The sequence below is a fragment of the Lissotriton vulgaris genome, unplaced genomic scaffold, assembly GCF_964263255.1.
Source record: "Lissotriton vulgaris unplaced genomic scaffold, aLisVul1.2 SCAFFOLD_345, whole genome shotgun sequence".
Classification (NCBI taxonomy): domain Eukaryota; kingdom Metazoa; phylum Chordata; class Amphibia; order Caudata; family Salamandridae; genus Lissotriton; species Lissotriton vulgaris.
This window is the reverse complement of record NW_028253149.1, coordinates 315,383-603,740: the sequence shown is the minus strand read 5'-3', so window position 1 is coordinate 603,740 and position 288,358 is coordinate 315,383. Positions and strand designations below refer to the sequence as shown.

The 288,358-nt window shown below is 46.0% G+C and overlaps 1 protein-coding gene across 1 annotated transcript; it reads left to right on the top strand.

The window, feature by feature from the left end:
• The first annotated feature begins 131,247 nt into the window (after positions 1–131,247).
• On the top strand, positions 131,248–278,831 carry RBM7 (RNA binding motif protein 7). The gene is made up of 5 exons (XM_086951280.1): positions 131,248–131,470; positions 149,098–149,260; positions 183,091–183,187; positions 261,803–261,905; positions 277,113–278,831. The coding sequence occupies exons 1-5, from the start codon at positions 131,381–131,383 to the stop codon at positions 277,518–277,520; spliced, it is 861 nt and encodes a 286-aa protein (XP_086807406.1). The 5' UTR covers positions 131,248–131,380; the 3' UTR covers positions 277,521–278,831.
• Positions 278,832–288,358: the final 9,527 nt, after the last annotated feature.

The window sequence follows — 288,358 nt, the reverse complement described above, 5'->3', positions numbered from 1 at the left end:
AAAACGCGTTTTCCCCATGTTAATTTCCATAGGGCGGTCGATTTCACTTTTAGCCCGAACGGCTGAATGGATTTCCACCAAACTTGGCAAAATTGTAGGGACTGGTAGCCCGATGTGCCTTTGCTATGTCTCAAGATATGTGCTCCAGTGGATTTTGAGTAATTAAGGTTCAAAAAAATATATATATCTATAGCAGCGCACCGGTACGCGCACGGGTGCGCGTACCGTGCGCGCCACGCGACTTGCGCGAGGAAAGCTGATTGGCTCTCGGGTGTCTGTAAACATTCTAAACAGTCCGGAGCGGCCGCCATCTTGTGTCTCGGTAAAATCGAGACACAAGAGGTGGCCAAAACAAAGAGGGAAATGAACATAAGGGGGCAGAGTAGACCCCCCCTGACCCCCTAGGTTTGATGTGGGGGCCATAAAAGGGCGCCGCAAGGCAAAAAAAAAAATTTTTTTTTTTTTGATTTTCGCGGGGGGAGCGCCCGGTACGCGCACGGGTGCGCGTACCGGGGAGCGTACCATGGGAAAAAAGAATGACAGTTTTAAAAGTAGCTGTTTAGAAAAAAAAATGTTTAGTTGTTTTTTTTATACATACACATACATATATATAAATGCATATGCACATATATATATGCATATATGTCTATATGTGTGCGTGTAGAGAGAGGTAGAGAGGTAGAGGTGTAGAGGTAGAGAGGTAGAGAGGTAGCGGTAGAGAGGTAGAGATTAGTAGAGAGAGAAGAAGAGAGAGGTAGAGAGGTAGAGAGTAGAGAGTGAGTAATAGAGAGTAGAGAGTGAGTAGTAGAGAGTAGTAGAGAGCAGTAGAGAGAGTAGCAGAGTGAGTAGTAGAGAGTAGTAGAGTGAATAGTAGAGTGAGTAGTAGAGAGTAGTAGAGAGTGAGTAGTAGAGAGTAGTAGAGAGTAAGTAGTAGAGTGAGTAGTAGAGAGCAGTAGAGAGTGAGTAGTAGAGAGTAGGAGAGAGTAAGTAGTAGAGAGTAGTGGAGAATATTCCAAAGTTTGGCACAGCACCACTTTCACAATGAGTCCAATCAAATCATATCACTTAGAGTACTTATTGAAGCGCTGAATCTTGGTGTATATTCAAATGCTTTTATTTTCCTTAAGTTTATGTACCACAGCCAGCCGAAACGTTTCGTTCTGTACAACAGAACTTCTTCAGGGCGTTCTTATTTCCTTCAAGTTATGTCGGTATCCCGTTGTCATATAACTAGATATTTCTTCCAAATGTTAGACGAGACATAAGTATATTCTTATTAAAAGTGACTAGGTATCAATTTTACCCACACAATTCGGGCAGACTTGAGTAATTTATAGCATCCTCAAAGTCAGTCTTTCAAAAATTCCAAAGTATAGGACATGATAATCCAAATCCAAATGTTTCTCAAGAAAAGTCATTTACAATCGTTCGGAATATCGGTGTTTGGGCAGATATGATCCAGGGACCCCCAGTATGCAAGGGGAATTAGTCCCCCCTCTACAAACATGCACGGGGGCTGCGTTGCAGAGAGGTGTAAAAAGGGTTGTGGCTTCATTACACCTCTCTGCAATGCAGTCCCCTGGCGCATACTGGAGATTCCTGGTGGGCTTTCAGGTCTTATATAGTTAGGAATTAGCATTAAAAAAACCTTTGAAATTCACTGAAAAAACCAAAGGTTTCACACCAGTTATAGTTAGGAATTAGCATTTAAAAAACCTTTGAAATTCACTGAAAAAACCATAGGTTTCACACCAGTTATAGTTAGGAATTAGCATTTAAAAAACCTATTAAATTCACTGACAAAACCAGTTATAGTTAGCTGGAAATTTTACTGACATAAAACCATTGAAATTCCCACGTTATAGTTAGTTGGACTCACTATAACTTGCGCGCCTGCAATGCACTGCTGATGACGTCACATATTACATCACTCATGACATGGTCAGTGACATCACTCATGACATCACTGATGACACCATCCAGTGAATGTGTGTCTTTCTGAAAAATAAATTTGTTTTATATATGTATTTGTAAAGGTCGATGGAAGAATAAATGTTTAAATAAGTGTGTAAATGGATGTTTTTTTTTAAAAAAATTGGTTGGTTAACTGGCTTATTAAGTGTATCTTAGTGAATACATATATTAGCGAGTATTGTTTAAATATTTAAATGTTTGTATCAGTGTTTCTCTTTGTGTATAAGTGGCTGCAGGGGTTGGTGACTGACTCACTGTTTGTATGTGTTTTGAAGACAGAATATGTGCAGGACTGTATGGGTGGACGAGTGTGTATATGTGTGTGTTAGTGAGTGAATGACTGTCTCACTAATGTCTTCATTACTAACGACATATGTTTTAATCTAGTATATGTGAGTATTGATGTATATAAGTGAGTATAGTATATATAGTGAGAGATTGTAGGAGTTCCTGTTTAAATAAGTATGTGTTTCTATAAGTGATTGTTTAAGAGAGTAAGTATGTGTAAGTTTCCTAAGTAAGGTGGTAGTGTGTGTATAAATGTATATGCAAATAAATGGATGTTCAATAGTTTATGTGCATGTGTGAGTATGTGTGTGAGTAACTTTTGGATGACTGCTGATGTGTAACAGGATGTATAGGTGTATCACTACATATGATGAGTGAGTATATATATGAGTGACTATATAGAACTGTTGGTGAATGAGTGGATGAGTATATAGATGGTGGAATTACTGAATTGGTTGTTGTTACTGGTTTGGGTATCTCCATTTTTTTGAAAATGTTTGTTTCTATTTTTGAATATTTGTTTCAAGCGTTACATTACACTGAAATTAGGTCTGTCACTCTGTCACAAGGATGGTGTCATCAGTGATGTCATGAGTGATGTCACTGACCATGTCATGAGTGATGTAATATGTGACGTCATCAGCAGTGCATTGCAGGCGCGCAAGTTATAGTGAGTCCAACTAACTATAACGTGGGAATTTCAATGGTTTTATGTCAGTAAAATTTCCAGCTAACTATAACTGGTTTTGTCAGTGAATTTAATAGGTTTTTTAAATGCTAATTCCTAACTATAACTGGTGTGAAACCTATGGTTTTTTCAGTGAATATATATATATATATATATATATATATATATATATATTCACTGAAAAAACCATAGGTTATAGACCATATATAGTTAGGAATTAGCATTTACAAAACCTTGAAAATTCACTGAAAAAACCATGGGTTAAAGACCATATATAGTTAGGGATTAGCATTTACAAAACCTTATTTTACTCGCACAAAACCATTGAAATTCGCATATATTGTTAGTTGCACTAACTATATATCGCGCACCCGCAATCCACTGCTGATGATGTCACATATTACATCATTCATGACATGGTCAGTGACATCACTGATGACATCACTGATGACATCTCAAATGACATCACTGATGACATCACTGATGACAACACCCAGTGACTGTATGTTTCTGTAAAGTTAAAATATGTCTTACATATTGAAGAATGAGTGGATGTATAAGTGTCTGGATGAAGGATTTAGTAGGTGCATGACTGACTGTATGAGTGAGTGATTAAATGTGCCTCACTGAGTGCATGGGTTAGTGACTAAACTGTCTTAATTTGTGCATCATTATGTCTGTTGTTCTGTAAACTGCTGCATGTGTTGATCAGTAGCTATATGAGTAACTATATGGGTTATTGATTGGTTGCCCAAGTATTTGTATGGGAGACTGAGTGTGTGTGTGGGTGGCTGGGAGGGGTATGACTCTGTGAATAGATGTGTAAGCAGTTGATTCACTAGATGTATGGGTTCAAAAGTACATGTGGAAACAGCTGTATGGGCGGTTGACTGTGTGCATGAGTGTATTGGTGAGTGAATGGATATCTCAGTGCTACATGTCAAAGTAAGTGCATATGTAAAACGCAGTACATGTGAGAGTTGACATATATAAATAACTGTGCATAAGAGCCAGTGAATGTGTGAGTGGCTGTATGGATCATTGTGAACTTGTATCAGGGATTGTATAAGAGAGTAAATATGTGTTAGTATATGTTTGAATAAGTAAGGTGTGTATAACTGTATAGTTGAGGAAATGGAGGTGTGATTGATTCTTTGCATGACTGACTAGGTGTGTGAGTAACTCCATGGATGAGTGACAGTCTGTGAGTGTCTGTTTACACTGATTGTATCTAAGGTTATATTAGAGTCTGAAGAGGTTCTTCATATTATCACATGAATGATGTCATCAGTGATGTGATAAGTAATGTCAAATGAGATGTCATCAGTGATGTCATTTGAGATGTCATCAGTGATGTCATCAGTGATGTCATTTGAGATGTCATCAGTGATGTCATCAGTGATGTCACTGACCATGTCATGGATGATGTAATATGTGACATCATCAGCAGTGGATTGCGGGTGCGCGATATATAGTTAGTGCAACTAACTATATATGCGAATTTCAATGGTTTTGTGCGAGTAAAATAAGGTTTTGTTAATGCTAATCCCTAACTATATATGGTCTATAACCCATGTTTTTTTCAGTGAATTTTCAAGGTTTTGTAAATGCTAATTCCTAACTATATATGGTCTATAACCTATGGTTTTTTCAGTGAATTTCAATGGTTTTTTAATAGCAAATATCAAAAGCTGTAAAATGTGAAGTACGTGGTAGGTAAAAACATTTTCGTGTTTATGCACGCTGATGTGCTTTGAACGCTGCCCACCCCTCCTCTTTTCTTTTAGGAGTATTCTCTCTTTGCAGATGGTGAAGGGTAGGTAACGCAGGCCTTTGCCCCCCTTGTAATCCGTCGTGCCTGCTTCCCTCTCCATTTGATTGATTGTTATCCTAGCATTTATTGTTTTGGAATTGGTTCTCTTTGGTTCATTCTCTATTTACAAACAAGCACAGAGTCGCAATACTCTGTTTAGTCTTTGCAGATAGTGAAAAATCGTTAAAAAAACAAAAGGAATCAAGCAAAATCAGAAGGCCACTAATGGGATCTCTTTTTGACCTCGCTAAAATAGAAACATTAGGAACAACCCCTCATGAGAAATACGAAACTAGTGAGAGGAACTGAGCTCAACGCCATGATGGCTGCAAGACAGCTCGGCTCCGCCGCCCACCCCGCCCAAAAACAACGACAAACCCTATGCAAATATTATAAATATATACAACACACCAGCAAAGTAACAGGGTAAAACGTGTTATTAAATAACTATTTACATGGCAGCCTGCTGCAACATCCATCACTGTTCCTGTCGAGGTAGCATAGCTGGCGGCCTAGGGGTGGAGGACCGTTTTGCAAATTGCCCGGGGACGACACCATGTGCCTAGGCTCGTCCTCAGTACATCCAGAGGTGATGTCCGACAAGTTGTGTGGGGGGATGCCTTGCTGATGCCGCCACCCCCACCACCACCTTCTTATTGCCTGATCCGGCTAGCTCAATCGATCAAGCATGAGACTCATGCACTCTGATCTCCTTGGCCTCAGTCAAGCATCAATATTAAGATTTTCATAGGTGAGCGTAGGTTCATGGTTTTCCATCCACAGACTAAAAGCCTGGAGTGGCAGTGAAAGAACAATAACTAGGTACGAAGGAAGGCAGAGGTTGTGGGAAGGACTCTGGATTTGGTATGTTGCTTGGTCCCTGAGATGCTTCGATGTCACTGCCTTGCACACATGGCATAAGTCCTGGATGTTGAGTACCATAGTTGAGGGTTCGGAGCAGCACTTGTAATACTGTCTGAAGCTTATTTGCACCTGCTGCAGCTTCACTATTCTCAAAGTAAGTGGGGGCTGTTTGTGGACCTGACTGCATTGGAAAACAATGTGATGCGGTGCCTCCCTGAACCGCTTGACGGAGGCCCCCGAGATAATTGCGCCTGCTCCACACCTTGTCGCACAATCCGTTTGACCTGAAGACACGTCCTGCAGTGCCCTGGTCCGACCATCACATATACCTGCGCCAGGAGACGGCGTGGGGTGCAGTAGAAGGGAGAGGCGGCGCGAACGAGACTCCCCCACCTCCCCAGGTGGAGGTTTCTCAGCTACACCCCAGCGCTTCACTCGACCAGCTGACTTGCGCCCGCTCTTCCGACACAGTGCCTCGCTCGGCCAGCTAAATTGCGCCTGCTCTTGCTATTACAACGTCTCACCCGCCATCCAATGGAATTGCACCCAATCTTGCGGTACAGTGACAGGCGGCTGCTACGGAGCTCACGAAATGGCGGTCGGCTCCACAGACTTGGGCCTAGCCTGCAAAGATGGCTCTGGGCAACCGTGGAACTCGAACGCTTGACTGCTAGGGCATGGGCCCCATTCCCAAAAGAGTCCCCTCAGCCTTGAAGATTCTACAACAGTCACCGAGACCCCCGACTCCCGTAGACTTCCGGTGGGGAGCGACTGCCATGATTGCTCGCGGAATGGCCACGACGTAGCCACGAGATGGTGGTGCTCTCATGCTGATGCCAGCTTCAGTCTGAAACATCCAGAAACACTGTAGACTACCAATTCGATCAGTTCCGGTGGAGCCCCAACGTGACCCGGTAGAGAAGAACTTGCCCTCCCCTCTTTGACTGATGGTTCTTGTTGCCTGTCCCTTCTCTTGTCATTTAACAGAACTTTTTGGACTGCTGCAAGGGGTTGTGTTCCGACCGCTGGTTGGTGGAGACATTTTGACTATATTCTGGACCTGCGTTGTCGCGTAATGCGTCATATGACGCGCCGCATTAGCGCACCCAGAAGTGCTCCGGTGCGCGAGGCGCAGCTTCCCGGAAACGATCCAGAGCGCGGCGCGCAGCGCGTAACGTAAGCATAACAGATCATGTGACTTGTTAAAAAACTTTTTTATTGGTTCATTTTACTTTTGTTATTCTAATGATGAAAGGCTTGGTCATATGACCTAAAAATAACACTTTTCATTGCTTTCGAACATTTTTTTTGCCCAAATGATGAAAGCCACACCTTTTTTTTCTCACTCTGACTTGTAAAGCAGAGGACCCAGATGCATTTACAGTTTATCACTAACAATGTTCCAGGCTAATGTATTTTCCCGGGAAATTTACAACTGTCCTGCAAGTAAAATATTCCTATTTCGAGAAAAAGGGCGTTTCCTCGTCCCATGAGGGAGCCGTTGAGCAAAAGAGGCTCGGCCTGCTGTCTTAGTCGCTGATAGGCATGAATATCGGATTCTTATCGATCACTTTATGTTGCAGGAGTGGAAAACACAACAGCCCTTGACCATTTATCTTTACTGCGTTCCTGCGTATTATACCTTTTAACCGTCATGTAATCGGGCTGCTTTATTTCACTTGCCTTTTACTCATTCGAAAACAGTGGCTATTATTCAAAACTATACCAAAAAAGGTACTACTACCATGTTTTGTTTTAAAAACCTTTATTGTGAAAATGTCAGTATACAAATACGGGCCTAGAACCACGTGGGCCGGCCACGGAGCAAACTGGAATCGTATATGATGAGGGGACATTTACACTGTAGAAGAACGTAACGGGCGGGCCATTAGGTTGCAAGAACTAAGGTGTCTAACAGTTGCGGAATCGGTGGACGTACATTTTATAATTAATGTACGACAGGGCCAGTTACAATAAAATTATCTAGATATACATTTGCGGGCAAGTACCATGGGTGACGTTAATTCGAACTTTCAATAGTACAGAAATCAATAACACATCAGAACTTAATATCAATAGGGATGTCCAAATGTTCAATCAGTACTCGTCCCCGCCCGCCATGTGCTTCAAAGCTGCATACGTATCTCGTGATATCAAGGTTGGGCAACCAGTACACAACAAGGAGTTGCGAGTCCCATTTATACCGGCGCCATTTTGTGCGAGGCCGGGCAGGTCCAGGATATAGTCAAAATGTCTCCACCAACCAGCGGTCGGACCAGAACACCTTTCGGCAGTCCAAAACGGTTCCGTTAAATGACAACAGAATAAATAGGAAACAAGAACAATCAGTCAAAAGAGGGGACGCTTTCGTGAATGGGGCCCATGCCCTAGCAGGCAAGCGTCCGAGTTCCAAGGTGTCCCAGGGCCATTTTAGTGGACCAGGCCCAAATCCAAAGAGCTGGCCACCATTTTGAGAGTCATGTTGCAGCCGGCTATCGCTGCACCACAAGAGTAACCGCAATTCAGCTAGATGGCGGGTGAGTCACTGTACCGCAAGAGCGGGCGGAACTCAGCTGGATGGGGGGTGAGGCACTGTGCCGCAAGAGCGGGCGCAATGCAGCTGGACGGCGAGTGAAACGCTAAGAGGCGCCCCACTGCAGATGAGGTGCCTCCACCTGGGGAGGCGAGAGAGGCCCGTTTGCGCCGCCTCCCCCCCCCGGGCACCCCACGCCGTCTTTCGGCGCAGCATTGTAGGATGGCCACACCAGTGAAACTTGCTGGACACCACCTCGGTGCCATCCGGATCTCGGCGCGTTTGACTCACTGTACCGCAAGAGTAACCGCAATTCAGCTGGATGGCGGGTGAGTCACTGTGCCGCAAGAGCGGGCGCAACTCTGCTGAACGGCGAGTGAAACGGTAAGGGGCGCCCCACTGCAGATGAGGTGCCTCCACCTGGGGAGGGGGGAGAGGGCCGTTTGCGCCGCCTCCCCCCACGGCACCCCACGCCGTCTTTCGGCGCAGCATTGTAGGATAGCCACACCAGTGCGGCAACTTGCTGGACACCACCTCGGTGCCATCTGGATCTCGACGCGTTGTGCTGCCTTCGGCCTATTCGCACATCGGTCCGCTACTGACGCCGCCTCACAGGCCAACTGATTTTGTAGGCTTTTTATAGCCCAAAGCCGCATAACAGGTCATGTGACTTGTTTATAAAACTTTTCATTGGTTCATTTTGCTTTTAGTTTCCTAATGATGAAATGCTCGATCATATGACCTAAAAATAACACTTTTCATTGGATTGAAACATTTTTTTTCCCAAATGATGAAAGCCCAACCTTTTTTTTCTCACTCGGCAATCCAAAAAGGTTCCGTTACATGACAACAGAGGGGACAGGCAACAAGAACCATCAGTCAAAAAAGGGGAGGGCAAGTTCTTCCCTACTGGGTCACGTTGGGGCTCCACCGGAAGTCATCAAATTGATAGTCTACAGTGTTTCTGGATGTTTCAGACTGAAGCTGGCGTCAGCATGAGAGCACCACCATCTCGTAGCTCCGTCGTGGCCATTCCGCAAGCAATCATGGCAGCCGCTCCCCACCGGAAGCCTGCAGGAGTCGGGGGCCCCGATGACTTTTGTAGAATCTTCAAGGCTGAGGGGATGCTTTTGAGAATGGGGCCCAAGCCCTAGCAGGCAAGCGTCCGAGTTCCAAGGTGTCCCAGGGCCATTTTAGTGGACCAGGCCCAAATCCGAAGAGCCGGCCGCCATTTTAAGAGTCCTGTGGCAGCCGCCTATCGCTGCACCGCAAGAGTGGGCGCAATTCAACTAGATGGTGGGCGAGACGCTGTAGCCGCAAGAGCGGGTGCAACTCAACTGGATGGTGGACGAGACGCTGTAGCCGCAAGAGCGGACGGTAAACAGCTGAATGGCGGATGAGGCACAGTGCAGCAAAAGCGGGCGGAAAACCGCTGAATGGCAACTGAAACGGTAAAGGGGCGCCCCACTACAGCAGACGAGCCTCCACCTGGGGAGGCCCGTTCACGCCGCCAACCACCCCCCCCCCCCCCCCCGGGGCGCCCCACGCCGTTTTTCGGCGAAGCATTGTAGGATGCCAAGACCAGTGCGGCAAGTAAAGGACATCACCTGGGTGCCGTCCACATCTCAGCGCGTTGTGCTGCCTTCGGACTATTCGCACAACAGACCGCTACTGACGAGGCACAGTGCAGGAAAAGCGGGCGGAAAACCGCTGAATGGCAAGTGAAACGCTAAAGGGGCGCCCCACTACAGCAGACGAGCCTCCACCTGGGGAGGCCCGTTCACGCCACCTCCCCCCCCCCCCCGGGGCGCCCCACGTCGTTTTTTGGACCAGCATTGTAGGATGCCAAAACCAGTGCGGCAAGTAAAGGACATCACCTGGGTGCCGTCCAGATCTCAGCGCGTTGTGCTGCCTTCGGACTATTCGCACAACAGACCGCTACTGACCATTGTTGCTTCTGTTTAAAACATTTTTTTAACGTGTTTACTGTTTTTGGTGCGTTGTATATATTTATAATCCTACTACTTTGTTGGAGTGCTATATATTTTTAATGTGACACATAATTGTGAAGACTTTGATGTACAAAAAGGCATCCCTGGAATCTTCCGCTTCAGGCTCGGTCCCACACACCCTCACAGTGAGAATCCCCTCCCCAATCACAATACAGGATCGTTATCAGATAGTAGGAACGCGTGTAGTGTGGCGGATTTCATCGGGTGGGGGCCTTGATCTACTGTAACTCCTTTGAAGAGGGGTGATTCTTTACAGTTGAGGCCATAAACTACATCCGCAGGGCTAGGTGATAGCCTGGGACCGGCCTGGACAATCAGACACAAAGGAAGAGGAATGTCAGAGGGTGCGGTAGTGAATAGGGTGAAAGGGAGGTGTCGGGCGGGCACAGGGTGTGATTCTCAGGGAAGAGCAGCGCAGATGGGGGGAGGTTTATGGCCCATGCATAAGACAGAGAGCGGGGGAGACCAGTGCGTGGGGGAGATGCTTGCGAGGGTGGGGAGCCATGCTGAGGATCGGCGGCGTGCAGAGAGTGGGTCTGGTCAAGGCATCTAAAATGGCTGCCGTGCACGACAAAAGTGTGCCATTGGAAAAAAAGCAAGATGGCGCAGATAATGTTTATCAATACGAATTAATTTATAACAATTATTTTTAACAATATATTTACTCGCAGTGTCAAAATGGCGGTCAACACTTCCTGATTTCCTTCGTATCGAACGTTAACAGATGTCACGCAGCAAAAAAACCAAAAAAAACGCTCACGCGCAGCCGCTGGAAGACAAGTATCAACATATATGAGCATCCTCAGCCACCCTCAGAAAACGCGTTTTGGGACCCCCCTTTTTTCTCGGCCCCCCCTTGACGAAACCCCCCCAAATTTTCAGGGGCTGCTCAGAAACAAAATGTGCCATTTTTCTGAAAGTTTCAGCCGATTCTGTCCACGAACGCCAAAGTTATTAGACATAAAATTTTCAAAAGTCCCATAGAGAAAAATTCCTAACTATATATACCTACTGGCGCCCACTGGGGCAACACAACCTATCGATAATCCCATTATATGTACCGGTGTGATTTTGTAACATGGTACTGTAAAATGGGGCTGGCCATTATCGGCGCGCATTGAAATGAACTGCATTTCTAACAGATGAGTTCGTAAAATATTTGAACATTGGTTAAATACCCAGGACAGTCTAATTTTATCAGCTGGGCTTCCGCATGTATCCATTATTCTCTGTAAAGTTGATACAATTTGTTCACTTGAAACATTGCTTCTAATTTTGCCGACATAGCCGTGATTTGTTTATTTTCTCTATGTCTATGATCACGTGTGATAATCCTAAAACAGCATGTTGCTTTAAATGAATGTTGGTACTGGTAAACTCCACCCGTGAGAAAGAGGTCAGCGGATCTCGAAACGCGTTGGGTGTTTCCTTTGCTGAATAAACTTGACAGCACCGCATCAGATTTGGGCTCCGACTCTGGTTCTTTCGTGGATGAATATTGTAACCAGGAGTGTGCTTAATAATAGGGGTTGGCGTACCCCGTCGAGATCCCGCCGTTGAAGATGGCTTAAGCACGCCATCCGTGTGTGTTTATATATATATATATATATATATATATATTACCTACTGGCAGTCGCCAGTAGGTAGTTATAGTTAGGATTTTTTTCAATGCAAAATCTCAAAATTCTATTTGGAATAACTTTGGCGCCGGTTGACGAATCTGCCTGAAAACTTCCTCAAATGTGCCTAGCGGAGCTCCGGTCCTTCCTTGAAAGTTTCGGGGGGATTCGTCAAGCGGGTGCCGAGATAAAAGGGGGTCCCAAAATGTGTTTTCCCCATGTTAATTTTCATAGGGCGGTCAAACTCACTTTTAGCCCGAACAGCTGAATGGATTACCACCAAACTTGGCAAAATTGTAGGGACTGGTAGCCCGATGTGCCTTTGCTATGTCTCAAGATATGTGCTCCAGTGGATTTTGAGTAATTTAGGTTCAAAACAAAATATATATCTATGGCAGCGCCCCGGTACGCGCACCGGGGAGCGCTCCGGGCGCGCCACGCGAGGTGCGCACAGAAAGCTGATTGGCTCTCGGGTGTCTGTAAACATTCGACCAGTCCGGAGCGGCCGCCATCTTGTGTCTCGGTAGGATTGAGACACAAGAGGTGGAAAAAAAGGGGGAAATGACCATAAGGGGGCAGGGATAGACCTCCCCTGACCCCCTAGGTATGATGTGGGGGCCATAAAAGGGCCCAGTGGGACAAAAAAAATAATTTTTTTTTGATTTACGTGGGTGGAGCGCCCGGTACGCGCACCGGGGAGCGGACCAGGGAGCGGACCATGGGGAAAAAAGAATAACAGAGTTTTTAAAAAATGTAGCCTTTTTTTATATATTGGAGGTAGTTCAAAAAAGAACTGTTTTTTTCTTCTTGTTGTTGTTTTATTTTTTTATTGTTTTTTGAACATTTTTAACTTTTTTGGGGTTTTCTGAACAGTTTTATTTTTTTTGGTATTTTTCATGGGGAGAAACGAAAAAACAGGGATTTGAAAATGGCTCAACTGGAGCAAAAAAAAAAGAAAAGAAAAAGTTAGGGTTTATTGGGGCATTTGTGGTTGTCCCCAGCAAGTACGATGAGCTTTAAGCTCTGTTCTCTGTAGTAGATGGTCTTCCCACAATATTTACAGGTTATACGGAAATCCGCAAACCGTGGCTGAATGCAAGGCATCGTCTCTCTTGCCTCTTGTCCAGACGGAGTGCGTTGCTTTCTTTTCGAGGTGGTGCTTGTAGTTTGGGGAGGGTTTCTGGGCAGTTCCCTCATCTCTGCAGCAGAATAGTTTATTGGATGCCTGCGCTGCATGTGGGGAATCATTGTGTTGTTTCCGAATGAATATTTTTTATTCGGGTTCCCCATAGAAAGTTCCATGCCACAGATTAGGCAAGTCACCTTGGCTGCATTTACTTTTTTCTTGTCCTCTGGTATCGAAAAAAACTCCCATATAATGTGTGATCTTGGCTGGTGTGGGGTATTGTGTTCTTCAAGCCATCTACTCCTCCCCTCCTCCTCCTCCTCCTCCTCTTCCTCCTCTTGTTGACCACCAATGTAATCTTGAGGTGGTCCTCTTGGTGGTGGTGGTGCAGATGCACCAGCTGCTGCTGCTACTGAAGCCATTTATAGATCAAAAAGGTACAGAGAGGTACAATCAGGTCTTCCTCAGTCAAAGGACAAAGTCAGAATAAGGAAAAAAGGTGGGGTCTTTCATCATTTGGAAAAAAAACAAGGCCTGAACCAATGAGTGTTATTTTCAGGTCACAAGACCAGGGATTTCATCATTATAAAACTAAAACTGTTCTGCACCAATTAAAAGTGTTATTTTCAGGTCCCATGAACGACGCGCTTAGGCGCCGCGCCCCCGGGCGCGCCGCGTAAGCGCATTGAATGTTTACGTTGCGCGAGCGTATTCGCTCGAGTTCTTCCGGGTGCACTTACGCCGTGCGTATCACGCGGACGCGGCTAGGCGATACGTCACGATCATGTTTTCGTTCGCGACATTGGCGCTAACGGGACGCTTCCCGGTTTGCGCACCGGGGCGCTTCAAACGACTACGCTTTCCGGGGCACTCACCGGGGCGTGCCCCGGGAGCGCTCCAGGGTAAAAAAATAATAATTTTTTAAATTGTTTAAAATACAAATAAAATATAGGATTCAATCATTTTCAAAAATATTACATTTCATAGCTATAGACATTTGCTATTAACTAAATTTTGAAATTCAAAGAAAAAAACATAGGTTTGGGGCCTTATATATAGTTAGGAATTAGCATTTAAAAAACCTATGAAATTCACTGAAAAAACCATAAGTTTCACACCAGTTATAGTTAGGAATTAGCATTTAAAAAGCCTATTAAATTCACAGAAAAAAACATAGGTTTCACACCAGTTATAGTTAGCTGGAAATTTTACTGACATAAAACGATTGAAATTCCCACGTTATAGTTAGTTGGACTCACTATAACTTGCGCGTGTAATGCACTGCTGATGACGTCACATATTACATCACTCATGACATGGTCAGTGACATCACTGATGACATCACTGATGACATCTCAAATGACATCACTGATGACAACATCTTTGTGACAGAGTGACAGACCTCCTTTCAGTGTAATGTAACCCTTAAAACACATATTCAAAAATAGAAATTAACATTTTCAAAAAAATTGAGATATCCATACCAGTTACAACAACCAATTCAGTAATACCACCATCTATATATACATCCACTCATTCACCAACAGTTCTATATAGTCACTCATACATATACTCACTCATCATATGTAGTGATACGCCTATACATCTTGTTACACACCGACAGTCATCCAAAAGTTACTCACACACATATTCACACATGCAAATAAACTATTGAACATTCATTTATTTGCATATACAACTATACACACACTATCACCTTACCTCTAAGAAAACTTACACATACTTACTCTCTTAAACAATCACTTATAGAAAAACATACTTATTTAAACAGGAACTCTTACAATCTCACATATACTCACTTATAAACATCAATACTCACATATACTAGATTAAAACATATGTCGTTACTGATAAAGACACTAGTGAGACAGTCATTCACTCACTAACACACACATATACACACTCATCCACCCATACAGTCCTGCACATATGCTGTCTTCAAAACACATACAAACAGTGAGTCAGTCATTGATGCATCTATGTGCTAAGTAATACCCCCACTAAACCATACAGAGACTCATACTGATACTAAAAAACATCTAATAACCCATATACACACACATGTAGCTACTCACCAACCCATGCAGCCAATTATACACAAAGTGAAACACTGATACATATATTTAAATATTTAAACATTACTCGCTAATATATGTATTCACTAAGATACACTTAATAAGCCAGTTAACCAATCAATATTTTTTTTAAAAAAACATTCATTAAAACACTTATTTAAACATTTATTCTTCCATCGACCTTTACATATACCTATATAAAACATATTTATTTTTCAGAAAGACACACATTCACTGGATGGTGTCATCAGTGATGTCATGAGGGAATTCACTGACCATGTCATGAGTGATGTAATATGTGACGTCATCAGCAGTGCATTACACGCGCAAGTTATGGTGAGTCCAACTAACTATAACGTGGGAATTTCAATGGTTTTATGTCAGTAAAGAACAAGTTACTTACCTTCGGTAACGCTTTTTCTGGTAGATACAATATCTGCCTGTGGATTCCTCACCTTGTGAATATCCCCTTGCGTCAGCAACATTCGGAAATTCTTTTTGTAGCTTCGCGCCGACGTGGATGCAGATGTCACGAGACACGGCTCCGCTCGCGACTCCGCTGACGTCACCGACGCCTATAACAGGCCCACGCCGGCGTGATGACATCAGTTCCGCCCATTTTTCCGTGCCTTCGAGGCACACGGACGGACCGATGACAGTAGATATATACACAATATACACAGTATAGAAATCAAGGTAACACCCACAGTGTGAAGTAAATGCAATAAACATTTGACAATAAAATAATACATTAAAGATACTCTGGCAAAGAAGAGTGGACAACGGGGAGGCGGGTGGGTCAGTGTGGAATCCACAGGCAGATATTGTATCTACCAGAAAAAGCGTTACCGAAGGTAAGTAACTTGTTCTTCTGATAGATACATCTGCTGTGTGGATTCCTCACCTTGTGAATAGAGTCCCACAGCAGTCCCCACTCCCGGAGGAGGGTGTCCACTCTTCTAGACCAGGAAATCCTGAAGGACAGAGCGCGCAAAATGACCGTCCCTCCTCACTTCGGAATCCAAGCAGTAATGCTTCGCGAAAGTGTGGAGGGAAGACCAAGTTGCCGCCCTACAAATATCCTCTACAGGCACACCTCTAGCCAATGCAGAGGTCGAAGGCTTAGCTCTAGTAGAATGAGCCCTTATGCCCTCTGGTGGTTCCTTACCGGCCAAAGAGTAGCAGATCTTAATGCAGAGGACGATCCATCTCGACAAAGTCCTCTTATGGACCGCTTTTCCTTTCTTGCAGCCAGCAAAGCCAATAAAGAGCTGGTCATCAATGCGACAGTCTTTAGTTCTGTCGAAATAAAAAGACACCGCCCTCTTGGGGTCCCGACGGTGTAATCTCTCCTCCTCCTTGGAAGGGTGTGGGGGAGGATAAAAGGTAGGGAGGGTAACAGATTGACCAAGGTGGAAAGGAGTTACCACCTTTGGCAGAAAAGCAGCCCTGGTCCTAAGAACCATTCGATCAGCATGAATGGACAGGAATGGGGGCTTGGAACTAAGAGCTTGAAGCTCACTTACCCTCCTTGCCGAGGTTATTGCAACGAGGAAAACTGTTTTGAAAGTCAGGAGCCTCATAGGACATTTGTGAAGAGGCTCAAAAGGAGCACCCATTAAAAATGTCAGAACTAGATTCAAATCCCACTGAGGCACAATAAAAGGGATAGGAGGGAACTTATTAGTGAGGCCCTTCAAAAACCTCAAAACTATAGGAGATTTAAACAGAGAAGGCTGGTCAGGCAAACAGATAAACGCCGACAGCGCTGACAGATAACCCTTCACCATGGCAACAGCAAGCCCCTGATGTGCCAGAGAAAGGGCAAAATGGAGAACATCAGATAAATGGGCCCTCAAAGGGTCTATAGACTTCTCCCTGCACCAAACAACAAACTTAGACCACCTATAAGAATAGATGGACTTAGTGGAGTCACGCCTGGCTGATAAAATGACATCCACCACATCGTGAGGGAGAGAGAAAGAAATCAGGTTGCCCCGTTCAATCTCCAGGCATGAAGGTGTAAGGTCTGGAGGTGGGGGTGTAGAACCTGCCCCTCCATCTGAGAGAGGAGATCTGCCCTGAGAGGGAGACGGAGCGGCGGGTGAGAGGAGAGGTGGAGAAGGTCTGAGTACCACACCCTTCTTGGCCAATCCGGGGCAATCAATATGACTCGGGCCCGGTCTTGGCGAATTTTCCTCAGAACCCGAGGAATCAAGGGTATGGGAGGAAACGCGTAAAGGAGTTGCGAGCTCCAACTCAACTGAAACGCATCCCCCAAGGCTCCCTGCATCGGAAACTGGAGGCTGCAGAATGGACAGGCAGTGAGCATTCTCGTGAGTGGCGAACAGGTCCACCCGAGGAGTCCCCCACATCCGAAAGATGTCGTGAACTACCTCTGGATGGAGCCTCCACTCGTGATCGGCAGAGAACTGCCGACTGAGACTGTCTGCACGAACGTTCTGAACTCCGGCCAGATGATGTGCCATCAGACAAATCTGATGGTCCTGAACCCAGGACCAGAGACGCAGAGCCTCTCTGCAGAGACACTGCGACCCTACTCCTCCCTGTTTGTTGATGTACCACATCGCGGTCGTGTTGTCCGTCAGGACTTGAACTGACCGCCCGCGAAGGGAAGGGAGGAAGGCCTTTTGCGCCAGACGTATTGCCCGCAATTCCAGAAGGTGGATGTGAAGCAACCTTTCCTCTGGAGACCAAAGACCTTTGACCACCAGGTCCCCCAGATGAGCACCCCACCCAAGGGTGGACACATCCGTTATCACTGTGGCCACCGATGGAGGATTCTGAAAAGGCTTCCCTTGAGACAGATTGCCTTCCACACTCCACCAAGACAGATCCGCTGCAGTTTCTCCGGAGATCTTCACTGACTCCCTGAGATCCCCTTTGTGCTGATACCACTGCCTGCGGAGGCACCACTGGAGCGCCCTCATATGCCAGCGTGCATGGTTGACCAACAGGATGCATGAAGCTATCAGACCGAGCAGGCGAAGGACCTTCAGGACTGGAACAACCTCTCCATTGTAAAACAAAGGAATCAACTCCTGTATGTCGCGAATCCTTTGAGGGGGAGGGAATGCACGACAAACAGTAGTGTCCAGTACCGCACCTATGAACAGGTTGCGCTGGGAGGGCACCAGGTGAGACTTGGGCACATTTATCGAAAAACCCAACCTGTGCAACAACTGAGTTGTCTCTTGCAGATGATGGAGCACCTTCTCCGACGACTCCGCCTTGATCAGCCAGTCGTCTAGATACGGAAACACATGTATCCCCGTTCTCCTGAGATGAGCTGCCACCACCGCCATCTCCTTGGTGAAGACTCGAGGCGCAGTAGTAAGTCCAAACGGAAGGACCACAAACTGGTAGTGTTGTGACCCAACCGTAAAACGGAGATACTTTCTGTGCGACTTCAGGATGGGAATATGAAAATACGCATCCTGCAAGTCGATCAACACCATCCAATCTTCTTCCAGCAGCGCTTGAAGAACCTGCGCAAGAGTGAGCATCTTGAACTTTTCCTGTTTCAGGTAAAGGTTCAAGATCCTGAGATCCAAGATTGGCCGAAGCCTGCCATCTTTCTTGGGGATCAGGAAATACCGGAAGTAGCACCCCTGACCCCTTTCCTGCTCTGGAACCACCTCTATCGCAGGGTTCCAGAGCAGGAAAGGGGTCTAAGAGCCAGGACTTCTTCCTGCAGGTGAAGCAGGTGGTCCTCCGAACAATAACCCTGGCAAGGAGGGTAATTGGGAGGGAATTCCTGGAAATGAAGTGCACACCCATTCTCTACAAGATTGAGAACCCAAAGATCCGATGTTATTAATTCCCAATCTTGTAGAAAATGAGTAAGCCGACCCCCCACTGGGCCCACATGATCCGGAATGGCGGATCTAGGGCTGCTTTGCTGCATTGGCCGGGGGTTGGGAAGGAGAGGAGGAGGAGGAGGAGGATTGACGACCTCTAGGGCGGGATCTTTGCCTGCCCCTGTATGACTTGTACAGCGTATTCTGTTGCTGCTGAGGCTGCTGCTGGGATGGTCTGTAAGAGCGAAAGGAAGATCTTCCGAACCCCCTGAAGCGTCTACCAGTAGTACCTCTGGACTGAAGACCCAAAGATTTAGCAGTGGCCCTACTGTCCTTAAAACGTTCCAAGGCAGCATCAGCCTTCTTGCCAAACAATCCTGAGCCATCAAAAGGCAAGTCCAACAAAGCAGACTGGACGTCCGCAGAGAACTCCGATGACTTAAGCCAGGCATCCCTCCTGGTGGCCACGGAGGAGCCCATGACCCTTGCCACCGAATCAGCAGTGTCCAGACCACTCTGAATCACCTGTCTTGCAGCTGCTTGAGTGTCTGATATCACTTCCTGAAAATCCTTCCTGTCATCCTCAGGAATTTTCGGAATTAGCTGCTTGACAGAATCCATCAAGGCATGGATATACCTCCCCATCAGGCACGTTGTGTTGGTTGACTTTAACGCCATACTGGCTGAAGAGAAGACCTTCCTGGCACTCTGATCTTGCTTTCTGGATTCTTTATCCCCAGGAACCTGTGGGAAAGCACCAGCAGATTTATTTGAGCAAGCAGCCTGCACCACCAAACTCTCAGGCAAGGGATGAATTGATAGAAACGCAGGGTCCTCAGGTGCCACCCTGTATCTCCTCGCAACTGTTCTTGAAACTGCAGGAGCAGATAAAGGCTTCTTCCAAACCTCATAGATGGGCTCAGATAAGGCCTCGTTGAAGGGTAACACAGGTTCAATTACTGACGAGGGAGAATGAAGAACCTCAGTTAAAATATTAGGCTTATAGTCAGCAGTAGGCAGAGTAATATTCAATAGACTCGCTGCTTTTTTATAACGGTGTGAAAAGGCACCACATCCTTTGATGGTACATTTGACACTGAAGCCAACTCCCACTCAGGCGACAGTTCAAGCCCACTGGCCTCACACAAATCTTCAAAAGGATCCTCAGAATCCTGTAACTCCCCTTCTTCAGTATCCGAATATTGATACCTTTCCTCTTCCAGAAGTCTCTGGGCCTTTCTCCGAGACCTTTCCTTCACAGCAGAAGCCAACGGGTTCGGAATCGACTCCGACGGGGTCGGAGCCGGCGTCGAACCCGAAATCGGACGAGGCTTCTCAACACGAGGTCGGGCAGAATCCTGCCTCGGAGTCATAGGCATCGGCGTCGATGTGACTGGCATCGACGGAGTCGGCGTCGAGCGCTTCGGCGTTGACGACACCGGTGGTGTCGGAAAATGCCAATGTGGTGGTATAGCCGGCATAAAAGGCATGAAGGGCGCAGGGGCGTAAGCCTGGGGAACACCCAAGTTGAATGCCATAGGACCCGTGGGACTAACAGGTGCACCAGACGGGAACATTGCCCTAGAGTAGACACCAAACATGGCGTTCAGGAACTGAGATGGATCCTGACCTGGAGCTGGAAACTCAGGATATGGATCTCTGGGTCGTTCCTGAGGAAGCGGAGTCGAAACGACGTCGACCTCTTCACCGAGTCCAGGAACCGGGGTCGACGAACCCGCAGGCACCGGAACCTCGACTTCACCAGCCCCCTGCTCCTCACCTTCATCCTCCTGACCAGAAGGATTGGATGGAACTGGAGAATGGACCTGGTTCTGAGATTCGGGTGAACCTGGATGTGAAGCCTCACCAACAGAGTTATGTTCCGACTCCGAAACCTCCACTTCCTTACTCAGAAGCTTGACCTGGGACTTCGGTCTTGAACTAGAGTCTTTTCCGGAGTGATGACGTGACTCATGGCTCCTCTTCTTGTGCTTCTTCCTCGAAGACTTCGAAGCGTGAGCCGAAGACGACTCCGAGCGTGACCTCAATCGAGACCTCGACCTCGATCTCGATCTCGACCGACGAGTCCGAGACTTCGAAGACTTCTTATCCTTCTTATTTTTAATCTTAGCCACAAGGAGCTTCGCCTCTCATTCTCTTAGCACCTTCGAAGTCATCTTCTTGCAGCAAGGACAGTCCTCGACGTCATGGTCGGAACTTAAACACCAAACACAGCAATCATGAGGATCGGTGATAGACATAGTCTTGCCACATTCGCCGCAAGCCTTAAAGCCAGTCTTCTTCGACGACATCTCGAAGAATATAAAGATAAACAGAATAACAGGATAATAGTAACAAAGTTACTGTAAAGCTACAGTACGATCCCTGAAAACCGTTAACGTCGACGACGCAGAAAAAAGGGAACTGATGTCATCACGCCGGCGTGGGCCTGTTATAGGCGTCGGTGACGTCAGAGGAGTTGCGAGCGGAGCCGTGTCTCTGTGACGTCCGCATCCACGTCGGCGCGAAGCTACAAAAAGAATTTCCGAATGTTGCTGATGCAAGGGGATATTCACAAGGTGAGGAATCCACACGGCAGATGTATCTATCAGAAATTTCCAGCTAACTATAACTGGTGTGAAACCTATGGTTTTTTCTGTGAATTTAATAGGTTTTTTAAATGCTAATTCCTAACTATAACTGGTGTGAAACCATATATATATATATATATATATATATATATATATATATATATATATATATATATATATATATCACTGAAAAAAACATAGGTTTCACACATGTTATAGTTAGCTGGACATTTCACTCATACAAAACCAATGAAATTCCCCCATTATAGTTAGTTCAGTTAACTATAACTCGCGCGCCCGCAATGCACTGCTGATGACATCACATATTACATCACTCATGACATGGTAAGTGACATCACTGATGACATCACTGATGACATCCCAAATGACATCACTGATGACATCATCCATTGAATGTGTGCCTTTCTGAGAAATAAATAAAATAAATATTTTTCATATATGTATGTTTAAAGGTCGATGGAAGAATAAATGGGTAAATAAGTGTCCAAATGGATGTTTCTTTTGTAAAATTAATTGTATAACTGACTTATAAAGTGTATCTTAGTGAATACATGTATTAGCGAGTAATGTTTAAATATTTAAATATCTGTATCAGTGTCTCACTTTGTGTATAAGTGGCTGCATGGGTTGGTAAGTAGCTACATGAGTGTGTATATGAGTTATTAGATTTTTTTTGAGTATCAGTATGAGTGTCTGTATGGTTCGGAGGGGGATATTACTTAGCGCATAGACGCATGAATGAGTGACTTACTGTTTGTATGTGATTTGAAGACAGCATGTGTGCAGGACTGTATGTGTGGGTGAGTGTGTGTATGGGTGTGTTAGTGGGTGAATGACTGTCTCAAAAATGTCTTTATGAGTAAGTACATATGTTTTAAACTAATATATGTGAATATTGATGTATGTAAGAGAGTATATATGAGAGTGAGAGATTGCAAGAGTTCCTGTATAAATAAGTATGTGTTTCTATAAGTGATTGTTTAAGAGAGTAAGTAAGTACGTTTCTGTAGAAGTAAGTGTAGTGGTATGTGTATAGCTGTATATGCAAGTAAATGGAAGTTTTTATAGTTTATTTGCATGTGTGAGTATGTGTGTGAGTAACTCTATGTATGAGTATAGGTGTGTAACAGGATGTATAGGTGTATGAGTACATATAATGAGTGAGTACATGTATGAGTGACTAGACAGAACTGTTGGTGAATGATTGGATGCGTATGTAGATTTTGGAATTACTGAATAGGTTGTTCTAACTGGTATTGGTATCTCCATTGTTTTGAAAATGTTCGTTTCTATTTTTCAATGTGTGTATCAAAGGTTATATTAGGGTGAGAGGAGGTGTGCCACTCTTTCACAAGGATGATGTCATCAGTTATGTCATCAGTAATGTCATTTGAGATGTCATCAGTGATGTCCTGAGTGATGTCACTGACCATGTCATGAGTGATGTAATATGTGACGTCATCAGCAGTGCATTGCGGGTGCGCGAGTTATAGTTAGCTCAACTAACTATAACGGGGGAATTGCAATGGTTTTGTATGAAATGTCCAGCTAACTATAACATGTGTGAAACTTATGGGTTTTTTCAGTGAATTTCTAAGGTTTTATAAATGATAAATATTAAATGTATTAATTATTATATTTCTTTCTTTTTATACTAATTTCTTAAATTTTTATTATAAATATGTATATTTCTTTTATTTTTTAAATTATATTTCATATTCTTAATGTTAAATTATAACAAAACTAAATTGAAAAATATTTTTCATTACTAATTATTTTGTATTCAAACATATTAAAATTGAATTCTATATAATTCCTTTTCCATTATTTTTTTTGTAACCGTACGGTACGCGTACTGTGATCACACCATACTTTGTACAGCTAATCTTACTCAGCGCGTACACGCACATACGCTACATATACACTTTGACGTTACGCTTCGAATGAAGACTTCCGCGTAACGTCATGTACGGCGCCCCGTACGGGAAATGTGCAAAAGTTTTTAATTGTTTAAAAACATATATTTATGTATTTAATGTACATACTAACAGAAGACATTATCTAGGATAATTATGAAAACTGTTTTTTCTAAGTTTGAATAATCGTATATTACTTTTAAAAGCAATTACACAAATCGCGGTAAAACGTCATGCGTACTCGCATCGTAAGAGCACTGTAAGCACACACCGTAAGAGTACGCAAAGCCATGTGACTTAAAAAGAAGAGATTTGATTGGTTCATAACACTTCCTATTCCAACTGTTGAAGGACCCCTCCTATTTTAATCATTCTACTTTGACTTTCTAAGAAGAAGCATTTCTTCTAAGACTCTTGTCAAATAGAAGGAAGATCACCATAATAACAGCAATGACTGTCTCAAAGGTGTCTTTATGAGTAAGTACATATGTTTTAAACTAATATATGTGAATATTGATGTATGTAAGAGAGTATATATGAGAGTGAGAGATTGCAAGAGTTCCTGTATAAATAAGTATGTGTTTCTATAAGTGATTGTTTAAAAGAGTAAGTAAGTACGTTTCTGTAGAAGTAAGTGTAGTGGTATGTGTATAGCTGTATATGCAAGTATATGGATGTTTGATAGTTTATTTGCATGTGTGAGTATGTGTGTGAGTAACTCTATGTATGAGTGTAGGTGTGTAACAGGATGTATAGGTGTATGAGTACATTTAATGAGTGAGTACATGTATGAGTGACTAGATAGAACTGTTGGTGAATGATTGGATGTGTATGTAGATTTTGAAATTACTGAATAGGTTGTTCCAAATGGTATTTGTATCTCCATTGTTTTGAAAATGTTAGTTTCTATTTTTCAATGTGTGTATCAAAGGTTATATTAGGGTGAGAGGAGGTGTGCCACTCTTTCACAAGGATGATGTCATCAGTGATGTCATCAGTAATGTCATTTGAGATGTCATCAGTGATGTCCTGAGTGATGTCACTGACCATGTCATGAGTGATGTAATATGTGACGTCATCAGCAGTGTATTGCGGGCGCGCGAGTTATAGTTAGCTGAACTAACTATAACGGGGGAATTGCAATGGTTTTGTATGAGTGAAATGTCCAGCTAACTATAACATGTGTGAAACTTATGGTTTTTTTCAGTGAATTTCTAAGGCTTTTTAAATGCTAATTCCTAACTATAACGTGTATGAAACCTATGTTTTTTTCAGTGAAATTCAAAGGTTTTGTAAATGATAATTATTAAATGTACTAATTATTATATTTCTTTCTTTTTATACTAATTTCTTACATTTTTATTATAAATATGTATATTTCTTTTATTTTTAAATTATATTTCACATTTTTAATGTAAAATTATAACAAAACTAAATTGAAAAATATTTTCAATTATTAATTATTTTGTATTCAAATATATTAAAATTGAATTCTATATAATTCCTTTTCCATTATTTTTTTGTAACCGTATGGTACGCGTACGGTGATCACACCATACTTTGCACAGCTAATCTTACTCAGCGCGTACACGCACATACGCTACATATACACTTTGAGGTTACACATCGAATGAAGACTTCTGCGTGACGTCATGTACGGCGCCCCGTACGGGAAATGTGCAAAAGTTTTTAATTGTTTAAAAACATATATTTATGTATTTAATGTACATACTAACAGAAGACATTATCTAGGATAATTATAAAAACTGTTTTTTCTAAGTTTGAATAATCGTTTATTACTTTTAAAAGCAATTACACAAATCGCGGTAAAACATCATGCGTACTCACATCGTAAGAGCACTGTAAGCACACCGTAAGTGTACGCAAAGCCATGTGACTTAAAAAGAAGAGATTTGATTGGTTCATAACACTTCCTATTACAACTGTTGAAAGACCCCTCCTATTTTAATCATTCTACTTTGACTTTCTAAGAAGAAGCATTTCTTCTGAGAATCTTGTCAAATAGAAGGAAGATCACCATAATAACAGCAATGGACCCATCTTCCAGCCATTCTTCAGAGGGAGATTTCATTCCTGAAGAACCTCCAAAGAAGAAGAAAGAAACTCTTATTTGGAAGTTTGTTTACTTTCCCTGAAGGGCAAAAGAAGGTTAATGCTCCAAAAGTAACCTGTAAAATTTGCCAAACCACTGTTTCAAGAGGTGATCCATCGAAAAAATACTCCTTTGGCACAGCGAATATGGTGCACACGTGAAGAACTTGCACCCCAACAACTTTGCTCGAGCTACAACACGGTGATTGCAAGACAATCCACCTGCTGCTGCACCAAGCACATCAACAGCTGCAGCAGCATTTTCTGCAATCAGTCCACACCCACATATTGATCCTGATTTTGGTGAACTTAAAATTCTATGCATTTATTGCGATGAACTTTTGTGTTACGTGGAACAGTCTATCGACCTGATAAAATGCAGGAAGCAGGAGCATCACTGTCCTCGACATTAGTTCCATTTTTTTGATTTAAAAAAAAAAACTTGTTGAAAAACACAAAAAAAATAGAAAGCTAAAAACACAAAAAAACTGTTCTTTTTAGAACTACCTTCACTGGTCAAAGAAAGAACTATATTTCTATGTTAGTGTATAAAAGTTTCTTAGAATGAATGTGTACTTCATAAATGAATACATTACTAGTGTATGGTGAATGTGAAAGTGCAGAACTATAAGGAAGTGCTACAGCATAAATCTATAAGCTGTTTACCTATAGTATACTGTAGTACCTCCGAAGCACTTGAATGTAACATATGCACATAAATATGTTACAAGTCTATGCTTCAATTTGCACTGCTGGTGAAACTGCGTGGATGAATTTGTATGTGTTAGGGGTGGATTTACAACCCGCTTGTGCCTCTTTTACACAGCCATTGCATCACTTTTGTGATGCATCTGGAAGGTGCATCACATTATAAAGCCCTGCACCACAAGGAGGTGATGTCACAGTACACAACAACTGCATATCTCTGGGAATGTACCACTTATTGTACATCTGCTGATTAGTGTTTTAATGTAGTAAATTGATTCTTTTAGAACAGTGTATAGATAAACACATAGTGCTGTATGGTCACTACAATACTGAAACAGAAGTGTGATAGTGTTTACTGGAAGTGTAAGAATACAGATTGGGGAATTGAAGGTATAAAAGACAAGTTTGCCAGTGCATAGAACACTGCATGCTTAGTCTAAAGGTGTTTGAAGCAGTCCATGCCCTAAGGCACACTTTCCACCATGAGTACTTGAGTACTGGCTGAATGATTACAATTCTGCAAGAAGAGTGTGTGCCAGAATGTATAGCAGCTTTAAATTTACAACAGTGTATAGATAAGCATATACTGCTGTATGGTTCACTACAATACTGAAACAGTAGTGTAAGAGTGTTTGGTGAACGTGTAACGATACACACTGGGTAATTAAAGATATAAAAGGCAAGTTTGCTGCTGTATACAACAGTGAATGCATAGTCTATAATGATTTGAAGCATTCCAGGCCCTAAGGCCTACTTTGGTGCATGACTACTTGGAAAACAACTGAATGCTTACACTTCTACAAAGAGATTGTCCAGCTGAATATATAGCACCTTCAGTTTTAGAACAATATACATAAGAACATACTGATGTATAACTCACTACAATACTAAAAAAGTATGTTTATTCAGCTCTTCTATGACACTGTTACTAATTTTGAAACAGTCTTCCAAATTGTTTTTGTTGATTTTACATACTGAATTTTTTATGTTGTAGGTCCTTGTACAAACACATAAACACTTCATTTTTTCATTTTTCTAATACTGAAAACAAAACTAGCTTTATCAACTAATTTGCCCTTTTACAAATATTATACAAATGCGATTCTCAACTACTTTATAAGATTATATAAATATAATATAGCCTTAAAGCCCGCCGTAGAAGGCTATACTGGCTATTAAAGGCTCTCTCCAGCATTAAAGACCCGAGCGGAAGGCTTTGAGCCGAGCCCACGCTGTTTGCATGCGTTGCGTCTGCGTGTTTCACTGGATTTTGTGTGCATGTGCACCATATCTGGCCCTCCGTCTCGGTGTGTACTCCAACAGTTCGCAATCACTGTGAGCATACGTCTATTTTTTAGAAAATACACTGTGCGCCGTCCATCAATCTGACATCCTGTTTAACCAATCACACCTCTGAAACCCTCGTACATATTGGCTAACCAATGACTGTCATCCTAAGTTATAAGTAAGCTCCCATTCTTGTACAAGAAAACTTTTAAGTAGCCTTGCATTCTTCTAGACAAGGTTGCCAGATTGCGCTATTTCCCGCACAATTGGGCGACTTTTTTCCCAGTTGTGCGGGAAAAACCCATGCATAGCGGTGGACTGGTTTTTGGGCTACATTGTAGTGTTTCTGCGCAATTTACTAACCTGGGCTGACGCCCACAAGAGGATACCGTGGCGGGATGACATCACACCCTCTCAGTGTCAAATCAGACCACAGTGTGCGCTACGAGAATGGGTACAAGTGATCACTCATTGGAGGTCCGATTCTGGGCCTGCCACTGCGCACATGATAACTCCCCCCCTGTCTCTCTCTGTTGTTAATTGTTGGTGCACACACTCACACTTGCACAGGCGCTCTGCAAGGCCATCCACACTCCCCAGATGTCACCACCTAGCTTTCTTGCTATTACTAAGCCTGGAAGCCAATAAATTAGCCAATAGGAGGTCCCCCAGGGCCGTAATTCTTGTAGCGCGCGAAAATGCTACCAATGACGACCCTGGGCATTATTTGGTCAGCCCCCGCGGTTCCCGTATAATGCAGGCACTGACGTGAGCACACTCTCTTTTGCCTGCCTGTGCTGCGATGACAGACAGACTCTCATTGTTGTCGTCTGTTTGCTGGAGCAGAGGAGGACTCGTGATAATCGTTGTGGTGTCACTACTGCTACCCCCCAACCATGCCACCATAGGCGCGGTGGTGGCGGCGTCTGCGCACAGCCCAGCCCCAGGCCCAGCCAGAGCACCAGCCTTTGAAGACAAGACAAGAGACGACAGAAGCAAAGGTAGGAGAAGCCGTCACACCATCAGCCTCCGCTCCAAACCCAGTCCACGCCAGACCCAGAGGCCCAGTCCCTACACTCAGGCAGTCCCATCCTGATCCCAGGCCCAGCAGCCATGCATCTTTTGTGTGTGCATGAATTTCTGTGTCGTATTTCTATATTACGCCACCTGCTATGGCCTTTATTCTGATAAATTGTAAGTGCATGATGGTATTATTTTCTGCATCACGTGGCCCTCCCAGCCCTCAAAGATTTTAAATTGTGCGTACATAATGGAAATGTTTCGTCCTGCGTCACGGGGTCCTCCAGGCCTCTTTTCTTTTTTTATAAATTGTGCATGCATGAATTTCTGTGTAGTACGCCACATGCTTAGCCCTCTATTTTTATTAATTCTGCATTCATTATAGTATTTTTTTCTGCTTCAGGAGCCCTTCTAGGCCTCTTTTCTTATTGCGTTCATGATCATAATATTTCCTTCTGTGTTACGGAGCCCTCCCAGGCCTCATTTCTTATAAATTGTGCATGCATTAATTTCTCTGTCATATTTTTGAAGTGTGTCACGTGAAAGGAAGAATCAATTTTATTAATGGATGCCACAAAAACGTTCATCAATTTCTGTACTAAGTACTGTCTTCAAATGTACACTGCGATCAACAAAGTTTACAACTTGGTACCAGTGCCTCATTAGCACTAAAGACAACATTAAATTCAGTCTCGATTTTTTTAAGGCACAGACAATCTGCGTCCTCAGATTCTGTTAACTGTGACAAAAAAAGCATTCGTATGGAAGCAGAATTCAATAGAGAAAAGACATTGGTCAGAATGCGGTCCCTCCTTTACCACTCAATATCGCAGGGTACATACAATTTCAGCGCAAAAGATACTACTAACTCAGCGCACCATAAATCATCGCAAAGAAGAGTGCACAGTTTTATGTCAGCGATGAGGTATACTGTCACTTTAAAATGGAATTCATACAGAATTCAATCAAAAAAAGGCATTACCACAAATACTGTGCCTCCCCCGACCACGTAAGCTCAGCGCCAAAAGTATTACTAACTCAGTCCACCAGAAAATATCGCCACATGACCGTATTGACTGAGATGACTTATTTAGAAGAAAATATATCCTAGTTTTTGGAGATATACCTCAACTTACTTCTGTGAATAGAAAACCAATATTTATTAGAAAACTTGATTTTAAAGACTTTGCTACCTGTATGTCCTGCTTGAACCACGCATCATCGCAGACTCCACAGAACTTTGTTGCTTCAGGTGCCACTAACTCGCTGCACCACTTATCATTGCTGGCTGCACACACACTAAATTACCAATACTATACAGCTCTACTTAATGCCACGTGGCCGTGGGCCCTTGCTGACCACTGCCTCCTGCCTACACTGCAGTCATCAGAGCTCACAATTAATTACACTGTTGATTTATTATTTCCAGACTACAATACCAAACTAAGTATGACATTTATCAAACCCTATACAATATCCCTTTAGTATGCTTCATTCAAGACATCTTTTATTTCATTTATACATTTAGTTGAATAATACAATTCAGGCTTCAAATGGTTCGATGTGGTTGCCAATTCTTATTCTAATTACAGGCCCTCAGTAGAGTCCAGTAATCTTGTTTTTGCTAACTACGTCCCGACACTTGGTCCCTTCCTTAGATATGGTAGCCATTTGTCAGGCTCCCACTGTAGACTTCAACTCACACTCTGTGAAATGGACTAGAAAACCAAACATCCAAAAGGCCTTAGTTGGATGTAGTTACCAATTCTTATTCTAATTCTAATTACAGGCCCTCCATAGAGTCCAGTATTGTTGTTTTTTATAACTACTTCTTCAACAAGGCAGTGGATAATTTGCCCATCTCCTGCCTTCGTTCAATGTGGTTGACAATTCTTATTCTTAAGTTAATTGCTCAAATCTAACTGAAGAAGCATCTCTTCTGAGAATCTTGTCAAATAGAAGGAAGATTACCATAATAACAGCAATGGACTCATCTTCCAGCCATTCTTCTGAGGGAGATTTCATTCCTGAAGAACCTCCAAAGAAGAAAGAAGCTCTAATTTGGAAGTTTTTTACTTTCTCTGAAGGGCAAAAAAAGGATAATGCTTCAAAAGTAACCTGTAAAATTTGCCCAAAAACTCTCATTAATGAGAGTTATCTTCAGAATAATGATTTGTTGCATGCAGTTGACACTAGTGGTGGTGCTTATGAGGTTAGAAACATCCTAACACAACACGATATGGCAGGACTATGGAAACCATGTGAATGTACAGCACTACATACCAAGAAGAAATGCTTACTGTGTAAGTGACATTTTCCATCCATAAGATGGAAGATCTGTCAGTAGTAAAGAACGATGTTCTCAGTAAAGTCAAATGAGTTATTGTGCTATATTGAAACTATTTTCACAACTTCTTTACTGTTGTTTGTTGATTACAATTCTACAAGAAGAGTGTCTCAAACCATTATTATTATATAACTAGCTTACCCGTCGCGCGTTGCTGCGATCTCAGAAGAAAGGAAATTTAAGGAAAGTTGTTATGATAACATTCAATTTACATTGTGTCATTTTTATTGAAACTTATTCATTTTAATATGGAAAACATTTTAAAGTGTTGTTTTAATTCTGTTTATTTATTTGAGTGCTTGTGGATACACAGTATTTTTTGTTTTTCCGTCTGGTGCGTACACAAATAAATCAGAAGGCTTTCCTACGCGTGAGCTGGCCACATACAGTTGTCCATGTGAGAAGCACGGATTCTCCAAATCTAGTCCACACACTTGCAGCGATTGTCCTTGTGCTTTGTTGATGGTCATTGCAAAAGCGAGTCGCACCGTGAACTGTAAACGTTCAGTATTGGAAAGATTATGAGTGCCCAGCGGGGCCGATATCTAACAAATTGTTTTTTTTGTTTTTTTGCCAGAAACCTTCGCGGGAGTGTACTCAACAACTTTTAACAATTATTATTTATTTATTTATTTTGCCAGAAACCTTCGCGGGAGTGTACTCAAAAACTTCCAAAGTTTCACGGCGATCGGATGAATGGTGTAGTAATGCATAAAGGACAAACAGACATACTTTCGTTTATATATATATATATATATATAGATTTTCAAAATTCTATCATGGTTCCTTTTTTGAAAAATATTTTAATATATTGGAACTGATATTTGTAAATCTCAGGACATCTAGTAACAGCCTGCAGTACCGGAGGCTTGTGCAGGTCACTCTTGGGACACTTAGCCGCAGCCTCTGTTACTGCAAGCTTGTGCAGCTCCATGTTGAGAAACCTAGTAACAACCTGTGGTAATGCATGCTTGTGCTGCTCACTCTTGGAACTCCTAATAACATCCTGCTGTATTGCTGTCTTGTGCTACTCACTCTTAAGGCACCTAGAATGAGCGAAACCACGAGGCATGCCTTTAAAGTGCTAACACGTGCGAACCGCATTTGTGAATGCCTGTGTTTGCATGTGTTAGCACCTTAAAGTAAGACCTATTGGCTTTGCCACTGATTGTTATTCCTGGCACTGTCTTAATGGAACATGAGGCCATGAGAAGTGACAGCAGTGCCAGGGTACCAAAGTTAAGCTCAGATAGAATCTACCACCCTGCCATCGCTAATTGACGTCTGTGCAATGACATACTCTTTTACCATCACTTTCCTGTGGTCCCATAGCTGCAGTTGTGTCATTTACTAATAATAAATCATCATCATAAAATCTTTATTTCGGTACAAGGATACCATAAAAGCACACATTTAAAAGTCATGGGACATCATAGCGTACATTTAAAACAGAATAAAAATTTTGTTATAAAAACACACAATTGATTATTATAGTCATAGTTAAGTCCCAATGCATTATTCTTTAAAAAATAAGAGCACATTATGCAGAATGCTAGGGGACTGTGGGGGTGGGAAAAGTCACTGTGACAAAATACAATGCTAGTCCAAAGGAGAGAGCTTAGCCCTGAGTACTTGCAGATCTCCTTATACGCCACATGGCTGCTAAAAAATGCGAAACTGAAAAAAACAATAGGTCCTGCGGTGTCATATTGCATTACTCTGAGTGCTTGTGCGCATTGCTGAAAACCAAGATTTTTACAAAGCGGGACAAGCCAGTATTCCCTTGGTTTGGCATAAGCAAGGCAGAAGAAAAAGACATGTAGCTCTGTTTCACTGTCACATTGGCATGAGGGGCAGTTTTTCGGTGCAGACATACACCATTTACATGTGAAGGCCCGTATAGGTAGTACACCATGCCGTCATTGCACGTAAAGTTTCCTTGCCATGACGGGATAGATAACATCCATAAGGCCTTCATAGTGGTACGTATATTTTACCATAAGAAAGGATACGGTTCTGGAGCCGTGCTTAGGATTGCGCAAAACCATATCCAAGCTCTCAGCACGATATCCTTTCGAGAGCATGGCAGCCGAGATCTGAATACAGCCCCTCTCTGGATCAGTCCATAGGCTTGAGAGTTCCAGTCTAAAGAATTCCTTCTTGATGAAGGCAAGCCATGGAATTTCGCGTGCCACCGCTATTAATAGTGAGTACATCTTTGAGCTCTTGCCTATAGTTAACCAGCTCTGGTGTAATCCAGAGGTGCACCAGTACCTTAATGGTCTAAGAGCTAGCTCCTCCTTGATTGAGGTAATCCCCAGAACAAGTCTCAATGGGAGGAGCGGGGTACTGGGCGGAAGAGCTACTAAATTCCTTAGGAACCTATTCTCAACCCTGGAAATTTTAGTGTTAATACAGTGACCCCAAAGCTCACCGCCACACATACTTGCACCCCTGGCCTGTGATTTGTAGACCTCCAGTGGCGGACCCAAAGGTTTTATCGTTGAGGCATTGGATAGCCTCAAGATCTCACCTGCTAATTGGGCCAGTTTTAGCTGGGATTTGGTTGCCTGGGGACCCCACATCAAGCTCTCATTGATTGTGACCCCCAGATAAACAAAAGTGCTAACCCTTTCCAGTGTTATTTTACCCAGGGTGGGATTGGGTCTTGTAGTTCTGGGTGGGTTGAAAATCATAAATTTTGTTTTCAGAGAATTATTCTCCAAACCCTGTTTGTTACAGAATTCTACAAATCCATCCAGTATTCTCTGGATGCCCATCTGGGATTTGGAAAGCAATAGGGCATCATCGGCGAACATTATCGATGGTACCCTATTCCCGGCTATCTTTGGCGCGTCATTATTTCACACCCCATTCAGATGCGTGATTACCCCGTTGACATAGAGGCAAAACAGGGTCAGTGCGAGCACACAGCCCTGTCTCACCCCCAGCCAACGGGGAATCTGGATGTAATGTCGTAATCTGACAATGACTGGGTTAGCGTTAAGCTTTGCTACACATTATTCCCTTATCTTGACCATAGTTGTTAAACGCCATTTTGTATGTTACGGCGGCCATTTTAGAGAATGCGTTGCCTCGTGGTCAGCATGCCCTTTGGTCCTTTCTCTGTGCCACTGACCACCTGAGTTTGCCCAGCAACAGGCTATTTTTAGTAACGGTCAAGCCCGCACATGCGCAGTTCCGACTGACCAGTCATCGCTTGAGAATGTTTCGCCAAACTGACCAGTGGTGTTGTAACCCCTCCCATTAGTTGGCTGTGTTCCAAAAATGACCATATATGTACCTAAAACTCTGTAACCATGTACCGCCCATCTTTTTAATGTCTGTAAAACTGTATAAAAGAAGGACTTACACCGATGTTCGGTGTGATACTTCTTGCATTGCCGAAGGGTGCTGTAGGAATGTACCACCACCCCATGGGGTCTTAATAAACTTGTCTTTTGCATTTTCTAGTTTCCGTGCCAACAGTTCTTATGGTGTAGAGGGTATTCTGCGGAGTATGTAGGCCTGGAGAACCCAATACCACAAATTGGCGACCACGAAGGGACTCATCGGCGACTCGGATGCCCGAAGGAGAGGTCGTGATGAAGGATTGGAAACTCGCCATGGACGCGTACGCTGCCACTGAGTGACCTGAGTCTTGGCACCCACGGTGTTTTCTTCCCTTCCTTCTGATCTGACCTTCCAGGTGGCGCCGGTCCCCGACTGAGATCCTGCTCGACTGCGTTGCTGTACAGTGCCGGTTTGGCTGATTTGATCAAAGACCTTGGCAGTTGGAATCTGGATATTTGAGATTTGGGTAAGAATTGTGATTGGTAAGGTAGTCTGCGGACGCTTACTGTGGTTCTATGAATATGAATATGTTTTGAATTAGCTAACATTTGAGCCTATGAATTCATGTATATGTGTAGTGCACTTCACATAGGCAGGCATGTAGAGATGTTTCTCTAACTTTGTTTGAATTTTGAGCGGCACATTTGTGTGAAGTATAGAAAGTGCCATTTTTACGGTATCACGTTTCCGTGGTACTTTTTGAACATGCCTGTTTTAAGCACACTCCGAGGGATCTGCTGTCTTGGGAATGGTACCACATACAGATTAAACGAATCTCAGCCGGCTCCCCCAGAGGGGACTCCTAACCGTGAAATGTATATCAAATTCGGCCTTCCCCCTATATTGTATAGTAAATTATGGAACAAATACACCAAGTCTGATCCCGAGTTGCAATGGCCACTACATGGGTCGTTTGATTTACGAAAGGTTCAGTTTGTGGAGCAATGTTTGTTTCAACGCAGGTCTAGACAGGATATGTTTGATTGTGTGCGAATGTGGGAGAAAGCAGTGCGTGAGCGTATGAAGGGTGAGATTGCCTTGGCGGAAAAAGAGCAGCGCAAGGCTGCTCAAGGTAAGGCTTTACAGCTGGAGGAGAAGGAGTTACAAGAGAAGAAAGAGAGGGAGGCACGGGAACGTAATTTGCAAACGACCGGTCAATTTCCTATTCGACGTCCGCTTTATCCTGTCCTTACTAATGAAGTTGATGATTTTTCGTTATTAGATCGGTCTCTGCCTCCGTATGTTCAGCCTATGGCTCCGGACGAGGACTTCGGTGATGAAGATCGAGATAGTGCGGGTACAAGGTTAACTGCTGGTAGAGCGGCTGATTTGCGCAGTTTCGCTAGGAAACTGAATTTGAATAAAATCACTATGTCAGAGATTAATGCTGAAAGGAATAAGTGGTCAGAATGAGAACAGTTGTGTTTTTTAAGTACTTTTGCAGATGAAGTTGTTGAACGATTTCGTGAGAATTCAGAGGAGTTAGAATCTAAGGATATATCAGTCCATCATGAGAATATGCGTAAAGGTCTATTTGATATTTCAGATGCGGATGCCTTTTTCCTACGATTGGTCCAGCTACGGGATGAGGCGTCCAGATTGCGGGAAGCACGAAAAGCATCAGAGAAGTCAGTGCCGGGGTCGACGGAGACAGCCACTGAGTGTTCTATCTTTGGAGCAGATAAGATTTCTAAAGTGCATGTTATGCCTATGCGTGAAGCTGCACCTTTGTATGTTCCCCCTAAAGGGCAAGGTACCAGTGATGATAAATTGTCCGGGGATGCAAAAGGGTATTTTATATATAATTGGGTGTATACGCCTTGGAATGGAGCGGATGTTATGGCATTGAAAAACGCTTTACCCGATCCCCGTAAAAATCCGGCAGCTTTTTATGAAGGAGTGGAGGGGGCTATTTCTTCCTGTGTTATGACACTAGTTGATATAGATCTTTTCTTTGGACTAATACTCCCCCCTGACATGTGGAGAGCGATTCGTAAATTTGATGATCAAACGATGTTAGGAGCAAATTGGAAAGATATAAGCCAAGCTGATTTAGATCGGGAGCCTGCATGTAAACCCTGTCAGCTGATTTTAGATCTCCTGACAGCTATTTTGAATAAATTGAAAATGCTTGTTCCCCCTAAAAAGATTGATTGGACTATGCTAGCCTCGTGCAAACAGAAACAAGACGAGTCGGTATCTGACTTCTTCACACGTTTCGAAGAAGCGTTTCATGATTACAGTGGACAATTGTTAACAGACGATACGGGTAGGCATCTGTTTGTCGATAAGTATGTGGCTAATCTCCTACCGGAGATTGCAAAACGGTTGAAAACTAGTGAAAGTTCTTGGACCACGGCGACCCCTGCATCTTTGTTAACTATGGCTCAGTATTATGAGCGGCAGGAATTAGAGGCTAAAGAAAGTGTCGATAAGAAAGCGAAGGAGTTGAAGACGAAGGTGATGTTGGCACAGGTTCGTGATGCGCAACCTAGAGGGAATGATAGGGGCAGGCGAGGAGGGGGAAATGCGTCGTATGGTCGTACCGATATTGCTGAGGACCAATGCGCATATTGTAAAGAGTTTGGGCATTGGGCTGAAGATTGTCCGGTGCTTCGTGAGCAACGTAATCAGCGTGGTCGAGGAGGTGGAAGGACACGGAACAGTTATTCAGGAGCGAGAGGTGGCGGAAGTGATCGTGGTAGGTTTGAGGCGAGGGGTCGTGGTCAGGATGAACGAAATACTTTTGATCGGCGAAATCAGTATCAGATATCGGAGGGTGAGAACGTAGAGAGTCAGGATTATGTGCATGCATATGATTGCATAGGATGGGGTGTGGAATCGGTTGAAGTGCCAGTAGATCAAAGAGGTCCATGTGTATCAGCGGGCGTTTTGGGTTCTACTGATCAGTTTTTAGTTGACACAGGAGCTACTCGTAGTGCTCTGTCTAAAAACTTGGTTCCAAGGGCTCCCCTGTCTGGCGAAACGATTACATGTATAGGGTTCCATGGCACACCCTCTCCAAGCCCATTATCACAACCTCTTGCATTTTGCATTGATAAATTTTTTGGTCTGTGCCCATTTTTGTTGTCGCCTCATACCCCAGACAATATTATGGGCATAGATTTGCTCAAATATTTTCGAGCAACGATACGCTGCGCTCCTGAAGGAGTGCAGGTTATTTTGAATGACAATTATCCAGATGCAGGCAGACTTTGTACCATGCAAGAAATTGAAGCGTTAGCCTCTCTCCCACACACGTTATGGGCGACATCAGATACGGATGTGGGACAGATGCTCATTCCGCCTATTCGAATTACTGTCAAGGAGGGAGTATCTTTGCCACGTGTACCGCAGTATAAGATATCCAGAGAAGGAGAGATCGCCCTGACGCACATCGTTCAGGATTTGATTATTGCAGGAGTAGTGGAGGAAGTTCCCTACAATGTCTGTAACAGCCCTATTCTTCCGATCCTTAAGAAAGATACTGACGACAAAGTCTATTGATTTATTATTGATTTGAGAGAAATAAACAAAATTGTAGTACCCCAGTACCCGGTGGTGTCTGACATCACCACCTTACTTACTTTGGTCCCCCCCACTGCCACTACCTTCTCTGTTATTGATCTTAAAAATGCGTTCTTTTCCATTCCCATCCATCCCGACAGCAGATATCTATTTGGCTTCACGTTAAATAATAAATCGTATAGATTTTGTCGTGTTCCTCAAGGTTACACAGAGAGCCCTAGTATTTATAGCCAGGCTTTAAAAAGACAGCTTGATTCATTTGAATTGCGATCCGGAGTAGCTCTTATTCAAATCGTTGATGACCTCCTATTGGCTGCAGACACCTATGCACAATGTGAGGAGAGTACTCTTGCCTTGCTTTCCTTTTTGGCTCAGAATAATCACAAAGTCTCTAGGAAAAAGTTACAATATTGTAGACCAAAGGTGACCTACCTCGGTCATCTTTTGTCTAAGGAGGGACGTGCATTAACATCTGATCGAATTCAAGCGATTTTAGATACACCAGTCCCCCGCACTCAGAGATGTATGTGCTTTCATAGGATTAACGTCCTTTTGTAGACAGTGGATAATGGGGTTTTCGCACATTATAAAACCTTTGTTAGCGTTACTGTCCAAAACTACACCAATGCCCCTTGAATGGACAGATGAATGTCAAAATGCTTTTGAACAATTGAGACAGGCCCTTTGCTCTGCACCCGTGTTAGGTACACCAGATTACACAAAGATTTTCACGTTGTATGTGCACGAGAAAGATGGGTGCGCATTATCAGTGTTAGTGCAGACACACGGGGATAAGCAAAGGCCCTGTGCGTACTTTTCGGCCATTCTTGATCCTGTAGCACGTGGGTTACCTGGGTGTTTCCGAGCAGTTGCAGCAACAGCAGTAGCTATACGACAGAGTGAGGGAATAGTTTTGTCACACAAACTGTTGGTATTAGTTCCCCACGCGGTAGACGCTCTGTTAAACCAAACGAAAACCCAGTATCTTACGAGTGCACGTTTAACAGGATATGAGCTTACACTCTTGGCGCCACATATCACACTAAAAAGATGCGCTACCCTGAACCCTGCCACTTTATTGGCGTATCCGGTTGCGGAGGGCCAAGAGGAAGAACACCATGACTGTGTTTTCCTGACTGAAGAACAAACAAAGGGTTGTGTCGACTTACAGGATACCCCACTTCCAGATGTGGATGGGGAACTGTGGGTTGATGGATCGTGTTTAAGGCTGCCAGATGGCACAACTTCTGCAGCATATGCGATCACGACACTTAAGACAGTGGTAGAAACAGCACGAATACCACAGAAATCGGCCCAAGCAGCGGAGCTGATAGCTTTGACAAGAGCCTGCGAATTGAGTGCTGGCTTATGTGTGAATATCTACACAGACAGCCGGTACGCCTTTGGAGTAGCGCATGACTTTGGCCTACTCTGGAGAGAACGTGGGTTTTTTACTTCGCATGGAGTACACATTATGCACAGAGAGCTAGTGCGTGATCTCCTAAATGCGTTACTTTGTCCAAAGAAAGTGGCGATAATCAAATGCAGCGCACATAAAAAGGTCACTGACAAAGTGGGACAAGGCAATGCTTTTGCAGACAGTATAGCAAGACAAACAGCTATGTCACGAAATGACTCCCCAATGTATGTAGTGAAGTCGCAGGCTGAGCGATGGCATGATGCTAGAGCGGAGATATTAGACATTCAGAAATCAGCGACTGAAGCAGAACTTGTAACATGGGCAGCAGAGGGGGTGCTGGATGATGAGGGTTGTTGGAGGAGCAAAGATATGGAACGATGGAAATTGCCTGCAGCTTACTTGCAAGCGATGGTTCAAATGACACATGGATTGGCACATGTTGGAGCTCTCGCAATTACTCGACTGCTAACACGAGTTTGGGAGCATCCTGAGATTGCCAATACGGCCAAGAGAGTAGTGCAGACCTGTTTGATATGTTTACAGCACAATCCTGCAAAAGGGACGCATACTCCGAAAGGAGGGTTCGTTCCATCTACTGCACCGTTTGAGGTACTGCAAATGGATTACATCCAGCTTGAGCGTTGCAATAACCTTAAGTATGTCTTAGTGGTGGTGTGTGCTTTCAGCAAATGGGTTGAGGCCTTCCCCACGAAGGATAATACAGCTTTGACAGCAGCTAAGGTTTTGCTCAAGGAGTACTTTCCTCGATACGGCGTTTGCAAATTTTTGTGGAGCGACAATGGTCCCCATTTTGTTGGGAAAATTGTGGAGTACGTGTTGAAGGGATTGGGAATTCAGCAGAAGTTTCTTGCTGTGTTCCATCCTCAGTCAGCAGGTCTCGTTGAACGGTACAATGCTACTTTGAAACTAAAGTTAGCAAAGATTGTAGCATCTACGACTTTGAAGTGGCCGGATGCCTTGCCTTTAGCATTACTCTCTATTAGATCAGTGCCCCATTCCCGAACTGGCCTCACACCTTATGAAGTGGTGTTTGGAAGGCCGATGAATATATGGGGAGTTCCTAAACCTCGCTTGTTACATGATGTGCCTTGTATAATGATGAACGATTATTTGGCACGATTAACAAATGATTTACTCTCTATTCACCAACAGGTTCGAGAAGCGCTCCCTGACAATTCCATTGGAGAGGCTCACAATCTTCGTCCTGGCGACCATGTGATGATTCGCTCGTTTGAAAGGACGAACAGCTTGGAACCGAGGTGGCGTGGCCCCGAGCAGGTATTGCTCGCAACTCGAACGGCTGTGCGAGTTACCAACAGGAAGCGGTGGGTGCACTCTACTCACTGCCGTCGTGTCTCTCCGGATCTGGTGAGCCCGACTGCGCTGTCTGACTACAGAGACATCTTGGACGAGGAGAAGAGCCCAGCTGTAACGTCTGCCGAATCGGAGGGAGCCTTCCTGGACCACACTGTTTCTGGACGAGAAAGATACAATCTGCGACCACGATAAGAAGAATTTTTTTTTGGGTGCGAGACTGGTTGAGTTACTGCTCCAGGTTTGTGAAACGGAAGCCGGGAATCTCAATGGGGGGGGATCAGTTCTGCCAAGTGTAGCGACACCCGTCTTGACCCCGGAGAAGAAAACAACGGCTACCTCGGAGCTCAGCACTCACATTTTTATATTTTTTTAGTTGTACATTTGAGACATTGTGAACTTTTGAACTATGGCCTCATCTGCAGCACGAGACAAAAGAATTCTTGGTGCTGTATTATTTGTGTTGACAATTGTGGTAATAGCTGTGATAGCCTGGGTAGTAGAACTTGTGGTACCTGTGCGAGAACATTTGCTGCCGACTACCCCGGCTCCATCTGAACATTTTCATTTCACCCTACCATACCATGAAGAGCGGCACCGACAGACTTATTTGAACAATAGCTTCATTCAAATTCTGCATCATACTCATAATATGACGAACACTTCTAACTGCTGGGTATGTGGGATGTTACCTGGACATCAAAAGAAAGGGGGCACACCGCTTATCCCACTCCCGTTTTCTCATAATGGGTCTTGCAATGCCTGGTACACCCTCCTGTTCACTTTGCGCTGGCCAACAAAAGGGGGACTGCTTTTTCGTTTAAACAAAATTTGTTTCAATGATCGGGACGGCTATCCGCAAGCTGAAGGTACTAAGTTTGAATGGGAAGAGTACCGCCCGGACAATGTGTCTGCACCACGAGTCTACAGTAATCATCGAAGTGTTAATATGTCCAATTCTCATGTTATTAACGTTATTGATACAAAAGCCGATCTCTGTGTACGTAATAAAGGTACAATCCCAGTTGGCAGAAGTGAATGTAACACCACTCTTACCTTTGATACCCCGAATGGCATTTCATTTGTGGCCTCCCGAAATACGTACTTTATATGTGGAAATAAAGGTTATCATTGTCTCCCTTTAGGATGGTTAGGAACATGTTACATATCTTTTGTATTGCCCCCTGTATTTATTGCTCCGCCCATGTATCATAATGATTACGTATTGTACCACAACTTTATATTGAATAGAGTCAAGAGAGCAGTAGTTCTTGATGATATCGACCAAACAGATACCGCACTGCAACAATATGTTGACTTCAATTTGGGTTTGTTTTCTTTTGTGGAAGCTACTCTGAATAGCCGAAAAATACGACGATTAACTCATGTTGTTGAAGCTGTTGCCAATGATACTGCTTTTGCATTAGGGAATTTAACTGAGGAGCTTCAGATCTCTAGGATTGTAACTCTCCAGAACCGGATGGATCTAGATGTAGTTCTAGCCGACCGAGGGGGGGCATGCCGCATTATCGGAAGTAGTTGTTGTGTTTACGTGCCAGATAATTCACCATCTGTGTATGATGCCACATCCAAATTACATAAAATTTCTGCTGAGATTCATCCTGACAATGGTACATGGACCTTTTCGGGGTGGTTTTGGTCAATGCTTAGTACATGGGGCTGGAAGTTACTGACGATCCTATGTATAATAATTGGGATATTATTCTTCTTATGCTTATGTATTCAATGTGGCCCTGCATTATGTTCTATGTGTCTATCAGCCTGTATTCCATCCAGACGAGCTTTTGCCAAAAATGAACAAATAATTCATAAGGACGTGGCCCAGATTATGTCCATCAATATAGAGGATGAGTATCCTGATTATGTCCATTGTGAGGTAGCTTCAGCTAAACGCTAAAAGGGTCGTCTGTCGTAATCTGACAATGACTGGGTTAGCGTGAAGCTTTGCTACACATTATTCCCTTATCTTGACCATAGTTGTTAAACGCCATTTTGTATGTTACGGCGGCCATTTTAGAGAATGCGTCGCCTCGTGGTCAGCATGCCCTTTGGTCCTTTCTCTGTGCCACTGACCACCTGAGTTTGCCCAGCAACAGGCTATTTTTAGTAACGGTCAAGCCCGCGCATGCGCAGTTCCGACTGACCAGTCATCGCTTGAGAATGTTTCGCCTAACTGACCAGTGGTGTTGTAACCCCTCCCATTAGTTGGCTGTGTTCCAAAAATGACCATATATGTACCTAAAACTCTGTAACCATGTACCGCCCATCTTTTTAATGTCTGTAAAACTGTATAAAAGAAGGACTTACACCGATGTTCGGTGTGATACTTCTTGCATTGCCGAAGGGTGCTGTAGGAATGTACCACCACCCCATGGGGTCTTAATAAACTTGTCTTTTGCATTTTCTAGTTTCCATGCCAACAGTTCTTATGGTGTAGAGGGTATTCTGCGGAGTATGTAGGCCTGGAGAACCCAATACCACAGTAAGAGTACCACTCTTCCCGCATCTGACTTGGGCGAAATTTGCCTTATGTAATCTTATCAGGATTGAAAGGAGGTGATCAGGGATGCCCAGATCTAAAAGGACTTTCCTCATTTTGCCTCTTGGTACAAGATCAAAGGCAGACCGCAGGTCTACGAACACCATATAGAGGCTGCCACCCTCTATATGCACCGTTTTCCAATGTAATAATACTAGACGGAAGATTTGGTCTATGGTGGAGGTGTTCTTTCTGAACCCTGCCTGATAGGGGCTAAGTATTTCAAATTCCTCCATCCAATCCTGCAGTTGGTCTAAAATAAGTCTCGTGTAGATCTTCTGTGGGACGTCAATGAGACTTATGGGTCTGTAGTTGGATGGGAGCAGAGATGAGCCCCTTTTTAAAATAGGTACTATCTCTGCTACCAGCCAAGTACTAGGGACCCCCATTCCTCTCAAGATTGTATTAAATAGTAAACATAGATATGGGGCCCAAACTTTTGGTTGGTGTTTAAAAAGGTTGCCCGGAAGTTTATCCAGGCCAGTAGCTTTGTTTGATGCAAGTCTGTCAATGGCAGTGCATACTTCGGCCACAGTGACCATATACTCCTCAAAGCACAGAGTTTTCAGACCGTAGGACAGTGGATCTACAGACACATCTTCAGGAATAGCCTCGCAGGAATACAAAGTCCGGAAGTGATCTTCCCATACTTCGGGTGCAAGGTTTGATTCTACTGCTTGTTTTGGTCGTCCTGTGCCGAAATTAATAATAGACCAGAATGTTTTAAAGTCTTTGCAGTTAAGGGCAGTCGTTAGACTGGACCACTTCTCCTGGTCCCATTCATCCTTTGCACATTTAATTGTATTCTTATAGTGAGCCCTCTTAACTTTTATTGGGGCTCTATTATTATCCTTTATGGCTGCCACTAACTCCGACTTTGCTTTTCTGCATGCCTTGTTATACCAAGAGGAGCAGGAGGTACTATTTCTTTCCCTAGACACCCTGGGATTCAATATTTCAGCCAAGCTGCATACTAGGGTCCCATGCAAGGCCTCTATCCGATCAAGAGAGTCAGGGGATGGTGGTAATTCATTCAGAACTGCAGCTTCTACCAGCAGCGGAACTGCCAGATTATATAGTTTCGCAATCTGTTCTGGTTTTTCCTTTAGTCGCGACCATCTAATTCTACGCCTATTATTTGTCAGGGTCAAGTTATTAATGCCTTCGCCCCTCGAAGGATCCCTAGAACCGGCGATCTTTGGCAAGGTCGTTTCTAGAATTAAGGCATTGTGGTCTCTGTCCTCTCTTGGCATAACAGCAAAATCAATAACATTCGGCCATAGCCTGGTTTCCCCCATAATATAGTCAAGATGTGATGTACGACCAGGTGTATTGTAGGTATATTTGGCAGGAATGTCTGACGGAGTGCGACCACTACATGCCCTAGCATATGGGGCCTGGGTCATGGGTATTGACCAGTGATCATCCTCAGCTGCGAGGGCGCCTTCATTTAAACCCTCTAGGGGCTCAAAATGGCAATTTAAGTTGCCCCCTACCACTATGTTGCAATCATTCGGAATGGTGGAAATTAAGGTGGAGAGATCATCTATGGTACTAGACTCACTGCCTACTTTGTCTGAATCCTTGAAAGATAAACAAGGCCAAAAAACCAAGAGGAGGGCAGGCCATAGACAAAAGGCAAAAAACTGTGCGGGCGGAGGGAGGTCATTGAAGTGTGTGGGAGAAGGGAGTAAAGATGCTGATCAAAGTGGGGAGCCAGAGATGGTTAACCAAAGTGTGGTGCCTGAGACGATTGAGATGTCACCACCCCCAATTACATTGGATATATCCTCGGTTCCTGTGGTCACTTTAAATAGTGCTTTTTTGGAGAAAGTGGGGTCAATAATTGCTGAAAGCCTAATGCCCTTAATGAATAGAATGGCTGCGATCGAAGCAAACCTACTCTCACTCACTAATGTATTAGGTAGAATCGCTGGCGCACTTGTAAACACCAATATCCCTAACACTGAGCCAGCGCCTCTAACTTCCTGTATAGCTAATGATTCAAGTAAAGCGAGGACAGTGCTAGAGTATCAAACTGTACAGGGGGACGGGATCACACCATCGCCGATACCAGGGACAGGTGGGAGCAGGTTGGGAACACAGGCCCCAGTGGGTGGAAATTCACAACAGGCTAAACCAGTGATTGCAGCCAAGGGACCGGCTAGGCACCCCCATAGCAAGGATAGAGTAATGCCAAACTCGAATGCTGCCCCACAACCACTTAGCCAGAATAAATCTCTGACTGTACGAATTGACCTACCCCCTGAATGCAGTCCCCTCGTAGTGGTTCTTGCTGGGGTGCCACCACTGATAAATGGGCGAGAGGAAACACACACCACTCTTAAGAATAAAGTCATTGACTGGCTAAATAAAAATAGACCATTACCACAAGATGCAACCAGCGAAATCCTGAAGGTCAGAAGAGTTGCATGGGTAGGCCACAGAACAAATGATTTAGGGGGAGACTGTGTCCTAATTAGTTTTAGGGACACAAGGACTGTGTCCCATGTATGCCAGTGGCCCTATCCCACATCAGCGTCCACCATTCAGTCCCTCCCGCTCTCGTACTTTTACCCACCTGTTTTACCGCACAGTACCAGCGGCAGGGATGTAGGCTTGAACTGTGTAGCTTCTACAACAAGAACAGGGAAAAGACAGGGTAGACGCGGAGAATGCTTGGTAGGTGAGGACATCTATCTATACAATAGATTTAGTCCTTTAGACATGGTGGACTGCCTAACTTCTGGTGAAATGGATATTAATCCCAGGGGCACACAAGGGGCGAATAGTGAATCTCATGGGCAGGAAATGGGAAGATGCATGCAGGAAGAAAAATTGATAGGGAATGACACATGTGCTGTGGCAGCACCACTAAGGCCAGCAGATGCACCCAAATTCCAAATAGCCAGGTGGTCTGCAACTGATAGCAGCGGGGGGCATGCCGATGATTGATAATGGCGTGAGGACTGCTTCTAAAGATGTGGGGAATGAGATACAATTCGAGAAAGGAGTCCCCGCCGCAAACTTAGATTTAATAAAAATTGTGTCATGGAATCTTGCTGGACTATCCAATAAAATCATATGTCCTGAATGGGGATCATTCATGGATAAAAACGACGTGTGCCTCCTCCAAGAGACCTGGGCATGCGCGGATGAATTCAGAGTGGGCTCTGCCTCCTTCCACGCCCCAGCTATATGGAACGGCAGGGGGCGTCCCTCTGGAGGCATTACTATCTGGGTCGGAACACACCTGGGCTGTAGGGCTAGCATTCTTACCACCTACTCCAGTGACATACAGTGCGTGGTCCTTGTCTGGCCAAATCATTTCAAGCTAGCTTTGATCAATGTCTACTCACGCCCAGTCAAAGTAGGCAGCGAGTCTAGTACCATAGATGATCTCTCCACCTTCATTTCCACCATTCCGAAAGATTGCAACATAGTGGTAGGGGGGGACTTAAATTGCCATTTTGAGCCCCTAGAGGGTTTAAATAGATAATAATAAATCACCTTCTGCTTCCCCCTATGTAAATGCATCTGCTCTTGGGCTGAGAATGACACTGATGTAAGAAGTATCTACAGTTTCAACTCAATAAATTACTTTCTCTCATGAAGATCTTTTAGTTATGAGAAGACACAGCTCGAGCCTCTCTGTCCTTACTTAGAGCAGTCCTGCTGGCCACGTCGAGGACAGGTAATTCATAGCTGAAGAGCTTTCAAAAGCTCATATTACATCTCCTAAGAATCAATAGCACCATCAAAAAGATGCGGATAATTTGCATGTATTAATGTCACATTAGAATATGCATCAGCTTTCAATATGAGATAACTCAGTGAAGCAGCACAAGTGAAAATAAAATTATGCTTGTAAAAGTAATTCATGAGAATGCTTCATAACGGCTGCATTAGGAGAATTGGGATGTTTCTGTGTCATACCAAGCGCAATGTTTCTTCCGCAGTACACTGTATGCTAAGTGCCATCTTAGCAACAAAAGACAGTTTGAATATTGTCTCAAATTTTCTTTTGTTGCTCTCCGTGCTTTCTCTTTCATAATCCAAGTTGGAGAATGTGCCTTGGGAGCCAGTAGATTGTGACCTTGGCGGAAGTCCCTTAGTCAGGCATCAATTAGTGATGACAGAATACAGAGGCAGGGTTAGCCACTCCCTGCCTTTCCCACGGGAAGAGAGGGTGTCCCATGGGAGTACGAGCAACAAAGGCATTGGACATTGCACTCCTGTGGCAAAGTCCGGTAATTAACAGCTAAACCTCATAAAATACAGTTTTGCGAATATGCGCGGTTCATGTTCTTTTGTGAAAACTGTCACTAGACAAACTGCTGTTCTTGCTCCAGCTGTCCAATAGTCACCAGATGTATCTTGACATTTTCATTGTTGCATGAAAACTCCTGGACACTCATAGAATTCAGCCCCACTACCAGCTGGTTTTACTATGTTATTTTTCTGGGCCTTTGCAGAACCTTAAAACTAAATTCTCTGGGAGAGTTGCCGACCACACTGGCCTATCCCAGTCCATTTGAACACCATTCATAACTTACCAATGGTGTCTTTATCGGGCCAGAAGGAGCAAGGGGGAGTCCAGGCTGTACTCTGTATTGCTGAATACTGCTGAGTGAGAGGCTGCTTTAGCAAGCCTGCGCCGACCGAGCCTCTTGGCTCCTCCATGGCAATCATCAAATGCAGATGCAAATTACCTCAATAACTTCCGCCTCATCCCCAATCTCCCTTTTCTTTCAAAGATCACAGAAAAATGTGTTGCAAAACAACTCTCCCAACACATTATGGACAAAAAACCCAAATCTCACCTCTCCCCCCTCAAATCCATCCTCCATTCAGCAGCTCGCTTCATTTCAGGGTCCAAACGAAGTGACCACATCACTCCTATCCTGTCTTCTCTCCGATGGCTTCCCATCGACGCTAGAGCTATCTACAAAACAGCGTGCATCACCCACAAAGCTTTGCACTCTTCCTCCCCTCGCTATCTGGCGAATAAACTCAAACTGTCTGGAGGCTCAAGACATTCTCGGAATGGGGAAAAGTGCCTTCTTCAACCCCCCTCCTTCAAAAGAGAAAAATTGTTGGCACAATCGTTCTCAGGTAATGCGGTGAGAACCTGGAACTCGCTTCCTCCTTCGCTCCGTGACATCACCTCCATCCAGATCTTCAAAGCGGACCTCAAATCTCCTTTATTCCAAAGACACTTTCAGAACTAATTCCCTCCTTCTCAGACCCCGCCAGGAAGTTCTTTAGTCATTGTAAATTTGTCACATATGTTTATATTTTTGCTTGTACATCCTGTGCTTGCTGCGTTTGAAATTGTGTCCCTGTTGCCTGCGTTGTTTTGATTCTATGGCCTGCTATTGTGTGCCAGGAAGTTCTTTAGTCATTGTAAAATTTGTCATATTTATTCTTACTTTTGCTTGTACAGTCTGTTCATGCTGTGCTTGAGATTGTGTGCCTTTTGCCTGCGTTGCTTCGACTCTATGGCATGCTATTTTTGTTTGTTCTATTCCTGCAACAGTTCTCTCATGTAGAGTACATTATTCGGATGAAGTCTTTGAATTCAGTTATGTGTATACACGAGGGTGAGTTTAAATCAAAGGGGCCGCTGCGAACATTGTGTGATTAAACTGCATACTCTGTAAAGGTTACTGTGGGTGAAGAGATGCTTTTTGCACGGTGATGAATTTATTTGTATTTTTTCGATGAATTGAATTTATTACTTTTATACACTGGTTGATGTGGCCCTCTATCTATTTTTTTCAGTACCCCTGAAGAAGAACTAAAAGTTCGAAATGCATTGGGTGATAATACTGGTTTGTTCGTAATAATGTTGGAAGCACATGTCTGTGTAAAAGCTTCGGCAACATCAGACATTTGAAAATGCCAAATAAAACATTTTAAGTACCACCTGGCTGTCTCCGGAGTGATCCAATTTTGAAGTACACTTGAAATATGAGAACGTTGAAAAAATCGTGGAATACTATTGATTATACTGTTGAACTTTAGCTGGAATAACTTCACGCACGAGGAATGGTTCCTCTTTCAAAAAGCTGTGCAGCAGACGGGGACGCAAAACGCGAACCCCTTCCTTTTCTATCTGATTTTAAAGAGAAGGCATAAGGTTTTAAATGTTACACGATTCGGGACCTTAAGCCAATGAAGGTCACGCAGAGCCTGAGCTGCGGAAGATCTCCGGGGTACATTACATAATAAACGAGCTGGAGTTTTGCACCACCTGAAGCTTATTTATAGTGGCCTTATCGGCCCCAAGATAAAGCACATTCCCATAGTCGATGCGGGAGATCAGAAGAGCCTGGACGACAGTTCTCTGAGTAGAGCGGGGCAGCATCCATAGGATCTTCTGCAACCATCTTAAGGTGGAAAAACAGATTGCAGTGACCCTTGTTACCTGCTGTCTCATAGAGAGCCTGTCGTCAATGAGGAAGCCGAGGTTGCGGGCTACGGGGACTGGATTCGGCAAAGGACCCATATCACAGGGCCAATCCCGAGGGCCCCACAGATCTTTATTCTTGCCCAGAATAACAACCTCGGTCTTGTCACCGTTGAGCTTGAGCAGATGGTCATGCATCCAAGCAGCAACACGTGACAGGCCAGATTTCAAGGCAGAGACCTCATGGCCCTCACTGCTGGAGAGAGAGAACACAATCTGCGTGTCGTCGGCATACGAATAGATTGTCAAACCGGCGTCCTCCACAATGGTAGCAAGGGGTCTGACATAGATGTTAAACAGCAGAGGGCTGAGAATCGACCCCTGGGGGACGCCATATGTCGAGGAATAGACAGCAGATTCAGCTTCTGTTGAAAACACCTGAAAGGTGCGCTCACTTAGAAAGGAGGTAATCCAGGCCAGCGCAGATCCAGCAACACCAAGGGAGCGGAGAGAGTCAAGAAGAAAGGAATGAGACACGGTATTGAACGCTGCACTCAAATCCAAAAGGATGAGTGCAAAGGTCTCCCCGCGATCGATACCGTGCCTAAGCCTCTCCGTCACCCCGAGGAGTGTGGATTCAGTGGAGTAATGTGCGCGAAACCCAGATTGGGACGGATGTAGATATCCCACGTTCTCGACAAACGAATTAAGCTGAGTGTTCACATGTCGTTCCAAGATTTTAGAACATGCAGGCAGCAGGGATATGGGCCTGAAATTGGCTAAGTTAGTGATGTCCGCGCCGGTCTTCTTCAGCAAGGGAACGACCATGGCATGCTTCCACTCTTGTGCCACCATAGACTCTGTAAGAGATGTATTCAGAAGTCTCATTAGGACTCTCCGTGGTTCGAGGTCCAACAGTTTTAGGATTTTCATAGGAACAGGGTCCCGAGGGGAGCCTGACCTGATACTGTTCAAGCACGATGAGAAAGTGATGTCATCAAAAAATAGCCAGTCGTAGATGTGCATTGAGGGAGAAGGAAGAGGACTGCTAAAAGTATACACCGGTAGGGAATCAGCAGATGGCAGAGGAGAAATCAAGGATTCATGAATACGCTCCACCTTAGAGATGAAAAAATCTGCGATGGCATCACACTGTGATTTATCCAAAGCCGGAGGAGAAGGTACCGTGTCTGCTCCCGTTAGCTTCTTTACCACTGCAAAAAGAGTCCGCGGACAGTTCTGTGCTTGAGTAATCGTGGATGCCGGAAGCGTGGCCTTGGCCAATTTACAGTTAGCATGATAGCTCTTTAATGCTTCTTTATAAGCCACCTTACTAGGGGTTGAATAGGAAAGCCTCCATTTTCTTTCCAGAGCCTTGCACTTGGCTCATTGTAATTTTAAATCTTCAGAGAACCAAGGTGCAGGAGGATGAAGGGATCTGTGGTTATTAAGTGTAGGAGGAAGGAATGCAGTTACAGCATCCGTTAACCACTGGGAAACTACAGCATTAGATTCTGATCCAGAGCTTTCCAGCATCGGTGTAGATTCAGTAAGATGTTGATTGAATGCCACCATATTAAGCTTGTCCCACCGATAGAAAGGCTTACTCTTACCGGCACAGAGCTTAGAATTGGGTGAAGAGAGAGGTAACATGAAGTGTACCACGCCACCCACATAAGTAGCCCTAAAATGGTGTCTCAGGCCTGCCAGCGCAGTGCCTGTGTGCAGTCAGTGGACTGCCATGTCCGTCTGGCCAGTGTCCCCACTGGCTGGGCCTAACCCTTCCCTGTCCGTGCACATCAGTCACCCATATGGAAGGCTCATGGTACCCCCCTGGGCAGGGTGCAGTGTATGGGTAAGGTAGAGCATGTAATCGTGCAGGTAACATGCTCTGGTAGTGAGCAGCAGCCATTTTGTGTGCTCACTGCTGCAAGGTTATCTTGCTCCATAGACTAACATGGGGGAGGCTGGTCCCAATGGATACCAGCCTATCTTCCAATAGGAACAAGATGGGACATAAGTGATTGATATCCCTGAACTCAGAATTTAATAACACATCTTTTAGGAAAGGTTGTTATTCTGTGTTTGAGAACAGTACTTTTATAAAGTGGCTGTTCTCTTGTCGAACCTTTCTGTGTGCCTGGGCCTGCTTGTGGATTGACTGTCTGGTTTGAGGGTGACAGGGGCTGGGGAGCCCCCAGGAGGTTGTCTGAGTCAGCCCGTGGTTGAAAGACTGCATCTGCAACTAGAGTGGTGGGAGGAGATAGCACCTGAGAGTGAATAGGGCTGTGCCTGCCTGCCACAATGCTGGCTCCACCTCCTGCTGGGCGACTGCCACCTCTGCCCCTCACACTGAAAGGAAGAAGGAAGCCAGGAAGCCCAAGAGCTCCAGCAACACACAGAACTGGTTTAGACCGGGCTCAGGGCCCACTTGCACAAAGACTTCAAAGACTTTTAGGGGTATAAGAGAAGGACCCCTGACAACAGAAAATTAGATTCTACATTCAAGAGGAACCTCTGCTGGAAGAAGGACCGCTGGAGAACTGAAGGAAGATTGCCTTGCTGTGTGCTCTAAGGGCTGACCTGTTCTGCTGTTCAACTGAAGCTGAGGAGAAGAGGGACTTTGCTGTGTGCTGTGACCCTGCCTGCTTGACCTAAACAGACTTTGCTGTGTGCTGTGTCTTCAAACTAACTCTCCAAGGGCCTGAGAAGAGCTGGCCTCCTGTTTGGCAACTCATGGACAGAAAGGTTGCCAAGGACTGCAAAACTCTGCTATGTGCTGCAGAGATCGTGGGCTGCTTTAATAGAGCTTCTATCATCTGCCCCGTGTAGCACGCTGGGTGCTCTCTGTTCTGTGTGAGAGTGCCGCGCTGAGAATCGCCTGCAAACCAGCTGCCGTGCCGTGGGATCGATGGGCTCGTCGGCACATGTGCGGTAGTGGCCGTGAGCCCGTAGGCATCCCCAGGGCGAAACAATCCTCTGCCAGGATTTACACAATCTAGCTCACCCTGCTGACCCTGGGCGCGTTAAATCATCTGCCCGCAATTCACCGCCACGGCCCGGGGGCCTGAAATTGACCAGAAGCTGTTTTCCCCGTTCCGCAAAGCCGTGGAGAAAGAAACGAAGGGGCCGCGACCTGATTTGTCGTTCGTCGACAGGAGCCGCGCTCTGATTGGCCTTTGCCGTAGGTCTGTCCCGAGAGCCACGCTCCAATTTGCTGCATTGCCCGCAGAAGCTGTGACGTCAGGAAGGCTTGTCCCGGGAGCCGCGCTATTATTGGCTGACTCCCGGGTGTCTGTGGAGGCTCGTCCGTGGAGCCGTGACCGGATTGGTCCATGTCATCGGGACCTTCGAGGAAGCCGCCGAGAGCCATGTTTCTATCACCGGAGCCACGGAAGAAGTGACCCGACCTCGCCGAAGGAGCAACGCGAGTGCTGACTGCCCCTGGCCTGTTGTCCCCGCTCGGAGCGCTGAGCTAGCTCCCCGCCGCTCCCTGAAGTGCTGAGAGCGGGCGGAGAGCTGCCGGGACCGGCCGGGGCTTGGTGCGAGTCTTCACCGCTCGTCACAGTGGTGCCTAACAAGTAATCGGTGAGGCGCCCTCGCAGTGCTGGGGCTTGAAGAGCGAAGGATGATTTTGGAGCAGAGAATACGCTGGCATTGCTATTGCTAATAATTTGGAGAGCTGACTTGAGCATATAGATCAGTGATATTATTTTTAATACTGATTTAAAGTGACACTGAGACTGATTCGTTTTAAATAGTAAGAACTTCCTAACATAAGTGCAACCATCAAGATTAAGTGCAACTTTTACTAAAGAAGCAACCATTGTGTACTGTTGATTTTTACTGCTGCAACTAGATAAAGTTATATTTTTATATATACACTTACCTGTGTGGTCTCAGTTTGTGGTGGATTGGGGGTCATTGTTTGTGTTAAGTGCATTTATTATACACATTGCCTTGGGGATAAGCCTGTCTGCTCGAGCCAAGCTACCTAGGGGGTGAGCAGGGGTTATCTACAGTGTGTATTCCTTCACCCTGACTAGAAGCAAGGGTCCCTACTTGGTCTAAGGTACTTACCTCTGCCAATTAGAGACCCCCAGATCTAACATTGGTGGCAGCGGTGGGATTTTGAACTAATATTTGCACTTGACCTACAGTGATTTCTTGTACATCACTAGCCTAGTTTAGCAGCAACAGATTGCACAAGATTTTTCTTTTTGGTGAAACCTATTTTTGAAAGTCTAGGAAGCATCATGTCTCAGAAAGGAGCAAGCGAAGGAGTAGAGTTGGAATTTGTAATTCAGGAGTTGCTCATATATAAAAAGGAGCAGTTGAAGCAATTCTGCAAACAGCTTGGATGCCCAGTGAAGGGCAGCACAAACAAGGAAGAGCTACAGAAAGCTCTAAGGGCCTGGTGGGAGGCCAAACATGTTGATTCAGAGGATGTTACTGGAGAGAGGGCTGCACAGGTGATGGGTTTTGAATCCCAGGATTTACCAGTGAATAGGTCAGCTTCTAGGGTTGGCAGCAACCATTCCAGTAGGGTTCTTTCTCCAGAGGAGCTGTAGGATAATCAGAGGGCTAGGGCCCATGAGATTGAGCTTTTGAAACTCAAGGCCCAAACAGAAGAGAGGAGACTGCACCTTAAAAGCGAAAAGAAGGCGGAGGAGAGGAGGAATGCTCTCGCTTTTGAAGAGAGGAAACTCTAGTTGGCTCATGAGTTGAGCATGAGGGAGCTGGACATTAAAGCCAAACAGGTGGAGTCCAGTCCTAATGGTGGCAGCGCACAACCAGTACAGGCGGGTAAAGTATACATACCAAAAGATCTGGTATAGAATTATCAGAGGGGTGAGGATATCTATGCATGGTTTAGATCCTATGAGCTTGCCTTGAAGATGAATGAAGTGCCTGAAAAGAGTTGGGGGGCAGGTTTGTGGAAGCATTTTGAGGCCTCTGGGAAGGAGGTCTTGGCACCCTTAGAAGCAGCAGGGACCTTAACCTACCCCACTATGAAGGAGGCTTTATGCCTCAGGTATGGGCTCACTCCAGAACAGTACTGCCAGAAGTTTAGGAACTTCAAGAAGCTTGATTCTAGTACTTGGGTGGAGTGTGTGAGTATGTACACGCGTGCACTGGAAGGTTGGACAAAGGGCAGCAAAGTAACTGATTATGTGGGGTTGTGTCACTTGATTAGTTGGGAGCACTTGAGTAGTCTATGTGTTCCAGAGCTGCACTAGCATCTGTTAGACAGCAAGTTAACTGATCCCAGTGAGCTTGCTAAGGAGGCGGACCGCTGGACTTGCACCAGGGCCTACAAGGGGGTGGTAAGTACCCCAGCCAAGGGTGGACAGGGTCCCCAGCAGAAGAGTGAGGGAGACAAGGGTAATCAAAAGGAGTCTTCTAAAGGGCCCCAAATAGTTCCCAGGAGAAGGAGTCTTAACCCCCCAAGCCTAAGAAGTCCTGGCCCCATAAGGGCAAACAGGACAACAGATCTCCGCCTACTTGCTATGCATGTAGGGAGGTGGGGCACATTGCCCCTAAATGTCCAAACAAACCTCCAGCACCCACTGGTGCTCCAACCCCAGGGTTAGCCAGTGTAGCTTTGGGAGGGGATTTGATTTCCAGTGGGGAGGAGGGGTTAGCAGCGATAACCCTTGTCTCTTTAGGAGACCAACAGATGACCCAGGAAACCTTGCTGCCCCTTAACACTAAAAAATATGGGCAGAAGGTGACCATCAATGGAAAAGAGATAGAGGCTCTGAGAGACACAGGGGCCAGTGTGACATCTGTAAGGTGTCAGTGGGTGTCTGAAGAGCAGATCATTCCCAATGTACTCCGTCCTGTGGTGGCAGCTGACAGTTCAGTGTGCCTCTGCAAGTTGGCACGTGTTCCCTTTGCATGGGGAGGAGTCTCTGGTATATTGGAAGTTGTTGTCAGTGATGCCTTGCCTGTAGACTGTCTATTAGGTAACGACCTGGAGAGCTCTCCATGGAAGGATATAGAGCACAGAACTCATTTGGAAATGTTGGGCTTGCCTGCGTGGATCTGTGTGACCACACGTGCTATGGCAGCCAGTAGGGGTGAATCAGCAGAACTGGAGCCTGGAACAATTGCCCAGGGACCTGCCAAGAGAAGAAGGGGAAGAGGGTGCAGGAAACCGGCCCCCACTGTTCCCACGGTCCAGGAGGAAGCAGAACCTGAGGGGGATGCCCTGGAACCTACAGGGGAGCAGGTTGCCGAACTGGGGGAATTGCCTGAGCTGACCCATTGGCAGCAAGAGGGTGGTCCCTCCAGGGAGGAATTCTGCCAGGCTCAGAAGGAGTGCCCTTCTATCATTAGTGTGCGGCAACAGGCTGCAGACCAGGCAGCAGGCCTGGGGTCCAAGGAACCTTTGATTTACTGGGAGTATGACTTAATTTATAGTGAGCCTAAGTTCGCTGAGCCCGGTGCAGCCCGTGTGCTGGTGGTACCCGAGCGCTTCAGGAACTTCCTACTGGGTCTGGCTCATGACGTGCCTCTCGCCGGACATCTGGGGCAAGACAAGACCTATCACAGGTTTGTCACCCACTTTTACTGGCCCCAGATGAAGAAGCACATCGCTGCCTTTTGTAAGTCTTGCCAAACTTGTCAGGCCAGTGGCAAGAGCGGAGGGAAGTGCGTGGCACCCTTCCAACCCTTTCCTGTGGTGAGCACCCCTTTTGAGCGGGTGGGCATCGACATTGTGGGGCCCCTGGACCCCAAGACAGCCTTAGGCAACAGGTTTATCCTGGTCTTGGTGGAACATGCCACCCGGTACCCGGAAGCAGTCCCTCTCAGGACAGTCACAGCCCCGTGGTGGGCCGTGCCTTAATGGGGATCTTTTCCCATGTGGGGTTCCCCAGAGAGGTGGTCTCCGACCGGGGTACAAACTTCATCTCTAGGTACATGAAGTCTCTGTGGGAGGAGTGTGGGGTGACATATAAGTTCACCACTCCTTACCACCCTCAAGGAAATGGGTTGGTTGAAAGATTCAACCGCACCCTAAAAGGCATGATTATGGGCCTAGAAGAGCCCATGAGGCGGAAGTGGGACGTCTTGTTACCATGCCTGTTGTTTGCCTACAGGGAGGTGCCTCAGAAATCCTTAGGGTTCAGTCCCTTTGAGTTGCTGTATGGCCACCCTGTCAGAGGACCTCTCACTCTGGTGAAGGAGGGGTGGGAGAAAGCCCGTGGGAAAACCCCCCAGGATGTGTTCAGCTATGTGCTGGCCATCCCAACCAGACCAAGCGCTTCAGGAAGCTCGCTCAAGAGAACCTGGAGGCTAGCCAGGAGGAAATGAAGAGATGGTACGACCAGAACACCTCTCTTGTTGAGTTCCACCCTGGTCAAAAAGTGTGGGTGATGGCGCCGGTGGAGCCTTGTGCGCTCCGTGACAAGTGGACCGGGCCATATGAGGTGGTAGAGCGCAAGAGCGAGGTTACCTACTTGGTTAACATGAAGACTCCCAGGCAGCCCCTGAGAGTGTTGCATGTGAACCGCCTCAAACCCCACTTTGAGAGGTCTGAAGTGACTATGCTCATGGCTACAGATGCTGGAGAGGAGGAGGATAGTGATCCTCTCTCTGACCTCCTGGCAACCAAGGAGCAAGATGGGTCAGTGGATGGTGTGGTCCTCTCGCCCACCCTGACCCCAGAGCAGCAGAGGGACTGTCGCCAGGTCTTGGGTCAGTTCGCCTCCCTGTTCTCCCTGACCCCAGGTGTCACCAACTAGTGCGTCCACGATGTGGACACTGGAGATAGTCTGCCTGTGAAACAAAAATTTTACAGGGTGGCTGACAAGGTCAGAGCTAGCATCAAGGAAGAAGTTTCCAAGATGTTGGCGCTAGGGGTAATTGAGCCCTCCAGCAGCCCCTGGGCTAGCCCAGTGGTCTTAGTGCCTAAGAAAGCTGCTACGCCTGGTGGCCCTCCAGAACTCAGTTTCTGCATGGACTACCGTGGGCTCAATGCGGTCACCAAAACTGACGCACACCCCATCCCCAGAGCTGATGAGCTTGTGAATCGGTTGGGAGCTGCCCAGTACCTGAGCACCTTTGATTTGACATCAGGGTACTGGCAGATTGCCTTAACTGAGGGGGCCAAGGAGAGGTCAGCATTTTCAACGCCAGAGGGGCACTTCCAGTTCTGCGTCATGCCCTTTGGGTTGAAAAGTGCCCCTGCCACATTCCAGAGACTGGTCAACCAGGTAATAGCAGGGCTGGAGCAATTCAGCGCAGCATACCTGGATGACATTGCTGTGTTCAGCTCCACTTGGGAGGAACACCTGCAACACCTCTGTGAAGTGTTGAAGGCTCTGCAGAAGGCAGGCCTCACTATCAAGGCCAGTAAGTGCCAGATAGGGCAGGGATCAGTGGTGTACTTGGGACACCAGGTGGGGAGCGGCCAGGTGGCGCCCCTACAGGCAAAGATTGATACCATTCTGGCTTGAGAACCCCCCAAGACCCAGACTGAGGTGAGAGCCTATCTAGGTCTCACCGGGTATTACAGATGGTTTGTCAAAGGATATGGCACCATTGTGACCCCTTTGACAGAACTGACATCTAGAAATCAGCCCAGGAAGGTGAATTGGACCGAGGCCTGTCAAACTGCTTTTGATGCCCTCAAAACTGCCATGTGCACAGCACCGGTGCTTAAGGCACCTGACTTTTCCAGTGAGTTCATTGTGCAAACTGACGCTTCAGAGCAAGGCGTGGGAGCAGTACTCTCACAAATCAACGATGAGGGTGGAGACCAACCAGTAGCTTTCATTAGTAGGAGGCTACTCCCCAGGGAACAGAGATGGAGTGCAATTGAAAGGGAAGCTTTTGCTGTGATCTGGGCTCTGAAGAAGCTGAGGCCCTACCTGTTTGGGACTCACTTTCGTGTTCAGACCGACCACAGGCCCCTCAGATGGTTAATGCAGATGAGGGGTGAGAATCCAAAACTGTTGAGGTGGTCCATTTCCCTACAGGGGATGACTTTACGGTGGAGCACCGTCCTGGTACAGAACACGCCAATGCTGATGGTCTGTCCAGATTCTTCCGCCTTAGTGAAGAGGACTCCCAAGAGGTTGAGTAGTTCTCCCCACTTTCAGCTGGAGGGGACACGTGTTAGACCTGACACCTTTGGCGTGGTTTTCCCCCATCTTTTTGCCTCTGCCTCTTGTATTTTTGATGCTGTGCTGGATTTCATTTTTGCTGGTTTAGATGCTTTGGACACTCTGCCACTGCTGATCAGTGCCAGAGTGTAAGTGCTCCCTATGTACATTGTCATATTGATTGGGTATACCTGATTGGCATATTCGTATCACCATGAAGTCCCTAGTAAAGTGCACTGTGTGTGCCAGGGCTGGTGATGACAGATGCTACTAGTGGACCTGCAGTGCTGATTGCGCTACCCACATAAGTAGCCCTAAAATGGTGTCTCAGGCCTGCCAGCGCAGTGCCTGTGTGCATTCAGTGGACTGCCATGTCCGCCTGGCCAGTGTCCCCACTGGCTAGGCCTAACCCTTCCCTGTCCGTGCACATCAGTCACCCCTATGGAAGGCTCAAGGTACCCCCCTGGGCAGGGTGCAGTGTATGGGTAAGGTAGAGCATGTACTAGTACAGGTAACATGCTCTGGTAGTGAGCAGCAGCCATTTTGTGTGCTCACTGCTGCAAGGTTATCTTGCTCCATAGACTAACATGGGGGAGGCTGGTCCCAATGTTTACCAGCCTATCTTCCCATAGGAAGAAGATGGGACATAAGTGATTGATATCCCTGAACTCAGAATTTAATAACACATCTTTTAGGAAAGGTTGTTTTTAAATTCTGTGTTTGAGAACAGTACTTTTAGAAAGTGGCTGTTCTCTTGTCTAACCTTTCTGTGTGCCTGGGCCTGCTTGTGGATTGACTGTCTGGTTTGAGGGTGACAGGGGCTGGGGAGCCCCCAGGAGGTTGTCTGAGTCAGCCCGTGGTTGAAAGACTGCATCTGCAACTAGAGTGGTGGGAGGAGATGGCACCTGAGAGTGAATAGGGCTGTGCCTGCCTGCCACAATGCTGGCTCCACCTCCTGCTGGGCGACTGCCACCTCTGCCCCTCACACTGAAAGGAAGAAGGAAGCCAGGAAGCCCAAGAGCTCCAGCAACACCCAGAACTGGTTTAGACCGGGCTCAGGGCCCACTTGCACAAAGACTTCAAAGACTTTTAGGGGTATAAGAGAAGGACCCCTGACAACAGAAAATTAGATTCTACAATCAAGAGGAACCTCTGCTGGAAGAAGGACCGCTGGAGAACTGAAGGAAGATTGCCTTGCTGTGTGCTCTAAGGGCTGACCTGTTCTGCCGTTCAACTGAAGCTGAGGAGAAGAGGGACTTTGCTGTGTGCTGTGACCCTGCCTGCTTGACATAAACAGACTTTGCTGTGTGCTGTGTCTTCAAACTGAATCTCCAAGGGCCTGAGAAGAGCTGGCCTCCTATTTGGCAACTCAGGGACAGAAAGGTTGCCAAGGACTGCAAAACTCTGCTGTGTGCTGCAGAGATCGTGGGCTGTTTTAATAGTGCTTCTATCATCTGCCCTGTGTAGCGCGCTGGCTGCTCTCTGTTTTGCTTGAGAGAGCTGCGCTGAGAATCGCCTGCAAACCAGCTGCCGTGCTGTGGGATCGACGTGCTCGTCGGCACGTGTGCGGTAGTGGCCGTGTGTCCATAGGCGTCCCCAGGGCGAAACAATCCTCTGCCAGGATTTACGTTATCTAGCTCGCCCTGCTGACCCTGGGCGCGTTAAATCATCTGCCCGCAATTCACCGCCAAGGCCCGGGGGCCTGAAATTGACCAGAAGCTGTTTTCCCCGTTCCGCAAAGCTGCGGAGAAAGAAACGAAGGGGCCGCGACCTGATTGGTCGTTCGTCGACAGGAGCCGCGCTCCGATTGGCCTTTGCCGTAGGCCTGTCCCCGAGAGCCGTGCTCCCATTTGCTGCATTGCCCGCAGAAGCTGTGACGTCAGGAAGGCTTGTCCCGGGAGCCGCACTATCATTGGCTGACTCCCGGGTGTCTGTGCAGGCTCGTCCGTGGAGCCGCGACCGGATTGGTCCATGTCATCGGGACCTTCGAGGAAGCCGCAGAGAGCCGTGTTTTCATCACCGGAGCCACGGAAGAAGTGACCCGACCTCGCCGAGGGAGCAACGCGAGTGCTGACTGCCCCTGGCCTGTTGTCCCCGCTCGCAGCGCTGAGCTAGCTCCCCCACGCTCCCTGAAGTGCTGAGAGCGGGCGGAGAGCTGCCAGGACCGGCCGGGGCTTGGTGCGAGTCTTCACCGCTCGTCACGTGGTGCCTAACAAGTAATCGGTGAGGCGCCCTTGCAGGGCTAGGGCTTGAAGAGCGAAGGGCTGATTTTGGAGCAGAGAATACGCTGGCATTGCTTTTGCTAATAATTTGGAGATCTGACTTGAGCATATAGATCAGTGATATTATTTTTAATACTGATTTAAAGTGACACTGAGACTGATTTGTTTTAAATAGTAAGAACTTCCTAACATAAGTGCAACCATCAAGATTAAGTGCAACCTTTTACTAAAAAAGCAACCATTGTGTACTGTTGATTTTTACTGCTGCAACTAGATAAAGTTATATTTTTATATATATACTTACCGGTTTGGTCTCAGTTTGTGGTAGATTGGGGGTCATTGTTTGTGTTAAGTGCATTTATTATACACATTGCCTTGGGGATAAGACTGTCTGCTCGACCCAAGCTACCTAGGGAGTGAGCAGGGGTTATCTACAGTGTGTATTCCTTCACCCTGACTAGAAGCAAGGGTCCCTACTTGGTCTAAGGTACTTACCTCTGCCAATGAGAGACCCCCAGATCTAACAGATATCAGCAGCAGGGATGGTGTTAACACTTGGCTCATGGTAATTACAAAAGCAAAGTGGGATCCATTTTGGATGCCCACGGTTTAGCTTAGCACTAGATGGGTTAAGGAGGAATTACCAGATGTAAGGGGAGTGGACCTAAGTAGATGAAGCCATCCTGTGGGCTGGTTTAGTTAGTTCTGCTCCCTATGCTGGAAAATCAGCCATGATGAATTTTGGAGAAATTGTGCTCTCTTTGGGAAAATAATGCCACAATTTCTCCTTCTCGACCCAGAGAACTTGGAATAAGTTTCTGAAAGGGACAACGCCTCTCAGATGATGCTGCTTCAAACTTGGGAGAAGAAAGGTCCCTGCCGAGGAGTTTGATTTGAACAAACCATGCCCTGGACTGAAGATTGTGCCTGTTGCACAATCTGGAGCTACAGCCCTGTGGACTACCTTGCTTCAAAAGGATTAAAGAGTGGACTCCCTGCAAGCTGAAGGTTAACAGAGCACTCCTGGACCACCAAGAATCCCCAGCCTGGAGAACTACCAGTGAATTTGAAAGGGTTTTGTCCAAGTGGGTTGTGGTAACTGAAATCCATTTCAAGGACCTTGGAGATTCCAGACCCTTGGAGTAAGTTTTGGACACTTTGAAACCCTTTGGAAAACTTCAGGAAGAAGTTCCAGAGGTTTGGAGAAGTTTGGAGCAACTTTGGTAAAAAGCTCCATAAGTGGACCGACTCACTCTGTCCAGCCAAGCCGACAACCATCAACCATGAGTTGGCCTGCCGTTCAGGTTCCTCCCGCTGAAAAGCTCCAGGGGTCCGACTACAGAGTTTGATCGGGAGTAGGCGGAAACCCAAGATGGCGAACCCTCACCGAATGCGGCCTAGTGAAAAGCATTGAGGGATCCTGCAAGAAAAAGCTCTGCAAACATTTCTAATTCCGAACTTAGAAAAGGTGACCGGGGACAACCATGAGAGCCAAGCCACCCACCATCAACTGTGTGCCAGCCTGCATCCCTAGCTCGTTCCGCTGGAAAGCTCCGGAGGTTGGACTTCCATAAGTTTGACCGGGAGTTTGTTGCAAGGCAAGCCGGCAAACCCTCACCGAATCAGGGCTGACTGAGAGCTTCGACGGACCCCGTGAAGAAAAGCTCCCAAAAAGTTTCTAAGTCAGAAGGTAAAAACTTTGACCGAGACCTACCGCAAGGAGTAGCCCCGCAGGTCTTCATTGTGGTCAGCCTGAAACTTTGACTTTGAGCGGGTCCAGCGTGACCAGATGTACCAAAAGGGGATTTAAGTTTCTATGTGCTATATCGTGCTAAATTTTTTTTTAAAGTCATATTCCCGGTTCCCTACATTGGTTTTTTTTCATTTTAAAGAGAAAAATATTTTGTATTTTTATAACTTGGTTTTGGATTTTTATTGTGTGCTGTGTCTTAATTATTTACTGAATTGGTGTTTTTAAATGCTTTACATACCTGCTCACAGCCAAGCTACCAAGGGTTGAGCATGAGAATAATTTACGAAGACCGGTACGGAGCTATATATTGAGGTAGTGTCCTTATTGCCGGGGACAGATATACATTTGCCCCTACTATTAACCCACTTTCCAACATCCAGACCAAGCACTCTTAAACAATACTGTCTACAAGTATGGATGGCATGTGACTCTACACCCTGTAGTTTTATTTAACATTTCCTATACACAGATTTACCCATGATTGACTGCCTCTGTGTAGTGTGAATGATGTAAAGTGCTGACACCCTGCACTGGTATGAGTGGCACTATATAACTAATTAAATGCATCTGAGAGAGTGGTTATGGAGACTTGAGCAGCACTATTAAAGGGTGGTAGTGAGGGAATCTGTGGCGGAGCTGGGTTGTTGAATACCAAGGTTGTCTATCTGATTTCATCTCCTGCCTCCTTTATCCACCAACATACTCTCCCTCCAAAATATCTCACTCTTCAAGGTTCTTTCTCATCTTTGCTTTCTCCTTTTTCTCTGTTTTCCATATTTCCCTTCCTCCTTCTGCCAACAACTCTTGATGCCTTTCTCTTGTTCGGTTTTACAGTCTGATGGTTTCAATAATGTACCGGTCTCTAACAAAGAATACAGTTATGCCTCACCTGCAGACACCAACTTAAATTAAGCATCATTAGCTTGCAGCCCACAAAGAAAATACCAGAGTCACTATGCTGGCCCTTTCTGCATTGTATATCCTTCCTGAAGAGCAGATACACCTTTTTCTCTCCTTTCTACAAGACACAAGGATCCCAGCCATTTCCCTTCTCTATGGAAGGGAGAAGTGTGCGTGGCGATCGGTCTTACCGACTGCCAGGGAACCGCCCGCCATTGTAATATGACGGGCAGTAATGTAGTGATCGATGGCGGTGGGACTGTCAACGACACAGTGATGTGGCAGTCCCACCGCCATTATAATCACTCCATAAGTTTTTGTTTATGCAAATCCAACATTACTAACCCCTGGTAAATTGCACTACTAGTGCTGAAAAAGTCCAATGGAGGTACCAATGGACGAGGTGGACTGGCCTCAAGTGTCTTGTGACCTCAGTGACAGAGTCTCTGTCGCTCTAGTGTGTGCTTCTTCATATGCCTGCTCGCAAGACTGGAGGTGAACTGCATGGATTGTGGCGGACAGGCCTTCAAGGTTAATTCACACTGGCCACCGTTAGGGTCCACCTGCTGGTGTTAAGTCACCAGGGCTTCTAAGGTCTATCGGTCCTTCTAACGTGTAGCATCGGAATGAGCTCTGTCAGGAGTGTGGTCTGGTGGACTGGTTATGAAGGCTGAAAATTGTGCTCCAGTTCCGAATTTGGCAGCTCTGGAACAGTGCCACATTCTCTCCCCTACTGAATACCATACTGCCCCACTGGGAGAAACTGGCATTGCCTTCAGCTACAACCCAATTGTGCTGAGACTCAATTCAAATTATGCATTGGACAAGAGTAAAATGCTCCCTGAAAAAAAGTAACAACACCTTGTAAAAAGCAAACACTGAATGCAAGGATGAGCAAAGCATGTGAAATGTAAGCAGGAACAACATGGTTACCTTAACGGGTCTAAACTCATTATTCAGAAATCAGTACATGATTTTGCCTAAAAAATTCAGGACATGACTCCAGGACCAGAAATGGACCCGTTTCAATGTCCATTGCTTATATCCTTACAAAATGTAAGCAGTTTGGTTTAAAAAAGACCAAATCCCTCAACACAGAGCTGCGGTACACATTTTATAGGCTAAAATAATTAAAACAGTTGAAAACGCTCATATTAAATGTTTTTCACTCCACCCCTCAACCAGGTATTGCAGTCCCTTTATGACTGGTGCACTTCCCCACCCTGGGAAAACAATGTTGTTCAAAGAAAGAAGATAAAAAGAAAGTAGCGCTTCACTGGAAAACTCTGTAAAGCAGCGCTAAGGTGCATGGGTGTAAATAACAATCTGGCCTGTCTGCTGACCACTCTGTATTGCTTTATTTGGTTGTTTAATTCTTTTTCTTACTTTGATACTTTTTTCTCTCCGTCCCGAGGTTGTGCTTTGGAAAAGAACCCTGTCAGAAAATGAGGACATTTCCAGCCAAAGTGTTCTGATCGTTTTTGGATCCATTTCATGGGGAAACAAATAAAGAGAAGGAGAGGCAAGAGAAAAGAGAGTATATAACCGCTGTCTTTTGAAATCAGCACTTAAGGATAAGCGAGACAGAGACAGAAAGCGATGGAGGAATAAAGAGAGAGAGAGAGGGGGGAGGAGGGAAGCTACCAGAGGCAGAGCAGGAGAAGCGAACACTGTCCTTGCCTTCTCTGAGCATGACGGAAAAGAGACAAGTTTTTTTTCCTTTTCTTCCTTTCCCAGACTGGCCAAGCCTTTCTGCAGAATAACAAAGGGCAGAGGGCGGGTGGCCTCTTTGACTGCAGGAAGGTGAGGTCACAGGTCAAGTACAGGGCCATTAGGTAGCGCTTTCGGGCGCTATTGGCACTGCGAATAACAGAAGGGAGAGGGGAAAATATTTAGTCCCCTCGTCCCCCCCACCCTTGTCCCCTGTGTCCCCCCCCACTCCAAAATCTGGGGGGGATATGTCCCCCGCGTCCCCCACACTTCCTACGCCCAGGCAGACGGGCACTAATCAAGTGGAATTAAACTGCACTTGGTCTGTGCTCCTCAGATAGGAATGTAAGTGACATTTAGGGTGCGCTAACTGGAGTTAAGCAGGTCTGGTGGCTTGAGCCGGGTCTGGTGGCTTAGTGGACTAATGCGTCCATTGCACGGGCCTGTTTTCGACCTCAGGGTCACAGGTTCCAGTCCCGGCGGGTCCACTCAGCCTTTCATCCATCTGAGGTCAATAAAATGAGTACCATTGAGTTGGGTAACAATAAACATCTGTTATTCAGCGCCAAGACACCTACGGGTAATCGTGCGCTTTACAAATACATCTGTTATGTTATGGTAAGCAGCGGCGGGATCAAAGTCCTTTATTGAAAACAATACTTTTTGACACTTGTAAATATGTCAAATGTGCCTATAACTGACTGCTCCATAGTTCATGGGTCCTTCTACACTACTCTTTATTGTTGCTTTTCTCCTGCATCTATTTTATTTATTTTTTTACTAAGGTTTATATAGCGCATACTTGACCCAAAGGCATTGGGTATTAGAGCGCTTTACATTAACACCAGTTGCGCTACGTGAGGACACATTCATTTTTTTTAGGCACAGCGAGATTACATGATATTTCCAGATTCACAGGATGTTGCACGTCCTTCCTGAGACTCGAACCCGGTTCCCCGGATTTGAGTTTGACCGCCCTAGCCATTGGGCAAACTCCTCTCCTATATAGCTCTTATATAGCTGTAACCTTCCTGGCACGCCCTCATGACCTGCCATATCAGGTCAAGTGTGTGTTGAATCTCAAGAGCAATGGATCACTGCCGTTGGCCCATCTCTCCTTCATCGCCTCGGTACTAACAGCCGAGTTCCTAAGCCTTGCTAATCCTGGCTTGATTTGACAGAAGAAGAACTCCAAAATACATCCAGATGCAGACAAACTGTTCTTTGTGGACGCGAACCTGGTGTGGAAACTCAGCTACTGCTGGAACATCATGGCATAGAGATTCTGTTTTTAACAGAAACCTGGACTAGTCCAGACTGCAACGTCGATTCAGGTATGGCTTGTCCTCCTGGTTTTAAATTCTGTCACAAGCCGAGACAGAGTGGGAGAGGGGGGGGCATTGGGGTTAGTTACAAGGACTCCTGGGATCTGGTCACCATTGATTTCGATGACTGTGAAGGAATGGAACTGTTAGGGTTTGCCATTAAAGATGCACATGCGCATGTATTAACAGGGATTATATGCCACAGGCCTCCTGGAGTCTTCATAGGCCAGCTACAACAGCCATTTCTAGAGACCATTACGAATATGGTTGCTGTTCATTGGAAAGTGGTTATATTAGGGGATTTTAACCTCTGGATGAATGGCCCCCTTAACTCAGGTTATCTTAATATTCTTCAGTCTTGTGAGGGTCTTGGCCTTCTTCAGCAGGTAACTGAAGCAACCCATAAGAGAGGCCACATACTTGACTTGATCTTTTCAGGAGAGCACCTACTTACTATCACGGAACTCCTTCCTTTGGGTTGGTCGGACCATTTTTTAATTAAGTTTACAGTGGACGTGGCCAAAAAGAACCATGGTTTGAGTAGGGTTAGTAAGAACTATGTTGGCCGTGACTGGAAGGGCCTCCTACGCAAGCGAGGCTCAGATCCTTTGTTTGCGGTTGACAATTGTTTTTTAGCCACCAATCCAGTAGGTAAGAACTATTTTGATTTCTGTGAAAAGATCCTGGCAGATCTGGATGTGGTGGCTCCGCTGAAAAAGCATAGAACCAGAGGCAGGCCTTCGGAGCCTTGGTTCAATGACCTTTTAAAAGCAATGAAAGCGGACTGCAAGCAGGCAGAGAAAAAATGGAGAAGGGACTATACTGAATTGGACAAACAAATATGGAAGTCCAAGATCATATGTTATAAAAAGGAGATATCTAGGGTTAAGGCAGAATATTTCTCTAACATGATTCTTAATGCCCCTAATGCTTCCAAGTGCATTTTTAATATTTTAAAGAACCTTACAACCCCGGATTGCACTAAACAGCAGATAGCTCCATCCCAGGACCTATGTAATAATCTAGCCAACTTCTTTCATTTTAAGATTAAAGCTATTATTAATGAGCTAGGAAAGGATAAGGAGCACTTGAGGTCTGATACCCCGGACTGTGTGGATCATGATAACTCGGATAAAGTAACAAAGGACATTTGTAATGACCTCTGTGATATCAATGCCGACAATGCTTTAACCGGGTTTGGGCCTCTGACCATGGAGGAATTTTGTAAAGTAGCAAAGGGCATCTCTTCCGGCTCACCGTTAGATCCTGCTCCTGTTAAAATCTGGAAGATCTGTGAGACGGAATTGTTCCCCACGCTTAGACAAATCTGTAATCAATCGCTTGATAGCGGCGTAGTGCCGTTGCAGTGGAAACAGGCTTTGGTAACTCCCCTGCTTAAAAAGACCTCCTTGGATCCTACATGTCCAAAAAACTATAGGCCTATTTCTCTTCTTCCCTTCCCGGCTAAGATCACGGAGAAGGTTGTTAGTAGGACTCTTTCTGATTATCTAAAACGGCATGGACGGTTTGACGAGGTTCAGTTCGGCTTTCGACCTGCCCATGGCACGGAGTCGGCACTGGTGACTGTGATGGATGAACTTCGTTCGCGGGCAGACAGAAATCAGGCAGCAGTTCTTATCCTGCTTGACCTGTCTGCCGCGTTCGACACGGTTAACCATGGAACTCTTCTGAACAGGCTAGAGGAGGTGGGGGTGAAGAGACATGCTTTTCAATGGCTTCACTCTTTTCTTATGGATCGGACGCAGGCAGTGTCCCTCCCTCCTTACCGGTCCGAACAGATTAATATCACTCATGGGGTACCCCAGGGCTCGGCCATCAGCCCGATACTCTTCAATATTTATATGAAACCTTTGATTGCGGTCGTTAAAGAGCATAGGATTAGCTTCACAAACTATGCTGACGACACGCAACTCATCCTCTCATTGGAGGGGGAGCAATCCATCTCTATTGAAGAGTTTCACTGCTGTTTGCGCAACATGGCCCAGTGGCTGAAAGTTAATTCTTTGCAATTTAATGCCGGTAAGACAGAGATTCTTTTCTACCCTGTTGAAAGAATTCCATCAGTGCTGCCTAGTAACTTCTGGCCCAGTGGAATGTCAATGGAAGTGAGACTAGTGGAGAGGGTTCGCAATCTGGGTATTGTGTTTAACAACAAGCTGAACATGGAAGCCCAAGTTACTAAAACTGTGGGAATTTGCTTGGCAACCATTAGGTCGTTATGCAAAATTCTTCCTCTTTTACCATCTCAAGTTCGGGCCCTTGTTGTTCAGAGTACAGTCTTGAGTAGACTGGACTACTGTAACGCCCTCTTGCTTGAATCTCCTAAGTCCCTGCTGGACAGATTACTGAGAATCCAGTCCGCCGCAGCTAAACTTGCTCTGGGATGGCCGAGACGTTCCTCGTCCTCCAGGGCTCTTGCAGAACTTCATTGGCTGCCGGTGGGACAGAGAATTAAGTTTAAATCTCTGTGTCTTGTATTCAAAGCTTTGCATGGGACGGGCCCTATTGCGCTCCAGAGAAAATTTGAGTGGTACGCCCCAGTTAGAAACCTTCGCTCTGCCTCAGCTAGATTGGTCAAGGTAGCTAGATTCAGGAAAGCTAGAACTGGGGGCAGAACCTTCGCGGTTGCGGCGGCCAAACTGTGGAATGGATTGCCCCCGGAAGTAAGACATATTAGTGAGCTCTTACCCTTTAGGAAAAGGCTAAAAACGTTGTTATTTCCTAATGTTTAGTTGACATATTGTCCGCCACTGGTTGCCAATACCTTTCGGTTGCTTGCTTTCCTACCGTGTACTTTGAGTTTTCTCAGCTCCAGGATACCCTAAGGTGATAGAGCGCTTTACAAATGAAATAAGTAAATAAATAAATAAAATAAATACCTGGAATACCTGAGGCATTAGCTTTAGATAAAGCATTAGCTTTAGGAATTTAAGGTCAGGTGACAGTTTGACCGTGACACTCACACAGAGAAGGAGGGGGGGGGGTAAAAATGGGACGTTTGAAAGCAAAATCAAAAGGAAAATTCTACTCAATGGACCCGGCACGTCCAAGGGCCCTTCTCCCACGAATCAGAAACCCCTTTTCTGAATCGTTTTTGGCCACTATAGGTGTGGCAGGGTATACTCAGACATGAGTCCCTTTCTCACTGCACCATCAGGATTCAAGCAAGCCGGGCCGATGACGGCTGAAATGCCAGAAACCGGTCCCCGGTAGCTTGTCTCCTTTCTGGTGAAGAATTGGCTTGGTAGTTTAGTCTGCCCTGTTCCCATGATGCACTGGGCCAGGGACAGACTGATTTGCATATAGCCAGGTTCTGAGCTGGGATGGTGCTTTGAGATAAATAACGGTGATGGATCAAGCCCTGATCTTTGGACTGGGTAAGAGTGGTCTGCTTAATTCAGACACTCTGTTCATCACCACCCCCTTTTCTTCTCCCACGAAGGCTTGCTCCATAGGCAGGCCTTCAAGTGCTCTACAAGAAAGCGCCAACAGACTAATTAATGTAGAAATGTGTTCTACACAAAAAGCATGTTACATTACAAGACAGAGGGGCAGTTTTATGTAAAGCCAGCTGGTTTCCAAGGCAGCAGGTACACCTTACATTTTTTTTTTAAAAACACTAATCTGGTTTCTGTGAATCATGATGTGGAATTTGAAACGGCAAACTGCTTACCTCCAAGCGCTTAAATTAGTTATGTCGTACATGTGCAAAACCTTGTCTGAATCAGACCCAATCTCTACAGCCATCAGCCTGGGTTAACATCAAGTACTCGTGCAGCTGGGCAACCTCAAATTCAGGTCTTGAATAAAGACATTTCTGCAAGTCAGCAAAGCAGACTGTAAATTAACCAAGCACCTCTGATAGGTGGATGTCTACATTACCTCCTGTTGTGTACCGGGGGATAGGTGTCGGTGGAGACTGCTGGGAGTGCAGAGGAGGAGAAGTAGGTCCCCAGACAGCAAGGGATGTAGAATCCTCTATACAGGGACCGCCAATTTAAATTGAGTGGGCTAGGATCTTTTCATTTCTAAAACTGGAAGGATTTGTTTTTCGGTTTGGCATTATTGAAGAAATGAAAAGGCAATGATGGCTATGCAATACAACCCCACACATAGATAGTAGCACAGAAATATCAAGGCAAAGTATTTAGTGGAAAGCAGCGAAATGTCTCTTTTCATGGTGCTTTCTTGGTAATGGACCAGGCCACCAGGGGTGTCATAGCCAGAACACACAAATCCTGGTTGGCAAAATTCACAAAAACAACCAAAGCACACATATGCAGTCCATGTATGAAGTATAGCTCAGATATAATAATCTTCTCATTTCTAAGTTGTAGTATGTGGTTAAAGATGCTTTATTCTCTGCACAGACATATGGTGATTCAGTGGAAGTACATTCTTCCCTAGAGCTAGGCAGCCGACACAGGTTTCACCTGAAAACTTCCTCAAGGCTGCAAAATTATATTAATAAATACTTTTGTATATGTGTACAGATGGCAAGAGACACAAATATAGGATTTGTGTGGTGTAGGGTCCAGAAGGTAATCTCACCATAGTGTGTAAATAGGTCAAGTGGCTAGAGTTCAAGAGAAAATGACATGTAGAAAAGAATGGGGTTTGTGAATGATCAGTAAAGAAATCCCACTATAAAGGTAGGTTTAAAAATAATTTCGTGCCAGACTGGCATGCAGTGAAGCCTTGAGTGTGTGCATGCGAAATCGAGCATTCCCAAGTGCTTCTAATTTAAAAGTGTATGCAGAAGATAATAACTAGTACACGAGTACTGTGAAGTGGTGACCCGAATACCTTGCGTATATGCGCTGTTCTCAACCTTCGTTTGACAAGTACCTGTATAGTTAATAAGTTCGTAGGCCGAAAAGAAGCATCAATTGCCGCAAAGCCTGGAAGAATATCACTATTAAAAAACAGAGGAAGGAAGCATATTAGTTATGACCTCCACCTCAACAGTATAAAAGTAATACATCCATGATAAGATAGGGCAAAGGCAGGGAAGTGGGAGCGAACCTTGTTGACAATGCCTTAGAATAAATTTTTGTGTCAGTGTTCATTAGCGTAATCGGCCTATATGATCCCGGCTCAGTGGCAGGCGTGGCACGGACCAACATCCGGGAAAGAGCATAAACACATATTCTGCTAACATTGAGTGAAAGGTGCTCCAGTCCTCAAAATCAACAAGAAATCATGGTCTAGACTCTAGAGTATGGGAGTAGAGACACGTAGTGCCTGGTTGAATCCCTGGGAAGTTATGGCGGTGCTCAACAATTCAAAAAGAAAACATAGTAAAACGGTACACGTGTTGGTAAAGCTAAAGCCTAATAATAAAATCTTGTGTATAAATACAAGGCACCTGCATGTTCCAATATACATTGTACAAATTTAATTTAAAAATACCTCAATAGTTGAATCCAAAATGTAAAGTCAAAAGAAATAACATCGGGGGGGGGGGTGTGGCATGCGGAAGCACGGCACTCTATAAAACAAAAACAAGGAAAACAGAGATTAGAGCCTGAGTGGGTTATAGCCTCTACAAAGATAGCGTTCATGTAAGAGTGCCAAAAGCAGTCTCCAATAAGTACTGTCACGGTTCGCTCGGCTTGCAGCCTGACGCAGCCTACCTAAAAAGATTATTAATATCTGAGCTATACTTCAAACAGGAACTGCATGTGTGCGCTTTGGTTGTTTTTGTGGCATTAGTGAGGGTCTTTTCATTTTAGTAAATATATACTTCTAGAGGCTTTCACCCAACACTCTTTTATCTATTGTGCCAATGCTGTGTAGCTTTAGCCGAAAAAGAAGTGCAGTGGGGGTAGTTTGGGGTGGAGAGTCCTGGGAGTGCAGAGGAGAAGTCAGTCCCTAGACAGCAAGGGATGTAGGATTCAGGAACCCGCCAATTTAAATTGAGTGGTCTATGATCCTTTCATTGTCAAAACTGGAAGGATTTGTTTTTGGGACTGGCATTAGTGAAGACCATTTCGTTTTAGTACAATTATACTTCTTTATAGAGGTGGAGAAGCTGGGATTCTCATCTAAATTTTACCTACCATTTTCTTGAAACCCAGAGCAGGTCGGCTGGACCTTTTTACCTGTCATGGAGCGTAAGGAAGAAACCTATTCATAAAACAATAACTAAATAACAATCCCAAAGAACTAAACTCAAAGAACCACCAACTACCGAATAAAGTTTAAAGATTTATTACAAAGCCAAGAACAATTGGATATACAGACATCTCAATAAAAGGTTCAGAAGATAGACTGGCAGTAATGCAAACATAATCCTACGGAAAAGTCTCAGACAACTCAGGATTAATATTAAGACTAATTCCAGAACCATCAGGCTAGCAAGGATAGCTATCGCCTGAGCTTTGGAATGCATTTATAGAAAGGAAAATGAGATTAGTCTGTCCCTACCTTAACACTAAAGTGACATCCCTAGTTAGCATCTCGCAACCTAAAAAAAGCTGTCAGCAGTGGTGACTTCCAAAGAAGTACACTCACTTTCGCGAGCTCGTTCTAAGATGCTCCTTACTACCTCTTATTCTGTCTCAAGTTCTCCATCTACTTGCATCCCACTTGTCCCTAAGGCCCTCTCTCTCTCTCTCTCTCTCCTGACCTACTCTCAGGCTTCCTAAGTCTAACTCTTCCTCTCCACCCCCGGGTACTGTCCCTAATACAAAATCCCAAATACAGTCGACACGCCTTCAGGGACGCCCCTCTGGCAGGTGCTGGTCTTCGGATTTTTCCAGCATGGCACCTCTCCACCAACGTCTGTTGAAACGTCCTTGGGTTCTAGACACCTTCTCCGCTAAATGCTGCACTCCCGAATTCCTTGGCGGCTCCCCGCACTTGTGCCTACCATCCTAACTCCCTACACAATGGGCCTTCTACCTAACGAGCTATTTGACCTTGCACCTGCAAAAAAAGAAGAGCATGAGAACAGCTCCAACTACACTCAAAGTTGCAACTCAACATTCGCGGAAGGCAGCCTTTCCCAGAAGAAATCGTTTTCTCCAACTAATGCTAGTAAGAAAATCAGCTAGGCTTCTACGACTTCACCAGGTACTAGGCCTCTGCACGTTTAAATGCACTAACAATATAACGTGAGCATTTCAATTTCATCATTTAAAGCATCATTCTAATACGAAAATACATTTGCCTAGCCAGTATTAAGTCAATCATTTAAAGGCACATCTCTAATTCAAAAAGCACATTTCTATTAATGCGAACTTCACATGTGATTACATTTCTATGTTGATTAACATGATCATGATTTCTTTAAGGCACTACATTGTTAGCAACTAATGAACACCATTCTATCTAGCACTCTAATTCTTATCCTAATGTTACATTTTAACACCGTTAATGAATCCCCTGTACATGCGGGTGCTGCCTACTCATGCATATGATGCACCCCTACAACTTTTCCTGTCATGGTGCTCTCTCAGTTCCCCCCTTTGATTACCCGTGTCATCACCCACACTACACCATCCCTGAGGGTAAGAACCAAGTTAAACAGAGCTTGCTGCCACTTTCCCCCTTTTGATCAACTCCATGTTTCTCAAACTCCGATATTGACTGTCCTGCAGTCTCTCCATTCGTCTCTCCTGTTCTCTCATTGCTCTTTCCATTCTACTTGACCTGTACCACTTGTACGCTCTTACCAAACCCCACAAGCCAATCACACAAGCCACAGCTATAATGAGGGGTTTTAGTACAAAACCCAGGAAACCCTTTCCCAGATTTGCAAACCAACTTCCGACTTTCCCAAATCCCTTACCAACTTTCTCCCACGCATTCTCTTCTGTCAGGTCTTCAATCTCGTAATGAATTGCGGTAATGTTGCTTATATATTTCTCCAGATCCTTGCTGTTAACTGGTATATAAGTACAACATTCCTGGACTTTCAAAAGCTTACAGACTCCTCCTTCCTTGGCTAGAAGGACGTCTAAAGCAAGACGGTTTTGTAAAACCATTGTTCTTATCGATAACATTTCACCCTCAACCAATACCAATGACTTTGCTGTACTCATGGACAACTCATCCACAACCGTCGCCAACCTCCTCATCTTTACATCATTCAGAATCACTCCCAAGGTGGGTATTATTGCTCCGAAAACATCACCAACAATTGCTCCTGCACTTTAACCTCGTTTCACTCTTGCATGTTCTCCTCTTTCTAGAAGAGCAAAGTCCTCTGTATGGTATATCTTTGGGAAAATAATTGCCAAATAGCAAGTCCCATACCACTTCTCAGGCAACCTTACATAAGCATTCCTCCCACAGACAAAATACACAGTTGGAATCACTTGCACCACACTCTGCAAGAAATCCTTAGCATAATACTCCAAAGTGAAAGTATGTTCACACGTAGTATGACCCACATTCTCATAAATCGTCTGTGGTCTATGAATGCACAATTTCCCTTTTTGCACTTCATCCAGAGCTATCGGACCATAACTCCCCTTTGCTTTGTGGAATTTCTCCTCATCCGTCCAATCAACCTTGCCCTGTCCTGAATCTCTCAACTGCTTTTGTTTTCTGTACCTGTCTTCTACCTGTTCTATGAACTTCTTCTCTGTCTCTGATAGTAAGCAAGTCAAATTATGTCGGAGAGCATATGATGTGTCTAACTCCTGTGTTGGAATGAAATATGTTCCAAGCCTGTCTTCTGATTAGTAATAATCAAACTTATTCAAATGCTTATAAGCAGGAACTTCAGGAAGCACAGCATCATAATTCGAAAAGAAATACTCAAAATGATTTCGCCCATAAAATATGCTAAGCAGCAAACTACATGAAATGCCATAAGTCAATGGAAGGTGATGGTATCTAATACCCTCATCTATTTTGACCTCTTTCTGGCTAGGAGTGGTAGGTTTTGGGGTTCCCTCAACCTCCACTGCCTGCTCATGTGGTGCTAAATATGAAACTAGGACTATTACTATGATGAAGAGTACTACCCCTCCTACAAGTGTGCCTACAATGCACCTAGCTCTACGGGTCGGGTTTCCAACCTCCATGATCTCAGATCCACTTGCAGTTCACTGTTCAGCAATAACACAAAAGTCTTTTTACTTCTTCAATTGCTTGAAGCACTCGAACCGCGCCTCAGAAGCAGAAAGCCCCTTGAAAGTTTCAGTTCCTTTTTATTTTTCAGCAAATGACAGACAACTCTAACCCTTCTCCATCCTCTGTGGAAGGCCCCTAACTTTCTTCTTCTTCCACTCGGACCTAAGTAGCTTTCAACAACTATTTACAAAGGAGTCTTTCAGTAGACCATGATCAAATTTATTCCGACTGCATCCAACACATATTCCAAAAGCTCCATACGAAGAATAATAGATTCATGAGATGGTATTTCAGGGCCAAATGTAGGAAAGATCAGTCCATTCATAATTAAATCACGTATCTTACTCACAAACGGAGGATTTGGAACGGTGATGGTCAGTACGCCTTCAATCTCCAGTCCTGGCACCATCAACAGCACGTCCAATTTAATATTGGGGCTGGTACTGGTCACTACCACTGCCCTCACCCTCCCTGATCTCAGTACACCTGGCATCAGTCACAGGGTAGGTCCACTCTGGAGTGGCGTATCTTCGGCAAGGTACTCTCACTCTCCTTGATCTCCTCGGACCTCTCTGTTCTTGTTCTTGTCCTCCTTCATCCGACCCAGACTCTTCGGATACAGGAGCGAGATCCCTTTCGGAAACCAATCTCAAATTCTGTCGCCTTTGTCTTTCTAGCCACTGCGTCTCAACACCACTCGCTCCTCGGCTTCCCTCTTGCTCACCCTGCTCACCGCTTCTCTCGGCTTGCTCTGAATCCGAACCACTTTCACAGCGACTTCCCCTTTCGGAGATTGACTCAGTGTCACTGTTTTCGTAACTCTCCTCAGCTTGATCTGATGAGCAACCAGCTTCTTCAGACACCCTCACAGCTTGGCTTGTCCCCTCTTGCGGCCCCGCCGTTTCAGCTGTATTTTCACCTACGAGAGGAGCTGTTTCTTCCAAGGGTGCTGGAACTCGACGGGTGTGGGAAGCGTGCACCCAATTCGGCAATCCTCCACACTTCACAGCAGTGTTTGTCACACGGATGATCTGGTAGGGTCTCTTCCAACGAACATCCAAACAAATCTTTCTCACATGCTTCCGCACCAGTACCCAGTCTCCCGGACTCAGGTCGTGGCAAAGATCACTGGAAGCCGGGACCACAGCAGCCTGAACCTGATGAGACACAGAACGGATGACATCAGCAAGTCCCTTGCAATAGTCAAGGATCAGATCATCTGTGATACTCAGCAAGGCTGTCGAGGGTACCGACGGTAACCTCATAGCCCTTCCCATCAGTACTTCATGGGGTGAAAGACCTGTTGTCCTGTCTGGGGTACTGCACATACTCATTAACACCAATTGCAAGGCATCTGGCCATTTCAGGGATGTAGATGAGCACACCTTTGCCATACGGGCCTTCAAAGTTCCATTTATCTGTTCCACTATGCCAGAAGCCTCTGAGCGATAGCTACAATGAAGTCTCTGATCAATGTTCAGTGCATTGCAAAGCATTTTCATGATCTCACTATGAAAATGAGTTCCTCGGTCTAATTCCAAAGAGGTCGGAACCCTGAACCTAGGCACAAGTTCTCTCAACAGTAACTTAGCTACAGTGAGTGTATCGCACCTACGTGTTGGGTATGCTCCGATCCACCTGGAAAACACACACACAACCACCAGAACGTATCTAAAGCGGTTACACCTCGGCATCTCAATGAAATCCAATTGCATTCTATTGAAAGGCCCCCTGGAGCTCCCAATGTGACTCATAGTAACTGCAGTTCTTTTCCCAACATTCATCTGTTGACACGTAACACATCTGTGACACACCGCTTCTACAGTTGCTCGGAATTTCGGGTTGTACCACGTCTGCCTGAACACTCACACCATTGCATCCCTTCCCAGATGCACTGCACCATGAATCTGTCATGCCATTGGGTTCAACAATTCATTCGGCAACACAGCTCTCCCATCAGCAGAGACCCAAATATCCACATCTCCCTTGACACATCCAGAATTCACCCACACATTCTTTTCATGGTCTGACACCTGCTCTTGCATGTTTTTAAGCTCATCCCAGGTACCAGCCACTTCAAGCATCATGCCTAGCTCGGTTCTTTCCTGTGTTCCTTCTACCACCTGTTCAGTGAAAGAGTAGCCTTGTTCAGCACAGAAACGTGCAACCTCATCCGCATAGCGGTTTCCCAGCGACACAAAATCTGTTCCTTTACTGTGAGCAGTACATTTAATGACAGCAATTTCCGTAGGACCTTGCAGTGCTTCCAACAACAGTCTGACAAATTCTCCATTTCTGATGGGGGAATCGGATGATGTCATGTAACCTCTCTGTGACCACAGCTGCCCAAATTCATGAACCACTCCAAACCCATATTGGCTGTCGGTATAAATCGTGATCCAAATCTTGTCAGCTGCCAAACAGGCACGCGTCAGAGCAATTATCTCAGCCACCTGAGCGGAGTGTGCTTCCAGGCATGCAGCTTCAACTACCCCCGTGAGGGTACACACAGCAAAGGCTGCTCTCAGTTGACCAGCACTGTCTCTTATGCATGAACCATCGACAAAGAAAATTTCATCAGGGTCAGTTAATGGTTCATCAACAATATCGGGTCTTGGTTTGGTGCACAATTCAGTCACATCTAAGCAATCATGGTCCTCACAATCTTCATCTAGTATATTCGGCAAAGGCATCAGAGTAGCAGGATTCAAAACAGAGCACCTCCTGAGGGTCACATTCTCCGCAGCAAGTATAACCTGCTCATAGCGTGTGAGCCTGCTGTTCGTCAGATGCTGTGTCTTGGTCCTGGTCATCAACAATTCCACTGAATGGGGAACATACACTGTCAGTGGATGGCCCATCACAATGCTTTCACACCTCTCAATGCTGACACCTGTTGCGGCAACGGATTTGAGACATCCGGGCAACGCTGCAGCTACTGGATCTAAAGTAGCTGAAAAGTAGGCAACTGGTCTACGGACACCTCTGTGGTCCTGTACTAAGACTGCCAATGCACATCCTTCTCATTCACAGCAGAACAGTGAAAATGACTTGTTGTAGTCGAGCAAGAGTCCCTCTAGTCAAAAAAAAGCAGCAAGGAGGCAGCTGCTTTTACTACCTGGCTGCGACCTTCTGGAACTCCCTCCCTCTAACCATCCGACATTGCCATGACCTTCTAACATTCAGAAAGTCTTTGAAAACATGGCTATTCCAACAAGCTTACGCCTAGAGTGTGTGTTTTGTGCTCCTTGCAGATAGCGCCATGAAACCTACGGGTGTACGTGCGCTGTAGAAGTATATATTAACATAACATAACATAACATAACATTCCCAGTGCCGGAGCACGACACAAGTCCTCTCTCAGCTCAAGGAAAGCCTACATACAGTCGTTGTCCCATGGTACCGGATCACTCACATCCTTGTGCGTCAGTCTCTGCAACGGCTTCGCTTTCAGGGAGAAGTTGACAATCCACTGGCGACAGTAGCCAACCATCCCCAAGAACATCCGAATCCCCCTCTGGGTTGAAGGCACCGTCATGCTCATGATTGCCTCAATTCGGTCAGGTGACACTTTCCTCTTGCCCTTCTCTATTCTGTGACCCAGATACTGTACTTCAGACAGACAGTACTGCAACTTGTTAGGGGATCCCTTGTGTCCATTTTCTGCCAAATGATTCAACAAGGCAATGGTATCAATTCTGCAAGCATCCTCTGTTTCTGACACGACAAGGAGATCGTCTATGTACTGGATGAGAACAGAGTTCTGCTGCAATACTAGGCTCTCGAGATTCTTTTTCAATATCCGATTAAAGATCGATGGACTCTCGGTGTACCCCTGAGGGATACGACACCACGTTAAGACACGGTTCTCCAGCTTAAATGGAAAAAGAAATTGGCTTTCCTCATGCAATGGAATTGAGAAGAAAGCCTGACAAAGGTCAATTACAGTAAACCACTCAGCTTGACACGGAATCTGAAACAGTATCACTGATGGATTCGGTACCACTGAACAACAGGGAACAACTATGTCGTTCACTCTCCGCAGGTCCTGTACAATCCTGAACTTCCCGCTAGGCTTCTGCAAACCCATAATCGGGGAATTACATGGACTGCCCATGACTTCCTTCAGAATTCCCTGCTTTAGCATCGATTCAATCACAGGCTTTATCCCTGCAATCGTTTCCGGGGTCAAATTGTACTGAGGTGTTCTTGGAAACTCAACATTCTGTTTTACCTGAATCTTAACTGGCTCAACTCCTTTAATTAATCCAATTTCTTCTCCTGTAAAATCCCACACCTCCCGTGAGACCGGAGAAGTTCCTCCACCGTTAAAACAGGATACATTTCTATGCACACATGCGTGTTTGCGACCTTAAAGGCAGCATCATCATCATTCGTCAGCAATTCCACTCCCTTAGGTTTGCAATATATGGTACAGTTAAGCTTGCACAGGAGGTCCCTCCCTAGCAAACACACAGGACTCGAATCGCACACCACTAATTGGTGTTTATCCCTAAGGTTCCTATCTTTACAGGAATTGGCTCAGTCAAAGGATTTGTCATTCTCCTGTTAGCAACACCTACAACTTGGATTGTCTGTCCCGAGAGGGGTAGGTTAGGGACTACTGCTGACCTTACAGTAGACCAGGTAGCACCAGTGTCAACCAAAAAGGTGGTGGGGTAACCATCAAAGTCAGCTTCTACAAATGGTCCCCTCTGGTCTACCTCTAGTACTGCCCCAAGAGTACAGTCCTCCTCCCCTCTCAGGCACCGTCATGTTAACGGGTCAAAATAACAATCATCCCCTCCTGTTAAACAAGGCATCTGCTTGTAAACCTTAGTCCCTGACAAGACCTTCGGTGGCTGGGGAACCTGAACCTGAGGGGCTGAAGTCCCCCATTTGTCCGTGTTGGTCTTTGCTACCACTACTGCCTTCCCCTGAGGAGCCTGCACCTCCTCTTCCTCTTCCTGCTGTTCCATATTCTCTGGATTAAAGGGACACTCGCATCTCCAGTGTCCAATCTGATGACACTGGTGGCACTGTGTAGTCTTCTTTAGTGTCACTAAGTCCACCCTTGGCCTTGAATCGTCATCATTTCCCTTCTTCTGACCACCCTGTTTCCTCCCCAAGGTTCCACCTCCCGACAGGGCCTGACCTCCCTTGTCCGTTGACTGCATCTGAACCAACATCAGCTTATCCTTAAGCTTTTTAGTCTTTGAATCTATCTAATCACTGCAGTACCTAGCATACCTCAAGATCTCATCCAGTGGCTTGTTCTGCCAACAAATTAAATGTTGCTGGATCATAAGACAGATGTCGGGTCTCAGTCCCAAAACGAACTTTGACACAAACTGTCTCATGTCCCTCGGGTCCATCACATCCAACCCACTGTACTGCTTAAAGATCTGCAATAAACGCTAATAGTACTCATGAACTGTCGCTTTTGGTTCCTGTCTTGTTCGGTCAATCTTAATCCAGTCTATATCCTGCCGTGGCACCTTAGCTTTCAACCAAGTAATCACCTGCTCGTACTTCTTCATTACGGTAGGTGAAGGTCCATTTGTAGCAGCATCTCATTCTGGCTCCACTGTGGGCCATTCAACACTGACTTTACATGCTATCCACAAATCCCCTGGAACCCCAATATCAAACAAGGTGCTCAAATCAATCCATAGTACTTTCGAAATCTTGACAAACCTCTCTACATGTGTGTACCACTCGACCGGACTCTCTCGCAACTTTGGGAATGAATTTGTAAAAGCAGCCAAATCTCCCCTGCTCCAGGGCACATGCACATAACCCCCATGAGCCCCCTCCCGCAAGGGGTACGCTTCCATATTCATTAATCCTCCTACCGCAGGGGGTGTCTCAGCGGTACTCCGCCTAACGCCCTTTTTCTTTGACCACCTTTCTTCCCATTTGTCAAGCTTATTCCATGTTCGTATCCCCAGTATCAGTTCTCTAATATGGGTCTTTAATCCAATCACTCTCTTCTCTTCTAAGTCCAGATCAGTATATTGCAACCTGTGATTTCCCTGCAACATTTTTGTCCTCAACAGATCCACATCATATTTGTTCGCCAATTCTGTTAATTTCTCATGGGTCGACCTAGCTTTTCGAGTCACATCCTTTGCTACGAACAACAGTTAATCTGGTTCGTAAAGTTCAATCCTCTCGAGTGGCAAATTTCCTCCCACTATCTCGTCCACCTCTGATTTCAGCTGCATTACTTCAATCCACCTTGCCTTTATTGCAGCCCTCAGTGTACCTTGACTAGATGTTCCACTCGATCCCCCACAATCACTGCCCTGCCCCCCACGTCTACTCTCTTCAGGTGTGTTGTGAGGAACCCTCCCATTTTCCAAGCTCCCATGGTCCCAATCCCCCCTTGACCAGTTGTTCTGAACTTCCACGACAGTCTCCCAAGATCTCAAATCAGGCCTTAATTCCCCAAGAGACTTTGGCCGTGGTCCTCTCAGATCCATCGGTCCTCTCGACGAGTCCGCCGATGCTGCCAACGGGGTACTCCACTCTACAGGCCTTGGCAACTGACTCCATCCGTCCACCACATTATTCCTTTCCTGACTGACACTCGCTTCTGTGTCTACCTGTGGCGGACCCCCACTCCATGTCTGTTCTGGATTGTATACTGATACTATGGGACCAATGGTAACGGGTATTGTAAGAGCCTCCGGCAACCTCTGAGAATTGACACCCTCTACATTCTGTGCCTCTCTTGCCGAGAACCTTCCCACTACTTCCATCCTAGGAGGAGGTTGAGGTGCCCTTTCTATCTCTGCTGGGGCTGGCAGACCGTTACTGGAACAAGCCTGTCCACTACAGGGGCTGACCTATCCATTACAGGAGCTGGCCTGTCCACTACAGGGGTTGACCCGTTCTCTACCTCGGGATTATATGGAGTTGGCCTCTCTGACAACAGCCTTTCTATCAGACTATCGTCTGTCTCACTATCATCATCCTCCGTACTCCTCCTCTGCTCGTCCCCTGTATTAACTAACAGCAGATACAATCTGTCCCCTTTGATAGTCTGCACTCTCCATCTCTTTTCCAGTGCATCCCATCTCGCATCTTGGACCGCCCTGACTGATCTTTTTACTCTTTCCTGCCGCCTGTCATTGTTTCTCTCATGAGCCGCCCTAATCCACGCATTCAATGCTTCAAACACCAGTTCTCAAGCCACAATATGGTATGCAACCCAACATTCGTAGCCATGTAGTGAGCTGGTTTTCAAAAGACAGCGGTCCTTAGAAAGGAAGGGAATTGAAACAATAAATATAGACTCGATAGACCTATATTGTTAAGAATGCCCAGCCGGACAGTTTAATTTCTTAATGAAAATAGTGTGAAACAAGGGAATGAAGCACACAGTGCGATGGAAGTGGGACACCAACCGATGTCCAACCAACACACTTGGGGAACAGACAGACAGGAGGGAATATTCAGGAAACAACAGGTTATCAAACAATGAAAATTATAAAAATGATAATCCACATTGTACACATATGCATGTTCAAATAATGTTTTAACTCTGCACTTGGTGTACTAATTGTCGACGACGTTTCGAACCACACATATTATCGGTTCATCCTCAGGACAAGAAATAATTGCCTAAAGGGTTAATAATTCAGCTTGAGACCCTGAACATACATAAATTTGTTGTACAATAAAACAGAACGGACATATTACAGATTGAAATTGACGAAGGGGGAGACAAAAAGGTTGGAACATGTCAGTAAGTTGTTCACTTGTCAACAAGGCATAATTATTACCACACTCACTACATGCCAGAGTGTTCAAGGTGAAGCGGTGCGGTACATGCCATTGACGCACAGTGAATTTTCAGAGCGATCGAGTTGCATATATTATGACTAACGGCAATACCCGTGTTGACTGTGATAAAAAGGGACAGGTGTCCTTACGCCGGGTGTCCGCAAATTAAGTGGATTGCATCGGTTCAGAATATGAACGTCTCATTAGTGACACATTTGTGACATGGTGAATAATTGACAAAGGGTCATAATAGTGAACACACCATGCAAACTAGTGAAGGAGGTGAAACAGCTGTAGGTAACCAGCTTACCAATCCGGTTATGCTGAGGGTCGCTTTAAAGAAAGTCTAATGCTCCTCGTGACTTTCTAAAGGTAAAAAAGGGGGAATAAAGTTGGCTCAGGTTCAGGGAAGGGCGTGACCATGCTGTCGCCCATGGCGTGTTAAACTTACCTAGGGATATATTTTGCCCAATTACTGTGGGGTCAAGGGGGAACGATGCCCTGGTCCAAGAATCTGCAGGGGAAAAGGATAATCGGATGCCATTTAGTTGGGCGCTCAAGGCTGCCGACCTAGTATTGAACCAGAAGCCAGCTTCCCTAGCAAAAATTTGTTTGTCCGGCCGAGTGTTGTCAGCCTGCTGTACACGATCTAATAACGTGCTAGTAACATGGAGCGCCACCGTTGCAGAGCGCTTACCTGGGAACCGGAGGGTGCAGGTCCGCAATGGGGGTCCTTGCAAAGCGTGAGGATATCTTCACAGCCGGGAAGACGTTCAGAGACCCGGTAATGTTGTTCTCGAGTGCGGTCACATGAGGCAGTTGGCCAATCATAGCGCGACTCGGCGGGGCGGCCATTTTGGGTAGGGCAGCAACTTAGGTGAATGAACAAAAAGAAAGGACTTGTTACAGGTCCTTCAGTTGCCGGAGTTACAAGCCTCAACAATGGGAAGCTAAAAAGTAACAAGGGACATGTTACTGATTAAACTGACGGCTCTTTGGGAGTGACTTTACAAGGAAGGGGTTCGAGGGAGCAGTGAGGGGTGACTGAAGAATTAGTGAAAATAATTGAAAGGTGAATAAAATTGAAAATTCGCAAAGTGAATTTAAATGTATAACCATTGCAATCACACCATGCAGTGCTTTATCTTGAATCACAGATCCAATGGCAAATTCGCATCCAAGTCACAATCCTGTCTTAGAGAGGTCAGAAGTTATGTCCAAACACAACATACATCGAATAGCAGAGACCATGTATATACACTAGGTTAAGGAAGTCCAATCTTCCATGCGGTTCAGCCCAGTGTGTAGGCTTCGGGTCTTCAGAATCCAACGGAGTTCTTGCTTGTTGAGTAGCTGCTGTAAGTTACCTCCACGGTTAGGGAGTTTGATCACATCAATGACAGTCCATTTAAAATCCATTTCAGAATGTGACAGTTCTGTAAAATGATCAACCAGAGGTGCATTCATTGTTTTGCAACGTATTCTGCTCCTGTGTTGACACAGTCTTGTACGCACCTTCTGTGTTGTTTGTCCTATATAAATCATGGGACATGGGCACACAATAGCATAAATGACATTAGTGCTGTTACAATTCGAGAAATCTCTACGAGTGTACTTAATGTCGTTGTGCTATCACACATGGAACAGTTTCCACATTTAACATGCCCTGTTAGCCGTGGGAGGCCCCAAAGATTGTCAATGGTTGTTGCTTGTGGAGGAGAGGGTAATTCTGCACGCACCAAATGGTCTTTTAGGTTTTTAGATTTTTTAAAAGCAAACATCGGTTTGTCCAATTGAAGCAGAAGGTAAAGAGTTTACGCACAACGACATTAAGTACACTCGTAGAGATTTCTCGAATTGTAACAGCACTAATGTCATTTATGCTATTGTGTGCCCATGTCCCATGATTTATATAGGACAAACAACACAGAAGGTGCGTACAAGACTGTGTCAACACAGGAGCAGAATACGTTGCAAAACAATGAATGCACCTCTGGTTGATCATTTTACAGAACTGTCACATTCTGAAATGGATTTTAAATGGACTGTCATTGATGTGATCAAACTCCCTAACCGTGGAGGTAACTTACAGCAGCTACTCAACAAGCAAGAACTCCGTTGGATTCTGAAGACCCGAAGCCTACACACTGGGCTGAACCGCATGGAAGATTGGACTTCCTTAACCTAGTGTATATACATGGTCTCTGCTATTCGATGTATGTTGTGTTTGGACATAACTTCTGACCTCTCTAAGACAGGATTGTGACTTGGATGCGAATTTGCCATTGGATCTGTGATTCAAGATAAAGCACTGCATGGTGTGATTGCAATGGTTATACATTTAAATTCACTTTGCGAATTTTCAATTTTATTCACCTTTCAATTATTTTCACTAATTCTTCAGTCACCCCTCACTGCTCCCTCGAACCCCTTCCTTGTAAAGTCACTCCCAAAGAGCCGTCAGTTTAATCAGTAACATGTCCCTTGTTACTTTTTAGCTTCCCATTGTTGAGGCTTGTAACGCCGGCAACTGAAGGACCTGTAACAAGTCCTTTCTTTTTGTTCATTCACCTAAGTTGCTGCCCTACCCAAAATGGCCGCCCCTGCCGAGTCGCGCTATGATTGGCCAACTGCCTCATGTGACCGCACTCGAGAACAACATTACCGGGTCTCTGAACGTCTTCCCGGCTGTGAAGATATCCTCACGCTTTGCAAGGACCCCCATTGAGTACCTGCACCCTCCGGTTCCCAGGTAAGCGGTCTGCAACGGTGGCGCTCCATGTTACTAGCACGTTATTAGATCGTGTACAGCAGGCTGACAACACTCGGCCGGACAAACAAATTTTTGCTAGGGAAGCTGGCTTCTGGTTCAATACTAGGTCGGCAGCCTTGAGCGCCCAACTAAATGCCATCCGATTATCCTTTTCCCCTGCAGATTCTTGGACCAGGGCATCGTTCCCCCTTGACCCCACAGTAATTGGGCAAAATATATCCCTAGGTAAGTTTAACACGCCATGGGCGACAGCATGGTCACGCCCTTCCCTGAACCTGAGCCAACTTTATTCCCCCTTTTTTACCTTTAGAAAGTCACGAGGAGCATTAGACTTTCTTTAAAGCGACCCTCAGCATAACCGGATTGGTAAGCTGGTTACCTACAGCTGTTTCACCTCCTTCACTAGTTTGCATGGTGTGTTCACTATTATGACCCTTTGTCAATTATTCACCATGTCACAAATGTGTCACTAATGAGACGTTCATATTCTGAACCGATGCAATCCACTTAATTTGCGGACACCCGGCGTAAGGACACCTGTCCCTTTTTATCACAGTCAACACGGGTATTGCCGTTAGTCATAATATATGCAACTCGATCGCTCTGAAAATTCACTGTGCGTCAATGGCATGTACCGCACCGCTTCACCTTGAACACTCTGGCATGTAGTGAGTGTGGTAATAATTATGCCTTGTTGACAAGTGAACAACTTACTGACATGTTCCAACCTTTTTGTCTCCCCCTTCGTCAATTTCAATCTGTAATATGTCCGTTCTGTTTTATTGTACAACAAATTTATGTATGTTCAGGGTCTCAAGCTGAATTATTAACCCTTTAGGCAATTATTTCTTGTCCTGAGGATGAACCGATAATATGTGTGGTTCGAAACGTCGTCGACAATTAGTACACTAAGTGCAGAGTTAAAACATTATTTGAACATGCATATGTGTACAATGTGGATTATCATTTTTATAATTTTCATTGTTTGATAACCTGTTGTTGCCTGAATATTCCCTCCTGTCTGTCTGTTCCCCAAGTGTGTTGGTTGGACATCGGTTGGTGTCCCACTTCCATCGCACTGTGTGCTTCATTCCCTTGTTTCACACTATTTTCATTAAGAAATTAAACTGTCCGGCTGGGCATTCTTAACAATATAGGTCTATCGAATCTATATTTATTGTTTCAATTCCCTTCCTTTCTAAGGACCGCTGTCTTTTGAAAATAAGTCTCTACCCATGGTCCTTAGCTTACTGCGCCCTGGGTTCCCTTGTCCTATTTAAAAGATTATGTAGTGAGCTGGAGTATCCTCGGGCGGGGCCTCCTCCCCACCTCGAGGTTCTAACTTCTTTTCACCTTTGAAGATCTCTCGCAAGCATTAAAACATTTCATGGTGAGGACGCTACGTTTCTCTGTTTACAGCGCTCTTTCACTTATTGATGACAATCCACCAATCCCAGCGCGTCTTCACACCAACCCCCCTATCCCAGCGTGGCTCCTTCTGACGTCACTCGCCTTTGCTTCGCAGCAGTCCCCCTCCTTCACAATTTGTCTCTCGTTCACTCACTCGTCCCAATCATACACTTGAAATGACCACTTCCGACCAAGCAATCACGTCCCTGTCATGGCGCTCTCTCAGTTGCTTTCACCCAGCACTCTTTATCGTTTGCGCCATTGGTGTGCAACATTGGCAAAAAAAAAGAAAAAGTGCAGCAATGTTGCTGCTGGAAGTAGCATCATTTGCTGGTGCCGTGCTTGTAGTTTTTGCTAATGGTACAGCTGGCTCTATGAGATTTAAACTGATAAAGGTACCAAAAATTGTCTTAAAAATGAGCCAATGAGATTAAACAATTGATGAAAGAGCACAATTTGGAAATGTGGGCAACGTTTTAGGTCGAGCCTGGGCAGTGCATGCGCTGCTCTGCGAGGCATGGTGTATCCAGGTAGGGGTGTGAGGCTCCGCCCACTCTGCCCATATTTTTCATTGGCTTGCGTCATTATCCATTGTAAACCGTGGCTATTCCTTGGTCAATAGGCTTAGTAGTCCCTCCTTAGAACCGCCTTGTATCATTTTGTAACCTCCCATAGCGACGCCCCATTACGCTCCAAACATAAAAATATGCATTTGGAACATAAACGGTCTGACTGGTAAACTAGACGACCCAAACACACTAAACCACTTAAAATCATTCGACCTGATTCTGCTCCAAGAAACCTGGGAGGAGAAAGAGTTCTCTCTTCAAGGATACTCAACCCAAATCCATCCAGCCATAAGAAACTCGTCCTATGGTCACAGCTCAGGAGGTCTGGCATCGCTAGCTTCGATACTCACCATAGGAAAAATAGAAGCAATAAAGGCAAAAATGACACCTCCAAGCGCCATACAGCCAATAGCAATAACGATCAAAATAAACCAGGTTGCCCAACAACTGCATATAATAAATACATATTTACATCCCAAGCATAGATCAAAATGGGCGAGAGAATTGGTCAATGAGGTGGCAAGATTGATGGAAGAAAGGGAAATAGAGAACTTACTCCTGGCAGGTGATTTTAACCTTCAACTCTTCGGAGATAAATCAGAAGAAGAAATGGTACAAGACCTTAACATCGCTTGGGGAATTCCTAATCAAGCCGCACCTACTCCCAATAAGCAAACAAGATGCTCAAGTCAGCTATTAAGAGGTCTAGAGCAGGTAAATCTAAGGGTATTAAATGGTCGATTTGAAGAGGACACACCTCCAGCATTCACGTACTCTTCTTCATCTACCTCTTCGCATCTCGACTTTACTCTCGTAACACTCCCTCTGTTTGACGCTATTTGCTCATTCAAGATCGGTGTAAATGGTGAAAGCGACCATCAACCACAGGAAGTGGAACTACACGGAACCAGAGGGATTGATCTGGAAGAAAGAAAAACTGCTGGCACTGAGCACACCACCAATCTCAGACGGATAAGGTGCAAGACTAATGAAGTAGAAGAGCTTACAATCAATGCAAGAGTAATCCTGAATCAGATCTCATGTGCATCAAGGAATCCATTAGAGGCCTGGGAAGACTTTGTACCAGCACTCGGAACAAAATTCGCCACAGAGCAAAAATCCTATACCACGACCTCATCAACTTACACAACAGTGAAAGTAACTACACAGGAGATAAAGAAACTAAAACGGGAAATAACTATGATCCTTAGGAAACTCCGTAAACAACCAAACAACGACCCCTTGCATGAGGAGCTGCGATCCCTAAAGACTCGGCTGAACAAGTCAATCTGGGAAAGGAAAAGGAAAATCAATGAGGACCTATGGGCGAAAATCGTATACGACTCTAAACAGAACAACAGTGCCAGGTTCTGGAAAACAATACAAAGCCTCCAAAGTCCAAGCCACAAAGGAATAAATTCCCATGTATCCAAACCCGAATGGGCCCACTATTTATAAACACACTTCAATGACAAAACAACTGAGGTGGGCTTATCTAGAGGAAAAAATCCAACTATGAAGATCATAAAGAGCAATAGGAAAACGACATCCAATCATCGAATAAATGCAAACGAAAATAAAGACACAATTCCGGTGAAGACATCATGCAACTCTGCAACACTGGAGATAGACGGAACATCAAGCTTTAGACCACCTTTAGGCAGCGAGGATAAAAAACACACAATAACAGCAGCTAGGATTAAGAAACAAATATCCAAAGGGAAACCGGAAGGAGCTCCTGGGCCCAATGGAGTCCCACCAATAATGTATAAGCACGAAGCCAACTTCTGGAGCGAGACACTGGTGCCACTCTTCCAGGAAGTTAGGGAAACAGCGATGTGCCCTTCAACCTGGAGCGGATCAATACTTAGTCCGATCCACAAACAGGGTGATAGGAGCACCCCAAGTATTTATTGCCTCATCGCCCTAATTGACACAGAGGCAAAGTACTACGCGGGCCTCCTCCTGGAGGAACTAACATTGTGGGCAACCCTAAAACACATCATTCCCATTAACCAAACTGGATTCTGCAGAGGACAGGGCACAATCACAAATATCATGGCGTTAACCCTACTGACAGACGCTGCCAAGACAACCAATAGCTCACTATTTCTATGTTTTATAGATTACAGTGCAGCGTTTGATCATGTTGACCGAAACAAACTCTGGTTGAAACTAGACAAGTGGGGGATACCGGGGCCATTACTGCAGCAGCTGAAACTACTCCATACTAACACCTGGGTCAAGATCAAACTTGGTAGCGGGACGCACCTTTCCAGGCAAATCAACACCACTAAAGGTCTAAAACAAGGATGCGTCCTTGCTCCCATGTTGTTCAATCTTTTCCTCGCAGACTTGCCTGGAGAGTTGGACAAAACCAATTCATACGCGCCAAGGCTGGGAGATATCTTGCTATCAAACCTTCTTTATGCCGATGACCTTGTTTTGGTAAGCCGTTCCCCAATTGGACTGCAACATCTCTTGGAGACTACCAATCAATTTTCAATAAAAAACGCTTTGAAGATTAACTTAAACAAGACTAAAGTCATGTCAGTGAACTACAACAAATTAAAGAAATTGGCATGGTCCTTGGATGGTCAAAGGCTGGACCAAGTCACCAACTATAAATACCTTGGCGTACTTTTAGACAGTAGAGGCTTGTTCAAACCCCAGCTAGAGGCTATAGCACGGAAGGGAACTACCTTTCATTTCACAATGAAGCCGCTACAAAAAGTTCTCCCTGAACGATCATTTGGCCCCCTCCTACAGGTGATTAATGCACGCCTCCAGCCTATGCTCACATACGGTAGCGAACCCATGCAAGGGAAGGACGCTAATGCCCTAGACAAAACAATCAGCAGAGCATACAGGGCAATCTTCCGTCTGCCAAACTATGTCTCTCCTGCCCAAATCCGTCTCGAATTTGGCATCCAAAAACAAACGGTAGAGAGAAGAGGCGCCTACATAAAATGCTGGCGCAAAGTCAAAGGCTCGGAACGGGGAACCCTAAACGCTCACCTATGGACAGAACTGTCAATACGATCAAACTCACCCGCTAAGAAATACCTTTTAAACTCTTTGGAATATCTGGACCTAACCAGCCTTTGGGAGTCATCAGCTGATAACAACAGTTTCAAAAAGGTGGTAACAAAAGTTACTAAATTAATATCATCTATCGAAGATAAAGAAACCCTGGCCAAGAGGGCACACGGGTGGGTCGTGCTGAAAGATTATAATGCCCTGAAACCGCATAAATAACTGAAAATGGGCCTCACGCGGAAGACAAAAGATACATTTCTAAACCTGCGCTTTGGAATTCTACCAATTCTACCTCACTTGGCACCATGGAAAAGGAGGCCAGACGAACATCTTTGCCGTCTTTGCAAATTAGGGAACGAGGATTTAATCCACATAATCTGTATTTGCCCTAACCTGATAGACATAAGGCGCGCTTTATTTCGACCACTTTGGAATCAAAAAGGTGTAAAAAGCTGCAGGCAAGCCGTGATGATATGCTTCAACCCAGAAGAGGTCCAATTAAATTGCAGACTGACGAAGTTTTTTGACATTGTATCTACAAGACTTGCCCAACTACACGGCACAGTGATCAACAGCATCTAATAACTCTCCAATCAAGAAATAGTCTGCCAAGGTCCTGCCAAGCCAAAGCAAGCTGAGAACATTGACTCACACTTTTAATTTTCACAAGTGGGTTAGAGACACTGTAATTGAGAACGATAACTCAATATGGTTTCATATACCTTTTTTTCCTTTAATAATACACGCGTTTTTAAGCTTATAACGATTTTAATGATGTACGTCTTATATTGTGAGTTTTAATTAACTGTACAATAAAGTAAACCCTTGAGGCCATTACGTGTTGTTACTAGGTAGGCTTTAATTACACCCTCCGAGTACTATTTTCTCTTTTTTTTTTATTAGCCAACAAAGACAACAAATCTTCAAATTACATTACTGAATATACAGAGACCAACATATTCACTGGGAGAGAGAAGTAAATAAAGAAACATAAAAAATATATAAAGATGAGCTATTGTATATACTCTATTAGCGCACCCCAAATCTTGGTGCCCAGACGACGTTTTTGAGGGTGCTTGACAGCATATAGACTATATTCCAAATTACATAAAGAATACAATTTGCCCCTCCACATTTCAAAAGATGGTGGCTCTTTGTCCCTCCATAATGTTGTGATACATAGTCTTGCAATCGCCACAGATATAAATACAAAATGTCTAAATTTATACATCCCCTGTAGATCTATCTCCTCCTCTACTACTCGAAGCAGCAACTCAGTTGGAGTGATCACTACCCGTACTCCCGTCACTTCGGTCAAAAAAATCTCGATCTTATTTATAAATTGTCTCAGATCTGGTCTTTCATAAAACATGTGAAGGTTATCTGCTTAATCACTTTCACATCGAGTATATTTGCCATCGTTTGTACCCACCCCACCGGGCAATTTTAGCTGGAGTAAAGTAGAGATCATATATAGTTTTGTAAAGTTGTGACTTAAGGTAGAAGAGAGGTAAAGTTTTTCTGCTAATACCGATGACTGCTGTAGTAAGTTTCCTGGGTGATTTAACTTAGTGTTCCATTTAAAGTTCTGTTTTTCTAGATCATCCCCTTGTAATTCTAAAAGATTCTGATATAGCATACCAATCCTCCCTTGTTGCCTAATTGTTTCTAGCAGCTTCGGTTTTACAGTCAGTTTTTGTACATCTCCCCTCTTTTGTAAATAATCACGGATTTGCAGATATTTAAAAAAATCCATTTTAGAGAGATCATAATCGGTTGCCAATGTAGCATAGGGCTTAACGCCATTTTGATCCACTAAACCCCCTAAAGTCAGTAGTCCTGTCTGCCTCCATCTCGCCAGAATGCTATCAGAAGAAATACTAGAAGGCAAGGCCGAAGATGAAGTAGGTGTGTAGTAGTTAACTTTATCGAGCTTTAACAATTTCTGCACCTGTTTCCATGCTTTATACACGGCTTGCAGCACATTAAAATGAGTTTTTTTTATATTAGCTGGGTTCTAAGTTTAAAAATAAATTCCTATCCGTTCTAGAGCCCATTAGCATCTGAAACATGTTTGGAGCTGTTTCCATGTTTTCCTCGGTTTCCCCTACCAGCAGGATACCCATATGTTGCAACATACACACCAGATAGTAAAATAAAAAATTCGTACTGCCCAGCCCCCCCCCCAGGATCTTGGTAAAATCATATATCTCATTGCTCGCCGAGGCTTGCCTTGTGCCTACAGAAACCTTGAACATATAGATTGTAGTTTGTGCAATTGTTTCCATGTAAGTTCCAAAGGAACACATCTAAAATAATACATTACTTTGGCAATATATCCATTTTTAAAACATTGCACCTCCCAACTATCGACAGATGTAAATTTTCAATTCTATCCAAATCCTACTTGATTCTCTGCATTAACGGCTCCCAGTTTGATAATACCATTTTATCCAGACAGGCATTGATTCGAAGCCCCAAATATTTAGCCTCTTCTGTGAACCTGGAATCATTACTACACACTTGTCCGGCATAGATTACCTGCATTTTGTTCGTTTTTAACTTAAAACCTGAACCTGCCCCAAAGTGAGTAGCTAACTGTTCGATCTCTTTAACAGTATTAATTGGGTCAGGCGAGATTAAGGATTAATATATAGGGCAAATAATAAAGGGGAGCAAGGACACCCTTGTCGGGTGCTTCTCAATATTTTGACAAAATTAGACTCTAGTCCTGTCACAATTATTTTTGCCTTAGGTGAGGGGTACATGGTTTGCAAAGCTTGTAAAAAGCCGTCTCCAAAGCCTTGCCTCTGCATCGTAGTCCATAGAACTCCCAGGAGACATGGTCAAAAACTTTTTTCTGCATCGAGTAAAACTACACCGCACGGAGCGTTTAAAACCGTGGCCATATCCAGTGTGGTAACTACCCGACTAACGTTATTGACCGTGCCTCTTCCTGGTATGAACCCGTGCTGCCCAGCAGAAACTATAGAAGTTATAACACAAGACAACCGAGTTGCTAATATTTTTGCATATATCTTCCCATCGCAATTTAATAATGAGATGGATCGATACGATCCCGGTATAAAGGAGGTTCATCTTTTTTTAACCCCTTCGAAGCTCATGACGGAATGGTTCTGTCATGAGGCACAGTGGAGCTGTGCTGATGACGGAACCGTTCCGTCATGAAACAATAATGATAATAATTTTTCAGCACAGGAGGGGAATATGTGTAGCAGCGATGAGGTTATGTAAATACCTATACTTGCTTCATCCCATGATGCTGGAGCAAAACCTCTCTGAGCCTCCCGAAACACCGTCAACATATCAACTTGTAATTCCCCAAGAATTTTTTTTATAAAACTCCAAAGGAATTTTATCGGGTCCAGCCGCTTTCCCGGAGGCTAACTTTTTATTTTTTATTTTTTTATTTATTGAAATTTTTTATAGCGCTGGCTGGACCCAAGGTTATCAGAGCGCTTCACAGCAAATACAAACATGCAGTAAAGGAAAATGAGGACACAAAACAAGAACAAGGAGCACAGACAGGACATAAAGTCAGTACAACAACATCTTGAGCGCAATACGGGATGGAGATCAGGAGCGAATCATCCGGCTCTGGGTTCAAAGAGAAGGCGGCCATTCGCAGTCATGCGTGTAGTTTTCACTATGAACCAGAGCGCTCCAGGAAGAGGGCTTTGAGTAGCGTCTTGAATTGCGGGAAGGAGGCGGTCATTCTGATGTGGGGGGGGGGGTGGAGTTCCAGATCCTAGGGGCATTGCCCGCAAAGGATTTATTCGTGGTTTTGAGCTTCTGTGATTTCAGAGGAAGGAGTAGGAATGTGTTGCAGCTTCTGAGGTTCCTGGATTGTCAGGCCCTTTTGAGTTTGGAGGCCAGGTATTCTGGTTTGCCTGTATGCAGGGCTTTATGAGTGAGGCAAGCCGTGCGGACGCTGGCTCGTTGGTCTATCGGGAGCCACTTCAAATCCTTGAGTGCCGGGGAGATGTGCTCATATTTTTTTGTTCCTGTGACCATTCTTGCTGCTGAGTTGAGGGTGGAGGTGAGGGATCCCAGGTGCGATTTGGCTGTTCCAGTCAGCACTGCAATGCCATAGTCAATTCTGGAGAGCACCAATGCCTGACGGGCCTGTTTCAGGTCTTTAGGGGGGGAGGAAGGGTTTGATTTTGTAGAGAAGTTTCAGGTTCAGGAATGCATTTTTGGCTGTTTTTGAGATGTGTTTCTTCATGTCCAGTTTGGGGTCGAGCGTGATCCCTAGGGATTTTGCGGAGTCCGTAGGCGCTAGAGAGACATTGAGGGCATTTACGGCTTTGAGCCAATCCACTATTTGGGGGTTTTCATCTCTATTTGAAATGAGGAGTACTACCGTTTTCTCTTCATTAAGTTTGAGGTGGTTGGCTGAGAGCCAGTGTTGGACCTCCATGAGTGTATCGTTTAGTCTGTGAATGTCTGCGATCGATGTGGTTTCCAAATAGAGTTGAGTATCGTCCGTGTAGAGATGGAAGGGGATGCTGGAGTTCCTTAGAAGTGAGGTGAGGGGTTCCATGTAAATGTTGAAGAGTTGTGGGGAGAGTACTGACCCTTGAGGATCTCCTTTGCAGATGGGGAGGGGGTCTGATTCGAAGCTGTTGATCTTTAATCTTTGAGTGCGGTTGGTGAGAAAAGAGGAGAACCATTTTAAGACCGTCTTTTCAATGCCCACTCTCTCTTGGAGGACCTTGAGTAGTAGGGTATGATCCACTGTGTCGAACGCAGCCGATAGGTCAAGGAGGATGAGGAGGCTACATTGGTTGGAGTCGAGTGACTTGTGCAGATCATCAAGGACATGTAGGATTGCGGTTTCAGTGCTGTAGCCCTTTCTGAATCCTGACTGGTGTGTGTCAAGTAGATTAGTGTTCTCTAGATGTTGGGTTAATTGTGAGAGCACACATCTTTCCAGAATTTTGGATAGGAGCGGAAGGTTCGAGACTGGTCTGAAGTTGTTCATGTCTAGGTGGTCAAGGCCAGGTTTTTTTAGCAGTGGCGTGACTTGTCCTAGTTTAAGGCAGTCCGGTATGGAGCCCTCGCTCACGGAGCTGTTGATGATTCTGCCCCATATTGGAGCTAGAGAGAGCTTCAGCTCCTTGGTGAGTCTCGAGGGCAGTTGATCGAGGGAGTGCGAAGAGGGTTTAGCAGAGGCGATAAGATTGCTTATCATTTCATCCTAGACTGGCCGGAAGAATGACCAGCGGATGGACGAGGTTACTGTGGGGTTGTGGTTGGTTGCTGGCCTCTGGGTTTCTGAGCAGGAGGATGGCTTCGAGCTGAATGAACGATCAATTTTAGCGATTTTTTTCATTGAAAAAGCTTGCAAAGTTGTCACAATGGGTTTTGGACGCCGCCGTGTTCGTTGCCGCTGGAATGGAGGTTTAGTTCTTAATGATGTTGAAGAGTTCTTTGGGGCGATTTTTGGCATTGTCTAACGCGGAACAGAAGAAGGATGACTTTTTACTCTTGATATGAATGTAGTCGTATTTGCGTGCTGCCTTGAGTTGATCCCGATGGAGGGGGTGGGGTTGTTCCTCCAGGTTCTTTCCAGGGATCTGAGGTGTCTTCTTTCCTCATTAATGTCTGTAGATAACCATGACCTTGAGGGAGTGCTTCTGGGTTTTTTTAGTTTCAGAGGTGCCAGTTGATCCAGGGTGAGCTCCAGTTTGGAATAATAGAACGAGGTGAGTTCCGAGGTTGAGAGGGACTCCGTTGGGTTCGGGAGGAGTGAGCTGAGTCCGTCTTTTAGCTTGTCTCGGGGGACTCTGGATGTGTTCCTGACCCACTTAGGGGAAGCTTGGGTGGGCGGGAGGGATAGGGCCCGCTGGTTGATATGAAAGAGAATGATGTGGTGGTCTGACCAGTCCACCGGGATGATGTGATCAATCGAGACTGCATTTTTGTTCGCAATGATTGCATCCAGGATAGCTACTTTGTAGTGCGTTTCCTCTGAACAGTGTTGGGTCATCTCGTTGTCTTGCAGAAGGCTGTTAAGTGATTGAATGAGCGGGTTATTGGTTTCGTTCCATCTTAGGTTGAGGTCGCCCAGAATTAAGCTGTGGTCGCTGTTGAGTTCGGATTGGGTGATCAGATACGACAGCTGAGCACCAAATTTGTTGTAGTTGCCTGGGGGATGGTAAAGAAGATGGCATTAACGTGAACTATGAGTGAGAGATTTGATGTTGACCGACAGGCATTCAAAGGAATTGTACAGGCAGGAGGGAATTTCAGAGATCTTAGTACCTTACTATACACATCCATGAAAAGAATTGAAGATGTGCCTTCATGCATATTATCTTCTGTATATAAATGCTCATAAAACGTTCGGAAAACTTCAAGTATTTCTGCTGACGTTTCCACTATGTATCCGTTTGAATTCTTGTTTCTTTCTGTCTTCTTTTTTTGGCCAAGCACTTTCCTGTCTTCTCCCCATATCGTAGCACTCTTTCCTCTATATTTTATATTTGCTTGCATTGTCTTTGGCCCATTTCTCATTTATCTTAGCCTTGCACTTCGCTATCTCATTTTGTGCTTGCGAGGTATCTATTTTTTCTCTCTTAGATTGTTTATTAAGGTGCTCTCTGCTTGCATAAGACTATCATATAGTCCCTGCATCAGCTGCCTCTGTTGTTTCTGGGCGTATAATCCAAAATTAAGAATTTCCCGTCTAAGTGCAGCTTTTAGAGTGTCCCACACAATGCGACTATTAGCTGATTCCTGAGTTATATCCAGAAATTCTTTTAGCCATTGTCGTTGTGGATAACACATTGGTCATTTAGCAGTAATTTACGATCAAATGAGAAGCTCCCCCTTATTCGAGTAATCCCTGACATTTTAATTTTTAATACAAGTGGATTATGATTCGAGGTTATTCTAGAAAAAAAACGGTGTATGCGCATCAGCTAGCAGCGTTTTAGAAACAAGAAAATAATCCAGTCTTACTAGCTTCTGATGGGGGTAAGAAAAATAAGTGTACCCAGGATCTATCTGTTTCAATCTGACCCATGCATCTTCTAATCCATGTTCAGATAGTAGCTGTTGTAGAGCCTTGTAGACCCTAGGCTTCCCACCTACATACTTATCCCCAGATGCCTCCATAACTTCATCTTCCAACTGAATATTCAAATCCCCACAGAATATCAGAGGAGATACCCATGATCAGTGTTCCCAGTAACATGCGCGCCTGCGCGTGCGCCCATGTCTGATCCCCCGAGCGCGCAGTGCTGAATGTGGAGCGCGCATCCACAGCACATCGTAGAAGAGCATTCGCGCAGCCGCTTTCAGAACAGGAGCGGCGCGAACATTTTTAATTTCCGGCTTCTGGTGGCTCCTGTACTTGCTGCGGTTTTTCCTTCTCAATGGAGCACAGCTGGGGGCTGTTTGAGGACCATTGTGAAAATATTCCTGTTAATTGCAGCACCGTCGTGCGCTGAAATTAACATAAATATTTTCACAATGGTCCTCAATCACTTTAAGAGAAGAAATGCAGCAAGTCAAAAAGCACGACGTGTAAAGCACACGTGGTGCTTTTAGGCTTGCTGCACATGTTTTGTTAATAGAGCGCGGCAGATTGTGTGACTTTTTAAAAGTTTTCATTTTAAATGCAGCCCTGTGCATCATTATGTCGGGCTCTGCAATTAATATTAAAACTTTCCAAAAGGCACGTAATCTGCCGCCCTCTATTAACAAAAGGCATGCAGCAAGCCTAAAAACATAACGTGTGCTTTTACAATCACTAATATATGTTAGTGATTCTAAAGGCACACGTCCTGCTTTTGGACTTGCTGCATGCTTTTTGTTAATAGAGCGTGGCTGCGGGAAGATTGTGTTATGAACATAACCAGACTACAAACCTAGGAGGGGAGACATGAAGAATTTGTCCAAATCGGGCAGCAGTATCTGAAACCAAATAAGTGAAGTCCTGATTTGATTTTGCATTAGACTGTATATAGGTTTTCTGATTTGAGATCGGGGTGTGGGGAGGAAAGTAATGAGTAATAAACAGGACTACTCTTGTAACATTTTAGATTAATTAGCTATTGCATTGTATCTTATTTCCACTCTACAAAAACGCATTAATCAATGATAGATTGCATAAATGAAAGACACAATGAGAATGTGACAGTGTTGTATATTTTTAGTAATTAATTGTATTTATTGATACTAAGAGTGCCATTTATACATAAGCTGACAGCACAGGCCACATTTACCTGCACCATAGTAGACATGTATTTTCCTATATGGAGGTACAACCTAGATTTTACTCAACCTGCTTCAGCCTTGCTACTCTCTGCCATGTTCACCACCATGTTTATAGCAGCAGGGCCTCCTATGCTGATGTTACAGTGACGGGACAAACTAAAAACGCTGCCCCGTCCCACCCAAGTTACGCTGTTGCTGATGCCTGTACTATATACTACACCTGAAGGAATCTTGTACTGTGTATGTGGCTGTGGTTTGCACAGTTGCTGCTCCAAAGACCAAGTATGCACTCTAAGTGAGACCACATCATTCCATTCCCTTCAAAGATGAGACCGTATGACACCTATCTGCAGATGGGAGCATAGGGAACAGCGGACAGGACCATACATCAGCAATTGTGCACCACGGGCAGAACCATAAAGTCCTGGACATGGCAAAGAGTACAACACAAAAACAAGCACACACTTTAGATAGGATCAATAGTGCATGAAATCCCATGACAAGGAATGCATGCCTCGATCTGCATGGTTGGCCTGACCCTATCATAGTTAGCAAACATGGGGTCCCATGTTTGGAACCCTGTGACATCATGCATGCACTGTGGACTGCAGTTAGTCTGCACGGTGGAAGTACTTCAGCACATCAGCCTTGCATGAGCCTGTCTCTGCAAACTAGAGATGGGCACCTCAACAAGCAAACTAGCGTGTTCCTTTAGTAGTTTTCCATCACACTGGGTACATTACTGTCACTAGCTTACGTCAACTATAAACATGGTCTCATATCTAGAGGTTGCCATAGCGCAAAATGGCAATGCAAGCCCTGTGCCAACAACTGATAACTTCTCCGAGTTATGAGATAATGAAGGTTGCAGATCTGCCTAGAAAGGGATGCAATGGAGGGAGTGCACATGACCGTTCCTTGTTAGGCAGGGTCTTGTACACACAGGGATCTCAAAGGCCTCCCAGGCGCAGGCTGCATTGATGATACCGACAGGCTGTTCAGCTAGGAGCAGAGCATCAGGGTCATGGAGATTCTCAGCAGTAATCTTGGCTAGGACAGGAAGGTTCCCATGTGGTGGCAACTTACACCAGCCCCCTCTGGAGGTTAGAGAGGCCTCATATGTAGCGAATGCCACTTATAATTGGTCACTTACAGGCTTGAAAGTTGCATCAATGGTTAAGCGAGACTTGCAATTGTAGCCCATGGCTCGCTAAAGCCCAGAACACCCAGATGGCTCAAGTAGAGGGACCCCCACCCGGGCTTGCCCTGATGACCTTGAATAATTCTTAAACAGATTATTACAAATAGCATTCTCCTTTCATTTTTTATCAATATGGGTAATGTGTGAGATTGTATTATAGACATTGTTTGACAAATGTGGTTTTGTTTCATGCAGCATCCATAAAAAATGTTTATTTTAGATTTAAACAGGATCTCGGATATGAGAAATGGGAGGATGTCACAGTCATTATTTGCAGTAGTATAAGTGGGTTTCTACTGTGTTACAATATTGGAAAAATACATCACTATTCCTGAATATTAACTATAAACACATTTGGAATTTGAACCAGTGTGTCTGTGCACTGTTTGTGATCTGGCCAAAAGGACACAAGAAACTGGATCATAAATTCAAAGCTGTTCCGAGCAGAGGCCCCCAAAAAACATTTGGCCGAGGGCGCTTAACCCTTTCGATGCTGATGACGAGCTCAGCTCGTCATCACCCAAAGGTGTCGTGTGCTGATGACGAGCTGAGCTCGTCATGGTGCCACTAAAATGGCATTTTCCAGCACAGGGGGGGAAAACGCCCAGCAGCCATGTGGTTAAAGTCCTTAAGATGTTCCTGAGCCGCTGCTGTGTAGTTAGTTAGTAAAGAAGAGGTTCACTGGCACTGTGGAATGAGGCTGGTTGCCCCGTTTTCCTAATATATATATATTAGTGTAGCTTTGTCGAGGTTGATGATTGCTCTGCACTGCACTTTTTCATTTTGAACATGACACAACCATTGTACAGCAGTCACCAACACGAAGGCCACCCTCCTGGCTGGACTGGTCTTAGCAGGCATCAGGCGTTTGCCTGGAAGGCTGGGGGTCAGTTTTGTAGCAGTGGGTGCCAGTTGTGTTACTGGGGGCAGTTTGGCAGTGATGCTGCAATATGGGCCCTCAGTAACAAAAGCACCAGTGCTGGGGACCGGGTTTAAGCAGTAGTGCTTGACACTTGGCACCCTCTACACCCCACCTCTGGTGGGTGGGAGCCAGTGCAGCAAAATTGCCAGCGCTACTTTTTTGGGTTCCCAGTCCGGCCCAGCCAGCCCCATCAAACAGGCCTCCTCAGTTTCAGTACCTAGGTCATTTATCTGCACAATCAAGCAGGAGCTCCAGTGCCAAAACCCCTGTCGCTGCACCCACACACACGGTCGGGTTCTTGGCGCACATTGCTGTGGCTGGGGCGCACAGAGACCTCCCACTGCCGCACACAGAGGAAAAAAATTAAAGGGAACATTGCCCATGATGCTAATTCCGTATTTAAATATTCAAGTATTTGTGCTTCGTCGTGGTTTGATCCATATACTGAACATACAGTGAATTTATTGCTAGCTATTACACATTCCAGAATTGCCCAGGGACCGTATTTATCGGCTAGACATTTCCCAGGCTTTATATTATTATTTCTAGACTTGATAGGGGAGACGCTGCAGAAGCCTAAACGCCCGGAGCCTTACCTTGGCTGACAGCGCCTGTGACAGGAGAGCGCACGGAGACCAGGAGACCTACACACAGCCGAATTCCCGCCACCAGTCGCGCCGCCGCCTTGGGACTACGTTTCCCATCAGGCTCAGCGGCGGCGCGTTCCCCGACGCTGCAGAAGCGACGGGAGGGGCTCTAGAAAGGCAACAGCCCTCGGTGGAGCGGGGGGAGACGCTGCAGAAGCCTAAACGCCCGGAGCCTTACCTTGGCTGACAGCGCCTGTGACAGGAGAGCGCGCGGAGACCGGGAGGCCTGCACACAGCCGAGTTCCCGCCACCAGTCGCGCCGCCGCCTTGGGACTGCGTTTCCCATCAGGCTCGGCGGCGGCGCGTTCCCCGGCGCTGCAGAGGCGACGGGAGGGGCTCTGGAAAGGCAACAGCCCTCGGTGGAGCGGGGGAGACGCTGCAGAAGCCTAAACGCCCGGAGCCTTACCTTGGCTGACAGCGCCTGTGGTAGGAGAGCGCACGGAGACCAGGAGACCTACACACAGCCGAATTCCCGTTCCCCGACGCTGCAGAGGCGACGGGAGGGGCTCTAGAAAGGCAACAGCCCTCAGCGTCGCGGGACGCGAGCGGGACGCCCGGGGCTAAGCCCGGGCAAAGGGCGGGCCCTCTGTGGCCCTCAGAGGCACGAAAAGGCCAGGCTAGGCCACTTCCTTAACATCTCGGCGGATCACTAAGGTACTGTTTCTACCCTATTACTGTGTTAACTAAGCTATAGGTCTGCGATTGGACCGTACTCAACCAGATACTGATCCATTGTCAGCCACAATTGCTCCTCCCTATTGGCACTTCTTTAGATCAAATCGGGGGCCAAGCTTTCTGTAGGCTGTTCAATCAACAGCTTTGACTATGGTGAAAAAACGGGTACCTGCGCCGGACGAGCCTGTGAATACCTTAGACTCTTATTTGGTACAAGTGGTTAATGACATTAATAACAAGCGAAGGCAATCCTTAGGCTTAAGTCAATCACCCATTATGCCTTCGGTAAGTCCTTCCACAAGCACACTTAGTACTGAGACAATTGACCCACCGCTGGTAAACCTCACAATACATCCCACAGAACAGAACCTACACCACAATGGAGCCGAGGTCAATACCGATGTTGACTCTGATCCTCGATTTGACGGATCAGATCCGATAAACTTATCAGTAAATACCAACAACGACTCTAACCATCAGATTTCCATCACGGAAGTAGCATCACAGTCCCCGCGGCCCATTACACGGGCGGTCAGAGCCTGCCGTAAATCCGTAGCCAAACGGGGGGGGAAATACCTAGGCAAAAAAAAGGCCACCGCCCCATCTTCCAGACGGCCAGAGAATTTGGAGGATCCTGACACGGAGAGCGAGTTTAGTAGTAATAATAATGACGACCTCTTTAATAGGATCCAAGAAATGATAGACATTAAAATCAAGACCATAATCAAACCCATGTTAGGGAAGCTTGATAAATTAACATCGGAGGTCAAAAAGCTGGGCGCGGCCCATAGCAAGCTGGCCGAAGAGGTCGAAAACCTGTTCTCCCTTGTCACAAATCTAATTCCTACTAACGCAGAGGACACCCCTAGCACAAGTAACTCGCATCTCACTCAGCAGGGGCAACTCACTCAGCAGGGGCCTTCGCTCCCGCCGCCGCCATTACCACCAACTTTATTGCCTGTCCCTGGGCAGGATGCTGAAGCAGTAGATCACAGTGCTAACATAACTGCCGCCCCCGGGGGAACACAGCAGGAGGACCTTTCAGCCCAATTTATTCTGGAAGCCTCACCGGTAGTTCTGGTGTTGGCAAATGTCCCTGTCCTAGCACCAGGCAAAGTAGAGTCCAATCAGGATCTGAAAGATAAAGCGCTGTATTGGCTCACTAACAACATGCTTATGACAGATCAAGGATACGATAAGCTGGCAGGGGACATCGTCATGTCTAGGAGGGTACCTTGGATAGGAAGCAAGCCCAAAAAGTTCCAAGGGGATTGCGTTATTTTAAACTTCGCAAACGCGGAGGTCCTTCCAGATATTCTGAACAATGTCTTTCCTCCTCAGCGCCGTAGAGGCTCCATTGTCCCTCTCACCCTTAAGTTCTTTTTTGATGAGTCTAAGTTTCGCACTTTACCAAACTCCAGCGGCTACAACAGTCACACCAATAAGAGTAACTGGAGAGCTGCCACCAGACCTCGACATCCAAATGACTGGCTTCAGCCCATAGCTCATCAGGACCCAGGAAGATTTTATCGTCCGTTCGATCTGAGCATCAGGCCTGTCTTGGCACAAGAGCCAAGAGTTAATGCCTGGGGAGGGGGCCTGCCGCGTGAGGATCGCAACGCCCGGGGCGTCAGGTCAGTACAATGGCCGAGAAACGACCAGTTTCCGCATTATCCAAACACACCTCAATTTATGTGGAACCCAGCAATATATGGCCACGGGCAAGTAGCTACTCCGCTTGAGTGGGGCTTTAGCACAGGCAATAGGTTTGCCCCTCTTTCTGACTTAAATTCCTGTGATTGACTTGAACAAGGAATCTCGCACGCCAGGGAGGAGCCGAATGACCCACCATTAGCAAGTGGCGCTTTGGTAACACAACAATCAGTCAATTCAGCACCAGCTTGTGCTAACAACTTAAAGCAACCACCCTCCGATTCTTGTAAGATCATTAGCTGGAACGTAGCAGGCACAAATTCAAAACGCCAGGATAAAGCATGGTTGAGATTTGTTTCAGAATATCACATCATTGCCCTGCAAGAAACTTGGGACACATCTAACAGTTTCTGGCTGGACGGGTTCACCAGCTTTACTAAACCTGCAAGATCCAGCAGAGCGGGCAGAGCCAAAGGCGGCTTGGTGTTACTGTTTTCATTAGCCCTAAAAGGCACTTATAGGTCGATCAGCGTTGACTCTGACAACATCCTTATAGTCGAGAGGGTGATTAATAAAGATAGCAGGACATTGTTTGTCAATTTCTATAATTCTGGGAATAGCGATTATAGTGGTCGCAATATCACTAACCTGGAAAACATTTTAAACACAGTATCACAGGATATCATTCTTACTTTTGAGTTCATTTTATTAGGTGATTTTAATATTCACCCATGTGGTTTAGCCTGTAAGGGCAGAGAACTCGACGCGGCTGATGATGCAGCCACACGGGGACCTCACTTTGAACATTCTGTAGAGGGGCAGGAATTAGAAGAGCTATTGGCCTACTACGACTTGCATGAACCTGACTGCGGGCTGAGAAGTCCAACCTTTACTGGGGCCCAACACGGCACAGTGATTGATTATATCTTTGTCTCTTTAGGCATCTTAAATCGGACAATGGCCTATCGCACAGTCCCCACGCACTACAGTGATCACAATCCGGTCCTACTTGAAGCAGCCTGGGGAGCTCACTTGGGTTTACCACCAGCAACGCCTAAACCTGCCCATCCCCTGAGGATCTCTGATCAAGACAGACGTGTAAAGTGGGCTAAAGTTATCCCTGAAAACTTTTATGGAAAATGCTACCCAAAAATTAAAGCCCAGGTGGAGTTATGTAGAGATCCGGGCACCCAAAGCACTAAAATTATAGCCGCCTATGAGGCAATCTGTGACCAGGTCTCGAAGGATCTACTCGCCAAACCTATCCGGGGAGCCCAGGGCCACAAGCGATGGTTTGACCCTACATGCTCTAAAGCCCACAGAGAACTATTGGCGGCACTTAAATCAGTGCCCAGGGACAAAGAGGACATCGCGAGATTAAGAAAAGCCTATAAAGCAGCCATAAAGATCCGTAAAGACAACATCAAACGTGAAACATGGGACAATCTCCTTTCAGCGGCTGTACTGAAGGACAGTAGGAGATTTTGGGATATCATCAAACAGCCCTTATTTCTTGACGACAGCAACGATCCCATGGACTGCGTGATTACGGACGAGTCTTGGTTGTCTTTCTTTGAAAAAGTATATGGGGGCGTTGTTGAAGGTTCAAAGATAGGTAAACTGCATAACATAGATGCCCACCACATCAACTTTAACGCTCAAGAAGTGGAAAAAGCCTTGTTGGAAACCTCTAGACATAAGGCGCCTGGGCCAGACGGAGTACCCGCTGACTTTTTCATGTTTTCACCCAAACTTTGGGCTGAGGTTCTGTCAAACGTATTCAATGCAGTTACTGGAAACCCTGCTCCTGCTTCATGGGCCAAATCTATCATCGTCCCTATTTTTAAAAACAAAGGTCGGCGGGACGACCCCGCATTTTATAGACCAATATCCCTTCTGGACTCAACTGTAAAAATCTTGGGCAGAGTCCTCTTATCCAGACTGAAGGAGAACGTCGAAGGTTGCGGTGGGCTGTCCGAACTGCAATACGGTTTCAGAGAGAGGAAAGGCACCATCGAACAATGCAGTAATTTACATCTACTCATCTCTAAGTATACGGTTGCCAAGGAGGGTTCCGTGTTTCTTGCTTTTATGGACCTTTCGTCGGCATTTGATCTCGTAAATAGGTCAAAATTGTGGGCGATCCTGTTAGAGATGGGCATTGACAAAGCTCTGGTCACATTCATGGCAGCGTTGCACCAGGTACGAGTGTCAAATAATGGCAGATGTACCCCTCTGTTTAAATCACTAAAGGGGGTACGGCAAGGGTGCATTTTAGCCCCTACGCTTTTCACCTTGTACATCAACGGCCTAGGGGAACACCTGCGCAGTCAGGCCGCGGACGTCTCGCGAGCAGGAGATGTGCTTATCCCGGCCCTCCTGTACGCGGACGACGCGGTGCTGATAGCCCGCACAGGTGTTAGACTGCAGCTCCTATTGGATGCCTTCGGCTCTTTTATGGAAAATTTGGACCTAAGGTGAACGTATCAAAATCACATACGATGGTTACGGGGCGCGAGTGCATCAAAAAAAGTCATAAGTCATTCTTTTGTAGTGGGGTTCCTGTCTCGAATGTATCCACATTCCCCTATTTGGGCATTTTGTTTGACCAGAAGGGAACCTGGGGGCCACAGATAACAGCAAAAAGGTTGGCAGTAACCAGGTCCTCCTCAGCGATCCTAGGCTTTGCGGGCAAGTTGGGGGCAAGGCCCATGGAAGCACTTCTTAAGATCTACAAATGTAAGCCTGTGGCCATTGCACTCTATGGATCTTCAGTATGGGGTTATGTAAATCTTGATCCTATCCAGAGAGCAGAAAATAAATTTATTAGATCTCTCCTCTCTCTACCTCAGTCAGCCCCAACTTATTCGATTCATCAGGAGGTGGGCTTGCCCTATCTGACGGATTTACTAAGCTTAGCTCCTCTGATTCTTTGGCTGAAAATATGGCTGAACGAAGACCTACCACTGAACCACATAATATTAAAAGACGTTCTTTCCCTAGACAAACATAGGAGCATTCCATGGTTGGCCTATTTAAACAAATCATTTATTGATTTAGGCCGACCAGAACTCTTTCTAAGTCCAGAAAAAATCAAGGCCTCAGACATAGCCTATACAAAAAAAGCGTTCTTGGGAAAAAAGGCAGCGCGCCGTGAGGATACTGAATTATTGAAGCCCTCAGCTAGGTCACATAACCTTTTGGTCAGCGCTCCCTCCCTTGCCCCTTATCTCAGCTTTGTTACATACCCCTATCACAGGTTTTTATTGACAAAATTCAGGTTTAACCTGATACACTTTTACTTAGGCTCTTTTAAGCGATGGCAGAAGCCAGAGCTAGCCCCACCCTGCAGGTGTGATGACTTTTCGGTACAGGACACAATGCATTGTGTTATGTTCTGTAGCTTATATCACGAGCAGAGGAAAAAATATCTGCTCCCCATTCTGAAAGAAGCAGGTTTCACACAGGTACGCCCGGCACTGCTCTACTTACAGCTTGCGTCAAATCCACGCACTACCTTTTGTATCGCTAATTTTTTAGTGGCCGCAGCCAGGGCGAAAGCTGTTGGTCAAATCTTGCCTTCTTAATATTAATATTGTATATAGCATTTTTAAAATGTACGTAGATTGTTTCTTTAAACATGTAATGTCATATATGTATTTTATGCTATGTTTTATTGTTTAAGTTTCTTTGTATGACTTGGAATAAGTCGAATAAAGATATCCTGACTGACTGACATATACTGAACATACAGTGAATTTATTGCTAGCTATTACACATTCCAGAATTGCCCAGGGACCGTATTTATCGGCTAGACATTTCCCAGGCTTTATATTATTATTTCTAGACTTGATAGCCACCCCTCTAGTAGAAGTCCCTTGCATTGTGTTGACCAGAGTTTCGTACCCAAGTTCCATAAGCACCTTGGATTTTCTCAAAGCGTTTTGAGGACTCGCTCTCTCCTAACGCTTTTTTCAAAATTTGTAGCACGGCCGCCAAACGCATTTGCAGTGCAATAGGTCTCGCATTGTAGACAGCTTAAGCTATTGGCATTGTAAATGACAATGCCTTTTATTTATCTGTTTTAAAAACACATTAATAAGAGGTATTGTCATTTGCAATGCCAATTGCTTAAACTCTCGTAAATGCGAGGCCCAGTCCTGCCAAGTATCACGCGTCAGGCGTGACGCTAACGCATTTCAGTGCGATGTTCCCGCATCACCGCACTGAAATGCATGTCACGCATTTTTGCCTTGACCTGACAGCGCTGAAATTGGCTGCCTTAACCTCTGCCAGGTCAAGTCAAGTCAAATAACTTTATTCGGTTATTTAAAGTAACAACCATAAAAGCATATCACACTAAACATATATTGACTCATACTTACATAGAGAAATTAAAAACAACATAGAGCAGAAAAATTACAAAAAAATTACAGGCAGAATGTACTCTCAAAATGTTAAAAGAAAATGTTCTGGGAATATAAAAAAGTTGGTGTTTATCTGAAAATATGTCTATTACCAGCACTATTACCCTTCCATACTTTTCCTAAATTTGAGTGCTAATTTTAAAAAACTGCATACAAATAAAGTACAATCACAATTTAACATCTGAATGTAATAAAGTGCTGGTCTAAATTGTGAGAAGTTCAGTTTTTTAAGACAGGGTTTTAAATATAGCCTCCGTGGTATACTGTAAAAGGGACAGAAAAATAAAAAGTGTGCCAGGTCTTGCAGAGACTTTTCGTCGCAGCCGCAAGCCGGCAACACTTGACCACGGTAGGATCCCTTAGGCACAGCCAGAAGTAAGTGGAATAAATCTAGCCGGAACCTCGTCAGCAGGAAACGATCGTAACTTGATATCAGCCATGACAAATACGGTTCCATGAGCAAAGTTGTTTTTAATAGCACGTGTTTTCGTACACTTCCTTTCTTTATTTCACCTACCTCCATGACTAAATACCCGGAAGTGATTAAAGCCTTCTTCACAAAAATAACATCCAATTTCGTAATGGATTCTGGAGTTAAAAAGAGTTCGGGGCGCCCTAATTCGTTGAAGCAATTGCGTAAATACTTTATCCATGGAACCTTAAGCCTGTTTTCCCATGTTAACGCTTCCCTCAATATGAGCTGAGTAAGAGGTACATCATTATTTAACCAGCAGTTTAGCCAACATAATTGAGGGTCGACTGCCATTTTATCACATAAAAATGGCATACCCAGCTCTTCGAGTACGGAAATATTTGCTGTTCCCCTAGGGACCCTCAGTATCTGTTTAAGAAAATTATTTTCTACTATCTCCAGGGCTCCTAGTGAGGCATATCCCCATAATTCACTGCCATAACATGCAATAGCAACACTCTTAGCCTGGTAAAGTTGGAGCAATGCAACCACTGGGCTATTGCCCATTTTTCTTGCAAAATCGAGTATTGCTGCATTTGCCCGAGTTACCTCTCCCTTTTTTTTCTGTACCGCGGGTCCCCAGTTCAGTTGATGGTCGAACAGGACTCCGAGATAGGAGAATGTTTTTGTTACTGGGATTGTTACCCCATTAACATTTAGGCAGTTTGGCTTTTTGTTACCTTGGCCAACCTTCATTACGAAAGATTTGGAGTTATTTATACTCAGATCTCGAGATTTCATAAAAATAAAAAAGGAGTTTAGCAATGTTTGAAGACCAATAGCAGTCCTGGACAAAAGGACTGCGTCATCCGCATAAAGCAGAACCGGCAGTCCCTTCGGTCCAACGTAAGGGTAATCTGCTCCTGTACTTAAAAGATACTCTTCCAAATCATTTATGTATAAATTAAAAAGGAACGGGGCTAAAATGCACCCTTGCCGGACGCCCCGGTACACTCCAAAGTCTCTTGTCACTTTTAAGTCTTGTGTGTACCGGACGTTTGCTCTCGTATCAGAATGCATATCTGCTAACAAATTAATTACGTTCTGCTCTACGCCCATTTTCACCATAGTGTCCCAGAGCTTTCTGCGGCTTACACAGTCGAAAGCCGACGATAGATTCATGAACGCCATGTGAATTGTACCTTGACGAGCCATGGTGTACTTCCCTATAATTAGGTACAAATTCAAACACTGGGTAATCGTAGAGTGACCGGGCCTGAAACCATATTGAATTGGAGATATTACTTTATTTTCATCTGCCCATGCAACTAGTCTGTTTAAAATTACTCCCCCCACTACTTTGACAACAGAGTTAATTAATGATATTGGTCTGTAGCATAGGGGGCTATTGCGGTCTCCTTTCTTGAACACGGGTACGATGGTGGATACCCCCCACGACTTTGGGCAACCAGAAACCACGGCCGCATTGAATACGGCAGTGAGGACTGGCACCCATAGCGATATGCAGGATTTAAAAAGGTCCGGTGGGAGGCCATCCGGTCCTGGGGCCTTATTACTTGTTAGCCCTTCAATTCCCTTTTCAACCTCATTTATTGAGAAGAGCAAGGAATTCTCCTTAGGTTTAACCGGAATATGTTCTGCCTGGAACTCATTGCTTTTAAAAATAGAGCTAAAATGGTTAACCTACTCTTCCTCTGGGATATTTGTGCCGTCGGTGGAATTACTTGAATGATCAAACAGGGGTTTATTTATAGTTTCCCAAAACTTGGCACTATTTCTCAAAGTTTCGGGGTCTAAAAGGAACTCCCAAACACTTTTCTTTACCTCTCTCTTTCGGGTAGCAAGGGACTTTTTATACCTAGCACGCATAACCTTAATATGGACCGGGTCTCTGGGTTTAGTTTTCAGTGCCATCTTAAGATCACGGCTGGCCTTAGAACAAGAGTTATCAAACCAGTTTGGATTACTACTAACATTCCCTTTAGCTGGCACCATTAACATCGACCCTACTGTTAAAGCAACACCCTCAAAGGCTGCCAAAATTTGTTGCGATGATGATACAGGTGATTACATAATGAGAGTTCGGAGCTGCACAGGTTATTAATAGAGGTATACAGATTTTCACAATTCACCATTGTCCATTTTAGGCGACGCTTTCCATTTATACACTTTATGGACCCTCGATCCACACGTGGCTTTCACTGTTCAAAGATTCCCCCACCCATTTTGATACATATAGGGTTGTGATCACTATAAATGCTCATTTGGATGTAGAAGCCCAGAACAGTGTTGGCAAGGTCAGCAGACAATAGAATGTGATCTATGTATGATCCATTTGTATGGCCTTTAAACGTAGGAACGGGAAAAAGAGTTTGGTCCGCCACCGTAGTCATGGCTGTAATTAGGTTATTTTCATTCATTAGCGTGTTTAATTGTATTCCACGCCGCGAGTGATCAAAGTGGAAGCCTTCCAGGCTGTTACATCCCAGTTGGTCGATAACAGTCTCTCCAGGGTTTCCACACGGGTGTGTATTAAAATCACCTGCGATCAGCATTTGGCGCGGCAAATTCCACGCATTGTCTCTCAGAAAATCGCACAAAGGCTGTATGTTACAGTCACCAGTCTGATTTACTGCATTATAGAAGTTGATCAGAGTAAAAGTGATTTTACCCCTCTTTAGCTCTAGAACCTGAATGTTTCTATTTCCAGAATAGTACTCAGCTTTAAAACATGTAAGAGCCAAATTAACATAGATGCCAGTCCCCCCTTTGCTCTACCGCTATTTGATGGTTCTGCTGGAATAAAAAAGCTTTGGTACCCCTCAATATGAAAAAACATTTCAACCAGCCATGTTTCCTGAAGGCATATCACCGCATATTGTTTGACTAGAGACAACCAAACAATGTCACTAGATTTATCAAGAAGCCCTGCGATGTTCCATGATATTAAAGTTTCGTTGCAGGGTGATAATGAACACAAAGTTTTAGTATCTTTGTCTGTGTTTGCCTTTTCAATTGGGCTAACATACGATAGTCCTGTGCATCTATCTACCTGTTCTTCCAAGGAATTATATATTATGTCTACTTGAGTAGAAACAGGGTTGTACGTGTTTAATAAATTAATAGGTCGATTTATCTGGGATGATGAAACTGCCACCTTGGAAATAGGTCCATGCAGCAATGTTATATTATCCTCATTTCCTAGTCCTACATCTTGTTGTGTACAATTGCTATAGTCAGGGAAAAAAAGTGTATCAGGTAGTCATTCAACCCCTTCCAGCCCTCTCTGTCCATAAAGGGCGTCGAACCTATTTGAAATAGGGACGTTGTACTGGTTATTTAAATGGGTTGAGTATTGATACTCGTGTTGGTGTAACTGATGCTGGCCTTCCCACCTCTCTAAACCACACCCCCAATTGTTAACAGGAGCACCTGTACCCCATCCGTTTGTTGTTACATTCCGTACTGGCCTTATGAAGTTATGGATTGTCTTGGGATAAGTCATACTTCGCTGTTTCTCGCCAAAACATTCTAAGGTAAGTGGGACAATAGTGCCTCTCCTACGTTGGGGGGGGGGGGTATGTTAGACAAGATATTAGGTAGTACAGCCGAATTGGAGAAGTTTAAAACTATACAGTCACCGTTAAACATTTTTGGGTTATGCCCTATCCAAGGTACCCTTCTGGCCGACCTGACCTCTCCTGCTAGCTGTTGTTTCCCCCAGGGGGCCATCTGCATATTACCAGACAGCCAGTGCAGGGCCTTACTTGTCAGTGATGTAGGGGATTCTATTTGGCCAGTAGCCAGAGGGGGAACGTTTGCCAGTACAAACACTAAGGGTGAGGCTTCTTCTATAAATTGTAATGAATCTTTTTCTGTGCATAATGTGGTCGTTACAGATGGTTTTGAAGGCAGATCTTCTCTTGTCCCTGAGTGGTTATGAGCTATTGCTGGTATATGTCCAGGGGGGTTGGTCAGTGCCACATTTGCACCTCCCTCTGTCCCACTCACAGTAAGCTCTTTGTTTGTGTTGGCTAAATTTGTGACTAAGGTTAATATGTTTGTCACCTCATCCGCTATCTTTTTCTGGGCCCCACCCAATTTCTTTACTTCAGCTGTGAGTTTATCTAATTTAGCCACCAACGGTTTAATGGTGGCCTTGAGCTTACAATCAATCATGTCCGCTATCCTATTAAGTAACTCATCGTCCACAAATTGTTTGTCACTATCATCCCCATGCCCCCTACTTTTGTCCCTAGTTTTCACTGGTATTGCAGCCCTTTTCTCCCTGGACGAGACCCTCCACGATTTGTCTGGGCTTTTCTACATTTTCTGACCGCCCGAGTAACAGGCACAGGAATAGGGGGATCCTCTTCTAATATGTCCACCTGTGTGTCCACCTGTATAGGGGAATCCTGTACTGTAACATCAACCTGTGACTCAGTGTCATTTTCGTGATCTGATTCTTGGTCAGCCTCTAGAAGTGCACTATGATTAAAGGTCTCACTATCACGTATCTCAGTGTCTGGGACTTCGTTTCCTACATCCTGAGATGGTATTTGGGGATTTTGGTGGTGGGCTCAGGGGGTGAAGAATAGGGGATTGACTTAGTCCTAGTGACTGTCTTCTTTCACTATTAATTTTAGATACAACGTGTACCATATAGTTATCCATAGTGTTTGCCGCAGCGGCAGGAATCTTTTTTGGCATCCTAAATAGTGTTAGTTATAGCACAGTTTCTATACCATACAATAGAATTAAATGCTATAAGAAAATGGGGATAAATAATGAACCTCAATATGATTATAACCAAGCACAGAGTGTCTTACTTTAGCAGGGTAACTTGTCGGCACGGTCAGTATGTCGTGCCCAGTCCAGTCACGGCCTGTCTTGGACTGTCTAAGACTGTCCGCTTTTTGTCCGGGCTTCGTCCGGCGTCCCGCTCGTGTCCCGCTAAGCGTAGGGGGCGTGACTACATAGGAGGAGTAGGGGGCGGGAAGAGACACCAGGTGCGCTGCATTGGTTGTGCGCGGAACCCTGGGTCTCGCAGTCCCGGCCCCTGTGCAGGAAGCGGCAGTTAATCTCCAAATGGCACAAGCTGGCTCCCAGAGGGTCAAAGAACACGAGCAAAAGTCACCAATCCTACGTTGCAGCTACAAGCGGCCCCCGCTAAGCGGGGGCCGCGAGCTGTGTTATAGCCGGTAAAGGAGGGAGGAGCAGGGGGCGGGAAGAGACACCAGGTGCGCTGCGTTGGTTGTGCGCGGAACCCTGGGTCTCGCAGTCCCGGCCCCTGTGCAGGAAGCGGCAGTTAATCTCCAAATGGCACAAGCTGGCTCCCAGAGGGTCAAAGAACACAAGCAAAAGTCACCAATCCTACGTTGCAGCTACAAGCCTCTGCCAGGTGCTACCACGCGCGCTGGCGCCGCTGACACCTGGGTGGGTGCCGTGCGACCAGCCCGGGCCGCAGCACTTCACTTGCCAGCAGGCTCCGTATCTAACTGTTACCCAAAGATCCGACTTGTACTACTCTCGGTGCTACAATGTAAAATTTTTGCTCTGCCCAGCTGCCTGGAGACCCGGGCGGGGCCTGCCCCCGCCTGGTGCAGCAGTTAAGTTATGTGTGGCAAGTTCGCCCTGGTGCCATGTGGGGACGCGACGTCACGTCCTGCTAAAAGGGTGCGCACCAGAAGTTAATTGGAGGCCAGTGGCTTATTAATGGTTAGCTGGTGGCGCCGGCCGCCCGGAATCATGGAGCAGAATACTTTGGAGGAATAATACTTATTTCCGAGCCGGGAGCGACTGAGAGTGCTGCTGCCAGTGACTGACGTCATGTCACATCACAGAGTAACACACCGATTGCATTGGGCGGTTAACCCATGACTGGACCAAGCTGCCGCCGTAGTGTGGTGGTGTGGCCTCAGCAGGCAGCCTGGCTGCCCTGCACTGCGGCCATGAATCAATGCCGCGACAGACCTCACTAGGAAGTGCAAGGTACGGGGCAGGAATGACGCAGGGAGAGGAGAGCACAGCCATAGAGGGCACAGCTGACCCCTGGAGTACGTCCTGCGAGATCAAGACTGGGGTCAAGGTCGGGGTGTCCTTGTCTGTGGGCCACTGACTTATAATGTAACTCAAACTTTTCTCCAGTGGCAGGCCGCATGCACCGAGGACAGCACCTCTGCCAGCCCGAGATATCCACTGCACCACGAACACCCATGCCTTGAAGTCTATAAAATAAAAAATAAATAGCCCTAGACCTGCCGCTCCTGTAAAGAGCTCCCCTACCTTTAGAATGTGGGTCCAACTTCAGCTTTTCATGAACAAGCATTGTTCTGCATGAATGGATGCCAGCGGGAAACTGATATTTTTAACCACGTCAGATAAATGTTGCATATTAAATGCATAGCATCTGTAACTTTCTTTCGGTTTCATCTTGTCCTTCTTTAATTACGGCAGCGATTGAGTGCGTCTTGCCTTCTAGGAAAAACTAGGCCGGTGTAAGTGAACGATGTTTATTTGGCATGATGAGGCTCTGCAAGAGTGACCGTTCGCCCAGCACCGTGTGAACCCTCCGCCCCAAACACCCCTTCACATGAACCATCTGAACGGCTGTACCGAGTCTAGTAACCGGGCCAAAAATAGGTAGGCAGCGAGAAACTTCCCATAAAAACCCTATTCTGTAAAAGTGACTTTTTGTTGCTGTAAAAAAAAAATGTGTCAGGGCTCTCGTCGGGAGACAACAGCAGCTTGCACCACACATTGCCCCTGCTATGCTGCCAATGATAGTGGCAACGCAACTACTGACCATCACACTATGTGTGTGACAATTCTGGAGCTGAATTCTATGGCAGGATAGGAGGCTCAGATTATGCTTTCTCGATTTCTTTACTACAAACAGCAGCCAATAAGAATACAGTAAAGAAACGAAAAACTACAACTCCCATGAGCAGTTAGGTAACCATAGAGAACATATCCCTATATAAAGAACCATAGAGGGCAAGACTCCCTCTTTCTTTGCTGCTTCGCAGCCAGTTAAGTCCCTTTCTACATTTAATGTACTTTTTGCATGTTTGCTGTGTGTTTTAACTGCATTGTATTATTGCGCCGCTAATTGCCGTCTTCCGACGCTTTCCCTGTTTCTATTGGCGCTTCTGTGTTATTTGCTTAACTTGCTTATACCTCCGGTTTGCGGACCTTTTGTTTGCTGTGTTTCCCTGTGGTGAGCGCGTGGTCGCCTCTCCTCTCTACTCGGGTGCTTTGTGCCCACGTTGGTTTGCCGATGGAGTGGGACGGGGACTCGGGAGCTCGCGCACTGCTGTCGCGCGTCGCTCCACATCCGGGGTACAGGCTCAGCTGACACGCATGCGCGTTTGTTTTGTTTACGCTCCGTGTTTCATCGCGTTTACCACAGCCTCGGCCCACTGCCTGCCGGAGAGTCCTCAGTGACGCCCTTTTCTGCAATTTCACTGATTTGGGCTGTATAATCTTTAGAGGCGTTGCCTAGAGTGGCTGTCTGTGGCAAGCCTGTCCCTCCACATTTTACAACACATGTTGTTTGGGCTGAGTATTTCTCTGCCTGTCTGGCTTGCTTGGGGTGGTCACTCCCCCGGACTGGGTCATTTTGGTTTTGCATTTGACATTTGACCTTTGTTTTGTTCTACTGTGGGCATTCTTATTTCCTCATTATTTTTTCCTCATTTGTGCTTTGCTTACTTTAATCATGGCTGGCTATGAGGATTCTGAGAATACTGTTATGATGAGGAGCCTGAAGACTCTTTTGAATACGATTTGGTTGACGCCCTTGACCAGGGGGTGCAACATTCGGTCAATACTGCGCTGGTCCGCGCTATTGGACCATTGAAGCGTCATTTGACCGATTACGCTCAGCAGCAGGGTTGGGTGCCTTCTACCTCAGGTAAAAAATCCTCTAAGTCACCTAAAAACCCGCATAAGTCTGACTTTGTTAAGTTGGCCAAGTCTTTGTCTGCCCCCACTGTTTCCAAACGGTCTCATCTGCCTCCTCCGGACACTGATGATACCTCCTTCTCTTCTTCCGATCCCTCTGGTCCCCCCCCTGCTAAAAGGTCCAGAAAGGAACATTTTGTGGACGCTTATTCTCATCCGCCTGTCTTCACCTTCGAACCCACTGATATCATTCACCCAAATTCGAAGTCTTGGCTCCCTGCACCTGAGGTTGCGGAATATATACAGGCACACAACCGTGAGCCTTTTGATCAGGAGGTGCGATCTCGTCTCCGTTCTGAGTGTCCCCGCCCGGAGTTGGCGGATAAGCTAGCGGACACCCCGGAGGTGGATCCCACTATCTTAACCTACCTGAAGAAATTCACCAAGGATCCCAAGAAAGCCATTGACCGGTCTTGGCGCCTATGCCAGGATAAATTGCTGGATCTTCTTGGCCCCCTTACCAAAATTTTGGATTTAGGTTACCAGGCTCAGGGGTCAGCGTCTGGCATCGATCCCGATGAACTTATTGGCTGGGCCCAACGGGCTATTTGTCAATTGGGGAACGCGAACTGTGCTCTGTCCACCGAGCGTCGGCGTTCCATCTTGTTGAAGATGGACCCCAGATTGGCTGAGCTCGCAACGTCTGAGTCGGGGCCCCTTGCTCAGGGTCTCCTTTTTGGTCAAGCTTTTCTAAAAGAGTTGACGAAATTTGTGGCCACCTTCAGCGGCCTGGAAAAGGCGTAATCCTCAATACGCAGGGCATTCCGCCCGGTTTTTGGCAGGGCCGGACGTTCGTTCGGCCGTGGTTCTGGACAGCAGCGTGGCCAGCAGTCCCAGCAAGGAGGTGGACATCAACAGTCTTCCTATTCCGGAAACAAATCTACTTTCTACCCCTCCCGAAAAGGTCGAGGTCAAGCCAACAAAGGAGGCTATGGTGGTAACCAGGGAGGACGCCAGGATTTCTCCTCTACAGGTGAGCTTGATTCCCTACGACAGTGTGGTTCTGGGGGGCAGGGTGCAATATTTTCTTCACAATTGGCGCACAATCTCCAGCGATCCATAGATATTGCAGACGGTACAGGGCTATCACATCGAGTTTTATCATCGTCCCCTTCAACATCGCGTCCCTTCTCCCCTTGTTTTTTCCCAACTAGATCAGGACGTGATCTCCACAGAAGTCGAATCTCTTCTACTCAAAGGGGCGATTGTGTGAACTTCCCTGCATCCTCAGGGGTTCGTCAGCAATGTCTTCCTAGTGCAGAAGAAAGGGGGAGGTTCTCGCCTAGTGCTCAACCTCAAAGAATTCAACAACGGAGTGGTCTATCGCCACTTCAAGATGGAGGGCATCCATCTTCTCAGGGATCTCCTTCGACAAGGCGATTGGATGGTTCGCCTGGATTTGAAGGACGCTTACTTGTCCGTCCCCATCTTTCCCCCTCATCGCCGTTTCCTCCAATTCCAGTGGATGGGAACGTGGTTCGAGTACACGGTTCTCCCGTTCGGTCTTTCTTCCGCTCCGTGGTGCTTCACGAAGCTTCTGAGACCAGTCATCGAGTCTATGAGGGCACGCGGGGTGCGTCTCATCGTGTATCTCGACGACATCTTGTTGATGGCTCAGTGTCCTGTCCAATTGCGAACCCACTTGACGATCGAGCTTTTGCAGTCTCTAGGATTTCTAGTGAATCCTCAAAAATCTCTGTTACATCCCTCTCAGTCCATCGAGTTCCTGGGTTTCCTGGTCGACTCGGTCTCTTGTCACCTGCTCTTGCCTTCCCAGAAAATCAGGTCTATCGAGAGGGAATTGACCTTACTGTTGTCCAAACAGAGTGTGTCCTTACGGTCGGTCGCTCGGATTGCCGGGCTGTTGGCTTCGTCCATTCAGGCGATCTTTCCGGGTCCCTTGCACTATCGGGCCCTGCAACGACTCAAGATCAGGCATTTGCAGAAAGGTCTTCGATATTCCGATCTTGCTCCTCTATCACCAGACGCGAAGTCGGAGATGGTGTGGTGGCTCGACCACATGGAGGCTTGGAACGGGAATGCCCTGTTCGGCTCGACTCCGGATGTGGTGCTGGAATCGGATGTGAGTCTTTGGGGTTGGGGAGCCCGGTGCGGGTCAGCGACAACGGGCGGCCGGTGGTCACAAGATGAACTGAGTCTTCACATCAACTGTCTGGAGCTCCTGGCGGGATCGTTTGCGATCCGAAGCCTTGCTCCTCAGGCCACCAGCTGTTGCATTCTGCTCTGCATGGACAACATCTCTGCGGTGAGGTATGTAAACAAACTAGGAGGAACGAGGTTGAAGCTCTTGGCCGAGATTGCGAAGGACTTCTGGCACTTCTGCCTTCAGAGGAAGATCACTCTTATTGCAGAGTATCTCCCGGGTCGCCAGAATCAGGTGGCCGATTGGAACTCTCGCCATCTGCTGGATTTCAGCGATTGGCGGCTTCATCCCTGTGTGTTTCGGCACCTGTCTCGCCTCTGGGGTCGGCCTTGGATCGATCTTTTCGCCTCTCGCCTCAATGCCCAGTTGCCCAAGTTTTACAGCTGGCGTCCGGATCCGGAGGCTCTGGCCACGGATGCCTTTCTCCAGACTTGGCCCCCTCATCTTTGCTATGCGTTTCCCCCATTCGCGATGATTCCGCAAGTCTTGGCCCGAACAAAGCACTTCCAGTCGGAGGTCATTCTGATAGCTCCTCTATGGAGGGCTCAGGCATGGTTTCCGGATCTTCTGGAGATGAGTTGCTCGACGCCGTTTCTGCTTCCACAGAAGTGGAACTTATTGTTAGATCCTCTGCTCCACCCGCATCCTCTGGTTCTGTCAGGTCAGCTCCGGCTGGTTTCGTGGTGCCTTTCGGGGAACGCTGGAAAGTCCCTGGCTTATCTGGAGACGCTACACGATTTATCGGTGAGGCTTGGGCCCCCAACACGCATAAGCGTTATGCATCAGCTTGGCGTCGATGGTCTGGTTGGTGTTCTGAATGGAACTTGGATCCCGCTTCAGCGGATGTTACTTTAGTGGTTAATTTTCTTGCCTCCATTGCTTCCTCTGGTTCTGCTTATAGGACAGTCAATTCCTTTCGCTCCGCTGTTTCTGCAGGCCACGATTTTGTTGACCGGAAGCCTATTGGGGAGCACCCCTTGATTTCTAAATTGCTTCGGGGCATTCGGCTGGTTAAACTGCCTTGTCCAAAGTATGTGGCTCTTTGGGATGTCTCCTTTGTCTTACGTTTTCTGGAGGCTTGGCCTCCCAACTCTTCCTTGTCTCGTAAGCAACTTTCAGCGAAATTGACGATGCTCCTTTGTTTGGTGTCTTGTAAACGCATTTCAGATGTACGAGCATTGGACCTCGCAGGGTGTTCGTTTTCTCCGAACGGGGTCACTTTTACAGTTTCCCGGCGCACCAAAAGTAATATGTCTTCTGTGTCATATCCAGCTTTTCCTCAGAATCCACAGTTATGTGTGGTCCAATGCATAAAGGATTCTGAGGTAAGTACTGCTCCTTTTCGACAAGATTTGTCTGGACAGTTGCTGATTGCTTTGCAGAAGCCTTTTAGGCCTGAGGCGCCGGCTACCCTGGCACGAGTTTGAAGGACATTATGAAGGCCGCTGATTGGTCTTCTGATACTGTGTTTAAAACGTATTATTTCAAACCCATTGTGGATATTGCTTCTGTTGTGGTGGACCAGCTTTGAACAAGCATAATCTGAGCCTCCTGTCCTGCCATAGAATTAAAAATTTGCAAACATTAGTGACAAGAATTTTCAATTCTATTAAGGACACGGAGGCGAGGATTATCCCACCCAAATGTAGTTTACTGCATGTATCATGTATTTTATCATTGCTATGGCATTGTGACATGTTTTCTACCATTTTTCCCTACCCTTTGTATGTTACCTTATGGTACTGGGATGGTATATTACGGCTCTGATTTTCTTTTAGGTTCTGACCAGAAGTGAGCTCCTCCAGTTTTCTCCTGACCTGGTTCCGGTCTTTCGGATGCTGGACCTGTGGTGTTCTGCCTGCTCCAGTCTCCTGCTCCTTGATTTGTCTTGGAATGTCGCCTAATGGTCACTCTCCTGTTGCCTTCGGATGTTTCCTCCAGGTTTCACGTGAATTGACTTTTTCATTGACTTGTTTATTTTCCTGGACAAAGAAAGAGGAAGTCTTGCCCTCTATGGTTCTTTATATAGGGATATGTTCTCTATGGTTACCTAAGTGCTCATGGGAGTTGTAGTTTTTCGTTTCTTTACTGTATTCCTATTGGCTGCTGTTTGTAGTAAAGAAATCGAGAAAGCATAATCCTCGCCTCCGTGTCCTTAATAGAATTGAAAATTCTTGTCACGAATGTTTGCAAATTTTTAATTCTTTGTGTGTCCAAGAGTTTTCATGCACCAATGAAAATGACAAAATAACTCTTGTGAGTAATGGAGTTCTGACTGGAGCAAGATTACTGTTTTGTTTAGTGACAGTTTTAACGAAAGAACACGAACCACGCATATTCCCAAAACTGTATTTAATGTGAAGTCAGTTACTGCTTTTTACTAAGTTTTACTAAGTTAGTGACCATTCATTTCTGGTGCTTTAAAGCAGTTTTGGGATCTCACTACAGTTTTTCATTGCTCAAATGGTTGTGATTGTTGATATTTATGTTTCCCTTCTCTTGATTTCTTGATTTTGCTTGCGAGAAAATGTCACTCGTAGTCATTGAATGTCACTCATAATTGTGTTGTTCGCCTGTGCCTTTTTGAATTCGGCCATCTTTTGACAGACACCCAACTGTTCGTAAAATTCGTGGTCCCTCTGACTTCAAAATTTGCAAACATACGTGACAAGAATTTTTCAATTCTATTAAGGACAAGGAGGCGAGGATTATGCTTTCTCATTTCTTTAATGAAATGCTCAGCAGCCAATAAAAAACAGCCAAAACTACATTTCCCATGAACACTAGGGAATGACCATAGAGACTACGGTATAAAGGGTCCCAACATTAGTCCTTCTTCCTCTTTCTTTGAGGAAACAGTTCAAGTTCAAAATACAATCCAATGTAGAGCAACAATAACAACTCCAAAATTGCCGCAGAAATCCAAAAGATCCGGAAGCAGGCAGTAGAAGAATTCTGGGTCCGTGAGCCAGGAGAAAGATGAAACTCAGCAGGAAGTCGGTCAACTCTACTTCGGGTCTGAACCTGAAAGAGACACAGAGCCGTAACCTCCAAAAAATGCAAGAGAGTCAAATGCAATCCAGGGGGGGGGGGGAGAACAAGGAATAAGAGAGATTTGCAATAGCATCAAACCTATTACAGTACAAAACAATGCAAATCAAATACAATGGGTGGGATAATCTTCGCCTCCTTGTCCTTAATAGAATTGAAAATTCTTGTCACGTATGTTTGCAAATTTTTTATTCTATGTCAGGACAGGAGGCTCCGATTATGCTTGTTCAAAGCTGATCTACCACCACAGAAGCAATACTATCAATTGGTTTGTAATGAAACGTTTTGAAAACTGAATCATAAGACCAATCTGCGGCCTTCATAATGTCAAAAAGGGTGACACCCATGGAAAAAGCTTTAGAAGCCATTGCTCCACGAGCAGAATGTGCACCAAATACAGACACATCAATGCCCGCCTCGGACATAAGCCAACGCACCCAGCGTGCCAGAGTAGCTGGAGTGACAGGGCAAAATGGCTTCTGTAAGGCAATTAACAATTGACCCTGCATGTCTGAACGTAAAGAAGCAGTACTCACCTCATAGTCTTTAAGGCATTGCACAACACAAAGGTTGGGGTGAGTGGGAAAAGACGGATAAGTAATGAAAGTGGTATTAGATTTAGTCCGTCTAGAAATACGAAAAGTAACACCCTCCGGTGTGAAACTGCGGCCCACAAGATCTAATGCGCAGACATCCGACACACGTTTACAAGACACAAGGCACAACAACATGGTCAGCTTAGCAGACAATTGTTTACGGGACAACAACAGATTGGAAGGCCAGGCCTCCAAGAACCGCAGGACAATGGAAACATCCCATAAAGAGACGTACTTAGGAGCGGGAGGCTTTGTGAGACTAATACCTTTAAGTAATTTGGAAACGAATGGGTGCTCACCAGCAGGCTTGCCATCAATCTGGATGTGGCCAGCTGAAATAGCGGACCGAAAATTATTGACTGTCCGATAAGCCAGACCGGAAGAGGCCAAGGACGCCAAAAAATGAAGGATCAAACAGATATCCGCTGAAACGGGATCAACTTCCCGTTGAGCACACCAATCACACCACCGCTTCCAAGCACCTTTGTATCGTTTGTGAGTATTGGGAGACCATGCCTCACTAATGAATTTGGAAGCGTCGCTAGAAATGCCTGGGATCGTCCAGCGATCCCCGAGATCCGTCACGTCAGCAGCTGGAGAGAGCCTGACAGAATGAGGGGATGTGGATCTTCGAAAGGATCCAGCAAAAGATTCCACTTCTGGGGAAGAAGGAGAGGAGGCTCGCAACACATTTCCAGGAGAACCGGGAACCACGCCTGAGCCCTCCAGAGCGGAGCAATCAGAATCAGATCCGCTCAAAATTGCGTGGTGTAAGCCAGAACTCTGGGGAGCACCATGAAAGGGGGGGAACGCATAGCACAGGGTCGATGGCCAATCCTGAAGAAAGGCATCCGTGGCTAGAGCTAGCGGATGAGGTCTCCAACTGTAAAACAGCGGAAGTTGCGTGTTGAGGCGAGAGGCAAACAGGTCTATGTGACACTGGCCCCAACGCCGAAGAATGGAACAGAACACTCGAGGGTGAAGCCTCCAGTCGCTGAAATCCCGAAGATGCCTGGAGTGCCAATCCGAAATTTGATTGTTGCGACCTGGAAGATACTCTGCAATAACAGTGATCTTCTGCTGAAGGCAAAAATGCCAAAAATCCTTGGCTATCTCCGCCAACACCTTGGACCGAGTCCCGCCCAGCTTGTTGACATAGCGGACTGCGGACACGTTGTCCATCCGGAGAAGAATGCAGCAACTGGTTTGATGGGGAGAGAAACATTTGATCGCAAAAGAACCCGCTAGGAGTTCTAGACAGTTGATATGGAGAGACAACTCCTGAGGGGACCAACGACCCCCCGTCGAGACAAGACCGCAACGGGCTCCACAACCCCATCGACTGGCATCGGATTCTATCACAAGTTCCGGCGACGCACCGAATAGGGCTCGACCATTCCAGGCCTCCATGTGGTCTAGCCACCATTGCATCTCCCATTTCACTTCCTCCGTCAGAGGAATCCGGTCCGAGTACCTGAGGCCTTTCCGCAGATGTTGGATCTTTAGACGTTGCATTGCCCTGTAATGCAGAGGGCCCGGAAAGATCGCTTGAATGGAAGACGCCAACAGACCTACTACACGTGCCAACGATCTCAATGACACAGTCGGTCTGGAAATAACAGATGTTAATTCCCTCTTGATGTAACGAATCTTTTGGCCGGGCAAGAGGAGCTGGCAAACAACCGAATCTATCCGGAAACCCAGAAAATCTATCGATTGAGACTGAGTCAAAACCGATTTCGGAATGTTGATCAGAAATCCGAGAGATTGCAAAAGACCGATAGACCACTTCAGATGTTGCAGAAGTTTGCGCGGACAATCCGCCATAAGGAGAATATCGTCCAAATAAATAATCAACCTGACACCCCGAGCTCGCAGATGTTCCACAACCGGTCTCAGTAGTTTTGTGAAGCACCATGGTGCTGACAACACCCGCTCCATCCACAGAGCTCTAGAACCTGCTCGACACCACAGCCCCAGACGTCGCCGTCCTCACGGAAACCTGGATGAACGCCTCCTCAGCGCCCGACATCGCCATCGCCATCCCGGACAGCTACAAGATCATCCGGAGGGACCGCGTCAACCAGACAGGAGGAGGCATCGCCATCATCCACAAAAGCACCAACCGCATCACGACCAACTCTGACGACACCCTCGCACCCGCCGAACACCTGCACTTCCAGATCCACATCAACCCCAAGACCACCCTCAGAGGCACCCTCATCTACAGACCCCCGGGCCCACGCACACAATTCAGCGAAGACATCGCCGACTTCATCAGCCCGCACGCCCTCCTCTCCGCTGACTACATCCTCCTCGGGGACCTCAACTTCCACCTGGAGAACAACAACGACCGCAACACCACCAACCTGCTGGACAAACTCGCCAACCTCAGTCTCAAGCAGCTGGTGACCACCCCCACCCACTACGCCGGACACACACTCGACCCCGTGTTCTCATCCAGCAAGGACATCACCTTCAGCCACGCCACCGGACTCCACTGGACGGACCACAGCTACGTCCACTTCAGCTTCAGAAGGACCACGATCCATCACCACCAGCAACAGGTTGCACGCAGAAGCTGGAACAAGATCACAGCCGACCAGCTTGCGACCTCCCTGAGCGTGAACCCTCCCACTAGCACAACGAACCCAAGCCAGGCGGCCACCAACCTTGCAAAGTGGATCAGCGACTGCGCAGACGACCTCGCCCCTCTGATGATCCCGCCTAGCAGACCCGGCAGCAAGAAAGCCCCATGGTTCACCGACGAACTCAAGAGCTCCAAGAAGAACTGCAGAGACCTCGAGAAAGCCTGGCGCAGACACCCAACACCGAACAACATGGCTGCCCTCAAGCTCGGCACCCGAAAACACCACCAACTGATTCACGCCACCAAGAGGTCTGCATTCAAGGAACGACTGGACAATAACGCACACAACAGCAAGGAACTCTTCAACATCGTCAAAGAGCTCTCCAACCCCAACGCCGGAAACAACGACATCACCCCTTCACAAGACCTCTGCAACTCCCTGGCCTCCTACTTCCACAACAAGATCGCGGACATACACAACAGCTTCAGCACCCAACCGACGCACGCCACGACTGAACCACCGCCCCCCGCCAACACCATCCGCGCCTGGACCCCGATCAACACCGAAGACACCATCCGCACGATGAACTCGATCCACTCCGGATCTCCGACTGACCCCTACCCTCACCACGTCTTCAACAAGGCAGACGCTGTCATCGCACCCCACCTGCGGGACATCATCAACACCTCCTTCGACACCGCTACCTTCCCGGAGAGCTGGAAGCACGCCGAACTCAGTGCCCTACTAAAGAAGCCATCAGCCGACCCCACCGACCTCAAGAACTACCGCCCCATCTCGCTGCTCCCGTTTCCTGCAAAAGTCATCGAAAAGACCGTCAACAAGCAGCTGGCCGCCTTCCTCGAGACGAACGGATCCCTCGACCTCTCTCAGTATGGTTTCCGGGCCAACCATAGCACCGAGACCGCCCTGATCGCAGCCACCGATGACATCCGAGCCCTGCTCGACAACGGAGAAACAGCGGCCCTCATCCTCCTAGACCTCTCCGCGGCCTTCGACACTGTCTGCCACCACACCCTAGTGCAGCGCCTCAGCAACTTTGGAATCCAGGAGAAGGCACTGGAATGGATCATGTCGTCCCTCGCCGGAAGGACACAGAGAGTCCGCCTCCCCCCGTTCAGATCAGAAGCCACCAAAGTCATCTGCGGCGTTCCTCAAGGCTCCTCGCTGCGTTCCTCAAGGCTCCTCGCTCAGCCCAACCCTCTTCAACGTCTACATGAGCCCCCTCGCAGCCATCGCACGCCAACACAACCTCAACATCATCTCCTACGCCGACGACACCCAGCTGATCCTCTCCCTCACCAACGACCCCGCAACCGCCAGAGCCAACCTACACGAAGGGATGACAGAAGTAGCCAAGTGGATGATGAACAGCCGCCTGAAACTGAACTCTGAGAAGACGGAAGTCCTCATCCTGGGATCCTTACCCTCCACCTGGGACGACTCCTGGTGGCCCCTCGCCCTGGGCAGCGCACCCAAACCAACAGACCACGCACGCAACCTGGGCTTCATCCTGGACTCCTCCCTCTCGATGACCAGACAAGTCAACGCCGTCTCCTCATCGTGCTTCAACATCATGCGCATGCTACGTAAGATCTTCCGGTGGATCCCCACCGAGACCAGGAAGACGGTCACCCAGGCCCTCGTCACCAGCCGACTGGACTACGGCAACTCCCTCTACGCCGGAACCACCACCAAACTCCAGAAGAGACTCCAGCGGATCCAGAACGCCTCAGCATGACTCATCCTGGACATCCCCCGTCGCAGCCACATCTCCGGACACCTGAGAGATCTGCACTGGCTCCCGGTCAACAAGAGAATCACCTTCCGTCTCCTGACCCACGCACACAAAGCCCTGCACAACCAAGGACCAGCATACCTCAACGGCTGACTCAACTTCTACGCTCCCACACGCCAGCTTCGATCGACCGGCCACGCCCTCGCCGCCGTCCCCCGGATCCGAAGAGCCACCACAGGAGGAAGGTCCTTCTCCTACCTGGCCGCCAAGACTTGGAACTCCCTCCCGACCCACCTCCGCCTGACCCAGGACCACCTTGCCTTCAGGAAACAACTCAAGACCTGGCTGTTCGAGCAGTAGCGGACTCCCCCTCCCCTAGCGCCTTGAGACCCTCCGGGTGAGTAGTGCGCTATATAAATGCCTTGATTGATTGATTGATTGATTGCTGACGAAAGACCGAACGGGAGAACCTGATACTCGTACCAAACTCCCTGCCACTGAAACTGGAGAAACCAACGATGAGGCCTGAAGATCGGTAGCGACAGATACGCGTCCTTGAGATCCAGTCGGACCATCCAGTCCCCTTCGCGCAGGAGATCCCGCAAGAGATGGATGCCCTCCATCTTGAAGTGCTGGTAGACCACCCCTCCGTTGAAGTCTTTCAGGTTGAGAACCAGGCGAGACCCGCCTCCTTTCTTCTCGACCAGAAAGACTGAACTGGCAAACCTCGTTGGATGACGGACGGTTGGAAGAATCGCCCCCTTTTGGAGAAGAACGCGTATTTCCTCCGAGAGGCAAGCTTGATCTTTTTGGGAAAAACTTAAACAAGGGGAGGACGGGTCTGATGCATAGGGTGATAGAACTCTATCTTGAACCCCTGTACGGTTTCTAGCACCCATGCATCATTGGAGATCATGCGCCAGTTGTCGAGGAAAAACTGTATTCTGCCCCCCAAAATCACATCGCATGAATGAATCAGGCTCACCTGCAGAGTTGGGGTCCTGGTAATGACCTTGCTGTCCTCTGGAACGGCCTTTACCATATTGTCCTTTTCCCTTGCGGGAGGGGTAGAAGTTTGCTCTAGTGGAGTAGCCGGAGTCGTGTCCACCACCACGCTGAGAGGAAGCACCTCGCTCGGACTGTTGGTTTGACCCACGGCCGAACGAGCGTCCACGATGTCGTCCGGCCTTGGCAAAAACCGGACGCATAGCCCGGCGTAAAGAAGCCTGCGCCTTGTCAATGCCACTGAAGGTGGATACAAATTTTGTAAGTTCCTTTAAGAAAGGTTGTCCGAATAAAAGACCTTGTGCCTCAGGACCAGACTCAGAGCTGGAAAGCTCCGCAAGTTTCGGATCCAACTTTCACAAAATGGAGCGGCGCCGCTCAGATGAAACAGCAGAATTTGCATTTCCCAATTGGCAGATAGCTCTCTGCGCCCATTCTATCAGCTCATCAGGATCCACAAGAGCCGAGGCCTCCTTTGCCTGAAAGCCAAGATCAAGAATTTTTGTCAAAGGACCAAGCAAATCCAGTAATTTGTCTTGACAAGACCTCCAAGACCGGTCAAGCCCCTTTTTTGGATCTTTCGCATATTTCTTTAAATATGTGACCATCATGGGGTCTACTTCTGGGGTCTCCGCCAAATGATCCACGAGATCAGGCCTCGGGCATTCAGAGCGGAGTCTGGCTCTAACTGAAGCATCAAATGGTTGGCGAATATGTGCTTGTACATAAGCTGCAACAGCAGGCGAGGGCAACCATGAGGAAGAATTTGGGTGGACTATATCCGCCGGCTCAAAATTCAACACTGACGGGCGCTCAGGGGCGTCAACAAAATGCTTCTTGCGAGCACGCTTTCTGGGCGGGGGAGAATCTTGTTCAGAAACGGAAGTATGACCATCATCTGAAACGTCGGTGTCCTGAGGCGCAGAATACTTCGAAGCCCCAGCCGCCAAAGTTTTTGCCAATTTTTGGAAGTCAGATTTGTGGGGATTGACAGGTGATTTTGAGGATTTCTTGGTCGAAGGCAACCAACCCTGTTGCTGCACATATTGATTGAGATGACGCTTAAGTGGGTTAATGGCACAAACTAGTGCCCTATTGACAGAATGTTGGACACCCTTGTCCAATTCCTCAACCAAATTATGCTCCAAGGAGCCTTCATCCTCATCCCCATAATAAGTCATCATCTTCTTCGTAGTATTCAGCCATGATACACAAGTGTATACAATTAATGCCCACAAGATGACTAAATAAATAAATATGGAGTATCAAGGACACAATGCAAGGGGGAGTGTGAGAACCCCACAGCAAGCCAAAAGAACAGGCAGAAACCAGTCTTTAACGAATTAAAGTGTGGAGGGAGATAAGCCTGCCACGCCAAAACACACTCTAGGCAGAGCCTATGCAAGAAAATCACTACCGAAGCCTTTTCCCAGACTCCAGCGTCGCACGGGGTTAAATTTCACCAGGCTGTGGGCATGGGCGTGGAAACACGACCTTTTCAACTCAACCGGCGCTGAAGAGAACCAGAAGCCGGAAATGAAGCAGCGCGCATGCGCGAGACTGCTGCCTGTGAAACGCCGCCGGCTCGAGAGCGCTTGCGCTCCCCGCGTGAGCCAGGAACCCCTACTCCCGCTCCACAATCGTCCCTGGACAACACACCGGCGCCCGGGCACAAACGGAGGTGTTCACACGCTCCCGAAGAAAAGAACACGCCGACAGAACGGGCAGAAAGCGCAACACAACACGGAACACTTCAAAGAAGCAGTAAACACAGTGCGCAGCAATAATGCCAATGGTTAAGCACAAGTAAGCGCAATAAACGTCAATAACATAGCAATTAATTTGAAATGACAAGATAAACAGATAGAGTACCTTAACTGGCTGCGGAGCAGCAAAGAAAGAGGAAGAAGGACTAATGTTGGGACCCTTTATACCGTAGTCTCTATGGTCATTCCCTAGTGTGCATGGGAAATGTAGTTTTGGTTGTTTTTTATTGGCTGCTGAGCATTTCATTAAAGAAATGAGAAAGCATAATCGGAGCCTTCTGTCCTGACATAGAATTACATTTTGCCTCGGCAGCAGTCTTCTCTCAGTGACTTTACTATTTGTACATTTGCAATTTTTCTTTCTGTTTGTATCTTTTATGTAACACATGTAATCCTAAGTCCTTATGTTTTGCAACTGGTTCTTATATAAAGCGCTCTGACACCTTCGGGTAAAGTTCGCGCTTTAAAATCGCATTAAATAAAGAAATAAATAAATAAAGTACGTCTGTTCTTAAAGCACAAATCACGACCTTACTTTCCCTAACGAGCATGCGCTGTTCGTGTTTGACGTATCCCCGCGTTTGTCTGCAGCTCAGACCTAATAGGCCGCCTGCCACAGGCACTAGCGAAAGACTTCCATGGAAGTAGTGAAGTAGGTGGCCATCTTAAAATAGTGATTTTTTAATGATTTTTGAATGAACATAAACAGCGCCGGACGCAACCATTAACGCAATTTACAAAATCTTCACATTTCAAACTTCTGATTGTACATTTCCACTTTTTATTTTTATTTCTTATACTATATTTACTGATTTTACTTTTCTATAGCTAGTTCGGACACCTATCAAAACAAATATCAAGCAGCTACTTTGCCTTTTTAAATATGATTAACTCCCTATTTCCTAGTGCTCGGAGAAATCGTAACCCCAACGTATACTAATTTCCTTTCAATACGTTGTCCAGTTCTATCTCAGTTTATGTATACAGCTCAGTTGACCCACGACGTCACAAAGCGGCGACAGCGAGCGTCATGGCTGTCTGAATCTGCCATTTTTTTCGTATCATTTGTAAATTGCGTGCGAATCACTTACGCGCATTTCACTTTCGCCCCAACCCTGTAACCATGGGCGCCTCGGAGGCAGACCTAACTTTGTTCGTGGGGAATCTGGACCCGCGGGTGACGGAAGAGCTCATGTTCGAGCTCTTCCTCCAGGTGAAAGGGGAGATAAGCTGTTCATTGTGGCAGGGTTCCAGTGTGTGTCTGTAAATCGGCCAACGCTAATGTGTAGAAGGTTGGGGGAATTGTCTTCTTTGGGTGCGATAGGCTAAACATGTTGTGTGTGTTGGGGGGTGGGGAGGGGGTGCGGGCGTTGTTTTGAGTGACTAGAGAAGGCCCTACAAATAAGGAGATGACACAACGTCCTTTTCAGAACATTACTTTATTCATCTAACCCCCACTACCCGGTTGGGTGCGGGGGAGGGAAGAGGAGGCACCCCTTATTCTCTATTGCATTTACATTTGTAAAGCGCTTGCAACCTCTGACGATGCTTTGAATGCTAACATACCCTTAACTACGGCCTTGTAGCCAACGTTGTAGGTGATGATGCTGAGCATAAGCAATGCGAATTGAGTCTCGGTAATGGTGTGCACGAGTCTATCAATTGGCCTGTGGATCTCAAATACTCGGCTTAACGATCTCAAATACTCGGCGAATCATGCCCCTGAAACAGGGGCCTGTTATCTCTACGCAGCTCCAGGACTAGACCATGTATGGCCAGAATATTCTCTAACTTTGGTAGTACATTATCAGCAGCTGTGCTATTTACGACTTCATAGCAATATATTTGGAGAAGTAGTCAGTGACCATGAGTATGTTTCCCCCATCCGGGGGTTCCTGAAGTCTGCGCTCAGTTGAATTCTTGTTGGATATTGTATAGCAACATCAGGATCTGCTGACCATCCGGTGTTCTGAGGGAGAGATTCTGTTCCAGTTGGCTCCAATTTCCTGAATGGATAACTGTAAGAGCGAGCTGGAGGCAGCCCTCTTGTGCTGTAGGCTCCACTCTATTTCCCAGGGACACCCAAATGGTTCGTGTCCTTCCAGTGATCAAATGGACATACTTTTCAGTGTCTCTGGCCTTCTGTTAGTCGTCTGGTGTCATATCCCGGTGACGAAAGAACCGTCTGCAGTATTTTGAACTTCCACCCTGTATACCAGATCAAATATATTCATGTCAACTATTTAGGAGTCCAGAAAAATACATTGAAAAAGTAATCAGGCGGAAACGCTAGTGATAAGAAAAAGATTTACACTTTCGGGACTGTTTATCTATACTGCTTATAGCAGATGGGCTTAAATAATGATTAGGTGTTATCCTGTCCCTCTATTAACGCCTTAAAGTGTCACTTTAACTCATAAAAGCGGAGTTTTCAGCTTGACCTGCAAGATTGTTTAAAAGTAGGCTACAGCTGGGTTGCATGTTTGTACAGTGTGGTTAGATGCAATTTTATTTAAAGGCCAATTTATGTCCTCCTGGGCGCAGATTATTAAAACCAAATGTAATGTCATTTTTAATGTACTCCGATTCAATTTGGTAATTACGTGTGTTAAGAAGGATGGGCTCTCATGCCAACATTTTGGAGCTGTGAAACAGGATTTGACTTCAGCACTTTTTTTGCCCTGCCCTTTTAGGTTGAGCATTTGAGACCTCTTGTATATACTTATATGTGTAGGTACTTTGTGGGCTCTGGAGATTACCCCTAGGACTTGTCTGCTTCCGCTTAGGGACTTTTTTTCCCCTGTTCAACATCCTCTATTTAACTGTCATGATAGAAAATGACCAGCAGAGGGCAGAAAAATATCAATCACTTTAGCATTCTCGACATTCCAGTCCATAGAAATTGTCTTTCATGAGCACCTGTAGACAATAATATTTTTTTTTAAATCTTGTATTTTCATTGATATGACCACTGAAGGCCCTGATTTTATATTAAAAACAGAACTTTGGACTATACCATTTCCTACTGAAAGCCAATATTTCTATCCATATAACCTGACTAACAATGTCATATCTATTGGCTTTGTCAATGCTTGTTTCTTTTCATGTTTCCTATAATTATGTTGAAACTCATTACACTGATTTTCAATTAGGAATATTTTTTGGGAATTGCTAGCATGCATCAACACATTTTATTAAATGATGCTTCAAAGAAATGGTATCTAAAAATTTCACAGTAGTTTAGCAAAATGTTTTTTTCCGAGTTGCATTTTTTTTTTTGTTGTGGAACATTTTATTTTGAAAGCAAAGAATCATCAATCTTGCTTTCAGGCTTTTGCATATATTTGCATCTAACCAGCGAGCCTCCTGGAAGCATTATATATAGACTCATATTGTTAAACTTCGCAAACATGTGTATACACTTTTTTTTATTATATTGGAACACTTTCGGTAGTGCATTCTGAACTTAAAACATTTCCTTAGAGCACGCACCCTAATAATAAAGGCTTTGTATTAATGAACCATAAATATAAGTACGACTAGCATTAACATATGGACACATTACCTTAACTGTAGACAATACCTTTTCCCTAATCCATAATGGGGCTTTGTAATCTGGCAGCCAAAGGGTTTGTGCTGCAGCGGGTTGGGCCTACTAGTTCCATGGACAAAATAAACATAAAAACTTGTTAACTTTGATCCCAATCAATATGTCCTAGTAGTCAAGCTATAGGAATATCCACACCCCTGATGGCTAAAAGTAAAGTTATAAAAAAGCACTGGTCGCGTCATGCTTTTTTTCTAACTTTACTTTTAGCCATGTTGCACAGCCACCCTGCTGTACTACAGGATTAAAAGACACTAGCTAAGTCAAAAGCTTGTGCCTAGGCGAGACCTATTGGTTTTTGCCAATGCTTGTTGTTGTGACAGAACTGCTTCCAGCCTAGTATGGCTAGTGTCCACAGAAATTGCTATTACCTTGGCTGGAGCAAAATAGGCTAGGGTGGTGTCTGCAGTTAGTGCTCCCTTCGTTTGACAGAAAGCTTTTTCCTGACTCTCACCCCAGATCCGTGGGCTTGCAGACTAAAGCTCGTCCTTCAAACGGGCGTAGTGAGGTTTATGACGAATCACCAACAGTAGTTCACCCTCTTGAGGAAACTGCACACCTCAGTGACAGATGATGGGGCACACTGTTTTGATATATCATCTTTGTGGGTTCAGGGATTACCCTCTCTGCAGATAATTGATACCCAAAGAAAATGATAGAACTTCTGAGAAACTGAAATGTTTTTCCTTTTATAACCTCTTTTTCACCATCCTCAATCACTGATAGTGCTCTTCTAGATTTGTGACATGGATCAGGATGTCATTGCTCACATTGAGTACTCTCGGCAATCAAGGTAGCTTTTCTCGCACAACATTTTGGAAGACTTCGGCGGCCCTGGAGATATCAAAGTTGAGCCGCTTGTATCAACGTAACCCTACATGCTTCTAGAAGCTGGTGATGTACCATGACTCGAGCTAGGATTTGATGGTAGCCAGATTTTAATTTGTTCTTTGAGAATCAACAGGCTCTTTGGAGTTCACCCATGAGATCATCCACTGCGGAGGTAAGGTGCCATTCTCTTTTGATCGCAACATTTGGTAGCCACATGTCCATAGGGATGCTCACATTCACTGGTCATTTCCTTTTTTCCATCACCATAATAGGTGGCACCCAGGTGGTGGGCTCTTCTACTTCAACAGTGTCTGCTTCTTTCAGCATTTTTAACTCTCCTTCCTTCTTAGGAGGAACAGCACTCGCCGGTGGCACATGGCTGTTGGCTGGACTGTGAGAACAATGTGAAGTTGCACCTGCTTGCCTTTTCAGGCATCCAATTCCTTTAAAAAACCTATGAAAAGCCTTCTAGCAGTCTGTCTGTTTCGACATGGTGAACTTTAATTGCAGATTGAACTTGGTGCAACTCTTGGGGCGTTTGGTAGCTCAGCGACATTCCTTGTTCGTTCTGAGTCACATATATTTTTCTTTTTACAGCCTGACCCTGGTGCTCTTAGGTTGTTAACGCTCCAGCAAGTGGCAATGTTTGGCGCGCCTGTACGGACACACTCGTATGTGGGTGGTTTTCAACTGTGGTGGGTGTCTTAACTCCTCAAAACGTTTCTGGGCCATTGCGTTCACTGTTGCCCCTGTATCAATGACTAATCTATAACCAAACCTTTTCTGGTATGGCTCCTAGGATCTGGAATGCTTTGCCCAGTGAAAAAAGAATGAACCCTTCCTTTGCCTCATTCAAAAAATAAGTGAAAGCGATCCTCATGGCTAAATTCATGTGAACTCTATAACTGTTTAATGTATTGTATTCGTATGCTGTTTGTACGCTCCATTATCGACCTTTGGTCAGCTTAGTCTGTAAGATTATTAGCTTTGTATTACTTTTTTCACCTAGATCGTGTGATGTTATTTCGCTCTTTCCACATATGACTTGTAAAGCGCTCTGTTACTCTCAAGAGTCTTGTTCACGCTATATAAAACCTTCAAAATAAATAAATAAATAAAATAAAACTGTGACCAGGTTGTACCTCATTAGGATGCAGCACTAGGAGGGCTTACCTCGGTGATGAGCTGTGAGACTGCAGTGTATGTATCAGGTGGAGGCTTTCTTCCCCTTATCATCATCCATGTTTTAGGCTTCCTGGTCTTTCTAGGTCTGTAGATGCCCGTTCCCTTATGGTTGCCTTGTTATTCACTGGCATGGGTTGGTATGACCTATACTCCTTCACAAAATGTTTTTCTTTTTTTTTTTTTTTAGTTTTATTTAGCGCGAACTAGACCCGAGACATCTTGTATCGGAGCACTTTACATGAGCACCAGTTTCGTTACAGATGGACACATTCATTTTTGTTAGGCACAGGGAAATTACGTGATTTGCCCAGAATCACAGGATGTGGAGCATCGTTGCAGAGACTCAAACCCGGTTCCACAGCTTCGAGGTCGACTGCTCTAGCCATAAGGCTACATCCTCTCTGATTTGCTTTCCTACAGGCCACCCACTTCTTTCTCATAGCCCGGCAATCTCTTTAATGTAGCTCATGCTTCTACACCGCCCACAAGGTAGTTGGGACTTGTTGCTGATGTCCCCCTGCTTTCTCTCTGATTCCCTTCGCTACATAGTTTATGGGCTCAGTTTTAATGTTTTTTGAGGACTGCTTACATGTTTAATGCTTGGGAGTGTGACAGTTCTTTAAAGTGGTTTTAGTTGAAGATGCCTTCTAAGGATTTGCCCATCTCCTGCAGAATTTGATCTAACAACTTGGCTAATGCACTGCCCTGTATTATTTGTGAGCTCATTTCTTCTGACTCATGTCTGGAGTTGCACATACAAATGGATCAATGGCTGGGATGTTGGTCTTTGAAAGTGTGGTGCTTAAAGTCCTTGCCAATGTCTCAAGGCTTTAATGGTGTTTTGGGGTTCCTGGTTGTTGAAACTACTCTTGTGGTGCTTCCCCACTTTACTTTGCTACGTGTTTAAGTAGATAGCGGAGGTCTGTTGCTTAAGTAGATAAGTTTTATTAAGTACATTTCAGGCAGGTACAAGAGCTCAGCTGACAACCCAGCCATGTCTTCTTTCACTCGTCGTCCGCTTCAACTGGCCTCCCGTTCCATGTTCTATGGAACGCGAAGGCAACAAAGTGCACGAGGAAACTATACATAACACATCCCCATCCTGAAAGAAACAAAAAAACAAAGCAAAACATGGCATAAAACATAGCACATCCCCAACCTGAAAGTAAAAAATGTATTTTTTTTTTAACGGCAGCAGAACACAGTAAAGAGAGATGAAATACAATTGTAAAAATGAAAAATTGCAATGGAAAACTATCTGAAATGTAATCACTTAACCAAACAGGAGGTCTTTTCTCACGCCTGGAATGCCTAGAATCCAAAGAGGTTTCGTTCTGAAAAGAACCTTCTACAGATGTTTCCGAGCCAGGAGAGACAGGATCAGAGGAAACATTAACATTATTAACCTTAAACAAGATAGGATAAGTGTCATTGGAGCTATTACCAGAGTTTTCATAAGATAATAAATCATACAAATTGGATGTCTTTCCTGAAAATTCAACATCTGCTGAACATTGAGCAACTCTTTTAAGGTTCCAAACCTTTCCATCAGTAAGACGGACAGCTTTGTTCATAATTTCAGTAACGTGCCTAGGCTCAAAGAAACAACGGTCAACCTTAGATACCGTACCAGTTTTTTTTTTTACTCTAACCTATTGACCAATTGCAATGTCAGGGCTTTTGACGCCTTGCTTGGAATCATACCATTCTTTCCTTATAAACTGAAGAGCGTCAGCTCTTTCTCTTACAGAGTCTTCAGACCAATGTACGATATTGGATTTGAATAGCCAACCAAGGGTGAATTTGGTTCTGGGATTTCTACCACGCATAAGAACAAAAGGTGGATATCCAGTGGCCTCACAATTTGAAACCCTGTAAGCCCAAACCATTTTCAAAACTTGAGTTTCCCAATCACCATTTTTGGCAAACATCTGAATAGTGTTCCTAATAACCCTATTAAAGCTCTCAACCATACCATTGCTGTTTGGGTTGTACAACAATGTGGTCCTGTGTCTAATACCTAGTTTGTTGAAATATTCCTTGGCTTTGGTAGACATGAACTGCACACCGTTGTCATTTAACAGAAGAGAAGGAATACCTTCCATTATGAATGATTGATCAAGAAAATGAAGAACCGTATCAGTGTCAGCTTTGTCGACCATTTTAACAAAAGGCCGTCTTGAGAACATGTCCATTAATACCAAGATATATTTCTGTTCTTCACCGATGGGACCCATAATATCAATTTCAGTATGATCCCATGGTGAGTTAGGTTTGGACATTACACCTAAACAAGGTTTAAAAGTGACCAAGGACTTATCAGCAACTTTGCAGAGTTTACAATCCCGAACAAAAGCTTATATATTTCTATCCATCCCAAGCCACCAAAATGATTTTTTTTACAGTTTGCTTGGAACGAACAATGCTAAAATGGCTCTCATGACACAAAGCCATAATTTAAGTGTGCAAACCTTTAGGGGGAGTAACTCTCTCACCCCCAATATGTTTTCATCCTGAACACTAAGCTCAAACCTGACTTCCCAAAAAGGTTTTTAATAGTGATCTCTGCTCAATTTCTTTGGCCAAGAACTCTTAAGATGTAATTTAACTTGAGATAATACATAATTCTTTGAATATTCGTCAATCCATTTCTCTTTTAAAATGCCAGAATCTCACAAGTCATGTACATAAGCAACTTGAAAAGAGTTCCAAATATCATCCCTCACACTTATCAAGATGTTTGGGCATCCTGGAGAGAAAATCAGCAAACATTTTTTTTTTTCCAGGAAGATATTTCATTTTATAGCAATAGTTCTGGAGTCTGATTGCTAATCCGGCTACTCTTGCATAGGTATTTAAAGGGCCCTCAGTGGTTAAAACTTTAAGTAATGGTCTGTGATCGGTGCGCAATGTGAATTCTTTACCCCACACAAATGCACGGAAACGATCAACAGCCCAGACACAAGCTAAGGTTTCTTTTTCAATAACTGAGTACTTCTCTTCCGTGGGTGACAAGGATCTAGAAGCATAGGCTTCTACCCACAATAGGTTTGTTCATTTGATTATATGTCTTAAGTCCTTGGGGGCCATGTTCAACACCATTACAATCAACCTGGGCAAGAACAGCTCCTAATCCCTTGATACTCTCATCAATTGTAATTGTGGTAAGAGCATCAGGGTCAAAACTTTTCAAGGAAGCAACTTTAGTTATGCAATCCTTAATATCATTGAAGTCGTGCTCACATTCAGGAGACCAGTCAAATTTATTTTTGTTTTCTAAGATGCTCATGACGGAACGGTTCCGCCGCGCTGAAGGTGTTAATAGTTGCCTAATGTTGTACGTTCTAGATGCAAAATTTGGGATATACTTTGAACAAAACTCAGCAAGATCTATAAAAGATCTTACGTCGTCTTTGCAATTGGGAGCAGGAGCTCACTTTATAGCGTCAATGAGATTGGACTTTGGTCTGATACCATCATTATCAATAACTTGTCCCAAATATGTGACATGATTACTAGCAAACGTACATCTGGAAAATTCAATTGTCAAACCTTTGGATTCCAAAATAGATAAAACAGTATCTAAAATATTGTCATACTCCAATTTGCTTTTGCCAAAAACAAGAATGTCATCCTGAAAGAATTTAGTGTTTTTAATGTTAGAAAACAAATGATGCATTAGACGTTGAAAAACGGCAGCGGCAGACGCTAAGCCCAAAGGCATCCTTCTAAACTGGTAACAACCCTGAGGAGTAATAAAAGTGGTATATTTCCTACTGCTTTTTTAGAGGGGAATCTGGTGATATGCAGCAGATAAGTCGATGGTGGTAAACCACTTAGCGCCTTCTAATAATGCTAGCATTTCATTAATTTTAGGTAATGGAAATTGATCAACAACGTTTCCATTTAAATGGCGCAAAAAGACAACCTCAATTTTCCATTACTATGACGAAGGGAGAAACCCTTGATGCCGCTTCCACAGGTTCGATAATATCAGCTGAAACTAATCTCTCTAGTTCTGCAGCAACATCACTCCTCAAAGCAATCGCTTCTTACTTTGATTTTTTGGTGTGGCATTATCCTTAAGAATTATCTTATGCTCAAAATCATTTAATTTCCCAATATTCTTTTGAAACACGGAAGGAAACTTTACAAAAAAAGTTTTTCACCTTCTTTGGTGCCTTCATCCATAACAAGGACTTGTTCCACAGAGTTCGGGTCAAGAATTAAGTGCATATTTCTTTGGTCTTTCCATTCTAAAACTGATGGACCCTTTCTAGAAATGTATAATTTGTCATAGGAATGGCGATTATTGAATTCAAATTTGAACCAGCGAAAACCAACGATGTCTATTTTCTCGCCCCCGTAACCTTCAGGTTCTATATCGGAAGAAAATAGTTTGTGGCCCACCTTACCAACAAAGTGCTTGTTCCATACATCTTCATTGCAATAGAATGAGAGCCAGAATCAGCGAATATTTTGACAAGGACAGCCCCAATGTGAATTCAACATTCTGGTTTGTTATCAATAAGTAAACAACCATCTCTGATATTCAAAAGTAATTTATTTTTTAGAGCCGACAGAACAGTCTGCGACTTGCTCATCATTGCTACTAGTATCAGAATCAGACTCAACGTCATCCTGAACACATTTGACTGATTTTCATTCTCCTTCTGCACGCCTATGTAATGACCATAAATTCCACACACACCACATTTAGACTTCCTTGCAGGACAAGACTTGGCAAGAGCCAAATGCTCGTGACTGCTGCATTTAGGTGGTTCACAGTTAGTTCTAACCCTATTCCATCCTTCAGATTTAGGCTGGTTACTAAAGGATTTTTTGGAGTTGGAATTTATTTTGGCTACCGTTTCCTTAGAGATGTTTTTGTTCTTTAAAGCTTTAGCGCATCTACTTGCAGTCTGTCTTGCGGACAACGGCAAGAATATCATCCAGACAAGCGTCTCCATTCATCCACAAACGTTCATGAATAGCAGGATTATTGGCATGGATGACTACCTGCTCAGGCGCCAAATCATCCAACAGCCTATCATATGCAAAATCCGTAGCCAACTTTTTTTTAGCTCACTAACATAGTCATGCAATAAAATGTGTTTCTTGTGCTGAGCTGACATCTTGCCGTCCGAGTCCTCAGTCTCTATATAATTCAAAAAATATTCTTTCCATTCTTTCCATTTGAGAACTGCTTCAGAGCTGCCAGGCCAAATAGCTTGTGGAGGACTTAACGAAAAGGTTTGCTGACTCATGTTAAAAGACAGGAGCAAACAGATGGAGTTTAACACCTTGGCTGCTAGGTGTTTTCCCCCTCCTGTGCTGAAAATTACCATTTTGCTGGTGTCATGACGAGCTCAGCTAGTCATCAGCACAGCTCAACTGTGCATCATGACGAGCTGAGCTCGTCATGAGCATCGAAAGAGTTAAGGATATTTCCGTAGACACCAACAAAAGTGGAATTGTTCAGTGTGCAAAAATGAAATTGAACAGTTAGAGATACAAGATAGGACACTGTCCACTCTTCACCACTTCAGTTATAGGATGACGAAATGAACATGAATATGTAGGGAAGCAAAAAAAATAATATCACCTGATCAAATGTGTTAAAGTTGCTTCGCGTAAGAAAAACAGGGAAAAAAAACCTTTGAATGTTACTGCATGCCTCTCGGACGCTGCGCTGCCTTTGTTTATTTCTAGAGAGATGGAGTTGAGCGTCGCGCTTAACTCGCGCACACACACAGCAAGCTTCGAGGAGCACTCGTTCTCTTTCATTAGAAATATCGGCCTTCCCAAATTAAAATGACTGCTGCTCATCATGTGACGCACCACGTTTCATTCGAGAAACGTATGACACGTAACCACAATACTCTTGGAGTTCGCGTAGCATTGACAACAGCGTGAGCCGGTCTCCAGCAGTCTGCAGGAGCGCGTTGCTAGGCAGTAGCCACCGTTTGAACTCCGAGAGTTCTATTTTAAACGGTAAGGCCTAGAGTAGCTCAAATATTCTTAGAGTAGCTCAAATTGAAGTATAATGTTTAAAAATTGGTACTGATCACCGGTGGAGTCTTGTAGGGAAGCTCCGCTGAGTGAATTCGAAAGCTGAACTCCTTCAGAGTAAAATTTTAGGTGGTCCACGTCGACTCTGCCTGTGTTTTTGTATTTTTTTTTTTTTTTTTAAATGTCCGCATCCTTGGTTCTTTAGAAATCCCACTCGTCGCCAATTGTTAATCGGTTCCATGCTGGTGACTGAACCTCTCCCTCACGAGCCTCGGATGCGCTGTGCTGGTGACTGAACGCTTCCGTCCCGGCACGCCTGCGTGGCAGTGATTTCGCTGCTGCGCGGCGCGTTCTATTGAGCGGGCGGGCCGTGAAGGAACCGTTCCTTCACAAGCACATTGCGCCCGAGGCTCGTGACTGAGCGGTTCCGTCACGAGCATGGGAGCGCTGAGTGCCCCATCCCCCCTTGCGCTGCGGCAGAATTACCGCGCAGCGAAGGAGTTAAGTAGATGGTGGAGGTCTGTTGCTTAAGTAGATTAGCTTTATTAAGTAAATTGCAGGCAGATACAAGAGCTCAGCTGACAACCCAGCCGTGTATTCTTTCACTCGTCGTCCGCTTCAACTGGCCTTGCGTTCCATGTTCTGTGAAACGCGAAGGCAGCAAAGTGCACGAGGAGGCAGTACATAACATACGTCACCTCTGCTTCCTCTTAAGAGTTTCTCTCACTGTTCTGGGCACTTTCTAGCCATCAAAATCACTCTCTTCTCATCCAGGTGATCACTCCCAAACGTCAGCATTATTTCCTTTCCTCTGATGCCCCCTGGTGGCCGTTTTGTGGTACTGCATTTTTTGGTGCTAAGGATGCTCCTGCTGTCGGCCTGTGTACTGACCTATCTTGTTGACAGCGTTCGAGTGGCTGACCCACAGTAGCGCGTTGCTCCTTTCCTGACTTTGCCTGCAGTGCTCAGCGGAGTTTGCCACTTCTGGGTTCTTGTTCTGCAGGTCTCCTTCTTGCAGCCTTGGACACCGGGCTTCACTGTCGCTTCGATTCTCTGCATGCAGCATCTGGTGGAAAACAGCAGCGTTGCTACTCATTGGCGAATCAGCCTTTGCATCCCCGTTCCTTATGACCAGTTGTTTTTTTCTGGTGGCTGGACAAGGTCACAGATGTACAAATAATTAGGAGACCCAGTGTGCGCTTCAGAACCGAGGGGAAGTGCATGCACCAACACACCGCCTCGTCCAAACCTACTGTAGCCTATGGCCTTGTAGCGCCAATAGGGGTGGATGTGTTTGTGTTTTGCCAGTGGCTGTAGAGGTAGGCTGGATGAGTGTGTGTACGGGCGTAGGCTGGCGGCATTTGTGTTCTAACTAGGGAGAGGCTTGGGTTGTGTGTGCATTGTGGGGTGACGAAGGGAATGTGTGTGTGCAACTGGGGGAGTGGTCAAGTGTATGTGTGTGGTGCCTTGGGAGAGTATCTGGCGGATTTGGTGGTTGGGGATTCTCCTTGCACCGTGACCGGTGATCACAATACCGGCTACCACTCCCTCTCTGGGAATGAGGAGCACTTATGATGTTTAAGAGCCCTATGGTGAATTAAAGGGTGGTGAGGGTCAGAACGTGCAATATGTGAAAAAGTAATTAAAACAAATTTGAGAGCAGGTGTACAACTAGATACATGCTTGCCGGAGTCGAGATTAAGAACAAGGAATTATTTATTTTGATCTATCTCTGGCTTGCTCAACAGGCCTGGGAGAGAGATTCATGAGTGTGTGGCTTTACCCACTCACTAATGGTGCATCTGTTGTCCTACCGTACATTGTGAGAACAAGACCTGTAAGTGTCCAATTTTCATGAGCCGTGTTTTAAAAGGAAACCGTGTTTTTGTTACCTGCAATATATTAGTTCACGGACACTAGGAAAAATATAAAATTCTTTGAAACGCATGCCAGACATTCACATAGTGAACTAGATCTTGAAAGCGGCTGAATGCATTTTTACCAAACCAAGGCCACCATTTCATAAACGTTTGTGAACATTCTGTCAGTGGATTTCTGAGTCACACACAGAAGAATCTCATAGGAATCCCCATTTTATCAGCAACAAAACGTTTGAAGTGTTTGACTAACCAGCATAAAAGTTGGCAAGTGCTACAGAACTTTTGTTTCTCCAAGTTTGGTGCAGATTGTTCTGAGGCAAAGCTATGAATGGTGTTAAAATGTGATTGACAGGGAATCTTGGTGGCAACCTTAATTACAGATGTGCCCTGCAATGTGTATTTTTATGTATACTTGGGTGTTTCGGTGGAAAAGAGGCATTTCAAGGGTTTAAGCAAGACAGGAAATTGTTTGTTGGTGGTTGCGGATTGGAGGGGGGATGGGATGAGGACGGTTATTTAGGGATGAGGATGGAGTTACAATGCATCAGGGTTTTTCCTATCTCTGGACCAACCAAACGCTGCTCCAACTTAAGAAACAATTGAAGATGCACTTTTTTAAAGAACAAAACATTATAATGTAGTAACTGTACGCCTCCGCTTCGGGAATCCAGTTATCTCTTCTGTCTCTCTTTCCCCTTCAGTTTGCCATTGACTCATGATGCCAACATTTTACAAAAACAAAGTGGGAGAGTTTGAAAGAAAATCTGGGCAATGTGATTTCCCCATTCACTTCCATTGAACCAGAGCAATTTCAGCCAGGAGAATGCAAAAAAGAAGCTATTTTTTTTACTTAAAAAATAGGCAGTCTCCTGGCTGAATTAGGTCTGTTGGCATGTATGCTGACCCTTTGGTGCCCCGCTGCCTTTTGGCGAGGTTTGCAGTATATAAGTACTACATAACGAACATACACACTTTCTTAGCTCAGGGTCGATTCTTTAAAAGTTCCTCCTCATTTATTGCATTCTATATATATTTTATTTGTTCATAAAATCGGAGTGACTCTAAAAGCGACAGACGTCCTTTTTTGCACAGCTATGCATAGTAGTTCATGCACGTCAACTTTTTCGTTTTAAAATGTTGGCAATGTGCACACATCACAACTCTGCAGTGATCAACTACATTTCCCATGTTCTGGTCAGAACCTGCAGTTTAATGGCACCTTGTGCCACCCCCCACCCACCCACCCACCCACCCACACACACCTGTGCTGAATTTTAGTTTGTGGGATTTGAAGGCAGACATATTATAGGGAAAAGAAACAGTTGATGGACGAAATGCTCGACAATGCAAACATTCACCCCCGTTACAAGGATCTGGGCTAAATCCATCACTTTTTTTGCTCACCATTCCAGTTTGGACCCAGCCATATGCAAATCAGTCTTGACCCTGTGCCTTGTGCGAACAGTCCATCCCGAACTGCCAAGCCAGGTCTTCCCTGGACCGGTAATAAGCATCCTCGGACCTGTTTCAGGGCATCACCTTTCATCAGCCAGGCTAGCTTGAATCCAGTGGGGTAGTGAGCACGAGATCCATATCCCACATAGGGTGACATATCGAAAAGAAACAGTTGATGTTTCTCATTTGTCACCCCAAATGGGACTGGTATGCCCAGACATGGGTCCCGTGCTCTCCATGCCACTGGAGTCAAGCTATCCTGGCTGAAGAGGGGTGAAACCCTGAAACCGGTCCTAGGATGCTTGTTTCCAATCCAGGGAGGACCTCGTCGGGCTGGACTGTTTCCATTGGTCACAGGGTCAAGACTGATTTACATATGGCTGGGTTTAACTGGAATGGCATTGTGAGCAAAAAAATTATGGATTTAGGCCCAGTTCTCTGTATTGGGGTGAATGTATGACATTGTTCTGCATTCTGTCCATCAATTGTTGTTTTTGCATATTATAGGCAGCACATTCTTTTTGAATGACCTGCCCTTCTACCGCCCGTTTCCAATGAAGGTAAATACGATATCTCAATCAGTTGAGAACTTCAATGATCTTTCTCAAACTATGCCTCCACCAAACAGCGAAATCCTTTCAAAAGTAGTTTGGCCCACCATATCGAGCCAGTCCTTGGCATTCAAGGCACAAGAAAGGTAATCTTGCCTCCTCTACCTGGTTCTAGAGACAATCGCTTTTGTCTCCATTGATCATGTCAAATTGCACTATGTGGCCAACTCTAAAAATTAGGCCACCCACGAAGAGTCCTTGGTAGTTCCCTGAGCCCTCTCGCTACCATACAGGAAATCTCTCTGCAGCTGGTGAGCACCACCAAAGCTGTTAATGCCCATCGGTAGGTTGCAGTGTCTGCACTACAACCAATTCCTGCAAAAATGGTACACAGATGAAGTAACTTTGTATAACCCCCAAATGGATGCTAGAGAGCCTGCGTGAAGAAGGCCACACGGTAGTACAGCTCCACCAGCTGTGAGTTAACCACTTGGATGCTATGCTTCTTCTGGTGCTTCAATGTAATTTCCATTGAAATCAATGGAAACTCCATGACGAGTTACCCTTGTCATTAGCGCTGAAGGGGTTAAGTATCTGTCCAGTATCCTGCAATCCGGCTTCCCATAGCAGAAAAGCCAAGAAACTGGATGGTGATGTTCAGCAGCGTGCTCTGAGTGAAATTTGTAATCGGCAGCGCAGGGACTCCCAAACCTCAGACGCAGTGGGCCGAGGTACTCGGCCACGACTTAGAAGATGGCAGCTGCTGGTTTCGCTCTGCGGGACCCAGCATGTGAGCGATGATGGAGATCTGCACTCTAGAGACAGCCTGTGGCCGGTCAAATCTAAAGGCTCCTGCTCTCAGCTCTGAGGGTTCGTAGGATAAGGAGCAGATGACCCCAGCTGGGAGACGGCTCAAAGGGAAAGAGGCTGAGTTGTGGCCTGATGTAGAAGGCACGAACACCCACAGGTGACCGGGAGTAGCCCCTCGCTGAACTGGGCTGGGCAGGATCTGGTCTACAGTGCCGAAGTTGAGGGGGCCGGGCAGTGTCCACGAAGAGGATGAGACAGTGCAGAGGGGCCTGCGGCGAAGAGCAAAATCTGTGAAATAATGCAGGGGCTCCGGCAGCCAGATCGTGAACCAGAGATGGCCATAATGGCCTAGAAGAAATATGTGAGCAGCACCGTCTAGTGCGAAGCCACCATGGTGGGAGTAGGACCTGTTGCTGACCTCTGGCAGCTCAGAGAAGCAAATGAGCCAGCACGGTTTAAGTACGCTGCAGATGGAAGTGTGAGATTGCCTGTGTTACGCCTCGGCTGGAGCTGCCACTGTTAAGGTGCAAGGATCCCCCAGGAGAGGGAAGCATGGCGACATAACTAGAGATTGGTCCTCAGTCTCGATCCCTGACGAGGCCCAAGCAATGCCGCCCAAATTAACAGGCTGTGACCGGGGTCTGAGCAGGTAGCAAACAGAAAACACAGTGGAGCTGAGACTTCCCTGACTAGGGACGGTGGCCCATAGCCAGAACACTTGCTCCAGGGTACAGGCCTTTGGGGGATTGATTCATTCTTCCCCTCCAACCCCACCCCCCTCCCCATTATCCAGGTTGCTGTGTGCCCAGTGCGACACCTCTTATCTCTCCTAGATAACTGGAGCCTGCTTGGGCACTACAAGCACTAACCACCCTAAACTGCATGAAAACGGACAAGGTCAATGGCCCAAATGGGGGAAAAACAGATAAATCAGTTGGAGTCCAGAAAAAGCCAGAGGAGCTCACCTGAGACAGTGGTGGAATCAGACATGGAAAACTCAAACCAGAGAGCTAGGTCTATTGAAAGCACCCTGTTGGCAATGCAGTAAAGTCTGCTGTCTATAAACTGTAAAATTGACCGTCTGAACTTGTGAATGGACGACCTCGCTGCCCAGCTAGACCAACATGTGACAAGACTGACAGAAGCAGAACAGCAGCGCTCTAACACTGAAGAGACAGTGCAATCTATAAACAGTAAATGCCTCAAAATGGAAAAGGTAATTGAGATACATGAGGCAAAAAACGAAGATTTGGAGGCACGCTCCCAACGCGAAAACTTGTGTATCACAGGGATTCTGGAATCAACAAACACAGGGAAATTGGAGGTGTATGTTGAGCGCATGTTGGCCGACGTCTTCTGCACCGACACCCTGTCGCAACTTCTGGTGGTAAAACGGGCTCATATATTCCTGACGCTGCCGCTCCCACCCCGGGAGGCTCTTCCAAGGCCCATAATAAGCAAGCTCTTAAATTAGAAAGACCTCAACATGGTGTTGCGACTGGTAAGTGAAAAATTGACTTCAATTAGCAAGGGAATGTCGAGTCCTTTTGCCCAGACTTTCCAGTGACTGTACTGACTGCACGGAAAGATTACTTACCGTTAAAGAAAAAGCTACAAGAAATGGAGATTGCATACGCTATGCTATATCCAGCAAGACTAAGGCTTGATCATCAAGGCAAAATGAAGGTTTTCCAAACACCCCAAGCAGCGATGGACAAAATTAATAAACCTAGTCCATAGTGTAAAAGGTGTGGAATGACTGACCTGGATTTCCTGCACTTAGCATTTAATTGTGGCTTGGTCCTTGAGTTATGGCTACAGGTGGTGTGAGACCTGCATTCCACGATGTCCGAGTCAGTGGACTGCACTTTTCAGAAGTGCTCCTGGGTCTGGATAACAAGATGAAGCCTCAAGGGCACAGACTTGTAGCGGTGGTACTTTTATTAGCCAAAATGGGGTGGCCATGCACTGGGGACAACGCTCATCACCCAAACATAAACTATGGCTGTTGGATATGTTATATTGTAGAGACCCCCTGGACAAATATGCAGGGCATCTGCCAGATTCCTCGCACCCCAGAGACATGAGACCCTCTTTTTTTTTTTTTAATTTTTTTATTTATTTATACGTATTGCAATCACTACCATTGTTACAGGGTTAGCCTAGATGAGTAGTAGACGCTTATACATTGCTGTTTACATAACTTAACAGCTCACTTATTGGAATACCCTGATGTTCTCACCAGTGACCTGTAAATTGTTGACTAGTGATGTAATGTACTGTGAGTGTGGAATAGGATAATTATATAACATGAATATATAGTGTGTAACACATATGAAAATGCTGATTGCAAGGTCATTCTTTTCTTTTTGTGAAAAAGTTGAAATCAAATTTAAAAATACCAAAAACTTTGCATAAACCATTTAATACATATGGTTTTCTGACCGCTTCCTACATATTTTTTTCATAGTCTTCTTTTTTTTAATGTGCTTTTCTTCTCTTTTTACAGGCTGGTCCAGTAATACGAGTTAGAATTCCTAAGGATAAAGACGGCAAAACAAAGAATTTTGCATTTGTGAACTTTAAACATGAAGAGTCTGTCCCTTATGCTATGAACCTGCTCCTTGGTACCAAACTTTTTGGAAGAACGCTCAAAGTTCAATTTAGATCAGGTATTAATTGCTAAACATAAGCATGCTGTTATCGGAGTAACCCTGGCATAAATGGAGTGCACTTTCATCTGATGCTCTTTTTGTTCATGGTTTTTCTTGCAGACTTCCCATATTTTGTTGTATTTTGTATATTTTTAGGTTCTCTTTTAATTGTTTTACCATTTTCTTGTTTTTGTGGTTTTGCTGCATTTGCCACATATTCCATCTTTTGCATAATCGGAAAATTATTAACAAAATAAATAGTTTGTAGCTCAAATAGAACAAACTTTACCAAAGAAGCATTGACAAATGTTGCAGCTGTAGTGAAAGGCCCTACGCAAAGGTTGGCTGGTTATCTTTCAAAAGTTTATTGCTGTATTTGGGTGGTGAAGTAGTACTAATGAGGTGAAAGGCCATGTTAACATGGGTAAAGATGAAAGAATAATGAAGGAATGGTATCACTAAATATGTCTTATTATGCTGCAAAAGTTAGCTCTTTTTTTGGCTGCATAATTTAGTCGTGGTGGGGGGCGAGAGTGCTGTATCACGGTGGGGAGTGGCTGGACTTGGGTAGGGAATGGCAAATTGAGGCTTTGGAAGTCCTAGTTGGAGGCTATTTAACGTGAGAGAACGCAGAGAGCAGACCCAGTAGTTGCATAAAGGCTTTAGGACATCTGAGAAGTTTCTCTGGTTTCTGGCTAGATGATTTGGCAGGGCACCATAGACAAATATTCAGAAATTCAACCTTGAAGCACCCTGTCTATAATACATGTCTTTATATCGTGCTGTTTTGTTATCAGAAGGCAATGTAGGCCTTTTAAGATCGAGATTTGGTATAGAGACCTGAGAATAGGCAGAGCAAGATGGTCTTGCGCTGTTTGACAGTATTTTTTTTCTTAAGGCAATTGTAAGTTAAATGCATTACATGCATAACAAGAAACGCTGTATTGCAATTTTGTGTGTAAGTTGACATTAAGGAAAGACACACTGTAATGGCAGGAAATTATTTTGGTGGTTGTAGCCTTGGGGGAGAAGGGGGGCGAGGCCGGATTAAGGGGGCAAAGGAGAGGTCATGGACCCAGTTTCCCACCTTTATAGGTTTCGCTAGAGCCAGTGCATGCGCTGATCTGGCGAGCCATTTAATAAGCAGGTTTTTAAAGTGTTGCCAAAGGCAGCCACCAGCTTACTCTTGCGCAAACAAGCGCATGCGCCTCGCTCCGCCTCTACAATTTTCTGTTGCTTGTTTAACTTGCAGCACGAGGCGTGCGCGCTTGTCTTTTACGGTTTTACTTTTGCCGGCGCGCATGCGCATCACTTGCTTATTTTTTTCTTTTTTCTTTTTTTTCTTTCAGCGCACACACACACACAACACCAAGGCTTTTTTTCTCCCAGGCTCCGGGTTGGAAAGGACAGCTCATCCGGGGCTGAATGTTACCGCTCTGAGGAGGCATTGCCACAGGTCCGTGTTCTCTGATAGCTGAGGTCAGACCTCACAAGTTCACACTCCATTCAGCAGTATCTCTAGCCACCTCGGGGGCATATGGACTCGCCCAGCCTTCTTCTGGCCAATAACGTACGGTCTGCTTTTTTGTTTTTTTTAGTTCTCGATCTGCCAATGCGCTTGCGTATTGCAGCTGTCGAGACATATAGAGGTGCAACAGGAAAGCTTACCAAGAGGGCTTTGGCAGGCGGATTACGCACAGTGCATGTGTTCCGTGCTCGCGCTTGCCATTTGCTCCCCGAGCCTCAGCATCACACTTCATAGCAATCCCTTCCGCTCAGAGAGCTTTGGCAGGCGGATTACGCACAGTGCATGTGTTCCGTGCGCGCGCTTGCCATTTGCTCCCCGAGCCTCGGCATCACACTTCAAAGCAATCCCTTCCGCTCCCCCGCCAGGTGTCCTTATCTCCTCAGACACTCACTTACCATCTATGCGTGTCTCCCCAGCTCCTCAGTGCCACATGTCCTCAGCGCCTCACACTGCCTTTCAATATGTCCTGTGCGCCTCACGCTATCCGGCTCCTCGTGTCCATGCGGCCCCTCGGTGCCTATCCGTGTGCCGCCGGTTCCTCAGTGTGTGTCCACGCGACCCATGGCTTCCATTATTGTACTCCCCTCCCTGTGCACTGTGTTGTTCTTGGTCGTGTGCTTCTCTCAACACCTTTCCATGTTGCTTTTGTGTATACGGCCTGATCTTTCTTGCCAGTGTGCGCGCTTCTCCTCGCCTGCTCCACGCTGCTCTCATGTTGCCTCTTCTACACCCCCCCCCCCCCCACACACACACACACACGTCATCTTGAAGAAGTGCACATGTGAGGTGCTGGCGGCCACGTTATAGTTTTTATTTTATTTTAAATTCTTTATCTATGAGCCTGTATAAACCACTGGCAATGGGTTACCTCGAAAGACCTAATGGCTTCGCCATTGTTTTTTTTCTCCATTATCCTTAGGTGGTTGCGTGATATACAGTACCGTGTGATCTGGTTTGCCTAGCCAACGGCTGCTCATGGCTTGTTTTTGAGGTTTTGCATACTTGAATATTGACAACAGATAAAGTTCTCTAAACTCATTTCCATGCCTGCTGTGCACTGCTGGCTGCTCAGCCAGAGTTGTATTTGTGTTCAGTCCATATCCTGTGCGTACAGGATATGGACTGAACATGGCAATAGGACGCCTATTGCCATGTTAGCGTCCTATTGAAGTAAGGGTTCAGCGTGAAAACATAATGACAAAAAATCTATTTTCCAGAGTGTCCATCAAAGTAGCAGCTTTCAAGTAAATACATAGTCATCAAGAAAATGGATATGTGTACTTAATTTGTTAAAACAGTCAAACTCAACTCTGTTAATAGTAAGATTAGGTGGACTTTGATCTTTTTGTAGAAAGGTAGTTAATTAAGAAACTGATTTTGTTGAACCGTTTTAAAGGTTCCGTTTTTGAAAAGATAATTTTTGCATTATGTTTTCATGTTCTACTCAGTGGGTTCCACACTCCTGTCCTAATATCAAGCGTCTGTTAACCACAAATGATGAGGTCTCCTCGGCTGTATTCATGAACACTCATCCAGCGTTTGTATGTCTTGCCTACCAGGCAGTGCTAGGTGTCTGGGGATGAAGACCTCTCTCTTACACACGCTCTCTCTTACACACGCTCTCTCTTACACACGCTCTCTCTTACACACGCTCTCTCTTACACACGCTCTCTCTTACACACGCTCTCTCTTACACACGCTCTCTCTTACACACGCTCTCTCTTACACACGCTCTCTCTTACACACGCTCTCTCTTACACACGCTCTCTCTTACACACGCTCTCCCTTACACACGCTCTCCCTTACACACGCTCTCCCTTACACACGCTCTCCCTTACACACGCTCTCCCTTACACACGCTCTCCCTTACACACGCTCTCCCTTACACACGCTCTCCCTTACACACGCTCTCCCTTACACACGCTCTCCCTTACACACGCTCTCCCTTACACACGCTCTCTTACACACGCTCTCTCTTACCCAGAACAGCCTTCTACCGCCACCACCCTATCCACTACTCTAGTGCCCACACTCTACCCTCCAACTCCACCCTCAAAATCCACCATCCAAGTACTACTCCGCCCTCCAACTCCACACCATTGTTGTTTTGTAATATCGATACATGTAAGTCCTATAAATACAACCCATATTGCATTACAAATGCTATAGGTGTCACATTTGCAAAAGTTATAACTATTTGCGTTGTAAATGACAAAGCAATTAATTTCACAACAAAACATTAAAATAAAATTGGTAATTTACAATAGCAATAGCTCAAACGTTCCGAATGAGAAACATATATTACTTTGCATTTTAACTCCCTGTTAACTTCTGCTGATCTGATGCTCACTTTCACCACAATTCTATTCTCTTCTCCTGTGCTGATCTGCTGCTCTCAAAAACCCGCCTCCTTCTTTAACTCTATTCTTTTCTCTTGTGCTAATCTGCTGTTCTCTTCCAACCGCCTCCTTCTTTAACTCCCTGTTCTCTTCTCTTGTGCTGATCTGCTACTCTTCTACCCGCCTCCTTCTTTAATTCCCTGTTCTCTTCTCCTCTACTGATCTGCTGTTTTTCGACACCGCCTCCTTCTGTAACTCCCTGCTCTCTTCTCCTGTGCTGATTTGCTATTCTATTCCCCCTCGCTCTCTCGCCCCTCGCTCTCTCGCCCCTCGCTCTCTCGCCCCTCGCTCTCTCGCCCCTCGCTCTCTCGCCCCTTCGCACAACACTGCATAACTCGTCGCCACCATTCAACAACTGGTTCAAATATGTTCTCTCAATGTTTCAAGCTTTATTACAAATGTCACAAAAAGATGTTATTTCCCTTCTGTTCTTGGATTTTCATCACAATAAAATACACTGAATATACTCTTCACACAAGTTATTTACAAATGTTTAAGCTATTGCCATTATAAATTACAATAACAAGTATTAATTATTTTAAAAAATTTAAAAGCCATTGTTATTTGTAATATCAATACTTGTAAGTCACGTAAATACAACACATATTGCATTACAAATGCTACAGGTGTCACATTTGCGAAAGTTAAAGCTATTGGCATTGTAAATGACAAAGCTATTAATTTCGCTATTTTCAAAACCAACACATAAATACAAAATGTGTCATTTACAATACCAATAGCTCAAACTTTCCAAATGCGAGACCTATTGCATTGAAAATGCTCGTCTTTCCTATACTCTTAGTAGGACAGGATTCCCTCGCTCAAACACTCGCGGGCAGTAGTCCTTCCATGGTGACTAGAGGTTTGCTTGAATTTCGTTTTAAGGCCTGTCTGACTTGACTTATGGCTTTAGGTGTTTACTTGCGCGGTGTCGCTCGAGACATTCTCTGATTCCGGTTATCCCTTGTGCCCCCCTTCCCTACTGGACGCACCTCCTCGTATATAGGTGCTCGACTTGTGCTTGGTGTTCAGTTTGGTTCCGAGTGCGGCGCTGGTGTGATCACCCTTTACCCTAGGCAGCCCTACATACACCGCACGTCACTTTGAAGCTCGGTTCTTACTTTCCCCGGGAGTCGCCGGTGTACCTTCTGGGCTGGTTTTAGGTGGTCTGGTTGGATTTTGGCATGTTCGGTCTGATTTTGCAAAATTTCAAGCCAGTGTTGCAGTAGTCCAAGCATTCCAGCAGCAGGCCCCTTCCTTACCACTGACTTGTCTGCTTGACACTGTATCTTTTAATTCTTCCGACACAGAACCTGCACAAGGACAACTTGCATGCAGATTTCTAGCTTCCCTGAAATGCGGCAGTGAATGGAAAAATTCCACTTTGTCTATTGAGCACGAGTGGTAGAAATACATGACAATTTAGCAAATATAGTTTAGTAGAGAAAAATTAAGTTGAAAAGTCTTAGAAAAGCATGAATATGAGCACTTCTGTTACGCCCTAAAATACGTTCGATGCATAAACCAGTACCAGGTTAACATGCATCCAGACCTGTGTACCGTATATAATTATCAAACATCTAAACAAGCATTGGCATAGCCATTAGGTCTCGCCAATGGGACCTGCTGCATAAGCAAATACTTATAAGGTCCCAAAGTCGAGACCTATTGGCTATGCCAATGCTTGTTGAAGTTGATTTCACCTTGTTTACCCCAGCCTAACTTAAATTATTTGTTAAGAAGCAAATGAGCAAGAAGGTAATGGTAGATTTCAAGGCCCATACTTGAGTAACATTGGGTTGAAGGTCTTCTGTGTTTAGGCAATATGGTAGCTATGAGACATGGCTGTTGGGGTTAATATAGGTATTGAATAGTGTGATCTGTGCACGGGGACCAGGTATTTTTATCTTGGACCATCAAGGTTTGGGGAGCTCTGAGCAACATAGTACATGTTTGAGTGAGGGCTAGATTGTCCACTCAGCTGTTCTTAAGCTGTAAAAGGAACCAAATCGCAGAGGGATATAACTTAATTCTTGATGTCTTACATTTATGAATATCCCCTGATAGATGGATCCCATACTCAAATGTTTTAAGTCTGTTTTGGGGCCTCGACCAAATTATTCATGTGGTTTACAATTTTAACAGAACTATTGGGAACTTGTATATGGTGTATTAAAAACACAATAGATATGTAAACATTAGTTCCAAGATTATTTTTTTTTTTGTTACCGATTCATTAAATTGACCAAACTACTTTTTTAACACTATCCATTAATGCCCACAGCAGCCTTTGAAGTAATACGGTGTCCCGTAGTACGGTGCCTTTATTCAGGTGCACCTGAATAAAGGCTTCATTACTGGGATGAACAAGAGCATGATGTGATGGTCTAAGTCGACTCTTGGCTTTTTGGATTCTCTTTATCGTAATGTCTACGTTTGATAATATACATACTAGTAGGAAGTGGATAGACAGTAGAGGTCATTTGTGTTCCTGTGAACAGAGATATCCCTCAGATCTTGGATCCCTCTTAAGTTTTAACAAGTATTCTCAAAACCAATAGATCTCATATATGTGACTTACTGGCTTTGTCAATGGTTTTTAGCCCCGCTGACCTTATACTTATGCTATGTTTTCAGACCACGATTTTAGAAGGGGTTTATTTTCAAGGGAATTACTTATTCTGTAAAACCGACCTGTTTATGGCTCATAAGTGCACTTTTCATGCATAGTCAGTTTTAAAACCTGTTCCTTTATTAATTACTGACATGTTTTTTATTCAAGGTATACTGGGTGACGTATAGTTGGTTTTTAAAAATGCCAAAAGATAAAAACATCAACGTTGCAAAGGTAAACATTTAAAAATCCTAAGCCTACATTAACTCCTTGTGACATTGCAACTACACCTGCAATAGGGCATTTAGCCAAAAAAAAGACACCATGCTTCAAACAAGACTATTAACATAGACAACTGCTGAGACTACAAAACCAGTGAAGGTAAAAATAATGATCTGACAGAACAGTCAAGTGGCCTGGCTAAGAGGAGGCTAGCAGAGCATGTCCTACCCAAGACTGTGCAGTGTAAATGCATTTGTCTATGGAAGTAAAGAATGAACGTGCATGCTGCATTTTGAAAGTGAATGTGGTGAACATAAGGAAAAGAAAGCAATTCTGAAAAAGCAAGACCGCATGAGTGCTGTGATGGTCATATATTTGCGTATATTTGCGCTTGTATCTATTTGGATGTTTCCTGAAAATGCACAAGTCTAAGTATGCAGAAACTTGCAAGTTGGTTTTGTCTGGAAATGCTCAAATGTGAATGTGCCTGTATATGTATGCCCGCTTGTGCACTGGAGTATTTTTAAGCCATTCCTTTGAGGGCATTGATAGACAGCGCAATGCTTGGCAGAGATGGGCTCAGCAGATGAGGGCACTCCCCTAGATATACCATAACAGCCCCTTTTTCAGGTCGAGTCTGGGCAGCGCTCTGTGAGGCATGCTATATTGGAGTATGGACATGAAGCTCTGCCCACTTTTTGCTCATATTTTTCATTGGCTTGTGTCATTGTCCGCCTTGTCTTCATTTGTAACCTCTAATGAGGACTGGCCCTTTTACTTCTGTTGTTACACAGTATGTCTTATTTAGTCTATAAGTACTATTTTCTTTGAGTTTCTCCTGCTGCAAGCATGACCTGCTTTCCTGCAACATTCAGTGCGACATGCACTCTTTCACTTTCCAAGCAGCCCCGGACAATGGCGGCGCTCCTTTGACATGAAAAAGGTCTCGCGTTTACAAGAGTTACAGCTATTGCCATTGTAAATGACAATGGCTTTTATTTATATGTTAATTATCAAAACGTATAAATAAAAGGCATTGTCATTTACAATGCTAGTAGCTTAAACTCTCGCAAATGCGAGACCTATTGCATTGCAAATGCTTATTTAGGTCTCCCGTGGGCAGCGATTGCTCGGTCTATGCGAGACATGCTATATTCAGGATATGGGCTTTAAAAGCTCCACCCATATTCAAGGACTCCCCCTTTTACATGTGTTGTTACTCAGAGCTTGTGAACACTATTTCTTTCTATTAGTAGGAGCACTACAGATCAGTGCTTGTGATTTACAGAGCTCTGTTGTAAACAGGGATGTCAAGCTTGCTCTTATCTAGCCACATTTGCTGTGCTTTTAAAGACTAAGGTCTGTTTTGGTTGCCGCTTCCTCCACATCTCTCCTGCTTTTGAAATGCTTGGCCTGGCGTCAGGGTCCCTGCCGTCCGATGGCTGCTGCCGCCTCCCTCTCGGAGCTCAACAAACATTTACAATGCAATAGGTCTCACATTTGCAAGAGTTTGAGGTATTGGCAGAGATTTCACCGGTTTTAGAGCGATTTAGGGTTTTCATTAGCTGAGATGGGGCGGAGGTGTGGGGGCATTGGAGGTGGGTGGGCAGAGGGGGGCTTCCTACTTCAGTGAATAGTGTGGCTAGTTAAAGATGACATTATTTGGGTTGATGGGGGGGTTAATTTATTTAGGGAGGATGATGGTAGAGTTTTCACAGGGATGCTGCCCTCTACCACTTTCAGTACGAACAGAGCATGTTTGATATGAAAAGAAATTACTGTTGTTGGAATCTGCATTTTTTAAATAAACTAGTTAGTTTATTTTAACTGGTAAATGTATTTTAATGTTTACATTGTCGGCTTCTTTTTAGAACATTTATTTTAGAATGGATGATTCATTTAGTTGGGGCCCAAGAAGCTGAAAATATTTTCATTAATTACTTTTTACATTTTTTATTTTCTTTTTTTATTGTCAAAAAGGGCACACCAAGACGCACTTTGTCAAAACGTGGCAAAGCAGGAAGCATTAATAATAACAATAATACATACATATATTCCAAATCATTCCAAGTCCTAACAGAAACCGGTTTAAAATATGTGACCTTGCTGCCAATGGGCCCTGTTCCAATAAGTAACTACAGTTAGTCTGATACTCCTAAGCGTCTTCGAGACAGCCCTATATGGAGTCACATTTTTTTCAGGGAGCGAATTCCTCTTGCTATAGCCAGGACCTTCTCCCTTTCAAAAGTTTCTCACAATTGCCCACCATTCAGCTACTTAGGGAGGTTTAGATGAAATCCAGGCCCTGGCTATAGCAAGTCCAGCTGCCATCAGCATTATTGAACTAATTAATCTATGACCATGACTATCCTCTTTGTAGCCCAGCATGATTTCAGCTATCGTTTGAGGATATTCAACCCCTAATCTAAGCTTCATGGCATGGGTTATCTTCTGCCAGAATATTTCCAAGTCAGAACAAGTAGCAAACATTGTGCACAATGTTAGCAGAACCCCCCCCCCCCCCCCCCCCCCCCTCATCTCGAGCTCATCTAGCAAAATCCTATTTGGGGTATGATATAATGCACAAATCGCGCAGAACTGCTGCAGTCTTAGAGTCTTAGAGTGTATTGAATGGTATATAGCCCCAAACGCAGTCTTGATTGCTTCAGAGGTGACATTTATCCCCAGAGTCTCACTCCATCTTGCTGCTAGCTTTTCGCAGCCGTTCACTATAAACCGGCATAAGCATTGGTACATCATGCTAATTGCCGATTATCCGATTCTGCCGATGCAGGCATTCCCATACCGCAGAGCTCTATACAGTTAGTAGTGCATGGTGTCTCATAAAATCCCTGAGCTGGAGGTATTTAAAGAACAACTGACAAGGAAAGCAAATGTAAGTTGCAGGCTTTCAAGTGACAGAAAGCCATTATGGTCATACAACTGGCCCAGATGATCAATGCCATACCTTGCCCACCGCCTACTAGCCGTGTTCTAAATAGCGGATTACCCCATAAGGGGTGATTATCATGTAAAAGAGAGAGAGAACACCTGCCAACAATTCCCTGCCATATGTGTATGCTATCCATGATGGCCTTAAAACGGACACGTTTAAAATAGTTAGGGTCACTGACTCTATATAAAAAATTCAGCTGTCAGGCCCCAAGACCAGCCGACTGCCAGAAATCTTATTTTTCCAGATTCAAAAGCTACGGAGGCGCCCCACAAACACTGCCCACTAGTGCATTTTAGAATCGTGGAGGTCTAGCCCACCCTAGTTATATATTGCAGTTTCCTTAGCCCTATTGCCTGTCGTGATTTTTGGTGGACCCCTAAATAAAACTGCTCAAAACGCTTTCTAATTTACTGTAGAAAGTGTTGGGGACACGCAATGGGATTGACCGGAATAGATATAAAAATGTGTGTAGTATCTTCATTTTTTTTTATAATATTGCACCTCCGAAATATACTAATTGAAAGCTTATGCCAGATTTTCAGTTGCTTGGTTCCAGCAGAGTATCGTAATTTAATGCAGGTATGCGTTCAGTCTTTGGAGAGCTGCATACCCCTAAGTAGGTAGCAGACAAGAAGACACCTGAGAGAGGTCGTTGAGGCTGGCAATTAAGAAGCACTTGCGTCTTCTTGACGTTCACGCTGTAACAAGAAAAGAGGACAAATTTGGTTGCTTCAGTTTCAATAGCCTTTATTTCAGATGCTGGATCAATAGTAAAGACTGCTATGTCAAAAGCATAAGCGTTGACTTTCAACTGGCGCTGCCCTATAGTCAAAGGGGATATCTATGCATTAGTCTGCAACACCCTAATGAATGGCTCAATGTATAGCGCAAAAAGAAGAGGAAAAAGAGGGCAACTTTGTCTGGTGCCGCACCGAATTGGAAGTGGAGAGGTTTGCTAGCTGGCATAACACAACTTAGACTGAGGTCTGCTATACAAAGCTTGTATCCATTTGCAGTATCTTCCTCTTAGTCCAAATGATGAAAGTGTTGCCCATAAATAATCCCAAGCCACCCAGTCGAAAGCCTTTTCGGCATCTTATCAAGACCCTGCCCAAACTCAGCACTGACTTCCCAGCTAGGTCAAAGGCCCCCACCACTGTGTTGACTTGAGCTGTGGTATCTCTGCCCTGTATAAAAACAATGCTGCTGGTCAGAAACTAAGCCGGGCATCATGGGAGCCAACCTGGTGGCCATGATTTTAGCGAAGATCTTGACATCTATGTTTATGAAGGATAGCTGCCGGTAAGAGCTGCACTCTTCAGATGGTTTGTCCCTTTTCTAGAAAAAGACTACGTTTGTAATATTCCAAGACTCAGGAACCAGGCCCCTTGATCCTATAAGTTGAATAACCTCTCCCGGTAGAGGAACCAAAACACTCTTGCAGGCTTCGTAGAACTCTGCTGGGATTGAGTCTTCCCTGGTCGCTTTCCCCGATGGTAACCAAAGTTTTGTTTCACCGATTTCCTCATAAGTGATTTCTTGTTTCAACAAGACCGAGTTCTCACTCCAGAATGGCAGCTTAATCCCCATTAAATATTCCTTAAGTCCTGCCTCGTCTAGCATCACCTTTTGTGTATAAAGTTTCTGGTAGAAGATGTAGAATTGCTCGACTATTGCTTGCTGATGCTTGTGTAGTATACCGTTCTCACCTTTCATTACCTTTATCAGTGTTTTAGCTCGATTGTCTGCTAGCTGATGGGGAAAGCACCTTTCCAATTCGGTCCCTGTAATCTTATTGTAACTGTGCTTGCTGTAGCTCACAGCGACTTTCTCCCTAAAAAACCTGCTTATAGCCAGCCGTTCGTCTATTAGGGAGGTGTACAGTAGTTCCTGATCTTAGGGCGCCTCACCAGATTGCATCTGCATGGCGAAGTTCACTGGCTAGTAGTTTTTGAAGAGCAGCTCTATCCTCAATCTCCCGCTCTCTATTTTGCTGCCAGATTTACTGCTGGCTGACCCCTGAACCCTCATTCCCCCCCCCCCTATACGCCTTCATTGCATCCCACACCATACAAGGGGAAACCGACCCTACATTATCCTCAAGGTAATCTGCTACATGCCGGCTGAATGAGAGCGTGGCGGAGGCAAAAGGAGAGGGAGCGGGGCACAGCAGCGAGATAAACAGTAAACTAAATAAGGCGGACTTACCACTGGCTACATGAGCAAATGCTCGCTTCAACGACGAAAGTTTTTTGGCGTCTCTGGTTTTCATCCCGACTAGCCTGCTGGCTTGCCGGCTCCCACCTCTCTGGGATCCACTGGACTGGTCTGGCAGTAGCCCCGGCGATTTCCCCAGTCAAGGAGATGGCCCCATTGAAAACTGCACCGAAAGGAGGTCACGGAGCTAAAGCCTAGGAAAATCCAGGAGGAATCTGGCTGACCTTGGGGGCAAATGATTCAGCAACAGGAGTGCTGAGGGGGGCTGCAGTGAAAGGAGGCACCTCGAGGGTTGGTAAGCCAGTTATGATACTGTTACAAAAGGGAAAAGCTGCAGATTTGTTATTTTTCTAGCGATTTTACAAAGCTGACCGAGGGGGCTAAAATCATTGACACACTATTGGGTGCAATACCGGCAATCCATACAGGCACGGCGGGGAGCCAAGAGGGGTCTCCATTCGGAATCAGACTCACAAAGGGTTCTGAACAAGCAGGGGGTGCTGGCCACATATGGAAGGATGTTAAAACTGGAGATACAATGTCTTTAACTGTAGAGGGAGGTAACCATGTTACGGAAAAGTTCGGTTGCAACTGCAACGACTCTTAGCCTTAGGTGAGAGACTTGACAGAGGAACTGGCTCCAGCATTAGGGCTTGCCATGATAATAGATCTGCCTCCGACTCTGGAAGCTTGAGAGAGGCAGCGCTAATGGCCCATGATGGACTGGAAGGAGGCAATGCGGGGTCAACCTTACCTTGTAACAGCCCTGATCCTCTAGCTCAAACAACTGCTCAGGAACCACCTCAAGCCAAAGAAGAAGGAAACACAAGGGGCTAACGGCATACAAGGTACATGAGTGCGATAACTGTTCAACATCCACTATGGGGGCAATATCCGAAAGGCCACCCCCTCTGGGCATGGTAAAACAAAAAGCGGGCATATGCATGGGGTCAAGTCCATCCCCTGGGAGTAATCTAAGTTGAGCAAACCAGGTAATAAACTAATAGATTTGTCTAAAAGTAACCAATCTATTAGCTCTAGCACTCGCACAAAGGTCACTCCAGATGGTAGCCTCCTCCGTAAATGGGTCCAATCGAAGGGGTAAGTGAAATCTCTGATCTCCCAGTTATCAAGCTCAGACATGAGATCTGGGCTGGATCTTAAGGCCCTAGCCGGCTCTTGAAGGGACTCACTCGGCTTATTCTCCGGCTAGATACATCGGTTCGGCCTGCGTACCGAGGGCAACACCCCCAAATCACTTGAGTCTCCATCGAATCCTAACTTTTCCAGTGAAGGGAGGATACTGCTGGGAATCAACTGTCAAAGGGCTCCTTAAGCACTAAAGAGCCATCACTCTCTTATCCTGCAGGCATTGCAGGAGAAAAGGAAGGAGGCACAAGATCACTAAGCGCAGGCTAGGGCAGACAACCTCCGTATCCAGCAGTCCTTAATCGATGTGACCAGCACAGTGGAGGTACTAACGGGCGACATTGCAGAGCTGCAAACATGGGTCGCGGAAACTGAAGAGACTACCACTTCAACCACTAGAATTGTACAAACCCATGACGATCAGATACTAGCCATGCATGCTAAAATAGACGATTTGTTGTAACGGCGCAATAACTTAAGGCTGTTTGAAGTCCCTGAAGGCAACGAGGGCTTTGTCCCCGGGCCTATGTGGTCCAGCTATTCCAAAGGGCCTTCACTGAACTGTCAGACTGGGATTGTCAAATCCAGGGAGCGCATAGACTGCCTATAATTTTGCATAAGCCGGACTCTTGCTATTCCAGACTTGCCTGTTTTTTGGGGGGTAACTTCTTAAGGCATGCAATATCTTTTAAAGCTCGTCCCGGTACCTCAGTAGCGGTTGATTTCCTCTCTATTTGTGATAGATCAGACCTATGCAGAGCCACCATGGACGGACACTGGAAGTTGAGACAACTTATCGATCCACTAAAGGTGGAAGGTGCTCAGGTGTTTTTGCAAAAGCCAGCCCAATTGAAGGTTATAAAAGGAGAACCCTCGCAGTTCTTCACAGACAAGGAGGCTAAGCCAGCTTTAAGTTCATGGCAATCGCAGAGGGCTCCCAAAAAGACGTTTGAAACCTGAAACAATAAGCAGCTTAGCCCAGAAATGAGGCTAATTGACAATTTGATGTTTGTTTTCTCTTTTTTTCTTACTTTGATCTTGATTTAGGAATGGCTCTACCTCGCTTCCCTACGGGGCAACTTGGTGGCAGGTGAAGGGTGGACGGAGGGCTGCTCTGGGTGTGCTGCCGGCTGATAGCTGCGAATTCAAACGGCAGCCTATAAGGAGGAGAATTCCTTCTTTACTATACTGGGGGGACATGGGGGAGGGGGTAGGGAGGTAAGAAGTTAAGGGGGATGCAGTGGGGTTACTGATGAAAAGGTCAAAAAGGGCACACATAAGTGGGGAAGGAGGGTGTCTGGGAGAAGGACTAGGGAACATAAAGATGGCTTGAGGATAGATAATAGGTCCACTCTTAAAATACACGACAGCGGTACAGCTCATCAAGTCCTATGGCACTGATCAGATGTATGGCCTGGAATGTGTCCGGCCTTAACAGTGGCGTTAAGCGCCAATTAGTTTGTATAGATCCTATATTCTATTTGCAGAGTCGCATTTAGCCTATAAAGATTGAGGCTTGAACAAGCACCTTAGATACGAAATAATCAGTTGCACATCCCAGAGCGCTTCTATAAAGGGTACTGCTATATTGGTAAGCAAGGCATTTGACCACAGAGTTCTTAAAACCTCTGCTGACCAACACGGGAGATGGACACTGGCACAGTTGGAAATTAAGGGTATGAAGTACGTGTTCTGCACAATATGTGGCCCCAATGCAGATGAGCCTGCTATCTTTGACTTAATTAGCTTGAAGTTACTAGACTGACAATGGGCGTAACTAATTATGGGTGATTTTAACTGTGTAGTGAAATATTCCATCAACTCCACAAACCGTGCTGCCACCCCTAGAATGGGGAAGGTGAGAGCTTCAATCCTTGAACTGGGGCGGCTGCATTACTTAAAGGACGCTTGGCTCTCACTCTACCCAGTTGCTCTGGGGTATACTTACTACTCTGCTCCACATAGACTGTTTTCTAGAATAGATATGGCTTGGGTTTCTGACAATATATTGTCAACAGCTAACATGGAAGTATGTCCAAGGATCGCATCTGATCACAACCTCATTCTACTAACTTTTCATGTTTAGGCTGGGCTAAAAACACTTCAGCCTTTTTTCATTCCCGCGCTATTTACTCACTGATGGTGACTATTTAGCCTTTATTTATTTCATTAGAGCATACATAATAAAAATACATGAAAAAAATGTTTTTCACAAGTTAATTTCGAGAAACTTATGTCTGACTTTCAACTGTTAACTGCCCTGTGAACTATGACCCTGAAACCGCTTTAAAACCGACAAGACTCATTTATTTCTTCTTACTGGCCTTCCATCTGTAATGAGCACTGCAATGCAAGGGGTTTCCCATTTGCGAGAGTTTGAGCTGTTGGCATTATAAATGACCATGCCTTTTATTTATGTCTTATGAAAACCTGCAAGCGGTGCGTAAACACGCACTTTGTACTTAAAGTCCTTGTTTACGAAAAGTAAGGCTGGCAGTAACTGCGCCTCTTTTACTGCCAGGCTTGCTTCTAATAAGCAAGGAGTATAAGTACAAAGTGTGTGTTTACGCACCTCCTTGCAGGTTTTCAAAACACATAAATAAAATGCATTGTCATTTCCAATTCCAGTAGCTCAAGATCTGGCAAATGGGAGACCTATTGAATTGCAAATGCTTGTTTATTTATGCATTCTCGGTCAGCTGCCCGGACTAGGAAGGAACGTTGCCAGAGCACCACAAACCCCTTCTGTGCATGGTCTCTCACCTGGCCAGGCATCCTTACTAGGGTGAGTAACAGGCACTGTTGACAATGGCTGCAGCCGACTGGCCTTACCCGGGTATCCTGTAGCAGCATATGTCCCGTGTCACCCCTGCCCTCCGTGTGTTCAGGTCAGGTGCCACCAGACAGTTTACTAAGTTAAAACAACTTTCTTTTGCCTAGGGCATTAGTAAAGCATTGTATAAATTATAAAATACACACTGTGCGGGAACAGCTGGAAATAAAAACACCTTGCCAGAATATACATACTTCAAATTATGCAGACTTTCCTAAGCTTCATGTTTTAATTATTTAGAAAGCGGGACAGTGTGTATAATCTGCTATTACTATTTCATCCATCTTTCACTACTCGATACAGAACAAACTTGTCGCAGCTCTACTTCTGTGTAATGAACTTAAGTGAACAAGGGGAAGGGAGTTTAAAGCACAGCTCATTCCTTGTAGTGCTTTGATGTATGTCGAATTTAAAGAAGGTAAAACCAAAATCCTCCTTAAGATGTCAGGAGCAAGACTGACAAAGATGAAAGCAGCTGTTGCTGAACAGTTTAAAGAATAATGAAAAGAGAATTAATGAGTTACGATGAAGCCAACCAATGCAAAGAAATTGGTGGACTTGAATCCCTTTTTAAGATTCAGTTAAACAATTACGCAAGCGACAGCGTATGCGCGGTCTCTGGCAAGACCTATAAATGGCCTGACCGTTTTTAAACTTAAACTATTTGGTGGTATACCTACTGATTATTCCGGATATCTTTTGGGCTTGATCCTTACAACCTCTGAGATTTTATGTTCTAAGGACCCCTTTCCTTTCATCTTGGAAAATCATTTTGGGGTGTCTTTCAAACTCTCACCAACTTACTTGGAAAGATCTTAAACCAGCTTTTTGATACATTGGGAGAGTCATTGGAGCATCCCATTGTCCCCTTGCTACCATGGCTCTTTGAACCTCTAGAAAATCTAATTATGAGCCAGTTGCCCTACTTGATTATTTCAACACAAACGTCAACTCTACACTTCATTTTTCTTCGTCTCTCTGCAAACATATCATAAAAACATGACTTGGGTCCAACCATAATAGCTGTTGTTTGGATAACTAAGTAAGCTCAGTCTGCAGATCCTCCAAAGTGAGCATCGGTGCTTAAGAAAGCACTCCCCCGATGTATACGCATGGCAGATTGTGAGAGAAAGATCAAATTACCCAACTCTGCTTTCCTTTCCAATACAATCGGTGCTGCTGATTATTTAAACTGCACAGGCTACCAGATCTCTACCTAGCCACTCAACTGAGATAACGGTCAATTATTTTGTTAAAAAAAACCTGCAGTTCAACTATTAGATGTCTCTGAAGACTATTCATGAAACTGCAAGTAAAGGTAGATATTCCAGTTATAGCTATTTTTCCATATATATATATATATATATATATTCACTGAAAAAACCATTGGTTATAGACCATATATAGTTAGGGATTAGCCTTTTCAAAACCTTATTTTACTCACACAAAACCATTGAAATTTCATATATAGTTAGTTGCACTAACTATATATCGCGCACCCGCAATCCACTGCTGATGATGTCACATATTACATCATTCATGACATGGTTAGTGACATCACTGATGACATCACTGATGACATCTCAAATGACATCACTGATGACAACATCCAGTGACTGTATGTTTCTGTAAAGTTAAAATATGTCTTACATATTATAGAATGAGTGGATGTATAAGTGTCTGGATGAAGGATTTAGTAGGTGCATGACTGACTGTATGAGTGAGTGATTAAATGTGTCTCACTGAGTGCATGGGTTAGTGACTAAACTGTCTTAATTTGTGCATCATTATATCTGTTGTTCTACAAACTGCTGCATATGTTGATCAGTAGCTATATGAGTAACTGTATGGGTTATTCATTGGTTGTCCAAGTATTTGTATGGGAAACTGAGTGTGTGTGTATGGGTGGCTGGGAGGTGTGTGACTCTGTACATAGATGTGTGAGTAGTTGATTCACTATATGTATGGGTTCAAAAGTGCATGTGGAAACAGCTGTATGGGCGGTTGACTGGGCATGAGTGTATTAGTGAGTGAATGGATATCTCAGTGCTACATGTCAAAGTAAGTACATATGTAAAACACAGTACATGTGAGAGTTGACATATATAAATAACTGTGCATAAGAGCCAGTGAATGTGTGAGTGGCTGTATGGATCATTGTGAACATGTATCAGGGATTGTATAAGAGAGTAAATATGTGTTAGTATATGTTTGAATAAGTAAGGTGTGTATAACTGTATAGTTGAGAAAATGGAGGTGTGATTGATTTTTTGCATAACTGACTAGGCGTGTGAGTAACTCCATGGATGAGTGACAGTCTGTGACTGTCTGTTTACACTGATTGTATCTAAGGTTATATTAGAGTCTGAAGAGGTTCATGGTATTATCACATGAATGATATCATCAGTGATGTGATCAGTCATGTCAAATGAGATGTTATCAGTGATGTCATTTGAGATGTCATCAGTAATGTCATTTGAGATGTCATCAGTGATGTCATTTGAGATGTCATCAGTGATGTCATCAGTGATGTCACTAACCATGTCATGAATGATGTAATATGTGACATCATCAGCAGTGGATTGCGGGTGCGCGATATATAGTTAGTGCAACTAACTATATATGAAATTTCAATGGTTTTGTGTGAGTAAAATAAGGTTTTGAAAAGGCTAATCCCTAACTATATATGGTCTATAACCAATGGTTTTTTCAGTGAATTTTCAAGGTTTTGTAAATGCAAATTCCTAACTATATATGGCCTAAAACCTATGGTTTTTTCTGTGAATTTCAATGGTTTTTTAATAGCAAATATCAAAAGCTGTCAAATGTCAAGTACGTGATAGGTAAAAACTTTTTTGTGTTTATGCACGCTGATGTGCTTTGAACGCTGCCCCCCCCTCCCCTCTTTTCTCTTAGTAGTACTCTCTCTTTGCAGATAGTGAAGAGTAGTTAACACAGGCCTTTACCCCCGTTGTAATCCGTCGTGCCTGCTTGTCTCTCCATTTGATTGATTGTTATCCAAGCATTTACTGTTTTACAATTGATTCTCTTTGGTTCATTCTCTATTTACAAACAAGACCAAAGTCGCAATACTCTGTTTAGTCTTTGCAGATAGTGAAAAATCGTGTAAAAAAATAAAATTAATCGAGCAAAATCAGTAGGCCACTAATTGGATCTCTTTTTGACCTCGCTAAAATAGAAATATTAGGAACAACCCTTCATGAGAAATACGAAAATAGTGAGATGAACTGAGCTCCACACCATGAGGGCTGCAAGACAGCTCGGCTCCGTCACCCACCCCGCCCAAAATAACGACAAACCCTATGCAAATATTAAAAATATATACAACACACCAGCAAAGAAACAGGGTAAAACATTTTATTAAATAACTATTTACATAACTATTTTATACTTTTTATTGCCCGATCCGGCTAGCTCAATCGATCGAGCATGAAACTCATGCACTCTGATAGCAAGCGTTGCTACTGATGCTATGCAGACAAACTGGTTTTCAGTTTGTACATTTTTCTAGATTTTTCCATCCAAGGTTGGTTGAGTTTGTAGAACGATGGCTTCAGATTTTCAACATACGGTGTGGTGGCGCGGACTGGGAGGGGGCGGTTCGCTCCTGCCCCCTCCCCAAGTAAGATTTTCATACGTGAAAGTACGTTAATGGTTTTGGTCCCTGAGTTGCTTCGATGTCACTGCCATTCTCAAATGGCATAAGTTCTGGATGTTGGGTGCCATAGTTCAGAGTTCTGAGCAGCGCTTGTAACACTGTCTGAAGCTTATTTCCACCTACTGCAGCTTCACTATTCTCAAAGTAAGTGAGGGTCGTTTGTGGACCTGACTGCATTTGAAAACAATGTGATATGGTACCTCCCTAAACCGCTTGACGGAGGCCCCCGAGGGGCGGTGTGATGGCACAGACTCTGAGAAGACGCTTTGCTCCGACCCCCTCCCCAAGTCTTATAGCACCGGTTTAGCCTGAGATCGCCCCCGACATAGGCGGCCGGCTCCCGGGGTCCGGCGGAACTTTTTGCCTTTTGATGACTCTTCTATTCTGGACCTTGTCCCACAATCCGTTTGACCTGAAGACACGCTGTAGTGGGGCGCCCCTTTACCGTTTTAGTTGCCATTCCGCCCGCTTTTGCTACACTGTGCCTCTTCCGCCATTCAGCTGTTTACCGCCCGCTCTTGCGACTACAGCGTCTCGCTCACCATGTAGTTGAGTTGCTCCCGCTCTTGCGATGAAACGATAAGCGACTGCCACAGGACTCTCAAAATGGCGGCCGGCTCTTCAGATTTGGGCGTGGTCCACTAAAATGGCCCTGGAACACCTTGGAACTCGGACGCTTCCCTGATAGGGCTTGGGTCCCATTCTCGAAAGCGTCCACTCAGCCGTGAAGATTCTACAAAAGTCTTGGGGGCCCCCGACTCCCGCAGGCTTCTGGTGGGGAGCGGCTGCCATGTTTGCTCGTGGAATGGCCACGACGGACCTACGAGATGGTAGTGCTCTCATGCTGACGCCAGCTTTAGTCTGAAACATCCAGAAACACTGTAGACTACCAATTCGATCAGTTCCGGTAGCGCCCCAACATGACCCGGTAGAGAAGAACTTGCCCTCCCCTCTTTGACTGATGGTTCTTGTTGCCTGTCCCCTCTGTTGTCATTTAACAGAACTTTTTGGACTGCTGAAAGGGGTTGTGTTCCGAACGCTGGTTGGTGGAGACATTTTGACTATATTCTTGACCTACGTTGTCGCGTAATGCGTTATGACACGCCGCGTTAGCGCACCCGGAAGTGATCCGGGGCGCGGCGCGCAGCGCGTAACGTAAGCATAACAGGTCATGTGACTTGTTAATAAAACTTTTTATTGGTTCATTTTACTTTTGTTATTTTAATAATGAAAAGCTTGGTCATATGACCTAAAAAATACGCTTTTTATTGTTTTCGAACATTATTTTTTTTTAAACATATATGTTATAATATTCCAGGCTAATGTACTTTCCCGGAAAATTTACAACTGTCCTGCAAGTAAAATATATTCCTTTTTCGAGAAAAAGGGCGTTTCTTCGTTCCATGACGGGCCGTTGAGTAAAAGAGACTCGGCTTGCTGTCTTAGTCGCCGATACGCCTGATTATCAGATTCTTATCGATCACTTTATGTTGCAGGAGTGGAAAACACAACTGCCCTTAACCATTTATCTTTACTGCGTTCCTACGTATTATACCTTTTATCCGTCATGTAATTGGACTGCTTTATTTCACTTGCCTTTTACTGATTCGAAAACAGTGACTAAAAGTAAAAACTTTACCAATGTAAATACTACTACCATGTTTTGTTTTAAAAACCTTTATTGTGAAAATGTCAGTATACAAATACGGGCCTATAACCACGTGGGCCGGCCACGGAGCAAACTGAAATCGTATATGATGAGGAGACATTTACATTATAGAGGAACTTAACGAGCGGGCCATTAGGTTGCAAGAACTAAGGTGTCTAACAGTTGCGGAATCGGTGGACGTACATTTTGTAATTAAATTACGACAGGGCCACTTACAAAAAAATCATCTAGATATACATTTGCGGGCAAGTACCATGGGTGACGTTAATTCGAACTTTCAATACTACAGTAATCAATAACCCATCAGAACTTAATATCAATAGGGATGTCAAAATATTCAATCAATTCTCGTCCCCGCCCGCCATGAGCATCAAAACTGCATTCATATCTCGTGATATCAAGGTTGTTCAACCAGTACACAACAAGGAGTTACGAGTCCCATTTATACCGGCGCCATTTTGGGCGAGGCCGGGCAGGTGCAAGATATAGTCAAAATGTCTCCACCAACCATCGGCCAGACCAGAACCCATTTCGGCCCTTTATGCTACAAGATGGTGTCTTCCATTCAGAAAATATTGTTGGCAGCATTTTGAAAGGAAAGATAAACAGCCGTTCTCCTAGTGAGTCTCACATGGTTACATTTAGGAAGAATGTTGAAGAGTAGTATGTGGAAAATCTGAAGCCATTTTTCTACAAACTCTCAATCAGCCTTGGATGGAAAAAAAATCCTGAAGAATGTACAAACTGAAAACCAATTTTTGTCTGTATAGCATCAACAGCAACGCTTGAGTCAGCTTTGTGTGAAGCCGCCATTTTGATTCAATCAATAACGCCCCCCTGCACACATTCAGGGACCTGGTCGTGTCTTCAGGTGAAACGGATTGTGGGACAAGAAGCAAAAAGGAAAAGGAAAAAAGTTCCGCCGGACCTCGGGAGCTGGCCGCCTATGTCATGTGCGATCTTTGGCCACACCAGGGCAATAGTGAAGCTGCAGCAGGTGCAAATAAGCTTCAGACAGTCTTACAAGCACTGCTCAGAACTCTCAACTATGGCACTCAACATCCAGGACTTGCCATTCGGATCTTGGCGCCTTGTGCTGGTTCCGACCTATTCACACATCGGTCCACTACGGACATCACCTCATAAGCCAACGGGGCACCCCACGCCGACTTTCGGCGCAGCATTGTAGGATGGCCACACCAGTGCGGCAACTTGCTGGACACCACCTCGGTGCCATCCGGATCTCGGCGCGTTCGAGTCACTGTACCGCAAAAGTGACCGGAACTCAGCTGGACACGCCGTCTTTCGGCGCAGCATTGTAGGATGGCCACACCAGTGCGGCAATTTGCTGGACACCACCTCGGTGCCATCCGGATCTCGGCGCGTTCGAGTCACTGTACCGCAAGAGTGACCGCAACTCAGCTGGACACGCCGTCTTTCGGCGCAGCATTGTAGGATAGCCACACCAGTGCAGCAACTTGCTGGACACTAACTCGGTGCCATCCGGATCTCGGCGCGTTGTGCTGCCTTCTGCCTATTCGCACATCGGTCCGCTACTGACGCCGCCTCACGTGCCAACGGATTTTCTACGCTTTTTGTAGCCCTATGCCGCATAACAGGTCATGTGACTTTTTATAAAACTTTTCATTGGTTCATTTTACTTTTGGTTTCCTAAAGATGGAAGGCTTGGTCATATGACATAAAAATAACACTTTTCATTGGTTTAGAATTTTTTTTTTTTCCCAAACGATGAAAGCCCCACCTTGTTTCTGGATGATTCAGACTGAAGCTGGCGTCAGCATGAGAGCACCACCATCTCGTGGCTCCGTCGTGGTCATTCCGCGAGCAATCATGGCAGCCGCTCCCCACCGGAAGCCTGCAGGAGTCGAGGGCCCCCAAGACTTTTGTAGAATCTTCACGGCTGAGGGGACGCTTTCGAGAATGGAGCCCAAGCCCTAGCAGGCAAGCGTCCGAGTTCCAAGGTGTCCCAGGGCCATTTTAGTGGACCAGGCCCAAAACCGAAGAACCGGCCGCCATTTTAAGAGTCCTGTGGCAGCCGCCTATCGCTGCACTGCAAGAGTGGGCGGAAGTCAACTATATGGTGAGCGAGACGCTGTAGCCGCAAGAGCGGGCGCAACTCAGCTGGATGGCCGCCACCTGGGGAGGCCCGTTCACGCCGCCTCCCCCACGCCCCCCCCCGGGCCGCCCCACGCCAATTTTCGGAGCAGCATTGTAGGATACCAAAACCAGTGCGGCAGTTTACTGGACATCACCTGGGTGCCATCCACATCTCAGCGCGTTCTGCTGCCTTGGGACTATTTGCACAACAGACCGCTACTGACGAGGCCTCCCCCCGCACCACCCGGGACGCCCCACGCTGTTTTTCTGAGCTGCATTGTAGGAAACCAAAAACCAGTGCGGCACCCAGGTGACATCACCTGGGTGCCGTCCAGAACTCAGCACGTTGTGCTGCCTTGGGACTATTCGCACAAAAGACAGCTTCTGACCATTGTTGCTTTTTTTTGTCAAAAAATGTTTAAATGTATTTACAGTTTTTGTTGCGTTCGTTATATTTAAAAGTTAATAAAGTTTTATAATCCTACTTTGTTGGAGTGCTATATATTTTTAAAAAATCGGGTGAATGGGGCCTTGAATCGGGTTATTGTCATGTGTGGGCTTTGCAAGTGTACTGCTACAGGATCGGACATTTCAAACTCAAATGCACGTTCTTTTTCTTACCTTTCCGAAGCATGGAGCGCAATAGCAGGCAGAGAAAGGGTGATGCAAGTGTTGAACACTGCCTGGCCTGGCAAGTTGCTGGCAGTGCCCCCGCCCCCCCGCCCGCTCCTGAAAGAGGGCACACACACACACCGCCGCCCCGAGTACTACACAGATCTTTAAAAGACCATGCGCTTGTTCATGAGGCTTAAATGGTTTATCACCCCTTCTAGAGCCCCTGCATCGACCCTCTGACGTTTCCTGGAAGAATTAGCACGTAACACAATACCAAGCCCTGTCAGCTGAAACCCCCGAGGAATCGTGGGGCATATTATCAAGGGGGTTTATCTCCGCTTTTTTGGCTTTAAAAGCCAAGAAAGCGGAGATAAAAATATCTCCCTATTACCAAGCTGTCGCTAACACCAGTTAGTGACAGCTAAAAGGAGATAGCGACCATCTTGGGCCCCGCTTTGCATGTCAGTGATATTTATCACTAATGACATGCAAAGTGGGCGTGCCAAGATGTTAGCGACTGGAAACAGTCCCTAACATCGCTATCTCCTATTACCAACTTTTGGAGATATTCGCGCTAAGCGCGAATATCTCCAAAAGCTAACACCTGCCCTGAGCAGTTCTTAGCCATGTTATCCAATGGGAGGTGGATAACATGGCTAAGAGCATTTGCTCGATAATGCATGAATATCGCTGACTTTTCAGCGATATTCATGCATTGCGGCCGTTTTTTATCGCATTTGCGATAAACCTTGCTAATAGCAAGGTTTATCTGCGATAAAAATCGCCGATGTGCGGCGATAATTTTTGTCTCTAAACAAGTTAGAGACAAAAATTATCGCTAGTTGTTGGTAATATGCCCCCGGGTTTTTGCTTGCAGAAATCGGGAGGCGGGAGACTAGCACTGAAATCAGTAGTCTCACGCCTGAATCGGGAGGGTTGGCATGTCTGGATTCTCTACAGCTGGGGCCATAAACTACATCCGCAGGGCTAGGTGATAGCCTGGGACCGGCCTGGCATCTAAAATGGCTGCCGTGCACGACAAAATTGTGGCATTGGAAAAAAGGCAAGATGGCGCAGACAATGTTTATCAGTAAGGATTCATTTATAACAAAAAATGTTATTCCACTGACAAATTGGCGGTCAACACTTCTTGATTTCCATCGAATCGAACGTTAACAGACGTCACACAGCAAAAAAAAAAAAAAAGCTCACGCACAGCCGCTGGAAGACATGTATCAACATATATGAGCCTCCTCAGCCACCCTCAGAAAACATAAGGGTTCAGGATACGTCCCCTTATACCCCTGATACCTAGTAATTTAATTAAAACGAAACACAAAATGGCGAATTCCCGTTTCGCTACCAGTTTGCGGCCCGGGAAGCGCTTCTACCGTGAAAAATCAATTTTTTTTCCCCACGGGACCCTTTAATAACCCCAACATCATTCCTAGGGGGTCAAGAGGGGAATACCTTGCCCCCTTTCATTAAATCCCCCCTTCGTTTTTCACCTCTTCTTCTCTCTCGATCCTACCGAGAGACAAGATGGCGCACGCACAGCCGCTGGAAGACATATATCAACATATATGAGCCTCCTCAGCCACCCTCAGAAAACATAAGGGATTAGGATACGTCTCCCGCACCCCCTTATACCTAGTAATTTAATTAAAACGAAGCACAAAATGGCGAATTCCCGTTTCGCTACCAGTTTGCGGCCCAGTTTGCGGCCCGGGAAGCGCTTCTACCGTGAAAAATAATTTTTTTTTTTATTTTCCCCATGGGACCCTTTAATAACCCCAACAACATTCCTAGGGGGTCAAGAGGGGTATACCTTGCCCCCTTTCATTAAATTCCCCCTTCGTTTTTCACCTTCTTCTCTCTCGATCCTACCGAGAGATAAGATGGCGGACGCTCCGGACTGTTTAGAATGTTGACAGACACCGGAGAGCCAATCAGCTTCGCATCGCAAAGTTCCGTTTCGCGAAAAGTAAGCGGACCGGAGCGCAGCCCGGAGCGCTGTTACAGATATATATCTTGTTTTGAACGTTAATTTCTCAAAATCCACTGGAGCACATGTATTGAGACCTAGCAAAGGCACATCGGGCTAACAGTCCCTACAATTTTGCCAAGTTTCGTGCAAATCCATTCAGCCGTTCGAGCTAAAAGTGAGGCCAACCGCCCTATGGAAATTAACATGGGGAAAACGCGTTTTGGGACCCCCCCTTTTTTTCTCGGCCCCCCCTTGAGGAAACCCCCCCCAAATTTTCAGGGGCTGCTCAGAAACAAAATGTGCCATTTTCCTGAAAATTTCAGCCGATTCCGTCCACAAACGCCAAAGTTATTAGACATAGAATTTTCAAAAATCCCATAGGGAAAAAATCCTAACTATATATACCTACTGGCGACACGCCAGTAGGTTATATATATATATATATATATATATATATATATATATATATATATATATATATATATATATATATAACAACGCCGAAATCCCCCAATCCTCGGGTTTTTCAAAAATGAGAGCACTCCAAGTCAATATAGCGCAGGCTCGCCAGTCTTTAATTCACAAAACCTTATTCAGCAAAAATCAGTCTACAAACGCGTTTCGGCGTTGCCGCCTTCGTCAGTGTAAACTGACATTAGTTTTGACCATTATTTTAAACAAAACCGTGATTGTCATATGTCACGTGTTTTCAACGAAATTAAACATCAACATAAAGAAAGGCACATATAGTAATTGTTTCTTCACTTTTACGGCGGCCATCTTATAACGGCTAATGTGCTAATTGTAATTAATCAATTCAAAATGCAATAGGAGCACTCATGTATATCAGAATGTTGGTTTAGTTTAAATCTCAACATAATCACATCTGAAATTACGTTTTCATCAATTCGCAGCATCCTATGCTTTTTATTTGTATTTTAATGGCACCTGTGCCGCGGGTACCTTTGAAACGGGGTGTTCACCACGATTTCTCAATGAACATCACAAAAGGTTCACAGTGCCATGGCCCATTAAGAGACAAACCATAATTATTGTAATACAGTACTATCTAGCCCTGAATGGGCATAACAATATACTTTTAAACATTCAAACAAATACTGTTTGGAATTGTCACTGTGATTCACCAATGAACAAAATAAATTCAATTTTTGAAAAATATATGTGGTGATAGGACAAACATCACTGTCTAGAAGAAGGCAGTTTAAATGTCTATTTTTCCAGGTTAGCAAGAAAACAGAATAAGAGACTTGAAGGGATTATTTAGATGTGAGTCCACATCTCTTACTCATTATTCATCCCTCCCTGGGTCTTTGTCTGTAACTGGATAATAAATCTTGATTCTAGAGTTGTTAGTTTTTTCACCCAGTTGCCCCCTCTTTCTGTTCTGACTAATTGGTCCAAGATAAAATAAGTCAAGAGATTGCTATTGCTGTCGTGTACCTGCTCGAAATGACGAGCTACTGGGTAGCTTGGATCCTTTGAGGTGATGGCCCTCATATGTTCAAGGACCCGGAGTTTAGTTGGCTTTACTGTGCTCCCTATATATCTCTTCCCACAGGGACATATCAGACAATAGACCGTATAGTCAGAGTTGCAGTTTACCAATTTCGTTATTTTACCTTTCTTTTTCCTGCCTGGAATTTGGTATTCCTTGACCTTTTGAGAGTTTTTACAGGCCTTGCACTTCATACAAGGAAAGAAGCCTGAAACAGTTCCTTTTCTCTTTCTTTTCTTTTCATAGTGACTGTTCACTAGGTGATCTTTAAAAGAATTCCCCTTTCTATAAGTGATTAGAGGATAATCAGATATTGACTTCCCGATTACAGAATCTGATTTCAAAATCTTCCAGTTTTTCCGCATTATGTTGAAGACTTCTGGGGATTTTTCTGAAAAATCGGTAATAAGTCTGATCTTAGTGTCTGGGGACCTGGGCTTGTCAGTTAACAGGTGTTTCCTCTCCACTGAATTGCTTCTCACTTCTGCTTGATCCAAAATTCCTCTCCCATTACCTCTCTGTGAGAATCTTCTTTTGGACTGTTCCTTGGCTCTCTCAAACTCCTGTGTGGTTGAGCAGTTGCGTTTCATTCGCAAAAACTCTCCCAAAGGGATGTTATTAATGACACTACGGGGATGGTAGCTGCGTGAGTGCAATATAGTATTGCCCGCCGTAGGTTTTCTATAGACGGCGGTTTGTATTCTATCATTTTCCACATAGACCCGGAGGTCCAAGTAGAATACCTCACTCTTGCTGACATTGCTCCTGAAACTGAGATTCAGATTATTTTTGTTCAGTTCAGAGATATATTTCTCAGCCTCATTCTGTGGTCCCCGCCACACCAAGAACAAGTCATCGATGTAGCGGGTCCACAGGACAATGTTGTCCATCCACCTGTCATTTTCCCCCGCCCAGGCCACGTGCTTCTCCCACCAGCCCACGAATAGGTTCGCGTAGCTGGGGGCGAAGCACGTGCCCATCGCGGTCCCCTGCAGTTGTAAATACAGTTTGCCTGCAAACAAAAAGATGTTATTTCTTAAACAGAAGTCTGTGAGCTCCAACAACATAGCGTTGTGGCTTCGATACTTAATAGGTCTGTATTCTAGGAAGCTTTTCATTGCCATGAGACCGTCTACGTGTCTAATAGACGTATATAGGCTGGCAATGTCCAAAGTTATTAGGATCATGTCCTCTTCCCATTTCACATCCTGTATAATTCTCAAAAAGTCCTTCGTATCCTTGAGATACGAACTGAGATCTTTCACAAATGGGGCAATGAAGCGTCGATATAGCTCGAAGTTTTCTCCAATAAGCTGTCTTTAGCAGACACGATTGGTCTACCAGGAGGCCATATTTTGCTCTTATGCACCTTTGGTAGGTGATAGAACGTTGCAATTTGAGGGAAATCGCACTTCAGGTTCTTCCAATCTTTAAAGTCCAATATTCCTTTATCCTTCCATTTCTCAATCAAAACATTGAAGGCTTTGATACTCTCTGTGTATTTTGTCCTCTTTATCTCCACATAATGTTCTCTCTTATTCAACTGGGAAAGGGCTTCATCCTCATACTGGCTGCGTTTCAAGATGACAATATTTCCCCCTTTGTCACTGGGTTTTATGATGATATTCTCATCTTCTTTGAGATTTTGGATAACAGCCCATTCCTCCTTACTCAGATTTTTCCTGTTGTGGTTGAAACTTTCCGTCTGTAGATATTTCAATTCTTCAATGACTATTTCCTGAAAGGTGTCGATTCCATCATGCGGTGTCCTCGGATTGGTTTTTGATTTAATGGTCATTCCACTTTTGCAACCCTGCTGTATGATTCCACAGTCCTCCAAAGTCTGTGTGGGTTGAATATCCCAATCTTGCGAGTGGCTCGTTCCAATCATAGTCTGTGCCACCGCAATAGCTTGTAAGTCTTTGCTCGTTATCATTGCTAATGTGTCAGTCTCTTCAATTCTGGTTCCATCGTCTACTTTGGGGTTAAGAGTGTGTATCTTCTGCAATTTTAATTTTCTGATAAATCTAAATAGATCTATCCGTGTCCGCGTGTAATCAAATGCCGGAGTCGGGCAAAAGGTTAGTCCAAGTTTTAACAGTTCTTCTTCCTTCGAGGTTAGTTCTCTATCCGATAGATTTATTATGGTATTTTCTTTCGGATTCATCACATTCATTTCCAGTTCTTCCCTCGGGTGCTCCTTGTCACTACTGGGGTGGATCTTCCTAGGGCGCCCCGCCTGCCCCTCCTCGTTTTCCTTTTGGTGTTTTTGGTGGGTGTGTGGTTGCTGCGGGTCGCTGTCTGAGTCCTCTGATTACCTCGTATTCCTCGAAAAAAGGATCGGACTCTGGAGTGGCTGCTCTTGCTGTTAAGTGGTCGTCACCCCCTTCTGCACCTCTAGATTCTCCTGTATTCTTCGCCTTAGCTGACTCGTCCTCAGAAATTTCAGACTCCTCAGTGCTGGCAGGAGTTCTATTTTTTAATTTCTCTTGTTGTAGTGTTTTCCTTGGGGCGTCGTACTTCCGTGCAAATGTCAATATTCTCCCATTTGCATAATCTTTTTCATCACGGATGAACTTGGATTGTTTCCTCAATTTGATTGTATTTTCATAATCAATCAACCTTTTTTTCATCTGATCTCGTAGTTCCTCGCACTTCTTTGTGTCTTTATCACCGCTAATCTTATCTTCAATGTCCTTGATTTCCTCCTGTAATTTAGTGTTGTCATTCCATGCATGCTTTACCAGCAGTTTGAGCATCCCTTGCATGACATCATTCATAAATTCTGACCACTCTCTTAATATGTCGTTGTTGGGTTTTTCATATGAAGGGACTAACAAAATCCTTAATCCCCTTGGGACTCGCCCAACTTCCAAATATTTTTGTAGACTGGTGGACTCCCACCACTTGCGAATTTCTCGCTCGTATGTTTTTTCAAGTGTGGAAAATAGCTTTGTGAGCGTGTCGGGTGCTGCCGCTGTCTGCAATGGAATGTCTTTTTTTCGTGCCCCCGTTTGGGGTATAAACAGAGAGTCTGCCGCTTTCTCCCTTTCACTATCTGTGAACATTTCCTGTGCTGGAAGGTTGAATTATTCTGTGTGCGGCTCTTGCCTTTCGCTCAGGCTGTGCATGGTCTGCCGGATTATTATACAGTAATATCAGCGCCGTCCACTCACCCGTTCCAGATTCTCCCAACCGCCGAGTTTCCTCACGATCGTTCGTCCTTCTTCGGGTTGTCACGAAATGCCGCTTGTTTTTCAAAGTTGTGCTGCTCGCACACTTCTCCGGCGGGGCCAGTCGGTAATCCAATTTTATGGCACGCAGGTTCCACCAACCGCCGCTCCACTCGTCCACGGGTGCCTCTCTCGCACGGTGGTATGCGTTACGTATTAAACAACGCCGAAATCCCCCAATCCTCGGGTTTTTCAAAAATGAGAGCACTCCAAGTCAATATAGCGCCGGCTCGCCAGTCTTTAATTCACAAAATCTTATTCAGCAAAAATCAGTCTACAAACGCGTTTCGGCGTTGCCGCCTTCGTCAGTGTAAACTGACATTAGTTTTGACCATTATTTTAAACAAAACCGTGATTGTCATATGTCACGTGTTTTCAACGAAATTAAACATCAACATAAAGAAAGGCACATATAGTAATTGTTTCTTCACTTTTACGGCGGCCATCTTATAACGGCTAATGTGCTAATTGTAATTAATCAATTCAAAATGCAATAGGAGCACTCATGTATATCAGAATGTTGGTTTAGTTTAAATCTCAACATAATCACATCTGAAATTACGTTTTCATCAATTCGCAGCATCCTATGCTTTTTATTTGTATTTTAATGGCACCTGTGCCGCGGGTACCTTTGAAACGGGGTGTTCACCGCGATTTCTCAATGAACATCACAAAAGGTTCACAGTGCCATGGCCCATTAAGAGACAAACCATAATTATTGTAATACAGTACTAAAAATATATATATATATATATATATATATATATATATATATATATATATATATATATATATATATATATATATATATATATATATATACATACACACACACACACACATAGATATACACCAATTGATGAAACCAGTTGGTCAGCAGTTAGTGCCAGCTGTCCGTCAGGCTTCCAAGAAGACATCTGTTTGGCTACATGGATAAAGATCAGACATACACATTAAATTTCCATATGTGCTTTCTGCTCCGTAGCTCTGAGTGGTGGACTAGTTCCTCTGGTTTGGAATCAGCAAATTGGCAAATGTACCTTTGTTTAAAAGAAAAATGTTCAAGTAAAACCTGTCTCATTTCCCTATTGTCATGTCTGGGTTGGGGGGGGGTTGTTTGCTAAACTAGCTTTTAGCTAGATCCGGGAACACTGAGAAAGCATGCATACTTTATCCATTTCAGGAAGGCAATGGTTGGCACCTGTGTGAGATGATCTGCTGATACTGGTAGTCTGTGGTGGCACTGGTCCTATTTGGGTTTTTGTGGCATGCAACACTACCAGTCACATCATTCGTCTCTGCTGGCTCGAGACAACGGGTCTCTTGGCACTGTCTTGAACTAGGTGAGTGACAGAATCTGAATAATCATGTTAGTTACAACCATACAGCTCCGCACTAAAGAAGCTCAGCTGTGGTGTCTAAAGGAGCCGTACTGTTGCGACTTTTGTTTAATGTCTATACGCCATCCTTAGCAAATTTGCTCCATCTAGCTGAGGTGCAGTTCTGTATGTACGCAGATGACACCCAGCTGGTTTGCTGGCAGGCCTGTACCACTGCTCCCTCAAAAAACATTTCTGAATCATCAGCTATGGCTTCTGTCTTTCATTGGTTTGATGATTGGGGGCCAGGGGGCTGTGACTGTCTTGTGCTGAATGCAGCAAATATAGAGCTCCTGATCACAATAGCCACTGTCTCTATCTGGACCTATGACCCTCTATAAAGAGACCTCCTTTCAACCTTCGATCACTCAGTCCACATTTTTGTCTGAATTTAAGCTTGCCTGTCCCTCAAGAATTCTATCTTTCATCCAGACTGATCTTCGTGTTCTAGTAGCCAATGGCTTTTTACAATCTGTTTTGGATTACGCTAATTTTGTTTATTTGAGATTTCTGGCAATACTTCACTGATACAACTAATGAAAAACGTAGCTGTAGAGCCTTTTCACTACACTGTGACTCAGAGACCATGTTACTCCTAGTCAATCTCTCTACTGTTTTAGAATTCCATTGCTCTGTGAAATCAAGCAGTCTACACAAGACTTCTTGACGGCGAAATTCAGTTTGCACAGTCCAACGTGTATTTTATGTTTTGCCATCCTCACCCTACTGGATCTTCTGGAATCAACAATGGCAACTTTCGGGGAATGGGCTTTTTCTGTAGCGCGCAATGTAGCTGGTGCATAAGAGTGTTCAATAAATTAATTTAATGTAACTGATGTATTTGATAGTGTGACAGCTCCTTAACGTCATCAGTGTGTTTCACTTACTCGTTTTGTGTGGTTAATAACTTTTGCCCTTTTTTGTTGCCTTCCCTGCTCGATTCATGCTTATTTCTATATTGAGGTAGTTTTGTAACTTGCAGACATGTCTTTGACTGCTTTTGAGCACACTTCATTGTGAAATTGTTAACTACTTAATTTTGCTGAATTTTCTCTGTGTTAAACCTCCTCTTCTGAGGGAATCCCATCGACCCTTAACTAAAGGCTTTGATTGCATCGCCATCGCTCTGCACCATAGACCCATCACCTATTGAATTAATTTACTACCACAGGTTACACCACCTCGCTAATCCCGAATGCCACTACACTCTGGTCATGCAGGTACCTAGAATTAATGTCGCATAGAGGGTTCCACATTTCCTCTCATAATACCACTAAAAATATTCAGGTTTGCCATAACATGAACAGAACTGTTTATGGGTTTCACACCTCTCCCGACGTTTCCCACTGAGGTCTTACTACAACCACACACCATTGCAGGTAAACCCACAGATCCACCTATAATTGCTCTTGACATTGAGTGGTACGTTGCCATAGTAGTGGCTTTGACCTCCTTTACAAATGCTAAATAGCGTCACATTTGGTTTGCTGCTATATTATTCTGCTACTATTGATAGTGTAACATTTTAAACCCTATTTCTGTATCACACACATTGTGTCGGACTCTGTTAACAGAAATAGTTAAGGTGTTATACTGTGCAATGGGTATTTGGGGGTTTGTTCTGTGAAAAGAACCATATAATTATAAGTCTTGGTTAACTCACTAATACTTTCAGATGTTTGGTTGTGGTGTTGATGGTGAACCGTGCGATTTTTTTTTTTTTGTGCCCTCCAGGAAGCAAGCATGAGGGGAACAATGCAGGTCATTCACCATATGCGAGTGGCAATGGGAGCCCCACGAACACGCCACCACAGACTCCAAACATAAACAGGTGAGATGTATCATGTAGTTGGGAACAGCTATGATGAGCTGCGATAACTTTACCTGCTTTACTAATAAAATCCTTTGCCTGTAATATTCTTAACTTCATAACTTTGTTGGGATCATTTCAGCCCACAGATCTTGATTCATAGTTGGGCCTTTGGGTAAACGAAAGCTCAAAGCAGTGTTTGTATTTTCAGCCGACTCTACCAAACAAACGCTGACTGCCTGCTAAATCATGATGCATTGGCTCTGATAAAGCAATTCATCGTGGTAATGAGGGCTTTTGATGTTGACAGACTTCAGCGCACGTACCCACATTACATAAGGTAGTACTGATAGTTCCAACCGTAAGTTAGGGTTTAGAATGTACAGTTCCACTAATATATTTAATGAGTGAAGCACTGTACGGTTTTAGCTCCTTTCCATCATTAGTCTATGCGCTGCCTGCATTGTGCCAGCACACACTAGTTGTATTACCATGCGGGATGGGATGTGAGGTACGGGTTCCCAACACATCTGTGTTTAAGGAAGGCCCTGGAATCTTCAACGTAACATCGCCTCTGGCACATCTGTGAGTGCAAAATTTAGGTATGTAAGAAATTGGTCTCCTTTAATTTAAATTGGACAATTTTGTTAATGTGCCCTAGTTTGCGTTAGATGTAAATGTTTGGTTTATTTTAATGAGATCCACTGCTCACCTAAGTATTTCAACACTTTGGACTTGACCTGGAAATATCGCAAAGGACGACCTAATGAGCAGCCATTTTATCAATGTCAATGAATGTTTTGCCGATGTGCAAATTCTGCTTTCTTGCCGTTCCTCTTCACATCCCTGCGTATACAACTACTGCAAGGAGACAACAATTTCCTTTAGCGTCCGTGCTGCTTTCTTTAACTCTGCAGCGGGGCGTTGATTTAATCTACAGTGTCTTTTTAGGGCTCACGAAGCGAGAGAGCCCTTTTGTAGGCGGTTTCAAAATGTACCTAGAAATTGCACATGCTCGTGCATGTGCTTTTTCTTGTGTTACGGGATTGGCTTGTGCGTGCATGTATTTCACAAACTGAGCACGCAATAGGACAAAGGCGGGCGCATTGCTCCGGCCATGGCCTATTGGTGTCGGTTACGAGCACCAGCCGTCATGTGGTTTCAGTTATCGTGCCCAGACACGGGCGCAATAATTGAAGCACATGTCTCCCTGAGGCGCGCACCAGCGCACCACTCCTGGGCTTCTTCTTTTTTGGATCCATTTCACTGTGAAGCAAGTAAATGAAAGAACCGCTGACGTCTTGTTAAACGGCCTGGGTTCCAGGCAAAAGCTTGAAATGAACAGTTAACTCAGTTTCCATCTATAAGAAGTGAATAGTTTTCCCAAAGCACCATTTCGCCACCAGCTTATTTTATATAGCGCTTACTAGTCGTCCAAAACGCTTTTCGCCGATTAGACTGTTATTCCGGAACACAAAGGGGTTAGAGGTGGAGTAGTATAGGGAACTACTCTACAGCTCGTTGTCATATGACTTTGACAAAATATACACATTTAAAAATGTGAACAGGGTATATTGTCAGGCTTAAAAGCTAAGTATACCTAGCAGTGGCTGAAACGGTCGACTAATGCACCCTCTGCTGTCACTGCCATTTTGTAGCCCTACTTCTATGTATATAGCCTTTCCGGTTTTTGGTTTCTTACATCTGCTCACCCTAGGCATGCTTGGAGGCCTGGGACAACGCACATGCGAGGGAGAGACCCTAGAGGACGAGGCTAGTCCAGCTGAGGGATGAACCGGGCAGCAGTGCAGTGCAGCCGCATTAATTGCCTCATTTTAGTGCCCACAAAAAGTTCATCAAGGTGCAGGCAGCAGGCCCTGCTCCTGCGAGAGGCACAGGAACGCACCGGATAGGTCGGCCTCGTGGCAGCCACTGTCTCAAGACCCCTACCTCTCCCTCCCGACAAGTGACCTGGAACTAACGCATGCTTCTGCCGCCTGCGCACCCGGAGCTACTTTTAGGCCCTTCTAATGTTTTCTTGGTTGTGTTCCTTTGACCCCTGCTTTTATGCTGACCATTTCTAAGTATCTCCACTTTTGCCAATGAAAATAAAATATCTGTATTTTTTTTAATGATTAGCGGGGTATCCTTTCCAAGCACCAGGGCCTGCTGTTTTCGGAGTCTTGGCTCGGGACTCTTCAGGAATCTTGAGGGAGAAAAGAGCCCCCCCCCCCCCCCCCCCCACCCCACTACCCCCCCCACCTCCCAACGATTACTAGAATGGCATTCAGGATCTTTAGGGGCCGCTAGCACTGCTGCTTCACAATGAAGGGACCTGGCAGAGCAACAGGCGAAGCCAGATTCCCCCGGGTGGCTACGTGATAATGGAGCAGGCCAAGGACAAGTTAGGGCAGAGGTCTTCAAACTTTTGTAGGCCTAGCCCTCCCAGCTGAATTTTTTTAGATTTTGCCCCCCCCCCACTCACCTATTCCGGGCATATCCAGAAAATAATGTTCAATACAATAGGAGTGTTTTGTAAACTGCAGGTTTGTGAGTGGGTGTGGTGAAATGACAGAGGCTTATTACACAGCTCAAAATACCACTTTCCAAGATAAAATGTGCACAAATTGTTTTTTACTAGAATGCTTGGTTTTAGACAGGACATAGATTGATAATAACACCACCAACATAAATGTGACAGGTGTGCCTGTTTTTCAGAGATGATCGATCTTTGGATGGATTTCTGCTACTGCCATCCTCAGGTTGTGCTCCACATCCAGTCTTGAACCGTACTTAGCCTTTAATACCGCAAGTGCTGAGAACCCAATCTCACATAAATAGGACGAGTTTTGATAGGAGTTTCTCCCAAAGCTGAATATTCTGCAGACATTTTCAGACAAGACAGGCACTGTCAGATTTTTCAAGCACTCCCTAGCTCAGAGCTGATACACGAGAAACAAATCTTCTCTAGAAATCATTACAGAGTTCTTGGGCAGCATTATAATGGGATAATTGCCCACCAACCAGTTATGGATCCGAAGACAGTTGAAAGACCACAGAGAAGGCGCTGAACAAACACCTAATTGAGAATTACTTAGTGGTACAATAAGTTGCTTGCCTGAAGCAATGGGGTTTAGGGCACGTCAGATTAAAAAGAAATTAAACAAAACAGTATTTGCAAGAATCTGTTTAGGAATTATTCCAGGCCATCAGGGCAAAAACAGAACTGTCTCGATCAAGGGGCCCCTGGAAGGCTGAATTGAAGTGCATTTAGATGTCTTCTTTTGTAATTTAGGATGAAAACCTTGATGGGGCAGGATATTCCCATACTTGTGTACAGGGGTGAGTGAGGTGACCAAATGAATTTGGGTGCGCATGTTAGTGCAGAGTGGGACTAATGAATGTATTGTTAGTGGTGGGCTAATCTGAGTGAGATTGCAGATTGAGCAGTGAGGGGGACAGGTGAGTGAAGTGTCACGAGTGCAGGTTGAGTAGAATGCTCGTGTGAATGCCGGATGAGGTACAGGGTGAACAGCGCAAGTGCAGAGTGATTACTGTGAGTGGAGGGTAAGTGGATGAATGGTGTGAGTGCATGGTGATCAGTGCGAGTGCAGGGTGAGCGAGTGAATGGTGTGAGTGCAAGATCAGTGTGAGTGCATTGTGATCAGTGTGAGTGCATTGTGATCAGTGTGAGTGCATTGTGATCAGTGTGAGTGCATTGTGATCAGTGTGAGTGCATTGTGATCAGTGTGAGTGCATTGTGATCAGTGTGAGTGCATTGTGATCAGTGTGAGTGCATTGTGATCCGTGTGAGTGCATTGTGATCCGTGTGAGTGCATTGTGATCCGTGTGAGTGCATTGTGATCCGTGTGAGTGCATTGTGATCCGTGTGAGTGCATTGTGATCCGTGTGAGTGCATTGTGATCCGTGTGAGTGCATTGTGATCAGTGTGAGTGCATTGTGATCAGTGTGAGTGCATTGTGATTAGTGTGAGTGCATTGTGATTAGTGGGAGTGCATTGTGATTAGTGGGAGTGCATTGTGATTAGTGGGAGTGCATTGTGATTAGTGGGAGTGCATTGTGATTAGTGTGAGTGCATTGTGATTAGTGGGAGTGCATTGTGATTAGTGGGAGTGCATTGTGATTAGTGGGAGTGCATTGTGATTAGTGGGAGTGCATTGTGATTAGTGGGAGTGCATTGTGATTAGTGGGAGTGCATTGTGATTAGTGGGAGTGCATTGTGATTAGTGGGAGTGCATTGTGATTAGTGGGAGTGCATTGTGATTAGTGGGAGTGCATTGTGATTAGTGGGAGTGCATTGTGATTAGTGGGAGTGCATTGTGATTAGTGGGAGTGCATTGTGATTAGTGGGAGTGCATTGTGATTAGTGGGAGTGCATTGTGATTAGTGGGAGTGCATTGTGATTAGTGGGAGTGCATTGTGATTAGTGGGAGTGCATTGTGATTAGTGGGAGTGCATTGTGATTAGTGGGAGTGCATTGTGATTAGTGGGAGTGCATTGTGATTAGTGGGAGTGCATTGTGATTAGTGGGAGTGCATTGTGATTAGTGGGAGTGCATTGTGATTAGTGGGAGTGCATTGTGATTAGTGGGAGTGCATTGTGATTAGTGGGAGTGCATTGTGATTAGTGGGAGTGCATTGTGATTAGTGGGAGTGCATTGTGATTAGTGGGAGTGCATTGTGATTAGTGGGAGTGCATTGTGATTAGTGGGAGTGCATTGTGATTAGTGGGAGTGCATTGTGATTAGTGGGAGTGCATTGTGATTAGTGGGAGTGCATTGTGATTAGTGGGAGTGCATTGTGATTAGTGGGAGTGCATTGTGATTAGTGGGAGTGCATTGTGAGCGAGTGAATGGTGTGAGCGCACGGTGAGTGTGAGCGCACTGTGATGAGTGTGAGCGCATTATTGTGATCGCTGTGAGTGCAGAGTGATCACTGTCAGTGGAGGGTAATTGGGTGAATGGTGTGAGTGTACCAGGATCAGTGTGAGTGCAGGGTGAGGGTGAAAGTGAAGGGCAAGAATGAGGAGCGAGTTGTCTGAATGCAAGGCGCAATCCCAGACACTTGAAATAACTCAGCATGTTATTGACGGCAGGGTAGGGTTTCAAATATTAAACTATTGCTATTGTGGCAGTAACCAGGGATCAGGCTGGTGGAAGAAAATAATGTGCTCATCTCTCAACAAACTTCCACTCTTATGATTAGGGTTGCCAGCTTATTATTTTGATGTCACAGATGGTATAAAAATAAGCAGTCACCTAAAGCTGAATTTTCAGCTTTAGGTGCATACTTTGAACAGCAAATATAAATAGAAAGAACTTTTAATTGTTTTCTAGAGCTGCCTTAATGATCCAAGACTGATAATAAAAGGGAACAAAGACAGAAAAGTCACTTTACAAATGAATACGTACAGGGCCGGCTTTAGGGCAGTGCAACAGGTGCGGCTGTACCGGGCGCTGACCTATGGAGGTGGCGCCGACCTCATGGGGAGGCGCTGTGTTTAGCAATAACTTATGAATAGCACATATGCCGGGTGGTAGTGAGAGAATCCGAGGAGGCAGTCATAGGGTGTGGGGGCACCCAAAACGATTCTCACACCAGGCACCACCATCGCTAAAGCTGGCCATGAATACATACTATTTAGTGTCAACACAGGCAATTTGCAGGCTGTTTAAACGACCATGGCTGGTTGGCATTTTGCGAGCCTGCCTGTGTCATTTTAAAAGAAACTTTCAGGGACTTTTTAAGGATTTTGGTGGCCCTGGGCCAAATGATTTTGGGGGCCCCAGTTCGGACCAGCTTTGATTTTATGATCCAGTCTCCGCTCTTTCATGCCTTCTTTGGTCAAACACTACATGTGTGTACATCTGATATTCAGGGATAGTGATATGTATGTTCAGTATGTAACACAAAAGCAGTTCCCTAATATTACTGCAAATAATCTGTCACACCCTCCCATTGGTCATGTATTGATCTAAAAAACTTTTTATATGGATGTTGCTTGACGCATAAACACATTTTGTCTGCAAAATGTCAGTAATAGACTCTTACAAATTGAAAATGAATGATAAAAAAAAATCGCTGTTTACAACATTGCGTCTAAAAAAATGTAAAGGTCATGAGAGCAAGAGTCTGTAGAACAGAGCTGGCTATTTCAGTCAATCACCCCCCCCCCCCCCACCCCCTTTGAAAGGCTGGGGTCCTGGGACAGAGCCCACCTTGCCCAGAGCCCACCTCGCCTTCCGTCCCTGGAAACTTTGTCTTCTCTCTGTGAAGTGCTAACTCTCCCAGGAGCGGGTTAATTCATAAGAGCTGAAATTTCAGCTGCAGTAAGAGGCAAGGGGTCTCCTCTGCTAAAACTAGTGTCTGTTGGTCTTCTTTCCGTTTTAGCAGAGCAGTCATCCTGCCTCCCGCTGAAGCATTTCAGCTCTGTTAATTAACCCCCTCCATGGAGGGTTAACATAGCAAAAGCATGGACACTTTGTGCCCAATCTATTTCCCCTCCCTCCTTTCCCTTGGAGAACTCCGGTATGACTGAAGGTCAGATTACAGTGGAGTGCGCGCCCCCCCTGGGATGGTGTTGCGCCCCACCAGGTGGGCGCGCCCCACAGATTGAAGAACTCTGAGTTAGGGGATAGAGAAGGGGCGGGTCAGAGATAAGGTACTTAAGGACAGGGGGTCGGGAGTTCAGCCTCTTGCTCACTCCTACGGACAGAGAAAAAATAAGACACCCACCCAGCATTATCTGAGTCGTAGTGAGGGTTAAGCACGCCACAGTAGGACAGAGTTTGTACTGACAAGGGTAAGGCAGAGATTGGGTGATGGTTGAATGAGGTGTTGGCGTATTCACCCCTTTGGGGACGGGGGGGGGGGGGGGAAGTTGCAGTGATAGTTGTATCAGGTGTGGGAAAGGCGTTAACTGGGCCAGGTCCCGCCTGTGCTTAGCACAGGCAGTTTTAACAAGCATTTGCAATGAAATAGGTCTCGCATTTATGCGAGTTTGACCTATTTGCATTGTAAATGACTGGCTTTTATTTTTGTTTCAAAAACCAAAACATAAATAAAAGGTTGTCATTTACAATAAAAATAGCGCAATGCGAGACATATTGCATTGCAAATGCTTGTTTTGTTATTTTTGTTCAAAAGTTATGACAGTAATTGTCTCCACCAAGCACAGAAAATACAACGGTGTAATAAACTTGAAAAACACCAGCAATAAATCCATAATCAAACTTACTTCCAAGTTTAAACATAATGTGTTGCTTAAGTTGATACAGAAGTAGAAACTTAATGCTGAAAACTCCTTTATGGTGCCTTATGCTATAGAATTTGATGGGAGTTTCAAGTGAATGTACACTATGAATAAAATATAAATCTTTCAAGACAAAGTGTTTGTTTCTATCGAAGGCCTTGTATTAATGTAAACAGAAATAACATCTCATTATTTATTCTTAATTCTTAACCTAGATTGGTCTCCCTGTTTTGGTTAATGTCTTACACACAAAGTAATTTTCATATTTTCCAGTTGCACTGCTTGTATTGAATATGCCCTATTGTAAAATAGAAATTCAACCTTTCCGTTTTCACCGAATACATGGACCTATTCATGAACTGAATTTTGTACTAAGTAAAGTAGTGCTCCTCACAACTACAAATGCTATTCAAACACCTACTATAGAGACTGCGGACGACAAATCCTTTTCTATGCTGTGATCCCCACCAAAGAGGCCGAGATCTAAAGACACAAGCCTCCTTTTTAGATGAAATGTGGAGGGACGAGAGTGCGTGCCTGGAAAATAGGGAATGCTTACTACAAAATGGGAGGGGTTTAGGGAGCATTAAAAAGGGAGGAACATGCTAATAATCACCCGTCCACAAGAGTAAGTCATTGCTATTCACAAACTACACCCCTAAAATTGCTAACACCCTAAACGGGTAAACGTGCTCCAGCACAGCCTTGGAGGACGTCTAGCATTGAACAAGAGTGCTCACAGATAATGCACCTCACTCCAATAGAAAATAATAGGACTTGGGTTCACAGCCCTTAGGAAATTTTAAATTGAGTTGACTTTTAATTGTATGTAAAATCATTTTTAGTGTTCAAAGGTAATTTCTTTTTTACGTTTTTGATTCTTTATATAAATGTATGCATTTTTATTCTTTATTTAATAAACAATTGCTTTGAGTTTCTCCAGCATTCAATTAGTGCTAGGTTAGTTTTACATTTACATTTTTATATTACATTTAAAATGTTCTAGAATTTTTATTTTTTTAAAAATTATTTTCCCTCTACTTCACCACAAAGACCGTTCGCCCCATTGGTGGAAATCTCCGCCTATGTATGAAAAGTTACTGGTAGAAGCTTTACACATGTAAATTCTGATTGAGATGTCTCCACTCTATCAACTGAGTTGGGTGGATACAGACAAGTCTACACAAAGGGGCCGATTACGATGAGTGACAGAAAGCCTCGGACCTCAAGTCAGAGGCTTTCCAACACTCCTCGTCTGTTTCATTTCCGACCGTCTGATTACAAAACAGCGGATCGAAATTGAATCCGGCCGGTCATTCCAGCTGGCTTCCGACGGGCTCGAGCAGCCTATCGGCCAGTTGGAACCACCCCGTCATCCATATGGACAGCGTTTTGTCGTCTGGATTACAATGTACGGTTTCCAGCAGGCTTTACGTGCTAGCCTGTTGGAAAGTGTGTTTGGGGGGCCCTAGCAGGGCCCCCTTTTCCTTGCGGTCTTCAGTTGGGGGCCGAGGGGGCACCCCTGTTAAACCCTTCACTTTGTGGCAGGCACCTTGAGGTACCTTCCATTGGGTGCAAAGATCAACACCATCTCCTATTTCTCTATGGGAACTTGTGTTACGGACGGTTTATAGCCGCAACACAAGCTCCCATAGAGAAATGGGATGGTGCAGTCGCATTGTAATTAGAGGACTGTTGGTCCAATTTCCGCCACGATGTTGGTCGGAGGAAACTTTGGCAGACATCATAATAAGCCCCAAAGATGTAAATCTGCACTTTGAAAGAATGAATAGCAAAAAAGCGCAGATTTACAGCTAGATGCAGCAGTAGATTTGCACATGTAAATCTATATATGTAAATGTACCTTTGTGAATCAGATATATAATTTTGGAATTCTGCTTTCAAATGCTTTACTAACTGTATATTCATTGCATGTGTAGCTCTAGGTACTCATACTCTTCATGCTCCTGCCATCTAGTGTTGGGCTCGGACATTTGAAACTTGTTTTTCTTGAAATAAATCTTTTGCGGCACCAGGTTTAGTGATACCTCCTTTAGTTGGTAATACACATTGCCATCTGCAACATTGTTAGACCGCTTTTTCCGCTATTGGGTTTGGACTTTTACTAGTCGAGCTCAGTGTTCAGTGTCTAATAGCGCATAATCAACTCTTTGACTATCGCTGTCATGATCTTTGTGGATCAATGATCCAGCGTCCCCATTGTTCTATGTACTTCAACACCCACGCTCACAACAAGGCCTTGTCCTGTCCTGGGGCCTCACCCATTATCTGTGCTATCCTCTATGAGGATGCCAGGTCAGTGATGGAAAGGACACCTTTTCAATACTACCCCCAGTGTCACTACAAGTTCCCCTGGACTGATCACCATCAAGTCTACAATCTTTGCCTCTCCCACTAGCATAGCTAGGCTATTTGCGAGCCCTGCCTCACCTTCCGCCAGAGGCCTCAATGCACAAAAAACTTTTGAGGCCAAAAGTGTAATCAACGGCTGGCTCAGATTACTGGTGCACCCTATTCTCCAGTGACTATAGGAGGAATTGAAAGCTCACCAAAAGCAGCTTTTCATCCAACCACAAACTGGCAAAATCTCCACATAGCTGTCACCTAAACCAGAGGGGGTCCTGTCCAGAAAAAAAGGAAGCTGTCTTTAGAGGAGCAACTTGCCCTGGAGCCCGCACCTCTTCTAAGGCACAAATGTCCTAAAGACCAGGGCGCCAGGCCTCTTGCTGATCCTCCTTCTCTTCCTCATCCTCCTCTCTTCTCACTGCCAACACCATTCGCACAGCCTCAGTCAGCTTCACAAGAGTAGTCATACCACACATCGTATTGGGGGGGGGAGGGGGTAGCACTGTGTATCCAGAGGAACAGTATGATTCCCCAAATGATTCTGAATACTTGGACCAGTATGATGATTCACCCAACTGATACAGACTCTGACCTCTACCCAGCAAAACCTTTCTTGCCTGATGGTACCTCGTATCATGAGGTGATACAAAGGGCTGCTACTTTTCATGAAGTAGATATGCACGCCGTACAAAAGACCTAACTTCCAGGTCGAAATGCTTTTAAAAACACAACGCAACCTCTATTTGCACCCATGCTGAGAGTTTTTCAAGGCAGCATCCAAAACCTTTAAAGAGCTGGTCAAACCCTGGATTTTCACTCCGAGGGTTGAGAAAAAAACATGATCCCTTGCCAAATTATCTGCCTTTCGTCCGCGACCATGTTCCACCAGTCTCCCTCATGGTCTACACAGGGCAGAAACATACACAAGCCCAGGGCACTCCATCTCCTGACAAGGAGACTAAGATGGATGCAATCTACAAGATGGTGGCAGCAGAATTGGCCACACACTATTGGTCTACTCTCCTAGTACAGTAGTGTGCACTGGGGGAGATTGAGGAACTCTTCCAACACCTTCCTGAGCAGTATGGACAGGATGAGCAAGTGCTCGTTACTGAGGCCAAAACCATTTCAAATGCTGCCATCCGTTGCACTCTTGGTGCAGCCGATACTGCAACCATGTGGTGTAAATACTAGCATCTTGATCAGGCGTCATGCCTGGTTCCAGGTCTCTGGCCTTAAGCCAGAAGTACAATAGCATCCGTTGAACCCGTCATTCGATGGTGAACACCTGTTTGGGCTGCAAATAGACCAGATGCCTGGAAAGTTAAAAAAAAATAAAAATAAATAGCGCTGTGGCAATGGGTGCCCTTTAGTCTGGCGCTCCCTGGGGGGCCATTCACAGGTGATACTACAGAATAGGTAGCAAGATCACTTCCCCAGACTCTCCAGCCTCGTACCAGAAGCAGCAACAATAACAGCAGCTGCCAACATGGGGATGTTCTAGAGGAGGTTACAGAGACAATACCACCAGTTGGGGTGCCTCTGCCAAGCAGTGACTTACTTCCCCTGCCCCCTGAATCACGCTACACCTATCTGAGGAAGGCTACAAGGGCTTCTCCAGAAATGGGAAGATATCCCCTCTAACCAATGAGTTCCCTCCGTCATCTACCAGGAGCTCACGGCAACACTGATATATATATATATATATATATATATATATATATATCACTGAAAAAACCATAGGTTATAGACCATATATAGTTAGGAATTTGCATTTACAAAACCTTGAAAATTCACTGAAAAACCATAGGTTAGAGACCATATATAGTTAGCTGGACATTTTATTGACATAAAACCAATGAAATTCCATATATAGTTAGTTGCACTAACTATATATCGCGCACCCGCAATCCACTGCTGATGATGTCACATATTACATCATTCATGACATGGTCAGTGACATCACTGATGACATCACTGATGACATCTCAAATGACATCACTGATGACATCACTGATATCTCAAATGACATCATCTAGTGTCTGTGTGTTTTTGTAAAGTTTAAATATGTTTTACATATTGAAGAATGAGTGGATGTATGGAAGACTGAGTGTGTGTGTGGCTGGCTGGGAGGTGTGTGACTCTGTGCATATCAATGTGTACTTGTATCAGTGATTGTATAAGAGAGTAAGTATGTGTTAGTATATGTGTGAAAAGTATGGTGTTCTGTGTTTAACTGTATAGATGAGGAAATCGAAGTGTGATTGATTCTTCACAGGACTGACTAGGTGTATGAGTGCATATGATAGTGTTGTAATAATGAGTGACTGTATGTATGAGTGAATGTGTGTGTAGACGTAGGAATCAGTGAGTGCGTATATAGTAACTGGTATTGGTGTGTCATGATGTCATCAGTGATGTCATTTGAGATGTCATCAGTGATGTCATTTGAGATGTCATCAGGGATGTCATCAGTGATGTCACTGAAGTATGGTGTTCTGTGTTTAACTGTATAGATGAGGAAATGGAAGTGTGATTGATTCTTTACAGGACTGACTAGGTGTGTGAGTAACTCCATGGCTGAGTGGCAGTGTGTGAGTGTCTGCATAGGTGTATGAGTGCATATGATAGTGTTGTAATAATGAGTGACTATATGTATGAGTGATTGTATGGGTGAATGAGTGAATGTGTGTGTAGACGTAGGAATCAGTGAGTGCGTATGTAGTAACTGGTATTGGTGTGTCATGATGTCATCAGTGATGTCATTTGAGATGTCATCAGTGATGTCATCAGTGATGTCATTTGAGATGTCATCAGTGATGTCATCAGTGATGTCACTGACCATGTCATGAATGATGTAATATGTGACATCATCAGCAGTGGATTGCGGGTGCGCGATATATAGTTAGTGCAACTAACTATATATGGAATTTCATTGGTTTTATGTCAATAAAATGTCCAGCTAACTATATATGGTCTCTAACCTATGGTTTTTCAGTGAATTTTCAAGGTTTTGTAAATGCAAATTCCTAACTATATATGGTCTATAACCTATGGTTTTTTCAGTGAATTTCATTGGTTTTTTAAAAGCTAATATCTATAGCTGTAAAATATATTCTTTATTACGTGACGTATCACGTAGCCACGTGAGACGCCTCATGGCGCGTCGCATAACCGTGACGTATCGGCTCTGCAGCGCAAACAAAACCCGTAACGTAAGCGTGCCGGAGCACGCTTACAGATATATATATATTTTTTAACCTTAATTAGACAAAATCCACACGTGCACATATCTTGAGGCCTTGCAAAGGCACATCAAACAAACAGTCCCTACAATTTTGCCAAGTTTGCTGGAAATCTATTCCCTTAATTTTTTTTTTACTGTTTCTCTTGGTTTTCCCCTTGTTACGCTTACCGGGACGCTACCCGGTACGTGAACCGGACGCTCCAAAAACACAAGATGGCGGACTCCCGTTACGCTGCCGGTTAGCTGCCCGGTTCGCGTACCGGGAAGCGCCTCTACCGCGAAAAATCGCGGGGGACTTTAATATCCCCCTCATCAATCCTAGGGGGTCAGGAGGGGTTTACCTTGCCCCCTTTCCTTCATCTCCCCCTCTTTTTTTCACCACATCTTGTCTCTCGAACCTACCGAGAGACAAGATGGCGGCCGCTCCGGACTGTTTACAATGTTGACAGCTACGCTGCCCGGTGAGCTGCCCGGTGAGCTGCCCGGTGAGCTGCCCGGTTAGCTGCCCGGTTAGCTGCCCGGTGAGCTGCCCGGTGAGCTGCCCGGTGAGCTGCCCGGTGAGCTGCCCGGTGAGCTGCCCGGTGAGCGTACCGGGACGCGCCTCTACGGCGTAAAATCGCAAAAAAAAACATTTTTATTTTTTGCCCCGCGGGGCACTTTAATATCCCCCTCATCAATCCTAGGGGGTCAGGAGTGGTCTACCTTGCCCCCTTTCCTTCATTTCCCCCTTCGTTTTTCACCACATCTTGTCTCTCGATCGTACCGAGAGACAAGATGGCGGCCGCTCCGGACTGTTTAGAATGTTGACAGACACCGGAGAGCCAATCAGCTTCGCTTCGCGAAGTTCCATTACGCGCCAGGTACGCGAACCGGGGCGCTAACCGGACCGCTGTCACAGATATATATATTTTTTTAAACGTTCATTTCTCAAAATCCACTGGAGCACATATATTGAGACATAGCAAAGGCACGTCGGGCAAACCATATCTACAATTTTGCCAAGTTTCATGTAAATCTATTCAGCCGTTCGAGCTAAAAGTGAGTCCAACCGCCCTATGGAAAAATGAATGGGAAAAACGCGTTTTGGGACCCCCCTTTTTTCTCGGCCCCCCTTGGCGAACCCCCCCCCCCAAATTTTCAGGGGCTGCTCAGAAACAAAATGTGCCATTTTCCTGAAAATTTCAGCCAATTCCGTCCACAAACGCCAAAGTTATTAGACATAGAATTTTCAGAAATCCCATAGAGAAAAAATCCTAACTATATATACCCACTGGCTATCGCCAGTAGGTAATATACATATATAAACATATATAATCTGCATATCTATATAAATATAAATGCATGCATACATATACATATATGCATACATATGCATGTTATTTACATGAAAGTTTTAAAAACACTAATAAAAGCAAAGCTAAAAAGCCACCTCATTACAAACAGAATGGCTTTAACTTAAACGAGGGCGAGATCTATTGCATTTTCAATGCTTGCTTACTTTGGTTCTACCAAGAAGGCATTCAGATGTGTCACACATTTGCCATAAATTCTGAATGTCAGCACTCTAGTTGCTCATTAGATCACTGTAGTAAAGCTAGTGCTCACCAGGGAAGTCTGCTGCTAATCATGGTTTGCAGCCATTTTCCCGCATTTTTTATCCCGCAGACTTTCAGTCCGCATACCATTATCCCGCAAGGTCATTGACCTCGCATACCATTATCCCGCATTGTTTCAAAACGCATGTGCATTTATCGCGCATGCCTTTACAAAGAATTACGTTTTAAAGGCATGTATGGTAAATGCATTTGCGTTGTGAAAACCACGATGACGAGAGAGGTAAGTGGGTTTGTGTTAATTTTTTCGTGGGTTAGTGATTGTGTAGTGTAGTGTAGTGTTGTGTAGTGTTGTGTTAGTGTAGTGTAGAGTTGTGGTGGTTGTTTAGTGTAGGGTCATGCTGGGGGTAGTGTTTTAGGGTTTAGGGTTGTGTTGTAGTGTTTGCGTAGTGTAGGGTCATGCTGGGGGTAGTGTTTTAGGGTTTAGGGTAGTGTTGTAGTGTTTGCATAGTGTAGGGTCATGCTGGGGGTAGTGTTTTAGGGTTTAGGGTTGTGTTGTAGTGTTTGCGTAGTGTAGGGTCATGCTGGGGCTAGTGTTTTAGGGTTTAGGGTAGTGTTGTAGTGTTTGCGTAGTGTAGGGTCATGCTGGGCGTAGTGTTTTAGGGTTTAGGATAGTGTTGTAGTGTTTGCGTAGTGTAGGGTCATGCTGGGGGTAGTGTTTTAGGGTTTTGGGTAGTGTTGTAGTGTTTGCGTAGTGTAGGGTCATGCTGGGGTGTAGTATTTTAGGGGTTAGGGTAGTGTTGTAGTGTTTGCGTAGTGTAGGGTCATGCTGGGGGTAGTGTTTTAGGGTTTTGGGTAGTGTTGTAGTGTTTGCGTAGTGTAGGGTCATGCTGGGGGTAGTGTTTTAGGGTTTTGGGTAGTGTTGTAGTGTTTGCGTAGTGTAGGGTCATGCTGGGGGTAGTGTTTTAGGGTTTTGGGTAGTGTTGTAGTGTTTGCGTAGTGTAGGGTCATGCTGGGGGGTAGTGTTTTAGGGTTTTGGGTAGTGTTGTAGTGTTTGCGTAGTGTAGGGTCATGCTGGGGGTAGTGTTTTAGGGTTTTGGGTAGTGTTGTAGTGTTTGCGTAGTGTAGGGTCATGCTGGGGGTAGTGTTTTAGGGTTTTGGGTAGTGTTGTAGTGTTTGCGTAGTGTAGGGACATGCTGGGGGTAGTGTTTTAGGGTTTACGGTAGTGTTGTAGTGTTTGCGTAGTGTAGGGTCATGCTGGGGGTAGTGTTTTAGGGTTTACGGTAGTGTTGTAGTGTTTGCGTAGTGTAGGGTCATGCTGGGGGTAGTGTTTTAGGGTTTAGGGTTGTGTTGTAGTGTTTGTGTAGTGTAGGGTCATGCTGGGGGTAGGGTTTTAGGGTTTAGGGTAGTGTTGTAGTGTTTGCGTAGTGTAGGGTCATGCTGGGGTGTAGTGTTTTAGGGTTTTGGGTAGTGTTGTAGTGTTTGCGTAGTGTAGGGTCATGCTGGGGGTAGTGTTTTAGGGTTTAGGGTAGTGTTGTAGTGTTTGTGTAGTGTAGGGTCATGCTGGGGGTAGTGTTTTAGGGTTTAGGGTAGTGTTGTACTGTTTGTGTAGTGTAGGGTCATGCTGGGGGTAGTGTTTTAGGGTTTAGGGTAGTTTAGTTGTTTAGTGTATGCTAAAGGCATATTCGTTCTAAAAGTTTTCGTTATTTTAATTTGCGGCCTAATAGTACATGCAGGATTTCGTCATATATTCGCTAATCATACTTTCTATGGCAAAATGAACCCCCTCATTTTGTTCCTTTTTAAATTAAATGTTTTAAGAGTTACCACTTTATTCCAATCAAGATGGCTTCAGGTGTGCCATACCTTTGTAATAAGTAGGACTGTTAGCACTCTAGTTGTTCTTTAGAACACTCTGGGACATTCTGTCATTGGGCTATAGTTGGGCTACATCTGGCTGATATTTGGGCTACATTTGTTTTTTTTGTCTCTGGTGGCCATCTTTGGGCTACATTGGGCTACATTGGGCTACATTTGGGCTCCAACATATATATAGCCCAATGTAGCCCAATATATATTTTTCAAAGTTAATTTTTGTAAAAACCACTGGAGCCTATATCTTGAGACATAGCAAAGGCACATCGGGCTACCAGTCCCTACAATTTTGCCAAGTTTGGTGTAAATCCATTCAGCCGTTCAGGCTAAAAGTGAGGCCAACCGCCCCTATGGAAAATTGCATGGGAAAAACACGTTTTGGGACCCCCCTTTTTTCTCGGCCCCCCCTTGACGAAACCCCCCCAAATTTTCAGGGGCTGCTCAGAAACAAAATGTTCCATTTTCCTGAAAATTTCAGCCAATTCTGTCCTTAAACGCCAAAGTTATTCGACATAGAATTTTCAAAAATCCCATAGGAAAAAAATCCTAACTATATATACCTACTGGCTATCGCCAGTAGGTAATATATATATATATATATATATATATATATATATATATATATATATATATATATATATATATATATATATATATATATATATATATATCCTACTGGCGGTCGCCAGTAGGTAGTTATAGTTAGGATTTTTTTCAATGTTAAATCTGAAAATTCTATTTGGAATAACTTTGGCGCCGGTTGACGAATCTGCCTGAAAATTTCCTCAAAATGGCCTCGCGGCGTTCCGGTCCTTCCCTGAAAGTTTGGGGGGGATTCGTCAAGCGGGGGCCGAGATAAAAGGGGGGTCCCAAAACGCGTTTTCCCCATGTTAATTTCCATAGGGCGGTCGATTTCACTTTTAGCCCGAACGGCTGAATGGATTTCCACCAAACTTGGCAAAATTGTAGGGACTGGTAGCCCGATGTGCCTTTGCTATGTCTCAAGATATGTGCTCCAGTGGATTTTGAGTAATTAAGGTTCAAAAAAATATATATATCTATAGCCGCGCTCCGGTGCGCGCACCGGTACGCGCACCGGGCGCTTACCGCAACTTGCGCGCAGAAAGCTGATTGGCTCTGGGGTGTCTGTAAACATTCTAAACAGTCCGGAGCGGCCGCCATCTTGTGTCTCGGTAGGATCGAGACACGAGAGGTGGCCAAAACAAAGAGAGAAATGACCATAAGGGGGCAGAGTAGACCCCCCCTTGACCCCCTAGGTTTGATGTGGGGGCCATAAAAGGGCCCCGCGGAGCAAAAAAAAAATAAAAAAAAATTTTGATTTTCGCGGGGTGAGCGCCCGGTACGCGCACCGGTACGCGCACCGGTAAGCGTACCGGGGAGCGTACCATGGGGAAAAAGAATGACAGTTTTAAAAGTAGCTGTTTAAAAAAAAAAATGTTTTGTTGTTTTTTTTTATACATACACATACATATATATATAAATGCATATGCATATATATATATGCATATATGTGTGCGTGTAGAGAGAGGTAGAGAGGTAGAGGTGTAGAGGTAGAGATTAGTAGAGAGAGAAGAAGAGAGAGGTAGAGAGGTAGAGAGTAGAGAGTGAGTAATAGAGAGTAGAGAGTGAGTAGTAGAGAGTAGTAGAGAGCAGTAGAGAGAGTAGCAGAGAGTGAGTAGTAGAGAGTAGTAGAGTGAATAGTAGAGTGAATAGTAGAGTGAGTAGTAGAGAGTAGTAGAGAGTGAGTAGTAGAGAGTGAGTAGTAGACAGTAGTAGAGAGTAAGTAGTAGAGTGAGTAGTAGAGAGCAGTAGAAAGTGAGTAGTAGAGAGTAGTAAAGAGTGAGTAGTAAAGAGTGAGTAGTAAAGAGTGAGTAGTAGAGAGTGAGTAGTAGAGAGTGAGTAGTAGAGAGTGAGTAGTAGAGAGTGAGTAGTAGAGAGTAGTAGAGAATGAGTAGCAGAGAGAATAGTAGTGAGTAGTAGAGAGTGAGTAGTAGAGTGAGTAGTAGAGACTAGTAGAGAGAGAGTAGTAGAGAGTGAGTAGTAGACAGTAGTAGAGAGTGAGAAGTAGAGAGTGAGGAGTAGAGAGTAGTAGTGAGTAGTAGAGAGTGAGTAGTAGAGAGTGAGTAGTAGAGAGTGAGTAGTAGAGAGAGAGTAGTAGAGAGTAGTAGATAGTGAGTAGTAGGGAGTAGTGAGTAGCGAGTAGTAGGGAGTGAGTAGTAGAGAGAGAGTAGTAGAGTGAGTAGTAGAGAGTGAGTAGTAGACAGTAGTAGAGAGTAAGTAGTAGAGTGAGTAGTAGAGAGCAGTAGAAAGTGAGTAGTAGAGAGTAGTAGAGAGTGAGTAGTAGAGTGAGTAGTAGAGAGTGAGTAGTAGAGAGTGAGTAGTAGAGAGTAGTAGAGAATGAGTAGCAGAGAGAATAGTAGTGAGTAGTAGAGAGTGAGTAGTAGAGTGAGTAGTAGAGACTAGTAGAGAGAGAGTAGTAGAGAGTGAGTAGTAGACAGTAGTAGAGAGTGAGAAGTAGAGAGTGAGGAGTAGAGAGTAGTAGTGAGTAGTAAAGAGAGAGTAGTAGAGAGAGAGTAGTAGAGAGTGAGTAGTAGAGAGTAGTAGATAGTGAGTAGTAGGGAGTAGTGAGTAGCGAGTAGTAGGGAGTGAGTAGTAGAGAGAGAGTAGTAGAGAGTAGTAGAGTAGTAGAGAATGAGTAGTAGACAGTGAGTATTTGAGAGTAGTGGAGTAGGAGAGAGTAAGTAGTAGAGAGTAGTGGAGAATATTCCAAAGTTTGGCACAGCACCACTTTCACAATGAGTCCAATCAAATCATATCACTTAGAGTACTTATTGAAGCGCTGAATCTTGGTGTATATTCAAATGCTTTTATTTTCCTTAAGTTTATGTACCACAGCCAGCCGAAACGTTTCGTTCTGTACAACAGAAATTCTTCAGGGCGTTCTTATTTCCTTCAAGTTATGTCGGTATCCCGTTGTCATATAACTAGATATTTCTTCCAAATGTTAGACGAGACATAAGTATATTCTTATTAAAAGTGACTAGGTATCAATTTTACCCACACAATTCGGGCAGACTTGAGTAATTTATAGCATCCTCAAAGTCAGTCTTTCAAAAATTCCAAAGTATAGGACATGATAATCCAAATCCAAATGTTTCTCAAGAAAAGTCATTTACAATCGTTCGGAATATCGGTGTTTGGGCAGATATGATCCAGGGACCCCCAGTATGCAAGGGGAATTAGTCCCCCCTCTGCAAACGCGCCAGTGGCCTGCATTGCAGAGAGGTGTAACAAGGGTGTGGCCTCATTACACTTCTCTGCAATGCAGCTCCCTCGCGCATACTGGAGGCTCCTGGTGGACTAGTTGACCCCAGGGACCCCCAGTATGCAAGGGGAATTAGTTCCCCCTCTGCAAACGCGGCAGTGGGCTGCGTTGCAGAGAGGTGTAACAAGGGGCATAGTCTCATTACACCTCTGCAATGCAGCCCCAGGCGCATACTGGAGGTTCCAGGTGGGCTAATTGGCCCCCAGGGGCCCCCAGTATGCAAGGGGAATTAGTTTCCCCTCTTCAAACATGCACGGGGGCTGCGTTGCAGAGATGTGTAAAAAGGGTTGTGGCTTCATTACACCTCTCTGCAATGCAGTCCCCTGGCGCATACTGGAGATTCCTGGTGGGCTTTCAGGTCTTATATAGTTAGGAATTAGCATTAAAAAAACCTTTGAAATTCGCTGAAAAAACCATAGGTTTCACACCAGTTATAGTTAGGAATTAGCATTTAAAAAACCTTTGAAATTCACTGAAAAAACCATAGGTTTCACACCAGTTATAGTTAGGAATTAGCATTTAAAAAACCTATTAAATTCACTGACAAAACCAGTTATAGTTAGCTGGAAATTTTACTGACATAAAACAATTGAAATTCCCACGTTATAGTTAGTTGGACTCACTATAACTTGCGCGCCTGCAATGCACTGCTGATGACGTCACATATTACATCACTCATGACATGGTCAGTGACATCACTCATGACATCACTGATGACACCATCCTTGTGACAGAGTGACAGACCTAATTTCAGTGTAATGTAATGCTTGAAACACATATTCAAAAATAGAAACAAACATTTTCAAAAAAATGGAGATACCCAAACCAGTAACAACAACCAATTCAGTAATTCCACCATCTATATACTCATCCACTCATTCACCAACAGTTCTATATAGTCACTCATATATATACTCACTCATCATATGTAGTGATACACCTATACATCCTGTTACACATCAGCAGTCATCCAAAAGTTACTCACACACATACTCACACATGCACATAAACTATTGAACATCCATTTATTTGCATATACATTTATACACACACTACCACCTTACTTCTAAGGAAACTTACACATACTTACTCTCTTAAACAATCACTTATAGAAACACATACTTATTTAAACAGGAACTCCTACAATCTCTCACTATATATACTATACTCACTTATATACATCAATACTCACATATACTAGATTAAACATATGTTGTTACTAATGAAGACACTAGTGACACAGTCATTCACTCACTAACACACACATATACACACTCGTCCACCCATACAGTCCTGCACATATGCTGTCTTCAAAACACATACAAACAGTGAGTCAGTCACCAACCCCTGCAGCCACTTATACACAAAGAGAAACACTGATACAAACATTTAAATATTTAAACAATACTGGCTAATATATGTATTCACTAAGATACACTTAATAAGCCAGTTAACCAACCAATTTTTTTTTAAAAAACATCCATTTACACACTTTTTTAAACATTTATTCTTCCATCGACCTTTACAAATACATATATAAAACAAATTTATTTTTCAGAAAGACACACATTCACTGGATGGTGTCATCAGTGATGTCATGAGTGATGTCACTGACCATGTCATGAGTGATGTAATATGTGACGTCATCAGCAGTGCATTGCAGGCGCGCAAGTTATAGTGAGTCCAACTAACTATAACGTGGGAATTTCAATGGTTTTATGTCAGTAAAATTTCCAGCTAACTATAACTGGTTTTGTCAGTGAATTTAATAGGTTTTTTAAATGCTAATTCCTAACTATAACTGGTGTGAAACCTATGGTTTTTTCAGTGAATTTCAAAGGTTTTTTAAATGCTAATTCCTAACTATAACTGGTGTGAAACCTATGGTTTTTTCAGTGTATATATATATATATATATATATATATATATATATATATATATATATATATTCTAGATAGATTCATATATTCTAGATAGATATGCACACACCTATACCCTCGCTGCAGAACACCAGCACCTTCTTCAGGAGGAGATTTTGGCGCTTATCCTCATCGGGTCAATACAACCAGTACCATTGCAACATCCTTGGCATGGTGGTGTACTCCTTGTACTTTCTCATCACCAAAAAGTATTGGTTTTGAAGGCCAATGCTCTACCTCAACAAGTAGATCCTCTGAACATTTCCACATGGTCACTCTGCAGGATGTCATCCCACTGCTGCAGCAAGATGACTTAATGATGCTCTAGATTTGAAGGATGCCTACCTTCACATACCCGTCCATCGCTGCTACCTACTGTTCTTGGTAAGTAGTCAGTGTTATCAATTCGAAGTGTTGCCATTCTGGGTCACCACAACCCTCGGGGTCTTGACAAAATGTCCCCCTGTGGTAGCCGTCCATCTCAGGAGTGCCATTCGTGAATTGCCTTACGTGGACAATTGGTTGATCAAGGGTGCAAGGGACCAGCAGTGCCTCACTCGCACCAAGACCGCAATGTCCCCCATCCACAATCTGAGCTTCACCATAAAGCTTTCAAGTCTCACTTTCATCCCTTTCAGATTCTACCTTTTTCTGGTAGCTGTGCTCAATATAGTCACAGAGTATAAATATTCTCGAAGCAAGAGTAGTTTTGCTGCGTGAATCTTTCTGGATTCACTATGCTGTGCATTATTCTGCCGTCTAGTGGTTGGGTCCGGAATCAGTCTTTTTTTTTTCTACTTTTTTTTTTTTCTCGTAGCCCAGGTGGGCGTAGATGTCCCACCTTTTGGTGTCCTTCCGTGACGTCTGCACGCTTCCTGCGGAAGCTCCCACCCTCAGGCGCCATCTTCAGATTCTTTTTTCCACCGTTGGCTCTGGATCGTTCCCGAGAGGCTCCAGAGTTTTGGACGGGAGAAGACGCAGAAGAGTCGAATTTTGCATCAGGATAGACTGAACACGACGAAAGAGAGAACACCTACAAGCCGGGACGGCGAAAGACTTCAAGAACTTCGACGTCCAACGGAGAATGCGCACAGGGGGCCCCCTGTGCGCGGGAATTGGACAACACTCTTTTCAAATTCTTCCGTAACTGCCACCACAAGTACGCGCAGAAAGATCAGCACCCGGTTTGCAACCTCTGTTTACCTGTCGACCACAAGAGCAAGGACTGCAACGCTTGCTCTGCCTTCACACCGAAGACTCTACGCATTAGAGAGCGTCAGAGAAGAGCCAACTACAGCATGCAGAGGAGAGAGCAACATCTGCCCCTCCAAGACTTGGGGTCAGCGAGCGACGACTAGGACAACGTCGCCAGAGAAGACTACGACTACAAAGTCGACAGTCTTCTCCGGGACAGGCCTTCGAAGGTCTAAATCAGACTCTTGAAAAACTGAGTCTGTCCTCGAAAGGGGCACAGGCGGCGGAAACATTGACGGCCGCAGCTGCACCCAAGGACAAAGAGCCTAGCAGATCCTTCGAAAAGGACTCCCAGGTGGCGAAGACCGACAAAAAGCCAAGGTCGTCTAAGCACGTCCCCGAAGCAGAACGTTTGACTTCGAAAGAGAAGGCCCTGAAGGTCGTCGCGGCGTCGACTAAGGAACTGAAAGCTGCGTCGACGTTGAAATATAGACCAGTCGAACAGTCCGACGCCAAACAAGCCGCCGAACTGGAAAGAAAGAAAAGACGGCTCGAGGCCGAAATGGACAACATCCTCCAGAGGAAGAAGGAGTTCGACGAAAGACTAAAAAAAAATGCATGATTCAGTCATACTCCAACAGTAATAGTCGAAGAAGATGAAGAGGAGGATTTTGAGGCCGAAAAGCCGCCGAAAAGCCCAGAAGCCCCAGAACATCAGGAGGATGAAGACTTCTACTATGAGGAGTAGGTGACGACGACCAGCGAACGACCCTCGGGTCGGCATCCTCGGGGACGCAGAACCTGGAATGTCAGGACCTCGACACAAAGTCCAGAAGAGGGCGTAGACATGTACCCTTCGAGGCCGTCGCCGCCGTACGACATTGGAGCATACAATATAGTCGTAAAAAATGCAGCAACGGCGTTTGGAGTCAAACTTGACGAAGAGAAGTAAAAATCTGACTTCCTATTGGAGACCCTACTCCCCACGCAGACCAGGAGCCAATATCTCCCAATGCTCGAAAGTGTCATGGCTCAGGGGAAGGAGGTGTTCAAAGAAACGTGACATGCAGGTCCGTTACGCCAAGGACGGACAAAAATGACAAACACTCCATAAAAGATCCCCCGTACATCAGAGGGACAGTCCTAGCGGACTCCATTATTACGGCGACCGCAAGGAAGAGGGCAAATGTGCCGACAACATTTGGGCCACCACCAGACTAGGAAAGCAGGAGGATGGACCTAACTGGGAGAAAGATAGAAAGTAATGCAGCAATGCATTGGCGCATGGCAAACTCAAAAGCCCTACTGAATAGGCACCAGTACCAAATCCTGGATCAGATTGGGGAACTGATGAAGCACCTCCCATAAGAGTACCAAAATAGAGCCGCACACCTCGCGGAGTAGGGGAAAAATGTGGCGAACGCTTGCCTCAAGACAGGCCTGGATGGAGCAGACTCATCCAGCAGGCTGATGTTTGGAATCACTGAGAGAAGGTAAGCCTGGCTTAGGATCTCATGCTTCAAACCAGAGGTTCAGCAAAACATCCTTAGCACCCCTTTCAATAGGGAGACACTTTTTGGAGCTCCGTAGGATGACAAACTCACCCAGCTTAAAAAGGAGAACGACACTGCAAGGTCCATGGGGGCCTTGCAATTCAGAGGAATTAAGAGAGGTACACCGTCACGGAGACCGACCAGAAGAGAGGGAAACCAGCCAGGAACGTCACACCAGACCTTCCAGCAGTCCGGCCAAGGAGATAACCAGACACAGCAGGGACACCAAAAACAAAGCTGCCACAACCAGCAAAGAGGCCACTCCTTTCGCGGGAGAGGAAACAGACGTGGCCAGAACAAAAGAGGAGGCCATCAAGCCACCTCTAAGTGACGCCATCACACGGCATGTGCCCACCCGCACGACACCTCCCAGGGTGGAGCACAAGAAGACCAACACAGGGTTACACGGACAACCTATTATAGAACATGTATCATCAGTAGGAGGCAGGCTAAGTCACTTCTTCAGAGATTGGAAAAAGATAACAGACAAGTGGATTCTGAACATCATACAGTTCGGATACTGTATAGAACTAGAAAGGACACCACCAAACAGAAAACAAACAAAAAGAGGGCGCAGTCAGAAAAAGAGCTGAAACTGCTTCAAGAGGAAGCGGAAAAACTGCTCCAAAAGGAGGCCATCGAACAAGTACCTTGCCAAGAAAGGAACAAGGGAGTGTACTTCACCTACTTCCTGGTACCAAAGGTTGACGAAACACTAAGACCCATCCTGGACCTCCGGTTCCTAAACAAATACATAAAGACGCAAAAATTAAAAATGACGTCTCTACAGGAGGTCCTCCCTTAAATAGGAGACGGAGATTTCATGGCCACCATAGACCTCAGACGCCTACCTGCACATCCCGATGGACAGGCGCCACAAACATCTGCTAATATTTACCATCAACAAGCATCACTACCAATTCACAGCCCTAGCGTTCGGCCTGAAATCCGCACCAAGGGTCTTCACAAAGTGTCTCGCGGCAGTGGCAGCACACCTAAGAAGGGAAGGGATCCATGTATACCCTTACCTGGATACCTGGACGACTGGCTAATAAAGGCAAGTTCACACAGGACATGCAGGGAGCATGCCCAGCGCTTGACAACGACTCTGATGGACCTGGGATTCTCCATTCACTGGGTGAAATCCTCCATGGAACCAGAGCAAATAAAAATCTTCCTAGGGGCACAGATCAACAACATACAGAGCAAGGTGTTCCCCAGCGACAAGAGGACACTGGCGCTACTGAAGGAGAAATGCCTCTACCAGAAGGGGCGAGCTCTGACAGTGAGGACAGCGAGCAAGGTCAAGGGCATGATGGCCTCATGCATAGATCTAGTACCAAATGTACGCCTGCACATGAGACCATTCCAAGAATGGCTCCAAGACCAATGGTCACAAGCTACAGAGAGTTGGGAAGACAGAGTGGTTGTAACGCACGCAGTGCAGGACGAGATGTTGTGGTGTAGTTTGGAGAACATAACAAAGGGAAAGCCTCTAACACCACCGAGCCCAACAGTGACCATCACCACAGACGCATCCCAGAAGGGATGGGGAGCACACATGAGCAAACTCAGAGTGAGGGGTCTGTGGGCCCCAGCGGATGCGGTCAAACACATCAACTACCTGGAACTGAATACCATGTTCCTCGCACTGAAAGCCTTCCCGACTAAACTGTACAACCAGAGGGTGTTGATCCAAACGGACAACACAACGACTATGTTCTACACCAACAAACTGGGAGGAACACAATCTCCACCGTTGTCGAACCTAGCGCAATGAGATATGGAGATGGAGATGGGCCATCCCACTAAAAATAGACCTGCTAGCCATACACCTACCAGGGAAAGACCATATGGAAGCATACTGGCTCAGCAGACAGACATCGGCATCTCACGAGAGGGAGCTAAATGCACAAAAAACACTAAGGCTATTCAGAAGGTGGGGAACACCAACAATAGACCTATTTGCAACACACCAGAATGCAAAATTGCAAAGCTTCGCATCCAGGCAACTAGGGGAGGATTCCCTGGGGAATGCCCTATGGATAGACTGGACGAGGACATTTGCTTACGCTCCCCCCCCCCCCCCCCCCCCTAATAGCCCTGATACACAGGGTACTCAACAAGTGCAGGACCAGCAACCTGACTCTGAAATTGGTGGCACCACAATGGGCCAGGCATACATGGTACTCACAGATAATGGAGATGGCATAAGGTGTACCCCACAAGTTCGGAAGAAGAAAATACCTACTGTCCATGCAAAACGGAGAGGTACTACACCCAGACCCAGAGCCTCAGCCTAGCCGCATGGCTCCTGAAGACCTAGAGTTTGCGCACCTGAGGTTACCGGAGAGCACCCTGTGGGTACTATGAGAGGCAAGGAGGCCTAGCACACAAACGTTCTATTTGGCGAAATGTACAAGGTCCACACAATGGTGCAGCAAGACAAAGCTACACAGAAAGATGACAAGGGAGTCAACAGTGCTAAGGTACCTCACACACCTGCTGAAGGCAAAGCTAAGCTCATCCTCGCTGAGAGTAAACCTGGCAGCAATTGTGGCCTACACAAGAGGAGAGACTGGCAAGAGTTTCTTTACGTCACAGATAGTAAAGAGATTCATGGAAGGGGCAAAAAGGATCGCACCTCCTAAGAGGATGCCGCCACCAGCATGGAACCTTAACCTAGTCCTGACAGAGCTCATGAAGGCGCCTTTTGAACCGATACATAAGGCTTCCCTGCAAATGCTAAAAATGACAACAGCCTTCTTGCTGGCTATCACCTCCCTGCGAAGGGTGAGCGAACTACAGGCGCTAACGTTACAAGAACCCTACATCCAAATTCACAATGATAGGGTGGTGATGAGAACGGACCCACACTTCATGCCAATGGTGGTGTCGGTTTCACATCAACCAAACAGTTCAAATACCAAGTTTCAGTAATACACTGCATAGAAAGAACAAAGGAACACAGGAGAACAAAACAGTTTTGCAGCGTGAATCTTTCTGGATTCACTATTCTGTGCATTATTCCGCGATCTGGTGGTTGGGTCCGGATTCGTAGTCTTTTTTTTTTTTTTTTTGTAGCCCAGGTGGGCGTCGACGTCCCACCATTTGGTGCACCTTCGTGAAGTCGGCACGCTTCCTGCGGAAGCTCCCACCCTTGGGCGCCATCTTCAGATTCTTTTTTCCGCCGTTGGGTCTGGATCGTCGCATGAAGCTCCGGAGAAGTTTCAGGAGAAAAGAAGGAAATGCACCAAGTTTTTGAGAAAAAAGGACCGAGGGAAGTCGGAGAAGACCTCCTAGAGCCAGAAGGAAGAAAGAGGAAAAAACCTCGTGATACTCGACGGCCAAGGAGAAAGTGCGCGCAGTGGGCCCCCTGAGCGAGCACATGGACAACACCCCATTCAAGTTCTGCCGTAATTGCCACCACAAGTAAGCGCAGAAGGACCAGCATCCGGTCTGCAACCTCTGCCTGCCGATCGACCACTCCAGCGAGGATTGCAACGCCTGTTCAATCTTCACGCCGAAGACTTTGAGAGTTCGAGAGAGACAGAGGGTGGCCCACCACACGATGCAAGGGAAAGGGACCACGCCGACCCTCTACCAGCTGGGTGCCTCTTCCGACGAAGAGGAGAACATCGCCGAGGGACCAGATGACTTCACGGTCGTAGAGACCGATGTGAGACCTTCAAAAAAGGTAGGAGAGTCTACGACCCCGAAAACCCAGTCAGGGCCGAGAAAGCCTGAGGGAGAACCCCGAAAAGCAGAGGCCAAGTCCTCGAAAGGAGCGCCGGCGACGAAAGTTTCGACGTCCGAAGCCGCATCCTCCGAAAGGCCCAGCGGATCCTTCGAAAAGGACTCCCAGATGGCAAAGACTAGCGAAAAGCAAAGGTCGTCGAGGCAGGCCCTCGAGAAGGGACCCTCGAGCGAGAAGACACTCAGAATGGCCTCGACGTCGAAGGTACCGTCGAAGAGACCAGCCGAAAAGCTCGACGCCGAGCAAGCGGCAGAGATGGAGAAAGAGAAGAAGGCTCGAGGCCGAAATGGAGAGTATGCTCCAGAGGAAGAGAGTCTTCGAGGAAACAATGAAGACCTACTCGATTCCCTCGAAGACCTACTCGATTCCCTCGAAGACCGCTGCGACCGCCGAAGAGGTAGAGGTGCAGGAGGACTTCGAGGCAGAGGAGCCGCCGAAAACTCCAAACCCCACAGATGAGGGAGAAGAGGAGGATTTCTACCGCTCGGAAGGAGATTACCTCCGCGAGAGCTACTACTCAGAATCCTCGGCGTAGCTAGAGGAAGAATGGCAGGATCTCGAGGCCGATAACCCCGAGGAACCTGTGGAGACATACCCTTCGAGGCCTTCGCCGCCAGACGACATTGGGGCTTACTATGAGGTCGTTAAGAAGGCTGCAGCAGTCTACAATGTGAAGTTGGAGGAGGAGCAGACAAAGGCTGACTTCCTGCTAGAAACGTTGCTCCCCTCGCAGACGAAAAGCAGCTTCCTGCCCATGCTGAAGAGCGTCACGGCCTAAGGGACTGAAGCCTTCAAGGAACCGGCCACATGCAGGTCACTGACCCCGAGGACGGAGAAGAAATACAAGTTCTCCGAGGACCCCCCTTATATCCAGGGCACCGTGGCAGCTGACTCTATAATCGCGGCAACGGCCAGAAGAAGGGCCAACGTGCCAACCACATCTGGGCCACCACCTGATAAGGAAAGCAGGAGGATGGACCTCACTGGAAGGAAAATTGAAAGAAATGCCGCTATGCATTGGAGGATGGCAAACTCCAATGCACTCCTGAATAGACACCAATATCAGCACTGGGATGAGATGAGCCAGTTGCTGAAACACATGCCTGAGGAGTACAGGCAGAGGGCAGCCCACCTCGTGGAGGGGGGAAAGGACATAGCAAACGCATGCCTGAAGACAGCCCTAGATGGGGCAGAAACATCTAGCAGGCTGATGGCCATAGGCATCACTGAGAGAAGGCAAGCCTGGCTCAGAATATCAGGCTTCAAGGCAGAAGTGCAAAACAACATCCTGAACACCCCCTTCAACTGGGAGACGCTGTTCGGGGCATCAGTAGATGACAAACTGGCTCAGCTGAAGAAGGACAATGAGACAGCCAAATCGATGGGAGCCCTACAATTCAGGGGGATGCGGAGAGGCACCCCCACAAGGAGACCAAATGGTAGAGGGGGAAACCAGCAATCACATTCGCAACAGTCGCACCACCATGGTCAACAGAGCGACAATCAATGGCACCAGGGTCAACAGAGGCAGAATTGGAACTCCCAGAATAGGGGCCAGAGACTGAGAGGTGGTGATCAACCCCCCCCAAAAGTGACTCCATGAGGAAGGAGGCGCTCACCCACCCAAAGCCTCAGGGGGGAGAGCACCAACAGCTAAGGGGAGGCTCACACGGACACGGCTCAAGAGAACACACAACACCAGTAGGGGGAAGGTTGAGATTTTTTCTACACGAGTGGAGAAAAATAACCACAGACAAGTGGATACTAAACATTAGACAGCACGGATACTGCATAGAGTTGGAAAGATATCCACCAAGCAGAAAGCCAAAGAGAAGGGGTCACAAGGGCAAAGAACTGCAGTTGCTCCAAGAGGAAGCTCAAGAACTGCTCCTCAAAGAGGCCATAGAACAAGTCCCGCACAGAGAACAGAACAAGGGGGTGTACTCAAACTACTTCCTAGTACCAAAGGCGGACGAAAGCCTAAGACCCATCCTGGACCTACGGTTCCTGAACACCTACGTAAAAACTCAAAAGTTCAAGATGACTTCCCTGCAAGAGGTCATCCCACAAATAAGGCCCGGGGACTACTTGTCCACCATAGACCTAAAAGACGCATACCTGCACATCCCCATGAACAGGAAACACAAACACATGTTAAGATTCAAGGTGAACGAAGACCACTACCAGTTCACAACCCTGGCTTTCGGACTCAAGTCAGCGCCAAGGGTCTTTACCAAATGCCTCGCGGCGGTGGCCGCACACCTGCGAAGGAAGGGTATACATGTGTACCCCTACCTGGACGACTGGCTCGTGAAAGCAAGCTTTTACACGAGGTGCAAAGCTCACGCAGAACAGGTCACAAGAACGCTCACGAACCTGGGCTTCTCCATCCACTGGAGAAAGTGCTCCATGAACCAAGAACAAGTGAAAATCTTCCTGGGAGCCCTGATCAACACGGTCGAATGCAGAGTGACACCCAGCGAGAAGAGAACACTCAGCCTGCTGAGGGAGACACGTCACTACCAGAAGGGGCAAGTTCTGACAGTGAGGACGGTGAGCAAGATCTTGGGGATGATGGCGTCATGCATCCACCTGGTCCTCAATGTTTGGCTAAAGGTGAGACCACTACAGGAGTGGCTGCAACAGCAATGGTCACAAGCAGAAGGAAGTTGGGAAGATCTAGTGGTTGTTACGCACAATGTGCAGGAGGAGATGAAATGGTGGACGAAGGAGAATATAACGATGGGGAAACCTCTAACGCCACCGAACCCAACGGTGACCATCACCACAGACGCATCCCAGAAAGGATGGGGTGCACACATGAACAGGCTCAGAGTGAGGGGTCTGTGGAACCCAGGAGATGCAGTCAAGCACATCAACTACCTGGAACTGAAAACTGTGTTGCTGGCCCTCAAGGCCTTCCAAAAGCACCTTTACAACAAAAGGGTGATGATACAGACAGACAACACCACAACGATGTTTTACATCAACAAGCAAGGAGGGACTCAGTCATTCCCCCTGTCGAGCTTGGCTCAAGAAATATGGAGATGGGCGATCCCACTCAGGATAGACCTGCTTGCCATACACCTGCCAGGGAAGGACAATGTGGAAGCGGATTGGCTCAGCAGGCAAGCATCGGTGTCCCACGAATGGGAACTGAACAACCAGGAGACAGAGAATCTGTTCAGGAGGTGGGGCACACCAACAATAGACCTGTTTGCAACACGCCAGAATGCAAAATGCCAACACTTTGCATCGAGGGAACAGGAACCGATGTCCCATGGGAATGCCCTATGGATAAGCTGGTCAAAGAAATTTGCCTACGCTTTTCCACCGACGCCACTGATCCCCAGAGTCCTGAACAAGTGCAGGTCGAGCAACATGACTCTCATCCTGGTGGCTCCCCAATGGGCGAGGCAGACTTGGTACTCTCAGATTATGGAGATGTCGCAGGGCAGAGCACACAAGTTCCCAAAAAGAAGAGACCTTCTCTCCATGGAAGGGGGACAAGTTCTACACCCAGAACCAGAAAGCCTCAGCCTGTCAGCGTGGCTCCTGTGGACTTTGAGTTCACACATCTAAAACTACCAGAGAGCACACTTCGGGTGCTGAGAGAAGCAAGGAGACTCAGCACGCGGAAGTGCTATGGGGAGAAATGGAAGCGGTTCACTCAGTGGTGCCATAGGAAAAACCTGGAGAGAAAACTGACTAGAGTCTACAGTACTTAGATACCTCACGCACCTGATCAAAGCTAAACTAAGCTCGTCCTCGCTGAGGGTTCACCTGGCAGCGATTGTGGCATACACAAGAGGAGAAACAGGGAGAAGTTTCTTCACTTCCAGAGTAGTTGAAAGGTTCTTGGAAGGAGCGAAGAGAATAGCGCCACCCAAGAGGATGCCGCCGCCGGCATGGAACTTGAACGTGGTACTGACGGAACTCATGAAGCCACCGTTTGAACCCATCCATAAAGCGTCACTACAAATGCTGACAATGAAGACAGCCTTTCTAGTAGCAATAACATCGCTACGCAGAGTGAGCGAGCTACAAGCTTTGACGCTGCAAGAACCGTACATACAAATACACAGTGACAGGGTCGTGATGAGGACAGACCAGCATTTCATGCCCAAGGTAGTATCTAAATTCCACATGAACCAAAGTATCCAGATACCTAGCTTCTTCCAGAAGCCCACGTCAAACGCGGAGAGGGCGCTCCACACTCTGGACGCAAGGCGGGCAGTAATGCACTATATAGAAAGGATGAAAGAACACAGGAAGACGAAACAATTTTTTGTGTCCTTCGCAAGGAGTCTCCTGGGTAGACCAGTGACTAAGAACACCATAGCAAGATGGATTGCCAAAACAATACAGCTCTGCCACATGCAAGCTGGTGAAGAGCTCACGGAGGGGCCACGAGCCCACTCAACCAGAAAGAAAGGGGCAACGATCGCCTTCCTGGCAAACACGCCCATCCAAGACATATGCCTGGCGGCAACATGGGCTTCAGTGCACACTTTCACTAAACACTATTGCGTAGATGTGCAGATGAACAAGGAAGCACAAGTGGGCCAAAGAGTGCTTCAACATATCTTTAACAACCAACGCTCATCTTCCACCCAGCCGCCACATGAGTGACAACACCGCTATGAAATCTATGCACAGCATAGTGAATCCAGAAAGATTCACCCTGCAAAACGAATAGTTTCTTACCTGTCGGTGTAGTTTTGCAGCTTGAAGATCTTTCTGGATTCACTAGCGAACCCACCCACCTCCGCCAGAATGCCTGGCGGCAACATGGGCTTCAGTGCACACGTTCACTAAGCACTACTGTGTGGATATACAAATGAGCAAGGAAGCACAAGTAGGACAGAAAGTCCTTCAACATATATTCAACAGCCAACGCTCATCTTCCACCCAGCCACCACAAAAGTAACAAACCGCTACAAAGTCTATGCACAGCATAGTGAATCCAGGAAGATTCACGCAGCAAAATGAATAGTTTCTTACCTGTCGGTGTAGTTTTGCAGCTTGAAGATCTTTCTGGATTCACTAGTTGAACCCACCCACCTCCGCCAGAAAGATGAGGCTGGAGAATCAGGTGGTAAAAGACAAGGTCAATACTGAAACAGATACCTTAAATGACAAAGCGGATTAAATAACTTACTTGAACATTGCCAAGGATTCACAAAAACACAAAACGAGGAAAAAAAGAATCCGAAGATGGCGCCCAAGGGTGGGAGCTTCCGCAGGTAGCGTGCCGACGTCACGGAAGGACACCAAAAGGTGGGACGTTGACGCCCACCTGGGCTACAAAAAAAAAAGAGAAGAAAAGACTATGATTCCGGACCCAACCACTAGACCGCGGAATAATGCACACCATAGTGAATCCAGAGAGATCTTCAACCTGCAAAACTACACAGACAGGTAAGAAACTATTTGTTCTGGCTAAGACCGCTGCACAGGTGCTAGTTCCACTAGGTAATAGTGGTCTGCACTTATCCTCTAATGGTCAAACTACTCCAAAATCATAAATACATTCAAACAGAAAAAAACTCCCAAAGGGAGTGCCTCGAGAATCCACCAATTGTTTTGTGGAGTTTGTTTTCTTAGTTCAATTTTGTCAATATTAATGTACTCTTCTCTAATAACAAAATAACATGGGAGCCCTGGTATGAAGTCTCAAAACCATTCAGTGATGGTGGTGACGTATCAGATTATCGTGTCTGAGCTCACAGAACCTCAATGGGGTGTGGATATTAAGCTGTGATATTTATTTATGGTCGCCTGGTATTTCCCTACAACCATAAAGGAGCAGTACTAGCATTCCAAGAATTTAGTGGAGAACTGATCCATGTTACACTTGAACTTCGATGTGACATTGCTGTAAAGAAATACATTAACCCTGATGAAGTCCTCTCGGAGGACGAAACGCGTTGGCCTAGCTATTTCTTGATGTATTGAATAATATTAAATAGAATTGTTTTGAAACTTCATACCAGGGCTCCCATATTATTTTGATGCGGTGTTGGAACAGTAACAACCTGTTACAGACAGGCCCTTCTTACACCCGGTTCTGCTGGTGACCATCACAAAATACACCTTGGTCTTGGGGGTGCATATTCAGCTGCTTATTGTTCTAGCTCCTGGCATCCAATTAGCTCTCAAAGCCTTGTTCCACCAGGCTTAGCACAAAGTAGTGTTGATAAAAACAGACAGGACCGCCTTGTAAGCAAGGCGGAACACACATGCTACAATTGTCTAAATTACCACAAAGCATTTGGCGTTGGGTGCTTCACCACTAGATAGATCTGTTTGCGGAGCCCTTTTCAGGAGTAGACAACAATTTTGCAGACCTCGTTCGAATACAGCAACAAGTCCACGAGTGGAAACGTCACCAACAAGTTGTACTTACCTGGGGTAGTCGAGATTGACCTTAATGCTACACCACAAAATGCCAAAGCTTCACCTCCAGGTTCCCACAATCCATGGGCAATGCTCTATGTATGAATTGGTCTGGGGTAATTGCGTACACTTTTTCTCCTGTCCCTCTCCTTCTGTATGTGACCCGGAGGCTTCAGCAAACGTCCCTCGCGCTCAGCCTGGCGGCTCCCATGTGGGCCAGTACACCATAGTTCTCGGCCCTTCTTTCCCCACGATAAGCTCCCCAACAGGCTGGACCTTCTCAGGCAAAACCACCGCACTATCTGACATCCGAACCCCACACAGCTCAATCTAGCAATTTGGCTCCTGAGGTCCTAGAGTTTGGCTGACTTAATCTCCTTCAAGAGTGCATGTCTGCCCTCCAAGAAGCACGCAGACCCATTATGTTAGCCTCTTATGCTGCTGCGTGGAAGAGGTTTGTCCAGTACTGCATCCCTAAGTGCGCAAACCTTCATAAGTCTTCAGTTCAGGATATCGTCTATCTCCTTCATCTATAGAAATCGGGTCTTGCTTATACTTCACTTAGCTGCAATTACAGATCAGAGAACATTCTTCTTTGTTTAGAATCCCCTTTTATTAAGGCTTTTGTGGAAGGACCAAAGCAAGTTATTCCACTTAGGGGTACATCGCTCCCCTGTCTGGAACCTTAATGTCCATACCAGACTCATGGGCCCTCCTTTTGAACATTTGCACTTGTGCCAATTAATTTTCTTTTCTTGCACAGTTGCTTTCCTTTGTTGCTATGACATCTTTAATGCATGTGAGCAAATTGCAATCCCCCACGCTAGAGTTAGTAATTTGATACAAAAAGATCCTTTCTGAAATTTTCAGAGAATTTGTGTAAGTGTTATTTCTCTCAATCTGTGACCTTAATACTAACTTGATTATTAGTTATTATGATTCTTAGAGAGTCAATTTCAGAGGATAAAGTAATGACATGGTGCATTGGCAGGTAGCTTGCCTTACTTTTATATGATGTAACAGATCTGCACTTCAAGGTTTTTATTTTGACTCACTTTGTGCCTACTACATTGACACATTTAAGAAATGTGCTTACAGCGAAGGTTTGTAAAGAAATGTTTCATAGTTATAGCAATTTGCAAACCGGTTAGAAACACATCCTGGGGCAAATTCCAGTTGACTTGGGCTTCAATGCTGAATATTTTTAATCAGGAATGTATTTCTTAAGGCTTTTCCTTCATGTTGCTATTATATACCAGCATAACTTTTCAATCTGTTCCATAGCAAGTTAGCAGTGGAGCAAATTAGTAGTTTTCCAGTAATTACAGTTTTTTCAATTCGAGGTTCCCTCTTGGGGATCTTTACCACACTCCAAGGTTCCCCTCCTCTTTAACTGGAGAAGTCCTATATTTTAAGTGGGGAAAGTTGAAATTGAGATGGGGCGCAGTATGATGTGGGTGCTCAAGTCAGTGGAGACACACAAGCATATGCTGTACTTCCCGTTTGTTCCATTAAAAATTAATGGCAGGTGTTTTGTTATAGGTGTACGAAAAAACACAAGACTGTCAAACATTTTATGATGAACTGTCATTACTGGCTATATGACTAATTCTTAAGAGTTAGTACTCCTTCAAGTAAAGCTGATCAGCCTCGAAGCACAACGAAAGTCTAGCATTCGCTCATATCACTGGCCCACACTATGGATCCAGAGATGAGCATGGATTAATTGTATAACAAACCTGAATTCTTTCCAAACTGCATTTTGTTGGGTCTTCAAGTCATTTCTTGTGCATTATTAGAAGGCCTATTAAATCGGGTCCTTTTTTTAGGTTGAGCCTGCCCAGCGCACGCACTGCTGCAAGGCATGCTGTATTGGAGTATGGACTTGAAGCCCCGCCTACTCTCTGCCCATATTTTTGATTGACTTGTGTCATTGTCCTTCATAAACGCTGGCTTCAGTCGTTATTAGGCTTGTTAGTCCCTCCTTGGCACTGCCTTGTCTACGTTTGTAACCACCCATTATGACTGGACATTTTACTTGTCTTGTTACACTATCTGCTTTATGTTGGCTGTGAGCACTATTTTGTTTAATGATTTGCCCCTATTCCATCCATTACGCCGCAGCACTCTACTTTCTTTTATTTTATTTACTAATGGCGGTCCTATTTAACTAAAGCGACCACGTTTCTTTTTTAAATTTTTTATTTTAGCCACGCGGTCCCCTTTGAGTATAGCGGCTGCGCTTTGTTTTTTTTGTTTACTAGCGCCCATGCAGCACTTTTACATTCATGGAGGCCGCACTCCTTTCTTTAGACAAGCCCCATCTAAAGAAAGGTGCGCAGCCGCTATTAAAGTTAGTGTGATATGGGCACTTTTACAAAAATACTATTGGTTTGTCAACTTGATAAGCAGATTTTTTTTAGTCCAAGCGCCCATGCTGTGGTTGCACTGTCAGCCACGCCCCTTTCTTTAAACACGGCTTGTCTAAAGAAAGAGGCGCGGCCTCCATGAATGTGAAAGCACAATATGGGCGCTAGTAAACACACATATCTACAATGTGATAGGTCTCCCATTTGCGAGAGTTTAAGCTGTTGCATTGCCAGTAGCTCAAACTCTCGTAAATACAAGACCTATTACATTGCAAATGCTTTTTATTGAAAGTAAGTGATACAAGACTGCAACCTTTTTCTGAGGGGTGGTTTTGAAGGAGTAGTTTAGCAATGTGTATGCTTATGCTTGGTACAGAAAGCTAATATGATGGTTTGGGCTCAGTGTGTGTTTATTTTTTTGCCTGCATGCTATTCTTTACATTCATGCAAAGGTGAATGTGATGGGTAATCGCTGTATGAATTATTAGTGTAAACTGGACATCCATGGCATGATGTTGGCCACACATAGCATAATGCAGGCCATGGTATTATGTGGTAGATCTTGGCATATGGTAGACACATAAGCCATTGGCATATATGGCAGGGCTTTTCTGATGACATGTGACACTTAGGACAGAACTGCAGCAAATGGAAGCTTTCATTTTGCGGCTCAGGGACCTACATGTGGTGAGCAACACTACAAGGCTGGCCGGCCTTCCATTGAGTTCAATACAGTTGCTTTCGTTTGGGATATACGACTAACTGAAGCTTTTTTGAAGCAGTGATGCAGACAGAGTACATTTCACAGCAACTCCCTTCACTTCTCTATGGAGGATCATTAGGGCAAAAGGTTATAGAGACCTAGAATTTTAAATAGATAGACTTAAAGACTGGTTGTTTGGGGCAATTGCTGGAGAGCGGTTATCTGACTGCAGGCATGGGAGCTTTCTAAAGGTATGCAGGGATAACACGTCGCTTGGCATAAGGTAATGAGGAAAGACCCTAATCATTCAGCCAATACCATATCTGAGGCTGATAATAACCTCTGCGTTGGGTAGAGTTTAGACCAAATGGAAGAGGTTAGGGATGTACAGTACAAAACGTTTTGGGTTTTTCTAATGTTAATCTTATTTTATATTATTTGCGCAGAGTTTACAATAATTTTCATGATTCTTATACACATGGTTTGTGTGCGGATTGTGCATATTAAATAATCTACTATCATAAAATACCAACTGCTCTGCAGAGTTCCAGGATAGGGCCCACCCTGCTACAAATTACGCCTAGAGATTGAAACTCCTCAGGCATGGTTGTCTCAACTAGTAACACTTTAGGTCTAGAAAAGCCCAACTTCTTATTGAAAAGAGTTAGAGACACCTGTCTATTTTCCTTTGCTCAGAAGGTTGTGTGATAAGCAAGGGCCCCTAGGGGCTAAGGACATTGTTTCAGGTGTGCCCTTCAATTTGGGGGGTATAAGGAGTGAGTGGGGGGTGGTGGGGGGGTTCACGACACCTGATAGAAGTTACTTCTGGCATACTGCTGGTCGTGGCATTATGGTGGCAATTCTTATTATAGTTGTGGTATTTCTTTGCATAATGGTTGTAATTTGTGGAAAAACGTGAGCGTTCATGCACACCATGAAAATGTGCTACCGTAGCATAATGGTGGTTGTGTTTGACATACTGTTGATGGCTTTGGCATGATTGTTGCCACCCCTGTGTAAATCGTGCAGTGGTATCATGGGAGTAGTTTGATTTATTTTGAGTATTGCTGGCACAATAATGGCCAGCCCTAATCCATTGCATGCACAAGGGTAAGCCATCCATCTACTCACTCAATTATGCATGAACTAAGTAACTAAGTATTCCACCCTTGCTTTTTCATGGTCGCGTATACACATTATCCCTTGCGTCCACACGCAAACTTGCCAGAGTTGTAAAGCACCATCACTAAGAAAATAAGCTGATTTGTGGCTTTGTCAAGACTTGTAGGTTTTTTTAACGCTAAACAAGGACAGCTCCTAAGCATTTAACGTCCGTGCAGGGCTGTGGAAGTGGAGAACCCTGCCTCCACCTAGCCTCGGGTGACTGTTGCTCCTCCCCTCAGTAATGGAGCACGTTGGACATGCTGGACACTAACGCCGAAGTTTATTCGAGTGAAAGCGAGGGAAAATTAAGGGGCAGCCCGGTGGTGTATGGCGTAACCCACTTGGCGGGTGTGGATTCGGCGAGTTCTGGAGGCGCGTTGCCCCTGGCTTGTCCCGCTTAGTTAAAGGTAGAACCGAGAAGGGGAAGGAGGGATCCTGGACGCAGGATGTCGGACGCTGATCTTCAGGTTTTGTACGGGGAAATCCAAAGGTAGCTGCTGCTATCTTTTTAAGGAGAGGAGGCGAGATAAAAGTTGACTGGTAGAATCAGGTGAGTGGCGACTGACTGTGGACTGGTTGAGTGGAAACGGTGCAAGCGGTGGATGCATTGTAACAGGGAAATCAGGAGAGCAGTGGCAAAGTGGCGGTTGGTGATTGTGGTAAACTTATTTTTAAACGGAGAAGGGAACAGAGATGGGAAAGCATCTAAAACTCTCGTCATCTGCTGCCAAAACGGATGCCGCCGTGGTGGCGAAGGCTAAAAACGCCTAGTTTATGCCAGTCTTAATCAGGCATCGACCAAAGCGAGGAATAAGACTGTGTGGTTATGAGCTCTAGTCCTTACAGCTCGTAGGTAGATGTCTCTAAATCACAGCAAGGGCTGGGTGCCCATAATGAGTCGATTTCAATTAAGGGATAAGAAATGGAGGAGAAGGACAAGGTGCAGGAAATAACACCAGGAGTCCTCTCTGGGTTGAAAAAACAAGAGGTAAAAAAAAACCAGAGACTTTCCACTTTTTATAAAAAAGAATCTCCTACCAATCACCACCCAAGTCCTTGTGAAGCCAAGTCAAGTTTCGGCAGGGGAGGCAGTACTTGAGCCAGCAGTAGATTCAACGCTGCTCTCCAATACACTATCATCATCACTAATATCTCCATCACCGCCGTCGCCCTCAGGTGTCTTGGCTCCCGCTTTGGAAGCAGGAGAGACATTGACAGAAGAAGATTGCCCTGTCCGCACTCAAATAAGTTCATTGATCTTAGCAGCCCGGCACCCGCCCCCTGTACACCAGTGAAACTATATTACATCAGCAGTTTGAGGGCTGCTCTCAGGCCCAGAAAACATCACTTGCCAGTACCAGTCAAGATGTTCCAACAATACAAGTGTGTCCTGTTTCTTCATAGCACAAGTTCATCTCAAGGCAGGGCTGGTAAGCGGGATCAGGTTCACCTAAGCATCACTTTACAGGGCCCTCTTCAGTGTTCATACTTGGAGAAAAGGCTGCATCTGGATAGCTCTAGCAGATGATAGTACCAAGATTGGCATTACTTTTGTCTGAGAGCACCATTTTCGCTACTAGGCTTGCAAGCTGAAAAACAATGTTCTTAATCTATGCTACAAAGGTCAATTAATTCACTGGAATAATGCACCTGCTGCAAAGATCTTTTCGCAGAGCTACAGCTTTACAGCCTTTAAATACTGACCTAGCATTTCAGTCTCCAAAAATCCGTACAGAGCTCAATTCAGTAGGCTAATAATTGCCCCTATTATTTACTGCTCTTGGATATTCAGTGAACGGTCATGTAGAAATAAACAGATGGGTCTGTTGAGAAGTGTGGCACGTTCTTAAGGAAACTGTTTAAATAGTTATAAACCGGGTCCCTGTCATTTGTAACACCAGCCCCGGAAGCAATGGTTTCTAGGAGCTATAGTTTCAGATGATAGGTAGTTCTACAAGCTGCAGCTGTTGACTAAAAACCAGGAATGCTTGAAGGTACACTCCACATAATACCACTCCGTGTGAGTTACACACCACTTAATTATACTCTACTCAATGCAAAATACATTCCATCCAGTACCACTCAGTGCCACATAATTGAATGCCACATGTTTACACTCTACTCAATGCAACATAGACTAAACCTAATACCACTCAGTACCACAAAATTACACGTCACATAATTGCTCTATTCAATGCAACATAAATACACTCCACATAATACCACTGTGGCACATATTTGGAAGCCACATATTTACACTCTACTCAATGCAACATAAATGCGCTCTACAAAATACCACTCAGTGCGACATAGTTACACGCCACATAATTGCTCTATTCAATGCAACATAAATACACCACACATAATACCACTCAGTGCTACATAATGACAGGGCTCATAATTGCACTCGATTCAATGCAACATAAATACACTCCACATAAATGCACTATGTACCGCATACCACCAATCAACATAAATGCCCTCCACACCATGACACAATTTCACTAAGCATGATTTCACTAAGCACCACAATTCCAGGCCACACAATTAAACTCCACACATTTTCAATACACATCACATTAGTACACACCAAACAACCTATTTCAACTCCACAATCCCCAACGTAAAAAAAAAATGTACCTCCAATCCACACCATATAGTGTCACCACCTGAGCACCAAACCTCATTCACCACCACCATTTTGCATCAGTGCACCACCTAAGCATCACGTCAGTCTGCCCTTGGAATCTAGCATCTTTTGATTCTACCTTGGTGTCGGTCTGCTGCTCGTGTTCTAATTAAATTGCTGTTTTCCAACCTCCACTCCCCCGTTATTTATGTCCCGCTCCTCATAACAAAAATAATTAAAACGAACAAGCAGGAAGAAGTTGCCAGCAGTGCAGGTACAAAAAAACTAGAAGACATTTTTTAAGTTAAAATCATTTTTAATCAGTTTTTTCAGTTGTATATAATGTCGTCTTTGTATAAAGGTAACAAAAATGCTTAACACTTACCTTTTCAACATAATGCACATCCGCCACAATGCTCTACAACAAAGCCAAAATTTCTGGCTAAACACACAAGGTCCGAAAGGCGAGGCCTTTTTGCTATGCCAATGCTGGTTGACTAAGCTTTTTTCGACTCCTGGTGTGTGAGGGATGTCCCATCGTCAGACCGGTTTTAAGCCCAGCGAGGCCTGTCACAAACTGGTGTCTGTGAAGGACCCGCACCTCGCGTGCCTCTGGTGTCTGGAGCACAACCTGAAGTCGTGTTCAGACTGCCAGGCCTTGAATCCTAAGTCTTTGCAGGAGCGGTCCCGAAAGCTCTTGGAAGCCCTGCAGTCTGCTTCGTGTCGTTCCTGGTCTCGCTCGAGAGGAAGGTCTTGAGACCGGTCGTGGAGCCCCCACACCTTGTCGCACTCCAAGTCATCCAAGTCTTAGGGTAAGTCGAAGCACAAGAAGAAGGCAAAGAAGCACCTGTGCTCTATGCCTTCTCCCCGTCGGTCGGCTGTCGCAACGCAGGACCTGGAACGTTGTCGCTCCAAGGCACCGTCTTCAGTGCCTGCTTCTGGGACATCTCTGCGCCTCCTTCTGTTTGAGAGTTGGAGCGTCCCTTGCCCAGCTTCGTGCATTTTAAGAAGCCGGACTCCGCAGGCGTGCCTTTGCACCCTGCAGAGCCAGTTGGCCTTGGAGGCCGGCTGCCGTGATGCCGGAGGACCCCGAGGATCTAGGCCAGGATCCTGATAGACGCCTGCCAACCTCACTGAACCTTCTGCGGTGCCGATCCTGGGGACTATACCAGTCGGGCCTCTGACTGACGCTGTCCCCAACCTCACCCCCGTGGTGGAGCCCGAGCCGGATCGACATAGGTTGACGTCCAATCCGACGCCAGAGGGTACGTTTGTCCCCCTGTTAATCCCTCGTGTTCCCTATGGGCCAGAAGGTGATGATGAGGATTAGGAGGGGTCACCTGAACCTTTAGCAGGCCAGATTGAAGAGCCAGACTGGAGAGAGGACCTGGGTGACGCCAGTGATCTGGACACTTCCCCAGACCTTGGCATGCTTTCTCCCCCTACTGTGGCTATAGAGGAGGAAGCGCCTTATGCTGTGGTGGTTAGAAGGGCAGCTGAGGCCCTGGGTCTGGAGCTCCCTTTAGTGGGGGCCAGGACTAATCTGACAGAGGTGCTTCAACTGGCGGCAACCTCATCTGACCCCCTTTTGCCGTTCAACGAAGGCCTCACAGACGTCCTTCTGGGCACCTGGTCCAAGCCCAGCGGCTTCTGTGGAACGAACGATTGCCTACCGCCCTGCTCCGGACAACCCAGTTTTCCTCACCCAAGCCCCTTTGTCCAGGGGTGCCTACCCTTCTGCTCCTCCAGATAGGAATCCAAGAAACTGGATCACCTTGGGATGCATATATTCTCTTCCTCCAGCTTAGCACTGCGGTCTGTGAATACCGTGTGCCTCTTGATACTCCCATACCATCTGGGACTCTGTTGCGCTGGTGCTGCTTCAGTGCCCAGGGGAGGCCCGGGCCATTCTCTTCCAGGCAGTGGCAGATAGAAGAGACTCATCTAAATTTACAATAAGATGTGGACCGGATACCACTTGAAGGAAGTGGCCCTTGAGGGCCACCTGGGTTATCTATAACCTCCTACTCACCTTCTACCATAAGAAGAGTGGATCAGACAGTAGAGAATACAAACCGTTGTTTATTAGCAATACTCTGCAGAGGAGTCCAATCTGACCTGTATCCTAAGATGTCTGCCGAGGGACTGACCCCCCCCCCCCCAAACAGTCCGCAACGCATAACCATTCCTCCCAAGAAACTCTAACCTTGCCCACAGTGGAAAGTTACCGGCTTAGGCTGAACGTGAACAAAGGAGGCACAGAAGAATGGGCCATCACCTGCCAGAGGGGTACACACTATCACAGTCTCAAGGTTGCTGTGCCGGGTCTCAGCGCCTCCTAAAGTGGGAGCAGAGCTACACACATGGATAGATATGCAAAGGCAGAATGGCCTATTCATTAGTAAGTCAGATGGCAACCTTGAACAGAAAAGAAAATAATAACAAAATATATTGTTTGGCTGAGGCAAGCAAGATGAGTAACGGGGCCTAGTTCAGACACAGCCTAATGGGGATTGCAAAATACAAAATGGACTAACACTCGCAAACTGAAACTCGCACATTACAAGGATAACTCAGTGGGTTGCATAACATGAATACGAATGAGGTCCAATTTAGCCGCCCACTGCTAACCTACTATGGAATGAAACCAGTATATAACGATAATGGGGTTTTGAAACCTAACAGACCCTCCTTTTAGCAGTGAAGGCTAAATGCTCTATTGGCGCTAGGGTCTTTACAATTCTATGCAGGGAAGAAAATAATGCACATGTATATCAAATATCTTCATTATTCAAAAATACCCTCATCTATCCGTATCACATCCTGCATGTGTTGCATCATTATAGTGGAAACTTGATTATTTCGTCCTGGCAATTTAGCGGTAGAGGTGAACTTGCTCACACAATAGGTACAGCATGCTGGAAGGCAGTTGACACTTAGGCAACATGTGAAGAGAACACTTGCTATAGCTACTAGAAAAAGAAGTATCTTCCAACCCCAAGATGATATCAGACCCCAGAACTACACCGTCAAGCACCATGAATCATTGTCCTGATGAATGTCATATGCAAGCCTTTGTAGCTTCTGGATAGCGGAGTACATATCCGGGGTGTGGTCAGGGATGTAAACGCAGCAACTGCTACCAATGACGTTACAAGCTCCACCCCGATCTGCAAGGATATGCCATCCGATTTTGAAGAGCAACAAGTCTGGTAGCTTGGAGCTCAGCCCAAATGTTAGTGAGTATGCCTGCTGTAGTGTTGATAACCCCTTCTACAACTCTGGTGAGGCGACGAATACTAGGACTGTTATGCATAGGTCCCCAGAAAGGCTGAATACCCTTCATGGCATCCGTGATTTGCTGTAAAGTAGTATCAGTCTGATCAGTGTCTGCTGTACCAATAACTCTCCTTACTCCAGACAAGTGAACACACCTCTGCAGTCTATGGTCTTTGTGATAGTTAGACGGTGCAATGTAAACGGGAGGTAAAAGAAAAGAGAGCACTGGCCAGACTATCCTCTAGGGAGCCAGGTATAAGCAGGTGCTCCACAAAAAAAGTATACATAAAGGGATGTGAGCAAAGGTGGGCTACTAGCAGTGTTCAATTTATGTGTGTAATTACAGCTGCTTAGTCCCACTGGAATTTTCCCAGAACCTTCAACACAAACTAGCTGCGGTATGAACGACTGGTATGAGCATAATTTCATTTTCAGTAATATTTCATGCAGGGAAATATTTAAAGTATTCAGTGACATTGAATCCCTGGAAATCCAGCATTTCATTTTGCAGCCATGTGACATATATGTTATTCTCAAAGACATTCAGGCAAGCATCTGGATGTAAAGTACCCTCCTTTCCTCCTATCCCGGAAGTATAACCCTGGTGGACTACATACTCTAAAGCTGCTTGATAATCGGACTCATATCCATAGCGTCAGCTTGATAATGAATATACACCATAGAAAGCAACTGGAACCATGCCTCACAGCTACCTATAAATGACAAGAGTAAAGACGCCAGTAAATCGCTCTTATGCATCACAGAGGGGAGTAACCCGCACACCCAGCAATTCGTGGCATTTGTTGTATGGTGTACTTAATGAAGCATTTGCAGGAAAACATATTTGATATGTCTGGCTCTCCTTGTGCGGAGCAATGTAACGAACAGGTTTTCAGGTGGAGCCGGGATAGTTCCTATCAGAGTGTGTGCTGGATGGTTTTCTTCTAAATACCATACTACCCCAAACATTATAATTAATAATATGAGAAAGAAGATCACTACTATTATCTTGCTCCTAGTGTACCAGCTAGACCAACCAGGACTACTCTCCACTAGCGGTGGGACCGCTAAGGGCTGCTCCTCCATGACAGCACGGCCAAATGAGTACATATGAAGAGCCTTATGTATTGGAGCCACAAATACAACCGACCAGAGGGGCACAAGTCACCCAGCGTCCTTCTAGAGCTTTGCTGGTAGGCTCCTATTCATCAATGGCGGTGCTATGAAGCACTCCCTCGAGGGAACTGCGCGGTCACAGCCCTTGCTGGAGACAAATCCTTCTTCTGTCAGCTAGGGCACCCTCCCTCCTGGGCAAGTACCCTAAACGATCCTGTCCAGTGTCCAGGGCAGTGCACCAACTCAGCTCACCCTACTCTATCGCAGGCACTTAAGACACAGTACCTACAACCTGGTCTCAAGCCCTTCCCTAGCTCCAAGACTGTCCCTCGGGTGCACTGTCCGCCGGGGGCGCAAATTATACCTGGTGACTCCAGGCACTGTCTCATCAACAAAAAGGGCGTGAAACTCCGGGTCAGGTGGGCAATGAGACTCCGATTCCTGTGGATCAGAAGTGGGAGTACCTGGGGCGGCCCTTAATTCTGGGGGACCACCTAGAGCAGGTCAGAATCACTGTCTTAGTCTGTCTGCTCCCTCCTCAATCGGGCGTCGGAGAAGGGAGCGAAGCAGGGCACCCGTTCCCCCTCCTGGTCAGCAATGCCGTCAAGTCCCCACTTGTTGTAGGGAAGTGGGAGAGGAATCTTTTTTTGCAGTGGTCCCATGCACCCAGTGCTTCCGGCCGTCGAGCTTCACCGCAGTGCGAGTAGCAAGGAGGACCAACAGTGGCCCTTTCCAACAAGGCTCCAGGCAGCTCTTCCTCTGGAAGTTCTTGACGGGCACGTAATCTCTGGGCTGTAGCTGATACCCCGCCCCTCTGGTAATGGCCGCAGTGTCTCCTGAACCTGTTGATGAATAGAACAAAGATCTTTAGTTAACAAGCAAAGGGTACTCTATCTGAGAAACACTTGGGCCTTGGGACACCCCAGATATTAGCCAGGCGTCCAAAAAACCCTTAATACGGGGACAACCCTGTTCTAGAGTGCGAAGTTGCCCTAGTAGATAAGAGGCAAAGGTAAAGCATCTGGCTATCGCAATCCTGTGCTTTCTTGTATCTTCTCTAACTTCAGTTTGAGAGTACCATTTTACTTCTCACCCAGGCTTGCTGACTGGGGATGTTGCGCTGCATGCAAACCTTGACACACCAATTGGATGACTTTTGAATTGAAGTGACTGCCGTTGTTTCTCCAGATCAAATGCGGCAATCCGAAGCACAGGAAGAACTCCTTTAGGAGTGCCTTTGCCGTCGTGATAGGCGTCTTCTCTTTAGTGGGGTAAGCTTCAATCCATTTACTGAATGCACAATCACTACCAGCACATACTTTAAATTGTTAACTAGTTCCATTTTGATGAAATCAATCTGGAGAACCTCGAAAGGGAAGGAAGGCAGTGCAAAGTTACCTGAGGGTGTTGCACTACCTTTCCCAGGATTATGTATCATGCAAATAATACAATGTTTCACTGAATGAGTGGCTGCTTTAGAAATATTGTCGTTCTGCCACACTGGATCCCACGCCTTTCATATTCCCTTGGTGCTAATGAGGGCTGGGCCATGGTGACCACAGGGAGTACTTGGGCATTAGGTAGCATCCATCGCTGTTTCTCCTACTTATCAGTCCAACGCCCATACTCAACCAGACGCCCTGTACTCTCCTGCCATATTGCCAATTCGTCTAGGGTCAACTCACTTTGTATCTCTTTAACGTTTTCAATGTGTCCTCGAATATTCCATTGTCTGGGACCCACCTAGCAGGACCTGCCACAAACATCTTTTTCATCTTTGATCTAGCTGTCTCTTTAGCTATTTGATCTGAAAACGCATTTCCTCTCCCTACATCATCTGTTATTGCTTTGTGGGCACTACATTTTATTATTGCTAACCTATTGGTAAGTGTTGAACCTAACAAAAGTCTTCGTGGCAGTGGACTATTCTGTATTCATAATCCGTGTGAGGTCAAGAACCCTCTCTCCGCCCAGAGGTGTCCAAAATTATGGACGGCCCCAAAGGCGTACTTGACTGTCAATATCTACACTGACAGCCATCCCTGACTCGACTAACAAGCCTGAAGAAGGGCAATCAACTCTGCAGCTTGGGCTGACTGTTATGAGACACAGGATGTCTCAACTACAGTGCGCAACGTTGTAATTGCATATGCTGCAGTGGTGGTGCCATCTGGTAATTTGAAACAAGAGCCATCGACATATAGTTCCCCTGGGGATCAGATAGGGGAACATCAGTCAGGTCTACCCTTCCTTTTGTCTCCTTTTCCGTTATATACACACAATCATGTGCATCTGTATCATTACTCGTCGAAGGGAGGGGTAGTAATGTGTCTGGGTTCAGAGTGGCACTTTTTTTATGGGAATGTGCTGAGCAAGCAATGTTTTAGTTCATATTCAGTCATGCGGTCACAAGTAAGGTGCTGTGTCTTAGTCTTATTTAAAAGCGGATCTACAGCATGAGGTACCATTACTGTGAGATCAGTATCAAGAATGAGCCCTGCTGACTACCTGATAGAAACAGCCGCAGGGGCTCTCGGGCAGGTCAGGAGAGCTCTGGCGACGTTATCCGTAATGACAGAAAAATAAGCGCAGGGTCTTTGCTTACCACCAAAACCGTGTGTTAAAACCGAGAGCGCGCAACCATCCACCTCATCTACATAGAGCACAAAAGGCTTCTGGTAAACCGGAGTACCAAGCACAGGAGCAGAGCAAAGCGCAACCTTTAATTGCACAAAAGCTTGCTGTCATGCTGATGTCCAAGGCAGGGTCTCTTCTTTGCACTTCTTTGGTAGTCGGGTAAAGGAGGGTTTTCGTTAGTAGGGAATAATTGGGAATCCAGTGCCGACAATACGAGGTAATACCAATAAATGCATGTACTTCACACTGGGTCTTAGGAACAGGCATATTAGTAATATCAGCTATGTGTTCAGGTGTTAGTCTGCGACCCTCCTTCGACAGTAGGTGACCTCCTGTCGACCATATTGAAATCTGGAAAGGGACACCTTACGGCCATGGTGCGCCATATGCAACAGCAGTTTAACAGTGGCGTCTTTACAGCCGTCTTCAGTATCAGAGGCCACGAGGAGGTCATCAACGTACTGCAATAGTGCATTGCCAGGGGGAAGAGTCAAAGAATCCAGTTGACTTTTTAAAGCTTGACTATAAATACTAAAACTTTCTGTATAGCCTTGAGGAGCAAAACGGAATCTTAAGCTCCTGCCGGCTAGGGCAAATCCAAACAGATACCTGTTATCTGTATGTATCGGAATACTAAAGGAAGAATTCTTTAGATCGATCACTGAAAAGAATTTGGCTGAGGGAATCCTCGTCAATATTGTGGTGATGTCTTAGACTATGGGATATTGAGGCACTACAATTTTATTAACCTCTCTGAGGTCAATTACAAAGCGATAGACGTCTGGATGAGCATCAGAAGAGTCCAATGGTGCCGCCTTGAGAATCGGAAGGATAGGGCTATTACACACATTTGCCACTGTCTCCTCAACCACACCAGACTTAAACTGATCCTGTATTATTCGCAATAAGGCCATTTCTCCTGCCTGTGAAATTTTATACTGAGTAATACATGGCAATACAGCATTATATTTGATCTTAATAGAGACCTGGTGGGATCTGGAGTAACCCCACATTCGTATCTCTTGTTGCCCACAAGCTATGGGGCACCTCTTTGAATTCAGTGGGGAGGGGAGCATCTTTAGCAAAGCATTGTTTTGCACGAGCCACTTGTGGCCCAACGGTCATGTAAACACCATTTGCGAAACAAAAGATGGTGGCATGTAATCTCTTCAACAAATCCAATCCCATCAAATTCCCACCACAATTTGTCGTTAACCGAAATGGCAAATCTACTGTAAAGCGACCAATAGTCAAAGCAAGAGGCTTGGACATGGAGCTAACAACCAGCATGCCGAAAAAACCTACCGAAACATTGTTTTGGCCAGACATAGCTGATCCCGGGACCAGTGAACGGGAAACAGAGCTATTCATAGCCCCTGTATCAACTACAAAAAATCTTGGCTGTAACTTGCAAGTCTTCAGTGACATAGGGTCTGCGCTGATCTACAGGCACTGGAACTGGTCCCTCACCTTGTCCCTGGCTATCCTAGCTATGGGACAACCCAGTCACTTCGTCCATTACATAGTCATCTTGATAGTACAGCCTTTCCCAATTTTTCATCAAGGTAGTTCTTTTTATGATGATCATACAATGTATTTTCAGACTGCACCGCTCCTCGGCCTCCTCCTCCTCCTCTACCAAGTCCTCCAAAACCCCTTCTTCTCCGGGCCTCAACTTTGTGCAACAACTCCAGACGCTCACTTCGCCAATGCCCCTCCTTTTTACAGTACGCACATTGGTTGTAGCCTATGGGCACACCCACAGTACTATTCCTGTGAGACCGTGACACTCGCTGGGCTGAACCTGAACCTCTACCTCTTCCATTTCCCCTCGTCACTTACTGCATCAACACCCTTGTCTTCAACTCCTTTGACTTTTTCTTCACCTTCTTTGTCCTCATTCTCTCTATGCTCGTAGTACTGTGCTATACTCAAAACTACTGACGGGCATGAGGTGGTCCAAGTACGTTCCGAAGCCTGTAACCTAGTGGCAATCTCAGGTAGCAAATTAGTGACAACCTGTTAACGAACAAACTAACCCCACCCTTTGTGACAGATTTTGGCCACTAAAATCCCAACACCCCTTCAAACCTAGTAAAGTAATCAGACACACTTTCATCCTTCTTCTGACGACACACAGTCAACTTGTCCCAATCCACTCGTCTCGGCGGGATGAGGGAACACATGTAAGAAATAATACTCCCCGGCAAAGCTATTCGCCCGCCTTCGGCTTCTCACCGGGCTTGCATTCCTTATCTCACGCCCTGATCTCGTCCCATGTTCCACCCAGTTCCACTATGTGATCCTACATATGCCCATGTCTCCATATGTCTACCAGTACCGACAGGCCGAAAAACAACTCTATATCAGCCAATATCATCACTGTAGAGGAGACCACTTCCGTCAATTCTTTATAGTACGCGGTTGGATTTTTCCGAGGGTCCGGTACCTCACTCCTCTTCCATGAAGTGTAGATCTGTTGTTCCTGAAAACGAGCTTCCACCCGTGGGCAAGTAAGAATATCGCGGTCATCTCGCAACTCTGGTATTTCAGGGTGGTAAATAGGATGAACTTCTCTCATGGGAAACTGTGATGCTGTCTTTGGGACCTTCTGAAGCAGTCTACCCCAATAACCCACCAACATAGTCACATTACTGAAAACCTCATTGGTGGCCATACCTGTAGCATATACCCTATCCCGAGTGTCCTAGATAATCTGAGGTGCGATACCCTTAAAACACTGCTCCCACAATCCCAGCAGCGTAGCCGAAATATGCTTAAGAGCATGTTGATGTATAAACTGCTCATAATCTTTCATCACACTCCACACATCTTCCACACTATATATCTGATTCCGGGCCCATTGTGCGGTCTGGTCAGCCACCATCTTCTCCTTGTTACCCATAGCAGAGCGCACCAACACTTTCTCAATGTGGTCACGTGCCACTGCCCAATTCGCCTCATGCACTCCAAGCACAGTCGTCTCAGTATCTTGCAATGCCTGAGGTAACACACACTGGGGAGAAAGAGCAGATGAAGAGACTGGCACCAGAGCAGATGAAGAGACTGGCACCATTGCAAACAAAGACTGTGTTGTAGGAGTATGAGACTGCGTAGCCAAAGATACAGAGCCAGGAGACAGAAGAGAAGAGCTGACTGCAGCAGCCCCTGCAACTTGCAAAGATGGGGAAGAGACAGGCGGGACTGTGGCTGAAGCAGCAGAGCTAGAGACAGAAAGACTAGGAATAGCAGAACCAGAGGCCGATGACTGAGATGTTGGGATCATGAGGTATATCCTTTGCGGGGCATAAGGAGGTGGGGTTGAGAATCTAGTAACTCCTCAACAAAATAATCACCTTCCTCTCTAGCAACATATCATTTATCAGTCTGTAATCGAAACTTCCTGTCTGCAAACTCTATGCCTTACTCTTATCTTCTCTCTGTCATAGGCTATTGCTTTCTGCGTTATAGTTTGCTTCTGTCCCCTCCGAGCTTGTTTCTCTACGCTTATCTGTCGTTGCTTTGCTTCCTTCTGCCATACCCTCAAAGAATCAAACATCGACTGCCTTCTCTTTTTGGCGAACATTTTATCCTGCAAGTATTTCAACTTCTGTTCATCAAATGTGCCAGTAAGTGGCCATTGTAAGTCAGCATTGTCCCTCGCATATTTATTCCACAACGTAATAAACTTAATATGGCCAATGCCATGCTTGATGTATACATCAGAATTTGGGGTACCCTCTGGAGGTGCAGCCTGCGTCTCTTCCAATCGAGCCTCAGTGGAACAACTCTGACATCCAAAACATCCCAAGGCATCTTAATATAAGACACATGCACTGTCCCCAATGGACAAATATAGCATCGACCAACAAAACGGTCCAAAAACCAAATGAAAAGCAGTCCGAAAAACGCAGTCCGAAAAACGCACTCCGCAGACTGCACCAAGACAAGACCGTCCAAAGACTGTTTCAAGACAATAAGACAGGCTTCAGCCCCAGACTTTTTCAAGAATAAACCTAATTTCCAGTTGGCCTGGCAGATTGCTCGTAAACAGTCCCAAACCTTTCGAAGAATAGGCCGAATTTCCAGTTGGCCTGGTCGACTGCTCACAAACACTCTGTCTTTTAAGGGTTCGCAAACTCAACAAGACAGTCCGAAGACTGTACCAGACACAGCCCATAGGCTCATGTTAAACCATGGCGCCACATTTTCCAAGAATTCAAATCGATCACCTAGTGTTTTTAGGTGGAGCAAGACTATTCTCCACTGCTGACTCTTCAGACCAAACTGTCAAATCCAAGGTTTTGCCTTCTCAGGAAGGTTTTGCCTTCTCAGGACCCCTGCCAGTGACCACTAGATGAGGAGTCGCCGGATCAGACGGGCGGGGCAGCCAAGAGAACCGGACTCTTATCGTGTCTGGATCCCCAATTCGCCCGACCAACCAGCCGCCACCCCGGCCCTGCAACCTGATTACGGCTGAGTCTGATCACCTTGCACGGTCCCTGTTCAGGCTCCTACTGAAGGAAGTGGCCCTTAAGAACCACCCCGGTTATCTATAACCTCCTACTCGCCTTCTACCAAATGAAGTCGGTCAGACAGAATACAAATAGTTGTTTATTGGCAATACCCTGCAGAGGAGTCCAATCTGACCTGCACCCTAAGATGTCTGCCGGGGGACGGACCCCCCCAACAGTCTGCAACTCATAACCATTCCTCCCAAGAACCTCCATCCACGCCCACAGTGGAAAGTTTTGCAGCGTGAATCTTTCTGGATTCACTATGCTGTGCATTATTCCGCAGTCTAGTGGTTGGGTCCGGAATCGTAGTCTTTTCTTTTTTTTTTTTTTTTTTTTTTTTCCCGTAGCCCAGGTGGGCGTCGACGTCCCACCTTTTGGTGTCTGTCCTGTGACGTCGGCATGCTTCCTGCGGAAGCTCCCACCCTTGGGCGCCATCTTCAGATTCTTTTTTCCGCCGTTGGGTCTGGATCGTTCCCGAGAGGGCTCCAGAGATTTGGAGAAAAGAAGAAGCAAGACTCGAGTTTGGAGAGAAACGTTGGAAAAGACTAAGGAAGACTACACCATCGAAAGGACGATGAAGAAGGGGAAATTTTTCGAGATTCCTCGACTTCCAGAGGAGAATGCGCAATCAGGGGACACCCTGAATGCAGGACATGGACAACCCACCATTCAAATTCTGCCGAAACTGCCATCATAAGTACGCGCATAAGGACCAACACCCAGTCTGTAACCTCTGCCTGCCGGTCGACCACGAAAGCAGAGATTGCAACGCCTGCTCCGCATTCACCCCGAAGACCCTTCGAGTGAGAGAGAGGCAAAGGATCGCAAACTACACCATGCAGGGCAAGAGCCAACCTCCGTCCCTTCGAGACCTGGGACTCTAGACCGACGAGGAGGATTACGTCGCCGAAGAAGACATCGCGCTACACGGTCGTAGAGACCGATAATAGGAAGACTACTGATAAGGTAGGAGAATCGACGTCCCAAAAAGGCCTGAAAGACTCTCGACAGTCAACACAAGACTCTCGAAAAAACGAGGCCAAGCCCCCGAAAGTGCCGATGCCGAGAACTTCGGCGTCCGCAGCAGCATCCAGGCCCAGCGGATCCTATCAGAAGGATTCCCTGGCGCCGAAGGAGGGCGACCAACCAAAGTCGTCGAAAAGCCTCCAAGAACAGGAGCGCCCGACTACGAAAACATCTTCGAAGTTGACGGCGAAAGACGCAAGACCAGCTTCGCCACCGAAAACAATCTCAACGCCGTTGACCCCAGCTAGCGTGCCAAAGAGACCGGCACAACCACTCGACGCCGAACAGGCGGCGGAGATGGAAAAAAAGAAGAGGAGACTCGAAGCAGAGATGGAGAACATCCTGCAGCGAAAGAAAGATTTCGAAGAGAAAATGAAATCTTACACAATTCCCTCGAGGCCAAAGTCACCTGACATGTGGTCGAGGATGAAGAAGATTTCGAAGTAGAACAAGCGTCGGAGACCTTGGAAGATCTGGCATTTCAGGAAGATGACAATGCCTATTACGAAGAGTAGAGAGAGGACGAACAGACGGTGTACCAAGAATCAACATACTCTGATACACAGGAGGCCGAGTGGCAGGACGTCGACGCCGAAAGTCCAGAAGAGGGAGTGGACACATCCAGCAAGGCCCTCGCCACCGGACGACATTGGGCTCTATGATGAATGCATCAAGAACGCTGCGACAGCGTTCAGGGTCAAGCTCGAAGAGGAGGTGCCGAAAGGGGATTTCCTAGTAGAGACACTACTTCCAATGCACACTAGGAGCCAGTACCTGCCAATGCTTGAAAGCATCAAAGGGCAAGGAAGAGAGGCATTAAAGGAGCCGGTTACTTGTAAACTCGTCACCCCAAGGACGGAGAAAAAATACAAGCACTCCTCAAAGGACCCAGCCTACATACAGGGCACGGTCGCTGCTGACTCCATCATCACGGCAACAGCAAGAAGAAGGATAATGTGCCAACTACTTCGGGTCCACCCCCTGATAAAGAGAGCAGAAGGATGGACCTAACAGGAAGGAAGATCGAAAGGAATGCCGCTATGCACTGGCGCATGGCTAATTCCAATGCACTTCTCAACAGACCCCATTACCAGATCATGGAGGAACTGGGCCAGTTGGTGAAACACCTACCTCAGGAGCACCAACAAAGGGCTTCGCACCTGGTAGAGGAAGGCAAGAACTTGGCAAACTCTTGCCTAAAAACAGCACTGGACGGTGCAGACACGGCCAGCAGGCTTATGATGCTGGGCATCACAGAAAGAAGACAAGCCTGGCTCAGAATATCAGGCTTTAAACCGGAGGTGCAACACAACATCCTGAACACTCCGTTCAACGGTGATACACTGTTATGTGCAATAGTGGACGACAAGCTCTCACAGCTCAAAAAGGATAATGACACCGCAAGATCCATTGGGGCCTTGCAATTCAGGGGAGCGAAGAGAGGGACCCCGTCAAGGAGACCACACGGGAGAGGTGGGAACCAGCCGGGAACGTCGCATCAGGCCTTCCAACATTCCCACGAAAGCGACACCCATACACAACATGGCCATCAAAAACAGCAATGGCAATACCAACATAGGGGCTAGTCCTTTCGCTAGAGAGCGGGCGGACGTGGAAACACCAGGAGGGGTAGACAGCAAACCACCTCCAAGTGACTCTGCCTCATTGGCAGTGCACACCCTACAAAAAACTCCAAGGGTGGAGCACAAAAGCAAAAAACTGGAGTCTCACGCACCAAAACACCACGAGCACATAACACCAGTGGGAGGAAGATTAAAACTCTTCCTCCAGGAGTGGAGAAACATTACAACGGACAAATGGATCATCAACACAATACAGTACGGGTACTGCATAGTTAGAAAAAACCACCAACTGGAAGACCAAAGAAAAGAGCACTAGCAAAAAAGGAACTAGAGCTTCTTCAGAAGGAAGCAGAGGAACTGCTACGAAAGGAGGCTATCGAGCCTGTACCTCCCAGGGAAAGGAACAAGGGGGTGTACTCTACGTACTTCCTAGTACCCAAAGTAGACGAAACAATGAGACCCATCCTGGATCTAAGGTTCCTCAACAAATTCATAAAGAGACAGAAATTCAAAATGACATCCCTGCAAGAAGTACTCCCACAGATTCAAACAGGGGACTTCATGGTCACCATAGACCTAAAGGATGCCTACCTACACATCCCAATGAACAGACGGCACAAGCATCTGCTACGATTTACAATCCACTCAGACCACTACCAATTCACAGCATTGGCCTTCGGACTAAAATCAGCACAAGGGTGTTCACAAAGTGTCTGGCAGCAGTCGCAGCCCACTTAAGGAGGTAGGGGATACACGTATACCTTTACCTAGACGATTGGCTCATAAAGGCAAAGTCATACAATACGTGCAAACGGCACGCTCAGAGAGTGACAGACACACTAATCGCCCTAGGTTTCTCCATTCACTGGAAGAAATCATCCATAAACCCACAACAGGTCAAAAATATTTCTGGGGGGGCACAAATCGACACCATTCAGGGAAAGGTGTTCCCCAGCGAGAAGAGAACGACGGCACTGTCGAAGGAGGCGCGCCTCTACCAGAAGGAGCAAGCTCTGTCAGTGAGGGCGGTGAGCAAGATGATGGGCATGATGGCCTCATGCATCCACATAATACCAAATTTCCGACAACACATGAGACCACTCCAGGAGTGGCTGCAGGACCAATGGTCACAAGCGACTGGGTGTTGGGAGGACCTAGTGGTTGTAACGCACGCAGTGCAAGAGGAGATAATCATGGTGGAACAAAAAACATAACAAAAGGAAAACTTCTAACACCACCAACACCTGACCATCACCACGGACGCATCCCAAAAGGGATGGGGAGCACACATGGAAAAACTACGCGTGAGGGGCTTGTGGACACAAGCAAATGCTGTAAAACACATCAATTACCTAGAACTAAAGACCGTTCTCCTAGCTATGAAAGCCTTCCATACGAAGTTGTACAATCAAACAGTGCTGATCCAGACGGACAACACAACAGCGATGTTCTACATAAACAAACAGGGAGGAACACAATCTGCACCGCTGTCAGAGCTAGCGCAACAAATATGGAAATGGGCAATACCATTGAAAATAGATCTACTGGCGATACATCTGCCAGGAAAAGAAAACGTGGAAGCAGACTGGCTCAGTAGACGGACATCGGCCTCGCACGAATGGGAGCTGAATGCACAAGAAACAAAGAGACTGTTCGACAGATGGGGAACTCCGTCAATAGACCTGTTTGCAACACACCAGAACGCGAAATGCCAACACTTCAAATCGAGGCAACCAGAGGAGGGGTCCCTTGGGAATGCCCTATGGATAAGCTGGTCAAAGACATTTGCCTACGCTTTTCCGCCGATTCCCCTGATACACAAGGTACTCGGCAAGTGCAGGACAAGCAACATGACCCTCCTACTGGTCGCACCCCAGTGGGCCAGACAAACATGGTACTCTCAATTATGGAAATGTCATAGAGTGCACCTCACAAATTTGGGAGGAGGAAAGACCTACTCTCCATGCAAAACGGAGAGGTGTTGCATCCAGAGCCAGAAAGTCTCAACCTAGCAGCCTGGCTCCTGAGGACATAGAGTTTGCACACCTAAGGCTACCTGAGAGCACCCTGAGGGTACTTCGAGAGGCAAGAAGACCAAGCACACGTAAGTGCTACATGGCCAAATGGAAGAGGTTCACATATGGTGCAAAAAGGAGGGTCTGCACAACAAGATGACAAGAGACTCTACAGTCCTTAAGTACCTCACACACCTGCTCGAGACTAACCTGAGCTCATCATTGCTAAGGGTACACCTAGCAGCCATTGTCGCCTACACTAGAGGGGAAACAGGCAAAAGCTTCTTTACTTCTATAATTGTAAAAAGATTCTTGGAAGGTGCAAAAAGAATAGCACCACCTAAAAGGTTACCACCACCGGCATGTAACCTCAATATAGTACTGACAGAACTCATGAAAGCACCTTTTGAACCGATGCATAAAGCCTCACTACAGATGCTAACGTTTAAAACAGCTTTCCTAGTGGCAATCACCTCGCTACGCAGAGTAAGCGAGCTGCAGGCGTTAACACTACAGGAACCCTACATACAAATTCACAACGACAGGGTGGTGATGAGAACGGACCCATACTTTATGCCAAAGGTGGTGTCCAAGTTCCACATCAACCAGACGATTCAAATACAAAGTTTCTTTCAGAAACCAACAACAAAAGCAGAAAGGGCACTGCACACTCTGGATGCTTGACGTGCAGTCATGCATTACATCGAAAGAACTAAAGATCACAGGAAAACAAAACAGTTTTTTGTCTCCTTTGCTGAAAGTTTCATGTGAAAAGCTGTTACTAAAGGAACAATTGCACGATGGATCGCGCAAACTATACAATTCTGCCACAAACAAGCTGGACAAGAACTAGTAGAGGGGCCAAGGGCCCATTCAACAAGAAAGAAGGGAGCTACAATAGCCTTCTTGGCAAACACTCCCATTCAGGACATATGCCTGGCGGCAACATGGGCTTCAGTGCACACGTTCACAAAACACTACTGTGTGGACATACGAATGAACAAGGAAGCACAAGTGGGACAGAAAGTGCTTCAGCACATATTCAAGAACACAAGCTCATCTTCCACCCAGCCGCCACAATAACAACAAACCGCTACGAAGTCTATGCACAGCATAGTGAATCCAGAAAGATTCGCGCTGCAAAACTAATAGTTTCTTACCTGTCGGTGTAGTTTTGCAGCTTGAAGATCTTTCTGGATTCACTAGCGAACCCACCCACCTCCGCCAGAAAGATGAGGCTGGAGAAAAGAGGTGGTAATCAAAAAAAAAAAAAAAAGTCGTAGAACTTCAAGGAAAACGGCGCTAAAAGAGAAAAGATAAAGAACATTGCCATACAATTCGGAAACAGAACACAAACAGGAAAGAAAAAAGAATCCGAAGATGGCGCCCAAGGGTGGGAGCTTCCGCAGGAAGCATGCCGACGTCACAGGACGGACACCAAAAGGTGGGACGTCGACGCCCACCTGGGCTACGGAAAAAAAAAAAAAAAGACTACGATTCTGGACCCAACCACTAGACCGCGGAATAATGCACAGCATAGTGAATCCAGAAAGATCTTCAAGCTGCAAAATTACACCGACAAGTAAGAAACTATTCGTTACCGGCTTCGGCCAAAGGTGAACAAAGGAGACACAGCTAGATGGGTACACACTATCACAGTCTGAAGGTTGCCGTGCCAGGTCTCAGCGTCTCCTAATTTGAGAGCAGAGCTACACACATGGATAGGTATGCAAATGCAGAGATGGGCTATTCATTAGTAAGTCAGATGGCAACCTTGAAAAGAAAATAATAACTAAATGCAGTGTTCGGCTGAGGCAAGCAAGACGAATAACAGGGCCTAGTTCAGACACAGCCTAATGGGGATTGCAAAATACAAAATAGAGTCACACTCGTTAACTGAAGCTCGCACATTACGGGGATAACTGTGGGTTGTATAACGTGAATACGAATGACGTCTAATTTAGCCGCACACTTCTAACCTACTATGGCATGAAACAAGTATATAACGATAATGGGATTTTCAAACCTGACACATTGACTCAATAGGAAGAACGATTGCCACTTCGGTAGCCCTTCGGCGCTATGTCTGGCTGAGGACGTTTTGCTTTTCAAGGGGGATGTCCAGTCAACTTTGCAGGACATGTCCTTTCATGGCTGACACCTTTTTGGTGACAAAGCAGACTCGGCGCTGGAGCGCTTTAAGGATTCTCGAACTGCGGCCAGATCCTTGGGCCTCCAGCGTCGTCTCGTCTACCTGAGTCTGCTTTTCACCCCTTTCATGGCTACAGATGGGGCATCCCACCACGTTCGGCCTAGTCCAGCCACTGGTTCACGCAAACTCCCCAGCTTCTACATGGCCCCGGACGTGGGACCCAGCGACGCAGGTCTGGGAGCCAGTGGACGGGCCATTTCACCCTTCCTCTCCCCCCTGTAGTGGCCTCCAAACCTTCCTAGTCCGTACTTTCAGGGCCACCAAAGGCCAGTGGGCGGTAGGATTTGCCATCACCTCCCCCACTGGCAAAAAAATCACGTCGGACAGGTGGGTCTTGCAGATAGTCCGAAGGGGCTACTCCGTCCCCTTTGAGACTACCCCTCCCTCCGTGCCGCTGCCTCTCAATTACATGTCTGAGGATCATTTGGCACTTCTCTGCTAGGAAGTCTCAGCTTTCTTGGCCAAGGGAGCTATCCAGAGGGTTCCTACGCCAGATGTAGGCCGTGGTTGCTACTCCCACTACTTTCTGATTCTCAAGGACAAAGGCCTGTGTCCTATTCTAGACCTCGGGCCCTCAACCGCTTCTTTCGGAAGCAAAAGTTCAAAATGCGAATCTTGGCTCTGGTCCTGTCTGCCCTCGACCCTGAAGACTGGATGGTGGCGCTGGACTTGCAGGACACCTATTTTCACATCCCAGTCATGCCAGCCCACAGACGCTACCTGTGGTTCACGGTAGGTCACGAGTATTTTCAGTTCACCGTGCTCCCTTTGGCCTCAGGTGTTCACAAAGTGATGGTAGTGGTCGCAGTTCATCTGCGCAGATCAGGGGTTCCAGTCTTCCCCTATCTCGACGACTGGCTGTTAAAGGCGGGCTCGCCCCAGGCTGTCGTCGCCAACCTCCAGACTACGGCATACCTCCTCCATTCTCTTTGGGTCACCATCAACGTGCTGAAGTCGCACCTGACTCCCTCTCCGACGCTCCCTTTCATCTGAGCTGTTCTGGACACTGCAGTTTCGTGCCTATCCTCCCAAGCAGCGAGTCCTGGATATTCAGGCTATGATACCTGTTAGAATTGGGGGTCTCTGGTTGGTGCAGGTAGTGTGGCGCGAGCAGTCAAGGCTAATCTCTAGAGTACATGTAGTTAAGCAGTTAAGCATTTGCAATATCACATACAATAAGTACCAACCCACCACACACAGACAAGACTGTTGATCTGTAAAAATATATGTCTTTTATATAAACTTTCAAGTAGCTTCAAATACAGTCTTCAATGCTTTACAGATGGTTCTAGTTACTTTCAGTAGGCCACAGTTCTTAAAATGCAATGTTTTTGGTTCTTTTAGGCAGTTCTTAGGTTTGCGTGCTTCATAGCGCTCTTGTACGCTTCGTACCGCTTTAAGGTAGGTGCCCCACTGATCCTCACGCTTCTTGCGTGAGCCGGCGTACGGCATGGTCAATGTAAAGGGGAGGTACAAGGCGTACCAGCAGCCGTACTGAAAGCGCAATGTTCTTAGCGCACAGTTCTTCCCAACACCCAGTGTACGAGGCGTACAGTTCGTCTAGAATCAAGCGTACGTTGCTTTGGAACTCAAGCGCACAGCTCTAAGCGTACGCCCCTCAACTTGCAGGGTACGATGCGCACAGGTTACTAGAAATACCAGCGTAGAAGGGGAGAGTGGTACCCAGCGCATAGTTCATTCAAGGTGGTGCGCAGCGTACAGATCTCGCCCACACCAGCATACATGACGCACAATGATCCGTACCTTGGTTCTTGGTGTCGCGTTCGGTGTGGACGGCTCTATGCTGTGGTCTGACGTTGCGGTGCCGTCCTGGAGGGCGGGGTAGCATGGAGGGCACTGGGTCGCTTCTCCGTTGGTTTGCGGTGCTTTTGGGGGACGCAGGCTCACAAGTGCAGAGTCCTGAGGTCCTGGGGAGGTGGCGGCGGCTTGGGGGTGAATCCCGCGGCGAGGCAGTACCAGCAGGGCATTCTCTCAGAGGGGGGGGGGTGAGTTCAGGTGTGGGTGGTCTTTACGGTGTGTTCCACGGCTCGGGCGACAGATTCACGTTGTTTGGACCAACCGGTCCATTCTTGCGGTGCGGTTTCTGGCTCGTAGCAGCAGCAGCTCGCGGTGCTTGGGCCAGACTGGGCAGGCCGTTGCGGTGCGAGTAGCGTCGCTGGTGTCCAGGAGTATCGTTGCTCGGCGGGATGGGGCGCACAGGCTCTCCGAGTGCTGAACAGCTTCTCTGTCGCACTCAGGTCTCCGGGGGTCGCACTCAGGTCTCCGGGGTCAGCGCTGAAGGGGGTGTTCACACCAGCAGCAGCTTTCTTCAGGGGGGGAGGGAGGGAGGGGTGCCCAATGTTCCTGGGGCGCAGTTCAGGGGGCAGGCTCACACGCAAGCCCTTGGAGATTGTTCACAGCACAGGCACAAGTTGAAATTAAAAGTCTTTCTCAGTCTCCTCTCCTTCATGCAGCAAGCCACCCACCACAGGCCAGTCTCTTCAGGCTAGAGACAGTAGTCCTCCATGCAGCTTTCCCAGGTCCTTCTCTTCGGGCAGAGTTTCTTCTTGGTGTAAACAGGATCTGATCTCTTAGGAGAAGGACTCCTTCTTTTATACACCATTTCTTTTGTTCTTGCAGGCCAGGGGGGGCCTTTGCCTGATCCAATCAGTCTCTGAGCACTTTGTTTTGCAGGTTCTGGTTTCTCCTTTCAGTGTGCAGGGTAGGGACATCAGATGCTCCGCAGGAGGTGGAGCCAGCATTGAGTTGACAAGTACAGCCAGGAGCACTCTGTTGACAATCTTCCCTCTTCCTGGGCCAGGTGCATGGCAGTCATCAGTCGCTCCCCAGGGGGCGGAGCAAGCATTGAGGTGGCAGAGCACAGCCCTATTCAGAGTTAAGGGGCACTCCTCCCACCCATCCTGGTGTAATCCCTCTATTCACCACCTGTCATCTCTAGCCCTGTCACTCACAGAACCCAGACAGCAGAATGCACATAAGAGCAGAGGTGGGCTGAAATGGTTAGGCAAGCAAAGGCTAACTTTCTAAAAGTAGCATTTTCAAACACCGGATATTAAAATAAACTAAAAGAAGTATTTTATTATTCTGAGTTCAGGCATACTAAACTTGACTTTCTACCATGTTCCCTGAGCCTGCTGGGCTATCAGAACAGGTAGCCTTACAATAGTGAAAAGCAAAATTGGCAGTAATTCACTATTAGGACATGCCACACACATAAGGACTTGTCCTACCTTATGCTTACAATGCACCCTGCCCTTGGGCCTACCATAGGGGTGACTAATATGAAGTTAAGGGAAGGTTTAGGGACTGACAAGTAGGTGCACTTGCGCAGTCAGCATGACAGTACCAGACTGCATGCAGGCTCTGCAATGGCAGACCCTAGACACATTTTACCAGGCTGTTTCTGTGGGTGGCACAACCAGTGCCGCAAGCCCACCAGCAGCATTTGTATTTACAAGCCCTGGCACTCCTGGTGCACGTTACTGGGGACTGATAGTAAACCAAATAAGTAAATCATGGAAACCAATCATATATACACTTTTCAGTTGGGAGAGCATATGCACTTTATCACTGGTCAGCAGTGGTAAAGTGCCCAGAGTCATTAAACCAACGAAAACAGGTTGGAGAGAATATTGGAGAAAGGCAAAAGTTCAGGGATAACCCTGCCAAGAGGGCCAAGTCCAACAATACCCATGTGTCAGCCTCTATCCCGGATTTCGGTGAGAATGACCCTAAGCCTCCTACATCCTGCTGATGGTTCATGCCAGATGGCATATGCAGGCCCTGGAGTGGGACCTAAAGTTCCAGTGAGCGCAGCATCAGAGCGACCTTTCCGACTACGTCCAGATCTCGGAGGGAACTGCTCAACAACTGCAGTGGTGGCTAATGAATCAAGATTGGGTCTGAGACAGATCCCTCTCCCTCCCCGAACCAGATGTCACAGTAATGACAGATGCGTCACTCCTGGGATGGGGCAACCACCTGGGAGAGGCGGAGATCAGAGGTGTCTGGTCTATGGCGGAGTCTGAGCTCCATATCAATCTTCTGGCGCTCTGGGCGATCTGCCTGGCACTGAAGGCATTCCTTCCCTCTCTCAAGGGGAAGGTGCTGCAGGTGTTCACGGACTCCACCACTGCCATGTGGTACAGCAACACAGGGCGGGGTGGTACCATGGACCCTAAGTTAAGAGGCTCTTCATCTCTGGACATGGCTGGAACATCAGGGCATGATCCTGGTGGTTCACCACCTGGCAGGTTCTCTGAACACCAGGGTGGGCAAACTCAGCTTCCGGGGCCTGGTATATCACAGATGGCGTCTTCACTCTGAGGTGGTGCTAGTTATCTTTCAGCGGTGGGGAGAGACCTGTTTAGATCTGTTCGCCACCAAAGAGAACGCGCATTGTCAGCAATTCTGTGCATTGTTTTTTCTAAGACTGCACTCGCTCAGTTATGCTTTTCGTCACGGGTGGAACTGCAGCCTTCTGTACACCTTTCTTCCTGTACCACTTCTGCCCAGAGTGCACCACTTCTGCCCAGAGTGCTGAAGTTCAAGCGCAATCAGGCCCAAGTTATTCTTGTGGCTCCGGACTAGGCACAAAGAGTTTGGTCCCCAGAGCTCCTGAGCATGGCCGTCGCTCCTCCACTCAGACTGCCTCGCCCGGAGGATCTTCTGTCGAAGCAGTAGGGGAGAATTCTTCACCCGAACTTGTCCTGCCTCCACCTCCTTGCGTGGAGGTTGAGCGGTGACAGTTGACAGCTTTTGACCTTCCACCTTAAGTCTGTAATGTCATCTTGGCAGCCAGGTGTCCCACCATTAAAACGGTATACTCCTGTCGATGGAATAAGCTTGCGACCTGGTGCACAGCAAAGGCGGTGAATCCCCTGTTCGAGGCATGAGGGCTGCTGAATTCATATCTGTGCATAGATCGCCGCCTAGTGTTGGGTCGGATGATTGCACATTGTTGTCCTGGAAGAGTCTTCGAAGTATCACGAGATAGGTGGCTCCTCCCCTGGACTACAGTGCACATGGGCATCCTCTCCATCCCCAGATTGTTTTTTTCCGCCATTGGGTTCGGATGTCCAATCTTAACTCCAGTTCAATAACTCATAAACTTTCTATCCCTAAGGCCAAAAGGCTTTCTTAGCGTCGGTCTTGTTTCGCTCGGTGCCTGGCCCCTTCGATTCTTCGATCGGCGTCAAAGTCAGCATTCTCTCGACGACTCAGGCCCAGACTACATCAACGATGGAACGGACTCCGTTTAAGCGGTGTCTTCTGTGTAACTTCAAATACTCAAACTTAGATGTGCACCCAGTGTGCAATACCTGTTTGTCCCCCGACCACGACGAGTCGAAATGTTTCGCATGCTCCAGGTTCCGATCGAAGAAAACTATCAAACATCGACGCGCGGCGAGGCAGTCGGCCCAGCAGTCGGCTCCAGCACCTGCGAACATCTTTGATGCCGGGGACGAGGAACTCTTCCAGGATGACGAAGAGGCGGAAGATGATGTTCCCGAAGAAATGTCGGAACCGGCGTCGGAGCACAACTCCAATTTCGAAATGGACGAGCCGGATGAGGAGTTCGTCCGCGACCAGGACGTCGTCGGGGTAGGGGACGACGATCAGGCCCTTGCGGCCGTTGATGACGACTCGAGTGGTGAACCGAGTCCGCCCGTAGTTCCAGGGCCCGTCATTGACACTCAGACCTCTCCTGCTCCGGTCGAGGCATCGCCGAAAGGCCTTAGCCAAGATCCTTCACTTCGGTCTACAGCCCCGCGCCATGGCCAGGCTAAGACCCCTTCAAAGGAGCCATCGGTCGATTCCGTGAAATCGAAACCGAAACAGATGGAACAGAAATCGAAACCGAAACTACTCAAAATGGTGGTCGGTTCGACGTCGACGCACTCCTCCAAGCCCGTCAATCCTTCGACGCCGAAGGTATCCGTCGGCGCCAAAGCTGGAACCTCGAAGCCGGGCTCTACCACCAGGACCGTCGCCTCGAAGGCCTCGGCGTCGGTGCAGGCCTCGACCACATCGCATGGCGAGAAGGGCAAAGGGCTTCCGCTCGGGAAAGGCCAGCCACCCCTCTCGGGGCTCAAGGTTGGGCTGGCGAAGAGGGTCGAAGCCACAACCAAGGACGTCCCGAAAAAGTCGTCGACACCCAAAAACGGAGGCGCACCGCGCAAGGAGCTCGAGTCGACGCGCTCTACGGAGGCCTCGAAGAAACTCGAAGCAGGCTGAGTCGACGCCACTTAAGTTTGGCCTTCCACCAGCAGCACGCCCAAAATCTCAAGAGGCTTCCAAACTGGCAAGGGTGTCCTCACATGCACAGGTCATCTATCAAGAGCCTTCTTACGACAACCAGACAAAACTGTTCATTGACTCGGAGTCGGGCAGGCTCACCATTCACAAGCGGAAAATCGCGCCCGAACATCCTTTAGAGGGTTACAAAATTCCCCTCAAGAGGAAGATGGACTCCGCCACCTCTCCGGTTCTTGTGGAACATCTTCAGGACTACTCGCAACATACTGCTCATTCTCCAACACAGTGAGGAGGACTTAACTGCAGACTATAGCCAAATGGGCTTCGCTTACAATACTGACACTGATCAGGAGGTCTCAAATCAATGGTCTGGGGCAGGGGATCAAGGCGATGACCCTGATGACCCTCAAACTACTCCAGACTCTCAGTCCTATACTGTCAAACAATCTCCGACAGAGGACACTGCAGCATTCAATGCATTGATTGAGCGCGCTGCCCTCAATCATGACGTTGAGATGCATGCCGAGCCAGTGGATGAAGACTTCTTATTCGACACCTTCTCCACGTCCGAACGCTCCACCAACACCCTGCCCATGCTTAAGGGGGTCCTCAAGCATGCCACAGCTATTTTTAAAGAGCCATCCAAAGCCAGGGTTATCAACCCAAGAATCGACAAGAAATACAGGCCTGCACCAGTGGACCCCACCTACATCAAAGGCCAGCTCCCCTTGGACTCCCTTGTTGTGGCTAACGCACGCAAAAGGGCTAACTCTCAATCTACAGGGGACGCCCCCCCTCCGGACAAAGAGTGAAAATCTTTGAAGCGTCTGGGAAGAGGGTGGCGGCGCAGGCCGCTAACACTTGGAGAATAGCCAATACACAGGCCCTGTTGGCTAGGTATGACAGGGCGCACTACGACACCCTGGAACAATTAATGCAGCACATGCCTGATATGTACAGAGATGCTGCGGAAATGGTTATACAAGAGGGTAAACTGATCTCCAATGCATCCATCAAGTGCGCATTGGACGCAGCGGACACTGCAGCTCGAGCAATCAATACCAGTGTAATGCTGCGGCGCCACGCATGGCTGCGCATCTCAGGGTTTAAACCTGAGATCCAAACTACTCTTCTTAATCAGCCGGTTAACCCGGACTTCCTGTTTGGACCCGATGTTGACACAACACTAGAAAAGATGAAAAAAGACACTGAGACCGCAAAAGTCCATGGGGGCTCTCCAGTCACAGCAGTTTCGGAGCGGTTCCTTTCGTCGCTCCGGTAACAGGGGAGCGACAAGAGGGCAAGCTCAACAGCACTCACAGTACGGCAAGGGCAACGCACAGTCTACATACACTAAAAACACCAGAGGTGGATACCGTGGGAACAGCGCCAAGGGGAGGGGCCGTGGCAGTAACAACGCCAGGTCCTCCACTCCCAACAAACAGTGACTTCTTGTCACTGCCCCCGACCATCTAATACCTGTCGGGGGGAGACTCCAGCAGTTCCTGCCGCTCTGGGAAAACATCAAAACAGACAGGTGAGTGAGACAACTTATCCGTTACGGCTATTGTCTAGAACTGACCACCACCCCCCCCCCAACATACCCCCAAAAAACCGTCCTATGTCCACAGAGCACTCGCACTTATTGCAGCAAGAAGTTCTCTCCATGCTGCAAAAAGGAGCCATAGAACTCGTGCCTGCCGCAGAAAGGGGTGCAGGGGTGTACTCCCTGTACTTCTTGATTCCAAAAAAGGATGGATCCCTAAGGCCCATTCTGGACCTCAGACCCCTCAACCAATACATCCTCTCGGAGCACTTTCACATGCTCACTTTGCAGCAAGTCCTGCCGCTGCTGCGTCAGGGTGACTTTCTAGCCACCCTGGATCTCAAGGATGCATATTTCCACATTCCCATTCACCCGAGTCACAGGAAATATCTCAGGTTCACAGTCAACGGTCAGCATTACCAATTCAGGGTTCTGCCATTCGGGGTCACTACTGCTCCCAGGGTTTTCACAAAGTGCTTGGCGACCATGGCCGCACACCTGCGCAGAGAAGGTATTCATGTGTATCCCTACCTGGACGACTGGCTCGTGCAGGCAAGGTCTGCCGTACAGTGCGGCCACGACATGTCGCGGACCATTCACCTCCTTCAGTCTGGGGTTCTCTCTCAACTACGCGAAGCCTCACCTGCAACCAGCCCATGTGCAACAGTACCTGGGGGCGTCAATAGACACACAGTCGGCCACGGCGCAGCCGGCCGCAGCCAGAGTCCACAGCATGCAAGCGCTCATCCGGAGGTTCCAACCTCAGCAATCCCTCCCAGCGCAAGTTTTCATGCAACTGATCGGCATGATGGCGTCCTGCATCTTTATAGTCCCACACGCGAGGCTGCACATGCGTCCCCTACAGGAATGCTTAGCCCGTCAGTGGAACCAGGCTCATGGCCATCTAAAAGACCTAGTGTTGGTGACCGGTCGTGCTTACAACTCTCTGCATTGGTGGAACCCACAAAACCTTTGCAGGGGACGACCATTCCAAGAGTCTGTCGCACAAATAGTACTGACAACGGACGCATCTCTCGTTAGTCCGGACGGACAACATGACCGCCATGTATTACATCCAGAAGCAGGGGGGCACGCACTCACTGCAGCTGTCTCACCTAGCCCAGAGCATATGGAAGTGGGCCATTCAGAGGAACATCTTCCTCATGGCGGAGCATCTCCCAGGTGTCGACAACCAAATGGCGGACCTGCTCAGCAGGCACAGTCATCAAAAATGCACGAGTGTGAGATCCACCCGTCAGTACTCCATCCGTACTTCCAACGGTGGGGTCATCCAGACATCGACCTGTTCGCCACAAGCGAGAACGCAAAATGCCCAAACTTCGCCGCCAGGTTCCCACACCCGCAGTCTCAGGGCAATGCGATATGGATGAACTGGTCAGGCAGATTTGCGTACGCTTTTCCGTCAGCCCCCCTCATACCTCTGGTACCCATGACTCTCATCCTGGTTGCTCCAACTTGGGCACGCCAAGCTTGGTACACCACATTCCTGGAACTTTCAGTGGTGCCTCACGAGCGGCTGCGCCTCACTCCCAGCCTCCTCACGCAGAGCCATGGCGACATTCAGCACCCAGATCCACAACAGCTGAACCTTGCGATTTGGCTCCTGAGGTCATAGAGTTTGGATACCTGAACTTGCCTCCTGAATGTATGGACATCATCAAAGAGGCAAGACGACCGACTACCAGGGCATGCTATGCAGCCAAATGGAAGCGGTTTGTTATTTACTGCTCCAACAACAACATTAACCCGTTGGACGCATCTACGCAAAACATCATATGTTACTTGCTACATCTGTACCAATGCAACCTGGTGTACAGCTCCATCAGGATCCATCTGGCGGCTATCGCCGCTTACCTTCAAAACAGGCAGCACCTTTCCGTTTTTAGGGTGCCTGCCATTAAGGCCTTTTTGGAAGGACTTAAAAGGGTCATCCCTCCCAGACACCCCCCTTCCCCAGTCTGGAACTTAAATATCGTTCTCACCAGACTCATGGGGCCACCCTTTGAGCCACTCCACTCCTGTGAAATTCAGTTCCTTACCTGGAAGGTGGCCTTCCTAATCGCTATTACTTCCCTGCGGAGGGTCAGTGAGCTGCAAGCACTCACAATTCAAGAACCCTATCTGCAAATCCATGCAAATAGAGTGGTGCTTCGCACTAACCCTAAATTCATGCCCAAAGTGGTTTCGCAGTTCCACATCAATCAGAACATAGAACTGCCTGTATTCTTTCCTAACCCAGATTCGGTGGCAGACAAAGCACTGCACACCTTAGATGTCAAAAGAGCTCTCCTGTATTACATCGACAGGACGAAAGACTTTCGAAAAACTAAACAGCTATTTGTTGCATTCTCTCCACAACATAAAGGCAACCCTATCTCCAAATCAGGAATAGCCAGGTGGATTGTCAAATGTATCCAGATCTGTTATCAAAAAGCTAAACGCACACTAACCGTTCCCCCTAGAGCGCATTCCACACGCAAATTGGGGGCCTCCATGGCTTTCCTGGGTAATATTCCTCTAGAAGACATATGTAGAGCAGCCACATGGTCCACCATACATACATTTACCAAACACTACTGCGTGGATGTACACTCCAAACAGCAAGCTGCTGTAGGTCAGGCTGTTCTCAGAACTCTCTTTCAGACTGCTGCAGCTGGCACGGGCACCCGCCGGTAAGGAGGTAACTGCTATTTATTCTATGCACAGATATGAATTCAGCAGCCCTCATGCCTCGAACGGAATATGCTACTTACTAGTATGCATCTGTTATTGGCATGAAGGGCTGCTGACATTCATATCGCCCGCCCTCCTCCCCGGTGCCTGTCGCAGCTGCAGCTCTCAGAAGCATTTTCAGGCATGGTCATCACTTTCAGTATTACACTCCATCTCTGCCACAATGGCGAAAAACAATCTGGGGATGGAGAGGATGCCCATGCGCACTGTAGTCCAGGGTAGGAGCCACCTATCTCGTGATACTTCGAAGACTCTTCCAGGACAACAATGTGCAATCATCCGGACCCAACACTAGGCGGCATTCTATGCACAGATATGAATGTCGGCAGCCCTTCATGCCAAGAACAAATGCATACTGGTAAGTAGCATATTCCTTCTGCTCCTCTCTGAGGTCCTTTTTTTATATATTTTAATTGGCCCAGCAGGGCTCTGCCTTGGGTACTCTTAAAGGCTTTCTGGTGGCCATCTCTGCTTTCCTTCGGCTACCAGATCAGCCATCCTTGTTCAAGTCCCCTATTATAAATAGATTCTTCAAGGGCATCTTTTTCATCCATCTCCTTTTGTAATGCCCCAGTGGAACTTGAACCTTGTCCTAACTTATCCTATGTACGTGCCCTTCGAGACTTTTTACAACTGTCCTCTCAGGCTACTCTCTGTGAAGACTGCTTTCCTTGTTGCCATCACCTCTGCTCACAGATTTAGTGAGCTTCCAGCTCTTTCTTCTAAGCCCCCTTTGTTCTCTATGCATCCAGACAAAGTGGTGCTTAGGACGAGACCATCGTTCCTTCAGAAACTGGTTACACCTTTTCACATTGGACAAACCATTACTTTGCCCACCTTTTTCCCACCTCCACACCCTTCCAAGGAGGAGCAGGAGACTCCACCGTCTGGACCCTAAACGTGCATTGTCCTACCTTGGCCGCATGAAAGATTTCCGGGTGGATGATCAACTCTTTGTTGGCTATGTGGGTGACAAGAAAGGTCGGGCTTGTTGTCCTGTGTACAAAATCTGTTCCTCTTTGGTGAAGAAGGAACCTCCAGTGGGGCTCCGAGCTCACTCCACCAGAGCTATGGCTGCCACCACTGCTCTTGCACGTGAAGTTCCACTCCTCGATCTGTCAGGCAGCCGCCTAGGCATCCTTGCACACGTTCACCAGACATTACTGTCTGGGCAGCCAAGTCCAGAGGGACGGCTATTTTGCCTGTTTTGTCCTGCAGGACTTTCTGGTGTGAACTTGGTTCGCAGACCCTCCTCCAGGATTGGTATTGCTGGGGTATCTATTTTAAGGTAAGTAATGTGTAACTGTCTCTTTCAGATGAACCTTTGGTACGAACTGACTTCTAGGGACAGGGACTCCCTTGCAAGGCCCTAGTTTTAGAGCACCAGTAGTCCGTGTCTTGCATGGCTCTGTGCTTCTGGCGTGGAAAGTCGTGTCAGAGCTGACGTCAGCCTGCAGGGGCCGCATCTAAATAGGCACTGCGACGTCATCCCGGTGAACACGACGCCAGCGACTGATGCCGAGTCGACCGACGCCACCTACCGACGCGCAGGGTTACTGCTAAGAAAAAATTCTCTGGATCCAGTCTGATGTCTGGGGGTAATTCTAAAGTAAGGGGTCTATAAATAACCTATGTGTTCGAGGCATGTGGGCTGCTGAATTCATATCTGTGCATAGATTGCCGCCTAGTGTTGGGTCCGGATGATTGCACATTGTTGTCCTGGAAGAGTCTTCGAAGTATCACGAGATAGGTGGCTCCTCCCCTGGACTACAGTGCGCATGGGCATCGACTCCATCCTCAGATTGTTTTTTTCCGCCATTGGGTTCGGATGTCTTTGAATTCACTCTTGTCGGAATCAATAGAAAACTTTCTTAAGACCAAAAGGTCTTTAGTTTAATACGTCGGTATAGTCTTGCGTTTGGTCTTAAGTTTTCCAGCTCGGTTCCGAGTTGCATTCCCGACACCCGCGTGCTCTCGACGCGGAAGGCCCAGTCGACGCTTCAGAGCCTATCGACCGTTCATCATGGAACGTAGTCCATTTAAGAGATGTCCCGTCTGCAACTCGAAGTATCCCCACATTGACGTCCACCCGGTGTGTAATAAGTGTCTGTCGCCGGACCACGATGAAGCCAAGTGTATGGCTTGTTCACGCGTCAGGTCCAAGAGGACGCTTAAGCTTCGACATCTGCGCGCCAGGAGGCCCTGCATGCTGCGCCGGCGCCTGTGGACATCTTCGATGCAGGGGATGTCGAGGAAGAATCTATCCAGGACATTAGAGAGTCGAACCCCGCGTCGGACATCGACTACAACTACGACGCGGATGCTGAGATGTTCGAGGCCGAAGAAGTCATCGACTAGGTAGGAGACGACGACGGGGCCCTCGGGGCCATGGAGGATAGTTCGGATGAAGAGCTTCCTCAAACTGACTCTGGGGCCGGTGCCAATTCATAAGGCTCAGGTCGAGGGATCGCCTTCGGGCCTTACCCAAGATCTTACAATGGGTTCTACGGCCCCGCCTTCGGGCTCGGCCACGGACATTGCTGTTGAGCCGCACCCTGGCAAATCGAAACCGAAAGTGAAACCTACGGTCTCTACTCAAGAAACTGCGCAGGTGCCGTCCTCGAAACCGAAAGTGCGCATCGCTTTGGTCGGCTCCAAGGCCTCGGCGCCGAAGAAGCCGAAGGGTGCTGGCGAGCAGAAGGCTCAAGTCAAGGGCGTCGAGACGAAGACTGCTGCGCCGAAGACTAAAGTCAAGGTGGTCGAGCCGAGGGCGTCGGCGCCGAAGACGGTCGACACCGGCAAAGGCCTCGGCGACCCGAAGAAAGCTCTCGGTGACCCGAAAAAAGGACTGGATGACCCGAAGGTTCTTGTGACTCCACGTCAACAGGACAGGGCCAAGAGCAGCACACCCCGAGAGTCGACTCCAGGTGAGACCTCGAAGGATTTCGTCGAACCGGCGCGCCCATCCGCCGCGATCACCAAGAAGGTGACGGACTCCCTACAGCGCATCAGGGACAAGACCTTATCGGTCGTTCCGAAGGATCCTCCGCCTACGAAACCGGTGGAGAAACCGCATATGGCGTCCACGCCAATCCATTTTACATTGCTGCCGAAGACGGCGACGAAGGCTTTCGCTCCTAAGGCGGTCACCGGCGTTCCCGAGAAGGTTTCTTCGGCGCCGAAGTCGTCAACGGTGGCCCCCGGCCCACAGCCTCGACTACCTTCAGTGGACGAGCATCGGGAACACTTCATTGATGCCGAAACGGGCAGGCTTTCCCTCCTCAAGCAGAAAATCGCCCCAGAACGCCCAATGGAGTCCTACAAGATCCCTCTCAAGAAAAAGGACTCTGCTTTCACTCCCGTCTTGGTGGAACTACTCTCCCCACAGACTCATGATGTTTCGCCCACTTACTCTGATGTGGACGCTGGAGAGGGAGATGATGAGGAAGAGTACAGTTATCCTGTCTATACAGACGCTGAGGATACCAACGAACCCTGGGCCGCTGGTGCTGACCCAGGAGATCCTCAAGCAGGACAAGACCCTCAACTATTTTCTGCAAAAATGTCTCCTACAGAAGACTCTGCGGCTTTCAATGCCCTCATTGAACGGGCAGCTAACAATCACAACGTTCAGCTCCATGCTGACCCTGTTGATGTTGACTTCCTTTTTGATTCCTTCTCAGTCTCAGAAAGAACTGTTCAGACTCTGCCTATGCTGAAAGGTGTTTTAAAACATGCTGCCGAGATCTTTAAAGAACCTACCAGGGCGAGGGTGATAAACCCTAGGATTGAGAAGAAATACAAGTCAGCGCCTACTGATCCTACATACATCAAAGGACAGTTGCCTCTGGACTCCCTTGTCGTCTCGAATGCCCGGAAAAGGGCTAATTCTCAGACTACGGGTGATGCTCCTCCCCCAGACAAAGAATCCAAGGTCTTTGAGGCATCGGGGAAGAGGGTAGCAGCACAGGCAGCCAACATCTGGCGCATTTCAAATACACAAGCGCTTCTAGCGAGGTATGACAGGGCACACTATGACACACTGGAGACCCTGTTGCAGCACCTGCCTGATGAATACAAGGAGGCGGCTGAGATGCTTATTCAGGAAGGGAAGCTAATCTCTAATGCTTCAATTAAGTGCGCTCTGGACGCGGATGATACCGCAGCCAGGGCTGTCAACACTAGTGTTATGCTACGACGACATGCCTGGCTGAGAATCTCTGGATTTAAGCCGGAAATCCAAACCACCATCCTTAATCAAACAGTGAACCCAGATCACCTGTTTGGCCCGGAGGTTGACACCACCCTAGAAAAAATTAAAAAGGACACGGAAACTGCTAAATCCATGGGTGCCTTACAGTCCCAGCAGTTTCGGGGTGGGTCTTTTCGTCGCTCAAGCACTAGAGGCGTTTCCAGAGGCCAGCTCTCCCAGTCCACGCAGTACTACAAGGGCAACACTCAGTCCACATACACCAACAAGAGTCGAGGTGGATATCGTGGTAACAGCGCCAAGGGCAGAGGTCGTGGAAACAACAACTCCAGATCCTCTGCCACCAACAAACAGTGACGTCTTGTCACTGCCCCCCGACCACACAACACCGGTCTGGGGGAGACTCCAGCAGTTTCTGCCAGTCTGGAAGTCCATCACCACAGACAGGTGGGTCAGACAACTTGTACAATACGGTTATTGTCTGGAGTTAACATCCACTCCACCCAACATGCCCCCAAGACACCGTCCTATGTCGGCCGAGCATTTGCACTTATTGCAGCAGGAGGTCACCGTCATGCTGCAAAAAGGAGCAATAGAGCTCGTGCCTGTGCAAGAAAGAGGCACAGGGGGTCTACTCCCTGTACTTCTTAATACCAAAAAAGAACGGGTCCCTCAGGCCCATCCTGGACCTCAGGCCACTCAACCACGACATCCTGTCGGAGCACTTCCATATGCTGACCCTGCAGCAAGTGCTCCCGTTGCTCAGTCAGGGGGATTTTCTCGCAACTTTAGACCTGAAGGATGCGTACTTTCACATTCCACTGCACCCTTCACACAGGAAGTACCTCCGGTTCACCATACAAAACCAGCACTACCAGTTCAAGGTTTTGCCTTTCGGTGTCACCATGGCACCCAGGGTGTTCACAAAGTGCCTGGCGACAGTGGCGGTGCACCTCAGGAGACAGAACATCCATGTCTACCCTTATCTGGACGACTGGCTCATCCAGGCGAAGTCAGCCCAGCAGTGTGTCGCCCATGTGTCCCACACCATTCACCTCCTGCACGATCTGGGATTCTCACTGAATTACCCAAAATCCCACCTCCAACCCGCCCACATACGGCAGTATCTGAGTGAGACCATAAACACTCTGGCAGCCACAGCACAGCCAAATTCAGTGAGGGTCAGCAGCATTCAATCGCTGATACAGAAGTTCAGACCTCAACACTCGCTTCCAGCAAGAGTGTTCATGCAGTTGATAGGCATGATGGCCTCCTGCATCTCCATAGTCCCGCACGCGAGACTACATATGCGCCCGCTTCAGGAGTGCTTAGCACGTCAGTGGACTCAAGCTCACGGGCAGTTGAAAGACCTAGTGTTGGTGAGCGATCGTGCATACAACTCTCTGCATTGGTGGAATCCACAAAACCTTTGCAAGGGACGACCGTTCCAAGAGCCTGTGCCACAGATCATCCTGACAACGGACGCTTCTCTCCAGGGATGGGGAGCTCATGTACCCCATTACACTGTGCAGGGACTATGGACGCAACAGCAACAGAAGATGCACATCAATGTTTTGGAACTGATGGTGATCTTCATGGCACTAAAAGCCTTCAAAGTACATCTGTGCAACAAGGTCGTGTTGATCCGGACGGACAACATGGCGGCCATGTACTACATTCAAAAGCAGGGAGGAACACACTCTCCGCAGCTGTCTCCTCTGGCTCAGAGCATGTGGAAGTGGGCCATTCAGAGGAACATCTTCCTCATGGCGGAACACCTCCCGGGCAAGGACAATCAGATGGCGGACCTGCTCAGCAGGTACAGCCACCAAATGCACGAGTGGGAGATACATCCATCAGTACTCCACCCGCACTTCCAAAGGTGGGGTCATCCAGAGATAGACCTGTTCGCCACAAGGGAGAACGCAAAATGCCAAAGCTTCGCCGCCAGGTTCCCACACCCACAGTCGCAGGGCAATGCGATATGGATGAACTGGTCAGGCAAATTTGCGTACGCTTTTCCCCCAGCACCTCTGATACCGCTGGTGGCACGCAAGCTCAGGCAGCACTCGATGACTCTCATCCTGGTTGCTCCAACGTGGGCTCGCAAGCCATGGTACACCACGTTTCTGGAACTGTCCGTGGTACCGCATCAAAGGCTATGCCTCACACTCAGCCTTCTGACGCAGAGCCATGGCGACATTCAGCATCCAGATCCGCAACAGCTCAACCTGGCGATCTGGCTCCTGAGGTCTTAGAGTTTGGCTACCTAAACTTACCTCCTGACTGTATGGACATCATCCGGGAGGCAAGGAAGCCCACCACAAGAGCATGCTATGTGGCAAAGTGAAGCGGTTTGTCATTTATTGTGCAGACCACAACATTAACCCGCTAGATGCTTCTATTCAGAACATCATTTGTTATCTTTTCCATTTGTACAAATGTAATCTGGCCTATGCTTCCATTCGCATACATCTATCCGCAATGGCCGCTTATCTCCAGAACAGGCAGCACCTCTCACTTTTCAGGGTGCCTGCCATTAAGGCCTTTCTAGAAGGACTCAAACTAGTCATTCCTCCGCGGACGCCACCAGCTCCGGAGTGGAACCTCAATGTGGTCCTCACCCGGCTGATGGGTCCTCCCTTTGAACCACTGCATTCCTGCGAGATTCAATTCTTGACGTGGAAAGTGGCTTTCCGTATAGCGATTACATCACTGCGACGAGTTAGTGAGCTACAAGCACTAACTATCCAAGAGCCATTTATTCAAATTCATTCTAACAGGGTGGTGCTTCGCGCTAACCCTAAATTCCTTCCTACGGTAGTGTCTCAATTCCATATTAACCAAACTATTGAATTGCCTGTTTTCTTCCAAAATCCTGAGTCATTGGCGGAGAGAATGCTCCACACCCTTGACGTAAAAAGGGCCCTGATGTATTACATCGATAGGACCAAGGATTTTAGGAAAACTAAACAACTCTGTGCTGCCTTTAAGCCACAACACAAAGGTAACCCCATTTCCAAGGCTGGTATAGCTAGGTGGATCGTTAAATGTATTCAGATCTGCTATCTGAAAGCCAAGCGTACTCTCACCATTCCACCAAGGGCCCACTCCACCAGAAAGTTGGGGGCCTCCATGGCTTTCCTTGGAAACATTCCTTTGGAAGACATATGTAGAGCAGCCACATGGTCTACCACACACACATTTACAAAGCATTATTGTGTTGATGTGCACTCCAAACAGCAGGCAGCTGTAGGGCAGGCTGTTCTAAAAACACTTTTCCAAACTGCTGCAGCTGGCACGGGCAGCCGCCGTTAATGGAGGGACTGCTATGTATTCTATGCACAGATATGAATTCAGCAGCCCACATGCTTCGAACCGAATATGCTACTTACCAGTATGCATCTGTTCTTGGCATGTAGGGCTGCTGACATTCATATCGCCCGCCCTCCTCCCCGGCGCCTGTAGCAGCTGCAGAATTCACATATACTTCTGGCATGGTCATCATTCACTTAGTTTCACTCCATCTTGGCCACAATGGCTAAAAACAATCTGAGGATGGAGTCGATGCCCATGCGCACTGTAGTCCAGGGGAGGAGCCACCTATCTTGTGATACTTCGAAGACTCTTCCAGGACAACAATGTGCAATCATCCGGACCCAACACTAGGCAGCGATCTATGCACAGATATGAATGTCAGCAGCCCTACATGCCAAGAACAGATGCATACTGGTAAGTAGCATATTCGCTATTACAGATATATTGTCACTGAAGGTAAGTAACTTGTTTTTCAAAATGGAAGAACTCTGTATTTGGTATGGCTGTATCAGAATCTGTAGCCTACTGATTAAATTAGTTGATATGAACTAGGCAACCAGTAGTCTGGGAAGAATACTGATAAGTAACCACACATTTCCTGGGACCACAAATACAGACCTCACAAATGCCAGAGACTCTGCTTCTCATGCTCCAATCTCCATGAAGCTTTAGCTTGAGTTTTAAGCACCAGTACTGCTTTTCAGCCTTTTCATAATTTCTCTACTAACTTAATAAATGTCCTCATTTTGTTGATAGTAATTTACTGCTTTCTTACTGTTTTCTATTTTGTTAATCAGGTTTGACAGAAGCACTGACAGTGTAGTGTCTCCTGGGTTCACAACCCCTCAGATGACTCAGAGATCCTACACTTCCCCAGACGACTTGCAGAGACAGGCTGTGGTGAGTGTACATTGATCCCTCAATTGTCTAATAGCTATAAAAAAGAAACCATTCTGACCTTCGTTTCTCGTTAAACTTCCAGAGCTTTTGTAATTGCCATTTTGATTGGAACAAGATACGGCACAATGCTGGGTTTTTGTTTTATTACCAAGGTGTTTAAGGCTTGGTCAGGATTTCTTTTTCCCAAACCGTACATTGCATTGCTTAGCTATGTGAAAACTAAAATTTTTAAATAATACAGTTTAATCCATTTGTATGAAAGGCATCTAATAGGAAAAGTAGGTTTGTGATAAAGGACTTGAAAAGGGTAGTGCACAAAATGTGAGATCTTTCTGATTTCTTTACCATGTTTTACTGAAAATATAGAAACCAAATGTCTCTTGTCCTTGCTTCCCTCCCCCAAGTCGGCCTTACTAACCTGGGTCTAAGTCTGCGTACCTTTCCAGAAATATAGTACTGCTGAATCCGGTATATGGGAAATGCCTATTTGTTTGAAACCTTGAGAACACCTTTACTCTGGCCCAACCCTTCCCATCTACAGCATAAATGGCCGTGTCAAAATATGAATTGCTCTGGAGAAATCATAGTAATTTTGGCTGTTTTGCTTTACACTTATGACCTGACATTACCAATTATTACGCTATTAAACCCACTAGCTTAATTTAGAGTAACTTGAGGGGGGAATCCCTACAAAAAGAGCACAGGAACAGCATTAGCGGCTTCTGCTGTTTGTGTTCTGTTGTATTTAGCTCTATTTTCTCGAGCAAAATGAATCCACATGTCCATTTTGAATGCAAGGGTGCATTTTGCGCTAAATGTAGGGTTACGTTCCTTGCATAATGTTGCCGTAATTAAGCTATAGCAAATTACGCAAGTCTTGCCCACCCCTACGTAATACACCTTCCTGTACCCATGTAAAGACAGTCACGCCCATATTAAAGCAGGTCTCATCTGAATCCCTCTTCTTTAAGGCAATCAACCGATTTCTTAAACTAAGGATTACCTACATAAGCTTCTAAACTGAACTTTTATTTTTCTCTCAGTGAAGCTAGATTCTCACAATTCATGAGACGTCTTCCTGGAATGATGGTTTTGCAGCGTGAATCTTTCTGGATTCACTATGCTGTGCATTATTCCTCGGTCTAGTGGTTGGGTCCTTAATCGTAGTCTTTTCTTCGTATTTTTGGGGTTTTTTTGTAGCCCACTTGGGCGTCGACGTCCCACCTTTTGGTGTCCTTCCTGTGACGTCGGCATGCTTCCTGCGGAAGCTCCCACCCTTGGGCGCCATCTTCAGATTCTTTTTTCCGCCGTTGGGTCAGGATCATTCCTGAGAGGGCTCCAGAGATTTGGAGAAAAAAGAAGCCAAAAGCCAAGTTTTGGAGAGAAAAGAAGTTGAGAAGACTGAGTGAGACTACATCATCGAAAGGGACGACGAAGGATGAGGATCTTTGAGGAACTTCGACGTCCAGAAGAGAATGCGCAATCAGGGGGTCCCCTGTACGCAAGAGATGGACAACACACCATTCAAATTCTGCCGGAACTGCCACCACAAGTACGCGCAGAAAGACCAGCACCCAGTTTGCAACCCCTGCCTGCCGGTCGACCACGAAAGCAGGGACTGCAACGCCTGCTCTGCCTTTACGCCGAAGACCGTTTGAGTGAGAGAGAGGCAAAGGAGATCTAAATTTGCCATGCAGGGCAAGGGCCAACCACCCTCCCTTCGAGCCCTAGGGCTATCGACCGACGAGGAGGATTACGTCGCCGAAGAAGACGACGGCTACACGGTCGTAGAGACCGATAATAGGAAGACTCCAGAAAAGGTAGGAAACTCGACGCCCCAAAAAGGCCCGAAAGACTCCCGACAGTCTGCCCAAGACTCCCGACTGTCTGCCCAAGACTCCCGACTGTCTGCCCAAGACTCCCGACTGTCTGCCCAAGACTCCCGACTGTCTGCCCAAGACTCCCGAAAAAAACAAGGGCAAGCCCCGAAAGCGCCGACGCCGAAAACTTCGGCGTCCGCAGCAACATCCAGGGCCAGCGGATCCTCACAGAAGGACTCCCAGGCGCTGAAGGACGGCGACCAGCAAAGGTCGTCGAAAAACATCATCGAAAAAGAACGCTCGACACCGAAGACCTCTCCGCCGTCGACGAAGGACATCAGACCAGCCTCGACGCCAAAACCAGTCTCGACGCCATCTTGCCAGTCAAAGAGACCGGCACAACAGCTCGACGCCATCTTGCCAGTCAAAGAGACCGGCAAAACCGCTCGACGCCGAACAGGCTGCCGAGATGGAAAGAAAGAAGAGAAGACTCGAGGCAGAGATGGAGAACATCCTGCAACGAAAGAAAGAATTTGACGAAAGGATGAAAGCGTATACAATCCCGTCGAAGCCGAAGTCACCGGTGGTAGAGTTCGTCGAGGAAGAAGAAGAGTTCGAGGTCGAGGGACAGTCGGAAAGCCAGGAAGTTCTGGAATATCGCGAAGAAGAGGCCCCCTACTACGAGGCGGAGGAAGATGACGACCAGAGTACTTTTATGGGCTCGACCTACTCGGACACACAGGACACAGAGTGGCAGGACATCGAAGCCGAGAGTCCAGAAGAGGGTGTGGATATATATCCTGCGAGGCCCTCGCCGCCTGACGACATTGGACCTCTACAATGAAGTAATCAAGACCGCAGCATCAGCGTTCAGAGAAAAACTTGAGGAGGAACAGCTGAAGGCGGATTTCCTTGTGGAAACACTGCTCCCAATACAAACTAGGAGCCAGTACCTGCCAATGCTCAAAAGCATCAAAGGACAAGGGAGAGAGGCCATCAAAGAGCCTGCAACTTGTAAACCCGTCACACCCAGGACGGAGAAAAAGTGCAAGCACCCACCCTACATCCAGGAAACTATCACTGCAGACTCCATCATTGCGGCAACAGCAAGGAAAAGGGCCAATGTCCCGACATCAGGACCACCTCCAGACAAAGAGAGCAGAAGGATGGAACCGACAGTGAAAAAGATCGAGAGGAATGCCGCAACGCACTGGTGCATGGCTAATTCCAACGCCCTGCTGAACAGGCACCAACACCAGATCCTGGACGAACTGGGCCAGTTAGTCAAACATCTCCAACAAGAATACCAGCAAAGAGCTACGCACCTGGTAGAGGAGGGGAAGAATGTGGCAAATTCTTGCCTAAAAACAGCACTGGACGGTGCAGACACATCCAGCAGACTTATGATGCTGGGCATCACAGAAAGGAGACCAGCCTGGCTCAGAATATCAGGCTTTAAACCGGAGGTGCAAGGCAACATCCAGAACACCCCGTTCAACAGTGACACTGTTCGGAGCACCAGTGGACGAAAAGCTCACCCAGCTGAAGGACAACGACACCGCAAGATCCATGGGGCCTTGCAATTCCGAGGCACCAAGAGAGGAACCCAGTCACCGAGACCAAGAGGGAGAGGGGGAAACCAGCCGGGAACGTCGCACCAGACTTTCCACCAGTCCCACCAGGGCGACATCCAGACGCAACAAGGCCAGCAAAAACAACACTGGCAATCCCAACAGAGGTGCCAGTCCTTTCGCGGGAAAGGAAAAGGACGTGGAAACAACAGAAGAGGTGGACAACAACCCACCTCCAAGTGACTCTGCCACGCTACCAGTGCACACCCTTTCAGAAACTCCAGGGGTGGAGCACCGATACAACAAAAAGGAGTGGCTCAGACTAAACATCCAAGAGCACGTAACACCGGTGGGAGGAAGACTGGACCTTTTCTTCCAGGAGTGGAAGAAAATAACTACAGACAGATGGATTCTCAACACCATACAGTACGGATACTGCATAGAGTTGGAAAGAACACCACCAAACAGAAAACCCAAAAGAAGAGCACTAGCAAAGAAGGAACTAGAGCTACTTCAAAGGGAAGCACAAGAACTCCTGCAGAAGGAGGCTATCGAGCCTGTACCTCCGATAGAGAGGAACAAGGGGGTGTACTCTACGTACTTCCTGGTACCAAAGGTAGACTAAACAATGAGACCCATCCTGGACCTAAGGTTCCTCAACAAATACATAAAAACCCAGAAATTCAAAATGACGTCCCTACAAGAGGTCCTTCCACAGATACAAGGCAGGGACTTCATGGTCACCATAGACCTCAAAGATGCCTACCTGCACATCCCAATGAACAGGCGGCACACCTCTGCTAAGATTTGTCATCAACACAGATCACTATCAATTCACGGCACTGGCATTCGGACTGAAATCGGCTTCAAGGGTATTCACAAAGTGCCTTGCTGCAGTCGCAGCACACTTGAGGGAAGGGATCCACGTATACCCTTACCTGGACGACTGACTAATAAAGGCAAGGTCATACAAGACATGCAAACGGCACGCACAGCGAGTGACAGACACACTGATGTCTCTTGGTTTCTCCATCCACTGGGAAAAATCCTCCATGAACCCAGAACAAGTACAAATTTTCCTGGGTGCACAGATCAACACCGTACAGGAGAAGGTGTTCCCCAGCGAAAAGAGCGCTGGCACTGTTGAAGGAGGCGCGCTTCTACCAGAGGGGGTGTGCTCTGACAGTGAGGACGGCGAGCAAGATGATGGCCTCATGCATACACATAGTGCCAAACGTTCGACGCCACATGAGACCACTCCAGGAGTGGCTACAGGACCAATGAAAAAAGTCAGTGAGGGGTCTGTGTACACCAGCGGATGAGGTCAAACACATCAACTACTTGGAACTAAAGACCGTTTTCCTCTCACTAAAGGCATTCCAGACGAAGCTGTACAACCAAACAGTTGTTGATCCAGACAGACAACACAACAGCGATGTTCTACATAAACAAGCAGGGAGGAACCCAATCGTCAACGCTGTCGGAACTAATGCAGGAAATATGGAGATGGGCCATCCCACTAAAAATAGATCTACTGGCGATTCACCTGCCAGGGAAAGACAATGTGGAAGCGGACTGGCTCAGCAGACAGACACCGGCTTCTCACGAATGAGAGCTCAATACCCAAGAGACAAAGAGACTGTTCGACAGGTGGGGGACACCATCGATAGACCTGTTTGCAACACGCCAGAATGCAAAATGCCAGCATTTCGCATCCAGGCAACAAGGGGAAGGGTCACGGTGGAATGCCCTATGGATAAGCTGGTAAAGGACATGTTCGAGGCATATGAGCTGCAGATCGTACACTTAGCCATAGATCGCCACCTGGTGTTGGGCTCGGATGATTGAGGTTGTTGTCTTCTTGGAAGAAGTCTTTGTAGTCACGAGATAGGTGACTTCTCCCTTGGACAATACTGCGCATGGTCATAGACTCCATCCTCAGATGGTTTTTTTCCGCCACTGGGTTCGGATGAAAGTTTTCCGCTCCGGCTAGAAACTACTTTTTCAGCAACTTCGAAGTGTGAAACTTTATATAAACATTTTCGACATCGAATAGACTTTTCGACATCACCAGCTACATTCCGGTGCGTTGTCGCGGGCCGTTGGGCCTATCGGCGCCGTACGGCCTACGCCTCATGGACAGAACTCCATTCAAGAGATGCCCGGTATGTCGAGCAAAATTCCCTCATAGCGACCATAACGAGGTCTGCAACCTCTGACTATCGCCGGAACACGACGAGTCGACCTGCACAGCCTGTGCCTCCTTCCGATCGAAGAAGACAATTTGGGATCGGAGAGCCTGTCGACACGAGATGAGATCAGCGCCAGCACCAGATGCCATCTTTGAGGAGGAGATCGTCTGAGAGGACGTCTCCAGGGACGAGGATCCACTTGAAGATATCTCAGAGGACGAGGCTCCACTCGTCGCCGAGGAAGACTCGCCTGATCTCCTGATCATATCGGGGTCAGAGGACTCAGACGACTCGATTCCATCTCGGCAGCCCGTGAGTACCCCTGCACAACATACACTACCCAAGCCAAAGGCAGCGGTCGGCACTCCGCCCATGGGGCCCAGTCGAGACCGAAATCTACCCTCAGACGCCGTCGGGCTCCGCTCCGAGGAAAAAGACTACACCTTCCGATGCCTCGGCACCGAAAAAACCATATGTGCCAATTCCACCTTCTCCATTGGCACCGAAACATCCTTCGACACCGAAGGACTCTCCGACACCGAAGCCAAAACACCCTTCGGTGCCCAAAGACCCTTCGGCACCCAATCCAAAAGACACATCGGTGCCGAAGCCAAAAACTGTACAGGATCCGAAAGCTTCGACTCCGAAACCTTCTGGTTCCAAAAATAAAGATGGAAAGCCAGAGTCCGGCGCCGCAGGTCCAACGAAAGCTGTCTCCATGCCGAAATCTCCAACATCGGTACCAAAGACTCCAAGGCCTGATACAGAGACTCCTAAACCCTCTAACAAGCCTACCAAGCCGAAACCACCTTCGGCACCGAAAAATCTGCCACAGGACTCGATAACTCCTCCTAAAGCAAAGAACACTTAAAAACCCCTATCTGCACCGAAAAAATCGACGCTGAAGAAGATTGTAGAGGAGGAACTGTTAAGATCAGATCCTAAACAGAAAAAGGTCTATATCAATCCAAAAACTGGACATGTGGAAGCAATTCCTTACAAGAAAAGACCAGCAGACACACCACTTCCACCTGTGGTTCCTGCCAAAAAGGATTGTGCAACTTCTCCAATGGACCCTTCCTCTCCTTCACCTTCTTCCTCTCCTATCCCTCCTTATATTGAACCTATAGCTTCTCCTGTTCAATCTCCTGCATCATCACACCACACTGATGAGGAGTATTATCTAGGTGGGGTATTGACGTACCAGAGCCACATGCATACCCTTTAGATGAGGATGTCAATCCAGAATATCCTAAGGATGACGACATATATGGTTTTCCACCACACAATGTGGCAGACATTCCTGATCCTCAGTACTACCCAACAAAACCTTCCCCTCCAGAAGATAGTATTGGGTTTAATCATCTATTAAATAGTGCTGCCCTTTACCATGGAGTTCCAATGCACTCTGATGCCATTGATGAGGATTTTTTACTGGACACATTTGAGCAGTCACAAAGGTCTACACAAATACTACCCATAATCAAAGGAGTCATTAAACCTGCTCCAGACATAGTTAAAGACCCGGTACGATGTAGGGTGTTAAATCCCAGAATAGAAAATAGAAAAGAAGTATAGACCAGCACCATCTGATTCAGAGTATATTAAGGGACATCTGCCACTAGACTCTTTGGTAGTGTCAAATGCACGTAAAAGAGCCAATTCCCAGACCTCTGGTGACACGCCCCCGCCTGACAGAGAATCTAAAGTTATTGATGCATCAGGGAAACGGATTGCTGCACAGGCAATAAACATATGGCGCATAGCTAGCACACAAGCCTTACTCTCACGCTATGACAGGGCTCATTGCGACCAAATAGAAAAACTAATGGAGCACCTCCCAGATAAATACAAAGATCAGGCAGCAGAGCTCTTACAAGAAGGCACATTAATATCCAATGCCTCAATTAAATGTGCACTAGATGTAGCTGAGACAGCATCTAGAGCAGTCAATACTAGTGTTCTACTCAGACGTCATGCGTGGTTACGCATTTCAGGTTTCAAACCAGATGTACAGACTACCATCTTGAACCAGCCCTTCAATCAGATCCAGTAGTTCGGGCCGGAAGTAGGCAACACACTAGAAAAGATGAAGAAAGACACGGACACAGCTAAGTCTATGGGTGCATTACAATCCACACAGACTAGAAGTTCTTTTCGCCGCTCCTTTTATAGAGGAGGCTCCAAGCAGACCGTCACAGTTAGAACATCATCTTTTAAGACGCACACACAGACCTCCTCTAACAAAGGCTACTTTAGAGGAGGATACAGAGGCAACAATAATAAGGGAAGAGGTAGAGGTAATAACAAACCCTCCTCTTCCACTCCCAAACAGTGACTTCCCTCTGCCTCCCCTACAGCATTCCACTCCTGTGGGGGGCAGATTATCACAGTTCATACCTGTCTGGAATTCAATCACAACAGACAGGTGGGTAAGACAGATTATCCAACATGGCTACTGCCTAGAACTCACAGCAACCCGCCCAAACATACCACCCAGGCAGCATCCAATGTCCACAGAACACATGACTCTGCTTCAACAGGAAGTTCTAGCACTTCTACAAAAGGATGCTATTCAAGTAGTTCCTTTAGAGGAACGGGGAACAGGAGTTTACTCCCTGTACGTCCTAATCCCCAAGGACGGGACATTAAGACCAATTCTCGACCTCCGAACCCTCAACCATTACATACAATCAGATCATTTTCACATGATCACTTTACAACAAGTACTCCCACTACTACAACAGGGAGACTTTCTTTCAACACTAGACCTAAAGGACGCCTATTTTCATGTTCCTATACATCCTGTGCACAGGAAGTATCGAAGGACAGCACTATCAGTTCAAAGTCCTTCCATTCGGGGTCACAACAGCACCACAAGTGTTTACAAAGTGCTTAGCAGTAGTAGCAGCACATCTCAGAAGACAACAGATACATGTCTTCCCTTACCTAGATGACTTGCTCATAAAAGCAAAATCGTTCAACCAGTGTGTACAACACACAAAACAAACAATTCAGACATTGCACGTCTTAGGGTTTACAATAAACTACACCAAGTCGCACCTAGAGCCTTCGCACGTTCATCAATATCTAGGAGCTACCATAGACACATCTACAGCTCTAGCGTATCCCAGTCAAGCCAGGATACAGAGCATTCAGACCTTAGTCTCCCTTTTTCAACACCAGCAGTCTCTCCAAGCCAGAGTGTTCATGAGACTAATGGGCATGATGGCGTCTTGCATCTTCATAGTTCCTCACGCAAGACTGCAAATGCGCCCTTTACAAGAATGTCTAGCACAACAGTGGAATCCGGCTCAAGGTCAGCTCACAGACCTGGTGTTGGTAGATAGCCGTACATATTTCTCTCTGCAATGGTGGAACACCAAAAACTTAACGGGACGGCCGTTCCTAGACCCTGTTCCACAGATAGTGCTCACGACAGATGCATCCCTCACAGGATGGGGAGCCCATCTCTTGCATTATACCACACAAGGCCAATGGAACAACCAACAAAGACAGCTCCATATCAACCATCTAGAGCTGCTGGCAATTTTCCTAGCACTCAAAACGTTACAGGTACAAGTACGAAACAAAGCTGTCCTAATCCGGACGGACAATATGACAGCCATGTATTATATACAAAAACGGGGGGACACACTCTCTGCAACTGTCCCAGCTTGCACAGAACATTTGGAGATGGGCCATTCCTCAAAACATACACCTGACAGTAGAACACCTTCCAGGAATTCACAATCTGATAGCAGATCTGTTGAGTCGTCAGTCACAACAGATTCACGAATGGGCGATACACCCACAAGTTCTTCAACCATTCTTCCAAATGTGGGGGCATCCATAGATAGATCTGTTTGCCACCCACGAAAATACAAAATGCCCAACCTTCGCCGCCAGGTTTCCACACCCACGGTCGGAGGAGAATGTGATATGGATCAACTGGTCAGGCAGATTTGCGTACGCTTTTCCGCCTCTCCCACTCATCCCACTAGTAGTACGCAAGCTCAGACAACAGTCTCAAACTAATACTAGTGGCTCCCACATGGGCACGTCAGCCGTGGTTCACCACACTACTAGATCTCGCTCTGGTTCCACATCAGAAATTACGGCTCACACCATCCCTGTTAACACAGAACCATGGAGAAATAAGACACCCAGAACCAAGCCAACTAAATTTGGCGATCTGGCTCCTGAAGTCTTAGTTTGGTTACTTAAACCTACCACAAGACTGTATGAACATAATTAAAGAAGCTAGGAGACCCACTACCAGAGCATGTTATGCCGCTAAGTGGAAAAGATTTGCAATATATTGTAACAATAATCACATTGATCCACTGGATGTTTCCATCCAAAATATTACTTGCTACCTTCTACACCTACAAAGGTCCAATTTGGCTTATTCTTCCATACGCCTGCATCTGGCAGCAATTGCAACCTATTTACAGAACAGGCAACATCTATCGCTCTTTAGAGTACCTGCAATAAAAGCATTTATGGAAGGATTAAAACGAATAATCCCACCTAGGTTACCGCCTGCTCCAGTATGGAACCTAAATGTGGTCCTTACAAGACTTATGGGACCCCCTATCGATCCTTTACATAAGGGTGAATTTCAATTCCTAACATGGAAAACTGCTTTCCTTGTTGCCATCAACTCTCTCAGAAGAGTTAGTGAAATACAAGCATTCACAATACAAGAGCCATTTTTTCAGATACATCCTAACAAAGTGGTTCTTAGGCCCAATCCTAAATTCCTGCCAAAAGTTATTACTCCTTTTCACCTTAACCAATCAGTAGAGCTACCAGTGTTTTTTTCAAAAACCGGACTCTGTTGCAGAAAGGGCTTTACACACCTTAGATGTTAGAAGAGCTCTGTTATACTACACAGACAGGACTAAATCCTTCAGAAAGACAAAACAACTCTTTGTATCTTTCTCTCCCCCACACAAGGGCAATCCCATCTCAAAAGGAGGAATTGCCAGATGGATTGTAAAGTGTATTCAAATATGGTATCAAAAAGCTAAACGTACACCAACGGTTCCTCCTAGAGCGCACTCCACTCGCAAACTACGAACCTCTATGGCTTTCTTAGGAAATATACCACTAGAGGACATATGCAGGCAGCAAAATGGTCTACAATACACACCTTCACTAAACACTATTGTGTTGATGTGCAAGCCAAGCAGCAAGCTGCAGTAGGCCAAGCTGTCCTTAGAAAACTATTTCAGTATGCTGCAACGGATACAAGCGACCACCGCTAGGGTAGACACTTCTGCACAATCGATGCTAAGTGTACGATCTGCAGCTCATATGCCCCGAACAGAAAATGCTACTTACCAGAATGCATCTGTTCTTGGCATGTAGAGCTGCAGAGTCGTACACGCCCTCCCGCCTCCCTGGGACTTGTATCCGTTCCAGTACTCCTCTTACTTAGATGCCAACGCATGGACATCCTTTCTCTTTACTTCTACTGACTCCATCATTTCCCATCATGGCGAAAAACAATCTGAGGATGGAGTTGATGACCATGCGCAGTATTGTCCAAGGGATGAGTCACCTATCTCGTGACTACAAAGACTTCTTCCAAGAAGACGACAACCTGCAATCATCCGAGCCCAACACCAGGTGGCGATCTATTGCTAAGTGTACGACTCTGCAGCTCTACATGCCAAGAACAGATGCATACTGGTAAGTAGCATTTTCCTTGCTTACGCTTTCTTTTCCGCCGATCCCCCCTGAACACCAGGTACTCTGCAAGTGCAGAACGAGCAACATGACCCTGATACTGGTCGCTCCACAGTGGGCCAGACAGACCTGGTACTCGCAGATTATGGAGATGACAGAGTGCACCACACCGATTCGGGAGAAGGAAAGACCTACTCTCCATGCAAAACGGAGAGGTGTTGCATCCAGAGCTGGAAAGCCTAAGCCTGGCAGCCTGGCTCCTGAGGACATAGTTTGCTCACCTTAAATTACCTGAGAGCACCCAGAGAGTACTTCGAGAGGCAAGAAGACCTAGCACACATAAGTGCTACGTGGCCAAATGGAAGAGGTTCACACTATGGTGCAGAAAGGAAAAACTGCACAACAAGATGACAAGAGACTCAACTGTGCTGAAGTACCTCACGCACCTCCTTGAGGCTATCTTGAGCTCATCCTCGCTAAGGGTACACCTGGCAGCCATAGTCGCTTACACTAGAGGAGAGACGGGGAAAAGCTTCTTTACTTCAATTGTTAAAAGATTCCTGGAAGGTGCAAAGAGGATCGCACCACCAAAGAGGTTACCAGCACCAGCCTGGAACCTTAACCTCGTACTGACGGAACTCATGAAAGCGCCCTTTGAACCGATCCATAAGGCCTCCAATTCAGTTTTCAGCATCAAAATATCATCCTTGCCTGGAAATGCCTTGGCAAGGTAACGAAAATAAACCAGTCATTGAATGATTTTAATAAGTGCATGCATACAAATATGAAAATATGCTTCTATGTATAGCACCAAAACCCCTTTGGCTACATATATGTTGCACCCCAAGGTGAGGAAATTAAGTCCCTTCACCTTGTTAATTCATTTCAAAGCGCATGTGATGAAACACAAACATGTGCATGCTATTTCACCGATCCCGGGGAGCACAATGATTGCAAGCCCAAATAAATAAATATGTAGTTTGAAAATGTGTAACTAAAATACCAACTTTTACAGTTTCAGGAAGCTCATCAGTCCTGATGATGATCTAAAGCTATATAGATCGAAACGCCGTCGACATACCCAAGGATTTTTTACTCTTTCTATTGTATATAATTGTTTTTTAACCTTGTTGTTGTTGTGTGACAGTCCGCTCACTTTGTTCACTTTTTTCACGTCCTGCACCGTACTATTCACCTGAGCACCTGAAATACAGTATAAGTATAAATATTTATGTTTATCCTAAAAAAGAAAAGATCAAAATAAATAATTTTTCTACCTATACCTACAGTCTTTGCTCCCTAGCGTTTATTAAATACTCGCTACCCAGACCTTTTCCTCCAGGACCTAATCAGGCCAAAAATTGAACCATTGTGACTGAAAAAGCATCCCTCCAAATGCTAACTTTGAAAACGGCTTTCCTGGTGGCAATCACCTCGCTGCGCAGGGTGAGCGAACTACAGGCGTTAACGCTACAAGAACCCTACATAAAAATCCACAGCGATAGGGTGGTGATGAGAACGGACCCACACTTTATGCCAAAGGTGGTGTCTAAGTGCCACATTAACCAAACTATTCAAATACCTAGTTTCTTCCAGAAGGCAATGACAAACGCAGAAAGGGCACTGCACACTCTGGACGCCAAACGTGCAGTCATGCACTACATGGAGAGCACTAAGGACCACAGAAAAACAAAACTATTTTTTGTGTCATTCGCAGACAGTTTCATGGGAAAAGCAGTTACTAAGGGGACAATTGCACGATGGATCGCGCAAGCAATACAATTCTACCACAAACAAGCTGGTCAAGAACTAGCAGAGGGCCCACTCAACCATGAAAAAGGGAGCAACAATAGCCTTCCTGGCTAACACTCCCATTCAGGACATATGCTTGGCGGCAACTTGGGCTTCAGTGCACACGTTCACAAAACACTACTGTGTGGACATACAAATGAAGAAAGAAGCACAAGTAGGACAGAAGGTGCTTCAGCACATATTCAAAAATCAAAGTTCATCTTCCACCCAGCCGTCAAAATGATAACAAACCGCTACAAAGTCTATGCACAGCATAGTGAATCCAACAAGATTCACGCTGCAAAACGAATAGTTTCTTACCTGTCGGTGTAGTTTTGCTGCTTGAAGATCTTTCTGGATTCACTAGCGAACCCATCCACCTCCGCCAGAAAGATGACAGGGGAAAGAGGTGGTAAAAAGGGGAAAAGACTTGAACAGACTTTTTAAGGAAAAAGCGGTAAAACAAATATTGAAACATTGCCATACTATTCGGAAACAGAACACAAACGGGGAAAAAAGAATCCGAAGATGGCGCCCAAGGGTGGGAGCTTCCGCAGGAAGCATGCCGACGTCACAGGAAGGACACCAAAAGGTGGGACGTCAACGCCCACCTGGGCTATGAAAAAAACAAAGAAAACAAAGAAAAGACTATGATTCCGGACCCAACCACTAGACCGCGGAATAATGCACAGCATGGTGAATCCAGAAAGATCTTCAAGCTGCAAAACTACACCGAGAGGTAAGAAACTATTCGTTCCCTAAACCTTTCAGCGCTTATGACCGTGTTGTACACAATATCTTTCTGTGCAGTTATCTTATTGTATGACTGTATCATATGTGGTCCCTATGCAGCATTTGCGAGTTGAATACAGCATTGACAAATGTGTCTGCACATCATTGTCTATGGTTTATTCTCTCAGCAGTATATAAAAAATGTATTTCAAGTCTTTATGAAACTAGGCCGATAGATTCTTTGAATGTTTTTTTGTGTGCGTAGCACTGCATAACTCTCCGGCAACCTCTTGCACATTGTTCCCAATAAACCCACAAGGTTGTGTTTGGAGTATCTTTTCAAATAAAAAAACTTTGTACCTTTTTAAAGAGGCTATTTGAATGCTAAACTTTTGTTGTTCTTTAGGTTGTTGTATGGGATGGGCAAGAGGTCTTTTGGGTAAAGTGATGGACAAGGGATGGATTGTAACACCTCCTTTGCCTAGCATATTTCTTTCCTCCTTCGCTTGATACTGGGCAACAGTCAGATGTTTTGTTTGTGAGGTGTTTTTTTTGTCACAGGTGACTATTTTATTCTACAAGTTATTCCTGCACTTTGATACTGGTAGTCATGGCAGACATATGGACATTGCCCTGTGTATGGATTAGTTACACCTTGGAACTCAACTAGTGCGGTCTCATGCCATTTTAGTTATTCCCTTTTAGTTATTCCCTTTTTTCCCATATAGTTGCAAATATGGACCTGGTCCGTAAGAACCCACAACTACCTGCTCAGGTCCCTGGCTGGGATGGCCGCTTTGTTAGCCGAGCTCACTCTTTATTGATTGTCCGGAGGAACTATATGCCAGAGGGTACAGGGAAGAGTTTAACATTTACAAGACAAGTGGTGCCTCTCTTCCCTGGCACAGAACAGTCCTGCGAGTATGTACCGGTCCCTCCCTGCCAGTCATTATTTGGTTGTGCTGTAGCCTGCTGGCAGGAGAGATATTAACGGATGTCCTTTATACATATGAGGAGCTGTAGGGGCACAACTCCCCAGTCCAAAGCGGCCCGATCTATATTTTCTCCCTTTACTGCTCCCAACTCCTCTGCCTCATCCCCTTGGATAGGTGTTGCTCTATCCTTCACTCATTAATCTAGCGAATGTACTAGAGGCTACAACATAAAGATACTGGTTTCCACAGTAGCACAGAGTAGCCACATCTACCATTAACCCTTTAATATAGTATAGATTCTTTTTTTGGTCGAGGCAGAGTGTAATGATCTTTCAGTTAAAGAGTATACTACTCTGTTGCCAAGTTAATAGACCTTCAATGTATGGAATTTCCAAAGGAGCGTTGATCATATTAATTCTGCTCGTACTTTGTAACCGCTTATGCCTGGTTTATTTTCCTCTCCTTTCAGATGAACAACATTTTGTGGCAGCAGATGCCTTTTACAGGAGTCCCCGGTTTTCAGCCTTCACCACAATCCAACATGAGCACTCCTTCACCCCAGCAGTATAATTATTACAATCAAAATACTGCTTCACAAACGCAGCCCAGTCGCGATGCATCGTCCTCCCAGTGGAAGAATAGGCAAGCATCACAGAGCCCCCATTCCTATCAAACAGACAACCGTCGTTCTAGTTGGGACCAGCGGTATGGGGATGTAAGCCCTGATCAGCGCTATGGAGATCCTGCTCCTGACCATTACCGGAGGGGCCGAGAAGACTATGACTACGGCTATGACGACCGTGGGAAGGAGAGCAGGAGTAACGAGTCTAGAAAGGAGAGCCACAGGGACGGCAAATACCGTCATTCCAGGCACTAACTGTTCTCCTACAAAAATGCTCTGATTTGTGACCAACAAGGACTTGTTCCCCTATTGAGGACTTGATTATTGGGTGATGGATTGCGTGGCTTTGGCATAGTTTAAAATGAAGAAAATACGATTTTTTTATTTTTAAAAGAAAAAAGAAAAACACCCAACCAGTATCGCACATACAAAGTAAACCAGCAGTTTTTCATCTCAGGGTTTTAAAAGATTGTTAGTATCAACAGTAATTGCAGAAAATGTGTCTTTACGCCATGTTATTGTGTTATTGAAGCAGAAGAAATCATTTTCCCTACAAATGTTTTTATTGACTCACTCATGTGAGCTAATTTTTTACTTCTGGGTTTGCTAACGTAGGACGTTTCTAAGTGTAAGTATATTTCATCAGTAAAAGGAGACACTGTAATAATTGGGAAAAAAAGCTTTATTTCACATTGAAATATATTTTCTGTGGGATGTTAAGTACGAGACTGTGTTGGAAATTGAATCGTGTAGACAAATAATTTTAAAAGTATTGAACGGCCTATGTCGGTTTCCAAGAGAAAAAAAACACGCGATTGTTAAAATTAGACAAATATGACGCAAGAGCCACTTGGACATTGTTCCGTTGACGTGAAACTTGCAACCTCTAAGTATTTCAAGGGTGCATCCGATTTGGAATCTTTCCTTTTTTGTACTACCCTCCGAGGCATTATTTTTTAAATTCCCCCAAATTCCCTTTTAATACATGTGTTCTTTTAGTGGAAAAAACACACTACTTGTTTTTAATCCTTTGTGAGGTAGAATTATTCGGGTTTGATTCTGGAGAAGTTACCTCTAGCGAGTCAGGCTTTGAAACTCATCCACCAGAAAGTGCCCGGGTTTACCACATTGACGCTAAAGTTACTGAAAGGGTATGGTGGTATACAATTGAACCTAGGGAGTTGCAGGTTTTAATGATGGTATACAATTGAACCTAGTGAGCTGCAGGTTTTGTACGTCTTATGCTCACCATTGATTCGCGCTTTTTTTTTTTTTTGAAGGGCTGTGGTATAGAGTTGTCATTGTTGCAAGAAATACAAAAAAAGTAAGAAAAGTTGTATCTAGAAAAAAGTGAGTGAAATGACAATGTGAAATATATAAATTTGCAATTTATCATAAATGTGTAGTCTTGTGGGAAACGTGTCATTGCTCCTAAAGTTACTGTCCACCTATGGAGTATACAGCCCCTTGCATTTTGTACACATGAAGTTTTCTTTTAATGGCATCAGTTTGGTAGAAATACAATATTTTAACTGGAGGGATTAAATCTGATCCATTGAAACACCATTTGTGTTAATTCTTTTTTGTTACAGCTTTTTGGCATTCCAGTGCATTTGTTTCTAGTCTCTCTGGGCCACAGCAAAGTCCTGCTCATTATTGTGACAGAGTTCCATGATTTGGAAAGATGTGTCCCTCTGCCCTTGTACGTTTTGTGTCTGGTCCAGTTCGTAATTCCCCAGTGAGCCTGACCATGTAGTAAGCCCATTGATGGTTCTCCTGCGTTTCAGATGCGAGGCATTGGGCCTGTGCCCTGATGTGAAGAGTACATTTAAACGTGTACGCCTCTTTTTGATAGTAACTACTGTTCCCTGTATCCTGGTTACGGACATGAGTACAGCACAAGTTTTAGTCATGGGTGGATGGGAGACTGGCTTTTTTTTACCTATGCCCTGTTTGGGAGTTCCCCACTCGTAAAGATTGTTCAGTCGCCTTTGACTATAGTCCCTTACCTTTTATAATGTCCGGTATGTGCATGGAAGACAGACACATTTGGTCGTCCCATCATGTGCAGTTATGGTGTTTCACATATGTGAAGGTGAGTAGTGGAGTGTGTTTTTCACAAAACAGTGCCTTTTGTTCAGTTGCCAGCATCCATTTCAGACGTTGTTACTTATCTCCTGCCCCATCCACAAATCCTGTAGTGTCAGTCAGTGGGGGAGATAGCCTGCCAGACTTCCTTTGATGTAGCACATTTTGGTTCCCAAAATCAAGCGTACCCCAATCCCCTTTTATGTCTGTGATGGAGGTCACTAGTAGACTCGCTTTCTATTTGGAGCTATTGAACATTCACATGGGTCAGCCTAAATTGGTAGTAGGAGTAACAGCCAGGGTTGCTTGTCCTGCTCAATGGCTTATCATGCCGGGAACACACACTTCCAGGTTTGGAGGAGTTCCCTAAAATTCAAAGGGGAGTACCTCTCTTATTGACCAGGACTGTCTCCCCTGGAGGATTTTTTTTTTCCATTAACCAGTTTTTAATTCACATTTTAAAGGAGGTCCTCTATACCAGCACAATTAGAGAAGATACCTACTTGTGGGGCTGCTTCTTGGTTCCACTCTCAAGGGAGGTTAGGCCCTAGAGATTGGGCCGTCTCTGTAATCTGATAGACATCTAGCAGCAGATTGCTTATCTTATAATTCTTTCCTGGCGCCAGACTCGATCTGGAAATGTTATAAATTAGTACCTCTGCCGCTCGGTAGAGGGTGGCGATTGACTCTGTAGCAACGTCGTTCTCCGGATGGATTATCGATGGAGTTTATATACTCCCTACCCTGATGTGCTGATGCCGGTTTCTTCTTTCCCGGCTCACAACGTGAATCCGGTAGCGGTTCCTCAGGCAGTTTTCTGGCCTACTTTAATGTTTTTGTCGACGGAACAGTGTACCTTTTACCTCTGTCTTCTGGTTTCAAACCTTGTGGGTCTTCTGGACAGCAAACGTCGGCCACATACCTTCACTCTATTTGTATGTGGTGCACCAAGACTCAGAGGAGTGTGATATCTGTGGTTGACTTTGACCGAAGGCGCTGCAGGAATGTCAGCTGACGCTTCTAGTGGCGCGTCTGTCGCAGCCTTCTAAGACTTAACGTCGACCTCGGTCTCCTTCGCATCAGGAGCTGTTCCCGTGGACGTGTCTTGCCATTGACATCCTGAGATAAAGCTAGGTGTAGGCAGTCAAAGTTCCGGCATCTCCCGACTTCACCTTGCAAACCCTCTTCACCCACCTCCTCCCACTCTTCAGTGGAGGAGTCTATATGCAAGTCCACCCTGTGCCTCCCTACCTTTCCTGGAGCCGGGGTGACACTGACCCAGATGGCAGAATATTATAATTCTCTTCATGCTATCTTTAGGTTTTCACCTTCCCCTGAAGCATCTTTGGGCCCCATGGAAGTGCAAAGTGCCTAGGCTGTGTCCACTACGGCGACCCGCCCTTATCTTCAGTTAGGCCTTCTTATTCCATTGTCTAATCCGTTTGGATCCAATTGCACAACGCTGGCAGCGCCGATCAACGCCACACCACTTTCCTCTTCTGATACAGCATTGGTGCTTCTCTGTGTCTGGTGCGATGCTAATGGTTCCACCAATTCCTGGACCCTCCCTCCACTCTCTGTGAAGCCCCCTTCTGTTTTTCCTTTTGAGAGATATGATTTTGCAGGTGATGGTGAAGAGTTTAAATTTCTGCACCCCATGTCCGACACTGCCCAGCCTCCCTTTCGGGAAATCACAAAGGCTTTCACTTGAGTGTACGTCAGTGCATGGAAGACTGAAGGCCAGTGTGTGCCCTTGACCTCAGCGGTACAAAAGGGGGTGGTGATGGACGGAGCATTTGAACCAATCAAACACTCACACCCAGTCAACAGATCTGGGTTTAATCCATCACCGTTCTTTAGCCCACTCTGCCACCCCAATTCAGACATGGCCATATGGAAATCAGTCTGACCCTGTGCCTCATGGGAACAGTCCAGCCCGAACTGCCAAGCCATGCCTTCCCTGGACCGGAAACAAGCTTCAGAGGACCGGTTTCTGGCATTTCAGCCGTCTTCAGCCCGGCTTGCTTGAATCCAGTGGAAAAGTGAGCAAGGGACTCATGTCTGAGCATACCCTGCCAACTTATGGCGAACAAAGCGGTACAAAAGGAGGTGGTGATGGACGGAGCATTTGAACCAAGTTGGCAGGGTATGCTCAGACGTGAGTCCCCTGCTCACTTTGCCACTGGATTCAAGCAAGCCGGGCGGAAGACGGCTAAAATGCCAGAAACAAGTCCTCGGAAGCTTGTTTCCGGTCCAGGGAAGGCATGGCTTGGCAGTTCGGGCTGGACTGTTCCCATGAGACACAGGGTCAGACTGATTTGCATATGACCATGTCTGAACTGGCGTGGTAGTGGGCTAAAGAACGGTGATGGATTAAACCCAGATCTGTTGACTGGGTGTGAGTGTTTGATGGGTTCAGATGCTCTGCCCATCACCACCCCCTTTTGTACCGCTTGACCTCAGCGCGCAGCGTGCAGGTAGCAAACGGGCGTAGGGTAGCTGAAGGGGAAACCAGTCACAATCCGCTGTTGCTGTAATTGCTGCAGAGCTGGGGTCGGCAGGAAGACTTGCTAGGGTCCCTGGCTCCGAAGCCCGTGAACTTGACTTGGCCAAGCAGAGTTGGTATCCAAGCCAGCACAACAGGTAGTGTGGGGGGGCGGATGCAGCGCGCCGTAGTCTGCCGCTGCAAAGAGTGCACCCCACGCTCCCTGCAGAAGTGGTACCGTTATATCTGGGTGCAGTTTATGGGTGTGCCAGGAGAGCGCCACTCGCAGACCATTTAGGTGACTTGCGTCTGCGGCAATCCCCACTTTGACCTTCTAGGCGCTACATGGTCTCCATGGAGTTTTTGGCTCAATCGCTCCTCGCCTCTGCCTCGGCTGGGCCAGCAACCCATTAGGGATCCATTGGGGGTCTCTGTCTGCTGCGCTAGTGGACCCTGTGGTGCTAGAGGCATCAAAGAAGCTACAAAGCCGACAGGCTGTGCCTGAAACTGAACCTACTGACAGCTAATGCCCAAACTGTTTGAGCGTAGCAAGAATAAAGGTGAGCTTTTCAGGTGATTGGTTCTTGCTTGTCTGGTTAGTAGCATCACATAGCTAGAAATTGCTAGACTGCATAAAGCTCTGCAAGGACCTTCCGGCCAGCAGCTCCCCAACTGTCTTCCCTCAGGGCCATACTATCACAGCTGTATGGGAAACGGCGAGCACTGACTATCGCTGCCTCTGACTCCCCATGCCTTGCCAGTGTTCTGGGGAGACATCAAGCACTTCAGGAAATTCTGACCACCCTGTCATAGGAATTCAGTAATGCACTTACCCCTACCCTCTGTGGAGACAGAGGAGAACACACCTAAATTAGACAGTTGAGGTAACAACCAAAAAGGGAAAATCTTATTTAAAAAAAATATGCACCCACGAAATTTCACGACGGTCCAACTCCAAGCGCATCAGCGTCCACACAATACTACAAAAAGAGAAGATGTTATACCCCACAGAGGAAGACGGGGAAAACAGTTAATGTTTCCCATTGACTGGCAACAGGTGGAGGAATCGTCAATAACAATCTTGACCCCAGCTAAAAACCAAAATGACAGCAAAGGCATCAGGGACTATTAGATCTCGACAAGCTAGAAACAACAAGAATTTCAGCCTTTTGATCCCACCCCCCCCCCCCCCCCTCCCTGCCTCCATCCCCCAGAAACAAAGGCCATTAGATGCACACAAAGCAGGGAAGCACAAATCAGAATCCCCCACCAATACCATTAACCCAAGAAGCAATCGTCTCAGGATATGGGCTAACAGCCCTTAGAATTCCAGGTAAAACATCTATCACCGATATTGGTTTGATCAACCAGCTTAAAAAGCAGCATCAAGGAAATGGAACCAAAAATAGGCCCACAATATATGATCAGTCAAGAACATCAAACCAGGCGATGCCAACATTAGACGGTTACAACCAGATCCAAACCGAGACCAGTACACCCAATATTTTAATTGAGGACTCTAACACCATACCGCCCAAAAATAATATAGGAGGTAATAGTAAATCAATTATGTGCCAGCTTAAGGACATGGTAATCAACAAAGAGAACGATGTTCGCTTGCAAGCTGGTGTTTAAACCTTTCGAACTCCTATTTCATCACCCAGGACAGCGACGCTCCCATAGCAGGAATAGCTAGGGGAAGAGAAAGAAGACAGTCTTGTCCGCTCTCACAATCGAGAACCTTTTAACAACCACCAACAAGGCACTGAGCTCAATGGCCAACAGGGCCTGTATGCATGATAAGCTGGATGTCCAAATAAATATACTACAGACTCTGGCCAGTCTAATTTCCGGAATAGATTATAAACTAGATTGATTGAATGCCTTGATACATAGAGCACAGGACTCAGTAGAGCTGACCCAAAATCATGTGGTATTCCACTGTAGCCCAATATTAAAGAAATTGGAAACACTACTGGACATAATGAGCTCCCTAATTGAGGACTTAAGGAGGCAAATAGACAGCCATACAGAAGTAACTCCACAACAACAAAACTCCTGTCGAAACACTTTGAAGTAAAAAAAAGAGACTTCCCATTAAAGGTATTAAATAGTGGAGATTTTACAGAAACAACTTGGTGGTGGGGGGAATGCAGCCAACCACCCAATAGACCGCACTATAAAAGTCTAAAGGCAAAAAAGAGGAATTAGACAGTATGAATATAAGCAAGAAAGTGGCATTAAACCAAATAAAACGAACAGGACGCAATACCCAAGCAAACCAGCATTTACAATGCAATAGGTCTCGCATTCATGCGAGTTTGAGCTATTGCCATTGTAAATGACAATGCCTTTTATTTGTTTTGGGTTTTAAAACAAATAAAAGGAATTGTAATTAATTTCATTTGATAACTTTATTTCGGTCAGGAGACCATAGAAGTGCAATAAACCACAAATACAATTGAGTTAAAAGGTATTAAACAGTGAGTTATCAAAGAATAAGGAGATGGTTGGATGTGGGGCATTATTTCGTACTAAAAAAAAAAAAGTTCTTCTCCGCCACATGCCAAATAAAAAACGGGAAACAGCAAAAACAATGAGAGGGGCAGTGTCTTAGGTTAAAACTCTTGAAGCTTGGGCACATTGTCTAAACCCCAAATTTTTGCACAGTGGAAGGATCCAGCATTTCCGAATTCCGCTGTATGCGGGGCAGAAAAAGAATATATGTTCAATGTCTTCCCTCCAATAGTTGCAGGCAGGGCAATTGGCCTCTGACAAGAGTGACCATCTGGATGTAAGTGCCACTATTGGTAAGGAGCCATGCCTCAGTTGGGTGTACAGTTTTCTTGCAAATGGGGGCTGTACCAAGTCCAGAAACACCTCCGTCCTGGGGCTAACTTTCGTCAGAAGAAACTCTGTGGTCAGCCTTCCCAGGGAGGTCGAGCAGTGTAGAGTTTTGAGGTTGTAGGACTTTACAGCCGTCACTATTTGGGACCTTTGCGTCCTCACGCAGCAATCTTCCGGAGCATCCCAAAGTTGTGACATACCCAGTTGATGGAAAAAAGCCTTGACCTGGGCCAACCAAGGTATGTTCTTGTGTTGTAGCTGGCCCCAGATTGCAGTGAACTCTGCCCTAAAGGATGCCAGCTCCGGCACAGACCAAAGTCTTCTCCAATAGAGAAGCGGTCGTGCAGCTGCCAGCTCATCTATGGATTCCAAGCCTAAGTCAAGGCGTAGTGGTATTAAGGGAGTACTATGTGGGAGAGCTACCAGTTGGCGCATAAAGGCATGTTCAACCTTCGATAGCTCATGTACTTTCATATGTCCCCAAAGTTCTGCGGCATACAAAGCTGCTGGCCTGACCTGCATTTTGTAAATCTCAAGGGCAAGAGTGACAGGTTTAAAGGTCGAAGCGCTATGAAATCTGCCTATACCTCCCGTAATCTGGGACAGTCTCAGGGATGATTTAGAAACTTGGTGGTGCCATGTGAAATGTTCAGTCAAAGTGACCCCCAAGTATACAAAAGTCTTGACACGCTCCAGGGAGATTCCATGAAGCATAGGATTTGGGCGAGTATGTCTCGGGGGATTGAAGATCATAAACTTTGTCTTGTCCAGGTTGACCTCCAACCCCCGTGAAGCACAAAAGGACACAAACCCGTCCAGGACCCGCAGGATGCCCGTTGATGTCCGCGATAACAGCAAGGTGTCGTCCGCGAACATCAAAGCGGGCACCCTACCAGTGGCAAGACAGGGAGCATCATTGTCCTTGATGCCAGAAAGTAAATCAATCAGGCCATTTACGTACAGGCTAAAGAGGGTGGGGGCCAATACACAGCCCTGGCGCACTCCCCGGGTAACGGTGAAACGGGCTGATAGTTCCCCGTTCCTTCAGCATCTCACCTGTGCATATTCCCCATATGGAGTCTGGTGAGGGCTTTCAGCATATAGGGAGGGAGACCAAGCTCCTCCAAGACCGTCCAGAGCATCTCCCTGGGAACCAGATCAAATGCGGCCCGCAGGTCCACAAAAACAAGATAGAGGCTGTCACCCTCTTTTCTTGCAGTTTTCCAGTATAGGACCTGGAGTCAAAAGATCTGGTCCATGGTCGAGACCCCTGATCTAAATCCGGCTTGAAGGGTGGTTAAGATTTTATTCTCCTCCATCCAACCCAATAATCTATCGAGTAGGATTCGCCCCATCAGCTTCTGGGTGGTGTCAATTAAGCTGATTGGTCTATAGTTAGATGGGGCAAGCGGACAACCCTTTTTAAAGATTGGAACGATCTCAGCTCCAAGCCAGGTCTTGGGCAATGCCGAGCCTTGCAGGACCGCATTGAACAAGACCATCAGATATGGGGCCCAGATTTTAGGTTGGGAACGAAAAAGGTCTCCAGGGAGCCTATCAAGACCAGGAGCTTTGTTTGGGGCAGCCTCTCAATTGCCGACTCCACTTCTTTAAGGGAAATGTAGTATTCTTCTCTAGGGCACCTGCTTGTCCCATCCTGTCACCGGGGCCCGTAATTTACAATACTAATGGCTTAAAGTCTTGCAAATGTGAGACCTATTACATTGCAATAAAGGGCCTTCTTGACCGCTTGTTAAATTGTAAATATCAGATTAAGAGACCGGCCTGCAACATCTTCAAAGTAGTGATAAATAGTGCAGTGAAAAGATGTGTAAGTGTTGTAAATTACACAGACACAAAGTGTGAAGTGAGTTACATATAATCTGAGCTATAAACACTAACAAAGTGCTCCAACAGCTTTCAAACTGTGATTACACTGTCACAGCTCAGACGGGAGAGTTGGGGGAGGGGCTATTCACTGCCCTCTCTGTGATTTGAGTGTGCAGTGTGGCATTGCGTAATGTCATTTCTATCTTTGGCCTAATAAACACTCCAGCTGTAGTAGAGCCCTGGCTTCACCTCCTGGTGAAGGGAGGGCTGTGCTTTATGGCACCCATGTAGAGAGGGAGGGATGGTCTCAGCTGCAGTTCCGGCCTCGTGCACTGCCCCTGCTATTACTAGTGAGCGAGAGGCGCTGAGGTGGTAGTGCTATATTTCATATCGGTACCCTGATATAGGTCTAGGGAATATCGTACACTTGCCCTACATTATCTCCCCGTCATTTCATATGAACGAGCCTTATAAGGACATAACTCCAAATAAGGACAGACTGCCTTGCCTGGACATAACGCCTTATAAGGACTGTAGCCTTTTATGGACTAAACCTTTCACCTAGTTCCATGCCTCAGGTGGGTTTTTCCCAATCTATATTGCTAAGACGTCCTCATTAGCACATATGAATAATTTAGAGGACCCACACTCTCACTATTAAGGTATGGGGGTTCGCCTAAAACCTAGTGGGATTCTTGGCTCTTAGACTTTGGCTCTTAAACTTAGCATGTGAGTAGGTGTGAAAGACTTGGGATCTTTCAAACCTACTCACATGCTGGGTACACTCAGGTACATCTAGACAGGCATTTTAGGAGTACGCACTTTATTTTATAAATGCATTTCATATTCATGTATGTGTTCATGACTGTTGCAAAATGGTAGAACAATACTGTTTCTTTTTATTCACTACTGCTGATTCTATATCTCTGCTACTGTGTTACAGTTGTAACAGCGCACTTATGTTCTGATGTTGCAAAAACAAATCTCTCTGATTACAGGAGATTCTAGTGGCACTCTGCTCTAGCTAATGCTAAAACATAGGCTGACATATTTGGTGGGGGTGTACAGACTGTTTGCCACCAAGCCCACAGTATATGTTATCGGTAAACAGCGTAGGTCCTGCATGAAAGGGCACTATCGATGTCTACACTTCATGGCGCCCAACGTGGTCTAATGGCACCCAACTTGTCAAACATGGTTTGCCCAGCGTGGTAAATACATGGTGCACTTACTCAACAATAGAATCAGAGTAGCTCAGTCGTGCTTATTCTAGAGACCCTACTTACAAAACCCAGAGACGTCTGGAGTAGGTGGGAAAAACTCCACCACAGCTGAGTAGGCGAGATATCCTAAGTATTGGCTGTTGGTTAATAAAGCTTGAAAGGAAATATTAAAATTTTGCTAAAACCTTCGCATAAAAAACTTTGACATAATTTCCTTAGACAGTAATTCTGTGTCTTAAAAACGATGGCTGGCGAGGAGAGAGGCTTAGACCAGGTACTTAATCTGATGAGGAAGTGTGGTTCTGAAAATTCTGGACCCTGCTATGATGTGGTACCGAAGCCCACCACTCGTGTCAGAAAATATCATCGTATCATGACGAATTTGGTATCGACAGACCGGTAATGATTAGGACATTATACCTGTGCATTTGCGTGTTTCATCGATATCTGATGGAAGTTCTGGGCCTGGCCGGGTAATCGGTCACGAACTGGACATACGAAAATGTGGGCTTGCCATCATGACTTTGCGTTTTCATTGTTGTGAAAATATGTATATGACCATACTGTAAAAACGAAGAATTCTTGCCCGAAGCTGTTTTTTCTTTATAAAAGGAGAAGTC

What these genes read in the sequence shown, in the direction of transcription:
- RBM7 (XM_086951280.1), top strand. Translation starts at nt 131,381, where the DNA reads ATGGGCGCCTCGGAGGCAGACCTAACTTTGTTCGTGGGGAATCTGGAC. An exon ending in TGTTCGAGCTCTTCCTCCAG is followed by an intron (nt 131,471 to 149,097) that starts GTGAAAGGGGAG and finishes CTCTTTTTACAG; the next exon opens with GCTGGTCCAGTAATACGAGT. An exon ending in ACTTGCAGAGACAGGCTGTG is followed by an intron (nt 261,906 to 277,112) that starts GTGAGTGTACAT and finishes CTCTCCTTTCAG; the next exon opens with ATGAACAACATTTTGTGGCA.